This window comes from Agelaius phoeniceus, chromosome 3 (assembly GCF_051311805.1).
Source record: "Agelaius phoeniceus isolate bAgePho1 chromosome 3, bAgePho1.hap1, whole genome shotgun sequence".
NCBI classification, from domain to species: domain Eukaryota; kingdom Metazoa; phylum Chordata; class Aves; order Passeriformes; family Icteridae; genus Agelaius; species Agelaius phoeniceus.
The window spans coordinates 81,220,552-81,508,909 of NC_135267.1; the positions used below are offsets into that span (position 1 = coordinate 81,220,552).

Here is a 288,358-nt window from a genome sequence, read left to right on the forward strand (position 1 = left end):
AGTTCTCACAGCACTATTTTTTCACAATACCTGTTCTATATGGGTTCAAGGAAAGGACCATAGAAGGAGGAGACAAAAGGAAAACTTTTCATAAGGGATGGGTTAAAATAACCATAAGCAGATAGAAAATTGGTTGTGTGGAATGAAAATACACTTTTGCCTCTGTAAGGCATAACATTTTCTGAAATTTTACAGAAATATAATTGAGGGATTTCAAGGCAAATTCAATGGTACATTAGTTGGAACGTGTCTATGCAGATTCTTTTTGATAAATTATTTTAATTTTTACTTCACATTTTTAATTAGAATATTCACTACAAAATGAAAAAACTATGACTATCCAACAAGACATCACTTAGTCTTGCAATGAATAGTCACACAATGATGAGTTATGCCTATGGATTTCATCAAGGTAGCCAAAACCCACATTTTATATCAGTGATAGAAGATCTTTCCAAATTCAGATCATGTAGTTTTTCCCTGGTTCCAATAAAATACAGCTGTTGAAAGTATTTGCACAGATTTTTTTCTAACATACATTGAAAGAAAAAGAAAAAAATCTTAAGATCAGGTAAGTAATGCTTAAAACTTGTTGATGGACAAATGAGAATGACTGTGCCTGCTGCAAGCCATTTGGAATTGCTTACGTGTAAGAACCAGATCTGAATATGCTCTTTTGCCAATGTCCAATCTTGTAGAACAAAACCACATCTGAAATATTTAAACTGAAGAGTGATCATGATGTGAAACATGCTTGACCACTTATATTTCAAAACATGCCAGTTTAATCCTGGATGTCAGCTCTTGCTGTGATATTTTAGCATAAAAACAATTGCACTCTATGCATTCTCTAGTTAAATGTCTAAATCATATTTTTTTTGCCTGTCTTGGGTCATTTGCCGAACTCAGTTAAAAAATTGGTTACGTCACATGATGAATATATTGTAAAATCCATACTTCTGCCATGATTTCTATGGACTTTAGCCTATTCAGTGTCATACATTATTCTTGCTCTCATCAATCCTGAATGCTAATTTTTCTCTAGAGGGTTGTGTTCTATAGCTTGTGACAGATACTGAAAACTACCTGAGAGAAAAAAATGCTTGGTCAGTGCTTATTACTGCAATATACAGTTTGAAATGAACTATTTCTCAAGGAACACTCTTTAGATTGATGCTAATACAAGGACAGGCTACCTTGCTCCTTCAGATATATGCTACTTTCATGTTGAAAGATGATTGAAGAGACTGAAAAATACTTTGTGCAAATTGGGTGGCTGAAGCCTTGTATTATTTAAACTCTCTGCTCTGAGCTGAATTTACACTGAGTAGGTTAGGTGATGGTAAAGGAAATTAAAACTTTTTGGGCAGCTGAATCAGTCTGTGAGAGGTTTCAAGTGAAGTGTGGAAGTCCTGCTTCTGAGGCAATAGTTTCCTAATAAGAGGTGGGGCCACTCTTGGCAACCACTGATGAGTGGCTAAAAGGAGCCTCTCTGTGGCACAAAGAAATATAAGATTTGAGCTCTCTTATTTCTAACCTGTCTTCATAAGTTGCACTGGTTTTTTTGGTTTTTGTGGTTTTTTTTTTTTTTTTTTTTTAATATTAAAAGAATGTTACTGTTGCTCCTGCTACAGTAAAACTTGGCTTTTTGGCATTAAAAGCCTTCCAGTCATCCTTGGTGAGCTCATTAGAGTAGCAGGTTTAAACAAACCCACTTCAAAAGAGCAGCTGGCTGGTGTTCTGTCGCTGGGGGGCTTTTACACTCTGTGTTGCAGCAGTGCTTCACCACTCCAGTTCAGAGGGGAGCCCAGTGAGAGCATCAATTTTCCCCAAATATGGGCTTGCATCATATTCCTGCAATTTGAAAATGGTATATGTTTCGAGACATGAAAACTGTTCCTTAATTTCCTAGGTTTTGGTTCAAAAAGGCAGAATGTATCAGGGTTTTTTCTGCTTACCAAGCTCTGGAATACACTAACAGGGGCAGGTGCACTGAATGATCTGTGACTGACTCATGTGAAGAAATCACTCTGCAGAAAAGGCAGAACAAAACCTCCAGCATTTCATGTATCAGCAGGACTTTATTGTCAAGAGAAACTTAGAGTTGCATTCTAGGAACTAAGCAAGCTATTGCGAATTCAGCAAATTAGGGAATTAGACAGGGGAAGAAACAGAGAAACATAAAGCCTTTCAAATGTATTTCATTTATGACAAAAGAAAATAAATAAGGAACATGAACATGGGTATTCAATACAATGCATGCTTTCTAGCACCTATCATTCTCCCTGGTGTTATACTTACCTTTCCACTCTTTCTCTCGAGTCTTCAGGCAGTTGCCTTCAGCCAGGGGAGGAAATGGTGACAGAAAGCATCATTTTTCCATTTTTTTTTTTTCTGAAAGGAACACGATAGCAGTGCCCAAGCAGCATGATGTTGAAATTGCTGATTTCTTCCTTGTCTTTCTAAAGTCTGCTTGGGGCTTCTTTTGGTACATTTTCTTTCTTACTTTACTTTGTTCTTTTTATTTGGTCTGCAACTCCACATCATGTATGAATGATGTATAAAAAATATCTTACATACATTGTATACCTCTTTTCTCTGTATACCTCTGCTACCTATAAACCAGTTTTACCTGTGTCAAACGTTTATATTTAATTGTTTGCTGCTGAGCTATCCATAGTTCTTAACTGACACTCCCATGCCCTCTTCTCTTATCCTCTTCATGTCTGCACTCCTCTCCCCTGCATCTTGGGTTGCCACAGTCAGCCCTCAATTGCCAGGCCAGGCCTTTTTTCTTTTACACTGCAACATTAAGATGATGGAATAAATATTTCTCTTTACACAAAATAATTACTCGCTATTCTTGTCTGTACAAAAATTGTGGTTATATCCCATGATCAAATCAGGAAATAGTCACCTGCTATTTAAAGTAAACTGCTAAGCCAGCTAAAATGAAGTTGCAGGCAGGCTAAGGCAATTTGAGGCAAAGCAAGCCTGACATGCCTTAATACTGCAGTGTCTGTGCATAGCCTGTGGTATATCACTAGCAATAGCAATAACTGTGTTGGTGTGCCTGCTGGTTACACAGATCAGGCAGTGGCTGGACAGAGCTGCATTGGCTGCATTAAAGTTTTGGTTATCACATAAAATTATAGAAAAAAGCAAGCATCCTGCTTAACTCCATCTGTTCTTGTGCTGTCTCAAATTATGAACAGGTTGATTCTGACCACTTTGAAAAAGTGTAGGTTTCCTTTTAGATGATGCTTTTTGATTTCTTTTGATGACACTGAGCATGCTCAGCTCCAACATAAAAGCTAGCAAAACAACACAGACTTTCATCTTAACATGTTCATATGAAATTATGTGCAGGCAGCATCAAATAGAGCAAAACCTAGGGCAGTGTGCTTTCATTGCATTGCCTTTCCCATCATATCTGATAACAGAACCTGTGAGGTTCCTGTCTTCATTACTATTATTAGTGTTTGCCTTGCACAAAACATCCAGAATTTACAGGGTATATTCTCACCCCCTGAAACTTCCCATTCAAATCTCAGGTATATTGCCTTCCTAGAACTTCCATTCAAAGTGATGACCTTTCCAAGGACTTAACCACAATTAGAATTTAATCCTGGATTAAGAGCATACACAACAGGAGGAGGAAATCACTGAAAATATAAATAATCTTAACCTGGTGTTATGCTTCTGTCAGCTGAATCCTCTTCAATGTTTCCAGGTGCCAGTTGCTATTACAAATGACATCCTGTAGACTCCTATGAAATGTTTAATATTAGCTTTCCTGCAGGTGTGGGAGCAGGTAATAGGAGTGGCTCATAACAATGACCAGTCTAAGAAATTCTGATTCTGCTCCATCAAAGGAGTCCTAGACATGCTGGTTTCTTCTCTTTATGGACTTCCTGTAAGTTTCTGTTGAAAATCAGAAAGAATGCATCCTCCCAGAATCCTGAAAAGGAAAAATGTTTTTCTTCTGATACCTAATTCATGCTCCTGCACATCTCCCACACTAACAGGGATAATGGGCGTTTCCAGAATACTGAGAATGTCATTCACACAAAGAAGATTAGAGCTTGGAAAGCATCTAACCCATTAGGAGGTCCCTTGAAAACAGTACAAATGTTTAGAGAATCAGTTCCAAGCTATATAACAATACACAGTCAATTTAAGGCTATAAAGTTTTATGGACAACAAGACGCTTTTCTTTACTTATGTTGTTGCTTAACATTAAATATTACCCTTTTAATTCTTCTCTTATATTAGGCTTTGATCCATACATTAAAATATCAGTACTCACAAGTCTTTATGCCTGAGCTCCCAAGAAAGAGGAAAGCAGAAATTTCCTTCCCTTGATATGATTTAGTTTACTTCAGCCTAGTACTTTTCTATACATCAAAAATATACAAAAAAGACCCAAACATTGTATTTATACTTACACAATGGTAAAGGTCCCTTGTTCCCTTGTTGAAAAGGATATATGACTCTAAGTCTAACATCCACAATCTGGAAAGTTAGTGGGACCATTATTCTTGGACAAACCACTTCAGTTTTTCTTCAAAATTTTGGGGAAGAAGTCAGGAGTGCAATTTCTAGAGAAGAAAACTGAGGTTTGGATAGCCACTATGTAACTACTGGCTATTTTGTGTGACTGCCAAAGGAATTCTGCATAAATCCCAGGTATCTGGGGCATATGGTAAATCCCACAAGTTTTATCACAAACATTATTTCCTCACACAAACAGTTTTAACAGAAGCATCATTATGCCACAGAATACAAGTATTGTGTGAAGGGACTCCATTCTGGCTGAGAATTTAATTTGGCATTTTATAGCAGACAGATTTCTGCCAATAAACTGTGTATAGACAATATTTTATGACCAAATTGTACACACTCACTCTATTAGAGAGGAAGGAGCTGCACATCCATACAAGCACTGGGATTTTACAGAAGAAACTTTGACTCCATTAAGCTTTTATTTACCAATGACAAGACCCATGCTCATTTGCAACAACACTGGTGAAAGAAAGTGAAAAATGTCACAAGCTCTGTATTTTTTGTAATGCCAGAAAGCTCTGTCAAATTTCAGGGCTTTGGCTTCCCTAAGAATATATTGGAAACACGATAAATACATTATAGGTTACCTTAAAAATGAAACACAATCAGTTGGTGATTCCAAAAGAGTGGACCTCAGGAGCAGAGCAGGAGAGGCAGCACTGCTGCTCCACTGACTTTCTAACACCTGAGCACCAGCCCCAGCTGTGCTTCAGCCTCAGGATCTGCCAGGAACAGCTCATGCCTCTTGAACTCCCTGTGCAAGAGCTCCAGGTTGTACCTTGAAGGTGGAGAAAGCCTGCATGCAGTTGTTGGAATGCCAAGTTCTTTTTTGCTCCAAGGTAGGGCAAATAAAACTCAGGAGATGTTGTTTTTGAAGTCTCACTCTGAAGTTTTTTATCCTTATCTATTACAAACTCATGAGATGTGAGCTCTCTCAAACAAGTTGAGAAAGTGAGCTAAAATGGTGTCTGTTCAAGGCTATTTAAGTTATATAAGCAACTATCCAATAAACAGTTGATATCTATACTATTTATGCTTCTAACCCAATTACAATCACCCCAAACCCACAATGTGGACATCCTTCACCCAATTAGATAAAACCACCCAGATTCATGGAGAAGAAGGAAGAAGAAGGTGCCAAAAAGACATCTAACCCACACCCAAAAATTCTCCCTCTTGGCTCCCATGTACTAAAATCACCATATACTAAAATCCCAAATCTAAGTTTTTTCACCCTGTGAGATCACACAATACCATCCAAACTACACACACACTGTTTCCGTGCTATCACTCAATTTTTGAAGGCTTTTCCAAGGTCTCGGGTCAAATAAGGTGTTTACTTGAGGGTTGGCACCCTTAAATTCAGAAAGCTCAAAGTTTTCAGCAGAGTTTCAACGTGCAGTCACACGTTTGCCAAAGAATGGGGGTGATGGGATGACATGAGCACAGGCAGATGCCTCTGTCTGTTGCCATCTGTCTGTCTTCAGCCATCTCTCCCCTCGTCACCACTACCCAGCCCACCTGGACCTTTGTATAGAAAAAGGCTCATTCCCTTTACAGTCCCTTCTATAAGGATCTAATGGAGCTGAAGTACTCATTTATTTTCCTTCCCATCCAAAATCCAGGACCTGTACAAAATCAGAATGTATTCTTTCAATTCACTGGGTTTATTTGAAGCTGACTGCTTTCCAGCAGCATTTCCTAAAGAAAAAAAACCCCAGGTGTGCTATCACTCTATCAGCCTGCTTCTCCCTGCAAATTTGAAGCAATGTGCCAGTCCCCACACCTGCAACAGAAAAGTAGTTTCAGCTGTAAGGATTATAAGAGATTTCAGGTAAAGCTTTCTCAGCCAATAATAATGCCAAGTGAGAATTACTGACAAACTTTCCTAGCCTCTTCTCTTAAAAGGACATTAAAAAAGGGCAATAGTGGTTATTTGTCTGTCTTCACCACGTGGCTGGGGTCAAAGGTCTTAGAGAGGACAGATAGCATCACCTCAGCAGTCTTCAAGATGCCATGGTAGTACACAGGCCATAGATACCTGCCTTCCTTGTGGGAAACATTGCTGCAAGATGTATGTAGAGACAAAAAAATTATTTTGTTTTGTGTTAAATTTCCAAGTATTTCACATTTCTAATTTGATCTCTAGAACAAAATTGTATAAACACTGCAACTTTATATTCAAAGGTTGACCAAAAAAGTAATGGGTATCAGTAGCTTCCACTGAAAAACCATATGGAACTACAAAGGGCTTTTCCACATGACTGAATGCAGCACTGCTATGAGAGGAATAGGTTCAGCACAACATAAGACCTACAGCAGAGAAAACACTGGAAAGTTTTAAAACATCAGTGGTCTTTGCAGGGACTCTGCTGTGAGATCAGTTTAGGGGAAGGAAGGAAGCAGATGACTTCTTAGAGAAAAAACAGGAACAGACAACTCCAGTAGGGATTTCAGAGTGGCTTGCCTGAAAATTACAGTCTCTTTGATCTTGTAAATGAATGGCAAAGTTCTTCAGCACTTCAAAAGAAGCAGTGTCAGTTTTACAGGACTGTTTCCCTGGTGTATAAATAAATGGGCTGCTTACTTGGGCAAGAGCACATGCTACCAAGCAAGGTCAGAAGAGGTGAGGAGTTACATCCAAACTGCAGCTTGACATGGCCAAGGAGTTGGGCACTTCACCACATTGCCCACTTTTGCTCATAATCCTTTGAGCAGGTCAGCCAAGGCTGTATCTGCTGAGGGAAAACAGAGACCATCACTGTTCACAGACACACAAGAAGTGAGCTTTCAAAACACTCTCAGTTCTCAGGTCACTTTACCAATGCAAACTGGAAAAATAAAGGATAAAATCTGAATGGCATTTTGCACCATTAGGGTGCCAAGGCTTTTCACAAAGGACATTATATTTGCCCAGGCTAACCCAAAAATCCCTGTCAGTCTCAAGGCTTGGCCACAATTCAGACAAGTGATCTGAGCCCTGCTTGCACCTGTGGGAAGTTTTAAGGTTCTTTTCTGATACAAGGTCAGAGATATTTGTTTTCTCATAATGTTTTCAATTACATGATACCTCTTGAGAAGGAGAACTGTAAAGCTCAAGGCTACTGGAAGTTTCCTTTAAAATGCTACAAGAACTGATTCTCTAACATCCTGACTGGAAAGAGGAGTTGGTAGAACTATCCATATTGTGGCAGAACTACTACTGAACGTTCACTTCCCCTTGGAGCAAGAAAAATCAGACTAAAAGACGTTTGTGTAATTCCAAGTGACAAACCCAAAACCAAGAGGCAAACCCCCCAAAAAATAGCAACTTGTCATAGACAGGAGGTTGTGTCTCCATTCTCTATGAGGTTCCTTCTTTCTCTACAGCAAAACACTCAGGGAAGTAATCACAGCATGGCAGACAAGATAGCTCTCTGCAGAAATGCTAGATTTTCTTCCCTGTTAGGGATTTCTGGAAATGAAGACTGATGGCAACAGGAGACTAAGAATGGATGAATGCCAACACTGCAATCAGCTGTTAGTCAAGAACAAAAACCTTCTGACCTGTGTGAACAGCAGAAGGAAATCACCTTTCAGATGCTTCTTGATGCTGTCCCCCACACAGCTCTGGAACCTGCATTGCCACTGCAGGAGCAGCAGGTGGAGAGCTCTGACAGAACATACCTAATTCACAATTATTCTCCTAAATCTTTAAATCTATAACATAATCTGTGTGCTATGTGAGATTGTACAGATCTTGCTAACAGCTCAATTGTTCCCTCTCCTTACCTGCTAGAATCTCAGGGATGAGGAGGTAGGCTTTGTTAAACAGATCCTTAATCCCACCTCTGGCCTGACACTTTCAATGATGGTAAATCTCAGCTGTGCCTTTCCTACCTCCCTGAGGGCTTTCCACGTTTTGGTTTTTGACTCTAAGCACGTTCACACCTATCACCAAAGAGTAGATTTTTGTCACTTTAGATTTGGATGTGCCCCAATTTACCCCCATTACATGCAGCCAACACTGGAAGGAGTATGTCTCCCACGCCATGGGAAAAGGGGTTCTGCAGTAAAGAGGAGCACAAGTCTTTCTTCTCTCAGTACTATTCCTGGCACAGCCTCAGATTATTGGCACCAGTGATATAAAAATGTGTCATCCTAGTATGATACTGTCTTAGGCTATATTCCTTCAAATACCTGAAAATGACTTTTCAGACCCAAAAGGGACATGGCATCAAACAGCTGGGCAAAGACTCTCAGGGAATTTTCCATCATCTGTGCAAGGAAAAGAATGGACAAAAATAAGCAATTTTTTTTTTTCTTCTGGAACAGCAATTGATGCATTGCTATGTGGACTAGCAGAAGCAGCCAGAAAAGCCTACCTGTCAGAGTGCTATTAACTGCTTTGAGAAAGTCCCAGGCCTTCTCTGGAACTGGGCTCTCCATACTGAGTCATATGAGAATATTATTAGCAAGACAGTTGACATTTATAACATCCTTTTGCTGCTTGTTGTGAAGCTAAGATTTGCCTTCAGCTTACACTTTTACTTTGCTACCTCTGTCATGGTGAAGCTGAGCACCCCATCTCAAACCACCTGAAGGAGCCCAAGTCTGCTCCCCTGAAGTCCAGGGCTTTCTCCCTCTCGCTTGCCTTCCTCACACCCCCTTTCACATTAGCCACCATTCACATTGGCTCATCCCTGGCTTTATGCCCTGAGAGAGGAGTTTCCAGTCTCTACTGCTCCCTAGGCATAGGGTAGCTCTGGTTCTTGAGCTGCTGGGATGCCTCTGCAGAAGCACCATTAGGATGGCTCATGTTTGTAGTCATTGTTGGGCTTAGGGGTGAGAGAGACTGCGGGGTGCTGGACAGGGAGATGTGTATCCCTGGCTGGAGGCAGCATGATTTACTGTCTGCCAGGGCAGAGAGCTTGCTGGCTACAAATCCTGTTTTGCCCCTGCACTTTTTTGATGTTTGAAGCTGTATTCTTTAACAGAAAGGCTCAGCTTTCATGAAGTAAAGGCTTTGAAGAATAATTTAATTTCACAAGATCCTTTACATGGTAACAGCTATAAAGCCCCCTCAGCTTTTGCTTTTACCAGTCAGTGCTGGGCCAAGTCACTGATGACAGAACCAACCAAGAACCGCTACAAGTGACTTACAGATGCATGGATATAAAAATTCATAAAAAATTTAAAAAAATTGTTTCAGAAGAGATGACAGCAAACTCGCTGTAAGTAGCTGTACCTACAATGAAAATAGTAATTACTGGCTCCAGGCACTGAATGTCTTCAAAGAGGCCCTGAATTCCAGGGAAACAGAAGGTACATTGCAGATGAGCATCACACTATAGCGATCTATAGTACAGATGGCCTTAGGAAGAGGAAACACAGGCCTAAAGGTGAAAAACCCTCAGATATTGGTAGGAAATACGTACTCACTGGGGAGCATTAAAAATAGATCACTTACCTTAAAAAAGAGATTACTTACCTTACCCTCGGTATTTAACCCGCCACAGAATGAACTCCCATACCAACTGCTTTATGAGAGAGTAGCTCATCATATCAGAGCTCATCACTAGGGCCAGCTTTTGTAGCTAAGCAAATTATCACATTGTTATAAACGTCGTAAACCATGGCTTAAATTAATAAAGAGTAAGTGTGCACAAAGGCCTTCCTGTGCTTGTCATACCACCTTCACAAAGCGATCGTGTGTGAATAGTGCGATCTTATCTTTGGGCTACATCTTGAGATGCAGCACTCGAACTGAGCGATGCTTCAGTGGTGACGGATTGCTGCCATCCTGTGGCAGGCACATGCATTTCAGACTGACACTTGCCTGAAAGAAAACAGTCCTTTAAGGGTGTCGTTTCAGAAAGAACGAAACAGTATTATTCTTAAATGCCACAGAAGGAAAGCCAGTAGTCTGTAACCTACTATAGTCAGATCTTAGAAAGCCATGAGCCATTACAGCGATTCTACCACAAATTACTCTCTGAAGCAGAAAATAAGGACCAGGGTGGGAATGGGCTTATGTCACCTTTTTACTTGGACAGATATTGCAGCATTCAGTAGTGTAACTCCAGAAAGGATGTTAATCCTAGCCTAATTCTAACCCTAACCATTTCAGACTGCTAGTTCCAGAATGGACACAAATAAAAGGATATCCCTGTTTCTGATGGCAACTGTGCCAGTTGGAAAAGCCATAAAACAGCTGGAATAATTCACAGAATTCACAGAATGACTAGGTTGGAAGAGACCTTAAAGATCATCGAGTCCAACCCAAAATAAGGTGAGCCCTCTGCTGAGATTGTATCCAATCACAATACAAATAGCACCGTTCCTAACACTGAGTCTAAGGGGTGTGTTTAGGGAGGTGTGTGGCATAAATGAACCAGTTGATTGTTATTTTCTGAGATTCTGTTTCCTACATCTTGTCCCCAGTTCTAGTCTTTGGGGGAAGAAAATTTTCTATGACATGGCTTTGAGACCCAGGCATCTGGGAATACATGAGAACTTGCACATTGACAATAGTGGGTCCAGTATTGTTTAACTTGTTCATCAGTGACTTGGATCAAGGGGCAGATGCCTTCTCAGCAGGTTCACTGATGACATAAAGCTGGGAGGAGTGGCCAATGCCCCAGAGGGCTGTGCAGGCCTTGGGAAGGACTTCAGCAGGCTGGAGAGATGGGCTGGGAGGAACCTTGTGATATTCCACAAAAGGAAATGCAGGGTTCTTTCACCTGGGGAGAAATAACCCTGGGCAGTAACCCTGGCTGGTGGCTGACCTGCTGGAAAGCAGCTCTGTGGACAAGGACCTGGGAGTCCTGGTGGACAACAAGCCATCCATGAGCCAGCAGTGAGCCCTTGTGGCCAAGGAGGCCAATGGAATCCTGGGGTGCATTAGGAAGGGCAGTGCCAGCAGGTCAAGGGAGCTGATCCTGCCCCTCTGCCCAGCCCTGCTGAGGCACATCTGCACTGCTGAGTCCAGTCCTGGCTCCTCAGGACAAGAGAGACATGGAGCCCCTGGAGTGGCTCCAGTGCAGGGTAACAAAGATGATTGAGGCTCTGGAGCATCTCTCTAATGAGGAAAGGCTGAGGGAGCTGGGCCTGTTCAGCCTGGAGAAGAGGCCCTGAGAGGGGACCTCATCAATGTCTGTGAGCATCTGAAGGGAGGTGCCGGGGGGATGGAGCCAGGCTCTGCTCCGTGGTGCCAAGCAATAGGACAGGAGGCAATGGGCAGAAACTGATGCACAGGAAGTTCCACCTGAACATGAGCAGAGCTTCTTTACTGTGTGGGTGACTCAGCACTGGAACACATTGTTCAGAGAGGTTGAGGAGTCTCCCTGACTGGAGGCACTCCAGAACTGTGTGGACACCATCCCGAGCTCTAGGATGACAGTATCCAAGTTTTATACACCATAAAGGAAAAAAAGGAGGAAAAAAATGCAGCAACAAAATTCAGTAACTAGATCTGGTTCACAGTGTTTCTTTATGAATTATTGTGAGGGCTGAATTGTGATCAGCTAATCCAGCGAGCCACTCAAACAAAACAGCCACGATTCCTGAGGTAGGTCCTGGTCAAAAGACTGTTAGCAAGTGACCAAGACACTTCATTTCACCAGGACAAACCACTTTAACACATTCCTTCTGGTTCCTCAGGTGTAAGAAACTTTGTAAGGAAGGTAACTACCAATTCTCCATCATTAGATGGCCCCTCTAAAACGCTCCAACCACACTGCTACCTGCAAAATTGTAGACACACTGAAAACAAATTGTATTGTCTTTGCATTACAACAGGTAGATTGCCTGTATCACAGAGTGATTCTGTTCAGGGTTAAAATAAACACTGCTGGGCACACAAGAAAAGCAGAACACTAAATTCACACAATGTGACTCAAGATCCATTTTGTTCTGAGATATAATATTTTACTGTATGACAGTCTAAGTGATTTTCAGAGCGTCTTTATATCCAGGGATAACTTGGGGGGTTCATGAGTTTTAAAAATCAGGATTAGTATCTGACTCCAATAGAAATTCCACCATTGCCCAAAAGAAAGAGACACTGCAGAATGACATGAGGAGTCAGTAGATTCTGGTTAGGATCCATCAGAACCAGGAGCACTCTACTGGAAAGCTTTGCCAGTGAGACTGCTGCTGCTGCCAGAGTGGGAGAAGCAGGCTTCCTGCTGCACAGGCTCTGCACCATCTACAGCTTCACAAGCTGAAACCCAAACCATAAATTGTCCCTGTGGAAATAAGGAGGCAGCTGCTGAGAAAGGTGCTCTGCAGATAAACACTTGATTATCAGCTCTGTTGCCAAGCATGCAGGGTGCCATTTCTGGTCTGGCTATGGTTTCCAAGGGCAAGCACACAAAAAGAATCCCAAGGTAATCCACTCTGGAAGCAACAATGATGTCAACAGCTACCATAATATTCCAAGTTAAAGGCAACAATTACCTGGCACAGTCAACACCAGATGCTCTTTATCACCAATTCCCTACACCAGCTGAGAGTCCAGCTACATCATTATCTATCACCAGAAGGGAACTGATGTTGTTTCCATGTTTCTTAACTTCACCAAAACCTTATTGTTTTAGGACTCTTGACTACCTCTGACATCCTGTCCAGACAGACTCCGACTCAAAATTTTAACTCTGTTCATGAAGCGAATAAACTTCAAACAAAATAGCTAAAACAAAGAAAAAGGGTAAGATAAAAACAAACAAATTAAGAAAGTGATACAAATAAATTAAGTACCTAAAAATTCAATGACTTGAGGGCAACTTTGCTTCCAGGACTCTTCGTATCAAAAATGGAGTGGATTTTCACAAATTCCTTGCTAAGGTATCTGTCAGCTGGTTTTGGGTGGCCATTACAAATTTCACATGCTAAAACTAAAAAGAAGAATGAAATCCATCTCCCTGAAAGAATGCAAGATTCAATAATGGATTTTGGAAAAAAAGGATGCATAGTAGAAAATACAAAGTACACAGAACTCAGCAGAAAAGCAGATTAGCATGGTTCTTTTTATTCAAATGTTTTGAGATCTGTTTATGTACATATATAGGTATACATACAATACTTGCCACATTTGGCAGTTGTTTTTTAATGCATACAAGGTAAACAGGTACTTTTCATAATGAAACCTTGTTTAGTCTGATGAGAGGGAAGAAATTCCCAAGCAGATGCTTAGCTCACTAAAGCTGTTTCTGGTCTTTATTTCCAGTTTCATTACTTTTAGTAGTTTGTGACTTTAAGTCATCCAAGATTTGTTACAAGTAACATTAACTCTGACAGAAGTTTTTTTGTTGTTTTCCTTTTTTTTAAATTTTTTACTCTTCTCTTAATTGTTGTTGTTTTATTTTGTTCCATCTTGTCACTTCAAGCCTCATCAGGAGATTGAAGCACCTCTGAATAATCTCACACAGAGACATGGTGGGTTTCACATGTGCACCATTTTTAAAATAAAGCAGGGTCATCCCCTTTGCCCATTTCCAGGCATCAACACTCAACATCAAGAATTTCTACACAAAAAGCATGCCATAATGAATTTATAACACACCAGCTACAGAAATAAATGGCTGCTTTCTTTTTAGAGAAACCACAAATGAATTAAAATAAAGCAACAAAAAAACTTCTTCACATATGCCACACTTATGGAGAGGATCTATTTATTCCTGAGCAGGCTGGCAAGTATACATTGGTGGTCAAGTGGGGGAGAGGGAGGAGAAAAATAATTTTAAGCTGATAAAGGCACAAAAGACAAAAATATTGAGGCCTTGAGAAAAAAAAAACCCAAAAAACATTATGAGAACTATCTTCAAACCATGTTGTTTTACTGATCAAAATAGTATTCGGTGAAGATGATAAAGTTGACCATTAAAGATGATGCAAGGTACTCAGGATAAAATTTCTCTTTAACTAACAAAACTCCTGAAGAATTTAGATGGAAAAAAACTGAAGAAAACACATGTTTATCTCTTTAGAACCTCATATTCCAACGCCTTCAGATATACAAGTATATACATCTGGATGAAGAATCAATAGGAATTCAACCTAAAAAAAAGCGGGTTTTTTGGGTTTTGTTTTTTAAATTAGCACTCCTTACATTTCAATCTCATCTTTTAGGCTGGCAAAATTACTTGTGACAAGTATATAAAGTTTAGAATAGGGGTTATGTTTCTTTTACAGGATTTATAAAATACATTCTCATCTGTTTGAATGCAGGTACATCATCACAGAGGAGACAGTGCATACCATTTACAAGAGATATTTGTAGTAAAATTCAGAGATACATAACAACAAGCATCTCAACATAATACTAACTTGGAAGCCAGGTGCAAGTTTTTCAAACTGTACATGTATTTTTAAAAAGATACTGCCTTTTAAAATGTTTATATATTGAAGCATTTTCATTAAGATAAAACACCTTTTAAAACCAGTAAAATTATAGCAGCAATATGGGAGAATATCTAAGCCACATGAACATTATTAATTAAAATAAAACCAAACATGAAATATTACATTAGTCAGATGTTTGTGTTAATTCCAAGAACAAGTAACACACAATTACTTATGTCAAACCAAGAAATCTGGATTTGTTCATCTATGAACAAATCTGTTGTATACAAAGCAGTGCTGATTGCTGACTTTCACAATCACCTTTCTGGAGTGTCCTGGAGAACTCACTTGAATCTTAAATTCCAAGTCTGTAAGATCATTTTTTCATCTTTGTTTAGGAATTAAGGATGCTTTTAAATATGGATTCCTTAAAATGAAGCTTATTTTATTTACACTATTCAAAGTTTACCTTTCCTTCCAACAACAAAATGTGCAGGAGGATTTACTACATGCTATACAATGAAAAAATAGACTTTAAAAAGTCAGAACAATGCAAGTAAAACTGTACAACCTTTGCTCCCTGCTCCAGTTCATTGCACTATTAAATTAAACTGGATGAGTTGTCATGCCCAGATGACTTACTGTAGGATCAGAAAATCCACACACATGGAGGAGGTAAATGAATACTGCTTTAGGTATAGTGCCAAATGAAAAAATACTATGAGTTATATCCAAGGAAAGCTTCTCATCACAGAAAGGAGCATGGCTAATTCTGAAAGGCAGCCCTCTTCATGTAGGACACAGAACTGCAAAAAAACCACAAACAGACATTGATAAATATCAGTGAAGTTGATCTGCATAAAAATGTAATGTATATACTAAAGTATTTAAATGTTGGATTCTACCCTATTAGTAGCACAGTCAAATCTAGTAATCAACTGAAACTGGCAATTAAGTTTTCAGCCTCTCTCAAAAGGTAATGAAGTGACACAACCCACTATCTTTAACTAGTATTATCCAGAAATGAGTTAACTAAAGGTCATGTCTTAAATAGTGCTTTTTAAAGTGTTATATCAGAAAACAGAAGATTAAATAACAGGTGACGCATGCAGTTATATTTTAAAAATATGCACTGACAATTTGAGATTATAACTCTACTTTCTAATTCTGGTGCGGGTACTAGAATCACACAGTGGCAAGATAAGACATGTCCTTCACGTGTTTCTCATTCCTGTTTCAATGGAAGACACAAACCTCAGAGCAATCCAGCTTTCAAACCAATGCTAGCACAACACAAAAGCAAATAAAGAAGTCAGGTGGAACAATTAAACAAGAACTTCAAAGGCAAGAAAATAAATGTTCTCATTATCTGAAATACTTGCAGAATTTAAAAACAGAACAAGGTGCAAATTCTCGCTTCATTAAAACAAAATAAATTATAAGGTTTTACTTGAAAGATCAGGTATGAAATAGCAAGGAGAAAGACGGGCAATTTTTCTGCTTTCACGACATCTACAGTCAGAAAAAGAAGAAAACAATACTAGACACTTCATGCATTTTACTAACTACTAATGCATAGCATATTATTTTTAGCACTCTATTTTTGTCACAATTACTGTTTGAGGACAATTGGAAAAGAACACAAAGCTTAGCAGTAAATACATCTTATAAAGTTTACTGTAATAACACATCTGATTTCAAAGGAAATAATCCCAGCTGTAAGTACATACTTATATATTTTATATAATAGTTATGTAAGTATTATCCTTGTACACAAAGCTAGATCTTCATATTTTGTAAAAACTGGAAGTTTAAAAGTAGTAATCTTGAAATAACATGTCTAAATGTGATACCAGACAATCTTCCCTGATACTTAATTCTGTGTATACACTGGTTGACATTTCATATGTATCACTGATTTGTTCTGGAAGTACAAATTAAGGAACTCTTGCTTCCAGCAGATTTTGTCAGATATTCTTCACTACCCATGTAGCAATAAAACAAGATAATTCCCCTTCCCACAATGCTGTCCTGAGCTTCTACTTTAAACCTGCTGTGAAGTCCATCCCAGCAGGCCCTCTCCATGTTCTCATGCCCCCAAAGAAGCAGGAGCCCCTGTACAGGCATTCAAGCAGGTGAATACATCAGACCTGAGGAGATGTTGGCTTTTCAAGGCAACAGCCACCAGCTCAATGCAAACAGCAGTTCCAGTGTTCCAGTCCCTCTCCTACCTAGATGCTGTTCCCTACAGTATTTCTGTTACTCCCACAACATCTGCTTCTGTCTTGTACGGTTGAAATTGGCAATTGCTACTTGTGACACTGAAGAGGCAAGCAACTGCACAGAGGCATTTTCTTCAGAAAGCAACCTAAACTTGCATACTGCAAAGATTACAGATGCAACTACACTATATAGAATATACATAAATACTAATAATATAAATATTAATTTTTATAATATATATAAAATACTATTTGCATTATTGCACTTGGCAAATTAATCATTATGCAGAAAGTCATTACACACAAGAAGAAAGACTGATAGCTTTAAAAAGAAAGTAAAAATTCAATGAGCACTGTCCATACAAACACACTTTCATCAAAGGATATGGTACTTACTATTGTTGCAACACCTAAACCCAATGCAGCTACAAGGTATGACACAAATATCTCCATCTGCTTTACAGCTTAACTTGTGCACAGAAAACTTAGCTTATTTAGGTCTTTCAATGGACATAAGCACAGAGTTTTCAAATCACATTATATTAGTTCAACCATCAAAAAAGGTCAATAGAAAGATGAGAACAAACAGCATTTAAATACTGTGACCTTACTAAGCTGCTAGCTTCAGTCCAGAAGTGTGCTTTCTAAGATAAAGAATTTCAGTCTTGGTTTGGTATTTCTTTCCCTGTCAGTAAATTCATTCCCCTACCCTTTTTCAAATCCCAGTTTCTCCTTCATGACTCCTAGTGATAAAATATAATAACAATATTGGCATATTAAAATACATTCAGAAAAATTAAGTACAATTGCAAATGCTGATCAATTTCATGTTACCAGCTATTTTAATTCTAAATCTATAAAATATAATATGAATCATAAGCTAGTGGGAGAAGAACTAGAGTTCACTTGCGAAGCAAATCACTAATTCCCTTTCATTATTGTTAGGTTCAGGATAGAAATGTTCACTAAAAAGTAAAATCAAACAGAACCTCAGAAAAGGAAAAATATCCCCTTGAAAATAATTTAGGCTGCAATAAGAGCAAAAAGAGAACAAGAGAAGATAAGCTGCTACACTGTACTAGACTCTTCACAGGGTATGTACTTAGTCTGGCTTTGGGATACTTACCTTTGAGGAGATATTCCTTACAGAAAAGATCCAGGGGAGAGCTAATGACCCCTGGAAAGAGGGACTTAAACATGACAAGGAAAGTGATGATATTTTAAACATTTTGGGGCACACAAGGGGGCAGTAGAAATTGGGAAAAGAAGATGCTTTAAAGAAAGCAAGCACCAGAAATAATTTCAAAACTAATAATCCTACTGAGAAATGCATATAAAGGTAGTTTTATCCCCTAACATGAAATGGCCTGAGTTGTTCTTTTTAATTTCTTTATTACACTGGATTTGCACACACCACGTTTTGAAGATTTCCACTTCCAGCACTTCAGAAGGATTAGTTGGTTATGAAAAAAAATCCAAGAATGATTCATAGTAACACAGAAAGTCAGTAGCAGACCTGGCTGCAGAACTGTCCTTCAAGTTCCAGTGCTGTCCAAACAACCTTACCCAATCATTATTAAATGAAGATAGTATTAGCACACACAGAGGGGGTCTGTGTCTTCCTACAATCCAAATTTCAGAATTATTGGGCATTTAGTTCAAGTTATTTAAGATTACACAGAGTTTGTGAATTTTACAAAACACACTGGAACTCAGAGAAAATATAAACTTATTTCACTATCCTCAGAACACCAGTCATGTGGTAAGATTTCGTATTACATCAACAATTATGCTCAATTTTATGGTTCCATTCACCTTTCCATGTTCACAGCATTCTTCTATTTGTTCCTTTACACTGTACTAACAATACTTTGGCAATAATCTTTTTCCTGATGTTTTTTTCTTCAGTTTTTGCTTCTGTACAATTTAAGTAACTTTTCAACAGTACCCACTAGTATCTGGGCAAGTCTGTTAATAATTCTGTGGACAGCTATAACACCCACATTAGACTGCTATCCTTATTTCTTACATACCACAGGATAGCAAGACAGTTCTGCTTTAAAAAAATAATCAAGAGCATGTTTGTAAGATTTATTTTTTCTGCTCTGTAAAACAGAATATAAAGTTTAAAAAAAGGTTTTACCTCTGTGCAGTCATATGCTAAACTGGACTTCCCATAAAGCTACACATATCCTAATGTCACAGGTAATTTACTGTCTGCTTTTTTTGTTGCAAGACTGGAAAAAATTGATCCTCAAAGGAACATGTACTTAACAGATTTTAACAGAACCGAGTACCTTTGGTGATATAATTAACACATTTCAAAATTTCATTTCTTGATTAAATCTTAAGAAAAAGTAATAAAATCCATTCAGTGTAAAATGAATATAATTACCACTACACCATATGGATTATACAACTGGGTCCAGGACTTCTTTCAGGAAACAAATTTAAACCCTAGATCTTAAAGATTTTTACCTTGCCAAGACACTTTTAATCTTTACAGTGAAAAGAGCAGAATCCTCAAAAAGTAGGTCACTCTTTTTATTTTGCAATTTAAAAAATAGGTTAGAATTTCAGGTATTAAAGCTCAGCTGAAAGTTGATCTAAGTGGTTGTAAAGAATTCAACCAATCTCCTCTTAACAAGCTTTAAAAATAATGTGCAGACAATAAACTGGCGGCTGGGAGTATTTTGTGCCATTAAAGCCTTGCAGTTTCAGGCCAGAAGTTTTAGTGGCAGAAAAAGAGAAGTAGGTTACAACTTCAGAAACAACTGGAAGACTTTGCCTGTGCCACAGAGTAAATCTACAGTACAAGGTAACACTGTTAGCTGAGTTATAAATATTTAACATCATGTCAACATAGCATATAAAGCTTAGTTAAGGCTATACTGAAATTAAGAGTAAAATTCTCTGCTCACTAGCTCTGCACTCACAACTATCTGCCACTGAACACACAAATCCACACAGGATGAAGAAAGGCTTGGTTCTGTTCACTAAGGAAGTGGTAGCTGGAGGGAAAATGACTTTTCCTTTCACTATGAGTGATGTGATTACTCTTCATGTTCCCACAATTTGTGTTTCACAATTTAAAGGTAATAATGTTTGCACATGACGGACGACCTGTTTGAGCCAAGACACTCAATGCATGGTGTTTCTGCAATTGTTACATCTCACTAGTAGAACATCATGGGTGATTTTCAAGTAAGTGAGCATACAAGAGGCAGGAAGGAACTTCAGTTCAAGCTTCCTAGCTCATCTTCTCATATGTTCAGGTAATCTACTTTTATATGCCTTCTTTGCTTTTAAAAAAGATTTCTCCATTTCTCTAAGCTGCCAGTTTCTCCTCAATATCCCTGTAATCTGAAAGTTCCTCTGGGTAGCAACATCTAAAAATAAGAGCAGACACTGTGAAAAGCACTGTCAAATCCAGTCACTTACTACCAGATGTATTATGAAGAGCAAAAAGTTTTAATTACTGACAACAGTTCATCCTATTGCATCAAAGATTCTGCTTCACAGAACTACAGTTTAGTGCCATCAAGACTAAAAAAAACCTTGACCATGATCCTACATGGTTCACATGCAAACACACCTGTCTAATTTAGGAAGAATTTTTACAAAGAGTAAGTAAACAATGGAAAAGTCAAAGGAATCAATTGAAAGGATCTCTGCATTCTTATTGTATGTGGCAGTTCTTCAAGCCTACACAAAACTTAGAAATGGATCTCTTTCAACAGGAAGTCTGTTGGAGCTTCCAGAATATTGAATGTATTTTTTCAGATTTTCTGAAGTGACAGCACACTATATGTCATCCATAACTCAAATAATGAAAGTACTTTCAAATATCTGTGAGATGAGATTATGAGAGTGACCGTAAATTTGTGTAAGAAATACAAAAACCTTTAAAAATCATATGGGGTGAGTGAAGTCAAAAGACAGTATATTTGAAAAAAAGATGAGACTTGGAACACATGATACCAAAACAAGAGAAAAGCTTTTGCATCTTATGAAAAGCTGAGTATTATACACATTTTGGTGGCAAATAAAATGGCACCCATAATCCTTCTGTACAGGTATCTGTTCAGACCTTGGGAGTTTGATGCATTTGCTGAAGTTTAATCACTTAAGAAAATTGTATCGTATGCCAAGAATTAAGTAAGAACATAAGCATTAGCAAGATCTAGGCAAAAATGAAGTCAGATGAAAAACATTTTAAAATAATTTAACAGCTTAGAAACTACCTGGAACAACTTCTTTAAAGCTAAAGCAAACAGTATTTTTTAATGTCTGACATTCTTTAAACACAGCCAATGTGTAAGACTGGAAAATAAATGACTCATACAAAAACTTATAAAACAATATCTAAAGAAGGTATAATAAGTAAAATAAATACTTTTCATTACTGATCAGAAGGTAACACTTGACATGAATCTGTAAGCACTTTGCATAGTAAATGCTTTACTACCATGGGTAGTTTGAGTTCCAATTACTGAAAAAACTGTACAATGGAAGATTTTAACTATACCCATTTCAATTCATAAGCCAGACTCCTTTGTTCCTGATGTCATTCAGCAGTTTGCCACATTTTACTAACAAAAACAAAATAAACATATTTTATGTATGAACTGTACCTCAGAGTACTTGGACAAAACAGAACATAAATGAGAGCTGTGTTTGGTTGAAAGACAACATAATTCATGAATGCTGTAGGATCACTATTTTCAAATACACATTTTAAGTCAATCAAGTTAATTTAGAATCAAATAAAATCCCTGCTGAGAAGCATACTCACCCTTTAAAATATAGTCTGTTAACAAGCTTGGCACTTTCTCGCTATCCTCTTTCATGGCATGCAGAACTAAAGAATGAAAAAACAAGTCAGATATTTAGTCATAAATGAAACACAACATATAAAACAAATACCTTGCAGCAGTTCCAACTACTCATAGAGATACTACTATGAGATGTAAGAAGTCTTAAGTGAAAGATGAGAAGATACAATGAGACATCACATCCTCTCCACATTTCACTTGTGTAATTCTCACTGAGCTCCACAGTTTCTGAATGCAAGAGTCCCATTCTGTGTGGTTAATATTACAGTAAAATGCCATCAGTCTTAACAAAAACAAGCACCTCTTCCCTATAAAAGATTCTCACCAGAAGGAAGCCATGACATACAAAAAACTAAAGTATGCTAACAACTATTGCTGAGCTGGAAATCTCAGGACAGAAAAGCATGCTCCATTACTTAACATCTTTGATCACTACCTCAATTAATGGAAAATGCTGTGAATGATTCTATGGAAATATTAGTGGTGCTTTACTCCCCTCCCTGAAATGGGGAATGTTATCTGCTGTAGGTTCGAAAAATCTTAACTACATGACTTAATTCAGCATTAACTTAAAATAATGCAAAAATGCCATTTTGTGACATACATGAGTAGATCATGTCCATCTTGCCTATTTCTGAAGAAGGAATGGACAACCATAAACTTGTCTGTGACTACATAAAGAAAAAAAATGACTATTTTTTATAAAGTGCTCAGGACACATCTGAAAGAAGCAAAAATACAAAATTCTACTGAAAAGCAGTATTTAATAAACTCCAAATTCCTCATATGAGACTCTAAACTCAAATTATAACAAGTGTTTTATTTCCATTTTTACACTGAAGGAAGACATTAGTGTTCATAACTCTGGAATAATACAGAGCTTTGAAACAAAAACCAACTGAACAACCCTAAACACCTGCTTGAACAACAGCAGAGGCAGTGAGTCACAAACCTGCAACTGACTCACAGGATCAAGTTCCAACCAGCCCACAGAAATCAATACTGTTAATACTCTTTACAATGCATTTGTGCAAGACATTTTTTTTTATAAACCATCAAACAACACAAAACGTTTTCAAGAGGCTTTAATATGTCCTTAATAGTCAAGTGAAATTTAAATATGGCAAGAGGATAAAATTTCATGGCAAGAATAAACACAAAAAGAGAAATCCTTTGTCACAAAGTAAGTATGAATTAACACCTAAGGCTGTCTACTGTAGAAAAATAAAGGGAACTTTAATTCCTACTTAAACATTTCATTTACTCTGGAATTTATATAATATGAATTTTCTCTTTCCAGAAAACAACAAATGAACCTTTTACCACCCCTCAGCCACCTGTGGAATCACAGAACTGCTGCTGAAAATCACTTTAAAGACATAGTGAGATTCTCCATTGAAACCTGATCAAATGCATTGATGCACTCTACCACCTATTTTTAAACTTCTCCTATAAACATCCAATGAAGGAGATGCTACTGACTTCTAAAGATGCTTTGTTGTATTAAACCACCTTAATAAGTATTTTTTTAAAATAAAACCTTGATTTCTTGCAAATTAGAATTTAAAAAAAAGCCCAATAAAATCAAACAACTAGAGGACATAGAACTTGTAATAATTTTGAGGATCTAGCCTAAAAAAGATGTGAAGAACAGGGAATTCAAAGCATTGTAAAAATTGTGTTTGGTTTGGAAATCCTAATTATCAAAATGTATTGACAACAAAATCCCCCCACCAAAACCATAGAGAGAAGCAGGCTATTCCAAAGGCAATCAAGTGCAATTATTATGGAACTAGTCCTAAGTATCTTGACATCCACTCCATTTTGTCAAAGTCACTACAATAACCTCAGTAAAGCACAGCAAATGTAAACAAACAGGGATGTATCAGGCACTGTATGACCAGATTTCATGATATGCAGCCAACATCAAAATGTGGGAACATTTACTTTCTGATACATGCAGGTTTCTGGCCTTCAGGGCTTCAGACAGCAGCTAAGAAACAAAACTAACATGAAGGCTCAGGAAACAAGCTGGCCAAAATCCATGGTTAAAATCATTCATCCTTACATACATGCCCTAGAGTAAGAGGGAAGAGAGAACTGGATGGATTCATTGGCTTTGAGCAGCCACAACTGGATATACAATGAGGAAAGGATCAGGGGAATTTTATATACTCACTTTTGGTTAATGTTTGAAGGTCTTCAACAGATGGGGGTCCATTTTTCTTCTCATAAGGAATGACGGTTGTCAAGTACTGTCAAATGAAAAACAGAGTTACTTGACAGTCCTTTCATGCAACTTTGTTGTTTGCATTTTATTTTGTAAAAATTGTAGCAATTGAAATTGCTAGCTACAAATAATCATATTTCAGAACAGATTAAGATTCTACCTTTTCATCTCAAGAGCTTTTATCACAGCAATCAAGTTTGTTTGATTTTTTTTTTTCCAAATTACGTGGCTACTAGAAGTCATGCAGCTAACTGTCTTCCCTGCAAAGAAAATGATGCTGTCCCACTGTTAGGTGAAAATGGAAACAGATGGCTTTCACCTTCTGCTGTTACACACTTCCAACCAAAAAGAACAAGGCAAGCCCAATGAAACAAAATACCCCAGAATACAGAATTAGATTTAAATTATCAGTTTTCACAGCTGAGTGTGCTAACAGGTAGTTTCAAACCAACTCCTTTTTAATTTTATTTACTGAAATCTTCAATTCTTGTCCGCTTAAAATAAAAAAAAAAACTACAACAAAATTTCTTAAATCTTTCAAGATTTTCATACCTGCAGTGCAACTAGGATTAATTTTCAAATTCTTGATGTAACCCAGTTGGGTCTTATATTACATGCATTTTAGACAACACCTTACTTTGCAGCCTATATGAATGCATATTCTCCTTAAAGAGGTCAGAATTACAAAAGTATTAAAATAGCTGGAATTTTCCCCAATGGAAAAGCTTCCTGAAAGTTCCCTCAAGTCAATTTTTAAGAATTAAAAAGGAACTTTATTCTGGTTTTACAGCTACAAGGCAGTAGGCAAAGTAACCCTCAATGTCTCGTTCAGCTTGACATCTACCTAGCTCTCCAGGCAATGAGCAGAGAACACGTGATGAGCAAGGTACAAGGAGCTGCACTTGGCAGGGGGAGGCTGAGGGTTGTCACACAACACACAGAGCTATAACACTGCCATGTCTGCAGCAGGATCACACACCTCACACCCAGGCACAACATCTGCCTAAAAGCCAAGCAGACTCAGCTCAGTGGCACTGAACCCACTGTACAGGTGGTGCTGACACCTCCCCACGACCTTCTGCAAACACAGGGAGCTCTTCTCCCTCCCTTTTCTTCTGGCATTTTTTCATGTTCACTCAGCACAGCAGAGAAGAGTAGGCAATGCTCCTCAGGAAACAATCAGTTTTCAATTTCTGTTCCAGGAGATGTAACCAAGCATCACCAGAGACTGTGCTCTTAATAAAATTAACAGAATCTATAGCTAAATATAAAGCTGCTGAATCTGCCAATGGCAGAGATGAAAGTGGATCTACTAACACAGAAATGAGATTTCTGGCTGTCTTTTCCAGCCTTCAGAACTACGTGGCATTCTACCCTTTACCTGCACAATAAAACACTAAGATACTAAGATACACTGTACCAAACATCAGCTAACCCTGTTTCCCTGTACCAAATATCAACTAACCCTGTTTCCCTTCTCCTGTAAACTTCACCTTCCATTCTTCATCTCTAACAGTAGCAATTAAAAACAGAAAAAGGAATTTCTTAGTTTCCAGAAATACTTTCCTTCTACTCATCAACTTTGCAACTGTAACAATCAGTCTCTATAACAGCACTATAAAAACTCATTTCCTGAATTGCTGTGTGAATATAACATATTATGAAAAGAATGAAGGAGTGACTGAAGTGCAGCTTACTGACAAGACCAAGTGTTAAATCTGCTGTGACCTCTAAATTTTTGAAGCAGATTTGATGACATGATAAAGCAGCAATTCCCACTGCAATTTTTCATCACCTATGAAAAGTGTTTGATATGCCTGAAAATCAAAATGAAGATGACTGTCTTGAATTTTCTTCTGGAAATACGATCCCAGAAAGAGCTACCAACATTTCAATGTCTTTTTTTTTGACTACATTACCAGATAGGAACAGGGAGTTCCCAATGGAAGTTTCTCTTTATATGGTGAAAATCTCTTAAGTAATTTTTACTTATGTCTCAAACACATGCACAGAAAATGGGACTAAGATTTTAAAAAGGGAAGTACCCACTATGAGACAAAAAATACTAATCAAACAAAACCCTCCTAAACAAAAAACAAATGCCATAGAAAAATGGATTTCAAGGCATTAATCATAACAGAGCTGGTATCTTTTCTACTTTCTACTCTACATTTAATTTTAAATTCCTATTTTAAAGTCATATTCCATGACTTGCTTTAAGATACAGGAAGGGGAATATAAAACCCCATAAGAGGTTTTCTATATCCATACGGATATAGAAAAAGATAAATCAGGAGAAAAGTGTGATCAACACAAAGAATAATATTAGTAAATTAACTCAAAAAATGACTGGAAGAGTTATTCAATTATTTTAACAAATGATTATGCTACTTATATCTATACAGGAGGCAGTGAAAGTCTTTTAACCAAAAGTATGGTGAGGTGGCATAGCTAAATAAGCTCACTTCATGAAAATATATGATATTTAAAATATCTAAAGATACAGGTAGAAACAGCTGTTATTTATGGTTAAGATAGCCAAGGAAAAAAACCCCAAAAAACAAAACAGCATACAGGTACAGCTTTACTAGTAGTGTGATAACAGAGAGTGATAAAAAGTCTTGTTGAGTGATAAAAAGCTCTGTGCATGTGTTGAAGATCCCCAAAGCTGAGGACAAACAAATAACTGGATCAATGTATTCATAAAATCTCATACATATACTTTGCCTGAGAAAGCAGGCAAGCCTTTGATTTCTAGTGTCATGATTGCAGAATGACTCGAGAGGAATTGTTTTACCTTCTAAACTCCTCTGCAGGATACAACACTCATCTTCCAGACAAAAGCCTAATCAGCCTTGACTTCTAAAGTACCAGTCAATTTATTGCCTCAATGGACTTCTCACCAGGGAAAAAAATAACTCTAATGGACTCCTCTGACAAAACTGCATAAACTAATATAGTGGGTACACATTAAACAACGTGAAATGCCAATATTTTGTAGTGTGCCAAAAGACTAAAGAGCATAAGCATTAGCAGTTCACTAAAATTCAGAATGCAGTTAATAAAATATATACTACAGATCTGAAACAGCAGGTAAGTTATTACTTTGAAATAAGGCATAAGAATCTTGCTTCCAACATCTATATGATGCTTCCAAGGTACACACAACATCCATATAAAGCCCACGGAAGGTGTGTCTGCTCTACATTTTAGTATTTAAATAACCAACTAAAAGACACAAACTTGCCTATAATGCCTGTATTTTATATTGGTAATCTGCAGTGCCCGTATTTTGCTACTTTTAAAATCATGCAGTTTTCAAAGGCAAAAGAGTACAGTCTATACATTTTCCAGGTGCTACTCTCTTTTTAGACGTATCAGCTCTGAACATTTGAAGAGAAAAGAAAACAAAACCTTTTTTCATTATGCAAGTTGCTAATGCTGAAGGCTGAAACACTACATCTAACCTGATACACATTCTTTGACCGGTTATTAGATTTTTAGGCGTGCAATGTATCTAAAGCATGCATTATGCTAAAACAGATTTTAGTCTGGGGTAAGAAATACAGGTTATTAGCTCAGTGCATCTGGGTATCAAGTCTTGAATCTCTTGAGCTGCTAAGGAGAGAAAGAGACTGTAGGCTGATCAGAAACCTGAGGTAGGGAAGCAGAGATTCCAGCATTTTATCCTGTTTTTTCTTGTCTCAGCATTTATCTTCAGCTACTGTCAATTTTCAAGATCTCAGCTCCTCCCAAAAGTGCAGGCAAAGAATGAGAAAAAAGGGAGAAGATAGCCCAGCACCTGTTTCTCTCCACTTGAGTTTCCAAACGTGTGGCGGAAGCCATTCTGTATGACATTTGAGATCCCTTCCATGCTGAAGCGCTAAAAGTAGTGAAAACACAGCAGAAAGACAAAAAAAAAGGGACAGGAAAAGTTCAGAAGACTATTAATCAGCATTTATCAAGACTATGAAAGACAAATGGCAAAGACAAGCTCCAAGATGTATTTCAGCACACTTTTATTTCTTCACTCACCTACTTAATTTTTTTAATTAAAAAGCAAACCTTATAATGGCAGTTAAGCAGTATTTCTACACCAAAATTTCTTTAAACAAATTCTTCGCACTGCAGACCCGATAATCGAGACTTGCCTTTTATGGCTGTTTCATTTAGAAATGTAAAAAAATAGCAGTTTTCAAAGTTCAGCTCACTGTAAAATCCCCTCTAACATTTGTGTTTGAACAGTGTATGTTTAGAGACACTATTGACACTAATTTTTCAGATTTTAAGCATGTATCAGAAACACTGTTCAGAGGTAGTCGTTTTCAGCTCTACCTCTTTAAAACTTTTTATGCTTTCATGCTTCCTTTTTCACAATAGAAGCAACAATTAGTATTTCCTGTTTCCTGTAATATCATAAAATATACACAATTAGATAATAATAAACCCATATTGATTTCAAGCTCCATTGCATGGAATCATGGAATCCAAGTAAAGAAAAAGCAGTATATAATCCAACTACACATTTTTCATTGAAGTTCGTAATCCTTTTTGCTTGCTGGGGAAGTAAAAGAAAATCAAAATCAAAACACTATTGATGTTTAGCATGCGATATAAAATCAGCAAGGGACATGAACATAAAAAGAAGAAACAGCCAAACTGCTGACACAGGGCAGTATGATGAGCACACCTCAGCATGTTTATCTGAAAGTATTTATTTATGTGAGAGGAATAAAATGTGCTGGAATACAGTATTATTTTACCTTCTAAAGCACACAAGGTCAGTAAAGTCATAAATTTTGCCAAAGCCACCTTAACTCTTTTAAGATAACGTAGTTGAAGGAACTGGTATCTTCAAGCCCTGACTATTTTTAACTGCTCCCCTGTTTTCCCTTGTGAAAGAGATAGAAGTTTAAAAGTCTAAGAAACTGATTTACCCAAAGACAGTATCAAGGACAAAAAACTCAAAAAACCTGGTTTTTTTAACTATTCAGTTACAGTATCTACAGGAAAATTCATTTTCTTAAGAGTATGACAATTTAGCTCTACTTCCAATCTTTGTATTTAAATGAGGTTTCATTACAGTTAACCAAATAACCACTAAAACATTATTTATAAATAGAAACTCAGTCTTCGCAAAGCTACAAGCACATACTACTGTATGCGCATTCCCAGCCCAAATGGATAAAAAAAACCAAAAAGGCAAAAAAAGACTGTTGAAGAAAGGAACTTGGAACCTTGCACCTCTTTCTGGGAGAGGGCTCTCAAATCTGTCCTTGATGACAGTGAAATCTATTTTCAAAGGAATCACACATATGCAGCTACAGTCTCACCTGTGAGCTAGTCTGTTCAATCCCTCTTAGAAAGCAATCTGACACATCTGGATCTTGAAGTGACCAAATACCAAAATGTCTTATCCTGGGACCAGGTAAGTTATACCTGAAAACATCATTCAAGTTTCTAATCTTTAAACCAACTAGAACAGTTTGTGAATCACTTGACTCAAGTTCCTAAACAAAGTAATTATTTTTCTTTCCAGGTAGAATATGGTAGAATATCCCTTTTTTGTTTTCCATGACTGGGAAGGAAACAGGAACTATTCACAGTGCTCTTGTAAAGGGATGACAATATTGTATGGTTTTCCAGACATATACTTTCTTAAGTTCCACTAAAACTTAGCTACACACACAAACATCTCTCATTTGACAGATGAGATCAGAACGCTATTTGGGGTATATCACAGGCATCTTATGCTTGTAAGTTTAGAAATAAATTCTGAAGTATTATTATTTCATTATAAATGTTTATTCCTTATATTTGAAAAGCAAACCCCAAAAACCTTCTCATGTTGAACTGAAGCATTCTTTCTGGGATTTAGCCAAGATACAAAAGCACATTTTTTGCATCCCATAAGAATCATTAAGAAATTCAAATATTAATATCCCACTTAAGTAATTTTAAATTATACTAGACAGATAAGAAAGAAAAAATTGCATTGACAAGCTAATAACATGATTTCTTTTGTTCTTTGACTGCTCTCATCCAGCTCTACTTGAAAAACATTTTTCCTTTTGTTGCTATGTTCTGTAAAGAATAAAACAAATTATCTCCTCCCTGTACACGTGCACTACACTTTGGCCTCCTTCCTGTCTCCTGTTGAATGTAGTAACTCTGCCACAGGTTAGGAGATCCAGGGTAAGACATGCACATTTTTCCTACCTAGAAACCAGCATGATCAATAAACATCTGTGCAACTACAGCAAGAACAGTACTGAATTTCCTGCAAGACTAACACATACTAAAATTCACACAGTGAAATCAAACACACAAATGAATTTGCCTACTGACAATAGAACGCAGAGAAGTACATCCAAAGATAGTATTTTTTGCAAGAAAGGTATGCTAGTTCCAGGCTGATTTGCAAACAGGTAAAAAATATTTTCTGCATATGAGAAAAGTAAAATATATGGCCCTGTGAAAAAAAAATTCTCAACACAAAAAGCTTAAGCCCTGTTTGTGAATGAAGGCATGGAAGCAGGAGTACCAGGTATCTTAATATAATCTAGGACTACTACTTCCCTTAGTGGAAAAAAAACCAACAAAAAATGTAAATGTACGAAGACTTATAAAAATTTTCTTACTGTTCCAGGCATATGACCTCTTTCTTGTTTGCCATTCTGAGGACTACCATTTTTCAGCTTCTTTTTCTTCTTTGCTGTTTCTTTGTGTTCTCGCTGTTTGTTTTGTACTTCAATGAGCACAGAAATGAAGCTGTTTTTCACTTCCTTCTCAAACTCCAGCTCATCTCGTAGAGCCAGCTGCTGCACCAGTTCCTCAGAATAATCCTTAATAGCAGTCTCAATTTCTTCCAGCAGTTCATTTAATTCAGCAACAGACAATCTTTTGACTCCTACAAATAGTTCATATAAAAAGTAATATGTCAAGATTTTAAGCATGAGTAAACTTGTGGGAGTTACAAGAAAAACGTACTCTGAAATTTCTCAAAACAAAAAATTCAGTTTTAAAACCACATAGAACAAAACAATATTCCTAAAGGAATAAACACATCCCAGGGGTGACAAGATTAGCAACAATAAAATGGTTAAATTTTCTTCTTACTTCTGAGAAATATGGGATAATCTGCAAATATGTGTTGGTAGTTTATGCTGGAAGCTGAACTAAGTGCTAAACTTCTGACACAACTATTAATTATTAGTTTCCTCTGCACTCACTGTTCAAAGGAAAAGGCCTCCACATTTTCTGAACTACTGGGTGATGCACTACATATAGTGCAATTATGACCAAGAAAATGTTTTAAGGCTTGCTTGAGTTAAAAGAAAGCAGATCTTTGAGGCCTGCTTTCTGTTCCAGTTTAGATCTGACACGCCTAGGAAGCTGGCAAGTCCCAGCAGCTGCTCTGTCAAAGAACATAATCTTATTTGGCACTTGAGAAACAGCTAGTCCTGATTACACTGACAGATACAATCTGTTTAAGGACACTGCATAGATGCTTGCAATTATTTAATTTCATTAAATTAGTCTAGTAAGTATCTTGTCTACAAGAATACTTGTAAGGGAAAGCACCTACAGACAAGTGTTGAAAAATACAAGTAAGGCCACAAACTACAAAAAAGTGTAGCTCTTAGAAGCATCAAAGGTAGTAAGTGAAATGTGAATTTTTTCTCTTCAATTACAGTAGGGAAAATTGATTGGAGAAAGCTCCTTGTCACTTACTTAACTGAAGAGAAGGCAATGAAATCTGTTAAGACAATTCTGTGTCAAGGAGCCAGTGTTTTTCCAGGTAGCTTAGGCCTTAAACTCTGTTCAAACACTGTAACAGTACTGAGAGAGGGCACCTGTGAGTGCCAACACTTAAAAACCAGCTTCACAGCCTAAAAACCAATTGTTCTAAAACCACAGGTGTAGGTTATCCAACTGCACTTCTGACTGATGACAGATCAGTTGTCATTATCAAAGTCTTGAAAGGGCTACATAGGAAATCCTCAGCTAATGCACATGAGTGGAGACAGAGCAATTCAAATGCAGAAGACTACACAGACTGAAACTTAGCAGGCTGAGGAGCTCACTTGTGTAGCCAGAGCTTGATTTTTGGACTGCCTTAATGTATGTCTTTTCCTATTCAAGAAAAAAGTAAATAAAAGTGATTTCCTCCTCTGAATCCTAAATGAATTAAAATCTCTGATCTATCCTATAAAAACCAGAGTTCCTAGGAAAAACCGATAAAAATTTCAGAGATGCAGAGAGATGCAGACCAATTCTAAAGCACCTTCACTTACTAAAAAAAGGTAGAAGGAGTTTTTATTAAAATAGTGACCTGAAAGACATGAAAGCAGATTCTGAGAAACTGCTGAAGCAAAGTTAAATTATCTGCCAAAGTAACTCAAGGCACTATTTGGTCGAGACTGACCTTTAAACTGTAAAGATGCAACAGAAAAGAGGGACTCCTGAGGCAAAGCAAAATTGACATGATATGAAATACTGAGCAAGCTTGATTAGCTCCAAACCTTAAGACATATGGAACTGTCAGAAAACCAGGAAGCCCTGCTGAACACAATACATTTTGCTTTCACATTCCTGAAATGTATGTGTTGAGACAGTTAAGAGACCATTTTCATGGTTGGAATCTCATTTCTATAAATCTGAAATGTAGCAGAAACTCTAAGTCATGCCACAAGAGGTCGGCCAGTTTTCTGAATCTTCTACAAAGTTTGTATTGTTAACCCAGACTATAGGAAAGAGAGCATCAAACTTTTAAAGAAAGACCAAAGCAGAAAGATCATCTATCAAATATTCTTTGTGTCCCTACTATCTTCTAGAATTCATGTTGATAAATGTAAAGATTAAACAAAATTTTCCATCCCAAAACTGATTAGTCACAGGTTTTTTGCATGCAATTCAACCTACTACAATTTAATTATTAATCTAATTTCTCCTTTGCTTTTGTATAGGGAAACACAGATGATTTCATTTGAGTAGAAGATACAAAGGATATTTTTCACTCTTTAAGCTTTCCGAAGAGGAACGGAAAGGGAGGACTGAAAAATATGCATGGTCCTTATGGGGCAAAAAAGAAATGGTTGCCTTATTTTTGTGTTACTGTCTATCAAGATATGTTGCAATGACTGAAACTGTATCAAAGGTATGGTAAGCTTTATTTACTGAATAGCTTTCAAGAGCTTTAGCTGATCTTAAACAGTGTACTGGCATCAAGAAAGTATCTCACTTTATAAAAAATAATGAAGTTTAATAAAAAATGATCAACTTATCACTTTACCCATGAAGGGATCTCATTTCAATGTACCAATCTTCAGAATATTTCTTTTAAATTAAATTCTATAAAGTCTTATTTTTGTTCTTAGTCAGAAAGCTGACAAAGGTAAGTCCTCTATGCACTAAATCTATGCTATTATTTCAGAACATTTTGAAAATATTTTTTGAATGCAGATATTTCATAAGAAGGACTTGCTAAGAATCCAACACATTGCAAACTTACCCTTTAAAATATTTTCATTAAGCATAAGAGCAAAAATGCTAAATAAATACCACTTACTCTCTTCATAGCTGTTGTTTGTACTGGATCTCTTGAGGGTCTGAATTTCCTGGGAAAGTATAGAGAGCCGATCTGATTGGGTGGGTGTTTCATCATCTTCTGGATCAGGCGATTCCTGCATCATTTCCTCTATTTCTTCAATCACCTTTGGAAAATGAAAATCCTTATGAAAACCCTCCTACATGAAGAGTTTGCAATTTGAAGCAAAGCTGGATGAAACAACCACCAACACTAGATGGAAGAGGATCAATAAAATTATACTGACGTTTCCTCCCCATCCTTGCTCTGAGAATAATCACACCTTGTAACAGTAAATTGGTGATGGCATAACTAGAAGTGTTGAAACTGTGGGGTCATTTCTATATGAAGGTACCCATGATTCTGCTTAAGAGAACTAAATTAAAGAGTAAGCTGGAGTATCTTTCCTGAATATTCAGGTGAAGGAAGACACAACAACAAAAATCAATTACCTCCTCCACTCCTTATTTCACCACATTTCTCTATGTAAAACAAACACCCCTCCCTCCTCCAACCAAAAACTAACAAAATGAAAACAAACAAAAACAGCAAAGAAAAAGTCACAAAATCTCTCTGAAAAACCAAAAAGCCCTCTAAACAGCCTGAAAATCTACTGTGCTTGTGAGAAGTTTTTTGAACTTCCCACATGATCCACCATGACCTGAAGCCGATTTGCATTCCTGGGCATAAGACCTGAGCCAGACAAAAAGTATGACAACAGAAATTCTGTGCATAGATAGCTTACTTTACATCACATAAATGATTACATTTCTAAATCAGGCTAAATCATTAACTAGACATCTGAATAAATAACACAGCAACTTCTAGATGTTTAAAGGCTGTAGTCAGTGCTGAGATCTAACCCACAGTAAAAAAGAGCCCAGGCAGTTCAAGCAGTCCTGTCTCCTGTACTATTAATAACCGTGTTCATCACAGTTCACAGCTTAACCATTGCTTAACCATTTAAGCAACAACAAAATAGATTATTTGTTTGCTTACTAAAGCAGGATCTTAATAGACCTTACTCTCATTAACCTGACTCAGAAGAGCAATTTTCAAGATAACTGAAGTAAATCCATGGATTTGAAGACTTTAGATACCAAGTAATTTGAAATTTTGATAGTAGAAACACTGATCTGCCCTCATGTTAGGCCAAAACTTCAAAGAATTCTCTCTAACAGCAAAGCTCTATGAAACTATGAACTGTCACACAGTTATGCTGGAAAACTAAAAACTCCACCATACCACTAAGATTCTGAAAATATTTTTGCTTTTTACACATATATTTAATTTAGCAGCATTCCTGACTAATTAATGGTAAGAAATACACAAAGATTTCAAAGACCCTGGACTATCAACCTCACCTGAAGTACTGAAACACTTTTCATATCTGAATGATGTAATGCTCTCTCCCACATTATTAAAACCCTAAACAAAGAACAACCAAAAAGCTTAGCTACAGTAAGAGCAAGAACAACAACAACAACAAATAATAATAATAGTAATAAACATTCTACACCAACAACACTGTCTTTGCTGAACACTTTACCTGCTCTGCTGTGAAGAGTGGCTCTTCATTGATGCAGGAAACAATGATAGAATGCATATCCAACTGTTCTCTCAGCTCTTCATCATCTGACAAGTCAAGGTTCAAGTTGTCATTTACCTAAAAAGCATGAAAAGGTGCATTTATATAAATATATATACACACCCCTAGTGTGAGGGTATAAAATGCATGCAACATGTACAAAAAACAAATGGGTAACTATCACTGAATTTTAAGAATGAAACTGAATCTTGGCCATAATAATGGAATCAATAGTTCTTTCTGTCAAATAGCCTGCAAAATGAAATCAAAACTGCAACTGGACAAAGTTAAAATAGCTGTCAATCTTTAATGTTGTTAAATAATAATCCACATACAAAGACCATACACACACTGACATGCAGATATCTACATGGGAGGCTGTCAAGGAAGTACTTAAATCTTAACTGAAGATTGACAAATGTCTGTGTAGGGTGGAAAACTTGCCTTTTATGTCTAATGTTACACAAACCTCTTACTTTAAGTGCTTTTATGGTTCCATTTCATCACATAATAAAAGACATGGAAAAAAACTGAGAAGAGTTGATACTGAATAGTGGTATCAGAACACTGGTATCACCCCAGATTATTTAAAAAAAAGCATCATTGAATATCTCAGGGTCTTTTCAGAAAGAAGGAGAAGTAACACTGTTCCCATATATACACCACCAAATGACACTCATCCTAACCAAAGATATACATACACTAAGAGACATAGGTCCCCTCCTTAATAAGTCAGGCATATTTTACTTTCACACAGTGATATATCCTGGTTTATTTACAAAATTTTTTCTGTACTTTGTCTATTGCTAGATTCCTGCCTAGAAAAGCCCCTCAAAGCTGCAATGCCCAACATCTGCCATTTGAGCTCAACTGCTTTAACTCATCTTTGGGCTAATTTACAAGCATCATGATGAGCTGTAAAAAGTCCTTGGTCTCACAATATCAGTTTTCAAATTTTCTTGTAATTCCTCCAACTTTCTCAGTTTCTTCAGAAACCTTACTAGTTCTCAGATTCATTTTGAATCTGCAACTGCCATGCCCAGATAGCTCACCTGCAGGGACAAACACACAACTTGCACTTCTTCAGCACTCAGAATGAGGTCAAATGTCCACTTTTTTCCACAATCTGAATTCCAGTAACTGTGCAGTGACAAGGCTCCACTATGACTCTCTCTTCACCTCCTACACAGATACACTCCAATTTGGCATTTTTAAATGTCTGCTGTCCTCAAGTATTTTTCCATGCACATAGGATATGACAACAATGATGGGACAGTAAGCAAGCATAACAGTTTATCTAGAAGGAGATCTGCTTTCACTCCTGACATCTCCAGAAACATTTTGAGAGACCTTCAAAAACATTTTGATAATACAGACTAATAAACCACCAAAAATGGTATCAGCTGTAACCAGGACTAAAAGGAACACCTGGCTTTCCAGCCAGCCACACTCCATGCCTCCTGTCCTCCTGCTAGCAGGGAATGAGCCATTTAAAAGCAATCTAGTGAAAACAAAACAAAGGAATTGCACAATCCCATTCCTCATACCACTGTGCACAAAACTTCCACCCAGCTACTTTCACTGTCAAAAATGTATAAAGTGTGCATAGACTGTCATGTGAAGGAACCAAGATCAGGTGAATCAGCCTTATTGACCTGATATCTTTCCCTACTAAAACAGGAGGAGAAATACTTTCTGCACAATTTTGGTAGCATATTATTAATTTCACACACATCAGGGAAGTGTTGCTTAACTGTTAGTTTTCATTGTAAGGAAGATCAGCTGGTCCATATGTGCTGTCACATATCCAGCAATACTGCTGAACACAAAGCAGCAGAAGAAAAGTATGTCAAACACTCCCCACAGCCTTTACACATCAGAAGGCATTCCATGTGGAGTGAAAGCTGAAAAAACTTCAGATACATTTAATCCATGAACTGGTTTTCTCTCTACTGGCAGCATACCCAAGATTCTTTCTAATCCAGCAACACCACTTTACACTTTTTTTATGTACTTTCTTCATAACTTCCTGCAAGTAACTTAAAAAAACTATACTAATATTTTCTTATGTTCTATATTTAGTTCCTTATCAAGAAATCCATTAGTCTTCCAGTCTGTTTTTCCCTGACACAAGGTCACAGCATGGCAGGGCTGTATTTTTAGTTAAAATGTAAGAATTTAATTACTCTAAAACCATTTATAAATCTGAACAAGGACTCAATAAAAATTAGAAGAAACACAAGTCAAATTCAAGGGATAACCGTGATATTCAAATCAAGAAAATGAGCTCCAAATTTGCACCTTCCTCTACTCAATCCCAAATTATTTTCTTCAGCAGAACAATCTTTGCTCCTGTCACAGTAAAAAGCATCTGTTGATTATCTAATGATAATCAATTATCTTTGGCAGAAGCCAAAGCATTACCCAATTTTCTGATATTTTAACACATACCTGAACTTCACTATGTTTAAAAGATAAGCCACTAGCTTCCTCAGAAAACCTGTGAGATGGGAATTCCTCCCAGCTTCTCTTCACGAAGTGTTTTAATCCACTTTTAAGATCATCAGAGGACAACCCTTTCTATAAACCTCTCTGAAGCTCTTAATTCCCTGTTCCCGCCCCAGAGAACTATTCTAACTCTTAAATAAGGAAAACAAAACAAGCTCTTGCACTTCAGAGTCTCCTGGGCCACCTTTCTTGTTAAAGATGCCATCTGACTGTGGAATTAGATGAACTTTGGGAAGTCCTCACTGGATTTACTAAATCAGAGTACTCCTGCCTCTCTTCCTCCCTTACCCAGATCAGTGTTCAACATGCATCATACAGAAGAGAGATTTTATGTGAAACACTTTCTCATTTTACATTTTCTTCTATCATGCTCTGGCTCTAATGAAGAGTCATCTCAAACTAACCCTGAATTATTCCAGCCCAGGGTGATACAAACATACATCAATGGTTCTTTGATGAAAAGCTCTCATGTATAATGGCAAGTATTACAAATATTTTCAGCCACTTAATAACAACATTCTTTTATACAAATGCAAACAGTTTTACTTCCCTGTTGAGTACCAAAGATCCAAAAAGGAACTTCTGCTGATCAGAACTTACCCCTTTTTCTGAAAGATTCAGCGTTGGCAAGTGCAAAGCTCTGGTGTGGGAAGATTTCCAGTCAACTGGCATCACATTACCATAATTATCAGTCAAGGCATTCCAAATCCTGAAGAAAAGAATAAAGGAACAAAAATGCAGACCTCAAAACAAGCAGCAACTGAATCAGCAATAACCATATTCCTAATGATCATATACCTCTTTCAGTAACTGTATTTTCCTCCCTAAATATTCATCTGCAAATTGCTGAAAGTATTTTTAGTGTTTTAAAGCTGTGAAAAAATGCTTTTTTGATAAATGTAAGTTACTTCTCATTTTAAGCAACAATGTATGCACAGCAGTGAATCAAACCAATAAATGAAGACACAGCTTCTATACTAATTATGTAACTACACTCAAAATCTTTTCTGGGGGTGGATGAGCCTTTCCGTCAATGAAATTTGAGCTGAGCTATAAATTACATTCCTAATGTTGTTTAGCAGAGGCTGAGTAGCAAATTCTGAGTTCTGAGCCAAACCTTTTCCTTTTTTCCTTTCCATTTATCACAGAATAATGAAAACGTACAGATCAGACTAAAATTTTGGAAGAATCAATTTTTTTTCTAGGAGAGCTCAGCCCACCACTCTTGTCCTCCTGTTTCTAGAGTGTGTATCCTCTCTGGCTGTCCTGGAGGCTTGCAAAGGCAGATCTAGGCTGGTGAAGCCGCAGCTCAGTCTTTAGCCACAGCAGCCCCGTGAGCAGGCTGCTTCCTCCAGTCCCCAGCCGAGCCCTGCCTCCAGGCGCTGCGCTGTGGGTGGATGTTTGGAATGGTTGCCTAGCTAAGGCTCACAGGAGGGTCAGAGGAAAGGCCGAGGCAGACACAGAAGGGCAGACAGAGCCTCATCACTGCCCAGCGTGATTCATGGTTCGCTGAACTTACCTCACTGTTTACACCACTGATCTGGTATTTTGCTAACAGGCTTTATTTTATTCTTATCTTGGAAGAACAGAGAGACAGCTGAGTTACCTTAAAGTAAGACAGCAGTATTTTTAATGAATATAAGCTGACTAAATTCACTATAAAATAAGAAATAGAAGCATTCGTAAAATAATGTTAAAAACTGTACAGCAGCATGGCCCAGAAATGCTCTATTTCTCCGGGGAAAAAACTCCAAACAATACTCGCAGTTGCAATTTTGTTCTTCACCTGCTTTCTGCACCTTCCACGTTGAAATTCAAACAGTGAGACAGCGGACACTTTGCAGGAAGCTAAACAAATACTAACCACGGTCACTGCACTTCAGAACAAGTACTTCTCGCTAGCTCGACGGGGTAAGAGGCTCTGGGATGCTCACACGCTTCCCTGGCAGTCAGGGGGATAAAGCCGGAGGGCTCCCCGTCAAACCCGCGCTGCGGCGGCCGAACGAGCCCCCTTGCCGAGGCCCGGCGCTCCCAGCTGCAGCCCCGGGGCGGGGAAAGGCTCCGCTCCCGCAGCCCACAAGCCCTGCTGGGCTCGGCAAGGCCCAGGGGCAGCGCTCTCGCAGGGCAGGGCGGGCGGGCCGCGCTGTGCCCTCAGGCCGGGCCGGGCCGGGCCTCCCCTCCGCTCCCTCTCCGCGCCCCCGGCCCGCACTCACTCGTCGTCCTGCAGCGCGCTCTGCTCCGTGAGCGGCCGCAGCGGAACGCGGCTCTCGCCGCCGCCAGCCCGGGCCTGCGGGGGCTCGAAGCAGAGGGACAGCTTCGCCCCGAGATCCCCGCCGCCCCAGCCGCCCTTGTCGCAGGCAGGCTCGGGGCCGCTCCCCGCGGAGGGCTGGAATCCCGAGAAGTCCTGCCAATCCCCCGGGTCTCGCTGCGAAGTCGCCGCCGCCGCCATAGCTGGGGACGCGGCGCTGCGCGCTCCCGGTGGTGCGCGCTCCCGGCGGCGCGCGGCGGGCGGGGCCCGGCTGAGGCGGGGATCGCAGAGCCGGGCTGGGCTGGGCTGGGCTGAGGGAGCGATCGCAGAGCCGGGCCGGGCCGGGCCGGGCTGAGGGAGCGATCGCAGAGCCGCACACAGCGGTGTCCGTACTGACTCCCAGCTCCGCACCGAGTAGGGGCGGCTCATCGGGCAGGAGGGGCAGGCGTAGAATGGTTTGAGTTCGAAGGGACCTTTAAAGATCACCCAGTTCCAGTGCATCTGCCGTAGTAGGAGTATTTGCAGTAGTTTTGTTGTAACTCGTTTTTATACTGTCATTGATGCCTCCACTCAGTCACCCACTACACAAGAATCTAAGCTTTTCTTAGAATCTACTTTTTCTTACCAGCACTCCCATGCCCATCCTTTGCTAGCTTTGTATTGTGCCTTTATGTGCAATAGCTTAGGATGGGCTTTTTTTAGATTGTATTTTTTTTTTTTTTGAGAAGCCATGAATTTTTGATATCCTAAAGTACGTACCAGCAGTTTTCTCAGCCTAATTTCCTGATTCAGTTTGAGTTTCTTTTAATTTTCTTTCTGTACTTCGTACTTGATGTTTGGCAACGCTGCAAGTGGAAAATGCATTCCTAGTTAAGCACTGGAGTGCCACTGAGGTCATTGAAACGATTTGCATCCTATCCTACTCAGGATTATGACAGACTGATAAACCCTAGTGAAAATAGGCATTCCAAATATGATCCTTTCAGACATTGTAAGGCAGAGGAGGACAGGACTACTTATGAGTGTTAAAATGTGGATGCATCACTTGTTTTATACATTGATGTTTTCATTGTTTTATACATGATGTTGTCTGTTTCATTCTGATGAAAACCCAAAATGCTTGCAGAGTTTGAAGATGCTCTTGTAGAAGACATAAGTCTGCCATAGTCTTAGTCTTGGGAAGGAGCAATAATGCTGGAACAGGTAATTAGCGAGGGAGAAAAAATTCAGCATATGGAAATAGAAAGGGATGCACATAAATACAGATCTATCCTAGTTAAAGTCAGTTATGGGCTTTGCAATAATTACTGGCCATTTTTGTATTATTGCAGCTTGTTCTCTACAAGAACGCCGACTCAGCAGTCAGTAGCAATCTAAACATTAAACACCATTCTGCATCCAGGGAGTACCATGTGTGAACAAAGTGGACATTTTCAGTCCCCTTACCCTTCACCTTAAAGGGTACATGGAAGTGCAAGGTCAGCCGTAAGGCACGGAACTACTCTTGAAGAATTGTATCTTGGGATTCTTAAGAAAAAAAATGGAAACAAGATATAGGTCTCTAAATCAATGTGTGACATATAAGTACTGATCTACTGCTGCTTTGAATGCAGTGTCAGGGATATTTAATGAAACCATTAGGAGAATAGGTTCAAAGAAAGGAGGCAAGTAGTTAAGCTGAAAACCACTTTGCCTCAGGATCTTACATACCAGAACTTGGACATCAAGTTAATTAACTTACAAATTAGTAGAAGAAAAACACCCATTATAGCCTAAGAGATGAGAAGTTGATCTGCAGCTCAGGAAGCCCTGAAATGCAAATTCTGATCCCATACGCTTTTTCTAGGACCTCACATTAGAATCCTGTATGGTTAATCCTCACATTAGAAGCCTTTCTGTCAGGTAAGACCAGACCACATGAACTCCATGGGAGGGCAAAGGCCTAACTTTGCATTTGATTCATCTTTACTGTACGCTGGAATTACTTGGAATTCCACAAAGCTTCTAATGGGAAAATTCTTCAGTGTAATATGCAGAACCTTCTGTGCATGCAAACTCTTCTTTACCCACAGAACTTTCTGAACTGTTCTGATCTCAGGTCAGCATAACAATAATACGAACTCCTACTCACCATAATATCAAACTACCAATGTCTCAAGGACCAGTGCCCAGAAGTGATAAATACAAACATTTAAGAAGACACACATCCGTAGGTTTAAAATTTTTTATTGTGCTGCCAAGAGCCAAATTACAAGAAACCGCCTTACAGTTAAAAAAGTAAACAAGCAATCTGCTGAACCGCAGTGCACTCCGAGTGCCACATATGCATCTATTTTTCAGAAAATTATATCTGCATTTCTCTTACAAGAGCACAACAGGAACCAAAGTAAAAGAGTGTAATGGATACAGCACATAGGATAAATCATATCTTTAAAATAATAATAATAAAATAATAATAATAAAAACATTTTACACCATGTCCTATATCCTGCTAATATTTTCAGAATATGGCCTTGATTGTAAAACAAAAGCAAGCATTTACAATTTCTGGATAAAGACTGCTTACTCTTATGCAAGGAATGGATGTTTTGTCTTGACAAAATCTCTGTAGTTACTGGAAAGAAACATCTCTGTTTCATTATCAGGTTGAGTACAAAACACTGGGGAGACTACATTTTTTCTTATTGATGGTTGGAAACTGAAGTTATATAAGCAGAAAAAATGTTGACCCTTAATGATACACCTATTTTTTTCTTTGATGCAAACAGCTAGAACACCTTTTTGATATTCTAAAACAAAAAAAAAATTGTTAATCTTCAGATTAATAAATTAGGTCATTATAATAATAAATTAGTTTTTTTTTTCAGTTTTAAAGTTCAGCAATCTCTGACCAAGTATTTACAACAATACTTGAGAGTTCCTTTACAAAAAATACATTTTCTTTTCACATTAAGCATACTGGGTATCTGTGTCTCTTATGACAAGCATTTGTAAAAGAAAAAAGGCAATGCACAAATGGGTAATTAGTATAAAAGTGCCAAGACCTGTTTGGAAAGTTAACATTGTATTATACAGTCAGAGTTATAAATGAGGCAAGCTACAACAAACTTCCAGCTTAATGTGGACAATATTCCAGTAGTTGTTTCAAACAATTGTTTGCAAAAAAAAAAAAAAAAACAAAAAAAACAAAACAAAACAAAACAAACAAACAAAAAAAAAAACAAAACAAAAAACCAAAAAGAAACAAAAGAAAAAAAAAGAAAAAGAAAACCAACCAAAATCCAGGAGCTGATTGTGTTATTTTATGGAGTTGATTAGTGCTGCATGTATATTGTCATCAGTGTCTCTAGCCAATGCATTCATTAAAAAGCCTTTTTAAGGCTAAGCAGGAAAAGAAAAATAAGAAACACCCTGAAATGTAGCAAGTAGCAAGAGCAACGCTTACTGCTATAATCGTGCACGAACTGAACACACGCCAACACAAGAGTGCACACACACACACACACACACACAAACACGTTCAAATCAAATCAAATCAAACTGTAGGTAGAATGAGATGCTCTTTTCTTGTCTTTCCTAAACTCACAAGCAATTAAGCATTGATATGGAATGCCTGTTATCTGTTTCTGCTCTGGGTAAAATCTCTCTCAGATAAAAATACATTCAACAAGAAAAAAATAGAAAAAATATATACTGTATACATAGTATTTTATATATACAGTATATATATGTATAGTGTATATACACATGCACGTATTTATACATATGTATACCTACATGCATTTGTATATACATATATATACACAAACATACAAATACTTTTTGTTGTTTTTAGCATAATTATATTTACATAAATATTCCTATAATGCTAAAGTTTAAAGAAGCATGATCTCCTTTTTTTTTCTGAGCTTCAAAAAAGGTGCTTGAGTAATATACAATTAAAATTAAGCAGCTTCCTAGCATGGAAGTAGTTTCTAAATCTGCATACCAGTAAATAAGAACATCAACAGGAAAAAAAACAACAACCTTAAAACAGTCTCTTTTTTACTCTCTTGTACGCAAGAGCTTTGTCCAACAAAAATATTTTTCCTTCTCCTGTATGAACAACCAGAGATTGATATAAAATAACAAAACAAAACCACAACAGACAAAACAAACAAACAAAAGCCCCTGGAACTGCATGGTGTTCTTGACTTTTCCTTCCATCCTTCTTCCCTTCCTTCCTCCCTTCAATACTGCTGTCAAAAGATCCAGTGCTCATATCAGGAATTACTTAGGCCTCAGTTATTTGCTAACTCTGCTGAAGTCTGGCTAATCTAGCCAATCAGCTTTGAAGAAAACAAAAATAAAAACAAAAATAAAAACAAAAAGCAGCACAAGGTATAGTTTTATACATCCTTAATAAACCCACCCTTTATTTTCTGCTATAATCTTTTCCTTGCTATTTCATTAACTACTGCAGCTTCTCATCATATAGAAAAATATTTGCAGCTACACCACACCTGTGATGTGACAAATTCTGTTCTAGGAGTATATTACTGTAGCAACAGCTGGAAAAAAAATAATCAGACCTTTTCATATTTTTTTTCACCTGGGGTTAGGCTTTTGCTGCAACAGATGCAATTTCAGAGCAACAAGATAAACCACTATTCTGCTGCTCAGCAGTATATTTTCGTCTCCAGCCAAGCATGACCAGCTTTTCTTCTCTGAAACTTCCTTTTACTTCATTGCCTACCCCTAGCCCCTGATTCCCCCTCCCAAAAAACCTCTATAGCTATGTTACAAGCAAATACATCTTAACAAGTTTCAAAACTTTGGTTCTAAGAAAACACTTGGTCAGTTATCTCAAGGAAAAGTGGGAATGCTTTTTCTGGCACATTGCAGGAGTCAGAGCTCATCCCAGAAAGGTCTTAGAGCTGTACATGTAGTCACAAATCCAATACAATCCACTAAGCAACTGCACAATTCTAGTTTTATTTTAATAGCAGACTGTCTCTCCTTCTCTCGCTCTCTCTCTTTCTTAAATCCTTGGCAAGGGTGCAATTCTTCAAACTGTTTGATAGAAATTATCTGCCTGTAGGTTGTTCTGTTTCTGCATGCTGTAAAGTCCACTGTATCTTGAATCTGGGTCTGCAATTCTTAGCATCCTCTGAGAACTGTCCACCTGGACCCTGGTACCTTTCTCGCAGTCCACATATACCAGTTGATTGTTTAGGCAAGAAGGCTGTTAAAACAGAAAGGAAATATTGAGTAAATAATACAGTTCTTCTATTTCACACATAACTTTTAAAGTCTATTTGGTTCAAGTCCATATGTCGGGATCTCTAGCTTGTCAGAGTGACCCTGAGAAGAGTTCGAAAGTCTCTTTTCCCAGCCCGGCGCTTGAAGAAGGATTCTGGGCTCTTCATTTCTCAGTCTCAAGGTTGTTTATTGTATCTTATCTATAAAATTTTTTCTCCTGTCCTGCTGAGGTCCACTCAGCAAGGCAGCCCAAGGCATTCTGCCTGCCCCTTTTTAGTCTTTATCCTAAAAACTACATATACAATGTTTACAATTACTTCCCAATACCTATCACCTATGTTAGACAGTGAGCTTCTACTCTAAACCAATCCAAAAGTGCCAACATCACAGCAGAAGATGGAGGCCAAGAAGAAAGTCAGGACACACCCAGATCCCTCCATCTTGCCCCCCCCGAATCCCCATTCTAAAAACCCCAAAATCTACTTTTTCACCTTGTGATAAATTCATTATTATTCTACTTAATTTGTCATGGCTTGCAGATCTTCATCTAAGGTTGGTAACTTGCTCCACAGGTCATAATCAAAACCACAGGTGTTTTGGGCTCTGTGCCAGGGTCTCTGAGACCACTGGCAGGGGTTGTGGCTGCTCAGGACAGCCAGAGGGATGTCCTGGGTCCTGACATCTATAGGCACAAAACAAAATCAAACTGGCAATGGAAGGGTTTGGACTTTTGTTAAAGTTGGCTTATGTCAGACATAGTAACAGACCAACACTCTCTTCAGAGTCACCATTTTTCATCTTCTGAATGGAATTCTGGTATTCTCATATCCCAGCTGGGCTGGTGTAACTGTCCTCTGTTAATTCAGCACCACACAAAAGCTTAACCTGGTTACCCCAGATGTGCCACAGCTTTTTCCCCAGACTTTTAACAGCCTCTTTATTGCTTAACATTTCCCACAATATTTTGTTCCCGGTTTCGTAAAAACGGGATAGCCTGGAAATAGACACGGCACCTTTGTTGGAGCTTTGTAGCAGGACACTGGGATCCACTGCTTCTTCTGGTTGATAAGCAGGAGCACGATGATCAGTAACAGCGCTATCGTGATTGGGATCGTCACCAAGGCAACAGAGCTGACGGATGCATCTTCGCTGGGGCGTGGCCCACTGCCACTCCGGTATTCTCCCTGGAGATGGTTCATGTCTGCAGGGCAATTGGGAGCATTTGGTAGTAATTAGAAATGGGCCTTGGCCGCAAGGAAGAATGTAATTAAAAAAGTCTCGGTTGTACATCTTGTCACTCATAAGAATTTGGACCTTCTCTCCTGCAATGTCACCTTATTTACATAAATTAGAACAGCATGTATCTTGTCAAGGGACCATTAGTCAGGAAAAGGCCATCAAAAAGAGAGGAGATAGAAGGAAATCCTAAAGCACAGTAATGACCAAGTCTGACAACAACAACCTATTCTATCAGTTGTGTTTGCATGATCTTAACTGATCGCAGCCAAATTCCCACTTGTAAAAAAATCAGACTCTGTGTTTCCAGGCTGAGGAGAGCTTGGAAATCTTAGGATGAAAGTAATTTTTTCTTTTTTACTTTTAAAAACTGGTAGAACAAGTACAATGTGTTCACCCTCTCATCTCTTGAGAGTGTTTTACAATATCTGCAGCACTCAGCCTGTGAAAACACACTGCTGGCAGTCTACTGGGCTGTAGCAAGTTTTGTGTGTAATTGCAAAGAATGGTAACTTTCAATGACATATACAAAATTTCCTCACAGTTTGTAGTGGGTGTTTATAATCCCCAGGCAGGATAGTTGCAAGCTAGCTACTAATGCCTGAGAAATTAAAATGCTGGAGTTATAAAAGCATAAGCTTAGAACTTTGTAAAACAGTTACATTTCTCCAAACAATAGAATGCTATGAGATCATCCTTGGATTAAAAAAAATCCTCAGGTTTAAAAAAATACATAGTTTAGGTTGTCCTTCAATTATAAAAGGTTAACAAAAACTGTGGTACAGTGTTTCCTCTGTGCTGGAATAATACAGTGCAGTTTTAAACAGAAGATGCATTTACATCCTTAGAAAACTTTATTGGCTGTCACTATACCAGAGGTGGTTTTTTGTCTCAGGTCTGACATCATGGCTATGATATATGTTAGGCTGTGGTACCTGTTTTTCCACCTTTGTTTATCTATTCCTGAGAATGTCAAATGGATCAAATGAAGGTCTATCAACTCCAATGGCCTGCTTTCTAGTTTTTGAATCAGAAAAGACATCCAAGAATCACTTCTGATTCATCATTTTGTTGTATTCCTAATTTTATAGAACTCCATCATATTAAGACAGATGTTTCTTCCATGCAGAACATGGAGTGATAATGAGACCAAAATGTACAAATATAATTTAATTGACTGACTCATCTTTACTCAAAGCAAAATGCATGTACTGCACTGAATTATGCATTGAAGAATATCCTCAGATACAACTGCTACCTGAATAGAAAAAGTAGATGCATTAAAACATGGGGAATAAACACAGTCCTAAGTTATCCTGGTTTATATCAGATCTGACCTCTGTGAATGTGGATTATATCATTTTCACTCGGCGTCGGCCAGTTCGGTACTTCTAGTTCAACATCTCGATGATTTGTCTTCTCAATGGGGATGTTAGTGGGTTCAGGTACATACATCTCTGTGAAACAAGAAAAATGTCTTTCACAAGTTGCAGGCTGCTTAACTTCTCAGTGATGCTATAACTGAGGAAATATACTTGCCCATTTGCAGTGCTTTGTCTTTAAATTCTTTGATTTGTTTCATAATTTTCATCATTAGCCTGGGATTTTGTTTGAAAATTTATTCCATATTGTACATGGGATACATGCCTGTTGCCATTATTGTTATCATAATGTGAATGGGACAAAGGACAGGTGTGGACAAACTTTCTTCTGAAAATACCATCCCAGAATACATGTTTAACTACAGGCTTGCTCCTCTGTAATACTCAACAAGATCCCCCTCCAAAAAATGAAGGGAAGGCTACATCTTTCCAGCTGATATGTAAACTGTCCCTACTGGTTTCTTTGCCTTCCTTTTTTTGTAATCCTCAGAGGGGAATTCCAAGAAGGGGTACTGCTGAATCTCCCCAGTTGTCCTGTCAGAGGGAGTTATCAGCTGACTGAATAAGGTGAGCTAACTTCTGCAGAAGTATATCAGGACTCACATTAAAAACCACTTGCAATTCTTATGCCCCTTGTGCCCATAGCTAAGAAAATGTCACATTGCTTTTAAGCCAAGTTAAAGTGAAAACCAAAGCAATGTGATATTTGAAAAGTGACCAATGCTCTCAGAAAAGACAGAAATTTTAATCACTGTGACAATGTAATCTGCAGAGATGTAAGGATATTAATTTTCCCCCTTCGTTAACATATTTCCATAGCTTTGTGAAAGGACAAAACAGGGGCAAGCAAGTTATTTTTCAGTTCACAGTTCTCAGAATAAGTGAAATTCAAACGATGTTTTTGCACAATGTGCCTATCTGTTAAGAATATTAATTGTCCTGAAGTCTAAAAGTCTGTTGCCTTTGTGATGCTGTTCAAACATGGACTGACATTCAAAACCCAGTTACAAAAACCTTATTATCGGCCCTAGGAAACCAGCATGACGATAAACTGGGTTGTCACACCACATTACCTGGACACATGGGACAGCAGCTTCCCTCCACGTTGATGGGTTCAGCACAAGGCAGAGGTGGGCAGCTGACAGTGGAGCAGAGAGTCTGGCCCTGCAGGCAGTAGCAGTGTGTGCAGCTGTCGATGTCCCAGCGCTCCTCGTCTGCGTACGTTTCTCCACTGAAGTGGCACACCACTTTCTTTGCAACTGTATCTTCTGTGGAAGGAAAACAGCGCTGTGAGCCTGCACTAACAGCCAATTACACACAAATCAGATTTCATTCCTAGACACAAAAGTGAAAACAATCGCCACAAAGAAATCCCAGCTGGAATGAAAAGATCCTGTCTTAATCTTCCAGAAAATCTTTGTGAAAAAAGATGTCATTTCTGCTTCTTTATGAAGTACATAATTAGCCTGGGCTGCTTCTCCTCATTTTCTTAATGCAAGAGGCTAGAGGAAAGATGATTGGGACATGAAAAGATGATATCAAAAGTGCTGAAAAAATTAAGAAAAAATCATTCTCTTTGACTGTTTGAGGCTACCAACTACTCATCTTCCTCCTTGTTTCCTAGTCATCCTATTAAGCTAAAATAACCCCAAACCCTAACTACCTAAATTTCTAACTACCAAAGCTCAAGAATGATAAACTCTGTGTAGAATACTTAAAAAAGCAAATTAGGCAGGATGCCAAGAAGGATTGGAGCGATTCTCAGGTGAAATAACTAGAAGTGCTTAGACTGTAATGATAAAACATATTTGAAGGGGATCTGACCCTACAACTGCATCAATGGAAAACCCCCGGAAAAGAGCAATAACAAAACTCAGTACATTTTTAATGGTTAATATTATATAAATTGGAAATTGATGTGATCTTTCTGCCTAGGCATTCAATACACCACTTTTTAATGTTGCATCCTGTGCAATCCAAAAGGTGGTCTGCAGTAAACCTATTTCACTGAGAAGGAAGTAATGAATTGCTTAGCCGAGGATGTTTTTTGGTGCTGGAGCACTTTAAGGATAGTGAAAAAACAACACAGCAGAAAGTCCAAAAGCCAAGCAGTGCTTTATTTTCACTTTAGCTTCCTCCTACCTTTGTTTGTTAGAGGCAAAAATTGTTATGAAACCTGCTGATGACATGAGCTTACACATTAAACATATGAATGAGATAATAGAATGAAATTTCTTAAACTTTCAGATAAATACTGGTTTAACATTCACACAGATTAAGTATGCCAGTTAGACATATTTACCCTGTGTCAATCTTATTATATATTTTGGCCATGGGTAAAGATTTTAATTAGTGACAACATAATAGAGACATAATCTGGAATAACAAGGCATGCAGTCAGCAGATCAGTCCAATAGATTTGAGAGAGTAAATTCAAATACAAAAGAAGACCAGCAAGAAGTACTATTGTGAAAACATTAGTGGAATTATCTGAAAGGCACAAATGGTTCCCGAGGTCCTTGGTATCTCATGGCTTGCATGGCTTTTAGTATGGGTCCCAACCTCTCCAAGTAGATTTTGTAAGTGAATGTGGTGTGGGCATGGGAAAGGACGAGTGGGAGGAAAAGAGGGCAGCCAGCTGCAGGAAGGGCATTAGGTTCTTCCCTAGCTGATGTGCATTTTGGCACATAGAGCCAGCAGAACCCTGAGTCAGGAGGGTGTATCTGGGGACAGGGCGAGGCACACTGCCTCAGCACCCCTCTGCTGCTCATTACCTATGCAGACCTAAACCTTAGCACTTTTGGCCCGTTCACATTAGCTCCCAACATGTTACCTTGCTTCACTTAGGACACCTTCTTCAATTCTGCAGCTGGTTTGTCTGGAAAAGTCCTTTAACTTGCTCAGGCTTTTCCAAATTTGTGAAGAACACATCAACATTTTATTCAGCAAATATTTTTTAGAAGAATGAGCAAAGGTAAAATCACAATTCCGGTGCTGTACCTTTGAACCTCAAGAGGAAATTTTAAAATACTATCCTGTGAGTGTTTCCTGATTTGGTGTCCATCTCTATGAAATTACAAACAAGGATGAAGATGAAGGCTACAACAGATGCTCAAGAACAGTGGAAACAAGACAGGCTTGCAGTAAGAAACCCACATACAAAACTACAGTTCAGTGTCTAGCTCTACCCACTTCTCTCAAATTTCTTCTAGCTCCACCAGCCTCATCTGGTAAATGACTGGACAGTCATTGCTCTGTTTTCTGCAGAAGACTAATCTTGTCTCTAATCAAATAGATATCCCTTTATTCTCTCTAAACTAGAAGTTTATCTTTTCAAATTAATCTTTCTTTGCATGAGAAAGATGAATGTTGAACACACAGGATGAAGATTCAAAGAACAAAGCATCCACAACTAAAATTTTGAAGTTAAGTCTATACAAACTGGATCCAGAAAGAAGCAGAATGAATAATGCAGTGCTAAAATCCTGCATAGTTTTTGAAATTCCAAGAAATGAAGAAGGCCTGTTTCCACAGAGTTTGCCTATGCCCAAGGAAGTGACTGAATCACCATCCCTTGGGGTATTTAAAAGACATATAGACACAGCATTTGAGGACATGATCTAGTGGTGGACTTGGCAATGCAGGGTTAAGAGCTGGACTCATTGATCTTAGAGGTCTCTTCCAACATAAATGATTCTATGATTCTAAATATTTTATCAAGTATTGCATAAAAATATTTAGAAAGAATCTGTACAAAGATGTGCTTCACAATTCTCAAAAATGAAGAGTAAAAGAGTAAGAACCAGAAAGATGGAAAATTAAGTGCATGACCTGTCTTGCATGTAAGGGTATATATAATTCATGGAAGCCATAAAAAAAGTTTCCATGAATTTCTGTTATTTAAACCACAAAACATTCTGACTACATAGGACAACATGGTTTAATAAAATGTAGCATCACTGAAAATCTTTATATCTGAGTATTAATTAAAATCTGCCTACTGCATTTTGCTTTGCTGAGTAGTTGCTACTAAAAAAAACCATGAAGTTTTCATAGCTCACACATTTAAGTATTTGCATATAATATTAAACAACTATACAGGATTCAAAGTAAATTAACTAAAGCTATGTCTACATGCTCTGTGTATATATCTGCAAACCTGACATGCAAGATGTAGGGTTTTAAAGGTTTCATTTTTGTAGCTCATATTGCACAACTCCCCCTGGTGCATCCTCTCCTCACTCACTGAATTCTTCAGTGCAGTATTAAGGCTCGTATTCTGATTTTACTGGTTTGATTGCCCAACTTTCAAACACTCCATATATTTTTTAATGTTAAAATGATTTCTGGATTAAAATTATTTTATGGTTCAAACTCACTGGAGGAAAAGCCTGCAGATAGACAGTTGTCAAAGAAACTTTAAATTCTCCCCATTTTGTATGCAAACCATGAGAAGAAATAGTAATAGGATTAACATTGCAATTTTGCCTCAAAATGTCCTCAGAATCTAAGTAGAGTTCCAAAGGCAACTGAAGCTTGGATCTTTGTAACTTTGCCTGGCATTCTTCCATCAAATTCCTTGTACGTCATATAAAACTGTATCACCTGTTATTAAAGCTATTCTATCTGAAAGGATATAAAGATTTCAAGAGTTGTATGGATGTCTGAACACACTTCACAATCTTTCTACCATCTTTCTGATGAAGGACTGTTTTGTTTATAGATAGGCAAGTTTACTCACATGTTCAATTAAATATTTAAAGCCCATCAATTTCCTTATACTCCTTCTTACTGTTCTTTTCTACTGTATCTCTCCCTACTACTTTTGCACCTGAAGTAACCTTTGAATGCCTTCCAACAATGCTACAAAGATTAAATTCAGTGAGTACAATATATGATTTTTCTCTATCAGCAGCTTCCATTCTACAGTCTTTGTACTTACTGTGAACTCACAAAAGAAGTCATCTGTAAATAAATACTCCTATTCAACGCACAATAGAAAAGTGATCTCCAATTTTGCTACTTTAAAAATGCCTGGAAATTTTCATTGTCTACAGCAACCACCATTTACTTCACCTCCAAATTCAACACCAGTCTTAATCCATTTTCGGTTTTTTAAAAAATATATATTTTCCCTGTTTTTATCTCAAAGGTATTATCATTAATGAAATTCCATTTTTCCTGTATTTTAATTTAGATGCCTTATTAAGAGTTCTCCATTCTGTGAAATTTCAGAATGCTTGAGCTCATCTTCTGCAGTCATAATTAATGTTTTCCTCATATTATTATTATCACATAAATCTTGACATAACATATGTGTTACCTGGCAGATCTTCCTTTAAATAAAATAATTTTTTTGTAATGTCTTTATCCAATAAGGTGTTTTACCAAAATTCCAGGAGGATAGCCTCTGGAGTTTGTAGGCAAATTAGATGTGTATCTCTATGCTCTTCTACCTAAAAACTACAAATCATGATCCTCAAAGCTCCCTATGCAGAATTCACTCTCCAGGTTGACTGGTGGCATAGACTGCATCTCAGGGAAAGCATTTCAGTTTGGAAATAAAACTTCTGTCTCATTCCCAAGAAGCAAACAGCAAGTTCACAACTATTTTCATTTACTCACCAATACAGTAAGGACAACACTGTCCTTTTCTCAAAACAGGTCTCTCACAGGATACTGGTGGGCAAGACTCGGAGTAGCATCTAATGACACCATCCATGCAAATGCAGCTAGTGCAGACATTGGGCTTCCAGGACTCAGCTGTCAGAAAAATATCTCCTTCATCATTTTTGCAGTAACTGGGCATGCTCTCATTGCTTGATGGAGAGGGCTGAAGAGTCTCATCTGTAAATATAAAGAGATTAGGTTATTTAACTTGCAGTGGGTAACTTCTCTCAAAGCTCCCTACCAGAGGGTTCATTCTTGAAGAACACAATGGAATTGTTACACATTGCCTCACTACAGAAAATCTGGAAGGACAGAGCCTCATACCTCTTCAGTTCTTATATGGGATGAAGACCTCAAGATATACTCCAGCATAATGCTTATTTAGACTTTTATTGAACTTACTCAAAAAAGAAAAAAAAAGAAAGTAAAGCAAGAAAAAAAAGAAAAAAAGCTTGGAAAAAGGAGAGCAAGAGAAAAACAATCACCATCAGAAGCAACCCCTCAGAAAGTGACTCTGCTCTAAATTGCATGATGTATAGGAATTCATCTCAAACAAGAGAGAATAAATTTAAAATCTAAAACCTGAATCCCATCTTCTATCATGTCAGCCAAAGTCTTTGAATGATGCAAAGTGAAAAGCTATTATGCTGCTGTCACCTTCACTAGTGGCCTTAGATGAGCTAATTATAAGCTGTTGAGAAACAAATGGAACTTGATCGTGCGTCCGCCTGATGCCAATGGTTTGCTTTAATTCTCATGCCCATCCATGGGGGAGACATATTCCTGCAATGAAGCTGTACCTTAACACACATTACAGGTCAATAAACAGGACTAAGAAAAAGAGAAGAAAGGCTTCATAAGAGCATTGAGATCAGGTTCTCAATCTACCTGCATTAAGCTATGAGACTAAGCCTATTATATAGCCAGTGAGGAAAGATCAGCTCCTCTGAAACAGTATTTTGAAGTAAGCAAATGTTCATTATTAATAATGAAAAAAATATGTCAGGAGAACTGGCTACCTTGTTTACATAGGTAAATATTACAAAATATTTTGTCAGGAAAAAAGCCCCACACCCAAACCCAAACAAATACCTTGTAGCAAAACCTAATGGCAAAACCTAGCTTCTATTTTTTCCTAAAGTAAATTTTAAAGTTTTGATTCGAATAAAGGCATATTTTTTTTAATGAGTTTACATACAATTCACAGGTTTGTACTAAATTTCCACTGCAATAAACTTCCCCATTTGCTATGTAAAATAGGAATTTATGTTCATTTATAATTGAATATCTTTCCTTGGGGGAAAGCAAATCCTGTTATCTTCTCGACACTGTGAGGCAGTCTAGGAGGAGTCTGGCATGCCTGCCAGGCTGGAATGCTTTGATATTACTCAGCTGCCTTCAAATCACTATCAGAATGACACCATGTGAAGGTAAAAGCAAATGGAGACCAATTTTTGAGACCAAACCCCAAACAGGCAAGATAGTAACAAAAAGGTTCATAGAAACCAAGGTGTGTAGAAAGAAAAAGAAACAAGCCTGTATTTACCTAACACTTTGATTGCTTTCAAAGTTTCTCTAATCCTGCATTTCTCCATAAAAGAGTGCATATTTCATAAACCTTCCAAGGATTCTGGTTCTTACACAACCCCTACATTATTAGATTGCTTTCAAGATTTTGCAAGTTCAGGGCCACAGATCCCCTTTACACATAAGATCTCTCTTGCACACAGTCAAGTTTTGCACCTGATTAGAGCACTGCAGGCTGTCACTGCAAACTGCTGGAGAACAAAGGCACCACAATAACCACCTGAGCACACACTGAGGCATTCTCATACTGAAACATTAGACATCCTCAGATCAAGGAAGGGCTCTGATGACAGCTGGATGTCAGCACATACCTGGGCACTGTGGGCAGCAGGAGTCCTGCGTGCGGGTGGGGTTTTGACAAAGGAGGGGTGGGCAGACTTCAGTCTCACACAGGACACGGCCACTGTGGCAGGTGCACTGTGTGCAAGAATCAATGTTCCATGTCTCTCCTTCTACAAAGTATTCCCCACCAGGAGCGTGGCAGATTGATGGACTGGTGAGCTCTGGCTTTTGCACTATTATTTCATCTGGGAAAAACAGAATTGGAAGAGAGGCAAAATCAACTGGGAATCTTATAATTAACAACTGTACACAAGGTGAAGAATTTCTGTTATTATTGAAAATAAATATATACATTATTCTTAATGAAGCTCTTCTGACTTTATGGCACCTGCATCTCATCAAAAATAAGCAGGAAACAATTTGAGAATCAGCCTGAATAAAGACTAGTTAATATAAATCAGAGATAACTTCAAGCATTCTTGGCATTTCAGAAAAAACAAACTAACTTGTGATTTTGGAATTCCAAGAGACAATTGTCATTTTCTGAAAAATTTTAACAATCAGACAGTTTCTTAACTGCTAAATATTAACTTCAGATACAATTCCTGAAAGGATGGATAAGTAAGCTTCTCCTCTGGGATTTAGAAAGTCCAGGTAAAGGTTAAGTTTCCCAACAGAGATGTGTCTATATCATCTGCATCATTAGATGCTACATTAAAAAACAACCAAACAACCCCCCTCAAAACCCCAACCCCCCAGAAAAGAAAAAGCCAAACACAGAATCCACCCCCCAGCCCCCTAAAAATGTACAAGCACTTAACATCAGTGGAAGTGCTTCATCACTGTTACATTTTAAAAAAAAGTACCTGCCAAATTTGAAAAAAAACCCCACCTGGATATAAAGAAATACCACAATCTGTAGCCTTATCCTTCCAGTAATTGTATCTCAACAAATGAACTTTACATTCTTTTCAAACAATTATTTACATCACCTCTGCAGCCCTGGCTAAAAGATTCACCCCAGCAGTTTAGAGAACAAATTTGACCTCTTTCAAATTAAGGAAGGAACTGAAACGGTTTCTCTTTTTCAGCATGAGATCCTCAAGCCTCTGGGGTATAAAAGAAATGGGGGAACTCTTCAGCTCTTGGTGTTTTAAAAGATAAATAAAGAAACCTATCAGGTACCTTGAGTACTTCAGCATTTACCATCAAGAAAAAGTTATGCCACCATCCTCAGCCTGCTTAAAATCCTTTGAAGCCTATCCCACACTAGGGGCAATAAGGGCAGTAATAGTTGCCTGCCAACCATGCTGGTTGTTTTGGACCTGGAGTGAGTCCACCAGCTTTTTCCATGCATTATGCATAGATACCAAGATGCCTCACACACCCTGTTTTTTCAGCTGTGGAAGCCATGAGTTTGAAAGTTACAGGCTTTGAAAGTGAAGCTCCCAGGCTTATAAGTGATGTCCTTCAGCCTGAATTCAACCCATTTAATAATAGACAGCTAAGTTAAGTGCCTCTGTTAAGAACTGAACCTCCTCAGGTTTCCTATGCTATGAATGGAGGAGAAGAAAAAAGTGACTTCTTGCTAATTGTGCTACATCTCTAAACCACTTTCTGAAGGTGCCTCTCACCTACTTCATTATAATGATGCCTAATGTGAACATCATCCTAACCCAAATATCTTGGTTAAGGAGAGAAAAATTAAGTGTACAGCAGCTCCTCTAGTCATTTAGGCAGGCCAAGGCTCACAAAGTGCTTGTGACTTCTCTCCATGTTTCTAGCACTGCTGTTCCTGTCTGGAGAATGGCGTTTGTGCCCTTTGCTCTATGACACTGCCACGTAGAGGAAACCAGGCAATTGTGTTTTCATTTCTGGGGAATGATTGGTAGAACTCAAGGAAGCTGACACTGACTGATCTTAGTCTATTCACAAAGTACCTGTGCTTTTCTTTCAGAGAATTATTTTATCTTTCACCAATTTGCTTATGCCATGCTTTTCCAATTGCTTACATTTATGAGCCACATACATGATTCAGCAGCATTTACCTGAAATAAGATTGCTAGTCTGCTGCCTTGTCACTGTTAGATTTTTATTTCAGCTGGAACAATATGTTATGTGCTATGCAATGGCGTCTTAACTCACCATGGCAAAGGCAATACTAAGATCTTCTGGTAATTTTCTGAGTCATCTCCTTTGCATTTAATTTTCTGCAAAGTCACAGGTCTGTTTTGCTACAGCTAATTACTGTTCCTGATCAAAAAAGCATAACCAGATAGCACTGCTGTATATGTTGCCTACTGCTCCCTCAGCAGCACTGATAATGATGTATCACTGCAACTGAAGTGCCACAAATGTGCAACTACATTACCTCAAGAAACAATTGGTCAAATACACACTTTTGACATAGCATGGTTCTGTGGAACAGTAGCAATTAATGGCTTTTAAACCTTACAGGAAACCTTAAGATTTTTACAAGCATTGTGATGATCCATATAAACCTCTTAATATATAGAAACATGATTATAAGGGACGTTTTAGCACTCAATATATATCTTGCTCTGCTGAAAACTCACTAAATGTGGAATTAAATGTAACCCCAGGTTTTTTTTTCAGTCTACAAAATGATCTCTGAGAGCTGCCACTTCCACGTGGATAGGTTAAGAGTGCAATTCCAAATCCAGTATATCAGGACTGCTAATTACTTCAATATCCTTATGGCAGATACATTTGAGTGACATGCTCTCAGTCTCACAATTCCAAACTGCATTCCAACCTACTTAAAGCCATGATATATATTTAACATCATCAGTGGGGAATCAATATGTTCAAAATAAAATCAGAATTACATTTCTAACAAATATAAGACCTCAGAGGGAAAAAAAACCCCACACTGAGACTAATTTGGCCATAGTAATTAATTTTAAAAATGCTGTGTCTGCCCCTAGCATTGTAAGAGTTTACACCAAGTATGACTTTGCTTACACAGAAGCTAGGTGACCAGTGTCTTGAAAGCAGGATTGATGTCAGACAGAGAAACCTAGCAGACCCTCTCTCTTGAAGGAATGGACACTGCTGGCTAAGTAGCTGCTCTTTTATAAAAGAGATCAACATTGCTGGTGCTCAGAATCAAACACTGATCTCATCCACAAGAAATGTATAGTGTGAGATAATAGATTCTGCTAAATTTATATTCACCTTTCTTCCACAAACTGAACATTAGGCTTGTGAATGAATTTACCTAAACTTTCTCTCCATACACAAAGTAACTAGCTGGGCCGAGCTGGAAGACCAAAATTCCCATTACTCTTATTTGAATGCTCTGAAGTATTCTGCACATGTTCAGTAAATCAACGTGCACGAGTATGCTGACATTAGAATGAAGTCAAGGATGACTCTTGGGGACCTAACAAGAGAATTGCTGGAATTGGAACAAACACTATACATTTTAAATTTTGAATCTTGTTTGTTTATATAAGGCAAGATTGATGTTAACCTGCCCCCATCCATATGAAGTACAGCTTAGTATATCCCCTACAATACCACACAAATCATTGTGAAAAGGCTGAAAGAGAGACCCTTTGGAATCTTCCATCTTTCTGGGGACTGACTGGTTTTTCCAGTTACCACAAGGAGTGAACTGGATTGGAGATCACCATTTGTCTAAGCAATCTAAAGAGATTGGTTATTTTAGGTCACTGGGAGGATGCACTGTTCTCTGTCACTTTCAGAAAGAGAATCTGTTTATTTTGCCCCTAGGATTTCCTGTTCTTTACAAAGTATTAGAAAAAGTTCATAATTGCTTATATCCTGCCAATACTGTCTTATTGCTCTCTATTTATAGAAGCTTCATGAGCCTCATTGTTCTTACTCCTGAGTTCCAATAAAGTCATAGACAACATCACTGTATTACAAATTAATCTACTTAGCACATAAAAAACTATAGGAACAATTCTGAAAACAGAGGGCATTAATCTTACATTCTACCCATACTTTTTTCATAGATGTTTCTCATCTTACTAAAATGATATTGGAATGCAACATAAACTGTACTTGGCCTTTCCACTGAAAGTATTGAAATAATCTACTGCTGATGGCATAGGAGCCTTCCTCAGAACACAGTATCATAATGTTCAATTACTTAAGACATCTGTTTGTGTACATCTTTGAGGGGTTGTAAAACACACATTTTAATAAAACTCCACTTCAAAATCAAAAATGAAAATGTAATGGCATATTACAATACTTGCTATTATAGGTAACAAACTAGAAACTTTCACTTACTTTTACTAGTTTAAAGATTCCAATGTGTCAAAGATTAACAAGTTAGAACCCACAACTTGCATAGGCTTTGAATATGGAAGTTCCTATTTTCCACAGCTGAGAACTTAATGACAGCAACTCATCATGTTACATTAGGGCCTAGAAACCTTCATCTCTGCCTACTACCGAAGCATGCATGAGATTATTTAATGTATTAAGAAACAGAACACAAGCGAAATGAAACTTGATTACAAAGCATGAGGAAGAAACCATGTGTTACCTGGACACGAGGGACAACACTGCCCTGGATGTATGGTGGGGTTGGCACAGCTGGGGACGGGGCAGGTGATCAGGGCGCACATTTCCCGCCCGTTGTGGCAGTAACATTCCCTGCAGCCGTCGTGCCAGCTCTCCTCGTTCTCATGCCGCCGCCCATCCATGGACAGGCAGGAGCCCGTTTTAACAGGAGGCATAAGGGAAGCTGTTGCCTCTGCAAAAACCAAAGAAAAATGAGGTGTCCTGATAAGCATCTGTTGCTTAGGAAGAAACGCCAACTTTGTGACTGGATTGCATTTATTTTTAAAGCACATATTAGACCAAGTAAATAATAGTTCCATCATTTACACTTAAATTAACACACAGGAAACAATCAAAAGGTACACTGAAAGGGGCAATAGGATGTAGTAGAATTTCCTGTAGTATTTCCTTGGAAAATATAATCACTTTCTTCTGATGAACCTATACTTTTTTAATCAACCAGAAATGTAGTAATGTCTAAATAATGTAAGAAAAAGGAGAAACGCAATGGAGGGAAATAGCAGATAGCATGAAGCATATTTAAAATGAAATATTTAAATACCATAGCACATTAGATTATCTATGATATATCTGAGAGCAAGTAGAATATAAAAACATTTAAATGATCTATGGATAATCTTGCAAATGATAAAAAATTGCAATCAGGTGCTAACAGGGTAATGGTAGATACTGGAAATATTCTATTAAGTACTTCCTGTGAGAAATTATTTGTTTATATTACTACAATAAATGAGATATTTGGAAGAGAATGATGAGAATTTCATCCCTCATTTCTTTTTCCTTTTACTGAGATGAGAATACAGTAGCTTAGACTGTGGTATTACTTGCATTCTGTCAGAACACACAAGCAGTTGGTCCAGGGAGGATAAAGTTTCATTTGTATCTTAAGGGGTATTTAAGTGCTGCAGGATTCAGCCTCAATATATTCTCTGTTAATCAGCAGAGTGAATTTAGAGCCAAACACTCCCTCATCCACATCACTATTATGATGAAGGATGCAGGAGCAGTTTGTCAGTGAACTGACTTGTTTTCAGTGGTATGCCAACCATGTTCTGCTGACATACTTATAACATTATTTGTACTAAGCTCTTAATTCATTTTCTTTTAAAAAAGGATAATGTATGAGAAGTAGTAATGATTGCATGTAATTTTAGGAAGTGTTCAGCTTTTTTGCTTGTTGGTTTTTTGGTTGGTTGGGGTGATTTTTGGTGGGTTTTTTTTGTTTGTTTTTTGCACACCAGTATGTAGGTCAGCACTTCTTCAGCTGTGGCAGATCTATCAAAGATGATTTCACAAGCAGATGGTACAAAGTTAGTTTGAGGCACATTATCAGAATAGAAAGCCAATGCACAGAAGTTACATTAGTACACCATTTTGTGAACTAAACAAAAATGCTGCATAAGGATAAAGTACTTCTTAGAACAGACTTCATCCTGGTGCATGAACAGAAATACTATGAAAAAAAACCTAAATTCAGTTACTATACTTTCATAATTTAGTATCAAAGTATTTAAATTACTATTTGAATCAATATCGCTGGAATACTGCTCCATATTAAAATGATTATTGACACTCAGAAGTCCTACATAGTAAGACTTTGCTTATTTAGCAAGGGAAAAGGGTATCTGAAGCAATCAGATTTTTTCCTAAAATATTCTAAAGTACACTCCATAATTTGGAGAAACATACATAAGTAGGAACTCAAAATGAAGTTCACAAACTGAGATTGTAATTAAAAACTGGAAAGTGAAAACAATCAGTACAAAAGCTAATATTTGAAAAAATCCAATGTGTAAATGCAAAATGGGAGTAATTAGCTAACTAGAGGTATCTTTGAAATAATCTGAGATACAGTAGTTCAAAAGGAAAGAAAGTGTGCAATGTGACACCACTGCAGAAGAGGCAAGTTCATTATAAGACACAAGTACAGGAGCACTGTACATTTAAATACAGCACTACTACTTCTACTAGTCTGAAGATTTTACTATGGCTAAAGCACAGTATCAAAGTTTTGAACAGTGATGAGACACTGCAGTAACTGGGTTTGTTTGACTTAGAAACCCATTTCCCACCCAAAAAATGTTTACAAGTCTCCATCTGTAACCCCTTAAATATTGCAAGAATTCTAAAGGGAACGGTGCTTAGTTGCTCCATATGTCTGCTAAGCTCAGAACAACAAGTAACCAGTTCAATGTGTATAAAATGAGACACTAATTTTAGAAAATTCATTTAAAAATGTCATATGTTTCTAACCACAGGATAACACTATTTTAGAAATGTTTGGTTTTTTTTCTCTTTCTGTTTTGTTGTGGTTTTTTGTGTCTTTTGAAAGTGGAGATTCTTAATAAATTAAATCTTAGACAAACATCTGTCAAGGATTATCCAGATACACCCTATTTTATGCATGGGTAAAGAAGTGGACTCTCAGTTTGTCAGATACTACTCCAGCCTGTACTTCTATGGTTCTATTAATCCTAGCACAAGCTATTTCTGTCAGAAGCAATTTAGAAAGGGGAGCTAATTCACAGGCAGGGGATTTACCCGACCCTTCCTCTTACTTAAGGATTCTGGGTCAAAATTTTAACAAGTACTCACATTTTCCCCAGAACATAGTGGTGATTGTTCTAATCATTCTTTGAGAAAACTGCAAATGAAGTGATGTTGAAGTGATATGCTCATGGCTTGGTATCTTTATGTTCATGACAACAGTAAATACTACTTAGAGATGGATCAAGTTAATTTCACTAAATAATTGTGCACATTTTAAAATCCATACTTGTTAAGGAGAACACCTAAAAGTGTGCATACACATAATTAGTGACCAAAGTTTATAGTCTGGGAGGCAATTACGGTTCATCTAAGGGAACACTTTGTGTGTATTTAGTTACAGCATTATGACAATCAGGAAAAGTGTTCTGATTGTGAGACAAATGACAAATTGAGTAATAAGAATTATCTCAATGGGACACCATTCAGCAGTTACCCTTTCTTATTTAATTTTTAAAACTTTAATTTATAGTAAAAGTAATATATTTTAGCTTATGTCAATGAAATCTCTGCTTCTCATATCTGCAAAATATGTTTATAACACTATAACTTTTATTTTGCTAGAAGTCTGAAAGTTTTTTAAACTGTCTGCATTGTATAATATTATATAGAAAAAAGAGAGTGTTGGATATTTTTGATTCAAATGATTGCATGTTTGCCTTCAACAACAGGAGAGTGACTTCAAGAACTCATATATTTTCTACAAGTGCTATGTTCCCATAGCTTGTTCTTTTAATTTTATAATTTTTTTAAAATGCAAAAGAAATAGCGAGAAGTTGAGAATAGGGTCATTAAACAAAGCAATGGGAAAGTAATAAAACTTACTTGACTACAGCTAGAAATCAAACCACACAAGTAAGAGTCAAAGAAAATAAGCATGAAAAAGCAGTTAGGATTAGAGAGAAACTGAGCAAAACCAAAAAGTTATTAAATGCAACACATAGAGATGAGCAATGAAGGAAGTCTGATACCCAGACTAATACAGAACCTAACCTGAAAATATTGTAAGGAAGAGACATGCTGAAAGCAGCACAAGTATATGGCAGACAACAAATGAACATCTGATCTCAAGGTCCATCTTGAACTTGGTGGTTATAGGTTGGGGATGTGGCATGTGTGAATTTTTAGCTTAAGAATACCAAGTCCTTTCTCCTGGGCAGCTGTTTTCTCTACTCATTGTTCATTAAGACTGCCTGAAAATCATCCAAGAAACAGCACTCCGATTTTATGTGATATACTGGATATTTATCAAATCCAACACTTGTTTGTAAAGAAAAGGCAATGGTGAAGAAGGCAAGATGAACATCACTACTGAAAAAAATGCCCTCAATTAGCTTATTATTAGTAGTTGCTTATTAAGATTCTGATCCAATTTTTATTAATGATAACAAGCTTTTTGTGACTTTGTAGTGGGAGATAAAAGCAGAGCTGAAGCTTTCTGTTGAAGCCCAGATGAATAGATACAAACAAACACCAGCAAAACAATACATGTCTTTGAGCAATGTTGAACTGGTTCCCCCTCAGTTACCATATTTCAGTTTGTAAATATCCTGTGCAGTATTGCTTTTCTTTCACCCTGGTTTCCACCTGCTTTGAAAACAAGTTGTAGTTAGAGGTGGTAATGCAGGGGCACGTACCTCTGCACTTGCAGATAACACAGCCATGACTGTTCTGCTGGAAGCCCAATGGACAGATTTTACCACAAGGCAGGTTGGGGCACTTTTTACACCGACAGATTTCACAGCCATGCTTGTTCTTCCTAGATGAGCAAAATAATTTGTAAAAGGTCAGCAAGTCACTTTAAATATCTACATCTTTAAAGCAAGAGCATCCCCCCTAGAAATGACTGATGAGCAAAGAAAATTATTGGTACTTGTCACCCTTAGATTCAGTGGTTTTATGGGCTGTACAAGCTTTATGGGCTCCATCCCTGGCATATCCTCCCTCCATTCAGTGGATCCTATGCTCAATGTTTCCTTGTCTTTTTTCACAAAGGCAGATAATACTATTCAAACTTTTGGCACAGATGTACGAAACAAAGAACAGACATGGGAAGTTATAGAACATGATCTAGCAGGATAGAGGAGAAATAAATGATGTAAATCTCTAGAAAGCCTGGCTTTAAGCTGTAGAAAACTTTATTTGATTTTTAGTTAAAAGGCTGAGAATAACGAATTGCAATACAGTAGAGTGGAGAATGAAAGACTTGATGTATTCCTATCCCATCAAAAGGAATGCTTCTTTCCATTACTGTGTAGAGCTTTTAAACAGTGAGCTTTATCTAGCAGATTTTTTCAGACAATTATGAAAAGGTTTTGGTTTCTCTAAAGATGCACCAACTCAATATTTCCAATTACTAACTTTTAACAGTCTTAAAAAAAGGTCATAAATATGATGATTAATCCCTAACTGCTCACTCTCTAATATACTTTTCTTTTAATATTTCCTTCTTTTGTGTCCTATTTGCGACTAAATGTTTACATTAAAATAGAGATTTGTCCTCCATTACACTCCATGTTTTTAATGAGCACAACACACCTGGAAGCCAAATACATGGTACTTTAAAAAAGAATTTGGCACAGTAGCAGTAAACTGAACAAATATGCTATACAACCACAAATCTAAATAATTTTCACACCAAGGTAAAACTCAAAGTGAAATGATCCTAAAATAGTCCTTGACACAACTTTAGCTCTTTATATTACAACTAGTTCCATATGAAGATATCTTTATATGTTATTAATTTCATTCAGTGTAATTTTTCATGTATTTTGTAGAGAATGACAAGATTCGAGTGCTCATTTCCAATTTCTAAAAAATCATCTGAAAACTTTATTAAACATTCATTATTTAAAAATATCAGCCATTGTGCATAATAAAATTATATTCTGCATGTAAGCACATAATTTAAATTGAATACTATTCTCCAAATGGTGTAAAAAGGTTTAAAGTTCATATATTTTTCAGGTGCACAAAAATGTATGGGAAAAATCATCCCAAAGACAGGGTTCCTGAAAACACTGGCATCAGCTTGAAATCAACTAGTTTTTAAAACAATCTTACAACTACCATACTATGCCCATTAAAATGTGCTGTCATTTTTAAAGTGCTTCTGCTATATAGTTCACATAGATTTTCTGATAAAACTGTTTAGCACACACTTGAGCAAAAAAAAAAAAAAGGAAAAAGAGTGTGGTTCAGCTCATCTAAGTAAAAAAAATCACATACATGAATTGTAATTATTCTCTGTAGGTCAATGTATTAAACTCATGATACATAAAGAATAAAACTACTGCTCTTTACAGGATTCCTTTTCTGTAACTTCCCTCTGGTTCTACTTTCTCTCACTTGCAAAACTGACAGTAAGTCTCAGCCAGTCCTGAAGTCAACATGCCTGATGATAATTTTATTAACTCCTTAATTTAAAATCCCTTCTTTTCCTCTCTCATTTACTAGTCAGTGTACTAAGAGGACACACCACAGTAAAAATGGCTATTAAAAAGCCTGCAACATTTATGAACAAGGGCCAAAGAGAATTCTAAAATGAAGCAGAAATTTAAGGAGTATTACTATCAAAAACTAGGAGTTGCAAAAAATAGAAAAATTTGAATGTTATCTGAAGATCTCCTGTCATGAGGCAGAAATTAAACTATTGTGAAAAGCAGGCAGTAACGTGGAATGAACCCATACAAAATATAATTTTCTGGTAAAATATATAGAGATACCACCAGAACTAATTACTAAGAAACTTCTGCAACAAAAGACCCACTTAGTTTTCATCACCTGTTTCACAACCATAAATATTTACTTTTATGGAAAAAGAAGTCTACCACAAATACAGATTTTGAATGCATTTACAAAAACATAGATAAGATAAAATACTATTCTTCACAAATCCTGTAATTAACAATAATGTCTTACTAAAACTAGTCTGCTGTCATATCAAGGTTAAAAGAAACTTGAAATATTAGATAATAATTTGAATAAAATAAATGGGCTATAAATTGGAAGTTCCTCAAAGCATGCCAAAAGAATTTCAAAAAGCTACATGTGAGAGATATTACTTGTAAGTAGCTTTCTCATCTTGTTTGTCAAATTCTTCAACAAAATTTAAGCACTGCTTTCCTTTTATAATCTGCTGGTTTTTGAGCTTCTCTTTCTAAATGTGTTGATCCAAATCCATTTTGAAGAATACTGCACTCCCACATCCGTAATGATGTTTCTATTTTCCTACTTCCCCCCGCTGTGCCACAGGCAAACCCAAGTGGATATGCCTGGACTTTTGTGTCTTTCCCGTAGACGGGGGTTGCATGAAGCGTGCTTTCAGGATGAGAATACGTACAAGTATCCAAAGGGACAGTACTTGTCACATACAATGGGTTTGCACTTCTTGGGCCGTGGCCGGCACTGACAGATCTCACAGTTGTGGGCGTCAGTCTGGAAGCCGAAGGAACAATCCAAGGAACAGCCCGAAATGAGGCCGGTGCACAGCTCCTCCCCTGCAAGGACACACACAGCTTATCACAACATGAACACGGCTTACACCAAACACATCCTCAGCACACTGAACCTTCTGCTCCCTTTCACTTTGTCACTTTCTTAATACTGCTAGGCCTTACCTTTGGACTGTCCTGTTTTTAAAAGATTTGACAGAATTCTCCAGTAACAACCCAAACTGTATGAGCAGACACTACAGGATTCTTCAGTTCCTGTCAGCAGCTTGGGGAGTACCACCTGGTACCACAAACTAACGTGGTTTTATGAACAGATACTCAGCCAATTGGAGTCCAACATCCATCACTCCATTGGCTTTTAATAACACATCTAAAATAACATATAATAGCCACACATTATATGGGTTTAGTAGGCCTTTGTTCAATATAGATAATCTTTACTTATCTTCTACTTATTTTAAATAAATAGTGAAAGGGTGGGATATATTAAAAACTTTTATTTTTTTATGCTGTTTGCTGTCAACTTGATTAAGATCTGCTTTTTAAAAATAAAACTGCAATACCCTAAGATATGATTGAAGCTTAGAGATGCTAGACTAAAAGATCTGTTTCTTGAAATCCAGCACCAAGTTTTCCGCCTCTTGTGGTGGCATAAGGAAGATGTTGAACTGCCGGCATCTCAATTTTTCTGGTACAGAGATAAATAAAGGTCATTATATCCCCTCATTGCAATTTACTATTTTGAGATTGATCAATTTCTTTTTGCTTTTCTTGAAAGAAGAAATGCCAGAAAGACCACTCTTAATGTATTGTGAGATACAATGTTCTTTTATTAGTTGCAGAGGTGAGAGGAAACAGAGAATTATGGGTTTTTTTACACTAAGGATGCAGAACACAAGGGAAAGAAATGACCATTATTACAATAGCCAAAGTGAGATCAAAATAGAAAAAGAGGGTCATACAATTAAGATTCTTCAATAGAAGAATATGATGGGTGATATCCAAAGGCCTGACTTCAAGAGTGATATTTAAAGGATGGCTGATTTCTAGCTGGAACACTCACACCACAACGAAGCCTTGGCTGGACAGAGGTCAGCTGAAGATTATTCTTCCAGATGTGCTCCTCATTTGAGACCTGAAGACCACTTTCCCTCAGGGGGATGAACATTTAGGGACATGGCTTTTTCAAAGAGGAGATCAATTATTAATACTGAGTTATTCTCTTAAAAGGCAATTTTCTGAAGGAAAACTACAGAAGGAATCTTGCTTTACTTAAATGCTTCTCCTTTTGTTTTTGTAATGTTCCATTTAAGATTCCAAAATATTGACTTAACCAGATGTGGCTAAGCCAAGTGTTTCCTTATCTATTCTACCAAGTTAATGCTTACTTGGTAAAGAAGGCATTTGTTCCTTGCTGTGTCAGAATGAGACCAAAACCTCAGGGAAAACCAGCAAATCCACTGCCTATTTCTGAGGTGGAATTTGGGTATGCAAGTGCAATACAACATAAGAGTCTCCTTATTCCAAACAACAGAGCTCAGTTTAAATAGGATGAATATAATCAGGGTCATGGCTCTCACCTCTCCCTTTTTATGCAAATTTGGTGTCTGAAGCAAAAAGGGTGTGCAAGTTTGGGGTTGCTTTTGCCATTCAGAATACAGAAAAAAAATGCCAGATCCTTTCATAACCTCTAGAGATTGTGTCTGGAAGCAGAGAATCAATACCACAAGATTTAAGCTTTTACTCTTGGTCAAATCTAACCTTTGCACAGCAACTGTAGCCCTTGTTTTAGGTTCTTGCTTTAGAGAGAAACACATACATAAAGATCTTCATGAAGTTTTACACATTTCTGGAGGATTAAGTCAGGCCGATCTACAAAGAATACTAACCTTTTTAATATGTAGCCACTAATGCTGATTTTAAAACATTATAATGCAGAGGAAACTGTGATATTTTTCTCTGGTAAAGAGTGAGTTATGTGTAATACACAGACTTTTTTTGAGGCAAGTTAAAATAATGAGAATTTTTCTTTAATTTATGAGCTTTTATACTACGATGTTTGTACAGGATTATTCCCTAGCAACACACTGTGATAATAAAATTAACTAAACTTTTCATTATGCAACACTTTATAGGGTAGTCATAATTTTTAAAGCTAGGCTTGAACTTTATAAAGAATGTACAGAGAAGGATAGGATGTGTGGAAGGATACCTCCAAAAATAATCAAATGAAGTTATGACCTTTGATATAATGTAAGTTATGATCATCTCCCGCAGATGCTCAGCACTGATCTGAGCAGAAAATAACCTGGAAATGCACAGGCTGAACTGAGCAGAACTATTCCTTTTCTGAAGCATACTTTGTCAGGGAAATGAAATACTTACATGGCTGTGTATAAACAGTAGAATCATGAAGACAGGTGAAGAAAAAAGAAGGTACATATGCAAAGGCATGGGAGAAATAAATAGGTATCTTAAAAAAGTAAAATGAAGAACTGGAAACAATTAAAAAAATCTTAAAAAAACAGAAAAAAGAAAAACTTTTTTTTTTTTTCTTGGCATATTTCTCTATCTTATTTGTCTCCAGATTATCTGTTAAGGAGAGCTATCAAAATACAACGCCCAGGTTTGACCACGAAGTTATAGAAGATGGCAAAATAATGATGACTCAGAGTCCCACAGCCAGTGGGACTCAGTCTTCTATTCTGCTCTGATTTGGCTAGTGAAACTGCTTTTCAGAGACAAAAAAGAAGTTTGTTACATGTAAAGTTAATATACTTTATTAGAAGGCTCAGGGTGTCTAAGGGCAATGCTACAAAGCAGGAGGACATCCCCAGTGTCTCATCCCAAGTAGCTTATGATGTTAAATATACTTAAAACTCAAACAGTCAGCTGACATACTAACTAGGAGATCCAGTCTCGAAGCAATATCCTCCTTGCTTAATCCTTTGCATAGTGAGCTATCCTCAAAAGAATTTTCACTTTGTAAGTGGCCAAGAAAGAAAAGCACTTCAGAGCCTTGAGGTGGGTACTAGTAATCACCATTGCCTCCCAGGAACAGACAAACAGCATATGAGAAATCATCAAAAGTCTGACTATGTCAAGCATAAAGGGAAAGTTTGGTGAAGTCAATGCAGACAACTGTTAATGTATAAACTTTCTAGTGTTATGTCAATGTCATATATGAGGTGATCAAAATATCCTCCACAGACCTCTGCTCACAGTCTTTCTAATAAGATGCTGAAAATTAAATTCTGCTAAGATGCTCTTTACTGAAATTAACATGTTATTGCACTTAAATTTCTGATAGCATGACAGTACAAACTGTGGAAATAGATTTTAAATAGTTTTTGAAAAAAAATCTCTATGAAGAAATGCAGTGTCATGAAACTAAGGATGTGAATTCTGGTCTGCTTTCTGAATTTACATCTAATTTTCTAAATGTCTCCTATTAAAACATTATTAAAAACATGACAACAGCAGGCAGTCTCTAAATGAAGTACCATCTGGTACAGAGTTTATGTCCACTGCACAGGCCTGATGAAAAGCACAGTCCAGCATTTTAAGCCAGGTATTTTTATCAGAAAATTAAGTGAATCACCAATCTCACAAAGCAAACATAGCTATCAGAGAAAGAAAGAAGAGAGAAAGATTGCAAACCTAAATACTCATATGTGGATCAAATTCAGTGCATACAATTGTCATCCTAACAATTTTTCTATAGCCTTAGCTATTGCTTTAAATTTATCACTACTAAATGAATGACTAATTCATTATGAAAAGATAAGTAAAACCTAGAAATTTTGCTAAGTTTTTGCGTTTCAAGTGACACATACTAAAGAACAAGGAGAACTAGTTCACTAGTTCATGAAAGTCAACTGCAATGAACTGAGGAAATCTATTATGATAAGATGTTAGGAGAATATTTGTTTGAGGAAGTTTTCCACCTCTGCTTTGATAAATTTAATGAGGAAATAGAATCCTAAATCATGAATGTATTTGCAGAGAAGAGTTCCAGCCCTACCTGGTCTAATAATTGCTTCAAAAGTGTACCAGGGCAACCAGACAGGCTGCAATGAGGATATAGCAAACATTTTAAAAGCTAATGCAGAAGAAAACTACCATTCAGAGTTTGACAGAACTGCATTACGCACTTGCACGTCAATGCAACTCTTAACAGAATGGGATTAAGCTTCTGATCACAAAGTATAAGCTATTTTTTGGGTTTTGTGACTGATTAGTTATAGTGACATCACATAGGGAACTAAACTGATGGTTAGATAGGAAGTAGAAGACTAAAACAGAAACAAAATTATGAACAGGAAATTAATTAAAGGGAAAACATCTCTCATTTTGTTGCTTAGGGAAATATCTGGATTGAGGGTAGAGTTCTACACGGTTAGGAGAAACACATTCATTAATTTTTCTTATAAAACATGACCCAGATAACAATTTGCATGACAAGCGCAGACTTCAGATGCAGGATATTGGATGATTCCAGAATGATACTGATGAGCTATGACTTTAAGAAAAGATGAATGTGTTCCTCAGTGTCTCAAGGTCATAGAACTGTATTTTTACAACAAATACTTAGCTTTTTAATGTGACATTAGCTGAAATATCACATAAAATGCTGAGAGAATCAAGTACACTAGAAGGCTAGGACACTAAACATGGAAAGGTTGTTTGTCCTGAACCAATGCTGTTGTTAAATAGAACTTCTGCTTAGAACTAATACTTGAGGACTAACAAGCACTGAGTACTTACAGCAGTGAATCCCACCCACACAACAAGACCATGCAGTTTTCTCTGCCACATGCAACCACAACTACAAAAGCAGCAGCAAAGCCTTTTTTTAGGCTTTGCCTAAAAAAGTTACCAACAGGTCCAGTTGGTAGTTCACAGTCTAGTCACAGTCTTCACTAGTCCTCACCATGCTGGCAAAAGCTATTGCTTACAGACATTGAGTCCTCTAAAGACTGCAGTACTAGCAAATACTTTGTTCTGTAGTTTTATACAATTAAACACATTATATGCTGACTTGCATATGGGAATTTCAAATTATTGGATTTATTCAGATCAATTTAATGTGATGCTGTTGCACAAATACAAGCAGAAAGAACAGCTGAAGATGAATTAGTCTTCCAAAAAACCCCATTTGTGACTTGTTAACAAACAAACAGATATTAGTGAGGTATTTAAGCCTAGTCACCATTGTCCATAAGCTCCTTCTAAATATCTTGATTTGTTTCCCCACTTTCTCTACACATTTACAAACCCTTTCATACATGCAGACTATAATAAAACAGATACTGAGAGTTTCAGAAGAGCATTACACAGTTTAAGAGGAATCTCTTTGGGATATGGTGGATAGGATAACACTGTAGAAAAAAAGTCTTGAGAACTGATGATTACCAAGATATGGTGAGCATTCTACACACAAACTATCTGGTGTTTTAAAACTCTTTCCAGAAAGTATCTTATTCTCAATATTAACATCAACTCTAGTTTTAAAAGGTCGTCTGATATCTGTAAAACTGAGTAAAACTGGCTGCTGAAGGAACGAAAACCATGTTCAAAAATCAGCATCTAAGAGCAGCTGACACACTGATATGACCCACTACAGTCGAGGTCCCACCTTGCAAACAGGACAACAAAAACATTCTGTCCCATGATATGTTAGCAATGCCTACATTTGGTAGAATTGACTTAGCAGTGGAATATTTCAGATACAACACAACCTCTCTTACTCAGGTATGGCATCTCAGGGGCAATGCAGCTCAACAGGAATCACAGGCCTTTGTCCTAAACTCAAACCACTGTATGCATGATTTATTCCTGATTTCAGAGTGCTCACATCCCTACCTCACATGAACCTATGAGTATTTGGAGTGTTATAAAATATTGCCCAAAAAACCTCTAAAAAGTAAACAAAATTCAATTCCATGAATTGCATGTTAGCTCTAAAAAGAGTCTTCTGCTCGAATTTCTAATAGATTGATTGTAATTCCAGCTCTTCTAAAAAAAAAAACAAAAACAACCAGAAACATTCTTTTTTTCTAGCATATATATGGTATTTAAAAAGCTCTAGGCTCTTAAACTGGGATATTTATGTTTTTCCAAAATATTATTTTACATATGGACACACTGACATTTGTATCATAAGGACTGAAAATCATCTTACTCAACAAAGTTTTGAAAAGGCATTCTATGTTGAAATACTTTTAGTTTTCAGTCCAGTAATTCACAGATAAAAAAAACAACTGCCAGGGAATATGAATAGATACATGACAAGAATTTTGTCAGTATTTCAACTTGGCTTAGGCTGGTGTCCATTTTTACAAATTTGTAGCATGGCTACACAAAGCTAGCTACATACCTTCACCAGTATTATTTTCTTGATGCTGAGGACAGATCATACCAGGAGAACTGTTTCACAGTACCTTTACAATTAAGCACTCCTCAGCCGTCCTCTCGGTGTGGATTGCTACTGCTGCTTAATCTTCGGGGGTGGGGATCTGGGGAGGCAAATTTATGAAGGAGAAAACTAGGTTACTTAACAGTAACTGGAATTCTCTGAATATATTGCCTCCACAGATCCACACTAACCCTCCCTCCTTTTGTTAGACTTAAATCATGATTCACAAAAGCTGGAAAAAAAAAATGAAGGGACTGGGCACTGTGATGCTAGAAAACCCTGTTTAAATAAATCCTCTTGTGAGTCCATTTAGGGAAATTAATTGGATATGTGCTCTAAACAAATCTAGGATTCACATTCAACACATGAATTCATGAAAATGAAATTGTAGCAGTACTATCTCAAAGGTGGAATTGCTGTATAATGATCAAGCCTCAAGCATGCTGATTTTCTTTTTTTTCCACAAGGCAAGCCAGGTGAAATTCTTATCTGCTTCTGTTGCACAAGATATATTGTAAGCACTAACTCCAGTATATTGTAATCTTCAGAGATCCTGCCAAAGACTCAGTCTAGTGACAATACAGATAATATTTATTTGGCATGAGTTGCTCATCATGATTCCATCCTCTTCAGGGAGCACTTCCACTATCTTGCACGTGTGCTTAGAGTTACTGCTTTTGTTCTACAAGACCATGTACTATTTTTTCCTGGCCTGAGCCTTAAATTTTTAGGAAACATGCTCCATCCTAATTTTCTATGGTTGTATTTCCTTAACTGAAGTCTTGCCTCTAATAGCTATTCCCTTTTATATCACTGCAGAAGGATAACAAGACATCCTTTTTCTCTCTTACAGAATTACTCAAAAATCTAATATGCGCTCTCCTTAGCACTAAGAAAGATTACCTGGATTTTTATTTTACAACTTTTATTTTCCATGTAATTTGTTGTAAAATGGAAGTAACACTGGAAGACAACTGCTACTAAAACAGAAAAGTGTTACCTAATTCATATTTTACTCTACTATTTCCTGGAATTTTGCATTGCCTGAAGTACATTTTGTCTGATTAGTATGCAGTTACTGTCTGACCACAGTTTGACATAGAAATGAACATAGAATAAGTTTATTTAAATGGGAAAAATTAACACTGAGAGAATTTAAGTGTTGAGAACACACATCTCTCAGTATGCACTACATACAGAAATACAGGAATGAAATATTCAAATTTTGGCTATAAGATTGGAAGGTTAGAACTCTAACTATTGAAAAATTAATACACAAAAATGAGGAATTGAGATGTGTTTTCTCACTGCAGTCCTGCAAAGTTTTCTTAGGCATTTTCCCATCATCAGTCCCTATGCTTTTTCAGACAGCCTGTAGATGAACCTACCTAAGTTTTCTGAAACCTACCAATCCTGCTTTTGAATGCCTATGCAACTAAATAAAGACCCACATTGCCAAGCCCAAAGTCCATGCTGGAATTTCACTCTGCTTCATCAGCTATAAAGGGAGATGGTGTGACTTGCCAGAATATTGAGGACCATGGTTCGGGTGTGTGCTAGTATAGACTGAAGGATAACGTCTCCTTTTAACTCCATGGTAGAAAACGTGTTGTTCTCATTAAAGGAAAAGGTACCAAGGCTTCCAAAGTTATTTCTGTGTGTATCCATATGATGTGTTTTGGGGAGAAGGTGGTTTCATGTTGAGGAGACTGTGCAAACGCATAATATACCAAGATTTCTTATTTTTGAATAGTGATTGCATGACTTGCTTTGACAGACAAAAGAGACCATGACACAAAGTGGAAAGTGATGCATTATAATGTGCAGGGAAAATGACCCATCTTCACCTTCTCCAGCTGCATCGCTCCATAAGGAGGCTGAAATTAATGAAGCTGGATGACAGTTGCATCTTGGAACCACAAAGATAAGCCTTCTAAATGATGCAAACAATTTTTTAAATTAACAGCACCACTAATTCAATTTTAGTAAGATTTGAAATGTTAAAAAAATATTAAACTCATACATGCTCACAGTTATATCCTGAAGATATTCTACATGTTCAATTCATTTGGGGTAAAATACTAGTCTCAGTCACAGGAGAGATTTCAAAGGGGTTTTTTCCATGAAACTAATCCAGGGAACAGACAAGGCCTGCAGTGCAGACAGTTGCTGAAGAATGACTTTGTGTGCAGCAGCAACTACCAGTCAGCTTTAAATCCTACGTTCCTTCAATCAGCAGGCATTATTAATCCTGCCATTAGTCTTCATTGGGACAAGAGGAGTCCTGCCTCACAAACAGGAGACCACTGGTATTCCACAAGGACTCCTCCAAATGGATTTGTCTTCCTAAGGACTTCATTCCACTCCACTTCTCCCAACGAAAGTAAAGGCCCAGACACTCCAAACACAAGAGCAATTGCTGCACACTACAATGTTTTCCTTATTTGCTTTTTTCTGTTTGTGTTTTGCTCTTGTATCATCTCATACCATCCTTTCTTTTCTTTTTTTTTGGTAATGCCTTTCCTGTTTGGCCTACTTGTTTTAGTTTTATTCTTGGTATTCTGCAGCAGTTCTTCCTAGATTCTGAATTTTACTTTTTGCCTTTTGTTGTCATGTAGTGCTGCTTTAGCTTCTGGATGCTTCTGGTCAGTATGATCATTCTTTCTCTCTCATCATTTGTGGCTCCATGTGTACTTACTGAACTTTCTTCCCATATAAGTCTACACTCTGCTCAGTGATATTTTTTTCCTCCCTTCTCTTATAACTATGATCTGGCTCTGCTACTTTTAAAAAAATATTTTATTTTACTTTACAGCATGTATTTTTTCACTGCATGTTGCTACACCATGTTTTTGCATTCACTGCAGAAATGAAAAGAAGGATAAAAGACAAAGTAAACTACTTCAATTAAAATAATGTGATAGAAATGTTTTGATTTGCTTCTCTCTTCCTTCTCATTTTGTAGTTGGCTTGAACGAGGTGGGATAGACTTAAAACTAAATTACAATGAGGTACCAAACAAATCTCATTATACTGTACTTACATAATCATTCCAAATAAACCTGTTTACTTATTTCTGGTAACGTGAATGTAAATGCAGGCAATAAAGAAGAACAAATTACACCTTCACTATGTTCTTCCACTTTATAATTTTGCTTTTATTTTGGCTGAAATAACTGAAGTATAACAAACATCCAGCAGAGCTATCTAAAGATAAATTAACCAAAAATGAAACTTTATTGGAAATAGATTAATAGAATTAGGATATGATGACTTCAAATGCTAGTGTGGGCATGGGGGACTCCTTAATGAGGCAGTTAAATTTGACTCTGTTGAGCAGATTAGACCAGCAAAAAGCAAGTGGATGAAGAATAAAATAGTGATGTTCTTGAAACTCCACATGAGTTGACATGAGCTAAAGAAAAGATGTGTTCTGATGTCCTTAAGAGAACCAAGATGCAACTGAACAGGTTTGGACATTAAAGGATCTCAAAACACAGAGAGCAAACACAGTACATTTTTCAGCATATCTGACCTAAGACTCCTCTCCTTCTCATTTCTCACACCCTCTTTTGTCCAGAGGAGAGCCTTGCAAGCAACAGACATTACTTGACAGAAAAATTCAATTTCTGTCAATTTGATTGATAACCACCAAATGATGAAGATTTCCAAGCTGTTATTTTTCTTCACTTCCTTAGAAAATAAAGGTTTCCTCTTTCTAAATAACTGAGATTTTTAAGCAATCTACTAGTCACATTATTTAACTGAAAAAAAGAGATGATAAATGATGCTATTAACTTTGCTTCAGAAAATTTGCTACAGTAAAATGAAGAAAATTTCAAGCAAATCTGGCAATAGAAAAATTCCCCTGAATAGGTTCTTATGCACTATTTAATCAGAAATACTCTAATCAAGAACATCCTGAGACGTGGTTTGTGTCCATATGCAGTCTGGTAACCAGGGCAAAAGAAATCATCCTTTGGAGTGGTGGTGCGTCTCCAGTGCGCCATACTGGAGGGAAGGACTGCATGCAGAGGCACAGATGATGAAACTTGTCATGAACGTCCATCTTCTTGTTTGGGTCAAACTCCCCAATTAATTTAATAATAACAGAAGGAGAAGGAAAATCAAATTACAACATTAAAAGCAGACCTGAATGTTTCTAATGTTTTCCTTAGGAAGAACGAAGTAAGGCAAGTACGCGATAGCTTGGATGTAAGCTAAGGAAAGTCATCCTTCCATGAATACCTTTACAAAGGTACTATTTCTTATTTGCCATGATATTGTTATGGCTTGCCATATATTTACTTTTGTTAGGATGTCCTCTCCAACACCAATCCATTCCTAAAACTGTTTAGTTTGTACTGCTTAAGGATTTTATTTTGACCATTTCTACTTGGGACCCCTACAATAGTCATATTGGCTTACAAAGTGGCTGAGAATGAGAGGACTGAAATGAAAAGAAGAGAAACGGAGTAATACTTTGGTTGTGGAAGCCTTAGAGGTTGCAAGAAAGCTGAAAAACTACAATAACATTACAAAGAGCTCCTAGTTTGGGTTGGCAGCCACAGAGATGCATCCTGCAGCTGAGACTAGGACTCCACAGGGGTACTTTGTTGGCCAATTCCAAATGCCAATCTGATACTGATTTATATTTCACCTGTAAACACTGAAGTCTCAAGGAAACACATAGAGAAAAAACATTTTTCTTGATACGCACTAAGTTCTCACAAGACACAGTGTTTCTCCTTTGGAAAGAAATCAATGTTAAAGCCTGCAAAAATGCTAACTAAAATATTATATATGTATATAAATAAATATAGGAATATGTTATAGAAATAAACATAAATATGGATACACTTGCATATATATGAACACCCACTCCCAAGAATATAATTTTCAAACATTTCTCCTCAAAATCTAAATTTTGACAAAAAAAGCTAAGTTGAAAATAGGCTGTTTAACAATAGGATTTTTTGAATTGCAGAAACCTAGGTGCTCTTAAAATTCTGTAAAGAGAGGAAAATGAAATGTGGAATTCTCATAAGACTTCTCAAAATCTATATGAATATTAGGTCCCAAATTATTATCTTTTCTAGACAGCTGTTAATTTTTTACCTCAAAAGTCAAGCACTGTACATTTTCCTCAAAACACATTTTAAGCAAGAAAGCAATGTCAGAAATCAGGAACCGATTCTTAAAAGATGAACAACTATAAAGTACACATGTACCAACACAACATATAACCAACATTAAGAATGGAGCAAAACCAGCATACTACCATTTTCACATACAATTTGGTATAAAAGGTAGAAGCCACCATATTTCTGCATACTCACTAGTTTTGCACTGACAAATGCGACAACCATTTTGGTCCAGTTTGAAGCTATAGATACAGTCTTTTTCAGTCAAAGTGCAGTTCACCAAAGCCTCACAGGTGGGCGGACCTATTGTGATATATGTTGGCTCTGGAGGTAAGAAAAAAAGAACACATAAATATGAGTTTCTTCAATATTTTAATTAGGTTCATAAAAATCCATACACAACATAACAGTAAAATGAGTAATTTTAATTACTTTTGTTTCTGATGAATATTCTGGGTAATTTAGAAAAAATTCGATAAATGGACTTTGTTTCAAATGTACAGTCAACAAAAACAGCATGAAGCTGCAGAAAAATTTTGAAGTATCTAAACAGAAAAGGATTACCACTTTTTGTTTATTGTTCATTATGAAATCAGCTTTCCTGCTCATGCAGTTTCAAACTAAACGCAAAATACTTATTTTGCCCACATTTCTTCAGAAGTGTTTAATCAAAATTTCATGCAGACTTTTTTGCTTTAGAAACTGAGCAGAGTTTCTCTGAAGCTGAATTGATTGATACTACCAAGCTGCACATCAAACATGTAACTCAGAAGTCAAATCGTTCTCCATGTGAATAACATCCCCTCTGCTGAAATTTACAGCAGAAGAGACTCTGAATACCAAAAGGGAATGTAAGATGCACTGCATGTGAAAGACCTCTGGAGAGCATTTATCATAGTTATTTATCAAAAACATCACTTCTTACAGTATACTTTGCAGTCCCAGATTATGCTTTCTGAGGTTGAGGAGATTATTGTCGACTGTAAATTATTTATCAACAGTATAACACTTACTTTTTGACACCATTTAAATATGCTGGAGTATGAAATTTGTTTTGATACATGGGTAGACAGAAATAATAACATGCTCTAGTATACAAAATTGTTAGAATAAACCAAAATCCAGACACTTATGAAGATAAGAAACCTCAAAATGACCATCATAAAACAGGATTCAGGAGGAAAGCAATATCTATCTTTTCTTGAACAACTTTTTGCTCTCTGAGACTAATTTTGTCTTTCTTGTGCTTTTCATAGAACTCAGGCACTGAAGAATCAATGAGTTCACAGTTATGAGCATTATTAACATTATACAAAATATTCAGGAAACAAAGATTGCTTGATTTAAAGAACTATGAGCTTCCATTCCAGTGCTTCAACTGTTTAAGTGTACACTTCTTCTCTATCTCAAAAAATGAAGATTTATACAAAATTGAATTTAAAAAGCCTTCCATATCTAAAGTGATAAATTGTGAAAATGTGGAGAAATTATATGAAGTGGAGGTGGCCACGTATTGCCAGCTTTCATCCTCAAGATGTTGCCACTTTTACCTATAGGCAGCTGGTCTTTACTTTCAGAGTAAGGGCAAAATATTATTCAATGTAGATTAACTTGTTAGAAGTATACACTGTTAAACAAAACACTGATTTCTGTGCCTATTGGCTACATTCCAGCACACAGCTTTTGCACCCATGTCTTCCAGTCAACTGAAAATTATCCTATTACAAGAATGAACTTTTCTGCTTTCATTGTCTTTCAGAATTTTCAGCTTTCATAGCTTCTCTCCTGCCTTGCTCTTCCCAACACAACAGTTTATGCAGGCAATGAACGTTTTTAATCCTTTTAAAATTAGGTCAGCTAACTAGAGTTTGGAATGAAAAAACTGCATTAAAGACCCTACAATTAAGTTAGATAACTTCAAACTTATCTCAGAGGTCATGGTTCAGATTATGCCCTTGCTGAGTAATGCTCAAATTCTCTTGCTTGTATAATTTCTATTAGAAAAGTAGCAATACATTTTAAAATATATAGAAAGTGTCAACAGCTTTGTTCATGCACAAACTGAAGTTGCATAATGGCAACATGTCTCTCTAGATCCCTCAGTTATCTTCTTATTTATTTTTTCTTTTTCCTTTTTTTTTTTTGGTAGGGATTTAATATAAATAACAAGCTTGGAGATCAAAGGATTGGTTTCCATCAATTCTTCATTTCACAGCTCTGAGTTTGCACGTGTAGTGTAGAAGAATAGTCATAATGAGCAAACTATTTCAAAATCCATGGATTTTCAAGCGACAGTTCTTTTAGTCAAAATGAAGTCTATGTAATTCTTCTCAAATCAGTTTAATAAAGTATCTGACTAAATCACATTCATGTCTAATACTTAACATTTGCAACTTCACCAAACCATTAGTTTAGGAATCGTGAACATATTGCTATATACCAATATACACCAATAACATGATAAATTTCATTAATTAATCCTGGCTGTTTAGGCCTCTGAGTATATAAACTAGTTCTGCAACCAAACTGATTTTTAGCATTGCTCCATTCTCTAACCGAAATATCCTAAACGTGCACAAGGCCAGAATGCAAGAGCTACCCTGAAGCTACAGTCAGGTCACTGGTCAGCCCCCACAAACCTTACACTTCAAATGACAGAGGCCACAGGAATCTTGTACTCACAGGTAGCTAAAACCAGTACAAATCATAAGAATCATTACTGCTGCCCAGAGCAAAGTTCACTGACACAAGCCAGAGAACTGAAGGAGACTGCAGCTTTACCATCTGACTGCAGATGTGAGGTAAAACATGTTGACAAAAGAAGCAAAAAAACCCTTACTGAAAGTTGAGATGCAGGTTAGTTAGTATTCATTGATCCACTTGGGTGTAAACTAAAGCTAGAAAGAAAGAGGACTGTTTCACTCCCTATCATTAAAGTCTACCCCTCAAAATAACTTCCCTGTAATTGCAGGTGTAACTTAACATCTAAGGAAACCATCCATAATTTTATCTATCTATCTATCTATCTATCTATCTATCTATCTATCTATCTATCTATCTATCTATCTATCTATCTTCTAATCTGCTATAAGTTTTGGTGACTTTCCAAAACGCAACATCTGTATTTTGATGCTCCTTTGCCTTGGACACATGGACACAATTTTTGTGCCTTTGATACATGAAATAATAAGGTATTTCTTATAAAAGATGAAATTAAACGGTTGTTATATTAATTTGAAAAGTTTTTGTTCGTCCTCTATTCATTGTATTTTATTATTCTGTTACCTTCCACTTTTGGGCCAGCTTTCAGCATCCTCAGTGTTTCCAGTCAAGCTTACAAATCTGTTTCTTTTTCCCTCCTCTCCCTAAAGGTAAGCCCTGAGATACAGTAATTTTATATGCATGCCTGCTTCTCAATGAGCTGCAAACAGAGGACAAAAGAAATAATTTCATTCCCTACCCCCACATGTGCAAAAATGCAGCCAGGAAAAAAAAAAAAAAATCAGGCCTTTTCACTTCACTAGGCAAGACTCAACAAATAAAGCCAGATCTGCTCTACCAGACTTCTGGCTATTTGAATAGGCAAGCAGTAGCTAAGCTTGAAAAAGCATGTACCACCACACGATCTGAACTGGGCTTTCACTGCTGCTCTGGGTAGAAAGGGCTGAAGAAAGATCCAGTGCACAAATGCACAGACAATGGGTGGGAAAAACGGGTGCTGTTTCTGCCTGTGTGCTTTACCAACAATGCAACTATACCATAGAAAGAAAGAGAGAAGGAAAAAAAGAGAAGGGGATTGAAGAGAGTCTGGATGAAAACAATGGATTATTTAATGGAGCACAGATTTTGCTGATGCCAAGCGCTTATATTTAAAGGCAGATTCCTACTAGAACACTACACTCCCATATATCCTCTCTGATACCTTCTCTGCTGAATTTTGGTGCAGATTATCATTTTGCTTGCTGTGAGGTTGCTAAAAATATGAGAATTTAGTCTTTCCAATGCCATTTACTTAAAAACAACTTTTAAAATCTACAGCAGATATTTCAGCTGTTGGTGGATCTTCAGTCTGACTAGTCCACTGAAAAATACTACAATATGTGATCAAACCCTGAATCTCATCATTCCAGCCTGAAATCAAACTGCTTTTATGATGAAAGAACAGTGGCATTCAAGTAATGTCTGGAGTTCTCTTTCTCCTTAAGCACCTATATTAACCATACCAACACAAAAACTAATTGTCAAAAAAAAAGAAGGTGGTATCAAGATAGAATAGTATTTTCACTAATTTTTTCCATCTAGAATACTGTAAAATGAGCAAAAACAATCCCTACATCCTTCTTTCTTTGATTTCTGAGACCTCCCACTTCTCCTGAGTGCTGTGACACAGCTTGTAGTACAAAGAACAGGTATTTTCTTCTGTTAACAACATACCATTGACTGCTAAAGCCTTAGAAAACAAATAAAAATAAAGGAAAAAAAACAGGAACAATTTAAAATTTATTGCAATCTTGTTAACTTCTACTGTTAAAAAAAGATTTAATTATAATTATATAAATTACACAAAAGACAACTAACTAACTAAATAGCATCCTTCTTAAGTGTGGAACCAGAATGAAAAATTATACCCACCTTAGCATCATATTCTTAGTTCAAAATCTGAACTGTAGCCATAGAGTTTGTATCAGAAAGCAAAGAGAGATTACACTTAACTACCCTTCTGCAAAGCCAAATATATTATGAGAGAACCAAGAGTTCAGTTTTGGTTTGTGTGAAGGACAAGAGGGACCTGCACGGCAGAAGCAGAGCCTGCAGGTACAAGGCAGTGCTGGTTTCCCTCCATTTAGCACCTGGAAGCCTACAGCTGGAGTAGTGGGCACCTCTGGGCTCTCAGTAGAGGAGAAACACAGACACACCTGAGCAAGTGTGTGACAGGGCCACTGAGCTGGCCAGGGCTGGAGAGGTGGTACATGAGGACAGGCTGAGAGACAAAGCAGGGCTGGCTCAGCCTGGGGAAGGAGGGTCAGGGGGCATCCTACTGCTCTCTACCACTCCTTAACCCCAGGGTACAAAGATGACAAGGCCTGGCTAATCTTGGACGTGGCTCCAAGCTAGGATGAGAGGCAACAAACACAAACAGGAAATGGGAAATGACAACTTGATAAAAGCTGTTTTGATCTTTCTTTTAAACCACATGGGTCATCAAACTATGACATGGTCACGGAGACTTGTGTGATCTCCATCCTTCAAAATATTCAAAATTTAACTGGGACAAGGCCTCGACATCCTTCTGTCACAGGACCTGCTTTAAGAAGGAGATAGGACTAGAAAAAATCTCTGGTGGTCCTTTCCAACTAGCATGACTCCATGAATTTCACTTTCATATAAACTCAGGACACTACCAGTTAAAGCAGCAATATCCTTGATGAATCCTAATCAAGGAACTGAAACCAGAAGACAAATATTTCAATTTCTGATGATTTCTGTATGCTTTTGCCAAGTACTGATTACCTACTTTTTGCAAAATAAGTACATGTTTGCCTAACACTATCTCTCTGAATCTACTTCATGACTTAAAAACTAGCTTTTTTATTCAGGAAGCAAAATTTCTTCCAGGTGTTTGTAAGAGCAATTCTCTGTTAAGAATTATTTAGTAACAGCCACAACCAGCTTTAATCAGTCTCATTTTTTTATTCTCCTTTAAGTTAATACATTATGCAGGCTTTACCTCTCGGCAAGGTATTGTTATTATTAATATTACGTGAAAAACAATCTCTTTGCTTTGTTTCATTTGGAATGCAATATGTTAACTGCAAAAAGGTTTTGTTTCATACTTTCAGTAATATCATGTGAGGGAAATAGCTACTCCATGGTTTTACAAAGTTGGTTGTAAGTAGGGAAGTAACTATTGTATTCTAAGCTTCTTCCTCTGCACAACATTTCTTCTAAGTGCAACAGAAGAGGATTCTAGGATGTCCAACATCTCTTTTGTTTTCATAAAATGAAAACCTCTTCTGGGGAAAAAAAAATAAAAATCATGTTTTAAATAAGGAGAAAGATCTCCAGCATGAATAATGAAGAACATGCCCATGTTTGGGGAAAGTGAAATAGCTCCCTCTTCTGTAGTAATTCATAACACAGACTACACCTTTAAAAGAAGTAAGATGTTTTGTTCCTATGAAACCAGTATCAAATGACTCAAAGAAATTAAAAATCAGTGCATTCAAGCATTTACCATTAAAAAAAAAGAAAAAAAAACCCAAATAAACTGTAGTCTAACTTTTTACCTAATGTTTTAAGTGATAACTGGCTCAAAACTGGGCCTGAAGGGTGTGCTGCTCAACAGCCTTTCATTTGAGTCTGCTTACTTGTTTAAATTTTGTCTACTGTCCAAAAAAGTTAACTGCAGCCTACTAAGCAGCAGCATGTGTGTTTACTTAAGCTTCCTGTAAAAACATTCATATCATTCCAAGAGTGACTAAATGTTTTCCATCCTCATAGTTCGCATTCCAGCCCTCCCCGCCCCTCCAATTCATTACATGAAAAATATCAGTCCTGAGTCCTGGGCTAAAGAATTTCCTTCCTGGGTTTGAAATACCTAATGCCTCACAGGAAATTTTTTCCCAGAATTAAGCTGTGTCGGCTATCAGGGTTCAACAATTCAGCATCACATAACAATTTATAAATGTATGCAAGGACTTAGGTGATACAATTTTCTAATGTCACAAGTAACTCTGAAAATACATTCATTGATACCTCCAAACACATAGTTCAGTTTGGCAGCCTTTTGTCTCAAATGTTATTCATGCTGCCAACCTGAAACTACTAAATATGTATTTTTTTCTTTGAAAGTAACTATTATAATCAAAGACTATTTATTGCTGCAGAGTAAAGAAGCTGGGGGTATACATACATGTCTTTTTTTGCAGTGATGCAATCAAAATACATACTTTCTACTCTCAAAATGTGAAGTTAAAAACCTTTTGTCTGTAATAATCAATTCTAGAAGTTTTTGGTTTAACAGGCACATCAAATGAATTTTAATGTTGATAAGAACTTTTTTTGACAATTTTCAGTGGAATGACACTAAGAAACAACCACCTTGTTGAAGCAGAATCAATTAAGTCTATCAAGAATTGTTAAAATACATTAAGAAGGCCATTCCCTTATTTTTACTAGGTGAAGATAAACACTAAATTAGTGTACATCTGAGGCAAATCTATGAAAACCATTGGTGCTGAAAAAAATGAGGAGGATCCACGAGGTTCTTCGTAAGTGAGACATCCTCTGACACATATTCATTAGGATTCTCTGGTTATTTATGCTTTCAGCAGTCTTCCACTGAATTCAACAATGAATCACTGAAAACCATGAAAATGTTATTCCATACTTGTAAAGTCTTCCTGAATTTCACTGGCTTGCCCTGGCCAGTTTGGTTACATCATACAGTGGTTCCACAGGCTCAGCTTCCTTCTCTAGAACCACTGTACTAAATCATGATCTGGCAAAGAGAAGCCCAATTCTCTGCAGCGTGGCTTTTGCATCCCTTAATTGACTTTGATGAAAAGGCTGGTTGGGAGCTCCAGCACTGCTGTTGAACAATAACTTACATTTCATGCTCTAAGGAGGACTCTGGGCCCACACCCCGTGTCGGTGAACACTGCTCACTACCACTGACTTCATCCTGAATGAATCAAATTTCTTTTCACTGGACTCTGCTGCCTGTTTTTACTTAATGAAGTGCTAGACACGCTAAAGGAACTGAACTGAATTACATCTCAGCTAGAGTTTGGATTCCTTTATTGATGAAAATGTTAATTTCTTTTTGTGAAGATAAAGTGTCAGCCATAATGACAGCAAAGTACTGTGGGTCTTATTCATGAAAATCCTCTGAGGGGATTTTGTTTAACACTTAATTTCTCATTCACAGCTTATGCTGGCACCCAGCCACTTGTACCTGAGGGCTCTCTTGCAGAAGGACATGCTGTGAGATAACCAATTACTGAGTATCAGCTTTCTCTATGAATAGCCCAAGCCTCTGAGAGATCCAAGGGAATAGAAGCAACCACAGACCTCCCTAAAGGACATTTTTGGCATCAATGCCAGTGCTGAATGCTTGTATTTATTATCTTGTTAAAAAAAAATAAAATCATTCTATCCTAACCAATATTTTCTTCCTGTGAACACAGCTATTATTCCAATTTGCAGATGGATGTCTGCAGATGGCCCAAAGGTAACAGTATTTTCTATCACTGTAGCTTCTTTAGTGTTATTCCCATGCTATTATATATTCATACGGTATATTCTCTCTTTTTTTGTAAAATTTGTTAAAAATGTAATTGCTATTTAAACCATAGTAATGTTACTTAGAAAGCAAAGTTGTTAGCCCAGCAAGAAGCAAGCAGTAAGCAGCAGTACTAACTGCCAATTTAGCTGACTGCCAATGGATCTGGTTAGCTGCAATGGAACAGGAGCCCTGACCAGTCCCCATGAAGAGCTGGTCTGAGCCAAAAGAAGTGTGAGCATATATAAAAATTTTGCAGTCCCTTATGGCACTTGAAAAGCCCCTTTCTCCCCTCTACCTAGCTGTCTGTTTTAATCTGAAGAAATGTGATCCCTTCCTTGTGCTGCAAAAATAAGCCATTGGCTCTAAAACCATGGGGAAAGCACAGAAGGCCAGTATGATTGCCTAAGCCTTGGCTCTTAATGAAGAGACATCTAAAGAGAAAAGAAACCAAACAGATAAATAGACAATAGATTAAATAAACAAAGTCAAATCCCAGAGGGCCAATATCATTACAGGAGCTAAAGAAGCTATATAGAAACATCCATCAGAAGCTGAAAACTGTTTGTGCTGGATCCACAGAAGGGAATGGGCCTTCTTTTCCCAGCTGTCACCAGAGAAAGGAGGTGCATGCCCTGAAAAGCTGTGTTAACTGAGGAGCTTAAGTTTGGGGACAGGCCAAGGATAAAGGAAGGTCTTCCCCTCCACACTATCATGTCTCAATATGCCTTTGTCTCCAATTTCATGCCTTTTCTATGGAAAGGCTTTGTGCCTCTCTCCCTATGGAAACAGCCACCTCAAAGTAGCCAGTCCCCTGCCTCATACATTGGGATTTTATTATTAAGCCCATGGGCTTTAGTGTGTCAGGTAACTGGAAAGAAGTGATTCAAGTGGATATATTGTATCAAGATGTCTTGCCAAAAGGGTTTTGATGACTTTGATGTTTAGTTAAAAAGACTTCAAACACCCTCCCCCACCAGGACCCCAGCTATGTATCGGGCTCTGTATTGGTAAGCTACAGCCATCACTTGCATGAACACTGAAAACTATATGTGAAATACCATTACTGCTTTCAGTTATGCAAGCAATTTCCTGAGCAAATCTCTTTTCACTAAGGCTGAAAACACAACTGCCATGCCCTGAACACATCAAAAAGACAATCTTAGTCACAACATGCCACAGAGGGAATTTTGTTTTCCTCAACAACTTTCTGCCTTCCTCTAAATCCCATCTTTCTCTTCTGTAATCTAATTCCATTCTTTTTTTGTCTTATCTTTTTCTTTGCAACAACCTTTTAGTCACTTGAGGACTGCTATGCTCACATTCTGACTTCATAGTTTTATTTTAAGCTGAACCAATCCAATTTATTCAGTCTGTCCTCTACAAATTTTGGACTGTGCTCATAGCTCTCCAACGCTTTCCAGCTTCCACCCTTATCAGAGAAGCAATGTATGGAAAAGAACCAAGTACGTACTATGTCATCCAGGGGCATACCCACCCACTGGAAAGAGAGCAAAAAAGATTACTTCAGGTCTTGTGAATTCTCCTCTTGATCTTAATTTCAGTATGGTATTTGCCTTCTCAAGGCCCTGATAATCCATGTTCAACATGTTCTTTCCCCTGAATCACAAAACCTCTCCTGGAAAGCTGCTATTTAACAATCACTCTAGTTCAGGACTCATGAAGAATCTCCTCCAAGCATGTCACATTCCACTAAGGGGAAACTGTGGGAAGTTCTTTTAAAACAGATGATCTAGGACAGAATTAAGCCAAATGAGGCAGATATTATATCTGAGAACCATTTATTGGTAATAAAAAGGAGGTGGTCAACAGGCAGCCAGCCAGCAAGAGGGAGAGCAAGAGAGTGAAAGCAAGCAAAAAGAGCGAGGGCAAAAAGTGAGGGCAAAAAAGAGGCCAGCAGCTTATGACACAGTTATTTCTATAGCCCCCAGCTCCTCCCAAGGTCTGCTTGCTGGCAGGAGACCACTGGCCCAGCTCAGTGTTTGACTCAGGGCATTGGTGGAGACCTTTTGCCACCCAATCGGAGAACCTCTCTGGAGGACACAGTGTCCTTGGTGGTCTCCTACAGACTGCCTATTCCATGTGAGACATGAAAAGGCTGTCAGGCAGAGTCTCCCTAGAGACAGGGCTTTCCTCCATCTTCTCCTAGCTGCCTCCTGCAAGTGGCAAATGTGCAGCCCTTCCCCCATATACCTCTGGTCAAACAATGTTGAGACAAAAATCAAAATTAATCTGGTTCCTCACAGCATAGCATGCTGTATTTTCTCTTGTTGAATTTGGTGAGCATCTTTCTGTCAGTTCTCTGCTTTAAAGCACATGAATTCATACTCTGCCTTCTAAGACACTGACTGCTCTTTTTAGCTTTGTCGTCTATAGGTAAAATAAATTTAGCTTTGATCTGAGCTAGTAAAAACATCAAACAGAGCTGGTAAAGATACTAGTGGATACCAGCTGCAGTGCAACTCAAGAGAGGCTGCCCACAGATTTGAAAATTAAATCCATATACAAACCATGGAATTGGGACACCACATCCATAAATACCCCTCTCCTTCATGCACCTAACTCCCCCATGCTCCTGTCTCTTCCTCCTGATCAATCTCCCCAGGGAGCTCCAGTGTAAAGCATTTCAAGCACCTCACTCAGCCTCCCTTTCCAGCAGCAGCAGCAGCAAGACTGAAGTGAGGGGAGTGGCTGTTACCATCTTCCCCAGGTCCAGCAAACCCAAGGCAAGCATTCAGAAAATTATACATTGCAAACCAATGTGGGCATCCAATCAACACAGGGACGTGTATTGCATAGCACATATAGGTTATACACCATGGATACACATACAGCACCATGTTAGGGAGAATTAAAAAGGAGAACAGATACAAATCAGTTCTGTAAAGTAACTGAAATATCACAATTGCTCCATCTTGGTCTCTAATTTAGACAAGTGTCAACAGCTGATTTTATGTAACTTTAGTCTCTACAATCCTCACAGCCTGGTTTTCTCACTGTGGTAGCAAGAACATCAGGATTTTCTTCATAAGGGAATGGGAATGTTCTAGTTTGTTCTGACTTTACTGTATTCAAAGGCTGAATACATCTGTGTGCTGACATATTGTGCTCATATTTCAAGAATCTTTGTACATGGAATTTTTAGTATGTTATATGCGATCTCTGGCAGCAAAATTTTTTTAAGTTAATCCAAGAAAAAATTTATCCTTATGAAACTGCTGGAATGTAAACTTATCTAGAGGAACAAATATGTCCTTCATTGCAACTGATTATAAACCAGCCAAGAAATAACTGAATTGGCAGAAGTGTAGGTACAGCAACATTTAGATCAAAGTCAGAGAGGAAGAGTCAGGAGTGACTGATACTAATTACCTTTTACTCTGGATGAGCCACAGCCAGGCCAGATCCACAAGCAGTTTTGATTAGAATTTTCTCATCAAATCCTAAATTTGTCTCACAAATACCTGTATCCCTCAACACTCAACCCAAAATATACGATAGAAATATCTTTGACTAAATGCTCTGGTTTGCATATTAAAGAGCTTATATCTGACATGCTTAAAGTAAGCTCACACAATTGAAGCTGGCTGCTGGAAGCGGGTTCTCTTTCAAATGTAAATAGAAATCCAATGAGAAATAAATGCATGCTTAAAAATAGTGATAAGCATATAAAGTGTCTTCCTTATTATTCTTTACCTAGTACTTATTTCTAAATAGAAATATGGGCCTGAACTGGTCTATCAGCCACTAAACTAAGATAGTAGGGGGTTTTCAGCAGGTCCTATTCTTCTTTCTGCTTTAGATCTGATGGATAGTTAAGATTCTAACATGCAAGTAATTATTTCCTACATTCTGCATTAGTCTCCACAAAAAAAGTGGAAAAATTAGTGCAGAAAGTAAGAGCTACAGCTGAATCAAGAAATGTAGTATACAAGTAAGAGTTAAAAAGCAAAGTATATTCATGATGCAATTACATAAACTTTTGAAAAGAAGTACATTTAAACTAATCTGCAAAAATGATGTTATTTCTCTAGGGTATACACTCTTGTTGAGAGTACTGATAGGCTGAGATGTGAATGAGAACTGGAAGTCATTCATTCAAAAGAGGAGTGCAAAATGAGGTATTTTTATCTTTACAATCACTAGTAAACTACTATTTCAAAATCAGCTGCAAAGTTTACATTATTTTTGCCCATTTATTGAACATATCACTAAAGCACACTGCTTTTTCTGCTTTACTTACTTATATAGAAAATATGACACACTTATATAATATCACCAATGCCAAACTTTGCCCACACTAGATAAGAATTCTGCTTCTCTTTCCCTAACAGTTGGAAATTAGATAAGCAGAAAGATGGAGAAACCAAACTGGATAGCACAGACAGTTTACACTTCCGCTCATACAGTGCACTGCAAAATTCAGGTTAAGCTGTGGATATGCAAGTGCAATGAAGTGGTATGCAGAAAACATTCAAATGGCTGACAATCCATTTTAATTCCTATTTAGGAAAAAATGAGCCTGGAATTTACTTCATTGCTTGTAGCTCCATTAAAATGTACTGCACATCTTTTTCATTAGAATCATTACAATCAAGGGACTGATTTCTCAGCCAGCTTCCCAGCCAGGACCCTGTTCCCACCACCCCTGCAGGTCATGGACAGCACGGTGAGCATCAGCAGCAGAACTTCATCAACAGAAACAATGCTCAGGAAAAAGAGTGAGAAGCTGATTTAAAATGCGAAGGAGCATTGATCCATGCAGCTCCTGTTTAAGAGAATAGAGATGTCAGGTGTCTGGATGATGGCAGAAACAAAATAGCATTTTAGATGGAACTGGGTTGTCATTAAAATGATAAAACTAAAATTCGGGAAAAATCAGTTGAGCGAAGGAAGTAAAAGTTTTTAACTGTCTTCCCAGGGCATGCATCCTTCTCCAGTTCAGCCTTAGAACAAGGAGAAAACCAGAGAACAGAAATCTAAAGAAGGTCCTTGCCTACTGGGTTAGCAAGTGACAGCTGTATTGTAATGAAAGCAGACAGTACTTGTTTCCTACCCCACGCATTAAACTCCAAGTAGAAACACTACTAATCTCAGATTTAAGGCTTAAGACACATGAAGCTGTCTGACCTTGGAGGTGGGCCAGAAATCTACAGCTTACACACAACTCCCTGCTGCCATCAGCTCAAACACCTTTTTTAGAAAAGGTAATTTTAAGATACACATTCTTAATGTTAAATGCAGACAGTCAACATCTAACATTGTTATTTTTTCCTAATGTTCTTGGGTTTTGTTAATGTGTGCTTTCAAAGAAAAATGTTAACAGATTCAGAAAGATGCACAGGGCTCATACTCCAAATCAGGTAACACCTTGCTCTCATGTGTCTAAATACATTTATTCAGGCTGCTCATCACAAGGCATAACGGCCTTGGATGTGTTTGATGCCCCAAAACATGACTCCAAGAGATTTGCTGGTACCCTTGATGGTTCATTTCTCCTAATTTTTTAATTTGTCATCATTGCAAAATAAGTCTCAAATGCTGAATAACTTCTCACCAAATCATTCAGAGGAGATTCTTCCAAACTTAATTTTTTAAATCTTGGGTTCTAGCATCTGAACTCACTACTGTGTTTTAACAGTCCAGTATTTTTTTGATCCTTGAAATAATCCCATATCTCAATTCCTGGAATTAAATAATTTGCAATAATAGGTCATAATAATTTTTTTTGGTTATATTTGTTCACTGTGGGAGAGGGAAGGGAAAAAATAAGACAGGATTCAAGTGTTTTCAGATGTTCTCTGACCACTGGTACCTAAGTATGCTGAAACTTTGATCTAGCACAAACTAGAAGCACTTCTACTAACTGTAGGTTTCACAACTTAGGTAATTTCATTATCTTTCAGAAAAAACCCCAAAAAACACCAAGGCAAGTGTGATGCTTTTAGGCTTAAAACTTAGAAAGTTCCTCAAAATACCATTCAGTATCACTGCCTTCCAGACGATACCCTCAAAACTAGATGACTACAATTAAGCATACATCATACAAAGGCTAACATGACAAACAAATAGGAAGTCAGATTATTTTTTAATAAGACATAATTTAGATGACACAAGGACCTCATTTAAATATTGATTCCACAATTCTATTGTGTCAGTTTTCATCCATTTGTACCATAAGTATGATTGTACTCCATATGTCACTCACCCAAGCACCAAAACAACTTTTATGGACTTAAACAGTTGTAGCTACATCATCTTCTAAAAGTACAAACATTATTGCACAGAATTTTGCAGCCTAGTCCAGAGGACCTAAATTGTGTCCTGAGAGCACTGCAGAGGCATTACTGTGGTGTGTTAATGAAGCACCAGCTCATTTATGTTGCAACCTTTAGCAATGAAAGATGGAAGCCTACACTTGACCCTGTGTTTGCTTCCCACGGTTCTCCATAATTAGTTTATATATATATATAAATATATATATGCATTTAATTGAATTATCTCTCATCCATTTTCTCCAGTCTAGAAGAGGAAAATAGGAAAATAAACACAATTGCCTATCCTTCCCTCATTAGAGGAAAAGAATCCTCTCAGTGTATTAACAAGTTGACAATAATTCCATCAGCCTCTCTTTCTCTCTGTATGCCTTCCCAAGCTGGCTCAGAACCTGGCTAATGAGGGGTGACAGCACAGGCTCTGTGATACCCATGCTGAGGTGATCACTGGGGATTAACAGCAGTTAACCTGTGTAGTATATGGTAGAGATAATTCATGCCATATATGTGTATAAAATATTGTAGAATCTAAGGTATGTCTGTGATCACCCTGGCTGGGAGCAGAGTCTCATTTTTATTCAATTAGTTCCCGGACAACGTTGAGATAATATCAAGTTGTTAACGTATGAAAGAAACCTTCCTGTGCATGATTGTTAGTTTCCGTGAAATGTCTGAATCACTCACAGGGACCTCCGTACTCAAGAACCGGCAGTCACTCTGCTACATACGAATACAGACTCCACCGAGGTGCTCAGACATCTGTCTGGACCCCTGGACCTACCTTTGTCTATTCCTGCACATGTATGGCCCCAGTTCTACATGTGAAGAGACACAAAGGAACGTTTGGTCATCCCTGCCTCAGGCAGAACAAACTGTATATAAGCTGGCTGCTTGAAGCAGTCAGGGTGAGCCACTGGGGATACGCTGGCACTTTGTCAGTCGGATCTCGGTTCACCCAGCGCCTGCACCCGGGGCTGACGCTGTCTTGGCTGTGGTGGTCTTTCGAAATTCTATTTTTTTTGTTATCAATCGAATAAATCTTTGTTAAATTTTTTTTATAAATTTGGCTACTGATTTGATCATTTATAACACCTGCTTCCTCACAGTGACATTAATTCAGTGCAAATAGTGCAATTCTGTACAATTCACTGCAGCTTTTACACATTGTATCAAACACCTTCTTCATACCTAGTGATGTGAATTCTGGAGTTAAAGAGCACCTGTAAGAAATCTTTATGCTCCTCAGATTTATCCTAAAAACTAAGTATCCCAGTGAGCTAACTTGGATGGATACTGCAAACTAAGAAGGGCCCCAAGACACATGTAGATATACAAAATTCTTTTTTTTTAAATCAGAGATGGAATGAGAAAAACTTGTAAGTGCCAACTCCCTGAGCACCCAAAAGCATCTGTGTACTGTGAAGATAGCTCTAGGTCTAGAAGAACCAGTTCTAAATTTATCTGGTGTTTTTCCTGATGAACAGTTACTCCATAAAATGCAGCTCTAAATGCACATTTACATATGCAATTCAAAATATTTTTTTAATGTCTCAGTTTGCAAGTCTTCACATTTCCATCATCAGGCTGGGCAAGCACTTTACCTTATAGTTAGGTTAAATCTCAGTCAGTTGTACCATATACATGCATTTCCACAAACAAATGAAAAAATAATTGTAAAGTTGAAGAGTTAATCTATCTCCCAGGTAATATCCCTTTTTTGTAAGTTTCACTGAAATAATTATGTCCAATATCCAACTATGTTGTACAAAGCGATTTTTAGTTGCAACTAAATGACAGTGATGAAGAAGAAAACATGAATAATCCAATTAACAATAACACCTATAGTAACAAACATTTTGACCTTTTAACTTCTCCCATATTTATCAATAAGGCTTAAGCAAAGCTAAGAGAAAAATTAGTAAATAATGCTGATCTTAACCACCTCTTTACGCCAAAAGAGTGCCAGGGATTGCCAGCATATAGGCGTAGTTAAACCACGCTGATGTTTTCTGCCCTCTGTAATTATTCAGTAACCAACCAATGCCACACCAGCTTCTTCAATCCTCCAAAATTTTAAAGTGAACCAACAATTGCCAGGAAAGCAGCAACCATGACAGACCAAATCCAATAGCACTCCTACCTTCACAGACAGGGCAGCACTCCCCAGGGACCTTGACAGGGTTGAGGCAGCTCTGCCCGCAGGCGGTGGCCACGCAGTGCGGATCCCCATTGATGCACTGGCAGAACGTGCAGTCGTCCTCCCGCCAGCGGTCCCCGTGAGCTTGGATCTGCCCATTGGCATAGCAGCCAGCAGGGTTATTGACCGGATAAAGTGGGTCTGAAATGAGAGCAATTGCAAGAGAATGTGTGTTATAATTAATGCTTTAATTTTTTTGGTTTCGTTCTTCAGGACAAAATGGTTCTTGGATCTGTTGGCTCTTTTTTTGTACCAACATTTCTAAATGACCCACTGGAATGACTCCTGTCAGCACTGCAACACTCTTTTGCACTATGAACAAAGGTGAGGCCTCTGGCACATTTATTGCTGGAACAGGAAGAGTGCTTTAAGCTGCACCTGTGTGGGTACTCAGCACATCCCTCTGGATGTCCAGAGTTGCCGAGAACCCTCTCGGGGGGCTCGGAGATCCTGGCATGTTGCCTGGAACACCTGGTGGCTTGACTTTGATCCTCCCAGCGAATTGTGTATGAGGACATGAGAGCCACACGGGTTTGAATGGTGCAAGAATGATGTATTTACAGGGTGGAAATATAGATTTTGGGGTTTTTTGGTATGGGGGTTATGGAGACAAGATGGAGGAATCAGGGCGTGTCTCATCCTTCTTCTTTCTTCTTCTTGTCCTCCATTTTTTACTCTGATGTTGCCGCGTGGGGATTGGTTTAGAGTAGAAGTGCACTGTCTAACACAGGTGATAGGTATTGGGAATTAAAAGAAGCAAATATGATATATGTAGTTTGTAGTATATAAAGATGACACCACCTCAGGGGCAGTCAGAGTGCTTGTCGCTGCCTTGCTGCGCAGACCTCGGCTGGGCAGAAAGAAAATTTTGTAGATCAGAAAAAATAAACAACCTGAAGACCAAAAAGTGAAGAGTCCAGACTCATTCTTCGGAGCGCAGGCTGCCTCAGCACCATCCCACGCATCTCGGGGCAGAGACAGACAGCAGACCCGAGACACCTCATCCTAATTTTGGAGATATACTACCTTTTTGAACAGGGTCAGTTTCCAATTGCATTTCAGTTGAAGTTTTTGTGCCCCTTGAAAGCCACAAGTCTCACTTACCTGCTAGCAGTCAAATTAAGATCTGGGTATTTAAATAACAGAATTTTAGGAAGCATACTTTGTGTAAGATTTCTCCTCAAGTTCCATGCAAGTCTGTATATGCTACCCCTTTACTTGAAATAAAAGCAGCTTTTAGTCTTCAGAAATAATAGTACTCCAGAGGTGTGATAAGTTGCACTGATATTAATAGTTAAAAAGATATATACACCATGTGAATGTATACAGATTATCATGGTGGCTAAGAAAAGGGTAACTGTCAGGCTCAGAAATGAAGTGTCTGAGAACGTACAGTAAGTAGGTCAGGTTTGCAAAGCAAGCAACACTACAAATTACATAGTAAAGCAAATTTAATATATTAAAAGCAATAAATATACCTGAAAACATCTTTTTTAGCAGACACCAAATAAGCACAAGTGATTTATTATAAGTTAATTTCCCAGGAGTGTTAAGATGGAAGGACTTGGGAGAAATAAGATGTCCTATCTGAAGGAAAAAAAGGCTTGAAAGAAACTTGGATTGTTTCTTTGGAGTTTCATTAGTCCTCTTTGGCAGGAAGGCAATGCATTTTTAATGCAGATAAAACCTGTGGCAGTGCCAGTAGCTGTTGTCTTATTCAAAGCCACTTTATGACACTCTAAACACTTGGGAGTGTAAAGGCACACAACGTTATCCCCATCCTGAGCTGTACTGATATTCAGAATTTTAGTAAAATTCTGATTAAGTCCAAAACCAGATAGTTGTGAAAATAAGGCATTTAAAAATTAAAATGCTACCTAAATTCTTAACTTTGCACCTTTGATGTTTTAGGATGATCTTGTATCTGTAAAAAACTGATTTGACCTAGCCAAAAATCAAATCATACACAAAGAAATGAAGTGAATTTTATCATTCAACCTATGTACAGGATTCTGATTGACAGTGGAATACAGAAAAAGCACAGAAAAGGCATACAGGACTTGTGCTACTTGTCATAGTTTTCTATGCAACTCAAAGCACAAAGTTCCTGGTACCCTTAAAAGGTCAGTAGCATTTAAAGCTATAAATTACATCTCCTAAAGCTGATATAGCCTACAGAACTTTGGGAAAGAACTCCTCCTGGAGTTAAGCCAAGAAGGGCTTCTGCCTGTACTACACCACTCACACCAAATTTAGTACTTGCCATTTTAGAATTCTTGGGGGAAAAAAACAATGTTTTTTTTTTTTATATTTCTAGAATCAAGTAAATATTTGTAGGAAGCAACTAATCACCTTGACAACAAGCCATGAAATACTCAACAGAAGAAGAGCAGGTAGAAAAAAATGCCACCTCTTCAACAACTAGAAAAGCATGAACAGGTGGGCTGATATGTTCTGCCCATTTAAAAATACATGACCATGTCAATCTAAGGGTCAACTTTACCCAAGTTATTTAAAAAGGGATCAGAGCCATCTTTTTTTTTTTTTTTTTTTTTGAGTGTTTAAAGGAACCAGGACAATGTATGTTTATGGAGCCAGCTGTCTAGGCTCACTTAAAAGAATGCCACTAAATCAAGAGAGATTTCTAGTAAAAGACACCATGTGTCTTACTATCCAATTGTTCAGAATTCAGAAGTCAGTCTTCCTTCATTTAGTGCCATAACCCCTATCAGAAGAATACACAACAGAAAGAAGTAAGACATATAGCACCAGGTGGTTTGATGAAAGACCCTGTAACTTGGTATTAAGCCACAGTCTTTACTAGAAAAATAAAAGACTACTCAATAATTACATAACATTATCCATTTTATTCTTACTAAGGACCTGTCTTAAAGAAGAAATTTAGACTGCAGACTAATAGACAGCAACTCATCAACCTGAAATGAAATGTTATCAGGTTTTCTTGCTAGTCTGACTGAAACATTGCAAAAACAGAGAAATCAAATTTTATTGTGGTATGATGATTTGACAGAACAGTTTATTGATAAATAATAAGGAAGCTGAATATTTAAATCATCAAAGAGGATAAGGAACATATCTAGATCTACAAGATCTAGATCTACACATTTCTAATGTGGAAAATCAGCACCTATATCTGAATAAGACAGGACAGATAGAGCAGATATATAGATATTTTTATACATTAAAATATCTATATATATTGTCACAATGATTTCATAATGCCGAATTTTGGAATATTCATATATGAGAAAAAATAGTAATTATAGGCAATGAACCCAAGAGATTTTATATATTCTATGAAGCCAGCAGCTCATACAGCAGAGTTTCTTCAGGAGTGGATCTGCACTTACTTGGGGGGTGGGATTCACCCCACCAGACACGACTTCTCTGGATTTTTCAATCTGTCATTAAATTACAGTATAGCACAGATTTTTTTTTTTTTTTCCTTAGAGCATGAAGGCTATTGTAAGTGTAGGTGCAACTGCACCAGGAAAGACCAAAAATCTAGGATCCTGCCTTCAAGTATAATCAGCAATGAATGTCTAGGCCAGGTCTTAAACTCAGGGCAAACACAGATTGTTACCTCTCTGGAACACTTAAATCTACAACATTCGCATTTCAGTTTCTCTACATGTGAACACCATGTGTCAACCTGATACAAACTGACACTAAAATATGTAAAATATACACCAAAACATAAAAGAAGTACAAATACTCTTTAAAAATTACTTCCGAACTTTCCCACCTGATATTTTATTATCCAGATTTTGGGTTTAAATCTCTGAAGCTTTCAGTAGCTTGCAACAAAACAAGCCATTTTTCACCAGATCCTGTGCTGAGTCCAGCTCTTACAGCTACCTCTATGAGATGTATTTTTATGAGATATTTTACTTTCTAATTCTCTGCTTGGAATAAAACACAACTATATCGGATATTCTGGCTTATTTGCTCCTGCAAAGAACTACAGGAGTAATGATGTTAAGGAGGCAGAAAAGTGTTTGAAATTCTCAGTAATTACTAAATCCTCTCCTCTGAGGAGATTTCAGATTTCCAGGTGATTTCACTTATTGAGAAGATATTCCTAATTCCACATTTAAACTAAGGGACTAAAAGTGTTTCACAGGCCTTTTCCCTCCCTGGTGGCCATAACCTTATCCTCACTGAGGCAAGATCCAAGTGCCCAGCACCACCCCTATCTTCTGCTGCTGGAATTCTGGTTGTATTCTGGCAGAAGACTACTCCAATAGCATAAGCAAGAGGGTCAATGTGATAGGCTCCCACAGAGCTTTATTTAGGAGGACTGCAGGCCTAGCAAAGCTCTCAGCAGAGCAAAGGAGGATGAGAAAAACATTGACATTGGATTGCTGCCCCATTGCTTCGCTGTAATTGTAGAGGAAAGAAATTGTGTTCATCACTCTAGCTGAACAGAATAAGAAGGAGGTTGCAAAGCAATCAAAATTTGTCTCAGGGTCACAACTGCATCTCTGGAGATACCTGTCTATATGTCTGTACTGAAATTAAAACCAGCTTTTTATGCCATTTGTCAAGAAGGCCCCCCAAAAAGCACTGCACTCTTGACCATGTCTAAGAAGTAGTGTCCAGGTCAGAGAAGCACTGCAAAGAATGTGACAGCACATTCAGGCACAAATGTAGAAATAAACTGAGTTATGGAGGAATCAGCAAACTCCAGAAGAACAAAAGCTCAGTGAGCTCATTGCTCATTTCCATTGATCAGGCAAATAGAAAAAAAGCAATGGAATTAAAAGCAGAGAGGATTAACAAGAGACTGTACCTTCACAGACTGGGCAGCACTCTCCTTCTGGCACATAGTACCTGTCACAGTGTAGCTCACCACACTGGGCAGAGAAACAAATGGAGACTCCCCCTTGGCACCGACAAAATCGACAAGCATCCATCCGAAACATGTCTCCATCATAGTACTCCATGCTGTTAAATATGCAAGTTGGCTTCACCTCTGAAAGAAGAAAAAGAAAAAAAAGTGTTTTACAGATTTCATTAAACAGGAAATAGTTAAGCTTATGTTGCTACTGACAAAAACAGATATAAAAAAGAGACAGTTGATTTTTCTTTCATTTTGTAAACTCAAATACAATTTCATTTTTAGGACATGGTGTAATTTATTTTCTGTTCAACAATAGAAGAAAATAAAATGCTGCTCAAAATACCCTTCAGAGCAACTGTCTACAATTATAAGTCTCAATTTAGAAAAATTAAAATCCTGGAAAAAGGCTGCAACGGTGGTATTTTTTTGTAGGTGCTAAATATTTTTCATTCTCAATGAACCTGAAGCTACTTCAAGTTTCAGCACATGAAACAAGATGTTTTTCTGTTTTAAGAAGTCAGTTTCTGATGTTTCTTAAGTGCAATCTTCCTCTCTGTAGCACTTGGTACTCAGGTGGATAAATTGTACTAAAGCTGTCCAATTGATAGGTTAAAAAAACCAATCAACCAACCAACCAAAACCCAAACATTTTGTGATTGCATGATCTGTTAAGCAGAACTGAACACTTCTTTTTTCAAGCAACCTGGAGCTGTAATAGCCAGCTCACAACCATACTCCTCACAAAAAAAATAAACTCAATTGTAATAATAGTTACATGATCACTTTAGTGTTTCAAAAACATAAGACAGGTAGTTCTTGTATGCCTCCATCTACAGCAGAGCCTTGACATAGAATTAAAGCCAAACTTTGTGGGAAACTAAGAGCTTCTCAAAATTTTGAAGTATTTGGGGAAGAACATTGCTCATTTACTTTGTTAACATTCAAAAAAAGGAAAAAAAGATGCTAATTAAACCAATGAAACAGTCTGCAGATTTAATCAGCTTTTTCTCATCATTATTATTATTATTTTATACCAAAGACATTTGGTTCCAGATTATGAAGAAGATCTACACAGCATGTCTATATCACAAGGCCTTCACAGAGGTTTTGACCTTGCTGTTACCCCACATTTATGAACCCTCCTCCATCACCTATTTTACAGATACTGTTAAACAGGAAATAGTTTATGTTGCTACTAACAAAAACAGATATAAAAGAGTTAATTTTTCTTTCATTTTGCCCATTTCATTTCATTGTCAAAGCTCACTCAGTTCAACCAGCCAACTGATCCCCCCACTTCCACAACACTGTGCAGCTCCATGGCTTAGGGCTGAATCATTGTGACTCAAGACACTGTAGGAAAAACACTCCAAATTTATGTTCAGCTATAGTACTCCACATTAGTCATCAGGAAATCATGACTTCACACTATCATCATTATATTACTCAATTACTTAAGCCCCCTCCCTCCTCACCACTTCAGAATAAAATTTTGGCCTCCTATGACCTCCTAGCCCAAAATTTGTGAAAGCAGCTACCCAAAGGACAGCAGTATCTAGTCCATCAGTCTGTTCCTTTCAGAAGTTGTAAATCTAGCAGTCTGAAAAAACAAAGGTTCTACAAACAGGAAGCTATTTACTTCAGCAACATTATCAAATGCTGTAATAAACCCACCATCTTTCATTGCATTTGAAGCAAACGGCAAAGAAAAGAAGGGACAATTGTCCATGTTTCTGATTTGTGTAGAACAGATGGTAAAGACTATTTACTTATATATGCAATTCCTAGCCACCGAGAGTTGAAAATTGTGCCCACTTTATAGTCAGGTGATTTTTCTTTTGCTTAGTGATCAGTCTCACACGGGAGATGAAATATATTTAAATGAAAAATCAGCATTTTCAGATTCCTTTCAATCCACCACAATTCCCTTAACTTCTGGGAGCTAAAAGCTGAGTTTCTTTTGACAATGACACAGTTTTTCTTTAAAACTCTAAAGCATTTCAAGCACTTCTTTCAACATATATTGTGCTCCAGCCTTGAGTTATTTGAAATGATCGTAAAGCATTAGAGTTGAAACTTGGAAGTACCCAAAGCAATGTTTGATTTTCACATGTCTGTTCTGTCTTCAAGGCATAATGTAGAAAGCAGCATAAAAAATAAAAGCAAGAGGAGGAAATACCACTGTGTCCGGGAAAACAGCTATGACCTCATTAGAAAGCAATTCACATAAACAAACACTTGAGAAATATTTCAAGTTTATGCAGCTCAAGCTGTTAGTTTAAAAACCTTCTCAAAAAGGAAAAGTGCCAACACAACTCAAAAGGCCTTTAATCCATTTGCTTCTGGCTTCACTGTTTTGACTGCAGCTTTCCAGATTTTTACTGATTCCCCCATACCTGAAGAGTAGGTATGAATTCCTGCCTCATCAGAAGTAGAAACAATCTCCCATTAATTATTGTTATTTTTAAATGTTCAAACAAGACTATGCAAGTAACTGCAAATCCTGTAGGGAAACAGCATGTTTTTTCCTACAATGAAAACCACTGTAGAATTTCACTATGTGTGTATTTTTAACATCCACCCTTACAGTAAGTGTATATATCCAGACTAAACTATAGACCTAAGCCTATGCATTCAGCTACAAGACAAGGATTACTTTTGTTAGAACCAGCTGTAAGACTCCAGTCTTGAGACTGAGTCAAGGCAAAACAAGCACTAAAATGAAGAACTTTAGCTTTAGATACTCCAGGTGGAAGCCTAAGTGAGCAACACACAGTGAAATTCTAGTAATGCATTTCTTCCACCACAATATGCTGAAAGATCTTTCAGTTGCCCTTTTTTTCTTGTCTTTTTTTTTTTTAAAGTGCCAATTTTATTGCCTTATTGATGTTAGTGTGACAGTCACCAAGGGATAAAAGAACATAAAGCTAACATTAAATAAATGCATCTTTTCCTAAGTTCATGAATTCATTGTTCTGCCAAAAAAGAGAAAACTGCAGGTAGGACTCTTCAAGCTTAAGTGTGTCACAAAGGAATTCAAACTGCCAAAACCTCATAGCACAAAGCAGTTAAACATATCTGAGACTCCAAATCCTGTTTGTGATGCAGACTACCACAACAAAGCAATGGGCATGAGACACAGGCCATGGCTTTGTGAGCATGAATTCAATGTCTGCTAGCTCTCAGATAACGCAGTAATACAAGATCAATCCAGCCCAAGCACTGACACACAGCTGCCCATCTGTGAAAGAAGCCAGGACAGAGGGGATGGTCTCCAGAAAGATGCAGGGTTTTTGCTGCCAGTAGAAGAACAAATGACATCTCTGCCTCTATATAAAGTAAAGCATGACTACAATTGACTTGATTTGGCATTAAAGTTCCTGCCACAGAGTTAAAAGAAAAAACAGTTCCGACACAAATTTAGCTCTACGTGGCCACAGCCTTTTTGTCCTGGGGGGGAGAGCCCACAAAGGTGGCACTAAACCCCCCAGCCTCACACTACACAAACAGTGATCATTTCTCAAGCCTTAATCACCAATCTGAACTGCAAAGGGACACAATCTGTTTTGTCAAATTAGTTTTCAAAGGTATTTTACCTCCTACATGTAAATCTAATGAAATGCATATTAGTTCTATGGGCTGAACTACTCCAAAGTAAAAATTCTGTTCTTGAGATTTCTGTAGTTTCCTAATACTTATGGTTTTCTTTAATTCAAGTCCTGGAACAGCTCAGAAACACATGCAAGTCTGGCAAGCCATCCCTTGCAAGGCAGCAGTTCTGCACATGGTCACACCAAGCACATGAGATGCCTCAGGGCATCAGCCTCTGTCGGCAAGTTGGGGCATTTTCTTCTGTAGTATCAGAAATTCCAGCTCTACCAAACCAGAAGCAAGACTCAAAACAATTTTCTGTTGTTCAAAGGATTAAAAGGTTAATGATTCCAGGACTTCAAATGTTCCTTCAGTATAAAGAAGTATTTGTACCAGAGCCTTGGAAGGAACTTGTGTAAGTGCTGTGAACTTTCTATTAAATGAAAGGGAAGGAAACAGATAAATTTGAATCCTATGTCTGTATAAACAAAAAACAGAAAAGACTTCTATTTTTCCAAAGCTGAGCTGATAGAGTTTAAAAAAGAGAAGGTTACATGTCATTGGGATTGGCCCATAACGATGTTATAAGGCAACTGTATGCTGTTGCTTCCTTGCAAGCATATAAAAACAAGCTAGGTAGAAAAAACTATTTAGATTCTTACCCTTCATGTTGCACTGCTTAGTTTCCCTAAGCAGCATGTTCCTTATTACTGCAGTACATTATATTGCAGCATATTCCCTATTAACACAATTACAGAACTGTTCTGAAAGCCTTTTGGTAGTGCATATTCTAAAAAGGTGATCCAGAAACAGAGAAACAAGAATTAAAATAAAACTGAAACTATTATTTGTAAATGAAGGCATTTATTTATACAATTACTTAAAAATATTTTCATGGCTTAAAGGAATGAAATACTATTTTGTGGCAACTGCAGACTGTAAAAGAAATTAAAAGATACTTGGGATGCTGAGAAACCCCAAATTCAGCTCTACCTGATACATCCCTGTCTTAATATTTTCTTTAAAAACACCAGTAATAGAGGAAATGCAACCTACCTATTAAACAATTCCACAGTGTGATTGACTATAACACAGCAAAAATCATGGAAGGGGTAATTCAGGTTAGACAGAAGCAACAAAGAAATGGAAAGGAAGCATCCCCTAAGCTTCATTACATTTCTCATCTTCAAGGTCTCATGTCCTACATTTTTTTTCTATCCTCCAGTATACAAATTTCTTGCTAAGAGGAGTCATCCTCAGGACACCTCAGAGTGCCCTTGCCTACATCCTCTCTTACAAATAAATTGTATGCCTTTCTTTAAATTTTCATTTTTCTCCATCAGGTCATGTGTTTACTGTTTGATTGGTTCTGTGATTTTCTACAAGGCTATCCCCCTTCTTTCTCTTAGCTCCTAGAAATTAAGCAGTGCTGCTTTTTAACATCCTGCAGTCCTACTACTGGAAAATACCAGGACAACAAAGGAGGAGCTGGGGCCACAGAGGGTGGTGGCTATGCTCGAAAACAGTGACAGATTTTCTTGATGAAATTGTGAAACAATCCTTGGAAGCAAGACATGTTCTTCATAACAGAGGAATGTGTTTAAATCCCAGTGGTCTCTGTCAGTCCATCACAGGAAAAAATACATGTTGTCATCAGGTTAGCCATAGGCATGTCAATAGGGCACAGACATCTGAAACAGTACCAATATTGGGTACTGGCACAGCCAATCATGCATTGCCGGGACACTTATGAGAAGCCTCTAGTGCATGAGAGAAATTAAAAATTGCAGGGGGAGAAAAAAGAAAAATCTCCAAACCTGTAACACAGGGCTGTGGTCTGGCATTCTAACAGGTCTAGTCATGTCTTCCATGCTTTGAGAAAAATACTGAATTCTAACCTTATCTCCAAAGTATTGGCAACTTCATCCAAGTTTAAAAATCCAGCAGTATTTGAGCCAGAACATTACTGAAGATATTAGTCTACCAAGACAATTCACTCTGGCAAAAAACCATTACTATTTCACCAAAGTAAACACTAGAAGTATATACTTAATTTTTTTTAAACTTTTAAACAAGGCAGAACTGCACCATTTGGCATCTAATCTTTTTTGTATATGCCATATCATTTCACAGTCTATACAGCATCTTATGTTTCATTAACCAACAATAAATAAATGGATTTTGTCCTTTTTATTTAAAAAAATAAATTTGTTTTTAAAATTCAGTCTCTACTTCCCATTAGAAAACCCTCCTGCTCCTAGTGAACCACTCAAGAGTTTTGAGTCTGATTTCACATCCAGCTGTTGTCCTGACAATCCCTACCCTGTCTCTTTTATCTATTTATCTACAGACTATTTTTTACCAGGAATTTTGGGTTGCCTGGCCTTCAGTTTTCTGTGTTTTCCTTTTCCCTCTTGTTTTAAATGTAACTGGTAATGACCTGCACTGTTTCACACACTTTCCCAATTTGACTAGGGCAAGTATAATACAGGTTCAGAGTATCTAAAACATTTGACTTGGTTTGGCAGACTCACCAACTTTTTCATTATACTAGACCAAATTCTCATCCAGCTGTGATTAGCCATGATTTTCAAATACCTTTCAGATGTTCTGACTGAAGTAAAAACAATAAACCTCAAAACCAAACCTCAGCCCACAACAACTAAATCTCTCTACCTTTTTGGTATCAGATTGTCCTCCTTTAATGTTAACCTTATTACGTACCAAACAATTTGTTATCTTTTTCATCTCTCAAGATGCATTTTGCATTTAATTTTTTAAGCAGCTGCCTATTTGAAGTCCACCACAAAAATCTGTGGTTTTGGATGGCCAAAGAGAAATATGCAGTACTGTTCAATTAGTATTAGCACTGTTTAGTTCTCTGCTCCAAAATAGACTATTACCTTGGTCAAATCCTTATTTCTTTAGAGCACACACAAAGTAAGTTTAATGAAAGTGCAATAAAGACTGCCAAAATTAATGCAATAAATAATGGGAACTCCATGGTGTCTGTGAGGTACTTGGACTTCATTCCTCCTTCTAAGGTGAATATTTTCCTTGCTGACCCTATATTCCCCATCAAATCCTTTCAGTACTCATTGATGCTCCCTTTAGAAACAGGCCATTGTTATTTCTTTTTAGAAATAGTGGAATGACCTTTATCCTTTTCTGCACCATGAGATTAATAATGGATCTGCAATTGCTGTGAAGAGCAAGTGTACCAACAGGTGACAAGAAGTGTAATTAAAGAGGATTTTTAATCTCTCCTCTAATGCAGTACCACTGTATAGAGATGCAAATGTGAAAATAGCCAGAAGGCACAGAGTAAAAAGAAATGCCTCCTTTATCTTCTCAAATGAGGAAAAATAAAATCACAGAAACAGTTATAAAATACTGATTATGAGTCACATCAAGCAATCTTACTTATGTAGGAGATCACTTCTGTACCACAATTGAATTATCAGTACAGCCTAAACCAGCAGAATAGAAAGGATCAACGTTTTAAGTCCTGGGGAAGGTGTGATTTGATCTTCCCAGGATCAATGCCAGTTATTTTCGTGCATCCATCAGGTAGTCCCACTTTCAATGGATAGGGCAATGAAAGCCCACACCTCAGCTCCCAGGGAAAATGGATTGGGACTCCACAGCCATCCTTGGCAGAGCTGGACTCTAAAATCACAGCTCACACGTGGCCATGGCAGAAAGCAGCGTGGTGCCCTTGACCTTGAACCATGCTGACACATTGATGAGGACCACTCACACACGTAATGCACCATATTTCACAAACCAATCAACAATATTTTTTGAAGTAGCAGTTGTTTTCAAGGAAACTTACTGAGAAGTGAAAGCTCTGACTGACAGAAAGCAACAGCTGCAGGATGCCTGGTAATTGCTCTCTCAAATTTCTAAGGCACAGTTCACAGTCAGTATGTGCTTTAAGTGCAACTTACATTCAAGAGATCTATGCATCAATACCTAATTAGAGAACAGGCAAGTTTGGATACTCACTCTTGTTTCCAAGTACTTGAACTCTTGCTGCACATGCAGCTTTTAATCTCTTTAGACTCACTTGTTGATGCTTGTAATTGAATGCAGAATCAATTTTCTTTCCTTACAAGCTCCCCATGAGTAAAAGCAGAACACCAGGATTAGCAAACAGAAGTCCTGGTAAATAATATATTTTGTATGGATCAGAAGAAACTAGCTTCTGTAAAATACAGGATTTTTTGGAAGACTACATATCTTGGGAATCTCTCACTCAATTCTCCCCAAATAAGTATCACATACTATCTAGTATTCTCTAGATGAAAAGCAGTTTTCAGGTAAGTGCAAGTGGGGAAACTTCACGGTGTAGTCTGCCTTTAAACAAAGCAATAACTGACTCTCACTTTCCCTGAAACAGGGCAGTAGAACCACAGAACAGACAAAACCTCTTTGTTCAGTTTCATACAGTAAGATGAAATTATTTGCTATAGAGTTCCCATGTTGCCTTATTTCCTTTATATCGACTTCACACTTCTCTGAAATGAGTACATTTGACTATGGATGTAGTCTTCTCTTCCCTGAAAACTTTACTACTGAACAGCACTGTGCAAATCTCTGATTCCCATATGCAATAAGCAGTGATGTATTCAGTTGGCATTCAGTTATACCTCTAGTGATACTATTTTATGGCAGCCAGAGATTTAAATTTAGAAATTCATACTTCTGTCTCCTTCAGGCTAGAATTGTGTTACATGCACGAACTAGGGCTTGCACTGATGGTCATCAAGAATATATGATTAGGAGAAACAGCCAGCCAGCCATCTAGGCACAGATGACTGACAAAATCATATCACTACTGCATTTTAAATCACTGCCAATAGTTCCATAGAGTTGCAAGGTTTAAGTTAAAAATTAAACAGTAAAGACCTTTTTCCTGACAAGGAAAAAGAAGCATAAAGAAATAACATGTTTCAGCCATCATTGTTGTCTGAGCTGTCATTTTGACATCCAAGGACCACGCAGGGTATGCTCAGAGATGGCTCAAATACTCACCCTAGATAAATCATGACAAAGGAACTTGATCGTGTCAAAAGAGAACTTTGGATTCCTTCCTACCACCATTTAACAATACAGAATGATTTTCCTTACAAAGATGCTTCCCTTCAAAATGAAGGAATCAATGCATGCCTTAAAATTGACCTTTTCAATTGACTGACCTTTGGAACAAGAATCACATTCTAATGATGGTAAGCATTAACTGTAATAGTGAAAACTTTTAAATATAGGAGGGCTTTAAAAAGCACAACTTTATGTCGCTAGTTGAGTAACAGTTTTATGAGAAATACTCTGATATCGGCACACATTCATGATGTTTAAAATACCACACAGAACTATTGTAATCTATCTGCAATGTAGTTTTTTTCTTCTCACCAATAAGAAAGTTGTTCTCAGGACTTTATAATTTTTTTGGTATTAAAAAATCCCCAAAAAAGTTTGACCTATGCAAAAATTGGACAGTTACAGACAATAGCTACTTAACAAAAAGCTCCAATTAAATGAAAGGATCATTTTCTAAGCAGGAATAAATGTTATTTTGGTGATTTACAATGTCTATATAATTATAGAATAAACTGTGAGAAGCAGCAGATTGCATATGATGTAAAACATACGGACACACCCAATACAAATCTGAAGCAGGAAAATAAAGACCAGTGTATTGACTTAATGCTGTATTTATGATCAAATAACACCACCATTACAATCTGCAAAAGAAGTAATTACTGCAGAAGCTTATTTTGCCACAGATTAATATGCTTTTCTTAGAAAGACCAACCAAAAGCTAGTTTGAGACAGTGTGTATCAGGAACAAAGATAACCACACAAAATCTACATATATATAGTAGAGCTTCTACATCAGTTTTATATTAAATCCAGGAAAAACACATGCAAAAGAATAACTGATCTGTCCCCAAACTGTTGACAAACAACAAAGAGAACATACTGTAGAGTCTCTCCATGACATGTATTTTGCATCCATTATTAACTATCCCCTCAACATTGGCTGCTGTTATTCTACAGCTATAGTAGATCTCCTTCCCACACAGTAAAGTCAGCCTACCCATACTGTGAACATGCAATTCTGCATCTATCACAAAATTGCAATTTTTAAATAAATATTGCAATTATTAGCACAAAATTGCAAGAAATATTGCAGAAGTCCGGCCTGTTTTAACACTCTAACCATAATTAGGGTTACCTAAATATAAAAATTGGACTTTTTTGCAGTCTACATACAGTAATTTGTAATGGATACCCTTATTTTAAGGTAATGATGATCAGTATTCTTCCTGGCTGCTCCCTCCCCCCCTCGGGCCAAAGGAATAACTTAACTATTTTAATTCTTTAATTCAATAGATATTACAATAGCAGGAAAACTATACTAATGTGAGTATGCACAATTCTTTTTTATTCCATCCTCTTGCTTGTTTTCAGAGGTTTTCAAACACAGAAGTAACTAACAAAACTTGTTGGTAATGCTGATCATACAACTTCCCCACTTTCCATCTATAAACTCATTAAATTGCATTTGATTAAAACACATGCTTTAAAAAGGCATCTATTCCTAATTGGAAAGGATGAAGATAAGGAATTCAGCATCCTCCCAGGAGTTGGTGCCAACAGCTAGCCACCCTCACTACTGAGAACAGCTTGTCCCAGATCTTACAGATTTGAATCTTCTTGCTTTGAAGGCATTTTTTTAATGAAGCAAAGAAATTGATCTAAGCCTATCACTGTAAGATATTTTCTCCATCTGTTACTGATATCAATTGTATCTCCTCTGCACTTGTTAGTATTTCAAAATACTGCAAAAAAGCAGAACTGAATATTGAATTCAACTGTCAGTTTCATTGAGAACCTTCCCCCCTCCTCTTCATCCTAAACTGACAAAAGTAATGGTAGGGATTTATTGAACACATACAAACACATGTAGCAGCTTGTCATTGCAATTAACATGAATCTAGAAGTTCTTGTCAGAATTAGTTTCCTAGGAATTTAGAGGTTGCAGAGGGCTTATTTGTAGTAGTTGTCCCTGAAAAAAATGCTAAAATGCATTTGAAAAAACCCCGAATTATAAAGCAATACAGACTATTTTCTATGACTATTCTGTCTTCTCTACCAATGATACACCAGAAACTACAAATGTCACACAGTCATGAGTAGTTTCACAATTGCTCACAGATTGTTATGAAAAATATCAATCATCTTCAGGTTTATAACTATTTCTTCTTTCCAAAATGGAGCATCATTAATAACTGCACCTGGAGGATTGCTTGGAGTGCTTTAAAATCACGTCATACAGCATTAGTTTATAAAATTTGATTGTAGCACCAAGTAACATAACGACAAATGTGATTTTCTAAAAAAAGTATTTAACTTTTCTGACCAGTTTTCTCAGGATTATTATCTTTTTTGAAAGAGGAACTTATTAAAGATAATTTTGATACTGGCCTGGAATATATTAAAAATTACTTTTAAGGATATATATAAGAAAAACATAAAAACCTTAATTTTTCTCCAATTTGCCCTTTCTGCTTCCCTCTGTAGCACCACCTTCCCTTCAGAATCTTCTATTTCTTCTTCCAATTTGCTCTGTATCATAGGCTACTAAAGTATAGAAAGCCTGAGAGATAAAAAGGAATCTTGATCCAAAAGCAGCTTGGATCTTTGGAGTGAGCTACAGTGCACAATAAGGCAGTGATGCCCAGGGCAACAGTGCTAAAGACAGTCCAAATTCACTGTTACCAATGGAAAATTAATCTAACTTCTACTTGGAAATAGGACATGAAGATGCCACAAAAAAAGTGGGAAACTTAAACAGCTCCATCTCACACCTGCTGCACTACATAGACTGCAACAGTTCAGTCAGCAGCATCCACAAATAAAATGCAGGCTGAAGAGAAGCAATTAGCACGGTGGTTTGTACCTTTGTGACAGCCTATCAGCAACTGGCTCTATTTCTTGCTCAAACTACTAAAGTAAATCCTGAATTAAACATTGCATTCAGGTGTCTCACACAGGTAAATCAGATTCAGAAATGATACTTTAGCAGAATGAAACAAAGAAAGATGAGTATTCCTTTAGTATACATAAACAAAAAGTAGATAAGTTGCATTTATATAATCTTACCCAAGTAGCGAAAGAATTACTCTAAAAGCTAAGGAATCTGTGACTCTTCATGGCAGAAATTCTTTTATTCATATGGGAAAACTTAATTTTTATATATAATATCTCACTATATGTACTACTATTTTTCAATCAGCATTTGTGTATTTAAAATATTGCTATGTGTAAATAACACAGACCTCCTGGAGAAATCTCTCTCTCACTCCTCATTTGCAGTGACAATTGTAAAATAAAAGCTGTTTCAAACATTTGATATACATACCATTAAACAAGATCAAATATTGGTGGATAAATATTAATTAATAAATACTGCAACAGCTTGTAATTTTTAAGGGTCAGAAATTATTATGCAATCCTTCAAGAGTATTTTCCCCCTTATCAATAGTCAAATATAATTTCTTCACAATTCACCATATACACAGCATATATATACAGCTCTGTATATAGAACAGTCCTTAGATAAGAGTCACTTGCATGAAAGATTTAAGGTTTTTAAGTATTTTCTTAGCATTTAGATTGGGAAGCAAAGAATGATAAATATATTCCTACACTGTCTTATAATTTCTAAAACTTGTACAAGTGTGTTAAAAATTACATTGCATTTGATTCTTAAAGCAAAGCCCATAGTCTAAACAGCATGCCTTCACTTAGAGAGCTGCCACAAGCAGCTGCGATGTTAACAAAAATTTCACTTTTCTAGAATGCCTCTAGTGTTTGCTACTGGCAAAAGACTATATGAAAGACATGCAGTGAGGGAGTTTTGCTAGAACTATAGTTCCCTAAGTCACAGAGAAAAGTGCTTCAGAAACTAAAGCAGTATGACAACTTCAAAATTACAGTTTCCTACATCAGTATCTTCACCTAAACTTCCACTTCCTTCTTACTGAATGAAATTCAAGAAAATGAATTCTCTTAGACCTGGACAACATAAGAAGAAATAAACAAATGCCCAGCATCCCCCAGAGATATAAAACCCCCTCCTGTAGAGGTGCTTGGGAAAGTTTCACATACCGTTGACACACTCAAAGACATCACAGCACTTGCCAGGCGTCCCGTCTCCACGCGAGACGATCTGGGGCACGGAGCCCGCCTCGCACATGGGGAAACCACAGAGACCAGTGAGACACTCGCATCTGAAACCAAAGAACAGCAAGGAAACACCTGTAAATAAACCACGTACAAGGTGAAGGAATAAGCAAGAGAAAAACAAAGTCAGAGCTTTGGCATGTTCATGTCTTAGAATCATCTTTTATTAACTCAACAACCAAGATGTTTTATCAACCTGAAGGGTTCTTTTTAACCATCCAAACTCTGTTGGCTGTCAAGCAAACAAAAAGGTGGCAGTGTGCAACACCAATGGTGCTCTTCTGTTCTGTGTAAAAATTTGAAAACTGTAATAACTGTGTTCTCCAGACTTGCAAAATAAGGCTTCTCCTCCAATTCTGTCTTGAATAATCAAAATTGATGAAACACTAATAACAGAAATTGCACCCTTCTTCAGAAGGGTGTTCTCTCATTAGGAAACCATATTTTTCCAGTGTAATCTTGGGAAAAATTAAAGAGAAAGGAAGACTGGAATCATTAAATCTAAGCTGAATGAAAATAATTGGAAGTTCTCTTTTGGTGTTGATGGTGGTGCAGCTTGCAGAAGGTGAAACCAATTACATGTGACGCCAAATAATGTGGGAAGCTGGGTATATTAAACACTGTGGTTAGTTTTGGATCATTCTAAAAGGACTGCTTTCTCCATGTAAGTAGTATTTATTTGCTTGTTTAAGAAAAGAGCCTAATGAACTGGGAGATATAAAATGTAGAGAAACAATAGTCATGTTTGCTTCCAGATTCTTTGCTTTATGATTAACATAACAGTTTAAAAGTCAAACACTTAAAACTTTTGATAAGTTTACATTTAACAGAGTTCTTGCCCTCAACAATGAGCACATTTTAAGGATAAGCAGCAATGATTCCCGCTTATATAATTCTGCTTAAGATTCCTGCTTAAGAAATAGAAGATCCTGTAATTATGAGTTAAAGAAATAAAAACTCTACTTGTTAATAAACATTTCAAATATTTTAAGTATCCCAAGATAACCTCCACATTAAACAACAAGAAGCGGCATCGGCCCTTACTGCATTTCTTATTCTTTATGCTCAAAAAGCAAGAAGTTTGGTTCTTCTGTGCATGTCTTCTTAACTGCCCAACAGCCATTTAATCTCAGATCAGCATCCAATGAATGAGGAAGAACCACCTCTCAACAGAGAGGTTTTTAATATCTCTCCCTTTAACCTCATCAGTGTTGGATAAAATTGTTATGTTCTCCAGTGTAAGGTACTACTCAAAATAAAATTTGCAAGAAATACAAGTTAAGTCAAGGAATCTCACAGAACCTTTATTAAACTATTTGAAAAGGATTTTTAAAATACTGCATTACAGAAGCATGTTACTGTAAAGAGATAAAGTCAGTTTCACAAATAATGCTAAATACATCAAGACAACTTTATGTGCACATATATGCTACAGTATAGCAACAGATTTAAAGCAGGCATTTGAAGGTTTGGTGTTCTTTTTCTTTTTGTTGGTTTGCTTTGCTTGGGTTTTTTTTTTTTTTGTTTGGTTGGTTTTTTGTTTGTTTTTTAATAATACTATGCTTCCCATGAGAGTAAAGGACAATGGAGTAAACAAAAAAGTAAGAATACAAAAATCAAAGTTTTATTTATCACATCTTTTCTTGTGACATTTTCTTCTCAACTTATTTGTAAATACAAAGACAGAGTGAACCTAATTATTTTCTTTACCATGTGTTGTTTGCCATCAGAGATGTAGAAGGAAAAAAAGGCATTCTGGCTTCTACTCATGTGATCAAAAAATCCAAAGGATTTGTGACAGCAGTTTCCCTTTAAGATGACTGTAAATAATTTTACAGAATTACTAATATCTCTCACTTTTGCTGTCCCAATAGTACAGGAAGATGGTGGTGGGGGGGGAGAAAAAATATGACCTCTAGTAATCAATGAAAAAGAAAAATTAGCACTGTCAGGTTCATGGAATTTGTACCTTAACCCAATGTCCTGATTTTGCATGGGTCGTGGGTACCTCCCATGCAAAACCAGGACATTCCACATAGCAGACTGTTTTGAAAGATGTTTTTGCTTTCTGAGAAGAATTAAACCCAGAAATAGCTACCTACATGTTACTAATGAAAAAGAAAAAAATGTTACTAATGAAAAAGAAAAAATGTTACTAATGAAAAAGAAAAAATGTTACTAATGAAAAAGAAAAAAAAAAATCTTTTAAAACATATATGACAGAAAAAAGTGCAGACACAATCTGTAAGTGGTATTAAAAGCCCAAACAAAAATTGAAGTTTCATTTAAATAGCCCTGTATTAAACATCCTGATGATTCTCATTTTCCTCTGGGAAAATAGGTAAATCAAACTTCCTGAAAATTTAGAGAAAATAGAACACATTCAGATAATAGTTGTCGATCTTGATTTTCCAAGTTTCATGAGCTGAAATTACCACTCTTAGTTCTACTGCCTTCACAACAAGCTTTCTCAGAAGTATCATCTTTGTTTTTGTCTCATATTCCTTCTAACTCATAGAACTGCAATATTAAATTATTAGATTAATAACTTGTACTTTCCCGCTCATTTTTCCCAGTCAACTCAAGCTCTCATTTTTTCGCAGTCAACTCAAGCTCAAAAAAAACCCAAACAAGAACCAAAATACAAAACTAAACCACAACTAACTATGAATCACCACTTTAAATAACTTAAGATAGGACAATCTTCCATAAAAAGGGATGAAAGAGATATTTAAAAGATTGGTGAGAGCCAACATTTTTTTCTCCAGAAAAGACTCCCTCTGATTTAGAGTAATGAAAGTTTCATATATGCACAGTGCAAGCAAACAAAACCTCAACACTCCAAAATTTTATAAATTGGCCTCCCATTTGGTTAAAACACAATCCATGCATAAGAGAATGTCAAAGTAGAAAATTATCTCAGATGGACTTTAAATAGGCTTCATTCTTTTCAGCCAGCACTGCTAGGAAAACCTTTGACCATTGTCCAGGCTATTAGCATGGAAAACATTGTTTTGGAGACAGAAGTCTGTCAGAAAGAAACCCAAGGAACTCTGGTAGCTGAGCATGGCTGTCACGCTGCCAAAACAACATCTGGAAATCTGGAATAAGTGATCCCATTCTCAGCAAGAGAGAAAGATGAGCTTTATAGAACTAGATTTTTCTGAAGTGCCTTTTGGAGTGGAGGGATGGATGGAGCAGCCCAGGTCTGTGCTCTGCCACAGGCTGCTATCCACCTGTGTATATCTTACACTTGGTAATGGAACATTATGTTTGAGGAAGTTCAGCAGGTCAGTTTGAGTTAAGCCTGTTGACAGTGGCCATGGTCCCTGTCAGGCCAATTTCTCTAAAATTCAGCCGTTCAGACTGCTCAGTAAGGCACCAGGCTGGTCCTGAGCTGCTGCCCCCATAACTGCAGCTTGCCCAAGGAAAGCAGTCCCAGCAGAAGGTGCTACAAGGAAACCTGCCCCAAGAGAAGCCTGCCCTGTGGGGCACCTTCTCCCCACACATGGCCTGTAGTGACACCGCTGCAACTTCAGATGGCATTGTGCCATCCAAGAGTTCTGGCATTAAAGGGAAGGCAGTACTTGAGGTACCAGGAAGCTGGCACCCAGTGCCTGCCCCTGACACACCTTATTAGCAAAGGCTGCAAGGAAACAAGCCCCTTGGCATGTTATTACCATAACAGCACTCAAGTCAAACCAAGAACATGTCCTTTTAACAAGGAAGAACAGTCCTGTACCAGGGTACAACATTACTTTACAAGAGGGCCCAGAAAGACATCAGAAGAATCAAACAGCAATGTAAGAGCCTTTATGGCACTTGAGAGGGTGGTGGCATGGTCTGGAAGGAACCAGGAATCCTGAGGAAGAGGTTTGGTGCACTAAAATTTTGCAAATATAAAATCAACATGACTGATAAATGGAATTATCTGTAGTTCTTCAGGCTAAAAAAACAAACAAAAAACCAAAAAACCCCAACCCAACACCAAAAAATCATCACCCCAAGAAAAACCCACCCAACAATAGTAATTGTATAAATTTTAAAAACTGAGCAAGGCAAACTTCAGTATATAAAGAAGCAGAAATGAGATGATGTACCGTCAACCAATGCTTTACAGATTGAGGAAGGTGAGTCCTTCAGTAATATAAATGGCCTCATTTTTAAAATCAGTTTTTAAAGTTCTTCAGAAGATAAGTAAGCTTAGTTTAGTTTATGTTTGAGGTGTGTTGGTGGTGGGGTTGTTTTGGTTTGATTTTTGTTGTTTGGGTTTTTTTTAAATATAATCGCTTAGCTCTTTTCTTTATGTCCCCAAAAGTGCAAAAAGGAAAAGGTAGAAGATAAAAAAAAATTCAAATTGAATACTTGTAAATGACAACTTTTACTTCAAATCCAATTATCTTGGTTCATTTACTTCTGTTATTCAACAGATTTAAAGAGAGAAGGGCTTGCTTAGCCTCAGAAAAGCTGTTTTGATGGTAGGATCAAAAGAGTTCTCCAGGCACAAGACATAATGGCTATGAAAATAAGAACAGGCACCCTGGAAAAAAAGATTTAGTACCAGTGAATGGGAGGGTTGAAGCAGGGGTGTATTGACAAGAGAGATATTTATTTTGAGGATCAAAACAAAATTAAAGTCTAAAGCATTGAGACTAGAGAAAAGCATTCCTGAAACATACATTACATTCCTGTGGAGATTTTATCACAGACCTTTTTTTTCTCCCCCTTGCAGCAATCTAGTACAATTTGCATTAGCATTATTAACACTTATATTAGTAGATAAAACTTGCACAGATGTGGTAATGATATAAGCACTTAAGGATACAGTGAAATCAGCAATTTTCAGAAGAGCATTTTCAAAGCTTGACAGTGGCAAAGGAAAGTTTAATTCCAAGACTCCGGCTACCATCAAGCACATGATATAAGTGATGATGATACAGCAAAATTAAATATTGACACAGCAATCTCATGAAATGATGGAAGAATTATTTCCATGTTATTCACACCTGAATCCACAAGGTGAGTTAAGCAGAGAGGACAAAGCCACTGCCTGCACTGCAGGAAAAGCCAAAGCCATTGGGACACCATCATACATGAATTTCAACTAGAATTTTCCCAAGTCAGACAGACAGGAGAGTTTTTGCTCAAAAATTCAGTATCACTATTTCATGAATATTTGGTTTTAAAGATAGTATTCAGAAAATCAGTATAGAAAATATTTTTTCTTTTCATGGAAATCAAAGATCAATAATAAACCTCTAAAGAGAGATGACAAAAATTGTGGAAGCTGCATATAACACTTACTATGAGACTGTTTGCTAATGCTCAGAAGTTTTAGATCACTGCTATATAAAAAGACTCATATGGAAGTTCTTCCTATTTTAATTTTTCAGGGGGTTTACTTGTTGGGAAATCAAAGTTAGTGTCCTCCCAAGCAAGAATTCCTTTTTAAAATCCAGATATTGTTAGAGACACCCAACATAACAGTGAATTTTTCCATGAGTATAGTAAATTCTATACACAGAGAGCTTTTAAATATTAAAAAAGTCAACTATCTAGTTTTTAATTAAAGATACCATGAAAGGGAACAATTTTTGTGCATCTTTTGCATATTATTAGCATTAGGAGATAGCAAACAGATGCTAAGCAAGGGAAGTTGTCATAAAAATCGGCATTCACATCAAGTTGATTCCAAAGCTGATTAGGATCTAAAGAGTTCATCTGACTAAAAAACTTCCTTTCATCCTTTGACCAATATAAATCAACTCCTCTGTTTCCCTGAGGGCCGAGACAGAAGAAGAGGATAGACACAAAAGAGTGATGCCAGAGACGCAGCAGGCATACAACCAGTGACCAAACACACTGACTTTTCAAGTGTCCTGATTTTTTTCAAGTACACAAATATATGTATTGAATTCATCAGTAGAGGAAATAAAATACAACATAAACTAGTTCAACCCTGTATTTTTCTCACATTTTGCCATAGCAGCAGGTGTTTTTTTCTGTTGATGGAATCTATGGTTTTTACCACTGTGTACCTCAGCTACTCTTTTTTTAGGTTTATCAGCTTCACCCTTCAAATCTAAAAATAAGGTACTATTTAAGATTTCAGTTTTCTGATACTATGAAAAGCTATTTCTTTTCTTATTCAACTACTGTTTAATGAGGAATTATAAATATCTCATCCTCTTACAAATAAAACACAATTCCTGAGGACTTCTGGGCAAAAATTACTTACAGATGATAGTTTTATAAGTAATTCATAAACTTCCATGTTCCTGTAACCCCAAATTTTCTTACTCCTGAATGACATATTTCTCTACAACTAAGCCATCAGAGATGGCTTTGCCATAAGCAAAGAAAAAAACACCTGAAAACCAACAAAAAAGCCAAAATTCATTACTGTTTAATTTCATTGACTATTTAATTTCATGACCATTTTCTCCTCTTTGCAAGAAAACCTGAAACCCTAATAATTATTTCATGTTTAGTTTTTCAATGCCATTCATGCTATAAATACCTTTCTCAAATCCCTGAAGGCAATTCTGTACAAGTTTAGAGAAGGTAAAAAAAAATGGTTTGTGTTGGAAAGGAACCTTTAAAAGTTGTCTAGTCCAGTCCCACCCTGGCACTGATCAGGGACATCTTCAACTACATCACGTTGCTCAGAGTCCCCATTTGACCTGATCTTGAATAAAATGAAGACCAAAATTTGCTCTAAAATCTTAGTGGTTTTGAGACCAAACAACGCTACTCAATTAATGAGACCCTTTCAGTGTAGTAGAAACCATACATGCAAGAACTGTAACGCTTTTGTAGAAACCAGACTGAAATTCACCAATGACATTTCAAAGAACAGCAGTGAGAAACCACTTTTCATTTTAAAATGGTCCACAACCTTCAGTTCCACTTCTTAATTATTCAATAATTTGAGAAGGAAGAAAGAAGCAGAATTTGTGGCTACTGAATTCTGGCATGACATTTCCTGCTATTTTCTAGAGGAAATGCCACTTCACATTCTTCATACAACCTCTGTAATGTTGATATTATCATCTGCTCCAAGTACCATTGGAAACTGCTGGGGAATTCTCATATCTACTTTGCTTTTCAAATGCAAACATCCAAATTACAATTCTATTGCATTATTATGTACGTGGGTCTCCCTAGACATCTGTGCACTTGCGAGACTGAGGGCAACAGTCAGACATTATTGATCTCTGTGATACAAACAGAAATTTGCCCGTTCAAGTAAGAAATTATTCTCAACTAAATCACTTATTCAATTTCCAAACAAGCTAATGGCTGATTAAGTAGAATAAATGACAGAAAATACAGTGGGAAGTCTCAGGAGAAAGAGGAAAAACAATACTCAGTGTGATCAAGGTACACACTAATTGTACCAACAAGTGAAAACAAAAATTGAAACAGAGAGACATATCTACCAGCTTATTAAAAGCTGAAAGAGTTCGAACACCAGCTTGCTTATAAAGAATGGAAACAAACCAAATTCTATAGACACTACCACCTCATTCTAATTTCAAGCATAAAACACCACCTAAAAGTAGATACAATTAGGAGTCACTTTAATTTATCTGGCTTAAAATTTCTTTCCAAGTTTCACAGTGCAGGAGTAAATATACCATTAACTCAGCACATAGTCAGATTAGAGTACTACAGATATTTTTCCATAAAAAAGAAACTGCTTGCATAGCTATCACTGATACTTCCTCCCTCAGTGTAATTGTTTGTTTGTTTGTTTTTGTTTGTTTGCTTTGCTCTTGGGAAATGTGCTTCTTCCTTTAGGTGGCATTGTCTTTCAGGTTTTCCAATTCAGTATTTCCTAGAACCTGGTGGAAGAGCGCAGATGTGTATTTTTAACAGATAATACAGGCACAAACCGCTGATCTTATAAAAGACACAAGCAGGGACCTCTGTAATCACAATGTCTTACAGCTTCTTCTGCAAAAGATTTACAGGCTATTTCTTCTGCAAACGTTCTCATGTTTCCTCTCCTTGTCTGAGGTCTCTGACACTCAGGAGTCAGCCATCGGGCTCCAGAAATGCCTCGTGTTTCAAGAGCTTCTGTTCAAGTTTTATACTGAGATAGCTTTAAAGAAACAACCAACCAACATATCATCTTTTCCTCATTTCTGTACTTCAGGAAAATATGGTTGCTGGCCAAAACAACCCACATGGTGAGGCTCAACGCCAAGGCAGCAATAACTACCATCACACTGAGAACACATGGGAATTCCTGAGGCAGCTGTAGTAGGGAAGAAGGGGAATGCTTGAACTCTTGAGTTCAGCAATTCATTACCTCTCCTGGAAGACATCAGGAGAAGACAGACATGAAACATGGGTCACCTAGAAAGGTTACACACCATCACAGTTATCCTTGCATTTTGTGGATATTCAGTACAGTACAGTCTGTAAGCAGGACTGAATATCTCAGCAGAGCTGAATGAAGCAAAATGGTTTTCCTGTGAAAAATTCACCATTTCCTAACTTCTGAGGATTTTAAAGACTAGAATGAAAATGCCTAAACACCACTTTCCAGATATTATGAAACTTCCAAAAGATTGCAGTGTTCTATTCATCAACCATTAAACAAAAGCCTACTGCCTGAATGGAACACGGGATGGGTTCAGCTGTCATCAATGTAGAGCTTTCTTTCAATATAAACCTACCTCTTTGATAAGGAGCAGACTCTCCAATTAAACACCAAGTGTTGCACTGCCACGGTACTGACGCACTTGAGATGGCAAAGTGGTCTGCTGGAGCTAAAGTGTGGGAGAAACAACCTGAGCAAGTGGGCCAGGATTAGAAACCAGAATTTCTGAGAAGCTCATGACAGAACTGAAGGCATAAAAAAGCTTCTGCAGAGTCCTTAAAACAGACTTTTGATCCAGCTACCCAGGTTGCTCAGTAGCCAATCCCTGAATAGAAGTCTCAGGAAGATACAGGTCTTGGATCCATGATTGGTCTTACCAGTTCCAGCTGAACCTTCCTCTAGCAAAAACTTGAATCCACAACCATTTTCTCTTGGATACCAATTTTTGAGGATAGGATGGGTGGAGGAGAAGGATTAAAAATTCTAGATCAAATACATACAAGGGAGACTTCTGTATCAGCAGAAGTTGTTTAAGAGAGGTTACTGGTACAGGGGAGGGGAAAATGACAAAAAAGTTACACTTGCTGGAAAATCATGACTGTCCTCTGAAGAAAGTTGAAGGGATCCAAGTGGTGAATGCTGTATGGAACACTAAAACATTTTCATGAAATGAAGGTCTTCCAAAGACAGGAAGACCTCAGAAAATCTAGACAAAAGTGAGACACACAAGGACCGACATAGAGAAGATCTGAAACAACCAAAAAGCTAAGAAGAATGAACAGAACAGGTGCACAATACCCTTCATACTAAATGGGATAGCTGCAAAGTTAAGCAGGGACTCAGAGGCCACCTCTACAGATGCTGCCAGAATAAAAACATTATCCAACTACCTGTGTATGGGTGCTCTCAAATACAATGCAAATATATTTGATAATAGCTTAAAAGGGAACTTACAACAGTAAACTTCCCAGTTACAATTCTGGTGACTGCCACAGAATGAGATGAAAAGAAATATCATATGTGATATGTGAAATATCTTTGCTGATTTATGTGTTGCTGGCACTAGGTTGCCTAGACACTGGTGTAACATGAAATACACAACACTGCTAATGCTGTGACAGGTTGTGGACACAATATATGATACAATAACAACATGTCCAAGTGCCATAAAAGCAGATAAAGTAAAGTCAAAGCAATTTCTTATGGAACAAAGTCATCTAGAAGGATTAAAGGTCATGGAATCATAGAACAGCTGCCATGTGTAGGGAGAACTTCCACTAGACCAGGCTGCTCAAAGCCCCATCCAAGATGGCCTTGAACACTTCCAGGGAAGGGACATCTACTTGTTCTCTGGGAAACTAGTTCCAGTGTTTTACCACCCTGATGGTGAAAAATTTCTTCCTAATATCCAACTTGAATCTACCCTCTTTCAGTTTAAAACCATTATCCCTTGCCCTATCACTACACTAATACTACATAAATTTAAATGCTCTCTAAAGAGATGTGATTTTTGCATAATCATCTGCCACAGGACCCTTGTTTCAATTCGCTTACATGAAAAGACAGCATGTCTTTTAATGTGTCTATAGGTTTTCTGAAAAGTACAGGTGAAACTGCTAATGGTGAATTTCTCAAGTGATATCTCTATTGTGTTCAAGACAACATAAGTTTTTATTAGAAACAAAAGATTAAAAGTAATAAAATAGGTAATTTCTTCCTTTGAAACCAAAACCAATTCAGCAATGGTAAACACAAATTTTAAAGCTAGATTGCTAATCTAGATTGCTACTTAGCCTTAACGCCTTTAGAACTGATAAATAATGCACATTCACGTTAAAAATATTTTAGTACAGGACAGATAAAAAAGAGCATTCTCTTAAGAAGATTCTTGAAGTGAAGTACATTTTTGTAGATTTACTCTCCTTCCTACAATGCTATAAATTGAAAGGCAATTAAACATGATAGAAAATTCTATTCTAGCTCTGTTTCAAGTTATATTCCATTTCTATCCAGACATAGCTTAAATAAAACTTATCTAAAAAACTATTTCCTACTAAATCAAGGTATTACTAATTTTCATGAACTGTATAAAAATGAAAATATTTAAAAATTTGGGGTGGGGGAAAGAACTGGGCTGTTTTCTAAGTAAATCTTTAATGCATATATTAATTGTCCCTCTGACCCTCCAATGGGGCTGAGTAGATGATGAAAATGTAAAATAAAATTTGATCATCCAGAGACTTAGCACTTGGGTTTGCTGACCAAGCACACTTTACTTCTTTACCATACTTCAGGCCAAATGGTGGCACTGCCATTCACAGCAGCCCCAGATTGAGACATTTTAGCCACATAGAAGGGAAAAATGACAGGGCAAAGACTATTAAACAAGGAAAAAGGAATTCTATGACTAATTCATTTAAGAATTTTTTCAGAGGTTTTCTTCTAAACAATACAAATATAATCCTACTCCTTCATGCTACTAGAGCCAACTGAGAGGTCTGCATTTGTAATGCCATTCAGCTATCTGTAACTAAGTGATAGTGAAATGGTCCAATTCAAGGTGTCTTCATTTGCTCATCCATCAAGCCCAAGCCTTTTGGGCTCCAATCTTGCAAGACTGCATCTGTGAAAAGCTTTTAATCACTTTTTTGGCATATAAAATTTACCTGCTCCTGCTATGCTTAGCTTACAATTGCTTTATCTACTCCTCATCCCACCACATCATTCTTGAAACTGTTTTTTTTTTTTTAAAGCTAGGATTCAGGCAGAAAATAAAGTACTGGAAATTTTGATAGATAAACATATATCAATTATTCCTGAACTTTTTCAAATTTACAACATATTAAGGATTATGGCATGAACTTTTTTAAGAAGCATGTGAAGCAAACTTACTACTGGGATTTAGTGAACATACTAATCCTGGATGCTTCTCTCCTCTCAGAAGAATTCTACTACATCCTACATTATCAGCAAGATATTCAACCCAGCATGCATATGCTGCAAGAGTTCCTCTCAGGAGCTAAAGGACAATGATGATGACTCACTGAGACTGGGTCCCTCCCGAAATCTGAGGAAGGTGTGGGAAATGTCCTTCAATGGTAAGTAGTTTGGGGAAGGGGATACATTTCCATTTTATAAAGTAAACCCTGTGAGACAATATTAATTAAAAAATCCTAGTTGTTTTTCATTTGTTTGCTTTTTTTAATGCTAGAATCCAATTAAAAAAAAAAAGGACTAGCGACGATGGAAGACAGAAATTGAAAAGGAAGGCACTCTGATGGTCAAGTTTTTAAGGCAAGCTTAGTATCTTCAGAAGACCAAATCAGATTGCAGCAACATTGGTTGCTTCTAGCTATAATTACATCCTTTAATCCTTAATTCAATCCTCTATCAGTTTTCCCACTATTTTTCTCAGAACTGATAACAAGACAACCAGATTTAATTACTTAGGTTTTGTTCTTTTTCATATTGGCACAGTGCTAACATCTCACTGTTCTCAACGGAGTTTTCTTGGTTATCTGGTTTTATTAAAAGACTGACCAAGAATAGCTGAGGGCAGGGGGAGGAGTGAGTGTGTGTGTGTGAAATATCTCTGAGAACAGAGCACTGAATGAATCTTGAAATTACCAAATCTGTAACATGTCCAAGTGATATATAAGATGATAGCACAGAAGCATGGGTATAAAATAGTAGCAAGAAGCAGAGACCTAATAAAGACTAAACTTCCAAATTATTCTGACAACAGTCACAAAGAAAAAAAAAGATAATCCAAAAATATTAGGCGCAAAGCTATCCAAACAGGCCATATAGTAAAAATCTTATGAAACATGCACAAAACTATGTGAGCAATAAAAATATAAGCAGTTTATAATCATTGTCCTGTTCCATTTTTCACAGATAAAAATATAAAACAGATTTTGATAAAGATTTTTACACTTAAAAATAAATTCCTAAAGGAATCTGTAAATTTGAAAAAACTTCATTTACAACAGGAAAAACTGGGAACATTCGAAGAGAAGAGATTCTGTAAAGCTGATATTGACACATTCAACTTTCTAATAGAAGACCACAAACCTACATTAAAAAAACTACAGTAATGTTTTCTGTAAGAGCTCTAATACATTTTTGTTCAACAACCTCCTTGGAAAAGCAAGCATCTTTACCAAGACCAGAGACAGACTGTTCTAAGTTTTCCTAACATAATAGCTGCTTTCCTGTTTTCCAAACATTTAGCTTTCCTAACATAATTGCTGGAAATTTCAGATAAGTGTCTCATAACAGCCTGATGAAAGCTGAAGCAACTGGTATTTTGATGTTGATGCCAAATCAGTATGTTTTGTTCTGTTTGAACCACTGCATTAGAAATCACCGTGACACTAAATGTAACCTCTGAGTGCAAGAACAAGAATTTATGTTTACAAGATGTTTACTATCCCCACTTTTCCCCGGGCATTGCTCAAGGAGTTTTCATTGTTATGAGTACGCATTCAAGAGTTTGCTCACAAAAGAAATGCCTATTTATCATCAGATTTAAGGATCTCCATTTTCCCAGCATATTATGTACAAGGAACACGCCAAGAACAAGAGGTGCAGCAGAAGTCAATCTATTCCTACTGTATGTAATTATCAACTACTTGTTAACCAGCTCAGTGACATGTCATCCGTCCCTAACCAGGGTACTCTCCTCTAATTGCTTTCTGGTTCTGTTTGTATGACACTTTTATTTCAGTGGTAGTAAATGAAACAGACAATCATAATTTCTTCAAAGAGTTCATAGTCTTAAAAACACAATTTCATGAAGTCTGTCTAAAGTCCATGACCTTATAGAACAATGTCTCTGCTTATAATAAATTATTCTCTGCTTTTAATAAATGTACACCAAAAAAAAATACAGTGCCACTTCTTTTGAAATGAATTCTAACAATGAAAAAGAGATGTGATATGCAATTAGGAGATTCTAAACTGAATCTCAGAAAAGGCAATGTTGATATTTCATCATTCATAATATTTTATTAGGAAATTTTGAAATTAGGGAAAACCATCCCGTTTTCCTACCACAGACTCATTCATCCATAAATTGGCACTTTTTTCCCATAATTTTAGCATGCAAGTCTCATAGAGACCCTTCAAATATAAAGAGTGTCTCCTCAAATCTGAGGAAACACTGAACTTGAAGTCAACTGGCCCAATTTTCATGTTCCATGTAACTGCACTTTGTTATTATTTCTTTTCTATTACCCCCATGTCTGTGTTCCTTTATTCCTCCCTTCATATAAAATCTTTACTTACAGCACATAAATGATGACTATGCCACTGTCTTCTTTAAGAAGCACAGTAGTCTATGAAAATCAAAATAACTAAATATATTTCTAGCAGGCACACAACATGTAAAGCTGCTATCAGATTCAGTTCTTCTTCTTTCTTTCTCACCTATTCCATAAAAAAATTTATTATTGCTTTGGCTGATTTAAGGCAATCCAAATAGCAACCCACTTAATAACAATATACATCAACATAGACTGAGCCATGAAATTAAAAAATAATGGAGGAGTACAAGACATCTACAGTTGTTTCTACCTGCCCGCAGACATACTAGGTTATGCTAATTGTGGAGGTATTTTGCAGTTTTATACATCAAGGAGGGCAGAGGTATTAACACAAAACCCCCTTCAGATCCTAAGGCTCTAGGAGCTAAGTACTCCTCTATCCTAGCTCTGACCTCTTGTTAAACTCTGATCCCAGGAATGTGCAACGACTGATTTCAAAGAGGTTTCAGGAATCCACAATTATCTAGTAATTCACATGCTGTAAGCCTGCTTGTACAGTTGGGACCTTTGTTTTGTGCACAGGAGAAGGGAACAGTGCTTTCATCACTGACAAGGACACTTCAGTCACCGGTTGGCGCTCAGCAAACCGACTTTATTTTTAAACATTCTCAACAAATTAAAAAGATTCTTTCAAGAACGTGCTTGCTCTAGGTATTCTATTTAAGATCAGTTCACACACGTGTCCTAGAAATAGAAGATATTTCAAACTGGTGATTTTTCTGAAGTAAATAAAGATTTATTTTCTTGGTAATCTGTATTTCCTGATAGAAGGAACATTGAAATTATCACTGACAAAGAATGAAGTGGGTATTTTTCATTTTCTTCACCCAAGCACTTGCAAACCACAAGTTATATTAGACTGCATAAAAATAGAACATAATTTTACTTTTGTGAAACAAAAATAATTCAGGTTATATATCACTTTTTAATCCAACAAGCTGAAACAAATCTAGAAGTAAAACTGTACCATTACTCTTTCTAATGTATCAATGTTATTAAATGTTAATCTAAACTCTAAATTTATGAAATATTAATCTGTGACTGCTTCTTTCACTTTATAATCTATCTTTCTGAATACAGTCCTTAGCAGCATTTTATTCTAGTTGTCTTGAACATGCTGAATTATATTTGCAACAATGGCAGTATGATGACTGTATAAAATCTGCAGACTCCTGCACAGTCCCAACTAGCCAGGTCAGCTCTGAACTAATACATCATTGCAGTTCCTAGGAATTTTACAGAAAATATGACACAGAATAAAGGGAGTATACTGAGAAGATGCCACAGTAAATGTGCACCCAAAGGGTACCCAAAAGAGAACAACCTTGATTATGCCATCCTTGACTTTCTGAATTCTTTGCAACTTTTTTACTATTTATGCAAGGGGCTGAGAATATGACAACATTCTATGGCTGCAATGACCTTCCACTAAGTAAGCCAACCAGCGACATCTACAAGGAAAATTTTCTTTTTGGTGTAAAATCTTTTCATTCATGTTAATTTTTGCTTGAATATGTACTTATTTGGCATATGCATGAATTTGCTTGAATATGTATTTATTTGGCATATGCATGAATCAGGTTTTGGGAAATTTGTTGTAAAAACACCAACTCAAATAGCATTGCATAATTGTGGAACAAAACCAACTTTAAAACTGTCTTATTTTTTTTAATCACAGTAAGTTATACCTGCTTGAACAACAACAGAAGTTAAAATGTAAGTAAGTACTTGAAATGTCTGTTCCCCTACAATTCCAGAGAGTTCCATCTTTCACTTTTTAAAGCAGTCATGCAAAAAATTAGACTTTTTCTTCTCCTTTAACTAGATGAGTTTTTCTAGCATGTCTTTTGTCATCTCCATCACTTAACTCCTTACCATCAAACACCTTCAAAAGTTAACTTTTGCAAAATTAATTGAATTAATTGAAAGCCAATCTAGAGACATGAACTCCTCAAATAATGTCAGCAGAAACCAATTTCATGCATCTGTCCTGTGAAGACCTTTTCTCTGCTTTGAAAATACAAGATTCTGCATTTCCACCAGACTGATATAACCTACTTCATGTAGGTTATATTCATATTCAGTATCAGCATTTATTTTCACAGAAGTACACATTATTATCCTGTATTTACAGTGCTTGAATTGTCGAGAACAAGTTAGAAATGACTGAGCCATTGAGACACCAACCTTGTGGGCAGGGTGCAGCAGCCATCGGCCGTCAGCCTGACTTGGGTTTCATAGCTATCCAGGGGACAAACAACTTGCTGAACAGGAGGGCACTCGACTGTGCTGCAATCCACACTGAACACTACGGAGGAAGGGAAGAAGAACATTTCTTTTACTCAGGCTTTGGAAGCTTTCTGCAAATTACTTCCTCATAAGCAACCACTTATGCATCAGCTTTTAAGTCACAAAAATTATCCAATGAATGTGTGCTTGCTAGGTAGCATGACAAAAAGCCTCCCTTTCTCTTTAAGATTCTACTTTTTAAAATTATTAGGAAGCAACTGAACTGATAATGGTTAATAAAAAAAATTACAGAAGTTAGACAGGCAACCTTACACAATCATTAAAAATGTGAATATTATTTTAATAGAAGTACCCTTGTTATGGAAGAATATATATTCCCTACAGTTTTTAAAACAGTAAACAATTCATTGTTCAATATTTAACTAATTAAAGTCTGTTTAAACAGCAAAATACTTGGGTTATAGGAAAAAAAAGGAGATACACTATAGATATATCTGTGCATATTTAATGTACATTTTTAAAGACTATTTTATTAGGTTGTCTTGTTTGTATATTTATATATGGCAAAAATGAAATTCAAGTTAACAAATCTTTCTGCATTAGTAAGATGAAGAATTCTACTTAACAAGAAAGACCGACTGACAGTTTTTAGAAAGCAACAAATGTCTAGAAATCCAAAAGAAAAAAAACCCAAACCAGGCTAAATATATATTTAATGTTCTAAGTTATACTCAGGAAATCTAAAACACATTTTGCTCTTATTTGGTCCTAAGTCTTCCATGTAACAAACATTACCAGCTCAGGTAATGTGTATCTTCTATGCCTTTTCATAATTATACTTAGAAAGTGCAGAATAAAACACAGTTCCCTCTCCAAGAAATGAGCTACTTTCTGACTGACCACGAAGGATGAACAGAATATTATCAGACTGCAAATTATGCAGCACAATATCCCTGATTACTGATTAAACTTCACTGCAATATTGACACTATCACAGCAGCTTACAGAACTACTAAAGCAGCTTGACAATGCTACCCACATTTTTTGCAAGAGCTCATAACCTTCAAAGGACTATTTTTCCTCTTTTGATCCTACATTTTCCAAGCTTGATCCTCAGTGGTACACAGCAATAACTGACTCTGTCATCATGAGACATCAGTCTCAGAATCACATCTGCACTTCCTATCTCCACTGCAGTGGTTACAGTGTGATAGTACATGGCTCATTAACACTGAAAAGCAGCCCAGACTGTCTTTTTTAATCAAGTACAAACTTCAAAAACATTACAACCAAACCCCAAGTTAAGACTACTCAAAGTTTTTCTCTTTATCATTACATTATTAGATTAATCATAAAGCAGCCACAGTAGGACAGCACCTCTTAGCGGCTCCCAAGCCAGTCCATGTAGATCTGGCTTCCCAGGATTATGCCCAGGTGGCTTTTCACTATCTCCATGGATGGAGAATCCACTATCTCTCTGGGAAAACTGTGTCGGTGCCCAGCCACCCTCATTGTGAAAAAGTGCTTCCTGATGTTCAGAGGGAACCTCCTGTGCTTCTATTTGTATCTCTTGCATCCCTGGTCCTATGACTGGCACCACTGAAAAGAACCTGGCTCTGCTTTTACACCCCCTTCAGGTGTATTGACGAGATCTTCCCTGAGCCTTCTCTTCTCCAGGTGGAACAGTCCCATCTCTCTCACAGCTGCCTCACGGGAAAGAGATGAAGACTGATAAGAAATGAAAAATATTTGAAAAAGGAAAAAAAGTTCCTACTTTCTTTCAGATTTGAACAGGTTTCTCAAACTGGAAAAAGTATTGACAGAAACTTATAGATAAGCTGAAAATATTCTGAAGTTACAGAACAACCTGTAATTGGATTTTTCATTTCTTTAAAAGGTATCTCCTGATTAGCTGCACTACTGTCCTGAAAAATAAGACTGCAAACATTTGCCACTGACCGTTTAATTTTCTTTTCACATCTTACTGTGACTCCAATAATTAATGTATACATTTCATGAACAGTGTATTGTTATATATAATAACAGCTGTTATTATATATCTTATTCTAAACTCTTTTTTTGTCTCTCATAGAAACTTTAAGCTTTAAATACAATTTGACAAATCTGTCTTCTAGAACTCATGAGTTCCAGTTTCCTATCAGTGAAGATTCATCCAATCAACCTTTGCTCACAAGCCTTCAAGAATTCTCATATACACTGAATTTGTATATAGAAGCATCTGAGAGCACTTTTCTACAAGAAGGTAGCAGAAACCCTGCCATGGTTGCAGACCTTGACATATCTGCAGTCATGCTACCTCCTTTGTAGACAACAAAACCAAAGGTTTTGAAACTGCTAATGAAACCAGGTGAATAAAACTTTCTAGTAGAATAAGTTATCAAAGTATACTAAGTGTGTTATGTTCCACCTGACATATTTCAACTAATAAAATGGCTGGCTCTTCAACTAATACAATGTACAGTTTAGGGCAAGATCTAAATAAATACCTATGTATCTAATGGTGAAGGACCAAGTCAGTATTTGCATTTCTGATGAAACAGTGGCTCAGCACAGGCTAAAGCTTCAAAAGTTGCAAATTTCTGAGGGTTCAGTACAAGGATACACAGTCTGCTTTTACATGGCAGTCACATTGTCTGCCATGGGAGAAGTAGAAAGGAAGTATCTCCCCATGACAAGGCTTTATCCTTTTTACATTCCATGAAACTCAGTACATATTACATACAACCACAGCATTCCTGGATCTTCAATGCAGCTATATCACTGCCTGAACCACTTTCTTAAATGCCTTATACCAGGTATTTCCCAATATGGATCTCCACATTTGCTGATTTTTTTCCCCTTCCCTCAACTTCACTGCCAACTTAAAAGCCATTTCTCCAGCTTCATTAGAAAGGTATCTGTAATTCTTCCTCACTCTTTTTGTCTAATCCTTTCCCACTCCTATCTCAAGTTCTGTCAACATAAGCTTTCAACAAATCCTTCAATAAAACAATGTAAGTACTATCCTGTAAGTAACAGAGGACAAAAGAAAAACATTATAGAATTCTATTTCTCTAAGCTCTGTATAAACACTTGACTTTGCCAACCCTTGTCCTTAGTGCAAGGCTGTATAAGCTCCAGATCTGATTTTCAATGCTGAAGCTGGATCATGGTGGAGCACAAGCTCCTTCCCTGTGCATCATTACACGGGACCTACTAAATCATGCTGCTGGTCTTGGACTTTCCATCAAACCTGACTGCACAGAATTCCCCAAAGAAATAAGGCAAACAATAAAATTTTCTTTACAATTGTGTTGAAACCAGTATTTGGTAGAGGAAAAAAAAGAGTAATTTTCAGGCCATGCTGGAGATGAGTGAATGAAAGCTCTGCCAAAAAGACTTCTGAAAAAATGACAGATGAGTAGTCTCTTCAACACAGGTTATGTCTATCAAGACAGACATTTCCCAATGCTTTCCCAAAGATGTCAGAAACTAAAAGATGACACTCCATTGCACCATATGCAACAACAAAAGTTATCAAAAAAGGTAACACAAACATCTGTTGGACAACTGCCAAAGTAAACTATTTACCTTGTTTTATTCAGAAGTGACAGCTAGAGTTCCTATCAACACTTCAGCAAAATACGTTTTAATTTAGATTTTAACTTAATCATATTTATAAAAACAAACATGATTTTAAAAATGTCCTCGTTCATAGTTCATATTCATAGCAAATACACTCCCACAAATCTTGTTTTGGGTTATTTTTATTTTTGCTGTAAACACATTATGCAGTTCCATTTGAGATTGCTCATTCAAACTCTCTCTAAGAAAAAAAAATTGAAAATACATTTTGAGATATGTAATCCTCAGCTTAAAACTAAATTCAATACACATTGACTAAATTCCCTACTTGTGAATGGACAGTTACACACATCTTGTAGGAATAAAAGAGGTGTCTTATGGAACTAAACCACGGTTATCTCATCTCTGAGCTTTGCAACCACAGTAAAACAATGAGCATGACACACTTGTTCTCAGAAGGTGCTACAACTGTGGTGATATACTTGGTGAAGGAACAGGTAAGAACATTTAAAGCAAATTAATCTGGAGGTTAATAGACATGTGTGACTAAGCTACAAAGTTTCTTCGGTATTCACTTTAACTAAAAAACACCTTCAATTATATTCCTAAAGTAAAAGGGGCAGAAGAGGAAGTGGACCTCAAAATGAATTATTTTATATTTATTCTAATATTTAGTGTTGAGGAAACACTTTATTTTCCTTTCAGTAACTCTATTGCCAATCACAGCACTTGCACATATGCAGTTCTCAGCAGAAGGTTCCCAACTCAAATGCCAGAGTTAACTACAGAGCAGTGATATTTTTTTAAAGAACAGAAATAAACACAATTTATGCTTTAATTGCACAAGACCTTTATCTTGGCATACAGCAGCATTGCTGTCATAGGAAGTAGTCCTCCCAGCTTAATTTCCACTAGAAAGCCCTTGCTGGTGCAAAACCCCTATTGAGGCTAGTTATACAGACATGGAGGTGCAGGAAGAGTGTTCTGGAAGCATTGCTCACAGAACTAAAGTTTTTAGGTCTGTGGCAAATAATGGAAACATATTTTTCTCTGTTAATGTCACGTTAACTCCATAGATTTGCTGACACATTCAGTAAAACTGATGACAGCAGCCCCACAAGAGTCTCTGCATGAACACCAACCTCCCAGGCCTTATTCTGTTCATTACCCATATTTTTCTAGCAACATGGCATTTCAGTAACAATTCATATAGTTCAGTTCCTCTCTAACTCTTCTTGCCTACAATTCTTCAGGATACCAAGTCAAACTCCAAAGATGCAGGGTTTATTACCAGGTCTCTCAATTTCTAAGCCCCCTTTGCAAAACTCTAAGTTCCCCTTAAATCCCAGTAAGTTTCTTTCCTTCCCCAATCTCTTCAAAGCCTCTGCTCTTCCACCCTCCTAACACACACCTTCATTTTTCCAGTCCCATGTACCTTCACATCTTACAACTCCCTACAGCAAAAAAAAAACCAACAAACTTCTTCAGAAAACAATACAGACAGAGTTACATAAATTCACTAACGTGATAGAAAATCATATTCAATTTGAAGATTCTGTAAAACTAGTGAGTTGAAAACAGCTTTCAAGAAGTAATTTCCATGGGAAAGTCTGGATGGACTTATTTGCCAACTACAAGATGGGAATTCAAATAGTATTTGGGAGGACATGATCAGAAATAAAATTTATTTTGAAAATGATAAATAATCCAAAGTCAGCAAGACAAAATTCATTACAGGCAGAATTGAAGTAGGAAGAAGAAAGCATAATTCCTTATAGGAGGAATTAAAATGTACAAATGTAACGGTTCAGTAGTGGTCATACTACAGAAAGATCCTGGCATCACAGCAGTGCACCAACTAGAAATACCTCTTGTAAAACAGTTACAATCTTATTTAAAGTTTTTCATGAGAAATGGAAGGCAATTATTCTAAAGTTTTTAGTGTTGATGAAGAGTCTCCCAAAATCTTAGTCTGCTTTTGGATACCACATGTTAAAGTGCCGATTAACTGAAAAAAACTTCTAGAAAGGAAACATAACCAGGGAGTAGTAAAGCAAGACCATGTCACAAGAAATTACAGCTACTTCTAGATGAAAGAAGCCCATGGTTGACAAAATGTTCCAGGGCAAAAAATTATAGCAAAAATTTGTTCACCAACTACTCAGGACAGGGTACAAAAAAGTTTGTTTAAATTTCCACACAGATTTGCACTGAATATTAGGGAAATTAGGGAAAAAACATAAAGAGAAACACTAGATAATAGAAAGACTGTACAATCTTCTTTTTTGGAAGATTTAAGAAAATGTTAAACAAGCATAGGAAAGGCACTGTTTAAGCACACTTGAAATATAGCACTGTTTGCATATAATGTTTTGGATTATACTGTTTTATATGCTTGCTTTCACTCCTCTGTTTTGACTATTTATTTTACCAAAGCCCAGATCAAAGAGTGAATTACATCTTCCACTTCACTTGGAATAATAAATCACTAGAAAGGGTGATTTGTGTTCTCATGAAATGGAAGATGAATAAATACTGAAAATGTTGTACCTTTTTTTAGTATGCCCACATAATCCTTTCGCTCTGCAGTTTTTAAGGGCCAGCACTTAATCTAGAGAGATCTTGAAACAGAAATCCTACTTCCCTGTTCATACACAATGTATTCTTACTATGAAAAACCTATGTATAATCTAATCAATATATAAAGCATGTCACTTGCACTAGTGGCATTCACAGAAATGCAGTGTTCTCAATAAGTTACTTTTCTCTTGCTATTCAGTTTAAATTAATGTCTAAAGAAAGAAAAAAGCGAAATTTACCATAATATTTTTATCCTGTGGGTTTTTTTTAATGGGTATTGCCTACATATAATAATTAACTTTCAAGAATAATCAGAAGAATTTAGAAGCTCTATAGGCTTTACTGGATGCAATTGTATAGATTATTTTGCTTGTCAGACAGAAAAAATTAAAAAATGGGAAAAGAAATTGTATCTACTTTTACCTGGCTTGCATTCATAGAGATCACAGCACTCTCCTGGCTTTCCTGATGCCTTAGAAACCAATATATTCAAATAGCCAGGCTGGCAAACCTTCCTCAAGCAGCCTGCAGGATTACACACACAACGGCTTGGGAGTGGGCAGCATTCACCAGGAGGTGCATAGCCTTCAATCAAGATGGAATCTTCTGGACATCGAGGAGAAAACTGGACCTCACAGCGAGCCTTGGAGCAATCAGGTTTCTCTTCTGAAAGGGAGAGAAAAATCATCATGCCATACGTGTCAATAATACATTGAAGTTGTGAAGATAAACTCAGATAAAAGCTCCCTCTCTTCTCCCTGCCCCCAAAACAATAAAAAAGAAAAGGAAACAGTTGCTGCTGAACTGATTAGCAACAATTACCAAATATCCTTTAAAAACTATAGTTATTTGCAAGATGCTAGTGTCTTACAAAATATTTCACAAAATTTCTAATTTGTGAGATGCGAGTGATGGCTGAACCCACACAGTCTCAAGTAGAGCTGTGAACTTACATTTGGCCAGGATGTTATGAAACAACTTGTCATATTATGTCAGCCCTGATGTTCACACCTATTCCTTCAGTTTCCTAAGACCTTCCATTATAAACTGATTTAAATGCTTGATTTATTAACCTGAATTGAGCTCTCACATATTCAAAAAAACAAGTTAAAAGTTCAATAGCTAACAAATTTGAATACTTTGGCAGAAGAGGATTTTTCCTGTACACACTCCCAATGTTCACATTAGAAGTGGTGTTCCACATACTTCAGCAGCTTGAATACTAAGAGATAAGAGGTTTGACTATGGTGATGATGAGGTTTGTTGATGGTCCTTATGCATCCCTTCTAACTCAGGATATTCTATGATTCCTTCACGTACAAGTACTTCATGTTTTTTCTTAAAACCATCAAAGATTACTAACCTAAATGTGTTACTAGATAGCATTATAGCTCTTTTCTTACAGTTAAAAATCCTACTATTTTCATCTATCTTTAAAACAGCCTTGACTAGATATGTTGCCCAGAACTTTAAATAATATTTTTAAAACCAATGGGTTTTTTTCAAACCTACCCTTATGTTTAGGTTCTTATCTGCTTTATTAAACACATTGTTCAGACAGAACATTACTGGTTACAGAGGCTCACTGCAGAGAGCTGTATAAATAATACATAATGTACTAGTCTCAGTATTATATTGATAGTCTGTAGTTTATGCATGTAATAAAAGGCGTGACACTCAAGCTTTTAAAATTATTTTCGTTTTCCACTGCATGCTTACTCAACATGCACAGAGAAGTGATAGAACTGTTGCAGAAGCAGCCCTTAAAGCACATACTCATGATAGGCACTTGATAGACCACTTGTTCTCATGATGACCCTTAAATTCCCACTTTATGTGCCCTAGCATTATGCATCCAGTGACCGTCCAATTTCCATGACTAATAGATAATCCCATCCTCATGCAATCTCTCTCATGAAAACATTTTGGATTATAAGTACTTTAAAAAGTTGACCTGCTCTTTTTCACTTGACTGCATTTACACACATACACGTATCTATATAAGTCCTTAAGGACTGTTCATATAATTCAATATAAATAAAATTTGAGCAATGCAATTGGTCAAATACATTAAAAACTATTTTTGATCAATTTGGCTAACTCTCCAAAAGGCAAGGTTTGTCAGAAATGCACATCTAACTGTTTGAATCCAAACTATTCAGGACTCTAGATGTATCATTTTTGAAAACCAATGCAAAGCCTGCTGCTGGAGTTGGTAAGATCACCCAGCAATGATATGAAAACAAGGACATGTCACTATCAATATGTAAGAAGCATCACAGGCAATAGAAGAGAGAAATTTAAAATAGAGAACCATGACAAGTACTTTTGTATGAAATATTCACTCAGTGTTTTGCAGTTATTTTTGATAGTCTGTTCCATGTTAGAGTGTTGTGCTTAATGGAGTTAAAAGTTACAGACTGTGACAGGACTCATATAAAGCCAGCACCATTTTCAGAGAAAATGATTTAAACATAACCACCACCTCACAAAAGACGTGTTTATGTTTTAATACCAGGTAATATAACACCAGTAGGTATTTATAAACCAAAGGTTTTCTTCTTAATCCAGCATCACTATTACTTTTTTACTTCAGAGTCCCAAAAAATGAACAGAAAAAACCCTACTATAATAACTTCCTATTAATACTCATGTAAATATTGTGTTTCCAAATTACATCTCAAACCATGTACATGTTGAAACATTCCTCTCCCAATACACAAATGCAACTGAGCAACAGGAAAGGCAAACATATTCAACCAAGCTGTATCAAGCAACAGACAATTATCTTTCAGCTTCCCAAACTCTAGCCCCCCAGCATATCAAAATCAGGTTAAGAAAATTTGTACAGACTATGTCACGATTTGTGTCTTGATTAGATACTGTTTTTCTTTATTGAAAGCAGCTACTGACTAAAACAATGTGTGGTCAGCAGTATATTAAATGTTTCCTTGAACATCATCTTTATCTAAAACATGAAAAAGCAGCAGCTCCAGGTGCAGCATTCCTACTTGTTAGTTAAATCATTAATCAGCTAGCATCATGCTAGTGTAACTGCTCTCCAAGTCCAGAATTCACTGCAATGGAAGAAGATGGGAGTTCTGTTTTACTGCATTTCAGTAAAAGCTGATGTTGGCTCCTCATTTTGACACCAAGTTTGGATAAAAGACATTATTTCTAAGTAACCATTCAGAAAAGTTTCAAGGTTTTTCCTCTTGCTATCTCAGCAAATGACAAAATCTTCTCTGTCCACCAAGATCCATTACACTAAACTAGTTCTACCTTTTCCTTACTTCGTCGAGGAAGGCATCGAAATTTAATCTGTTCTCAAAATAAATTATAAACATTAATACAGCCATAAATGTCATTACTTTAGCAGAATTCCTGATTTAATTCCAATATATACAGCTATTTAAGATTTCATCAAACAAGAACTGTTTAATAGCTCTTTTTTCCTTTATTAACCAACATTTCTACCCGTTATAAAAGGAACATTAAAAAAAACTCATGTAAGAACAAAATAATTAAAAATACACCAACAGCCTCAAAAGACAGGTAGCAGGGTAATGCCAAGCTGTATTCCACAAGAAAACCCTGTGAAATCACTCAGCAGTGCTACTTCTGCTACTTTGCCCCTTTTACATACCAGACAGAGTGTTTCAAAGCAGCAGACCAAAGGAGATTCACAAGAGCCTACTGCCTCTCTGTCAAACAGACACATACACCACAAAGCACCAACTTGTCCCCTGGATGTTTTAAGCTACTGCCTATTACACAAATCAGGTTCATCCTGACCAACATCTTCACAGTTAAACAATGCATCAGGACTTAAATTCCATTTTGATAATAAATAGAATATAAACAAATAATATTATGTGTGTCCAGAAACAGGAGAACTTCATTTTTCAAAGCACCGCAGTGAACCAAAAAAATTAGGCTTTTGAGGAAAGGGAGAACTATACATGGGATTATATATATGACTTACTATGAAACAAATTAGTACAGCAAATATATACATATTCCTGAATAATAAGGCATTTAAACAGATTACATAAGATATATGTGTCACATTGTTCACACACAAAGTGCAAATTCCTTCGCCAGAGGAATTTCATACAACTCTCCATACAGCCTGTGGAGACAGTAAAATTGCTATAACATAGAACTCAATCTCATTTCAATACATCCTTTAAAAAGATATCCCGACCATTAATAAAGAGAACAATCACTTTTCAGGGATGCATTCTGATAAAAGTTTGAACTGATAACCCACAACTCACTAAGAAAAACATAGTTGGCTGCAAGTGCTGCCTTTATGTTCAAAAAAGCAGTATTTCAAATAGCAACACAAAGAACAGAAAATATTGGTTGATTTTCTGATGAGGTTTCTCTGTGGGACACATTCTCTTTATAGCCTTTCATCAAACACGACCAAAGCTGGAAGTGTTCTGGTATCCCTGACATCCCAGCAGCCTGAGCCAAGAAAGAATCTCTACAGAAATAAAGGAAGAGTCTGGATCAATCAAGCTTTTGCAAACTATCTATTCTGAGACAGACAATTTTCTTAAGAAATTCAGAAATGTAGCTAGAAAGACAACATTCTTAATAAACTGAACACAATCTAGACAGGAAAACTAACATTTTGATGAATTCCAGATAAGACTTCTAGTCTTGGAAACAAACCTAGTAACTACTCTAAAAGGCAGCTCTAAAGATCATTTCAAATAAAGTTCTTCAGTTCACCAGTGACAGGGTTATTTCTAGATATAAATTACTACTGGCAGATGTTTTTCATTTCAAGACAAACTTTACTTTCTGTAGATCTGAAGGTTCAGGCTTACTTTTACTTTGTTAATAGCCTGCAAGAAGAACTTGCTGTTATTGAGCACATGAGAGAGTACACCCTAAAATTATTAAGTATAACCTGAGTTACAATGTATAACTGAAAAATAACAGTTAAATAAGATACAATGCACAGTGTGCTTTATTATTAAAACAGGGATCATTCACTTAAAAAGTTAGGATGTCTCAAAAAAATTTCTCACTTTCATCTCAGAAGTGCACAGGGAAGTTGAGCATCTCAGAAGCTGAGGCATAACATTCAAACTGAGTTTTCATTGCAACCACAGCATACTTGTTATAAAGTGCATGAGGAGGAGGAGAACAACCTTCAAAGAATATAATAATAACAAGAAACCAAGATATGGATATGGGTTTTTTTCTTTCCATTAACTCTAGAAAGTGTCTATCATAAAGCCACAGCCATAAACCCAGAACTTTGTCACAAAGCTTTTCCATATCAAAGACTACAATGTATTTTTAAAATTATACTTCCCATGACTGTAAAAAGTTATTAGGGGAAAGTGGAGGTAAAATAGCAAGTTACTGAAGCACTCATGTTGCAACCAATGCTTTCTTTGAGAGAAGGCAGCTTCTTTGCCTTCCCGAAAGGTTTATGCAATACTCAAACTGGGTACTAGTTAGATATGTTTCCTTAAGACAGTCACTGAATATAGGAAGTGTAGATCTCAGGCATTTTCCATTTCTTTTGTTGAAGTAGACCAGTTGTAACAAGAACCAACCAAGCCAAACCACCCCGCAACCCTCCTCATCTTTGTTAATACCAAAGCAGCATGGAAATAAAAATAGTTCCTTAAAAAAAATTAAACACTTTGCTTTCACCTCTGTATCAAATTCTTTTCCTTCATTATGTCTGCATGCTCTGCTTTGACACGCAGAGAAAGTACATGCCAAGTTTATTTAATGAGAAAAGCAGAGCAGTTAAAACATTGGTTAGAACAGTGAAAGGATGTTAGGGTATAATCTGGTGTGGGAGAAACAGAGAAGAAAATCCCTGATAGGGATGGGAGGGTCTTCTCATTCTTCAGGTGAAACAGAACAGATCCATGCTTCTCAGGAAACCATTTCAGGGAGGATTTTTTATCATTTTGTCAGAACTCCATGTGATGCTGTTACTCAGTCACCATAGAAACAAGGGCAGAATGTTTTATTGAAGGAGATGGCTCAAGAGAAATTGGTACTTCTCAGGTCCAAATGTTTCCATTGAGATATTTAAATGGTTCTACAGTTGATTCTTTAAAGTCAAATTTTTAATACATATGCATATGGATATACACAGAGATGGAGGGAATAATTTTTTTTCTGTTAGGTCCATACAAAGAACACAGAATAAGAAGCACTTTGAAATAGCAAGCTTCATATCTCATTTTTCTGAGCAGTTCAGAAGAGGATATGGTTTATAAAGATGAACATTTCGCATGACTAAACAAAGCAATGCACTACAGTTGGCACACGTACTTTGAAGGCATGTGTTCAGCCTTGCATTTTTGTTTCACTGTAAACTATTTTTGTGAAATCCAGGCTAAAACACAGTCACTTTTATTGTACAGTCTTACAGTCATCATTGAGATGACTATTCCAAACAATAGACATACTGTACTGTTATACAGTGGCAGGAAGGAAATATTAAAAGGATTAGGGATAAACAAGAAAAATGATTACCCAGCTGAAGCAGTCAGACAGACAGGGATCGATATTGGAATGCAAAATCACCCAAAGGATTTTCAAGAATCAAAAGGGCAGTTATAGTAGATTAAAAAATGAGATTAACTTACACATACATTATGCACAGTACTGTACACGGATGAACTGCTACAAATAAAAAAGCAAACAAGAGCCTGACCTTTTACCTAAAATTGAACTTTATTTAAAATCTGTTCTATTTTCTAAATGAGTCTTGCTACACTTCCCAGCATTCTGGTGCTCCACATTTTATGTACTACACAGTGGGCCAACCTGTCTCACCCACATTGTAGCCTAATCTTCTCATAATATAAAAACCTGGAACTAACCTGGGTTAAAAAAGTCACACACAAAAAGACAGTCACAGATACCAGTTTTAAGAAACATCCATTCATTGATACACATCTTTGTAACACAGTATTCACTACAGATTTGCCAAAGATTTTCCATTTGAGGACCAAATAACCAGAAAAATGGTTATATCACTCGAGACAGCCACAGTCAAGGAAGACAATAATCCCCTTTGGGTAGACAAAGAAATAGCAAAGCTATTTCAATTTTGTAATACCATTTCCTGAACTAGTTTCTTTTCCTGTACTGGAAATATTAAAAAGAATGGTGGTAATTCAAAACAAACAGATCCCAAAAAAATACCATACCAGAATCGCAAACAATCCTGACCCCAAACTGATGTCTTCCAAAGAAAGAGGATCTGTCAAACACCTGCATCTAAATGGAAGTGCCAGTTCTATAAAACCAATAGTGTTGGTGGCAGTAGTTGCATTCGGGTTCGACCTCCCAGATCACATCATTGCTCTGTTATGCTTAGAAAAAATCATGTCTTGAAAACTCCAAAGTAATTTTATTTTCCCTCCATTTCACTCAAAACCTGCTTTCAACAAATACGTATTAGCTTGACACCAACAAGTCAATCCAAATTAATAATGGATAATGTTACCTGACAGAACTGTACATGAAGGACTGAGCCCAGCCCACTGCACAGAACACAGGAAGCTGTGCCATGCCTGGGACAGGATCCATTTCTATGGCTAATTGCACTGCTTTCAATAGAAATAGAGGACCTTTAAACTTCAGCAGTGAAAATCCTTCAGAAATTAGTTGGAGAAATGAGCAGATAGCTGTAGTCAGAGTTACAGTTGTGTTGCCTCTATTGAAAAATAACATTTAAAAATGTATTCAATATTGTCACGTCTGGAATAACATCGTACATTGTAATTTCTTTATTTAAGAAAGCCTATTATTCTGGATGAATGGTACTACTCCTACTAGTGTTCAATCTTTATATTGGCAAATCAACTGGATTTTTCAAAGAAAGAGTACGTAAACAGTAATGAGTTGGTCTCACCTCGGGAGTTAGGACTTTGAAGAATGCCAAATAATTCTGGGAATAAACCAAAAATGGAAATACTAGATTTATAATCAGTATAAACTGCATAAAATTTGATGACTTACAAAAATGTACGCCAGTAGTAGATATAAGTAAAGCAGAAAGTATTACTTATTGCAAGAGTATATTTAGCTGCAAAACCAAAGGTAATGTTGAATGAGCACCAAAGTAATGATAAAGCACAACTATCTGGAACAATTCTGCTTAACACAGGTTAAGAAAACAATATGAGCCTAGCTTATATCTGGAAAAATAATCACAAGTATTCACTGAAGGAGAAGCACTGTAAGGCACAGTTTGATGTGACAAAGAGAAAGGGATTTGAATTTGAGGACACACTGTATACCTTCCAATGTACAAACCTCTGGAGGCAGCTCAGGATGTAAGGAGCACCAAACAACTTATTCTACCACACAATCACACCCAGACTGAGTAAGAAGCAAGTAGTAATTTGATACTTTAAAGTCTAAAAACATAAGCAGAACAAGGACTTAGAAAGCACTTGCATTTGCAATAAATGCAAATTATAATGAAAATACATACACAAGTTTACAAATAATAAGAATTCACATATGTATGAAGCTAGCAACTGAGACTGAACAGCAGGAAGGGCAATCAGTTTTCTAGAGCTCATTAACAAAAGTAACAGACTTGTAAACATTAACTTAGAAATGAGGGGTTTGATATTCAAAGAAATGCAATTTTTGTTGTTAGCAAAATTGAATCAACTCCTGTCTGCACTTAATGCTTTGCTTTGTTAATACAAATAAATTTAAGGTATGTGATTTCTTTTAGTTCTCGCTGATAATTGTTAATGCTAAAAAGCCCCACCAAAACCCACAACCCTAAGCCCATGCACAGTAAAAGAATGATCTAAATGCTTTAAGACACTTCTGGCAAGTAAACTCCAGTATGCAAACTAGTTTTCCCAGTTTTATGTTCAAAGAACCTCTGTCTCTTACCAGCTTAACCTCTGTACGTTTATTAGAGGCTTAACCATGTGTTTCTAAAACTCTTTCACAAGAACAGTCAAGATGCATGATGTTAGGGAAATCAACTCTGTTCAACATTTTGGTCCTCTCTTTACTAACCTAAGATACCAAAGTAGTCAGAAACTACAAAGAGAAGCACAGTTTCCTTCTTTTAGGCAAACAGAAAGTGAACACTTTCAATGGAGAAGGCCAACACTTCAGTGTTTCAAGACATTTTCACACTCCAACTGCTATGGTCCATCTCTCTTGACTTCTCTGGGTCAGCTTCTTCCCAAGCCCTTCAAAATAATCTCTCTAATTTAAAATTTAAACACATTTTGATTGTACAAGATTTTCCATAAAACAAGAGCTCTTCTAAAAATTCTTGCTTTTCCCCTTTATTTCTTTTACCTTAACATTTCTGTTAAGTTTGTCTCCCCAGAATGAGTTTTAATGTCAACTAACTGTTCCTTTGTTATTCATCATGTAAGGTAAGTACCAAACCTGCATCATTATTGAATAACATATCCATGCATTGCTTAGGACAACAGAAAACAACTCTATCTATGATAAGAAATATGACAGCAAAGCAAAAAGGGGCCATTATAATTTTAGGGGAAATCTATACTGACAGAGAGAATTCTGATGTAGAAATTCTTGATGCCTTGCAGTGAAGAGATTCTACAAACTTTTTACAACATTTCCAAAGAGAAGAGAAATTGTCAGCCTGAAGGAATTTAAACAGCTCAGTTCTCCAAAAAAGGTAAATATTGGTTCTTACCAGATCTATTTTTTTCTGAGAAATGGCACTTAAGAAAACTCTAGTAAGGAGCATTTCACTGAACACAGAAATGGTGGATATTCCACATAAAATATTATCTTTTCTCTAAAGGCAAAGTCTTCTAAAAACTGCCATATTTGACACTTAAAATGCAAAATGCAGAAATAAGCAGCTTATCAAAAGACTCCAATGTAATAGAAGCTAAAGCACTCTGTTCTTGGGTTTTTTACACTGAAGGTAACTTCTCATATACCATGTAAAATATGGAATAAATAATTATACTAGAAACTGTGCTTTCTTGACTCCAGAGAATATTTGCACTAGGCAAAATAAAATTAAATAAAGCATCTAACAATCACGCAAGCAATTCTGCTAAATTCCAAGCTCCTGCTTGCAATACATGTTTTCAGTGCTAGTTTGAACGTGCTCTTGCATTTTTACAACTGTCATTCACACAAATAAAAAAGTAAAACCAAAATATCTATTGGGAAAAAAAGAAACAAGACAAAAGAAGCACAAGAAATTTTAATTCTATTCTAAGGTCCAGACAGCTTAAGCTTGAGAAGACAGTTACCCAACTGCTTGACCAAAGGTTTTTGAGAACTGATTGGAAAAATAAACAGACACCTGGAAATTTGAGAATCATCTTACTCGTCCTGCTTTCAAACTAGGTAGTGTCCTAACCAGAAATACCTACACATCTCAGGGGTGGAGGGGGTGGCACATGTACAATTCACATGCACATGGATTCATTACCAGCCCTCACACACAGTAAGACCACAAGGAATCACAGTGTGAGAAGTTTGTTCTGCTCTGCCGTACTGCTGCACAAAATGTAAGAAGCCAGATTACTTTTAAGAAAAACTGAGAGTCATGCAATATCTACAGTCTTTATTCCTCAGATTATCATTGCACAGGACTATGCAGGTACATAAATAAAATATTTGATAATACCAATTAAATACAGCTTCAAGTCCACCATTAAAAGCCACTAGGTACCACCACCCTCTTGCAGCATCCCTTATTCTACCTTAAAGCAGCAATATCCCACAGAGGGAATTAAATGTCAAAACTACAAAAAAGCAGAAAGTCAGCATTTACACAGTACTGAGCTTCTGTTAACACTAGTACAAGTATTTTGCTGACTTCAGTAGCCATTAAACTTGGACCCCTCTGTTTCAAACTGGATGAAAGCCAACACCTTGTACTACAAACAAACGACAGCAAGTCTGGAAAAAGACCAACAATCCTATGCCAAATATATAAAAATAATCTCTCCATTTCAGAATGCTGTTGGCTGCAATGTTCTTTAATTAGATTCAGTTTCTGATCTCATTTGAAGCATACAGTTGTGTACTCACCACCTGGAAAGTTTGCTTCCAAGAGCAGCTTAAAGGGATCTCGAGGTTTGCAAGCATGATAATCTGCTTTATCCCAAGTGTATTGTTTAATTTTTTTTTTATTATAGCTACCAAAAAGTATCACAAATCATCCTGGCTCAGACATTTTTTCTGATTCTTCACCCTCCACTTTTCTTACTCTTTCTTCTTCATTGACCTTTCCTCTTAAGTTATCCACTTATTGTTTATGTCCTCTTTAAAGCAAACCTCAAATGCTATTTATTTCACATCTTTTCCAGCCTGTCTCTCCTACTGTACATCTCCATCAGTACAATACACAGCAACACACTTGTTTTGTGTAAAAATCCACCTTAATACAAAATATTACCTTCTCTTAAACACTAAGGAAAAGCATATTTGTGGCATTTTGCACAGCAACTTCCATGACACAACTGAAAAAGAACAAACTAGGAAATTCAGATGTAGGAGCTTTAGATTAGTATAATCTCTTGGGGCAGTTTGGCTAAACCTTGAATGCAGATTAAAATTACAAGCACTAAAATGCAGGTTATGTACCATTGTGGAATGTTATGCAATGTGAAAAAAGCTACTGCCAGGAAATACAGATACAGTTGCACTTCCCAAGTGAAGCAAATCTGTATTATTTCCAGCAAGATTCCCATGATAGCACCCCTTGCACAATTTTGGGATTCAGTCACCTCCAAAGACATTCCATTTTTAGACCAAACTCAGTGCAGTGCACAGCACAGGAGACATCACTGCACATTAATCCTATATATAAGGTTTGCAGCACACATTACAGAGTATGTGGTTCTGTGACCAGAAACAAGGCATTAATAAATTGGTCAAGTATGAAGATGGCACATTATCCACAAAAGTTATTAGCATCTTTAAAACAGTCAAGAGACACCAATGTTGAATTTGGTGAGGACAGACTCCTTGTCAAGCCTGGAAATACTCTAGGAGTGGGAAGACGGCAAATGGAATTTTAAACAATATCTAGTGAGTGCCCCATGGAAGAGACTGGGTCTGTACACTCTCATGCTACAATGACAGTGGATTCTACATCACAAACACACCCTGTGTAAGCAATGTGAGCAGCAAGACCAGAATTTTAGTTGAGAACTATTGTGAACAAAATGAAAGTTTGGTGTGTTTGAAACAGACTAATGAAACTAGAAGATAGAGTTGGGGTTCTAGCAAACACTAAGAATTTTTTTTCCTCAAAAGTTGCAATGATCCTTACAACCATGATACTGCACTGATCCTATAAACTCACAGAATACATTCAAAAAATCCCAAAGCTGACAATTTATTCCTTCCTATAGGCCAAGCATTGCAGAAGTGAGCAAAGCCTGAAGAGTACTAACCAGGAAAGCCTGCTGACATTCAACAAGATAACAGAAGAAAGCAAAAGCCACCAAAAAGCCTTATCAAATACCACAACCACTGATGCTTACACATCTCAAAGCAGAGATGTCACTGTTTTCCCCTACTTGGCTGGAAGAAGAAAGCAGAGAGAATAAAATCTAGTATTACAAGATGAAGTATCTCACATGTCATTTAAGATATCCCCACACTACACTTCAGTGAACAGCACAAGTCCTCACAAGTCAAGCAGCAGCAACAGAAGTAAATGAGAAAAAAATGAAAAATCAGGACTTTAGTTAAAACACTTGTAGGTGCTAATGGCTATCAAAAGCAATATTAATTAGGTGAGTTTTAAAGGAGACTTTTCATTAGCACAACTCAAAATTAACTTTTTTTCAACAAAAAGAATAAGGTGCAAAACATGACACTAAGTATTACTGCTGCCAAACAAACAATTCTGCTCTAATCTTTCCTCCAATCTATGCAATGAATGCACTTTCTCAACACAGAGTAAGTATTTGCTTTCATGGAAACCTGGATCAAGACTTACTAACATTTATCCGATGTCTCTGTGATATAACCAAGCAGGAAATGCAAGATTAAGTAATACTGATACATCAATAATAGCGATACAGGATGCAAAAATTCAATTCTGTCACCTACATGCCTTGTGAAACATGCCTTCAGAATCTCACCAGCATAAAAAGAATAATTGAAATACAATATAAGAAAGTTAGAAATTTTATTGCAAATTTCTTATTACATGCACACCCTTCCCATGCACTATGATCTATGAATGTTTAAAAGGAAACAAAGTTAAGCTGAATAAATCTCTTACACTTAACCTCACACTACTAATGTCCTATAAAGCAGGATTTTAATTATCACCTTTAATAAACTGGTCTTCTCCAATTTCACAACATTTTCTTGAATTATGCTGTAGATTTTAAGATATTTAAAAAAATATTTAAGGACCAACTATTTCAGAAAAAAATTTAAGAAATAAAAATTAAGCTGAGTAAATATCAAGTTCAGCTACAACTTCTATTATGTCACAAAAAGAAGCAACAGTTGGATCACATAAGAGTGGACAGTACAAACTTAAATAATCTATAAATGCACCATTTAAGAAACGTAGAAAGACTGTCTTATGAAATAAATTATTTATGCGGCAAGATTTGAGAAAAAATATTCAGTTAGCATAAATTGCCTTAGCTGCCTGACTTAGAAAGGACTTATATGTACTTGTGTGGATTCATTCTGTCTCTTGTTCTGTGCATTACAATGTGGTAACTAAGAGCACAGATTTAAAAACAAACAAGCCCCAGACAACAAAACCCCACAAAGCCATTCCCTACAACCCAACAAAACAAACAAACAAACAAAAAACCAAAACAAAACAAAAAACCCAAAGCAATAGAGACACTTATATAACAACGAAGTATCTAATCCAAGAGAAACATAACATATACAGAAAGGATACTCAGAAAATCCAGAAGATTTAGGACCAAATTTCAGGACCACATTTAACTGGATTGTTTCTACTTGTGGTTTCAGTAAATTCAGAAAAGCTATTTTGATTGTTTCACTCCCCAATTTACCATCATTTTTAGCAACACAGTTTCTTCACAAGCACAAGGGAACTTGTTCTGCATGTGATATCCTGCTTTGTGTAACACAGAATTCTTTTTTCATTCAAGATTCTTAAGTGCTACAAAAAAACCTACTACACTCAAACCAAACAAAATCCCAACTTTTTAGTATGTACCTGAAAATGCTTTACCGTGGCCAAAAATTCTGAGTATTGAAGAAAAAAATGGACAAGTTTTTCTTCCATAGAAAAATCGCATTGAAGTAATCATCCTAGACTAGATGCAGTTGAAAAGCTCATACAGATGCATATTCACTATTCAATCACTGGCAAGTAGTTGTGAATTGATGTTTTGCAAAGAAACTTCAGTTCACTCAGTTCTCAGTAGGCAAAATTCAGTCTAAACCAAAGCATGATGCATTCATTCCTCTTATTTAAATTAACCACTACGGCCCAAGCTATAGACCCATATGCAGTTATGGTTTGCTAGAATCAGGCTATTCTGAACAAAACAAGAATGGAAGAAAACACATTTTAGTTTATCACTCCCAAACATATTTTTTAAGAACGGAGTTGTTTCTAAGAAAAGGTAGAAGAAGAGCCAACCACTGTCCCAGCAGGGTGAGTTCTATGGAATAAATTTGCAACCTATCTCAAATGCATCCTAGGAATAAAGATATAGGAGATATAGACAGCAGCTAAACCAATCAGGTTATGTAATATATTAATGCCTCATAGGTATCACCTTGTGATATATTTACATCTCACAGAAATTATCATTCCAACTGACATCATACACAGAAAAACAAACCCTTTCAGGTAATCAGTAGTCCAGAACTGCTCTCAAGAATGGTGCCACTAAGTCGAATTTCTGAGTATTTTCCCCATGACAAGTACTTTCAGAACTTTCAAGGCAAGTCTGAGACCTCCTACCACTTTTGGTGAGGATCTGTCATTTTCAAGTTTGCCAACTGCAGAGTAATTCTAGTCCAGCTGGACATCATAAAGTCAGCTGGTCCCCGCCACTACTCTGAGCAAAGCCTGTGCTAGTCAACTGCTCAGATCCAGGCGAGTTCAGACAACCCTGAGGATGGCAATTCCACTTCCTCTTGGGGTGGATCACAGTACGAGAAATTCCCACCACGTATTCAGCATCTTTTTGTTGCAGCTGACACCTGATGCTTCTCATCCTTCCACTGTGCACCTTGGTGAAGCACCTACATCTTCTCTGCGGCCAAATACGAGGAAGCTGAAGACAGCATCAAAGTCCCTTCTTCCTCTTTCCCAGACACAACAAAATATCTCCTGGCTGTAGACGGTGTTCCCCTGCTCCTGCCGAGGCACGGCTGTGGCAGGAGGGATGCCGAGGCTGTGCAGCGCGGGGGAAGGTGCGCGGGCTGGAAGCGCGGCTCCCGCAGCCCGGGCTGCAGTTGGCGGCCGCCGCCGCCAGGGCACACTGCGGGCTCGCCATGCACACCGCCAGGGCACACTGCGGGCTCGCCATTCACCCTGGACAGCCAGGGCACACTGCAGGCTCGCCATGCACACCGCCAGGGCACACTGCGGGCTCGCCATGCACACCGCCAGGGCACACTGCGGGCTCGCCATCCATCCTGCACCTCCAGGGCACACTGCGGGCTCGCCCTGCACACCGCCAGGGCACACTGCGGGCTCGCCATCCATCCCGCACCTCCAGGGCACACTGCGGGCTCGCCATGCATCCCACACCTCCAGGGCACACTGCGGGCTCGCCATCCATCCCGCACCGCCAGGGCACACTGCGGGCTCGCCATCCATCCCGCACCGCCAGGGCACACTGCGGGCTCGCCACCCATCCCGCACCGCCAGGGCACACTGCGGGCTCGCCACCCATCCCGCACCGCCAGGGCACACTGCGGGCTCGCCATGCACCCTGCACCCGCACAGCCAGCCCCTGGCGCCACACACGGCCGCTCCTGCCCGCCACAGGCACGCTTCTGTCCCGATCAGCTTCTCACGAGGACAAAACAACCTCTACAACTAGTAACATATTGCCCCAGTGGGGCATTGTAGTATAGTAAAATAGTATACTATTTAGCATAGTAAAGCGCTTTAGGCTAGGTTTTCCATGCCATCATTGGCAACAGTCAAACAGAAACTTCAAAATCTTTAATTATTTTACTTTGGAGTTAGAAGTTTATGGGCAACAAATGTGATAAAAGAAAGTTCAAAGACCTGTATTTTTAACCTTGCATTCAGTTTTTATCCCCCATCTATCTCAGTTATGTCTCCTGAAGCTGTTCAAGCATTCAGAAGTAGCACAGGCTTATGCACTGCAAAAAATAGAAATTAATATTGTCCACAAATTGCTACTGCAGTGGGGAGTTAAGACACTCCCCATCTCTGAAACTGTGACCTGAATTCAACTTTACCTGTAGTAGACAAATCCTGAATAAAGAAGAGGAAATTTTCATAGTACTTCACTACATTTCCTGCTCAATTTGTAGAGAAGTATTTATTATTTTTATTAGGAACTTCAGCTTGTTTGGGCTACGAAGGAAACAATCCTGCCTAGTATTTTGTCATCCACCCTTCACAGTTTTGGTATGCAATATAATCTCCACAGAGTCAGATCAGATACTCTTTTCTGCCCTTGATCTAAATATTAACTCTGAACTTAGCTTAACTCATTAGTTGAGAGAGCCATATAGACACTAGTGTACCAATAAGCTTCCTCCTAGAATTAACATATGTTCTTCAATAATTTACTGACTTGATTTGGCATAAGGGGATAGTGCCAGAAGCATTACAGTGAGATATGACAACCTTCCCTCTCATCTCAGCATTGCTATTTCTAGTACTTGAGGATGGTGTGCAGGGTGTGTGCTGGACTGAGTAACAGCTGAGGAGAAACAATAGTACTCTTCCCCTCAACTCCAAGACTAATTTTTCCCTAACTATTAAATAGAAATGTAAGCTATCCTAGAAGCTCATTTGTTTCCAAGCAAAAAGCCCAACACTCTGGAGGGTGGCACAGTCTGGGAGTTACCATGTCCTGCATCTTCACTCACTGCAGCCCCTCTTCAGACACCCACTCCTGTCCACACGGGTCTGAAAAGACCACAGCCATGTTTGCACAGGTCAAGGAGGAGGCCAGTCCCAACACACCAAACTTCCATACAGCGGGCTACATTCTTCCATCTACACACTCCCACCTTCACTAACAACCACAGTTCAGCTATCACAAACTTTTGATTGCATTTGAGGTTTACCACACATGTTGTGGTAAATCAAAATGACCATACAGAATAACTAGACAGATACAGATTATTTACACCTACACTCTGTTTAACAACACAAATGACTAGCCTGCAGTTACATTTTCTCTTCTTCTAAGAACTAAAAATTAAGAGTGCGAGATTTTCAAAAATAAATAATTTTCATTTCCACTACAAAGCCTTCACCTTCAAAAAAGACTTGGTTGTGACAAACACTGGAATAAAACAAATACACTTGCATTTGTGCCCATAGCCACAGGTCTGTGTTTGCCCTATAATACCAGTCATTCAGATGCTCCAATTGTGGATGCAGCTATTATTACAAAACATAGCACTGTAGTAATCATCTGAAAATAAAGTTGTACAGTGGCCAACAGTAAGTGGGTGACATTTGTTATGCTAACAAGGCTCAGATGCTATAGCTACATTATTTCTGTGCTTCAATAACACTATCGTGTTACAGTTAGGTAAAAATAATGATCTATTTTACAGCGGTGCAAGATGCAAATTATTTTGGTACATTTTTAATACCTCTGCATTTTTCAGAGATTTCAAGTACTGATTTTCTTTATATATAATATATTTAAACATTATTAGAATATTTAATACAACATAGCTAGTGTATTAATTAATATATTTGGTTTTTTATACACAGATTAAACAAGACTAAATGGTGAATGCACCACTGAGGAACAAGAATGCTGGAACATTTTTTTCTCTCCTCTAAACTTAAAATCTTCTTTTTATCTTAAACAGAAAATAAATACTGCTTAGACTTTAAAAGAAAACACACTGAGGACATAGTGACAGGACACTTGAATCTTGTATATTAAACCCAAACAATATGCATATTAAACAACACCCATATATCATCTTTCAATATGTATGTGTGGAGTAGACAAATTTCAACTGTAGCAGGCTCACCGCAGTCTCAACTTCACTACAGCGATTCAACTTCATGAGCAGTAGTATCAAACAAGTGATTCCTGTAATACTTTAGATTCCAGAATAAGAAGTCAAAGTGAAATAGAGAAGGCAAAATGTCAAACCTAATGTAAATATGGTGAAGTCTCCAACTAAATAAGCAAACCCTTAAAGCAGGTATAGAGGAATCTATACAACATGCACTAGCAGATCTTGAAAGCATGTGAGCATCTAGATTACTACTTCATATTAACTCAAAACATTCAGCAGACAATCAGCCAAACTTTTCAAGACTTCATTTTGATAACTTCAGTTCATTTCTGAAGGTTTATGTCACGGTTCAATCCCAGTAGGCAGTTCAAGTACCACACAGCTGCTGGCTCACTGCCCACCCACTGCTGGGAAGGGGAGAGAATTGGAAGGGCACAAGTGCAAAAAACTCATGGGTTGAGATAAAGACAGCTTAATAAGGAAAAAGGAGTAGTATAAAAACAAAACTCCTCAAAGAAAAACAAAACCAAACCACCACAAATGATGCAAAAATCCCACCACTACTCATCAACAGCCAACCTATTGAACTCCAGCCAGTCCCAGAGAAGAGGCAGTGCTGGCAAACCTCTCCCCTTCTCCCCATGGTGTGGAATATTTTTTTGCGAAGTTGGGGTCAGCTGTCCCAGCTGTGTCCCCGCCCATCTCCTGTGCACCCCCAGACAACTGGCTGCTGGGGCAGCATGAGAAACAGAAAAGGCCCCAGCTCCAAATTGCTGTTTGGCAATTCCTAAAACACCAGTATGTTATCAAAACTATTCCATCACAAATCCAAAACATAGTCCCATACAAACTCCTATGGAGAAAAGCAATTCTTTCCCATTCTAAACTAGCACAAGGTAACATCAGAAGTCAACTTGCAAGAGAGTATCCTATCTTGCACACAAGAATGCACACAGCTTTACCCACCCTTAAGTACAGCTCTTTAAAGATTAACCCTTTCTGATTATTCTGACATATTCAAAGAGAATTAGAATTTAGTTAAATACCATATTTTCTTTCAGCAGAATGCTTTCCCTAACAACTCAGTTTCCAGACTAACTCTATCCACATTAGTTTATGCATTTCCAAGCCCCACTACTGTTGCCTAGTAAATAAGTAAATGCAGAAACATTTTACTCCATGACAGCAACTGGAAGACTATTAAAAACATATAAAATACAAGATGCATTTACAGATCCTTTTGAATGTAACTCCACACGCACCACATGTATTCAAGGATTTGTGAGACAACACTTCTTTTAGGAAGTTGCATTTTTTTATAGAACAGAATACCAATATGCATCATTTGGAGTTGTATTAATTCACGAATAAGAATATTTTTTAGATTCACCACAGATTTACAATGTTTGCAAATATTTTCTAATGATAATACTTTTTAAGGCAGGGGAAGTAATGAATTTCTATCTGGACCAACATTATAGTGACTCAAGACCTAACTAACTTGGTAAGTAAATTGTAAATACAACAAATCTCTCAATTATCCCAAGCTTGAATTGCAGAGAGTGGAAGTACAAAACCACAAACTTTTGCATATCTTCCTTCTCCACCTCCTCTCCAACATCAGCCCTTACCACTCCCCCAACTGTTATAGTTCTACCTTTTTAAATTCCACCCTGTCTGGGGTGGAATGAATGATGAGGGCATCATTCCTTCAGCTCATGTTTAATTGCCTAGCTCTCTCCATTTTCCATACTCCTCCCTCCCCTTCTTCAGATCCCATCCCTATTCCATTTAATTCAAACAAACAATCTCCTTCCAATGCACTGTCCAAGTTTGAGGGGAGAAGAAAGAGCCCAAAAGTCTGTCCTTGCTTTCAATCCTTACACCTGACAACACAGAGTTAAAAGACTGCATGAAATCTTTCCTTGCCTTCTCATGTATAAAAGCCCACTGATGGAAAAGCTTTTTCTTAAATCTCTACTGAACTTTTGCAAACATTTTTTGAATGGTTTATACCCTGGCCAACTATAAACAATGTCTATTTTGACAGATAATGTCATATCAGATACTAAAGAGACAGCTGGTAAAAGAAAGCACATAATGAATACAGATTCCCTACTGGTTATCTCCAAGTACAAAAATCATCAATGTCAAAGTTAAATCTGAGGTACAGAGTTCCCCAGAGTTTATTTTTTCTTAATCATGAACATTAAAATGTACTTAATACAAAACCCTTAAAGAAAAAAAAACCAAAACCACCTAAACTGATTATTTGTTCTGGGATTGCACTTTGTTGTTTTTACTTTGGTTTTAAATTGTCCAGAAGCAGATGTAGTAGAAAGCACTTAAATTTACATTTTTAAAGTTCAGCAACAAAAATACCTGAATTGCTAAATTATCTCAACACTAGTTTAATTTGCTCCCTCTCTCACATAGGAAAAGCCACCAAGAATGCAGGAGAAGAGTACAGCAATGATCAGGGCAGGTGTGACAGCCTTTTTGCCCCTCAGCATACCATGCACAAAAAGAAACAAAACAGTACAAGGAAGCACACTTCATCCACCCTCTTAAGACTTTTAAGTGGTACATTTACCTATGTTTAAAGGTATACATGCTGAAGCACAAAAACCAGAACTCATCCTTAGCTTCAAAGAAGGTTTGATATAGAACAGACAGACAGAACCCAATAATTGTTGAAATATCTTTTGGAGACAATAATGTAACTGAGAGGCTAGTGATGCTAAATTTGCACCTGAAACATGCAGGTGCATGTTTCACAAACAAGGTCCTGATCTAGTCACTAATATACAGAGAACTAAACACCCAGTGTACCTGCATGTTTGTCACACACAGCACAGCTGTACCGAAAATAACCACAACAGTGCCCTAATGGCCTAAGCCACCACAATTCAGGCCACTTCAGTTGCTGCTGGTTCTGTTGACTTCATTGGTATTATGCTAGCAAAGTTATCCATTGTGCTTACACATATGGACCAAGCTTTATGAGGAAAGTGTGTTAAAATGCTACACTTTTAATAAGTACTTTATAATTGCCACAGTGGTTCAGCAACAAACTTCAAGAAAAACCGGCAAGCCCACAACCATACATTTACTCTCAGAGCATCGGCAATATAATAGTGAAAGTCAACTCAGTTTTCATACAAAGACATTTTCATAAAACAGCACAAAATGATGCGAAATTAAATCCTGATGAACTTTTTATTGACAGAAAAAAAGCCATAACTATTACAAACACAACTAGGTTGTTAAGGTTACGTACTGCACCTGAGGTATTCCATTAGCCATGGAATAAACACTGTGCTCTTAAAAAGTAGAAGTTAATTGTAAGAACATTACATCACAAGCTAGGCCCTAGAGATCATATGGCAAAGAAGTAAACACATGCAGTCACACCCTAACAAGTAAAACATTGTAAGTTTACACTCCTAGCTGGCAACAAACACCAAGAATTGTGTCATTTGCTTTCTGCTGGGACTCCTCTTTACCTTTTTTTTTTAAAGTAGTTTCTTGTTGGTTCCAGTCCAAATCTGAGTAAAAGACTCATTATTGTAAATATAAGAAAAAATGTAGTAAGAAGAGAATACATAGAGAAGAACTGCTCATAAATGAGATCCTTAGAAGCATAAAATTAAAAAGGAAGCTTTTGACATAATTGCATCAGATTTCAAGAAAGTTAATTTGTAGCTCTGAAAAGCAAAGAGACTATTTAAGACTAAATGCACCCTCCCCATTACATTATGGGTTTAGTTACTGTACCAGGCATGATATAATGGAAGCAACTACGCACATGTTTGAATGCAGAAGCAAAATCCCTAATCCAATGAAGTATAAAGCACAGCAATTTCTTTGAAAAAGTAAAAATGCCACAGATAAGAATGATAACTAAGAAGCGCTGTTCCTTAATATGAGATGGTAAAAACTAAGTTTTTATTAGAGAAGAAAAATGTATGGAAATACCTTCTGGAATAATAAACAAGCAAACAGCAGAAAGAGTACACAGCCCTAAAATAATTGGCTGGATGTTACACCATGTGTACGCTATTTCTTTGTTGCATCCAGCAACAGAGGCGATAAACATCCCATGGACACCATGCTAGAGTTTCTATGGATATGGGAACAATCAAATCAACCTACTTGAACAAAGTTTTCAAGCTCATACCAGAAGTCACCATCTTAATACCAAGTCAAATTGAAATTTTTGTAACAAAAATTCCAAACTAGATAGTCTTTATTTTTTTCCACTGTTTAAGAATAGCAAATCAAAACAGTAAAAAAAAAAAAATGCTACACTTGAAGCTTACTCACATTATTTTTTTTTAAGTTTAGAGTTTCATTTGTCCTACAATTATTTTTCCTGTGCTGTAAAGGAAAAACATTTTACTCTTTAAACATTTTTGCCAATAATTTTCTTATTAATGATAAAAATCAAAGCTTCAAAATTATTCATATGCATAGCCAGTAACATCTCTTCATACATAAACAGCAAAAGAAAATATATGTACAAATGTAAATGCAATATACAAACAGTCACCTGGAAAAATTTTTACTAATTCAAATTGCAAACAAATGTTACATACAAACAATGTTTAATATTCTACTCTATATTACAAGGATGGAAGAAAGCAAAGAAATTATTAAACCTTGTACAGAGACAAATGTTAATCAATAAATCTGTCACTCTGTTTATACAAACAGAGGTTCAGAGAACTGGAAATGCTAATGGCTTATAACATAAATGTATTCAATCCTGGACATATAATCCCTTCAGCATCACCATATAGCAGCTTCATTACATATAAAGAAGCCTGCCTTAATATTATTGTACATTAAATGAAGCTAAATATCATTGATTACAATAACAACAGCGAAAAAGCAATTACTGTATTACTAATTTAAGAGAGTTAAGCTTTGGGGTATATCTGTAAAACAGACACCACCTCTATTCCATGACCATTACCAGTGTATTTTTCTCACCAGCACGCTGGTTTACCCCAGGTATTTCTGATCATGCTGAAGTATGCATAACATTGGAAGTACATACAGTTGTTCTTTGAAATGATATAGAAGCAATGGGCTACTTTAGAAAGGTTATGTAACAGTGCTGCATCACATTATGAAATTTTAGTCAGATGGGTCTGTAAGTTTAGTTTATGTTTATATATATGAACGCACACACACGTGTGCGTATAAACAAAAAATAACCCAGAACATCATGACATTATGGAAAACCCACTCATTAAAATCATCATTGAATTTGCTACATTATTCATATATCTTCTGCTACTGATAAAAGCTAGGAAATGTACTAGTGGATTTTTGTCCTATTATTGTTAACAGTAAATCAGAAGCATAAAGATCACTGGGAAAAAGAAAGAGCTACCAGACCTGTACCTTCAGAAAAAACATGCTACTGTCTCTTTGAAAAATGTTTCTCGAGTATTCAAATCTCTTCAGTCATATCCTAATTTCTCTGCATCATCACAGATGCAGATGAGAAAGAAACACGTATCAAGATCAATTAAAAGGCCTCTACTGTAACCAAAAGAAAAGGTGTTTGCTATTGCACTGGACCTACAGAGAACACCAAGAACGCCTCCCTCGGGCAGCATCACTGAAGTGGCTAAAGATAAATGAACAAGGAACACTGGTTTTGTCTGGAGACAGAAGGATTACTCAGGGGTACCACAAATTTTGGAAGAGTTAATTATGTTTGATAGATCACGAAGAACGGCACAAATGCAAAACACAGAGAAGACTAAGAATAATCCTGTTCTTCAACCAGGCAAAGCTGCAAAGAGAGAATCACTGCCATTGACCGCAGGCATTCCTTGTGCAAACTGTCCTGGCTTGGCCTCCTGATGGGACCAACAGCACCACAGAAGCCACAGGAAGCTAAGAAATAAAGGATGCAGCTAATGGAGAAAAAGCCAATGTTTTGATCAGCCTGGCACAGAGTGTGGTGCTCAGAAGCATGCTGGAAGCCATGAATGGAGAACACATCAAAACAAACCTGCATGCAGGTCACAGCCTCCTTCACCCGACAAGCAACCCTCATCGCATTTCGCACACCTGCTCCAAGAATATGCTTTCTGCATTAAATGCTACTGCCAGAACCAAACAAGCAGTGAACTCATCCAGTTTGTCCATAAAAGCACACAAAAGTATGAGAAGAAGCATTCAAATTAACTTCTACGGCGATTTCTAATGATGATAGTGATACGAAATACGCAGAGCTGACTAGAATAGCAGACAGTTTAACTGGGCAGCTGAAGAGCCTGACATAACTCTGCCTCAAGGTCAAATCAATATCAAAAAAGGTCTTGTACTACCAAGAACGTTTACCATCAGATGTGCGAAAGCCTAGTTTGGGAGAAGTTTAAAGGAGTGGACGAGGTGATAAAGTTGAGAAGGAGTATCGTACTGTGTAAATGGCTTTTATCCAGTGACGCAGTAAATGCGAAAATTCTCCCTTGGTGCAAGGCAGAGTAAACAGAAGAGGATTAACGCCACGGCTCAGATCTCTACCTGAAGGCAGTGCCAGGGAAGGCGTCCGACCGCCCACACCGCTGCTGCAGGCAGCTGGCACCATGGCTTTGCACGGAGCAGAGGGAAAGCTGGCACAGCTGCTTGCTCACTTCTATCCCAAAACAATCCCGAGCTGGACTCGCTCAGCATCCTGCTCCTCAGTGGCGTCTCAGCAAGCCAAAGCAGCTTTGGCCACCTGCCCACTATCAGTTTCTCTGCAGCAGAAATCACTCCTGCTGCTCGCTAAGAAGTCAAACACTGCAGATAAACACAAGCACACACCTACCATTTCTCTCTCTGATCAGTTTTTTATGGTGGGGTTGAAAAAAATGCATCAAAGGCAATTTTCGTACCACCTTCAGCCTTCATTCTAATAGTGAAAAATGTTTTCAAGATACATTTCTGACAAATGTGTAGTATGTAGCTTCATACTGCAAAGATCTTTCCACAGAGAGCAAAGGGACATAATTGTGTAATGGAATTCTAAAAATCTTCACATCAGACACTTAACACAGAGACGATTCCTTTCACAGACACCAAATATCTACATTCACTGTGTGGATGTGGTATTTGTCTATTCACCATGTCAGCTTTAATACATAAGAGTATCCCACCCCTCCCCAAGTCTTACATCTATCTAAAATATAATTCAATTAGCCACAATCAGTAGTAATATCAAGCAAAAAGACTGATAAAAATGATGATGTAATAGTAATTTGTGTACTGATAATGCTTAGTCTCTAATTAGTATTAAGTGACTTTTTTGATCAAGACATATAAAAAACAAGCCCAAAAATGCAAGTCACCACTTAGCCACTCTTACTATAACACCACCACCACTCATCAATTAACACATAAAACAGTACTACAGGTGTCTGCAGAATCATTAAAAGAACAAGACACAAGCATCATCAAATAGTATCTGTTATGATTTACTACCCTAAATGCTATCAGTAATTGATTTTTTTCTAACCTCCTGTACTTTCTAACATTATTATAACAGCAGCAATACACTATTTAACACTGGACTAGACAACAGTTCAAACAGTACATGTTAACTGAAATTATTTTTCTGGAAGGATTTTTCCTAACAAAATAAAGGAAAAATAAAAAGTTAAGGATAACAAGAAGTAATGTACAATCAAGATAGCATTGAAGAAACATCAGCCATAAAAAGTTTCAAGAAACTGAAGAGGAAAGTTCTTCAAAGTTTTCATATCAACTACAACTTCAAATGAGAAAAGCTCCAAATGAACATGAGCAAAGTTAATCACATTTGCTAAACAATACATTAGTTTTTAATCTGAATTTAACATTTCTTACTGAATAAGAATTCACTGAGTCTACTTTAATTGACCACAACCTTGTATATAGCATGGAATTCTATAACAGAGTAGTCAATTCAAATGTTGAGTGCCTAAATTTGAGTACTATTTAATTAGGCAAATGAACAGAGGTTCTAAATGATCTTGTCTTAAAAAAAAGATTAAATAATCTTTGTATAAAGTACAAAAATACTTATGCGGATGTCATGAAAGCCTTCTCCACCTCAAAGTGTATTTACTTCAGAAGTCTCCTCTTATTCTACTTTGCTTGCTTACACATTTTTTGTAGATGTGAGATGCTTATTTTAAGTAATGGAAAATGCTAAGGAATGGCAATTGTCCTTTTACCACTGCCTTCTTTAGACTCTCATTTAGGTAGCTTTGCAGTCACCACAAATTATCATCTAGTGCTGGTCCACAAACTTAAGCATCCATTTACTAAATGCTTTAACAGATTATTGTCAGTAAATCTTGAATATATGAACCTTTCAGATGCTCATTTAGTACTAACAGCTCCTATATAGCTTTTGAACTACACTGGTTTATTTTAAAGACAGCATTATGCAAATCCTAAATGGAGCTAGTAGCTAACAGAGTAATGCTCAGCATGAAGGTGACTTAATCCCACCACTTAAGGAAAGCAAAACCTTGATAGTTTGAAAAAGCTTGTCTAACTTGTTGAATCAAGCACCATTTCAAAGCACCACTTCCAACCAACATGAAAAACTTCATGATCAGTGATCAAGTATCTTGTTGAACTACTTCAGACAAAAGATAAGAAATCGGTCTTTAAGAAGAAGCAGAACTGAATATATGTTTTCAACCTATGATTTTATTTTAGCTAGGCACCTCCAAAAACATACAGGTTAAAGGAGCCCCACTGTAAAAAAAAACCAAACTAAAAAAATAGGAAGTTTTGTTGGTTCTTCCCACACCCATTTCTAACTAGCAGTCCTGCACATCTCCACCAATTCCTACTAACAAAGCAGGACTCCAGATTTCCTCAGTGACAAATCGATGAAGAAGAAGAAGAAACAGAGGAAGCACCAGAATATGTTCAACCCATGACCTGTAACGCTTGGTGGTCTTTTAGCTTTGTGACCAAGATTTCTGATGGCAGGAACCCCAGACACTGAGAGGCCCATGGGAATGGATGCTTCTTTCTCACTGCAGTTAACAGACTAACCAGGAGCTGCCACATCACTGGAAGGCTATTAAGAGTTTTTCTCCAGATAAAAACTTTTGTCAAAAGACCTCCTCCACTGTGCCTGTAAGCTGGAGGGAAATTCCAATGCTGCATGCCAAATAGATAGAGTTTGAGAGGAATTCACAAGCTGCCTGGCAAGAAGAGAATAGGGGCAAGTAGGAGGAGAGGCACTACTGTCCAGGCCTCCATCCCAATGGCCTCTACTCACCCACAGAATGGCTGAGGCTGCTCCTCCCGCAAGGAGACCATCTGGGCACCAGCAGCAGTGGGAAAAGTCCCACTGTGCAACCAGGAAAGTGGGGAGAGCACCTACAAACAAAATGGAACAGAATGTGAAACTGAATTTAAGGAAGATGAGATAGGTAAAGTTCATTGGATTCTAAATTCTATGGAAATATATTTGAAACTTGAAAGGAAATCAAATCACATATCTCAAGCTTAGCAACTGTTGTCTAGTGTGTTTTGAATAAAATGGAAGATTTTATCCCAAAGAAATTCCTGGAAACATCCTGCCTATAAACAACTATATGAGAAATTCAGTTTACATACAAACTAACTTCAGGAACAAGAGACATAAGCTAACTAGAAGAAACTATGAGAAATCTGCATCCAGTAAATTAAATCAGTATTCCATGTACTAACATTTCCACACACAAGTCAATCTACAGAAAAACAATGATGTCTTTGTAATTACTTACTGTCATCTAAGGCAAAACCAAAATAAAAGCACACATGCTCTATCTGAAAAAAGCTGGGACTTAAGGGAAATGCAAGTAGTATTTGTTTATATGAATATTTCCCCTCCCCAATTTCAAAATTCTTATTACATCAGAAGAAAATTATAGAGGATTACACTGTACCACAAAGTGACACCCATTACAGCATAGTATCCCAGTCTGGGCCTTGAGATCTATCAATATCAATAAAAAACTGATGAAATTGCCCATATAAGCTCTATGACAAGGAACTTATGAGTTTGTTTATAGCCTTTTGTTTAAACACAAAAAATTATGAACTCAACTACTAATCTTTTTTGTCTGTGCTACAATGTAAGCCTTCAATGGATCTATTACCTATAGCTACTGTTAATTAAACAAGTGTACAAAGAGAATATTTTCTTCCATGTAAAAGACAGCTGGTTAGCAACATCTTAATTAAATTGCAAATCCTGTATTGAAAAAATATTAGATAAAAAAAATCTTAATCGCCTTTGACAATCAATCTCACCCTAAATGTTTAAAATAATTAATCATGTTGAAGACAGATGAGTTATTTGTTTAAAGGCTACAGTCATAAAACCAATGAGGTCTCACATTTATAGAGCTATTTAGAACTAACACAAAGGCATTTTTTGCATGAATAGCTTCCTGCAATTCCAGAATCCCTGGAATGCAAATTCAGTTATGAAACCAATTAATCTTTTAAATTACTTAATTATCTCTCGTATCCAACAAACAGGCAATTGTAAAACACAAGAGAGACAAGAGGCTGAATGAAGGCATTTATAACAGTACAAGGTCTCACCTATTCCAGAAAAACAACTGCCCTCTGGAAGCGGCAATTTCCCCTGCCAGGCAGGAGCCCTGGTACATCTGCAAGCAGCTGGGCTCACAGCACTCTGGCTGGAGTGTTTCTCAAGTGCCTGGGTATACTCCATTTGAGATCTGCTCATATTGTCACCTGGAAAGGTGAATATGAAACAGATTGTCAAGAGCAACAAGCACCTTGGATTCAGCCTTCACTTCAAAAGGCTCATGTCAACCTTTCCAGAGCCAAAAGTTCATCTGTCTCTCCTACCCTAAAGCAGCCTGAGCAATAGTCTGAGTAATTTTACTTTATATATATATTACTTCTGAGCAAAAGTTAGATTTTCTTCACTGCAATTTATCAAGTTTATTTTGATTTAACACTGACCCCTGTGAAGAAATATTTTTTCCCAATTTACTTGATTTTTGCTAATTTCCTCTTATTTTGCCTACTTGCTGCATTAATCCTACACTTTCATCTGCAGAGGTTTGCCCCAGTATAACACTGGGAACAGTGATAAATATGTGGTTCATGTTCTCAAGAGACCAATGCAGTACCTTATAGACTTGCCTATTACAGACTCAACCTTTTCTTCAGGTCTCGATAGTCCACTGCAATTACTTTCTTTTACAAATGGAAACTGTTCACTTCTTGGAAATGTCAAGATAAAAGATTTTTAATATAATTTGGTTTTTTTAAAGCAGCATTGGCCTATTGCATTAAAAAAAAAATCAACACAAGCAGCATTGGCCTATTGCATTAAAAAAAATTCAACACACTGCCCTTCAAATCTTGATTTCAAACACATTTCAGACCCACACATCTGGTTTTCTTTGAAACCAAACCACAAGTGCCACAGATATTGCTCAAATTTTTAAAATAAAAAGCATATTATGTTGAAAGACTATACAGAGGAGGAGGGAAAAAAACCCCTCACAATCAACAAAATAAGATAGCATTAAAAGTCTCTGGTTTAGATTACATTTCATCATTAGAAATAGTAACTAACACTTTTTTATCATTTCCCATTGAAATTGTATTTCGGTTGCCTCTAAGTGGCAAACTTAGCCCTTTAACCCAGAACTCACTGTATTTCAGCACTAGTATTTTCTATTAAGGAGAAAAAACATCACATTTCAGCAATGTCAACTTTGATTTCTTCAAGGAAATGTGAGAAGAGAAGCAATACTGGCATTTCTTGCCAGTGCTAAAAGCAAATTAATCCTTTTTTATTTGAATTTCTCAAGCTTATGCAATCTGCTAACACCTCTACCTGAGAGGTTTTAAACTGGTTGCCAATTCCAGTCAAATAAGGATGGAGTTTGAAATACAGGAAAATACCCTCTTAAAAGTTAAGGATAAGGAAGAATAAAGTATCTGATTATTGCTATTATCTAGTAACCCGAGAGACAGAAAAGTAGAAAAGGTGGTTTCTTTTCTTTGTTGTTGGGTTTGGGTTGGTTTTTTGCAGGGATGGGGTGAGTGGGGGGTTTGTAGGATTTTTTTTGTTTGTTGTCAGTTTTGGTTTTTGTTTCGTTCAATACTCTTTTGCCTTTTAGAATAGTTGGCAGTCACCACGTGTTTAGTTGTTAATTACATATCATGCATCTTTCTTTGCCTAGTGCAGGTGCCATGGAAGATGCAAAAAGAGGCAGAAAAACGTAAAACACAACACGAGCTTTTCTAACAATGACAAGGAGGTTGTGTCACCTACACATGCTCAACTCGAGGCATCCAGTTGAAGTATCTGACCTATGAACCTAATTTCCCCATCCTGACATAACACTATGGACAAGTCTGGACATCTGCAAAGGCATTTCAGACCTTTGGTGACCTGGATCATCTTCCCCACTTTCCCTGTTAACCACAATGGAACATATCCACACTTCTGATGCACTAAAAAATGTGCAGAATGTATTACAATTGCACCTACCAGAAACTATCCTAATCCAAACAGCCCAGTAAAATCTTCAACTCTTTCAAAGAACAGATGTACCACTATGTATGTATGTATGTGTAGGTTTTCTGGGCTTTTCTTCAAATAGAGACATGGTAAAATAGATTATGATGCAAGAACAAAGTACTCTAGAAAGGAACAGTTTAATCAGTTGCTCATATTTTTAGTATTATGAGTAATCTGTGCACTAAACTTATGTTTGTATGCTAATAACCATACCAAGGCTAAAAGAGATGCTGCAGTGCTGCTAGACAGCATAAGTCTGCTATGAAAGAGACTGTTTTAAGTAATCTAGAAGTAGGGAGAAAATATATAATTGTATTTTTTATTTATGAACTTTGTTTGCGCCATGTACAGAAGTGTATGGGAGAAGGCAAGAGCTGCAGTGTAGAAGAGAAATTGCAGGAGGGGTCAGAAAGGGCTGATCAGAAGAGACAACTGGAAGAGGGCTGAGAGGAGATGTTCAGCCATCAGAGGAGAGAAACTCCATGCTGGAAGGCTCACCATTAGTCATCTGGCAATTTAAACTGCTGCAACTACAGTTAAAGGGACAGCTTTAAACTCTTTATGGCTCTTCTGCAGGGCTACTTTTTGAAGGCCTTTTACTTGAGGCATAGAAGCAAGTTCAAGTGCCCTCACTAAGTGAAGTTTTGTCAACCTCCAAATACTGTAATACAGCCTAGTGGCAGATGATAATTTCAGAACATCCTTTAAGGTTACACGGCAAGCAGCAAATGAAAAAAGTGAGTGAGTACAACTTGATTTTTACACCTTCCTCAATGAAGCTTTAATGAAGAAAGTTCAGAAACAAGGTGTCTAAGGCACTTCTCACACAATAAAACATTATTTTTGTCCCACTGAAGTTCCCTTACTGGAACAAGTCAGCATGATATGAAAAGCATTTTGAAAAAAAGAATACTGTAGTCTTACAATACTTTCTTAACTTTAAATTAGCTCCATGAATTAAATGATTAAGAACTTAATGGAGAAGTACAGTCTAAAAAACTACAGTATCTTTCATCTTTTTGATTTTAAAGCAGCTATCACTATAATAACAGAAAATTAAGGTTTAGTCTACTGTGCAAGACAGAATTTTGACCCTGTAAAAATGCGAAACTCCGTAGCACTTTCGGTGAACCAGAAAAACACCAAAAGATTGATGAGGCAAAGTAGGACAACTCATGAAAAACAGCAGGGAGAGAGGTACAAAACCCCAAAACCAGAACAACAAGAAAGCTCTTGCTGGTACTCCCTATTTACTTGCAACCAATTTTCTTGGAAAAATTAATTTTAGATATCAACATTTGTTGGACTTTTTCCATTCCCAAAGGACACATGCAGATAAAATGTTGATCTATATTTTCAAACATTTTGCTTTAACGGCTGGATTTCTCATGACTTCATGGTTACTTCTACAGTTCTGAAACATGAAAAGAATATCTCAATTGAACTATGAAATTAAAATCTGGATGTTATGTATGAGGTGAGACACATTACTAAGAGTCAATTTTCTTCCAAATCTGAATGGTAATAGTATGAAAATCAAGTCACACTCTAAAGAATAATAATTAAATGTTTCTCACCCAAGGTTTTAGGGCAAGAGATTGTAATAACCTTTCAAAAAATACATGAAAGCTATTTGGGAAATGGTAATTTTCTTGCAATATTTTGGCATTCTAATACAACTTTTAAAGCAATAATTTATTGCAGAATGCAGCTTTAATATTTATACATAATAGAAGACTTGCAGTTTGACGATACTAAGATGGGAGCATGCTAAGAATACAGAATAATATATTAAAATATTTATCTCATGATTATAACAATTTCTGAATTGGATGTTATTTCTACTGCTCTACAATTGTTTCCCAGAAGAAAAATCCTTAAGGCTTTATTTTAAAAGTTGGACTGACAACAATGATTAGTCTCCTTGTTCAAAGGAAAGAACAGTATGATACAGCCAGTGCCTTCCTGTCTTACATGCCTACCCTAGAAAATTTTCCCTGCAGTAAACACTGCATTTTTTTCACCCAAACAATAAATATATCACTCATCCTGTTCCTTGAAGACCTATGTTGAAGTTCACAGTTGTGGGGATGACAGCATAAAAGCCCTTGCAAACAGCCTTTTATTTTTAATAAATTCTTTTATTTTTTTCTTCTATAGAACAAAGTCAGTTGTATTATTTTATTTAAATCAGGAAGACAGAAATACACAAGGTCCAAATCTACTCAAGCAGGGCCATCCTGAGCAAGCTGCCCAAGATCACATCTAGATGGCTTCTGTGTATTGCTAAGGATAAAGGCTTTGGTTTAACCTTTGCCAGCACTTGGTCACTCTCAAAATGAAAAAGTGTTTCCTGATGTTCAGAGGGAATCTCCTGTGCTTCAGTGTGTGACCATTGCCCCTGGTGCTGTCACTGGGCATCACTGGAAAGAGCCTGGCTCTGTCTACTCTATGCCATCCCTTCAGGTAATAATTGTGGAGACCACTCCTGAGCCTTCTCTTCTACAAACAGAACAGTCCCAGCCTAGAGGACTGTTCTGTTTGTAGAAGAGAAGGCTCAGGAAAGACTGGAGCCTTTCATCATGAGAGACATGCTCTAGTCACTAACTGTCTTTGTCCTCTTGGATGGACACTGTGCTACGGCCACAGCTCTCTTGGGAAGCCCAGAGCTGGACACAATACTCCAGGTATAGCCTCATCAGGCTTGAGTAATGGGAAAGGATCTCCTTCCCTTTGCCTGGTGGCAACACTCTAATGCAGCCCCAAGGTACCATCAGTCTTTGCTGCAAGGGCTCAGATCTGACCCATGCTCACCCAAACAGCCAGAGCCTTTTCTGCCAAGCTGCTTTCCAGCTGGGCAGCCCTGAGCATATGCTGGTGCTGTCTGGGGTTTTTGCTCTTCAGATGCAGGACCTGGCATTCCACCTTGTTGATCCTGCCAGCCCATTTCTCCAGGCTGTTAGGGTCCTTATGGGTGGCAGCATGACCCTCTGGTGTCATGTCACTAGCCAATCCACTCAGTTCTGTATCATCAACAAATCTGCCCCATCATCCAAATCATTAATGAAGATGTTCAACAGGACTGGTTCCAGTACTCACTCCTGGGTACATCACTAGCTGCCAGACTCCAGCTAGGCTTTGAACTAATGACCACCATTCTGTGGACCTGGCCATTTAACCAGGTTTTACCTCACTGTCTGCTCAGCCAGCCCATATTTCATCAGCTTCTCTATGAGGATCTTATTGGAAGCAGTGCCAAAAGCCTTATTGCAGCCAAAGCAGGCAACTGTCCACTGTTCTCCTCTCATCTACCAAGCCAATCATATCATTATGGAAGGTTATTGAGTTGGTCAAGCATGACTTCATCACAGTGAATCCATGCTGACTAGTCCAGATGACTTTGTCTTCAGTAGTGTAGACCATTAGTCCCTTGCTTTACACTCCATTCTAATAAATTTTGTAATCATTCATACATATGGATCCCCAAACTATTTCAATACCAAGTGGAAGAATTGGTATTATATAAATTGACTTTTGTAACACTCATATACCACCCTACCAAAACAAACAAGCAGCTATTGTCTCCAAGTAAGCCTATGAATCTTTCTAGAAAGTTACCCAGAGCTTGACTTTAAAACTGCGAGTAACAGGAAAAATACTAATTTAAAGCTTAACCAGCCTTAACATTAATGAATTTTTTTCTTAAGTTTTAGCTTGCAGGTTCTAGATCTTTTGCACCTTCATCTTTAAAATCCATGTACATGCCCCATTCAATGGGATCTTTTGTCTCGCTACAGAATTGTAATAAAAATAGCCATAATACTTCTCTTTATACACTGAACCCACTGAAGAAGTTAGAATGAACTTTTCCAATTCAAAAAAATGTTACAAACACATCTAGGAACCTTTTCGTAAGAGCACAAGTTAGTTACCATTAGTAAGGTTCTTGAACTGATTAAAAAACAAGAGCTATGCACTAAGAGCAAGTCAAAACAAAAATAAGCAGACTGCACATCTAACACCAATACCTAAGGAAAGGTTTAGTTTGCTGCCATGCAAAAGCAATCTATAATTCAAATGACCTGTATTTAAAATGACCTGCTTAATATTCAATAATGAATATTAAATTAGAATAATTATTCAGATCTATTACTTCTGTCTCACTGTAACCATAGCCTAAGCAAAAGAGAAAAAGGAAAGATAATTAAATAGAAAGGCTGAAGGACAAACGGTCACTCTCACAAAAAGTGCAGCTGCCACCCTCAGATTGCTAGACTGTCCCACAGTGTCATTATCTCTAAATCCTTATTAAGGTCTTGCTAAGATACCAAATACAAATCATGTCACTTCTACATTTCCAATGTTAGCCGTCATGCTAACCAGATTTCCACTAATTATTTGCAGTTTCACATTGTTGGCATCCTGCACTTACTTTCTATATAAGTTGAACAGAAAAAGATGCTTGTTTTTAATCTGTATAACCCTTAATGCAATTTGAGATGCTCATCCAGGCTTGCATTATGGCAATGCCCTTTTAAAAATCAAAAAAGCACACCACCTCAAAACACACCATCAAACGCAGGCTGTCTTTCTTGCTAGCCACATTGATCAAGCTATTTAACTGCTATATTTGATCACAACAACTCAAAACAACAAATAAATATTGGTTTTTAATACATACTGTAGGTAAAATAAAGTGAAAGAACTATTCATGAGCATATGACTACAGCACAAGACTATGGTGATGGTATAATATTAAAATTGTTATCTTCTGTAATTCAAGATTCCTGTCCAGTCACATCAGGCAAATTTCAATAAAATTAAGCTTTCAAGGCAAACCAGCTTGTAAGTATGCACTTTGAAACAGTAGGATAGATGACAGGGCAGAAGAACAGAATGGTTGACTACGCTTCAAAAGTAGTCAACCATTCTGTTCTCCTGCCCTGTCAAAAAAAGAACTGAAGTCCTCAACAGAGGAGAGACTGGTAGGGAATTCATCTCATATTTAATAATCACAGGGAAGGTTCAAGCTTTGGCTGAAGATACTAATTCTTTGTGGAAGCAAAAGGTTCTTCAGAAATAGAACACTTGGGAACAGGCTATTACTACAAAGCCTTGGTGAGAAATTGCAATGGAAAAAGATGCGGTTTATTTTAGATAACTGATTTTTAGATTTATGTCATTTCCTTGGTCTTACTATTTGTAGAACCCTGCCTTTCTCCTGCCTCTGGAGCTGTACCAGCATTGGAAACTGCAGCTGGCAACAGTCTCAAGCCAGGCTTCCTATGGTTCACCACAAAGCAACCACCCTGTAGTGAACCATAAGCTGCAGTGCTGTGGGGCCGCTGCAGCAACCCAAGGCAGACTGCAGTCTCTGGGGAATTCTGCCAGGTTCCTATACAATCAGAAAAGAGAGACAACAGATCAACCTGTCAAGTGCTCATTAGTTCAGCTATGTTCTTCCTATATGGAAGTCAGGGATCCCAGAATGTGCAGGGGTATCCCCAGCAGTGCTCTGCTCACTCTGAGCTCACTGCACTTGTAGTACTCAGTGCTGAGTGAGCTATTCATCAATTAAAAAAACACTCAGCATTTGGTACAGAACATGAAGAAGATTGCATGTTTGCTGCGTCCAGTGTGTTGAACTCTTTCAGGTGAGATCTTATGAAAAAGAGAAAGTTCCCCTTTTGCTGGAGGCAGCTAACTATACCCAGCCAGGGGAAGCTGCCACAGTCTCAGGATGAGACAGCGGACAGGCAGAGACACAGCAAGCCCAGGAGATCCCTGAGAAGGCACACAACAGGAGAACAAACCAGCCACAGATGTGGAAAAGACAGCAGGATCTTCTCAAGGTCTCGGCAGGGATTTGAGAAGGCTTACCACAAATCAGAAAGCCTGTGAAAACTGCCTGGTTGGAAAGCAAAACTCTGCAAGACAGAATAGATCTGATTCTAAACCATTGATGTTAATATTTCATCATGCAGACATGAGTTCTTGTGGTATAAAGTTTGACTTCATATTTTGTACTCTTACATAATCTATTGTTAAAGTTAAAACTTAGCATTTTGTGAGACTTACTATAAGCATGGTACAGGACAGTTCTACCTCAAAGCATCCAAACCAAAAAACCTATTACAGCAAGTAGAAAAAGGATCTTTGCTTCTCTTTCCAAAATGTTAAAATTATTAAGAGCTTAAGTTTTGATGTTACAAACATGCAATTTTTTATCCAGCACCCTTGCTTTTATTACATAATCTGAACACAACTAGCCTGAATGCCCATTTTCAACTTAGAGTAAGGAAGGCCTGAATTTCAATTTAAAGGTTTTCTGGGAAAGAATGAGTTCTATGGTTTATGGTGTGTACTGCATCTGAGTATTTTCACTGGTTATTGCATCTGAGTAATCCTGCTATTAGTCTCTTCAATTAAGTTTCACTGGCTAAAATTATAATTGTCATTCTAAGCCGGAGGTCAGATTGGATGGTATCTTCCAGCTTAAGGTACAAGAATCTGGTGTTGGAAAATGCAGTAACCTGTAAGTATGCTGAATTCTACCAACTAAAACTATGTAGGAGATGAGGCATAATTAATGACCCTACTGGAACTACTACTCCAAATATAAGACCTCCCCTTCTTTTAGAGTAGTATCCAAGAAATAGGTGTCTGGGTTTCATTAATTTCTACTGTTTCAGAGTTAAACCTGTTATAGGCAGCACTATGTTCTCTACATTTGTACTGCAGCACAAGGTGAAGCCTGACATGATTAGCAACTTAACAGGAGAATCCTTAAAATGAGTACTAAGCATTTTCTCCATTGTGTCTTGGCTTGTCCTCTCCAAAATGTTCCGCTTGGTGCTGAAAATATTTCTCCTTCCATTCATAAACATTCTTCCAAAAATTTAGAAACTAAGAATTGGAGTATGATTTTAAGATGATTAACTATCAATTAAAATCTTAAGACCTCTTCTTAAGCAACCCCAGAAGTAGGAATTTATAATTATTGAGCAATGCAACTGCATGAATAATTTTACTATGTCCTTAACATTTAGTTTAAGTGCCAAATTTCCTTAAATGATGCAGTTTCCAGAACACTATTTTCCTGTAAGCTACTGCTAGATCTATGTTACAGTCCAAGTCAGAAAGTTTTAAATGGCATAAACTGTTCTTTCACATCCTAAAAATATGTCTGATACACACATTGAAACATACTTGCTTTAAAAACAGGGAGCTCTGAAACTGCAAAAAAAATACATTTACTTCTATGTGCAGAGATTGCCACAAGAAACTGATTATAAAAAGTAGGAGATACATGAACTAACAATTATGATTTATCAGAGCTAAAATGCCTATTTCTGAATTCTCAATATGAATAGATGCCATGTATATATATATTTGGAAAAACTAGTGAAGGAAGATGAAAACCTTGACTCTCAGGAGGGCTTCAGGAAAGATCTTTTATTCCAGGTCAAATGATCTAATTACAGTATGCCCTTCCAACTGTGTCCCAACGGACATTACATTGTTCACTAAATAATCAGTTTTTAGTCTCCCCTTCCCCTCCCTTAACAATTTCTTTCTCTTTTGCCTCCCTCCAAAATATAAGCAGCAGGGTCAGAAACTCCTGGTTTCTCTGGACATATATTATATACCTTACTTCTTGCACAACTCATAATCATGTGCAAGCATTAATATGTATCCTGCCACTTCCAGAACTGATTGCAATACAAAAATCTACTCTTTTAATGGCACAGTATCCCAATGTACTGGTACTGCAGCATCCAACTTTCTAGCATTTAGCATTGCCCTTCCTTATACTTATGCTGCTGTCCAATACCTCTATTTCAGCTTCTAGTGCACTTGAAGTCCTGCTTCATTATATTAATAAGTCTGTGTTAAGCAAGTGTTAATTACTCAGTATTCCTGAAGAGCTAAGTGAATAACTGTCAACATTAAAAAAACAAACTCACTTTTTGCCACCCTTCTTTCCTATCTTGCTTAACAGTATATAACTCATGAACTACCTATACAGCTCCTATCACCTACTTAATAAATCAAGTATGAAGAATTGTTGAAGTAAATTATAGCCAATGAAAACAATGAGGAGACTACAAATTACCAAGTCAATGCAAAAATCAAATGGAAGAAGAGCTACAAAGCACAGAGTTCTTCCCTCAAGTGTACACACAAGGTAGTAAATCTCCATGAGAGAAGCCTCAAAAAATGCTTTAATCTGAATCTTTTGCTGAGCAACTGATTGTAGGAAGTATTGCTCTGCCCTGCAGTGTTTATTAGTCACACACCCAGGCACAACACGGCTCTCTTGCTTGCCTTCATCATGTATAGCACATCGTCTGCTCAAAACAGTTAAAACTTTCTGAATGCTTGAATTTACTAGGAAAGCATGAAAAGATAGTTAAACTTTTAGACAATAGTTGTCATTTTCTTTCATAGATTTTCACATATGCTGGAATAAGACCAGTTCCTTGTCAATGCCAAAACCAATACAATTAGGACTGGTACTAAGCAAGTAACTCCCAAACACTCATGATCTGGCCTTTTGTTTGTATTACTGATAAAATTTATCAAATTATGCTTTTCTAAAGCTCTTAAGTGTACTTCAACCATGAATATTTTTCTCCATACAATGTCATCAAGGAAGAAAATGTATCATAATATCTTGGGAACAAAAACCAACTACAATAATGCTTTTCACTGAAATTTTAATACTGAGTTTTAGAAAAGCCTCTTCCGCTCTTGTGTACCTGAAAGATAGCTAACTCCCCTGTTGCAAATATTTATTAAAATTTGCTGTCCCTGTAAAAAAGGCTAAAGTTTTTCTCAGCCTCTAGTGTAGACAAATTCACACATTCAGTATACAATAACCAACAGTCTAAGCAAACCCAACCTTTCCCAGGCACTTCCTGAGTAATTTGTATAAGCTCAAAATAAAGTGTATGTGGACTTGGGCTACTCAGAGACAATTGCTCAGACACACTAGGATGACAACAAGAAAACCAAAGCTGTATTTGAAACTGGTAGTGGAGGTAAAAACCACAGGGACTTCTGAAGGCTACAGTGACAGCAAAAAAGAAGATTAAGGAAAGAAGAGCAGCAACCCAATGAATAACACAGTAGACTACCAGCCTCAAAGCATGGTGGCTACAGCCTTGATGGCAGCAGGTGACCCCTTACTGGCAGTGCTGCTCTAACTGCTGGCTCCAGGTGCCTGACTGGAGCTACAAAGAAAGCAGCAAACAGTTCTTCAGAGAGATGCCCAGTGGGAGAGTGGGCCCAACAGAGTCACAACAAATTGCAGCAAGTGCCACTCCAGTTCAACACATGGAAAACATGCTTCACAGAAGTGTGGTCAAACACCAAATCTGTCTGCCTGGAAAGCAGCCTGCAAACAGAACACTTTCAAAATGTTACTTCAGCTACATTTACTTCTTAGCACTAAATAATCTTCTGTGTTATGTGTGAGATTTTTCTTGAACAAACATCATTTCAGCCCAGTGTAGTGGGTTACAGTGGGCATTTCTTGTTTCTTAGGAAGTTGGCTGCATGCGTCATCACTTAAGACTTCAGGATTGGGTTTTGTTGTGGGTTTGTTTTTTTTTTCATTTTTAAATCACTTTGCAGTACTTCTCATTCCATATCAGTCACCAACTATTTTCTACTGCTTTCTGCAAAACTTCAAATTTTTCCTAACTAACCAGTTGTCTTTTCTCCCTTACTCTAAGTAGGATATATATCTGAAACAATTTCTGGCCTCAGAGTATTTTTTTTTACTTTGAGGTCTATGCATAATTTATAACAATCACCATTAGCTATAATCATCTAAAAGCTATCAATTATTAGCCAGATTGCTAATGGTTCCCTGTGCATGCAATGGAGTACCAGTAACTATGGCACTTCCATATCACATCACGCACTATTTTATTGTTAATGTCTTTTGATCATCTCCATATGGGAAATTTCACACATAAATAGAAGTTATTCACTGTATCCATATAATTCCTTTGAGGAGGAAAATCAGGTGTTGCCAGAGTAGGGAAATGCCACTTTTCCAAATCGTAAGGGGAAAGGTAGAATGGGAAATAAAAGCTGCACAGAAACCTACAAGAATATTACCACTACAATTTTCTGAAAAACTCAGAGGAGTAGGAAGAGGGAAGAAAGCAATTAAGCAGACTTTTCATGTTTTCTAAGAAAAATGAGAAAATAAAAAAAGGACTTGTCTTGCATTGAATCTGTTTGCTTCTTCTTGCAGCTGACTATAAAGCCCTTTGCTCCCAATCAGAAGCAGTAAGATGGCATGGGTACCAACTAGATATATCAAAGCAGAAATCAATGCTGTTTACAGCTAGAGCTACTAATGGGCATTCTCCCAGTAGCATCAGTGCAAGAGACAAACTGCTCGGGAAAGGGTCACTGTGTAACTTTCAGCAAACTAAGGGCTAAAGACATACGTGCCAGCCTTTAACACACTCCTCATTTGACATGTGTGGCCAAAGTGGTTCTTTCTCCTTCAAGACATCTGAAAGTGGATACAAGTTAAATACATATGACTTTTAATAGCTCCAAGAAGATGCCAGTAAGTTCGCAGTACTAATTCACTATTTTCTTTTCAGCTCCAATAACCTCACTAGCATTGCATTAAAATCAACTGTGGGATAACTCCACTTATCTTCAGAGCCCAGTAAGCCTGGCCCTTTAGCCTCAACTCTAATAACTTGGTTATTAGAGACACTTAAATACATGAGCACACTAATTTCTTAAAGATACATAGCAGTTTCTCAGATTAAGAAATTGAAGCAGAAAGAATAGCTCTATTTCAAAGGGCTCAGGAAGAACCCTGCCACACTTACAGAAAACTTCATGTATTCTGTCTTTCTATACTTGCTGAGCTACCAGACTACATACATATAGAGCTGAAGTTAAGAAAGTCAGATCAAGCATTAATATGGTTTTAAGGCACTAATATGCTTTCAAGGCATGAAGGGTGGAAATCTATGACAGCACAACAGTAATGTTGCCAAAAATAACTCTTGCAAAGTTGATGACAATAAAACCAAGGGAAGTATTAAATTATGAATCATCAACTGATTTTTAAGTAAAACTCTTTGAAGGCAATGCTTCTATGTAGTTGAAGGTCAAGTAAAAGTTTGACATTTGCAAAGTTTACAAGATTAGTTTATATTTACATATTTAACAAAAAGCCTAGTACCAAACCAAGTATATCTCATTCTCCAAGTATTCCCATTCTTGTTAAAGTACTGTTGAAAGATGCAAGGAACAGCAATTTTAATTCATAACAATGCTTTATTCTATCCTGTAGAAAGGAACCATTTATCCTTGCATACTCAAGACCCTAAGGCAAACTCATATGATACTCATTTGTAATCCATCTGTCCTCCTGCTTTGCCCATAGCTTGTTTTTGATCACCATGTAGATTCCAGCAAATAATGTAAAAAAATTACTTGGCTAAGCAGATTTCTTTGTCAGCATAACTACCCTACCAACTCTTCTCAAGGCCTTCTGGACACTTATGTTCTGAAAACACAAATTTAACCCAACTCATTGCCCACTCAGAAGGATGGCAACCATCACTCAATGAATGAGCATTCCACAACTTGTTTTTGTGATTACACCTGCAAAAACACTGCAAAATTTACCTGTAAAGCACTGTAACTTTCCCTGTTTAATGTGACCAATTTTTTACCATGTGCTATCAATGCCTTATGAAACTTATCAGGTAGCCAAGGGCAATCAAGACAATTCTTGAAAGCTCTCCAGTAATTTTTAGTGCCGGCTCTGGCACAGTAATCATGCTCATGCACTTTACACTGAAAATCAACACCAAAAAAACTGCAATGTTGATGCTGTACATAAAACTAGTAATTTTCATCACATAGCATCAAGAAGTTCAGAATAATTTTCAACACAATCCTTTTCAATGCATTGGGAAGTCACCTGCTTTTCAAGGCTACCCTAATGGCAAGACATACCAATTTTGAGTGGCACCACTCATTTTGCTCAAGTACAGATGGAAGGTAGCTGTCAAAGACAGATAGCTGTCATTTTTTCAGGCTTTTCTTCCTCTGGTTACAAATACATGTGCTATTTTATTGGGATTTACTGATACCTATATATAAACACCAAGTAGTCCATCCTCAAGCCTGTTTTACCATCACCCAGAAATATTAAAGATTTTAAGAGTACTGGAATGAAACACATCATTCCAAACACATGTCAGAGGCAATTCAATTAATGAACATATGTTTGCCTACAACATCAAAATGCTGTACGGATAAACAGCAGATATAGCTTTAAAATGCCTATATTCCTTTTGCATGGAAACCATGCTCTTCACCTGCACCAAAAACTAATAGACTTCCTAGCATTGTATTTGAGCACTTTTAATCCAGAAATACATGGAAATAACTGGTACTCTAAAGCCTTTCATATTGAGACTGCCCTTTGCACCCTCAAAGCTTGAAACAACTATTCTTAGCTACTCTGACATTCTGAGTGTTTAAGATATGCCACTAGGTAATATAGAACATTTTCTGGGAAGCCTCAGGAATGGGCCTTTTTCATCCAGAATCAAACTTCTTTTTCCAGAACAATTGCCATAAACTGGGAGGACTTTTATGGGAGGGGGATAATTGTTACTTACCAGTTATCCTCTTTATTGCAGTCTTCCTCTTCCTCCAGCCTACAACAGAGTCCTTATACTAAGAGTTACGGCTCCCACCTACCAGGAAGCAAAAGAATTGTCAATCAAGGTCATCAGGGAAGTACCAACCTGTGCACTTGTATCTCAGCCACACCTCCATATCATGGATACCTAAACTGCATGTGAAAATCCAGAAAAATCTCCTCACCAACCCATAATGAAGAAGAAAAATGGAAAGTAACTGCTTGATGCAATAGGAAGCTAGAGAGAGGCATTGGCTTGTTGGTATCTTTCTCCCCTGCCACATATTTCTTACATAGGAAACTGCTGACAAAATCAGAGAGAAAAGAAAGACTGCTGTAATGCACACTTGAGACACACATCCAAACCTGTGCTATCTAAACACTAGGGGAACTGTTGAAGCTTAGTGGAGTGTAGCAAGTTACACAGGAATAGAACTTACTGCTATTACAGACACTTACTGGTTTTGCTATGGTAAGAACAGGAGCTATTAGCCAACAAAACTTCAGCTGTCTGCAGTATTTAGCTGCATTGGCTCCTGCCCTTTGAAGACAAAGGATATGAAAGGACTTATGCTTCCCTACTAATGCAATCTCCAGAGAATGATCACACAGAGATTATCTCCTATATATCCCCTATGCATCACTCCTATATTAAACTATTCTGTCTGTACATGTGTACCAGTACGTTCTTTGATTGCATTGTATACACAGAGCTTTTTAAAAAGGGCCTGGACAAGCATGTTATACTTACCTATTCCTTTTGTTGGAATTTAGGAAAGTATCTGCAAAAATTGATCTAATCTTTGTTCTGAGGGGGGAAAATTATCAATTCTCAGAAGTCTTTGAAGAGGAGGAATATAAAATGTATTGACTAGTGCAAAACACTGTTTTTAGGAACTGTGTGAGCTAATTTAAGACAATTTACCTGTCTAAAATGAGGACACATGACAAAGTTGTCATAAAATTTCATGCTTCTAACATGCTTTTTACAACTATTACAACTGTTTTATCAAAAAAGGTGGCTTTTATTTTAAAGTAAAAGTGACAGGCATCTCAGTTGCCAGAGTTACTGGCATTATCACATTTGAAACTTAATCTTTGTGGAATTTAGAGGTATAAAAAGCTTCACTACAGACAAGTGGTTGATGTGATGATACATAAGATGATGAGAGAAAACAAGAATGAGATCATCTTTCTATTTGAGGTTCACCTTCCTCTGATGTTAACTTTCTTTACAAGAAAGTTTCTCTACATAAAGTTTTTGAAATTCCATCTTTTAGGAGCTGAGAATCAAAAACAACCCACTGATTCCACAAATGATATAAAGTTTTCAAGGACTGTCACATTTTACTATCTTTTACAGAAAACACTCTCTAACTCAAAAGCCTCAAAGAGCTTTTTATTTTTTAACTCTGTCCATCATATTACATGTAGTTGCAAGCATCCAGGAACTACAGCTACCTAGGAAGGAGGAGTGAAATGAGAAACAATAGTAAATGAGAAAAATTGTCATTATCTGATAAAATAAATTAAACCACAGAAAACACCCTGTGTAGGAAATAAAGACAACACATCAATGAAGTCACAACTGTTAGAATTATTGACCTGAGATACCTGTCAAGCTCACTTCACTCAAGGTAAGCATGGCTCAAACAACACCCTAACACCAAGGTGTTGAAGGAAAGAGTTGGAGGAATCTCTTCTTTACAGACTGTCAAGGAGTATATTCCTGGAGGGATACTCACAGGGCTAGCTCAAAATGTTAGCTGGAAAAGCAGGCCCACAGCAACTTCATGTGGTTCAACAAGAGCAAGTGCAAGGTGCTGCACCTGGGTTGGGGCACCCCTGGTATCAGCACAGGCTGGGGATGAACAGATGGAGAGCAGCCCTGCCCAGAACTGGGGGTGCTGGTGGGTGAGAGGCTGCACATGACCCAGCCATGGGCACTCCCAGCCCAGAGAGCCAAACGTGTCCTGGGCTGCATCCAGAGCAGCGTGGGCAGCAGGGAGGGAGGGGATTCTGTCCCTCTGCTCTGCTCTGCTGAGAGCCCGCCTGGAACCCTGCATCCAGCTCTGGGGTGCCAGCACAGGAAGGACTTGGACCTATTGGATTGAGTCCAGAGGAGGGACACAAAGGGATGGAACACCTCTACTATAAGGAAAGGCTGTGAGAATTTGGTTTGTTCAGTCTGGAAAAGAGAAGGCTTTAGGGTGACCTAAGTGCAGCCTACCTGAAGGGTGTCTACAAGAAACATGGAGAGGGACAAATTAGAAGGGAATCTAGTGAAAGGACAAGAGGGAATTGCTTTAAATTCAGAGTAGGTTTAGATTAGATACAAGAAACTCTGCAGTGAGAGTGGTGAGGCATTTGAACAGGTTGCCCAGGGAAGTAGTGGATGTACCATCCCTGGAAGTGTTCAGTGCCAGGTTGGATGGTGGAAGGTGTTTCTGCTCAGAGCAGGGGGTTGGAATTAGATGATCTTTAAGGCCCTTTCCAACCCAAACCATTTGGTGAATCTCTGATTCTATGAAAAGGTCACAGTTTCATTTCTCCAGAAAAAGAGAGATGTATGTTTACATTTGGGCCTCTGTATTTTTCAGACAGTGCTTAAAAAACACTCAATCAGAACTATGGTAAAACATTTACCAGCAAAATACAAGAAGAAAAACCATGGCAAAGGAAAGTTAGGAGTTATATTAAATGGGGAACAAAACAAGCATTAAGCTGGTGTAAGATCAGGAGGAACATAGAAATGTACCCAATCTTCCTGCCATTCCAACACACACATACACACAACTTCGATGAAAATGAAGAACCTTTGCTTATGGAATTAGCTAGGATAACTGAAGAGGAGCTAAAGATTCCCAGTTTGAAGTCAGAAGCTGAGTACCTCCAAAATTTTAAAGCTTAATAAAACATGTCTCTTTAAGCATGAAGACCAGCTGGTTAAAAAAAAAAAAAAAAAAAAAAAAAGAAAAACAACATACTCCAAGATTTTACTGAAGATTTAACCCACACTATCCAATCAAAAATCTTGACACTATGCAATCAAAAATCTTGTATGCACTCTACAAATAAGTGCTCAAAACACCTTCAAAACCTAACCAATGCTTCTAGCATTGCTTTAAGTGCTACTCCCACTCACACACTGCCCATCAATATAAAAATTAATTACAATAACAGAAGGAACATTTCTTCACACAGATCCACTGACCTAGAAAAACAAGCTTGTAAGTGGGCAATAAATAGTGCAGTTCTTTACCCTGACAGACTGTACCTTGCCACTATTCAGTATCTATCTCATCAAATGCTCTCTGAACACATTTGTAAACCACCAGGCTGCCAAAAGCCCTCCAACAGGTATTTAACACTACAACGACTTTCTAGGATGGCAGTATCACTTCTGTTAGATGTCATGTTTCTGTCAAAATCAAAAGCACAGAGTCCTTAAATTCCAAATCTACAGCTGACCTTTCTGCCCCAGAGAATTAATACTCTTCCCTTTGCTCAGTTTTTTCTTCTGTACTTTTCCCTGCCAGTGATTCATCATCCAGTGAGACAATTTTGCTTACAAGTGACACTCTTCCACTTGCAGTGACAGGTATTCTTCTCAACTGCTCTCAAGCAGCTCAAGCATCTTGCAGCCTTCTCAAGACTGTCTTATCCTCACCTAGCTACAGAGCTAGGCTTTTATTTAGTTACTGCCTTCTTCACCTTCTCCCTTTTCCTCTTCTCAAAACTGCCCATAACTTACACACACTCAGTTATCTTCTTCAGTTACATTATTAACACTTTTTTTCCTAGACCTTCCTGTGCACCACACCAGCTACCACCACACTTCAGAGTGTGTATCAAGATCTTTGATACTCACACAGACCTTAAGCTGTCATCTTTATAATCTATTTAGTTTCTCCCTTCTGTTTTTATATCTGAATCATCCAATTTTTGGCCACACCACTGTCTGTCTTTAGTCAAATTTCCCATCAACAGGCATCCTTGCATTTCTTACTCGATCCCATTTGAGCTTTCAGTCCCTTTACAGGTTAACAAAATCCACATACACAGTGACACTTGCCTGGTATCACTTCACATCTTGAAGATGGGCATTTCAGGCCAAAAGCAGTTCATAAGTGAACTCTTGTGAAGCAGCATCTGTCTCTCAATATTCAAATAGAGGGCCTTAAGTTTTCTGTCCCTTGAACTTATCTGTCTCATAGCTAAAATTAACTCGGAGTGATGGAAGCCCCTTAGAGCCTTAAGCTCCAAAATGCTACCTTGAGACAGCATGGCATTTACTTCAGTCCTTACTGGGGTTAACAGATGTTTCTATGAATGTTTAATAAAAAGATTGTCACAGAAAGCCTGTTTGCTTCTCAAGGTTCACTATTAACTACATCAGTAATTCTAACATGGACAAGTTTTACCAGGAATGACAGCACCAGAAAAGCAAAATGCTATTTAGTGTTTTCAACAGCTGTGCAGCAGAGGGGGAAACTAGTACTTCAGAAAGTATTTTTGCTTTTGTTAATGCAAGCAAAATTTGTAAGATAAGCAAGCAGAGATTTGCTTAAAATATAGTCTGCCAAGCCATTAAGAACCATGTTTGAAAACAATGAAGGGAAACAAGGATTCCAGCCTATACTGATGGAAAGTCTGCTATATGCAGCTCCCCCCAAAAAAGGAAAGAAAAAAGGAAAGAAAAAAAATAAAAGTGCACAAAAGTTCTAGGTCTCACTGGGATAAAATCAATAGTGGTCTAAGCATAACTTCCACAAAATTTTTCAGTCAATGGCAAACATCTAACAGCTGAAGCTACTCCAAACTATGCATCTGAAGGTGTCTGGAGTTGACAGAATAAACGAATTAAAAAGTGTATTTGGAACTTTGGTGGGGTAGGGGTAAGGAGGGTAGGGAGGATCAATTCAGAGCTAACAAAACCCAAAGCATCTGAAAATGCCTGTGTAAATTTTTCCAGAAAATTGCCACAATGAAAGTTTCTCTAAAATAAGTTACAAAAATCTGTTCTGTTACTGAAGGGCTCTCTTGGGCTTACAAAACCAAAGTTTAATGTAGAGCAGCAGTAGTGCATAAAGCGTACACAATAGAATAGAAATTAAGGATGGGTAATAATGGTCAAATTTTAAATTTCCACTTCCAGTGATATCAAGGACACAAATTATGCTATATAAACCATGTCAATATTACCTTATCTTATAATGATAGCACTTATCAGCTAATTGGTTACAAGAAATGACAGGGTGCTCACTCTGTCCCAACTGCAAATTCCAACTAAGTCTATAAATTTGAGTTTGCATTTGCAGTTAACTAAGCACGTGGACAAGAGCAGTTACAATTTAACCAGATAACATTCACCTACCTATTATCAGATCATGTATCCCCCCCATATCTTAGAGAGACAAAATAAATCTGACTACAGAAGGATTCAAAATGGTTTTTGAGTGTAACAAATACTCAACATAGTTAGCAAATCACCAGCAGGACTTAAGTGCAGATCTAAGGCATTGTCATACATGCTTCCATGGATACTCTTCCTGTGAAAGGAACAGGAGAATATAGCCTAGGGAAGAAAGCAAGTCAAGACAGGTAGCAGGCTAGAGAAAGTAACTTGTATTGTCTGAAAGAAATGGACAACTCTAGATCCAAGATAAGAGATGTATTAAAGACAGAATTATTAACTTATCATTCAACTTGAAAAGCAAACATACATTTTCATCTAAACAGTAGCCCTATTTCAGGACTGCTAAAATTAAAAGATCATAGACAATGTTTTTCCAGCTTATTAGTACACTTACCAGCATTTGCTGTATAGACAATTTCATTGATGAGTCAGTTGTACTTCCTCTCTAAAGTGCTTTGAGGGGAGCTCAAGTGCATCCTCTTCCTCAATCTTTGAAGTGTTTACCTGTACCACCAGCTTTGAAAGTAAAAGGCAACAGGCAGGCAATGCAGAGGCAGGAATGAGGCTGAGTACAATAGTATATTACTTAAAAAATATTTTGGTGTTGCTTTTCAAATCTTACAGGGACAGACAGTCCTATTTTTTAACTGAGATTTTAGATACTATTTAAATGACACCTCTTAAAATTAACATTTGAGAATTCAGTCAGCAATATATCAGTTGACAAGAATATAAGAACAGATAATCTGAAATCATACACATTATATACATAAATACATAAAGCAAACAAGATTCTTTTCAGCAAATAAAATCATTGGTGTGTTATAACAAAAACAATTAGAAAACTCCCAAAATTAAATAAAACAGCATCAATAGTGGGAACTAAGAACTAATGGGAGCACATTGTAATAGGAATGTTATGAATGTTGAATTACAAAAAATTATTACATCTGTATAAACGTATCAGAGAAAAAAGAATTCCAACAGTGATGGACATACTAAAGGTGAAGACTACAGCTGGTAAAGGTTTGTTCACAAAGTGGGGAAGAAAGGAAGAGGGGAACTACCAAAGAGAGAAAAATTGGGATTTGCTTAATATTCACATCAAATATTTTATATTCCAAAAGTGACTAGTGCTTCTTATATAACTTGGAACTTGGGGAAAATTAAGAAGTTGACTTTTTTTTTTCCCTTCAAGTCTAACTGGCATACAGGCAGGCTGCACAATACTAGAGAATCTAAACATGACTATGCAAGAGCAAAAGACTGAAAATTAAGGCAGTTTAGATTCTATCTCTTCTTTATAGGGAAGATATTAAAGGAAAAAGACAGTGGTTGTTACTTCTCCTACCTTGTCCAAATATTGGCCTTTTCTTCGTTTTGGGATGTTTTAGGATTTTTTTTATTGTTTTGGGGGTTTTTTTAGTTACATATAATTTTAGAAATATTTATTACTAAAACAAACTTTAGATTTTTTTTCTCTTGACCATGAAAGTATAGAAATAAAAGTATTATAAACAGTGATAAAAACTTATCCTGTACTTCTACGTACAATTAGCCAGGAGCAATTTTAGCATAATATTGAAGTGGGAACATTTCATGTTTCTGGGGAATACAGCACAGAACAAAGCAGATGTCTTGACTAGAAGAGAAAGGATTTTATTATCAGAAACAATGAACTTCTCCCTAAAATGTTAATCCTAGAGGTAAATTAAGTAAAATGCAGGAATATAAAGCTCCCTCAACTAGCTGAGAAAAAGTCAACACAAATGTTAGCATCTAAAAAGGAAAGTGACTACAGTTAGAAAACTGTAAGAGCAAAATGAGCAAGAAAAGTAGAAGGGAGTCAGTTACTATCATGTTTGTTTATTTAACAAGAGGAAGTTTCCAGGTCAAGCTACCTACAATGTAACATGGATTGCAACAACTCCTATTTGCTACATCAGAAGCTTCAGTAGTGAAAACTGCAGTGCACCAATACTGTATTTTAGTGAATGTTTGCTTATGTTTCAGCACCTGTTTTCCAAGCAAAAAGGATGGAAATATGGCAAGACAACTTTAGTTTCCTCTGCAGAGATGCTTCAAATGGATCAGAAACTGAAAATTTCTCATTATTGTCTAAAAAGCAAGTCAGGAAAGTTTTTACCATCTATCCTGCTTCCCCAGTTTTAAAATTCTTTTTCCACTACTATTCTCTTTAAGCTTTACCCTCTGTTTAACTGCTATTTCAAGTTCTATAGATTAAGAATAAAAAACTGAAATGCATTTGAATTCCTATGTGGTCAAGACATGTGGTGGGGGCAGGTGAGTTGACTCAGAAAAAGATCATCACTCCTTCCACTGCTGCACCACGTTCACTGTGGAACAGTAAGAATTGTAAATATCTAGATATCCTCTTACACCACAGACAGTGGAAGTCTCAATCACATCGTTATTTTTGGACATTAAAAACAACAATCTATTGATGAACTTCTAAACAAGAGAGAGAAAGCTGTATGACCTGACTGTACCTGAGAGATACTTAATGTATTCCACAGATCAAACATCTGCACGCTTAACATTCCTTTTGCTAAGTCTTAACAGAACAGTTATAAGGCAATAACCACTAATTGCACTTGAAAGATGATAATTCTACCATAATCTTCTGGAAAAGAGGTCAGCACCTTCATACACACAAGAAGAATGCCTCAAAACATTTGGAAGGCATGGCTCCTGCTCAGCACATTTGTTCTTGCATAGTTCTTTGGGTCAGCACCAGCCCCACTACTGCAGAGCAAGATGAGCAAGAGCATCCTTCAAGTAGCTTCTGCAGATGCTCGGTGACAGCAACTGCAGTCTGTAATTTGTGTCCCATCCTGTCCAAACAGGACCACACAAGGAAGTGCCACAGAACTGCTCTTGAGCACTCTGTGATGCCCTTGGATCCAGCAGAACTTTGTCAGACTCCAAAAGTTACACTGAGAAACACAAGAGCTATGCTCCAAGTTATGGTAATTTGGCATGTGCAGCATTAGTAATAAAGGGCTAAATACACAGCACTAACTCTTACAATTGCCTCTTCAAAAACTACCTGAAAGTGATGCTGGGTTTAATGGGGTAGTTTTATTCCAAAGAAAATTCCCTTTTAAGGGACTTACCTTTTCCAGTGCCAATGAATCCACAGGCTCAACACTGATGGAAGCCAGGGACTGCAGAGCTGATAGACTTAATCCACCTGCTAAAAAGGATCATGCTGGAGCTGGTAAGAACCAATGGCTGCACAGTCCAAATCTAATTCACTTAACACAGTGTGGCATCTCTAGAGAACCTTACTGCCTAGCTTCTTGGCCAGGCAGAGTCACAGAAGCCCTCTGAAACCAACAGCTGAAGGTCACTGAGGCCCCTAAGGGGCACAAGACACACCAGAGCAATGCATCACTCCCCAGACACACTCTCGTAAATCAGCAGAAAAACAATATCCCACATCAAGCTACACTGGAGAATTAAAACATTTGCAATCCCAGCTAGCAATTATATCTACCATAAAACAAAAAATGAACTGCAAGGATGAAATTAAATTTCTTCATGCAGAAGTCAGCAGAAAATTCATTCAAACCACAGCTACAATCTGGACATTCAAACAAGCATTGTCAGTTTTTTCTGCATCTTGTTTCAGGAAGTCTAAAAGGATCATCATTATCATTTCAGGAATTTCTAAATAAAGTTCACTGCACTCACACAGCCTCAGTATGACCCTATACAGGAGGACAAACAGTGTTTTAAAGCCAAGCCTCTTTTTGAGAGTGTCACCCAATCTCATAGGCAGATATCACACAGTGTTTCACATATTTCAAAACAAGGTCTAACATAACCCAAGGCTGATGAATTACACAAGATATTTTCCCTCACGGTTGATTTCCAGTTCTTCTGTCTCTAAAAAAAAAATCCCATCAAGATCCCATGCAAGACCTCTACCACAAAGGGAAACATCTGTTCAGTATCTTCAGACAATTATGTCTATTGTCTCATCAACAGGACAGATATACACCATTACCTCTAATAGTGCTGTTCTTAATGCATCTTCCACAGCTGCCTTTGGAATAGTATTTTCAGTGTCTCCACACGCCCGCTATGTTTCCTTTCAGTCACCCCCTTCACCAACACTGAACTCTTCAGCATCTGGGGTCTGCCAAAGCTGCTTAAGGAGTTGATTTTCTTTCTACCTCACTGCAATAGCTTCACCACCACTTCCAAACAGTCCACAAAATTGGGATGTTACATCCAGACATCACCGCTCCTTTGCTCAGTACAAACTTGCTGTCATCATCAGTTCAGCATGCTATGTTTCCACAGTCTCAAATGACAGTAGCAAGATCCACCAGGCATTACACAAATCTTGTGTGTGGGAGCTACCAAGTTGCAATGATCAGCCATTTTCAACATGTCACAGGAAAACACAGAGTCAACAAATTTCCTTTCTGAAAGGAAGATTGCTTTCTATGCACAAGTTTTAAAGTTCTACTTAAAACTAGGAAAAACAAAACAATGTAATTTATAACAACCAACCTCAAACTTTGAAGAAACACCATCTTTCCTACTGTATGATGTAGGAAAACAATAACTTGAGCATAACTTGGAACTGGAGGCATATTATGCATAAATACCCCTGGCTGTTACACCACAAATAAAGCCCGTTGAATGATCTCCATGGTATTGGTTTGTAGGTAGAAATCATACAGAGCTGATGACATTAGCAGGATACAAAAGAAACTATACACCTAATTCTCAAACACCAAGATGCTTCAGGCATTTCTATCAGCATAGTGTGCTTTTTAAAATATATTTAAATTAAAAACAGATGACTTTTTGGTATTTGAGGTTGTTATTTCAATTTACCTTTCTATGATAAAGAGACTGAGAGCCAAAGTAGCACCTTTCTGAACACTTCTTTTTTTTGGCTGAATTTCTTTCCCTCACAGTACATCCTTCAACACTTTCATACACGTTTCAAAAAGAAACAAACACTAGTAATTTTAAAAGGAGCTGTAAAGAAAAATGAGCTTCAGAAATGTGTGCAAATAAAGAGCTTTTCAAAAAAGGCCATGCTGCCTGCAATCTGACAGCCCAAAATCTCCTTAAACAAAAAAGACCCACCCAAACCCACCTTGTCCAGATTGGAACAAGAGTTACATCTAACACTACCAAGACCACAAGTTCACAAACATACCTACCACATTCCCAAAGTGGTACTGCAGAGCTGGACAGTGGCTGCAGCAGCACTTGCATTTCTTATTCAGCTGTTCAGAGCAGATCCACAGAGAATGAAGGAAGGAATGAAGTATTCATGAGGTGTGGGCATGCCCAGGAAGATCACCAGAAGCAAGGAATGATTTGACGCAGGGTAGCGGGAGAAGAGATAGTCAGAAGCAGGATGCACTAAAAAGGTGAAGAAGACTGTGCACAACTGACTGGAGCACTGAAAGAAAACTAAGGTGGGAAAAGGCCATTTGCATGCAAACTTCTATTTGAACTCTCTGAGAAATAAGAGACTTGTACAATTCCTCCAAGACACTACATTCAAAAGGTGATTCTCTTTCATGTGATTATTCCAGAAGAGCAAAACAAAGTTATAAACTAGCCAATATTTACCCAAAAAATGGAGTAAGCTGTTATCCCTTCATATTTCTTTATAGGTGGTCAGAAACATCTGAATAAAACTTCCCTCACGTAACACAGGATCAGCTGTATACAAAATGCTGAGTAGATATTACACTGTGTTAATTCTAATTAACAGATTGATTACAGATTAAATGTTGATTCTAATACCTTTTGAAATCCCTAATCAAATTGCTTTGAAATCTGACACTTCAGTTTTAATACTCCAAATTGAAATATCTACGTCATGTTCCTAAAATCCAGCACCAAAAGAAACAGACCCATACTGCTTTTAGATTCATCAATCAGTACTTATCAGATTCATTACTAAGCATGCACTCATGGATATCTTCAGTAAAAGAGATGGCTTACTTATGAGTAGATCATGAGGACATGGATGTCTCCTGCCTTAGTAGCACTGCATCCCCTAATGCAAGAAGAGGGCTGTATCCCAGTTAGTACATGTAAACGTACATAATTGCAGAATTTATCCTGTCCCCCACACCCACAACTACATAGCCCTCTACTAATAAATAGAGGAAGGCAATGGCCCTATTCTTGGACTGGTTTCAGCCCCAATCCCAGCTGCTCTATAAGTCAAAACAGCTATAAAACAAAGCTAAAATTATCTCCCACAATGAAAGGGTGACAAGCACATTGCAATCAAAGACTAGCACTAAAAGAGGAACCTACTTGAAAAGAATCATTAGCTGGTATTCTTCAAGATACATTTGTTTCCCAGCTGATAACTACTCAGCTACAAGAGTCTCAACAACAGAAATGAGTCACTCCAAAACAGTGAGCTTCCAACACTCAAAAATCACACCTTCTACCACAGGTTAAGCCATTCAGCATCTCCATGTTCCTGCCACTGTATTCTTTACAAAGTACTCCTCTTAAATGCCACTGTCATCTCCTTCTATCTCATCTATTAACAACAGAATAAAAAAAAAAACAGAAAGAGTTGTGTTGACATCAAGTGCAACTGCTTTTTGAGTAGCAGGCTTTTCAGAAAGGGTAGGCAGTCTCAACAAGTAAGGGTAAGAGTGTGTTGCAAGCCCTCCATGTTTCCCACAACAGCAGCCAATAGAAGGTCAATTAGGACAGCATGTAAACATCCCTACGGATGTCTATTCTCATTATACGATAGCTGAAAAATATTTTCAATATATTCAGATGAAGGCACAGAAAGAAATCCACATAATAGATGCAGGGGTTCTGCCACCTAGTGGCATCTAGAGCCTCAAATTACTGTATCTACCATATTATTATTACTTTTTTTTTTTTACTGGAAGCATTTGACAGCAGAGGACATAATAGAGAGCACATAGTTTCACTAGCACTGAAATTACTAAGCCTGGTTCCATGCGGCTTCATTTCACAACTGCATTCTGTAGCACACAAGATGATGAGAGTTTCAATTGAAGCTTTTCTAGTTGTTCAAATAGTAATAGTATACTTCTCTTCATCAGTCTTCCAGCTGCCAGATTCTCTGCTGCCTCATACTGAATTGGATTTCCTGCTGTATAGTCTCACAGTCACCTGCCCATATTCAGTACTTGCAGAATAGTAATATCTTTGAAGTCCTTACCCATTCGTTGAAATTGTTCAAATCTAATAAATCTCAAAAGAAATCATGAGCAGGAAACAGGGAAAAGCAGAAACTGAGAGACAAAAGCAGCAGAATGATAAAAATCTCATTTCTTCACAATACCATCTGAATCACAATTTGTCAATAAAGAATCTTTGTTGGCCCCAATAGCTTCAGGGATTCCTCTCCCCAGGTCACAGCATGGACACACAGCATGTCATGTCAAGGCAACAGGGAGAAGGGACACAAAGGAGCATAGAGACATGAACTCCTTAAGGCAAGAGGCAGCAGAAATCCCCCTTTTCACCAGGCCATAAACTCAAAAGCCCCCTTTTCCACTTGGGATTCAAAGCCAGACACATTTTAATGCCTAAACTAGGTCAGTCTTTGTTTACACAAAACATGGATGAGAAAGGAAGTATCAATTCATTCAACTTAGTCAGGATGGGTCAAAACCACCGGACTACAAGGCACAGAGTAGCTTGCCAGTTTTTTTTATTTATTTTAAGAAGAGAAACCTTATCAAAGGCACATTCAGAGAACACACTTCACACAGATGTAGCCAGGTAACAAATTCTTTTAATTTAAGACAGTTATGCTTCTTCTATGTGAAAACTGACAAAGAAGTTTAAACTGATGCCATATTCTTATTAGGCTATACCTTACAGTTACTTTAGGTTTCAGCTATTATTTGACAACTTTTCTAACCCTGGAAAACCATGAGGTCTTCTGGTCTGTATCAACAACACATACCTTAGTAAAGAACAGATAGCTTGAGGTATTTTAGCTTCAGTCCAGAAAAACAAACTAACAAACCCCAAAGAACAACAAAGACCCTCACTAAGCAAAAGAAAACAAACCACCATGCTACAAAACAAAAAGGACAAAAACCCCAAACCCTAAAACATAAGCAAAATCACAAACATGATACAGTTGTCTTATCCTTTTGACAAGTTTCCTTTGCCTTCTCTAGTTTTTCCTTCAACTCCATAGCAATTCTTGTACTCCCTAGTAAGCGCCTTAACTGTATGTAGCCTATGAAAATTTTGCCCTTAAAAGGTGGGGAAGAAAAGACAGAAGAAAAAAAAAAAAGGGAAGTTCTTCCACAAGGGGTTCACAGGTGAGCTAATCCTGAAGACCTAGCAATGATTCACAGATTTCCACTGGGGTTTTATTAGAAAATAGGATATCAGTAAGTTTTATTTCTTATTCTCCATATTCCACAGATTTGAGTTTCAGTTATGTAAACTATCATGCAAGTAAGAACTACCACAGTGATGGAAAGAGGTGCATGAGTGACTTAATGTGAAACCATGTTTGATCACATAGTGATGAGTTTTTTGGACTGCATTTGTAAAGACAGACTAGACTTCTGCTAGAAAGGAAAGCACTCTTTCCCTTCTCAATGAGCTAAGCAATAGTCCCCACAATTGAGAAGAAAGATTATTGAAATGAGAACACTGGCAATCAATGCTTCACAAATGCAGGACTCAGTAAACTCAATTTTTTTTCAGACACAAACACTTCTGTCTGCAGCCTCCTGAACCAAACTAGTGGTGGCTTACAGAAAGTGTGGAGCTTTCTTACAATGAGCACTCATGCTCTGGTCTGCAGGTAGGACAGCTACTCACAGTAATGGAATGTTAGAGTGTCATTAAAAAGAAGTTAAGGATGTTTTATTTTGAAGTTACAGCTTTAACTCAGTTTTCAAGTTTCACTTAATCTCACTTCACATCAATACTGAACCAATCTGTTGAAACTCTTCTGCAGCAGAAGAACCTGCAGAACACAGTAGTAAAGCACAGTTCCCTATACAGGACAATCCACATAAAGGATTGTTAACTAGGTTAGCCAGAGTCTTTGTAATAGAATGAAGCATGTCTGAGCATTGTCCTGCTCAGACAATGGCAAAGGAGAGAGTAAACCATTTTTAGGCAGTACCAATGGATAACATTCCTTTATATGATGCTAGCTCCTACAGACCTCGTTTAAGAATCTCAGTAACACCCCACAGAGTTTTGGAAAAGACTAAGCAAACACATGCCTAGAAAACAAAAATCTTGCTAAAGTTAGAATAACTTTATGCAGTAATAAAAAGTTCTAAAACAGTAGACTTTACATGTTGAAAATGACAACCTTTTCCTCTCCTCATTTTCCACCATGCCTCAGACTCATTCATTAGGTGTAATGTATATCATGTTTTGTAAGAGATTCAGACCTACCAGTGAACCAGTCAGATCACATGTTTCTTTGCAATGGCCCTGCTACCCAGGTACAGCCCTTGAGCCAGGATTCAAGTCCCATCCACCCTTGGTTACCTGTATGCTCTCCCAAATATCCACTGTCCTGGAATACTCAGTTTCTTGCTTAACACACTTAAGGTCCCACAACAAACAGCATTAGCATGCTGATCCGTTAGGCAATTTAACACTTCAATCCTAGGAGGAGATGTCAGGGAAAAAAAGATGGGTATTTCTTTTTCTTTTCATTTTCCCCTCCTCCCCACCTCCAAACACACACACTGCACTTTGATCTTGCTTGGCTCGCTTGGAGTTTCCAGTTTCTAGTAAAGCTGGGATGAGGAGTCCTGCCTTAATCTGTTCTTACTCATGACTTGGCAGCTGCCAGCATCTTGTTCAGGGAGAGACCCAGTTCAAGGAGACTGACAGCATTTAACTCCCAACAGCTCTTCAGCTCTAGCAGATGAGTTCCAGGCTCAAGGTGTTTGTTTTTCTACCCAGTATCCCAACATTGAAGGACATCCAAAACCCCAGCAGAAGGTAACCAGTTACTGCAAGCTGGCAGCTGAGAGCAGTGGCATGCACCATGGTAAGGACCAGATGCTCAACATGAGGTCACAGACTGAAGTATACACCTTAACTCTTCAACTGAGAGAGCAGTATGAAGTGCAAGACTACTGAAAAGCAACAGCGTCAAGATGGCTATTTTAGTTTTCTGTTGCATGTGATCTACCCAGGTAAACAATACCCACACTGCCCACAAAATACAGTGGCACAGTAATTAGAACATTTTGTTTAACACACTTTGCATCTTGTTTTCTATCCATCATTGTAGTATGGTGTATCAGTCACAAGTTTGTTAAACCATTCTGGATGTTTGAAGTGGTTTTCTTCAGAAGCATCCAGATTAGCTTTTTAAAAATATATACTGTTCCTCAAGTTGTAAAACCTTGATACTAGTATTCTATCCTGACTTCTAAACATGAACAAGAGTTTAGCAACTTGTGTTCAAAACTCCTATAAAGCAATAAATACAAACTATAGAAAGATCCAAAGCAGAAAGATGAAACATATTGCTTTTGGCATTACACTGTTCCCTATTTATGTCTACAAGAAGCCTGACATGACAACTGCAAAGAAAGACCTCAGACATACTCATATAAGTGTGCCAAAAGGATTGGAAGCCTCAGCTCACATGATGAGAATGTCAAGCATTTCCTCTGCTGCTGTGTATGACTGCACCTCCTAACCAGGGGTCAAAAGCAGATTTGAGTCTTCAGTTTGGGGCTTGGGGTCTTTTTATATTTGTTTTAAATCAAAAGAGTATTTTCTTTGTCCTTCTAAAGTTATATGCTAGTGCCAAAAATGTTCAACATTTAACATTATTAGTGCAGTCATTTATAAAAGCTGCAATTTTGGCATGTATATCTGACAAGTCATTTAAATTCTAGCACCTTAAATTATGTAGATTGGTTTGTCACTATGACAACAATTTTTACATGTATAAAACATACAAAGGTACCATTTTTTCTGTTCCTTACTGAAGCCAAGAGTTATTGAAATATTTACCTCTTCTGGACAGAAAGGCAGAACTTACATAACATCTGATTCTAGACAAACTATGTAAGTTACTTGTTGAATGAAGAAGGAAGTTTCCATTAACTTGAACAGCTATAATTTAAAAATACTTTGAATATAGAACACTTGAGGGAATCTAAAACAACAGGGAAGAGAATATGCAGGAATTCAGGAATGGGTAGAGCTCTTTTTTATCATCATTAAGGCTAAGAAAGTCTTTGAATGGCTTTCTCAAAAGAAAATCCAAACAATCTCAAGGTCAGGCTTTACATTTAAAACCACAGTTTCCCTAAAAGCCAACTGGTTCAAAGGATCTTGCTTCGATTCAAGTCTCCATACAAACATACATACATCTTGGACACAAACACTTTGCTGGTGATGCTTCATTCTATTAAAAAGAAAAATCAGTCTGATGATATGGAAGTGACATAATGGTTGTTTTATTTAGAAAACACCACCACAACACCTTCAAGGCCTAAATTTGGAGACAAAGTGCTAAAATAGTTTGTCCCATACCATACAACTGTTCAGAATCACAAAATATTGGTATATCATTCATTTAAAGAGACAACTGTGAAGTTACTGGAAGTGATCCAACAGAAAAAAAAAGGTTGATTTCACAATAAACTGTTTCTTATTATTTATAGAGACATAGCCACTGTACTAAAATTGTCATATTGACCAGTATGTCATTGATACCACTATCACTGCATGCATTCATTCAACACTCGGTTATCTCTGTCAGCATCAATGCCACATATATCCAAACAAGACTTGCCCTGTCAAAACAAGACCTGTGACCCAGCCACAGGAGTATAGCTTCCTGCTACTACACAACATTAGCCCAATGTTTACAAACCATTCAATTTGAGATCTTTGCTCAGGTCTCTTCTGTCACGTGTAGCTAACTTTTGATCCTTAAAATCAACACTGCATCTGGAAGCATTCTGCTGAAAGTCACCTGCTCTATTTTCACTCTCTTCCTCAACTTGAGCAGAAGTAAGGTCAAGCATTCATTTAAACCTGTAGCTTGCCACTACAGTTAATGTGGACATACTTCAAGAACAGCCTAGCTGCCAACATAGAAAAGAGCTTTTGGGAGGCACAGAGTTTATCCAGCACAAGATCCAACCAGCTGCAAGATACCTGCCCTGTTTTTTCCTAGTCTCATAGAAGATCCAGGTATGATCAGTTATCTTGTATTCAGTTTCAGGTGAATGCAGGTAAGCATCTGAAGCAGAAAAAAGCAAGAAGAATGCTCCTTTGTCTCTAGGAACAAGCCTGCTTTGACCATTACATCTGACTGCTGGCTTTGTAGGAGGCATTTGTCACTCAGTCCTATCCCAGGGCCAGTACAGTACAAGGTTACACTTCTGTCCTCAGCAATCTCAAAACCTGCCAAGTTTGAAGGAAACTGAAGCGTCACAAATGGATGATCCAGTACGCTCTCCATATGCACTACATGCCTGAGAACACATATGTAGAAAAGCAGGCATGGCATCTGTACAGCAGCTCACATGAGCAAGTGCAGCACAGCAAGGCAGTAAGCTCAGTTATTACACTGCAAAAACACCACACAGTTACATAAAGTGGCAAGGAAAAAGAGAAAATATTTGAATTGTAACAAAAGAATTGTAAACAATTTTTGCAATAGTAACACTTCAGGGTTTTTTTACCAGCTGCTCAGTTTTGTGTTCTATATTCAATCTTCTCTCCTAACAGTTCCTGCAATGCAGCTTTTTCCCTGGTAATACAAACTGCATTATTCATAATCTAATTAAGCCTAAAATTAGGTATCCAGCCACATCATACAGAAATATGAAAGTCAGGTTTCCCTTTTGATATCTTTCTGAAACTTGTACAAGATTTTCCTCTGGTTAGCTTGAAATCTAATGGCATAGATTTTGTCTGTGTGTTATCTTGCCTTAAATACAGGACATGCTAAAATAGTCAATATATTGGCTAAAAAGATCACACTTCCTTGATCAGGGAACAGTTCTCTGAGAAACTAGAGTCAGGAAAAAGTGACAAGTCCTGCAAATGTGAGGCTGCACTGTCATGCTGTGAAAGCAACTGCACTGCCAGATGTGTCACTGTCACAGAACCCTCTTATTGAGTAAATGATCAAGATCTCTTCCTTTTTTGTTCTGGAAAATTGCTTTGTATATTGAAGTTTGTATTAGTATTTGTATTAGTATTATTTCCATATCAAATGTGTTTTTTTCCCTTCTATCTCTATGCATTCAGTAAAAAAGCCCAAAAGCTACACTGCTGGTTTTCTCTGTGTTCATGTGAAATTTTGCCTTCAAATGCACCTACTTGGCTCTCACAAGCATGTTCAAGGATAAAATCTGGATCTCTGCCACAACTGCATTCCTTACTGCAAGTACATGCCAACCTTCAAAGTTCAGTTATTTGAGCAAAAACATACGTTAATTGTTGTGCAAGGGGAGTGAAAAATATATCAGATTAAGAACATCTGAAAGTATTTCACTCCACTCTTTGCTTGATAATACAGCATAAAGCTGGATCTATTCTCTTCTATTTTTTCCTTAAAGCCATTAAGACCACACAGGTGAAGTTTTACATAAAATCAAACTTAACAACAACCAAACAAGCAATCAGAATAAAATTACCTTCTCATATTTGTTATTCCAGGACTGGTCTAACAGGTATTGCAACATTTGTCAGGATAAAGTTATTCAGTTACATGTAAAAAATAATGGAATGCAAGGAGTGTGTTGCAATAAGCCAGCTTAATAGATACCAGCAACTTAAAAGGCATTTGCCTTTCACCTATGAAGGACAGCAGTGAATAGCTTGGAAAGGTGCAAGCCAGGTAACCAAGAAACAATTCTTAAAACAACAGTTTCAATAATTTAGTATTGGCAGCACATTTTACATGGGACAGAGACAGAAGTGAAAGAAGTTCATTTACCTAAAGCATTAATCACATCTTTCATTAGGAAAGGCACAAATTTTATCCTTCACATTTGGTCTGAAAAAAGCTTGAGTTTATTGTTGACATGGGAACTGCTTATGGTTTGGATACAGTAGAAGTGATGAAATTGTCTGGTTTCTCCTCTTACAGCTCAAGTGTACACTGAAGCTATGAGGCAAAACTACTATCATTGCTATGACTGATAGCACCTACATTCTCTCTGGAAAACATGTTTTTGTGTCACATCACAACCTGGCATTATCAAAGCAAACTCTTTGAAAGAACCTGCAGATTGAAGTTTTTTATTAATCAGTTGAAGAAAACCCAGCCTAATGCTCAGCCCACCTAGTGAAAGACTTGGATGCACTGACCCCCAGCTTTCTCTTTACTTCCCAGAGGGAAGAGGAGATAGAAGTTCCCTGCTAGAATAGCTATTAAGAAGTGAGCCTGATGATGCCTCTGAAGCAGCAGCTCATAAGAACACAGATCCAGGCCCACTCTAGTAGAGGAGGAGCAGGCTCAAGAACATCCTTAGGTTCCTGTTCTTTAAAGCTCTATAGGGCTATCTATCTGAACTGGTGTCAATCAGGCAGACAGGGAGAGAAAGCAGAAGACCCCAGAACTGGAATACAGCCATTGAACCTAGATTTTCAGCTAACTGAACAGGCACTACATTACAAGTTTTCCATGCTACTTCCTCTCACTGCCCTACAAATTTATCTTGATGAAAAAAAATTACTTCCTCTCTTAATTCCTCATCCCCCATCCCCAGCATCTCACACCAAGTCTGAAGAACTGACTCTTTTGTGCTGGCTGCAGATAATTCTTTGCAAATTGTCACTGCAAGAATGCATAGATGCAGTTTGTTAAGTCTCCTGTCCATTAACTGTGACTCATCAGACAGAAGGCATCTTGCTACTTTCCACCCTGGCCATATTTTTCACAGTCCACTCCAGCAGTCCAAGTTCAACCAAGCTGTCATCATTAGCAGGCTCCTGAATAGAAACAAGCTTTCCAAGCTCAAGAACACAGGATTTCCTGAACCATATCAGAACAGGCACTCATCAGGACAATAACCAAAAGCATTTTAAACAATAACAAAAATGAAACCAAACCCAAACACCCCGACACAGGAATCTATTATTATTACCAGGTATGCAATAGCTAATAGCTTTTCCAGACAGTTTCTTTCTAGGCCCAAATGTGTGCATTTCCTCATAGTAGGATGGTTCATGACCTCTATACAAACCTTCTCTACGCAAAATCACTGATGGTCCATGTGGAGAAACAGGCACTTCAAGCCTGGTAATGGAGTTGGGAGGCCTCTAAGCATAAATGTGCTTTATGCTATATAATCTATGAAAGTAAGAACTCTTTAAACATTTCTAGCATTTCTACATGAAAATTAGACAGAATTCGGCTACCAAGTTCTGTGACCAAACCAATCCTTTCAAATATATCTAATCCTACTGTTTTCCAGGAAAACAAGGGTAAGAGATGGAGACGACTGCCTTGAGTACTTGCATTACTTGCAATTGCACTTTAGCCTTGCCATACTTTCTTCCCAATAGACATTGGGAAGAACAATTGAGTAGAGATTAATTTCTTTTCATTAGAGGCTTTCCCAGTACAGGGTATAGCAACTCTCAGGGAGACAAAATAAAGAACATGGCTTCAGGGCCTGTCAATGACATCTGAACAACGTGACATTAGAGCCCTGGTGACCTGATTTTGGGAAGGAGGAATAAAAGTTGTTTTAAGTGAACTGGGATACAAACAGAATTAAATAGAAAAAGAAAGGGATAGAGAGAGGTAAAGCTGGAATGAAATATGAGGAGCTCAGGGAGGCAGCCAGAACCCAAGCCAATAGGAAAAGAAAGATCCTACATGAAGCTAACATAAGAAAACTTTGGGTTAGCAGAGTTAGAAAGCTAGAATTGACATCAAGCCCGGAGGGGAAGACCACACACAAGCTGAAAAGCTTAAGTATAAGACAAACTAGATAAAGAAGGAAGATGACTGAAAAGGCTCTTGAAAGGGAAGGGACGGGCAGAAAAAGGCACAAGAAAATGAAGTACATGCGAAAGCCTCAATCCCTTAGCACATTCCCATATGGAAACGGGATTCCAGATTTAAGCTCACTGTTTGTTACTTGTCAGGTTGTATCTATGCAACAGATTCCTTATCTGCAGGCTTTCAGCAAGCTGGGCAGTTTTCTTCAGAAACTCTTATTATGGTATATCCATCATTCAGGTATTCAACTTGTCTTTTTAATCACACTGTGTATTTAATTATCCATGTAAAGTGTGGTGAGGAGATAGAAGTTAGACTACCCTCCCTTGGTCCCACTTTCCATGGCAACAGATTCTATTAGAGTATTTAAAGGTTTAAATTACTAGTTTCAAATCTTCCTGCTATTATCTTTAACAGACAAGCCAAAAGAGTGAAGTATACATCAGTACTTTGGATTTCAGGAAAATCTTAATTTGACATATTTAACAGATCTTATGGATCATCCCTTTTTACATGACACTACACTTTAAGATTTAGCATGCCTCATATAAACTGAAAGATTTCTCTATTTTAACATGGTCATAGACCTCTCTGGTTTGTGTGCTACCTAAGCCATGTTTCAGGTGGACTTTCCAAGTGGCTGAATTCTATTTTCAGACTATTAAAATCTGAAAACCTGAAATAGTCAAGCAGCAAATACTGGCTCAGACACACCAAAGTGTCTATTCCATTTTACCTAAGAGACTTGGCTTGCTTAGCAAACAGGGACGTGGCAAGCACCAGTGGAAAAAAGTTATTCTTCTTTTCCGTTAGCTTAGGTACAGGATGAAGCATTACTTTGGTTTTAATTACCAAAACAAGAACTAATGCATTTAAAGAAACAACCTCCATTAGCAGTTAGCATTCAATTACCAATCCTACTCAGAGAAAGAGGGAATAAACATTTACAGGGCAAAATCCAATAGGCAAATTTCACAGACAATATCTGTAAAATGCAGAAATCAAAATTACATCATGACTTCTGCCTGTCTATTAGGAAATACAAAGGAATTTACCTTCCAACATCCCTCAGTGGTACAGTTTGATAGTCTGAGGATGCAAATGCAAATTCACATTCTTAGGAGTAAAAGCTGGACTGTTTTAACACTCAAGCTGTAACTGCCAGACTTCTGTTATTTAAAGGTACCGCTGTTGCTTCAACACTTGCATCAGCCATCCTTTCCAATTGTGAAAAATTAAAAAGTCAACAGGCCCTAAACACTTCTACTGGTGCCCCACAGTCTGAGGCTTTGGAAGAACACCTTCCACACTCCACAAAGAAATAAAACAGAGGGGAAAAAGAAGAAAATTACACCTCTGAAAAAAATAGCTGCACCACAGCTCTTATGCCAGTCAATTTACATGTAGAATATTGTTACCTCATGTATAATTATGAAATGCTGTTTTTTTTTAAATGAAAATTTAGCTGAAAAAAAGATTGCTGAAAGCAAGTGACTCAGAATCAACCTGCTTCAGCTGTGCCATTCCACAAGGAATTGGAAAAAAATTGGAAAAAATTGGAAAAATTCCTCCATTTCTTCCAAGGCTGCAAAGAACAAAAAGACAACCCACAACAGATTTTCACAGCGAGTACATGATGAGCTGCCATGCCAGTAGAGTCCTGCTGAAATACTACAGACTTAGTTACACATTCATAAGTGAAAAGAGAAGGGTAAGACTGAAGAATCCATAAATGCTATTGCCCACTATCACACCAACAGACCAAAGGTTCTGCCTCTGCTCTTCCTAGAGTTACATAAGGAAAAGAACCCCACAAAAATCCCAGACTAAGCACTTGTATGCCTTTAGTAAGCAACACCACAACCAACAACCCTGAGTATATTTCTTCAGTTTCTCACAACATCTCTTTATCTAAAGTCTGTATCACAAAACCAATTTTCTTAACACAAAAGAAGTACAACAGATCACATCACATCACACTTCCTTAAGTATAAGAGCCCCCTAACTTAAAATATGGTCAGTAGCCTTATAAATACACTAACTTTTTCCAAAGTAGTCTAATTAAGCAGGTCCACACCACTAATGAAATTCTGCATGTTCTTGAACACTTTGGAGAATAAACAGTAATTACAGCAACATAAAAAGTGGTTCAAGATCACTCCTCTAATTGCTGTTCAGAACAATCCAGAAATCCACCATGTAAATTTAATTCCAGCTGGATATATTTGAGCCAACTCATTTCCAGTTTGACCATAAACAACAAAAAGAAAAAAAAGCAAAACAAATATGGATGTATGCATAAGCATAAACATATGGGGCCTAATACAAATCAAATCAGAGAAACATAGGAACTGTAAAATACGACCAGTAAGGTAATGTAATGTAACATTATGTAAACTTAAAGAAAATAGCAATTCACACATTCATATAATAAAAGATATAAGTATAATCAGTAACTACTCCTTTACAATGCCTTTACTCTTACAATCCATGTTTGTGTTTAATGTATTTATTGATGACTCAGTCACATCAACACATCTAAAGGATATTCCACATGGCTTTGCAGCTGAAGATAAGCAAATGTAGCTACCACAAACTACAAACAGAACTGTTTAGCCTCAAAATCTGCAAACATCATAGCACACAAAGCATGTTTTTTCCCATCTTAAACTTAAGCATTTAGAATAATAAGCTTATGAAGTACTATCTTCCTCTAAAACACAGACCTGTTTTTTGACATGTAGAACACCAGAGGGATCTGAAACTAGACAAGTCATCCTTAAGCATACATTACACTCTAGTTTTTCACCCACTGCACAGAAAAAATTACTACCTCTGAAATACTGAAAACGGGGGGCTTACCTTCAATCCTTTTCAAGGCCGACAGACAAGTATCCCGGCTTGGAAACTCAAATGGATTATTACAGGTCCGAATGGTGTCACATTCGCACTTCCCATTGATAATGTTACAACCTGTTATAAGGTTTTCGTTGCACGGTTCAAATCCAAGAAGCTGATCATCATCCCAGTTTTCATCTAAAAGAAACAAACAAACTCACTCACTATTGGATTTCAACTGCAGTAGGTAATTTTCAGCTGCTTTGGAGCTGGGTGGGATTCACTTCAAGTTCAACACAGTGCTAAACAGAAGATAACAGATTAAAAAAATAACAGACTAATCCAAACAGTGGGATTTGCCAAATACCCCAAATACCATATCTCACAGCTGTTCTACTGCCCATGTTGCTAAAGCAACTGGCATTGTTTACTTCCATCTGTATGAAAAACTGTCATCTCAGGAAAACGCATAGCTGTAGTACAAATGAGTGCTATTCTAACAGAAATAACTTTTGCAGATAGCTAAAGTTATATTTATAATGGAAGTGAGAGCATTGTACAGAATCTGCAGCTGTTACAGACGCCAAAATTGAGTCAGAAAGCGAGCATTTTAAAAGATGATTAAAAAATGCATCACACAGAATTTAGTCCACGGAGATAACTTTTTATTACAGAAAAGCTGCAAGATGCCAGACCTCGGATTCCATTATATGACCAAAAATGAGTTTTCCAGCAGTCCTCAATTATCATACATATTCCTGGAGAATTGATCAAGCACATTGCACTCTTTGCTGTCAAGGGTCTATGGATAGAGGGACCAGGATGAGTCTCTCTGCTTAAATAATTCTGTTCCTTTTGAATCAGTCCTGTCAAATGTGTGTAACTGGTGTTCCAGTTGTAACTGCCCATCTTCCTTTCAGGAGGCCACATGCAACAAGATTTTTTTTTTCCTCCAGAAAGAAATACAAATCCAGTCAATCCAGAATTCCAAAAGATTACCAGTCCTACAATATCTCAGTTTTCTTAGGTCAAATACACATACAGCAACATCCCAAGAAGTCAGAAGATTAATCAAGATAGAAAAATAGACATCCTGGATTTGAAGAGACCTTCAAAACCATCCAGTTCCAACCACCCTGCATGGATAGGAACACCTTCCACTAGACCTCAGTGCTCAAAGCTCCATTCAGTCTGGCCTTGAACACTTCCAGGACATCCACAACGCCTCTGGGCAACCTGTTCCAGTGCCTCACCACCCTCACAGTACAGAATTTCTTCCTAAAATCAAATCTAAGCCTATTCTCTTTCAGTTTTAAACCATTCCCCCTTGTCCTATCACATACTTGTTTAAGCAAGACTGAAGAAACTAAACTAGACATTAGGTATTCTTTGCTACAGAATGCCAGATGTTTTATAGACAGACAAGCCTGGAAAATTAAGTGCTACAAAATAGTTGCACAGAGTCCACTGATTTCTACTAATGACGAAAGGAAAAAATAGATATTTTTAATCTTTATATCCTTACATTCAACAGCAGCACTCACATTGTGCATTCTAAATAGTTTACTCCAATTTTATTTACTATCAACATGCAAGTTTCCAATATAGATCCTGCCAAAAAGCACTTCAAAAAAGTTGAAATATCTTCCAGTTATGCATGGTGGGTTTCCTCTTGTTGTTGGGGTTATCAGAGGCTGTTCTCCAGTATGAGGCCACAGCCAATACAAAACCGTCATTCAGTAGTCTGATGCTCAACAGAAGCCTAAAAACTAACAGCAAATAACAGTATATGCACACAAATGCTGAGGTTGCCAAGTAAATTCTTTCCACTCACAGAAATATGCAGAATATCCGCTAACCTGAAGTTTTTCCTGTTTTGGGGGAAAAAAAAAAAGTATTTAGAAAGAGCTGTTTACTAGTTCAGTACGGTACGTGATCTACAGGAAGTGCCACAGCAGGTTCTCACCGATATATTTCTCCCTGTACAACAAAATCCTTGCCTTCTATTATGAGCTGGCAGAGTACCCTGCTGACAAAAAACACTGATAAACAACAAAGTCCATTTTAGATGTGAAGATGGGAATTTCCATGGGAACCTCATGGCTCTTCTCCATAAAAATAGCAAGGGAAGAGTAGTCAGTAACCCCAGGAAGTAATTTTTTTCTTAGGTTAACCTATCATCCAATACAGCAGCTGTATCAATGAAAGTCAAAGGAAGCACAGAAGTTCCTGAAGAGAAACTATTAAAATTCTTTCAAAGGAAGATGCCTCTCCTGTAATGCTTGGGACACTCTCATTGTGATGAGGCCATGCATACAGAAGGCCAAAAAAAAAAAAAAAAAAACAAACAACAAAAAACCCTGAGAATTTGGAGAACAATAATACATCCTGTTTTTGAGAAGCCGGAATACAGCCAGGACAATTTGTATTTTAGAAGTCACAGCATTAATCCATGTAAGGACAAGAACAAAAGCTACACCTATGGTCCAAGACTTGCTGTTTGAAACTCTGTAACAGCAAGGACCACTGCTTCATCCACACCAGCCCAACAGCCTTAAAGGTTTGTGTTGCTCCCTGTTTGTGACAAGAGCATTCCTTCTGTACTCCTGGGTGCAGGAGAGGAGCCCAGAGGCAGCGTGTGGGCTCTCAGCCCCACGCTCCCAGGCCAGTGCACTGCAGACTGGAAGGACACAAAGGTGGCAATGCTCTGCTGCTCTTCTAGAAAACCACTTTAGAGCATTTCTGCTGCTTTGCCTTGTGGTATTTCAGCACAGATCTTCTCCAGGCAGACAGATCAGCAGGATCCTGTCACATGAGAGCTGCCCACCCCATGTAAGGTGGGACCCAGCTGGCACAGAGAGCAGACTCGTCCCCTGCCAGTGGCAAAACGCCTCAATGCACGTGCACTGCACAGTGTGGTACTACTCACATGGATTTCCAGCACAGGTCAGTAGCTGGTACCACATCTGCCAGCCCTCACAAGTTTTCAGAAAAGGAGGTACACAGGATGCACATGGCCCAGTAGTAGGTGCACCTGAAGTCTTCACTGCCACACACCTCAAAAATTAGCTCTGTAGATATTAAAGTCTTAATGAGAAGAGAAATCCCTCAGTAATACTTGTTCAGGCTATACTTCTAACATGTTGAATCTTCAAACAAGGTATTTATTTTTCATTACTGGGTGATAATAGAAAAAAGTAACATTCAGACAGGAAGAATGCAAATTCAGTCTTAGCCTGTACATCTTCTACCAGCCTGCTTTTCACACAACTTTATTTAGAAACAAGATTTCCATCAATGAAGTAGCAAACATGTAGCAAGAGCTTATTTTAGTTCAGTAAATCAGCGCCAAGTCTATCATAATTTTTCATGCAGACTAAAGACTGACTCCTTTTCCTAGCTGATTTAGTCCTTTTATGAACAGAATTTCAAAGTCCTGTTAGATGAATAATTGTTTACCACTTAGAATAAACTCTTAGAAGTCACATAAATATAGGCAGAACAAAATTCTTTGGAATGGAAGGTACAACCACATGAAAGTATTCACATGAGCTAAAGGGATGAACCTAGCCTATCACTTCAATTCCAGCCTTTGGATACTTGATGCAAAGACATCTAGGGCTCCCCTTGATGCAGATAAACAGTGGTCCAGTACAGCATGCTCACACCTTTAGAGGTCAGCAATATTTTAACTGATAAGGGAATGATATCTTGTGCAAAACATAGAACCTAGCCTCTATTATTCAAAAAGATCATCATGTCCTGGGGACTACTCTAAAAATACAACTAGTACCTGCCAGTGATTTGGGACCTGGGACAGTTCACAAACTATTCCAGGCTGTATACCTTTTCCTGCATGCTCTGCTTGACCTCTATGGCTTCCTTTCCAGAAGACTGGTTTTTAATGCCTACCTCTCAAATCTGGATGATGTGAACAGAAACTGAAATGTACTAATTTGTGAAAGCATTATTTCTCTGCAAGCAGGGCCAAAAACCCCAAACATAAGAATCTATGCCTCAAACCTTGCTACACACATCCTACCCCCAGCTACTTCTAGGACACCTAAAACCACAAAAATCAAGTGTGTATTTAACACTCCAGAGTTTTCAGAAGCAATGCAGCTGAAAAAAAAAGCCCAAGTAAACTACTAGTTTTCATCCAAACTGATCTTTCTTTAGCAGAGGTTTTCACCACCTCATTGTGCTGGCATGATCAGGTAAGGGCAAAAAATCAAAGGGCTGCACTTTTTAGCCATCCTGAGCTGTCACTGGAGTCTTGTTATACAGTCACTCAAGTACATTTTGCACACAAGCCTCAAAGAGTTCAAATGCTCCCAGCAGGCTCATAACTACAGCTTCAAAGTCATTTCTCTTTCAAATAATTTCTATCTACATGCAATTCCCCACTCCTTCCAACTCATTCAGGCAAGTTCCAGATAATAAAGTTTCAGATAATAAAGTAGCTCTGCATTTACTCAGATCAAAGTTAAGTCTTGGACATAGTACCTTTTTAATTCTTCCAACTGTGCTTTCATACCAAAAGGAAGCCACAGGAAGGGAGACTTCACATTAATCCCAATTTTTTTCCTTTTCTCTTCTATCATTCATATAATCACTTGCTTTCTGCAAAGCAAATGTTTCAGCTTGCTAAAAATGCACATACTGCTCTGGGTTGCTGAATTCCCAAGTCCTGTCATAGCACGCACCTAAAGTAGGGAAGAGGATTAAGGCATTAAGAAATTGAACAAGAGATCCTTAAACAGGTCTAGTCTGGGAAACAGTCTGAGAAATATGTCTCTGGTAAGCAGCATTCCATCACTTCTTCCATACTATATCCTACATACCAGCACTCACAACACAGCACCATGCAAGGCATAGGTCACAACTGAAGCAATCATCTTGTTTGCCTGAAGAGCTGCTTGTGTTTTTAGAAAAGCATGATGCTGAGAAACTAACTTTAAGCCTTACTTTCAAGGCACACACTACCTCATTATGGTTACATTTGTTATTTATAACTACCCATTGGCAAAGGATCAGCTCAAAACAGGTGCAAACTAAAAGAACAAGGAAAGACCTTTTCAGAGCCTGCTTCTCCATTGCTCAAAGTTTTGCTTTCCATTCCTTCAAATTCTCAATTCCTTCTGCCTGCCACAGAAACTTCTCTTTTGTGCCTCAACCCCTCTCTTTCTTTCTGGACATTTAATGAATATCAGCTATTGTTTGGAGAATGCTATAGTGTTCACCTTCACAGTTTAGATAATGCATCATCTCGAAACAGCAAAAAGCACACTGAAATGACCACTGAAGTACTACTGTTGAAAACAAATGCACAAGCATTTGGCCCATAATAATCATATGTTTACCACCATACCCTTTGAGCCGTAATTTAACTAGAGTGGATTGAGTCAAGTCCCATAATTTACATTTAACTGCAGCATGGTACTCTGCTACTTCTGCCTTTTTTAAGCATCCCAGGTAGCTCTTAGGATACTGAAAACAGCAAAGACACCATAAAATACATTGATGACCTGAAGTGAAACTGTCCAAGTCACATCTTACAGACTCTAGCATCCTTTTAAATCTGCATTTGAAGACAAGAGAGAAGCAATCCTTCTTAAGACTGGTACTGCCCTCTGGGAACTGGGAGGCAGAGGGGCAAATCTTTCAGAAACTCCTCCATGAAACTAGACCCAAGGTCTGAGCACCACCACTCCAGCACACTGGTATACACAACAGCATTTTCAAATCAGTGGTATTCATTAAGATGGTATGAGACTCTGAAAAGATTCTAACTTGCTAAAATAAAAAAAGGAAATGCTTCTTGCCAGTAGACTCTCGCTTCTCTTTGAACAGGAAAAAAGAATGATGGAAAGGAAATTCATGTTTTGGAGGAGCTGAACAATAGAAATGACTAATTACCACTAAAGAATGCTTGAAACCCAGCCCCAGACCTTGAAAAGCAGCAGAAGGAAAGACTAGCCTTGAAGTGAGTTTGAGCTCGTACACTGGCTTCAATCCTTTCCCCTCTTGCAACTTATTCCTCCACTGAAGTGACGAATCAAGGACTAGAGCCGGCAGAATCTTTTATGGCAAGACACACAGCTGGGAGTTTTGTGAGAAAGCATTTTTTCACACATCTTGGAATAGTTCATTTTCCAAGATCAAATCTTCATGTGGAATGTACAGCAATACAAAAGGGTTTTGCAGTTTCCTGAGAAAATTTCTAGTCAAAGCTAGAAAGCAGAACTGTACCATAACATTTAGATAGCTCAGGAACACATGCATGTAATGCTTGTCTCCAACCTGACTCCCTGCTTTACCTCAGCATGTATCTCAGGTGATCAAATCCCCAATGTAGTGAGAAAGATTTCCATGCAGCAGCTCTTCTTGTGTCTGAAGACAGTTATTTCATTCTAAGGAATGCAGAAAGTATTTCAACAGACCCACTTTCCAGTGAATTATCAGAAACTCTACGGAAGTCTTGAGGAAGGCAAGGAGATAAGTGGAAATGTTAAGTGAAGCATGTGACATGGACAACTACTGCAAGTTTTGAAGTTTTCCCTACACTGTCTGGGATATTTTGCTTCTCCAGGTACCCCACCTCCACTTTTTTTTTTGGGGGGAGAGGAGGGGGGGAAGGTGAGGAAGGGGGAATGGAAGGAAGGAGGAATGGGGAGGAATGTGTTTTGCCTTTTGTTTTTTTATGACTTTCACTCAGAGTTCCCCATAACAAAAATAAAATATACTTTGAAAAGACTTCTTCCCTAAATATGGTCTGAAATAATAAATGAGTTTTACATTTACACACCTGAAAATAAGACTTACAAGCAAATCATCTTAAACTGATGACCAGAAACACGTCTTGTTCGTAAAAAGCTAACTGAAAATACTGCACTGTGTCCCAGGATTTAATTGGTCAGAAAAAGCCTCTGCCAGTACTCCCCTGATTAGAACAAGCATGGACAGCGGTGTTTCAGCTGTCATAGCAGATTTTTCCTCTAGCTCTAGAAAACTTATTGCAAAAATAATTGCTAAAGCCTCAGAAAAGGGCCAAAGCTTCATAACCATTTCCAAAGCAGTCTAAAATTCCTTTTTTTTTTTTTTTCCCAAGCTGCACTCTGCACCCACATGCTTCAGAGACCTGCATGTACAGCAGCACACATCAGCTTGACTGCAAACAAACAGCTGGCTGGCAGCTTGCTGAAGCTGCTAGGCAGAGGCAAAGCTGACAGGAGTAGGAAAAGTTTTGTCAAAGACAAATTGTGGAACAGGGCTGTGAGTAAAGCAACCTATACCAAGAACAGTTCACACTATTGTAAGAAATCTGATATCCTAAATATTTTGCCACTTTCACCCCCAGTCATTAATGCAGCACCACTGAACACTATCATTACAATATATTCCAGAGGAATTGCACCCCATCTCTTAGTCACAGAAGACTACAGGGAAAACTCAGTCCTGGATTTAGAATTATGCTCAGGGCTTCTTTTCATTTCCTAAAACCTAACTTAGAGATAGACATCAAGTTTGGCATTTCTATTGTGAAAGCAGCACAGGTTACATCAGTGCATGTAACACCATTATCAGCATGACTCCAGCTTTTTATCAACCACCTATCAGTAAGGGGAAGAAATACCTCCACACACACATCCAGCCTTTCTGAAAAAAACTTGAGGAGAATTCAACACAGCCTGTAGCATAACATTTATTTCATTTATATATATCCTTGAAATTTAATTCATTTCAAGGATAAATGACCCAACAGAATGGGCTGTCTTGGATTCAGAAACATTACACTTGCTAGATTTTTCACCAATTAAAAAAAAAAAAAAAACCAAAAAAAAAAATCAAACCCAAGCCCATTCAAACAAACAAACACCAACCAAAAACTGAAGCCTAACAGTGGCTATATAAGGCTTAAAGTTTAGGAAATGAGTAAGAACATAGGAATTGGTGCATGCCTATGAGCCAGTCACTGTTTTTCCTCCTGTCCACAATCCTTCTATCCCGAGTTTGTTTTCTTATTCAGTCTTAATAAGGACTTGCACGATCATGACCCACAAGGGTCATGATTTGCAGATTCTCAAGTTAAGTACCCAGTATACCCAGTGAAAGCTGCTGGGGACTGAATATTGCCTCTGGCAAAGGTGTGAACTGCTTCCATTCTTCTCAAAACATTAGGAAGGGCTTATTTCCCCAAAACAAGGCCAAACTAGTTTGGTTAGGCAAGTGCTCCCCCAGGGACTATTTTTAGTATTAGACTATTTTCTGTACACTTATGTGGAATTTAATCTATGCTAAGTTATTTTCCCATCTTAGTTTATGTTGGTAAGTTTCTCCACACACATAAGCTTTCTGTATCAGTCATTTTCCAAATTCCAGTATAGTCAGACACAACCAATGTCACTCAAAGTCTCAGGCAAAACCCTGAGTTTGTGATTTCCAAGTTTACATTCCTGTGGATTAAATGCATTCTCAAATGAAAAGCAGTTTATAAGTCACAAGAGATACTTAATAGGTCAGCTCTACAAAGTATTTAATCCATTAAAACAGAAACATTTGGTTTTCTCTGCAAGGTCCTATAAAATTATTGAGATGAAGAATCCTTAAGGGGGGCACAAAGTAAGGAGGGGAAGAGGACAGCATTTTTGAACCATATTAATGGGTTAATTATTGCATAATATGCCTGTCAGTGAAATGACATTTTGGTTGACTAAGTACCAGGCAAGAAGTTAAATTATGCAAGAATCTTTGAATTAGCTAGAGGGTGCTTATACCAGCAAAGATGCCTAGGGGCAAGTTCAAAGGTAGTTTTAGTTTAAAAAATAAAAAAAGGAAAAAATATCTTTATAAACAACATGGTTTTAGGGAACCTGGTAAAATAATCAGTTTCTGTGTAGAAAAATTCATATTAGCCAAGGATGCTTATACGAAGTTTTAAAAACCAAAAATAAATAAAAAGAGAATATTCCTCTTACTAAAGTTAAAAAACTTAGTAATCCAGCCTACCCACAGCAAGACTTCTAGTTTTAAACTTACTGTGCTGATCCACAACAGCAAAGTCCTACTAATTCCTGCATCATATCTGTTAGATGTTTGCATTTAATTTTTACTGAAATACTGGAACCAAGTCATTTCTAAAATTGAAACACGATGCCCAGAAACACAGAGGAAACCATTTCCAAGTCAAATAAGCACCTGATCCAATTCAAATTCCATGCCACACTGAGAGTTACATATTCTTACTGATGTTGAGATTTCAGCATTGATGGAATACAGAGCAGAAATAGCTTATAAATTATCCAGTCTGTGTGTAAGAAGTCAGCATCCTCCTAGTCAGTGTTTTTGGGGGTGGCAAGGAGGAGGAGTAGGGGAAAGGGATTGTTAAATTCGATCAAGACTAGCATATGAGAACCTGAATATTCATTAAAGAACTACTTCTCATTCCAGTTTCACAACTTAAATAATTTTTCTGATAATTTTCTTTTTTGACAACATGAATATTTTTCTGTTTGTCTCCCTGATAGTCTGGATTGCTGACAGCCTTTGAACAAAGTACTTTGGCTGTTTTCACAACAACAGCCATTGATGAAGTCCCCAACTAGATCATCAGTTCTAACACTTGATGTTACTGAAAGAACTTCTCTGCACACACATGGACTTCAGAACCACTTGGACATTTCCCCAGCCATTCACTACATAACAAAGAAAAAACCCAACCAAACAAAAAGTTAAGATATTTGGGCAGCACTGTTCCAGTGCAAGCAGATGTAAACAACTGGGTTACACACAAGCAACTTCCAGATTACTTGAAGTTCAGTAACTTGTACAGAAAGCAAAATACTGCCTGATCTTTAGGGGTCTGGGCTGCATCACAAGCAAGAAGCCAAGCATGTAGTATAGCAGTCTGTCTGGGGACAGAGCACCAAGGGGAGGGCTTTGTGTCCACTGACCCATTATAGAGTACAGCACTGAAAACAACTGAAAACAAGGCTCTCCAAAGGTACTAGCTACCAAAGTTACTAATGATAACAAATACTATCAAGTCTGCAGGCAAGCAGTTCTTACTTCAGTAAAGCAAGGAGAACTGCATTAGTACACGTGTAAACCAATGCCCAAACAAAACAAAAAAAAAACCAAGCTCAGCTTTCCTCTTCCAAATTTTGAAAATAAAAAAGCTAGGTTTACAAGGTTTAAACTCTTCTCATCAGTTCCAGTTTCACTAACCTTCACTTGATTACCATACACTGTGTCCTTATATATTTCTCAGGGATGAAAACTAGGCAGACTTATGGGTGGGGAGAAGACAATGGACACATCCAAGGTCTCCCAACTTGCCCCAGCAAGGAGTCAGACAGACTGTAATGCTCCAAACTCCCCAAAATATGCAGTTCAGTAAATGAGACTAGGACTAGCCACAGTAAGGAAAGCTTCTGCCATCATCCTAGGAGATTAACACACATACTTCCCAATACTTGCCTAAAATTTGCTACAGCAAACAAGGGAACTTCAGCTCAGAAATTATATGCTAGGCAGTAAGCAGTAAGCAGTAAGCAAAAAGAATACAGCAATTAACTGTACTACCCCTCACCAAAAAAAAAAAAAGACCAAATTAACAACTGAAATAAAAAACACACCCAAACCCCATTAAAACCAAACCAACAAGCCAAAACCAAACAATGTAACAGATATTATTGGTAAGCTAGTGGCACAGTGATACCTTTTTTCAATGTCTACCTAGGGGCTATTTCATAAGGAAGTATAATCTAAAGAGAAACTAAGAACATCTTCAGACTAGCAGTTTTGTTAAGTATGCATTTCAAATGTATCAAAAAAACCCTTATGTTTCTGTTACACAGTCAAAAATAATTTCCAATCATTTTCAGGGTTATCTTATTTGCTACTGTCAAGACTTTGATGAGTTCAGCAAAGCAATCTAGGCCTCTTCATCTAACAGCACCAGAAACTGGAGAAGCAGGGAAACAGACAAAAGAGAGTAATCTCAAGAAATGCCTTCACACAGTAACCTAACTTCTTTGGCAGAGCTTTTTCAGGCTTTTTCTGATCCCCTGGAAAGCCAGAGCCCACCCAGCTGCAGAAGCCAAAGCTAAGGTGTTTTGGGAGAGACAAAATTTTAGTCTCGCCCAAAGTCTCTCTTTGGGAGAACTTCAGTCTAATTCAGTTTCAGGCCCATGACTACCTTTAAAGGCAGAGAGTAAGGACAGTTCCTGCTTTACATTTAAAATTTCTCAAGCTTAAGAGTCTTTGGAAGGCGGTGTAGGCTCTCAAAACCTCATAGAACCAGTCCAGAAAATCCCTGTAAAGGATGCTGTAAAGTCAACAGAGGCTGGATGTGTGCAAAGTCTCTCAAGAATGCCATATAGGAGGTGCAGCTACCAGCACTAGGACCTCAGAATTATTACTTACTAAGAATACAACTGCATTCATGAAAGGCATTTACCCACTTCAGGATAACAACACAAATGGAGTGTTAGAACTGCTTAGAGATGTGAATTGTTAAGGGGGTGAGATGAACAAGAACTTCCTTCAGCTTTTGGAATGATAAAGGGAAAAAGTCGTCAGGATCAGCAACAGATTTCATTTATAAACAGTGCTTTAACAAAGAATAGTCTGTTTGTAATTTCAGAAAGAGAAGCTACCAGCAACAGATGCCACAGAGACTTCTCTGTCAGGTGTTACAGAACTCATTTATGTCAAGTGTCTTAAATGCTAGAAACAAGTTAGCAGACAAGTATTTCTACCTGTTGCTATTCCAGCTCTCAGTATTCTGCAGCCTAGCATATGCTGATAGTCTGAAACAAGACAGGGCTGAAGCTTCAAAAATGATACAAAAAAACATGCTTATAACTGTAGCCAGTAGGGGTCATTTCAGTGTAAAAAATTGCAATGAAAGAAAAGACTAGGGACAGGAAGGAGAGTAAAAACATGAATTTCTATTCACACAGTTCTGTAAAACACTTCCATTTCCTCCTCCCTGGACTGGGGAAGGAAAGGGTTTCCACTCCCAATGTGCACGACAACAAAAAAAGTGCATCCTTTATTCTGTTAACAGATAAAGGCATGGTTTAATACTACTCACATCAGGCATCACCAGCCTAGCCTGTTGCATGTGTGCCTATAAACTCAACAACTGTTTAGGTCATCACAATCAAAAAAACAGAGCTATTCAATCTCATATTAGCAATCAGAGGCAATACAATCAGTACCCTTTCATCCTTGCTGCCACCTCATGTGCAAAACATGCAACATGAAGAACAACATACTACCTCTGTTCCTCAGAATGAGGTAGTTTCCTGACAATTCACTAACAGGCATTCCAGGATTATTTATTAGGCTGACAGTTCAGCTTGGTTCCTTTTCATTTATGAGAATGAAAATTAAATAGATAAGTAAGAGTAAGAAAATTAAATAGAAAAGTTATCTCCCTTAGTTATAGTTAATAGATTGTTATCTCCCTCCCCTAGGACTATTCCTATAGGGACAGCTGGAAGTAGTTTCTAACCACAACACTAATTGAAACACAATCTTGCCAACAAATGCTTCATACTATTTTCAACAGTAGATGGGACGTGTTAGGAGCTGAACTACAGCAACGTACAGATTGCATCACTTCAAAGGAATGAAATACTCCTAAACTGCCAGAGATGTGCATACTGTGATACAGTAAGGAAATTGGAGCATTAAGGCTTATAATGACTGTAGGCTCTCAGTTCCTTTAACCATTGAGAAGGGGGGGAAGCTATTTTAGCCCAGCTTTTACTCAAAAACACACGACAAGAGAAACTCCTGCAAAACCAGGTAAGTTTCCCAAGTACCTTTGCTTGTACTTTTCTATTTACAAAAACTTTTCCAATACATATTAAAAATAAGACACTACAGCAATGTACATATTCAGCAACATAGTCTCAACCAAGGTCTTCAAAATAGTTCAGGGCCATTTAAAAATGTTTTAACAATCGAGCTTTTAATCTAGAGCTCATCCTACTCAAGCATCAGCTCCTGCGGCTGACAGCATTGGTTGTAGCGCAGGCGGGACGCACTGCTTTGCTGTGCTGTGGTTTGCAATTTGTTATGGAGGCAAATGGAGTTTTAAACTAATAATGAACGCCAGCACAAAGGTCAGCTGCCCACTAAAAATGACCGGGTTTAGCCTTCTTAAAACAGTGCATCATTTTAAATGCAAGTTTTTTGGACAGATGCTGCCTCACCAGCTCTCTGGACTTTCTACTGCCCTCTACCCGCCGAGAGGAGACCGCCTCGTCTCCTTTTCCAGAATTGTCGAAGCTCCCGCTCCGAATCACATATACATTTATACATATCCCAAACTACTGCTTATTTGTAATCTCTTTACAGCGCCATGTTTTCCCTCAACTTGGGGAAAAAGGGAATTGGAGGCACAAGAGAAAGCGAGACTAAAAATTTGTCTCTGGGTTTTCATTAATTTATAACACATAAAAAAATAAATCTTAGGAATTCTGATAGATAAAAAACTGAAGGGGGGTGAATTCCATTTGCTTTTCATACCAATTCATCACCTCACAAGACGGTAGGAAGCTGAAAAGACTTTGAGAGGAATTCTACCGTGAGTATTTACCCCTCCCCTGATGCTCCAGCAGGAAAAAAGACACCCCTTATCATTATATGCCGAGCAGGACAGGCAGAGAGATATTAAGTGACAGGAACAGGAAACAAAACTTTATAACAGATGATCAGTCTTCCTTGTTTCTTTATACAGGAGGGAATCCGGAATAGGCATCATGTGTGCACGACTGACCTCCGCCGATCTTAATGTGCCAAACTCTTCCCGAGTCCTTTATCATGGAATTTTAGCTGGGCATCAGCAGCTGATACAAGCTATCAGCAACCCAGTGACACTATGCTATGGAGAATCAGTAGAACCCTAAAGTTTAGGGTAAGAAAATTAAGGGCAAAACTTCGAAGTAGGAGTCTCTGGGGTTTTTTTTAAGCAGAGAAGGCTAGAATACACGCTCGCAGATGGGACAGGCGGGCGGGCTGGAAGGGAAGGAAGGCGCACCGGCGCCCAAGACGTCTTAGGTGCGCCCTCCTTCCTTTCCCGCCGCCCATCGGGTGCCCCCACCCCGGGGGACGGATGGAGGGATGGAGGGTGTCCCGCCGCCTCTCACCTTCGCAGACGCCCACTTCGTACTCGGTGATGGAGTCTCCGTTGAGCGGCGGTCGGATGACACAGCGCAAGCCCCGGTCGCAAGCTCCGTGCAGCCCATAGACACCCCCGCAGCTCTCGTTCCGCTGCCGAGCGCACATGAAACAGCAACCGCAGATCCCCAGCACGATGCTACCGGGGCAGCTCTTCGGTTCTTCGCATTTGGATTCGTCGCAGGGTAAGCAGACGAGAGCACGCGTCCCCGACTCGCCCAGCAGCAGGGCCAGCAGGAACAGCCACCCCGCGGCCGCCAGGTGCCAGCCGCCGTCTCCGCCCGGGCGTCTCCTCCCCGCCGAGACCGCTGCCAGGTACATCCCAGCCGCCGCAGCCCGGCCTGGGCCGGGGGGAGCCTCTCGGAAGCCCCCTCGCCGGGCGGCGGACCCGAGCGTGCCGCGGCTCCTTCCCGCCGCCCCCGCCTCCGGCCCCCCGAGGAAAGTTTCCTCTCGGCGGCGGCGGCTCAAGCCAAACTTCTCCTCCGGGTGGCGGCTCCGCCCGCCGCTGCCCCCTCCGGGAAGCGGCGTCCCTCAGCCCGGTCGTCCCTCGCCCGCCGGCTCCCGGTTCCGCGGCGCCGTGCGTGCGAGCGGCTGAGCGCGCGGCGGCGGCGGCTGGCTGTGTCCCCCTCGCGTCCCGAGCCCCGACTCGCCTCCTGCCTCACTCTCGCCCCGCTCCAAGTGCGCCCTCTGCCCTGCCCCCATTGGGCGATCATCGCCGCCGCACCGCCCCAAGTGCCCGTCCGCGCCTCTCTCATTGGGCACCGCCGGGGCTGGCCCGCCCCCTTCCCTCCCGCCCCCCCCCAGCCCCAGATCCTGGGGCTGGAAGAGGCGCAGCGGAGGCGAGGAGCAGCCTGGGCCCCACAGCGGCCGCCGCCTCCGCCTCCCCCTGCACCTCCCCTCCCCCTCCCGGGGCTCTGGGCGCGGAGCGGAGCGGGGCGGCGGCGCCAGACCGCGGGGACGGGCTGGCGGCGGCCCGGGGGACACCGGGGGCGGGGAGGGAGAGGGCCCCGCAAAGGGCGCAGCCCCAGCAGGGCGATGCTGCGGGGAGCCGCAAATGGGGCCTCGCCGTCCACGGCCGTGGCGGCGAGAGCCTCCTCCTCTTCCTCTGCCTGCTCCCTCGAGGGGCGCGGGGATCCGGGACGGGGAGCGGCTCCGCGCTCTCTCAGCCCCAGCGCCACGGGAGGGGAGAGCCGGTCGCTCCCCGCCCCGCCCCGTTCCGTTCCGTTCCCGCAGCCGGGCTCCGGGCGCGCCCAGGTGCCCCGCGGGTGCGGGGGAGCCGTGGCGGACCCGCTCCGCGGGGGCGGGAGGGGCTGTCCCAGCTCCAGCGGCGGCGCAGCACTATCCCGGGCCGCCCCTCTGCCCGCTCATAAACAAGCGGCGGTGCCGCCGCCCGCCCGCCGACTTCGGCACCGAAAGCCGACCCCGGGCCGCCTGGTGCTCTTCGCCGGCACACGGGCAAAGGCGCCCGCGGCTACCGGCCGCTCTTCCCCACCGAACGGCTGCCGTCACCGCCCAGAGCCGGCCGGGCAGCCTCGGCCCTGCCGCCGCCCGGTCCGCTGGGGCTGCGCGGGCCAAGGACGGCCCGGAGCGGCGGCGGGAGGTGCGGCGGCGCTGTGGCGGAGGCGCTGGCCCTGTGAGGCCGGCAGGCGGCAGCGCTCGGCGCGGCTCTCGCTCCGGCGGAGGGTGCCTGCCCCGAACCGGAGCGAGGGGGCGGCGGGAGGGAAACCAGGAGGAACGGTGTTTACCGGAGGTCAAAATGCTGCCTTGCCTGCGGGTGGCAGCGACAGCAGGAAATAGGAGGCAGTTGGCCGCCCGGGGCAGCTCCTCGGTACAGTTTCAGAGAGGGACCTGCCGCTACCGTGTCCTGCCCAGCCCAAGGTGCGATGGCAGCTTTGGGAGCGATGGATCCCGCGGTCAGGAATGCTCGGGACTGGGATCATTTAGTGTATGAAACCGTTGGCTCCGCAAGTGGATTTTGTCAGTTGCAGGGTGCCGAGCCTGGGAAGGCTTGGACTGCGTGTAACGGTGCCAGCAGTTTGGGAAGGAGGGTCTGGAACCTTAATAGAGATTATTACAGAAAGGCCAAAGACACGGTTCCTACAGTTTCTCTAGTCTCACACACGTTCACTTTGGCACAACCAGTTCTCATGTCAGCCGAGGAGTTGCTATGGAAGAGCAAAGCTCCAACTGGCAATGCAGAGTTGCCACCAGGAACAGACAACAATATAGTGTAAAGCTTTGTTAGCACTCACCTTTTAGGTGAGTTTTAAAAGCACTGTAATTCACTGTTGTTGACTCCAGCCTAAATACCTACTATAGCAAGGATTCCCTATTGCTAGAACAGGCCCATCGGTAATGGAATCAGTGCAACCATGTAACATGGTGTTGAATAATAAATCATTTCCATGTTTGTCTAAAAGAAAGTGTTTTCCAGATTTGTCTAGTTTAAAAAATAATAATGGTTTTATTGTACAGAATATCAGGTTGTATTGTGATCCATTCAGAACTTAAACTAAATTGTAGGAGATATTTTTCAAGAGCTACAATGTTTTTATTAGTCTCAATAGTTTGCAAGACATTGGTCTATTTCGTAGTGAAACCCCAAACAAATAAAACACTTGATACAGCATACATTAAAAGGATTAGGGCCATTCAGCTGACATATCTCAACAACGAATGGATAAACAGCGATTTACTGGGCAAGAGTATCTGAAGAAATACTGTGATATATTTTTGAAGAGATTTAGAAAGCAAATTACAAGCTGGTCTTGCTAAATGCAGTGTGTTTTGGTATAAACAAAGCCAGTGTGTACGTTTGAGGCCAACCAAAAACATGGTATGTTTCTGCATTCTGGAAAGCAGTACGTCAGGAAAGCACCCTGAAGGTCATATTAAACAAGGCCTCAAACTCTGAATGTTAGGACAATGAATGATACTCCCTGATGAAGCGACAAACCAAGTAAGAAATTTTGTGCCGTTTCCTCAAAATTGCAAATTCTTCCTCCCCTCGTCCTCAGCCCTCTCGTGTCAGTTTGCCAAAGCACCTGCAGGGGTCAGAGTGCTTTTGATTCACCAGAAAATTCCACCAAAAAGCTGCTGTGATTTGGATGAGAGTAGTTTGTAAAAACCTACTGTTTCCTACAGCCTGGAAACGGTGCCTTTTGGTCATGTATTTACTGACGAGGTGCATGAAGGGGTTTTGCCTTCCATATATAGCATTGCTGAGATTGCTTTTTGAATGAGGCGTACAGTTCCTGCGACTGTATTTTTAAAACACTGTTCACAAACCTGAGATTGTGCAGAAAGGAATCACAACAGTGATTTTAGTGCTAGGGAGGATGCTGCACCATACAATACGTGGTCAGAGGCTTGAATTTAATGGGCTTAGTTTATCAAAAGATGAAAAGTGAACTGATTACAATGTATTAATCCCCTCATGTGAAAAAATGAACTGGTCTATGAAAAATACGTAGGTATTTTTCCAGGACTTATGTTCATAGCCAGCATGGAAATCCCAGACATGTTGGATTGCATGCTCAGGCAGTTCAATATTTCCCAGACATGCCAGACCTACCCGTCATGTGCTGTACTGATGTACAGTATATTCAACACACAAAGAATTCACTGGACCTACTGTGCCTGTTTGCTTGTGTGGGAATGAACAAAGAAGCTCTAGAAGCAGTACAAAAACAGATGAAGAGGAAAGCTATGGACAGCTTAGATAAGAATGTTGTAGGGCCCTGAGAAAAAGAGAGCAAACTTTTGAGCTGACTGCCAAGTGAGAGAGGCTTCAGCTGTGAACAGGATTAATACCCTGATTCATGTGCTGTTTATCCTGTGATAGCTGCATGTAAGAGAGGAAAATACAGAGATATGTATGGAACAAGGACAAAAATTCAGGCTTCTTGTCTCCTTAGGTCTTGCCCTTTAGATCCAAGTCACAAATTATTCATGCTTATGCTTTTGTTTCCCTCTTCAGGCCCCAGGAACCAAAATACTTCATTGCACAATGGCACAGATTCAACAGGAAAGGTAGAGAATTCTCTTGCCCCAAACCTGAGAAGAGTCCACAGGGACAATAAGGTACTCCTTGGAAATCAGCAAATCTGATACCTGATGGCTTTACAGGGAAAGTGAATATCCCTGCTTTCCCCAGCAAGAAGCAGTGGATCCATCTGGAAGATGGGAAATTCAGTTATCCCTGCTCCTACCTGCTCCTTGATTTATTAAGGGTTCTACTGATCCAAATAGCTTAGGAGTAAGTGGATTCAGCTACTGAAGTGAAACCCAGCTCCTTATTTCTCCTAGAAACAGGTTAGTAAATACCACTGAATACAACTGTGGGAGGAAGAAAAGCATTCTGATATACAGGCTGTAGCAGCTGAAATTTCCTGGGCTTGTTCTCCTGTAATGTTAGTGTTGTATTGAAGCCACATGGATGAAGTTGCAGCAGTAATTGAGTGGAGCTGTACAGCTTTCTTAGTCATCATGGAATGCAGGGCTTTTGTGAATGCACATAGTGATATGAGAAAACTACCATCCCCTTCATAGATTCCTCAGTTCTGTACTCACTGCTCTTCCTTCTGGTAAATCTCCCCACGTGAAAAATACACGTTCAGTGTAAATTTCCTGTGAGTCTGAAATTCACAGTAGTGATAACTGAAATTATTTCATTTTATTACATGGTTGAAGACATTTATACTACCAAAAATAAAAACATCTCCCTCCCTTGCCCCCACAACAGTAAATAAAATATCAAAATGTCCTCATTTCAGTTCAAAAGGCTGTTTCCACTGTGCTGATACATGCTGGTAACTCCCTATATATTTCTGAATTTGGGAACATCAGTGTTTTTAATACCAAAGTTGTATTTCTTTCCTACACAAATGTTTTATTTCTGTTCTGTACCTCATTGTGTCTTTGTTACACATTAAATTTCTTTCTCTTTTCATTCTTTAGTTCGTTAAGATCATTTATGTCTCCTTTGTAGCAGTCTCTTGACATAAACTCTTTCGTAAACAGGTTATTCACATGAGCAATCTCTACTACCAGAAAAGAAAAAGATCAAGATGAAACCTGCCACTAATACAAGCAGTGCTGAATCAGTCTAAACCTCATGAGAATAATTTCTCTTATCTTCACAGAAATATCATGGGCTTATTACATTAGTAGCTGCAAGGTGTTTCAAAAGCTCTAAATGGAAAATGGTGGGAAATTGAGAAAGTGAATAGAAGAGTTCATTTTAATACAAACAATATGTGTATGAATTGTTTTGAACCATTTCATATCCCATCAGGAAGTCTCTGGGATGTTTTTTAGCCCTGCAAGTTTTTCCTCTCAGTTGAATCCTTAGCTTGGGACAGCTCAGTAGTTCAAAATTTAAGTCTGGAATACCTAACAAGCCGGTATGCAGCTTTTTCTTAATACATCTTTGATTCCTCATGTGGAACAGAGAAGTAAAAGTATCTGTTTTTTTTTAATGGCCTCAGAGCAACTGCATAAGCAATTTTAAAATACAATTGCATGACTAATTTACTTGTGAAAATTTTTCTCAAATTTAGAAGCTATAAATTAATACAAATTGTAAATAAATAAGCTATAAATGAATGGGATTGGCCATTTACATGTGTAGTTCTTCACATTGCACTTAAGTCACTGAAACTGTGAATTCAACCCAAGGATTTTTTCAGACCTTAACAAACTAGAATATATAACTTTAAAATTGCAAAGTTAAGGAAGTAGGGAGTCAATATCTATTTAAGGATATGTACCAGAAGCATATTGGAAGAAATAACTACTATATCTAGAAATGCAGTGTTGTATTTAAATTGATCACACTCAAGGTCACGTTAGATTTAGCTTCTTTAGCATGAAGAAAATATTCTTAACAAATAAGCATACTTAGCAAGGAAAGACAATTTGCTGTCAGTTTACAGAAGAAAAGTAGAAGTATTTTAAACTGGTATGTCGTTCTAGGGATTATTTGCATTTTTATTACAGAAAATCTGGCCACCAGAAAAGTAGGTGGATTAGATCAGCATCCACAATCCTCTTCATAGTGCTGCATACTGATAAGATTTAAAATGTTAGAATATAAATCTGAAAATACTGTGTTTATTTCACTGCAATCTGCCGTGTTTCAATAACTGCAGTATAAAATAGAGGAAATCAAACAGGATCAGGGATACACTGGATATGAACTAGGGTTTGTCATAGCTAATCCCCTAGCTTAGTAGGTCCATAAAAAGTTCACAGCATTCTAGTCAAGGTACTTCCTATTCTGAACACAGTTTTGAGCTCTTGAAGGAAAAGCAGGAGGGCTGAAGCTGGTGGGTACAGACAAAGCTGATGGGTAGCTGTTGCCTTGGTAAGTGAGGGCCCAGCTGTAATACTTTCTACTTCAGTTCAAACTCATCAAAACTTGTCTGAGCTTGAAACTCTTCAAATGGCTGATTGAAATAGGGGCAAAATGGCTTGTCCTCTGGTTTTCAGCTCAATCAAATGCTGAAAAGGGAAAGAAACAGAACACCTGAAACCCAGCGCTACCTCAAACTCCAGGAAATATAGGATGAATGCAAGAAGGTCTATGGGATCACCCCATAAGAATGAAATGGGGAAAAGAGAGATCTGGTGACAGTGGTGACTGCAGGGGGGAGGACCTGGTGGGTGTGGAGCACACCAGTGTGTTGGTGTCCTGCCAACACAACTCTCCTTCTCATGGATATGAGCCGGCTCATGTGGAGCCTTTCAGGGGTCTCTGGACTTACAATGCGAGCAGTCCATAACCCAGACAAGCCATCAGCAGCTGGTTGAGAGGCAATTATAGCTGATCCTGCTTTATGGCAAGAGGGCTGTATAACTCCTGTGAGTTTCCTGACAATGTTTCTATAACTTTTGCACCATTGTGTATTCTGGCTGGAACTCACAAATGCCAGAGGTTGTTACAACAATCTCAACGTGCCCTATTACCTACTTATCAAATTAACCTATTTTTCATGCTGCATAGAAACTTTTATTCCAAGAAATCACACCAAATTTCCAGTATTTTTCCTAGCTCTTTCTAGACTTTAATTCTGATAAATATGACTGGCCATAAAAGCCACCTATCCCTACTGGCTCGATTCCCTTCATGTTTATAATCACCTTCTCAGTTTCTGTGGATGTTGACGTGGATTTGGGTTAGCAAAAATGTTTAGGACAACGTGAAAAGCTCTTCTGATTATAGCAACTTCATGTATGCCAAATTAAGAAGTTTGTCTTCTGGTATCTACAAAGCATGTTGAGGGAATCAGATTTTGCTAGTTCATCCATTAATCCTAGGAAGATAATGTTGCTTATGATAGTAAAACAGAGATATTTTCCCTGAGTAAATGTATATTTCTATAAATTGTTTGAGCGTCTTTATTTCTCTTGATGGATAGTTAGCAGACGGTCTATCTTCTCCAAGCTTTTTAATATCTTGGATGGAATCACGTACAGCTTAGATACCATTTGCAAAGTCCATATGTCTAAAGTTACTGGGGTATACTTACAGTGAGAGAACAAGGTAGTATAGGTCAGCATTCATAACAATTGTTTAGTCTGTGTTAGTTTTTGTAACATCTTAGGGCAAACCCCCACAGATAAGTGTCTTTTTCCAAGGATATTTAGGCCTTACTTATTCATAACTGGGATTTTTTCTGTTAATATTTTCTTATTCATGTCATGATAGGAATTGGCCTTCCATGGCTGATTTCAGTATATTAGCAATATCTATTTGCTAATCCCTGGAGTTTTTTTCCTATACATAATTAGAAATATGGTGATTCATATTGTGAACTGCTAAGTACCCTGAGAGATGTTGCAAATCTGGATTTTGTTGTGGGCTTCAGCAAATGTTAATACACCCATCTGACATTAGGAGATACATACTCAACATCATGCAAGTTCATACACCTTTTCTTTCAGTCTGCAGGAAGACATGTTTAGTAGATTTCCTGGTCAGGCTTGGCTGCAAGAAGCAAATGAAAGTAGCTGTATACCCAGTGCTTTGAACAGCATGTATCTGTTCAAGTGTGACCCTGGAGTCTTAACTTCAGACACTTGGATGGGAGTTAAGGAAACAAGCAGGAAGGTAAGATGACTTCCTGGTAACAGAGGCAGCAATGCAGTCAGAAAGAGAACACAGCATCTCCTGCTTCTCAAAACATTTCTGCCTCACAAATTACCATCTCACATGAAAAATGATGGTGAGAAGAAACAAGCCCTGAGGAGAAGAGAAGTCTCAGCAATAAGGAAGATGGGAAGGAGGATGATTTGATTAGTTCAGACCCATAGAGAACAGCAGACAAGAAAAGTTTTCTCAGAATAGGGGGATAGATGGGTTAGATGTAGTTATGGGGAATAGCATCCTGTCATTGGTAGGAATTTGCAATATATTAGCAGTTTCCTAGATATTTCAAATTCTATCACTTCTAACCATAAAAAAATAAAAGCAGAAGACATTATCAGTATAATTCTCCCAGTCCTTCCCTCTTAATATATATGGGATTAATGTCAACAGCCTATTATGCCATCCCTTTTAAATCAGAAAGGTTCTTCTCTCAATGTTCAGGTCATCATTACTTTTGAGCTGAAGCAGACCCCCTTTCTAATGCCTTAAATCCCAATTATTTAACATAATCCCAAAAATGCCTTATTTTTGGGATTATGTTAAACCAACCATTCCCACCTCCTTTCCTAGTTAGTTGGTCTAGCCCCCAGAGCTGATTATAGCCTTTTATAACCTGCCCTCACATTAACTAGGTTCTAGAGCATGTAGGTAGATTTTAGCGTGCATTAATTCATGATAGTGAGTTTAGTTATGAAGACTTTGTAAGGTTTAATATAATTAATATATTCTCTTGAGTGCCTGTCTGTTTTTTTTTCTCTCTCTTCACTTTTTTATTATTAAAAAAATATTTTTTTTCCTTCAGAAAGGAAGATACAAAGAGTTTAGGTTAGAAGTTTGGAAAAAAAAGGTAATCAACTCTCACAAGCTCATCATTGAATTCTACCAGAAACACTGCTACAGGGCTCCTGTTACCTTATGGCAGTGAAGCTGTTCGAGTTTTCATACTTAGTAGTAAGGAGAAAGGTTTGCTGTAATGCTGTGTCTGCTTAACTCTTAACAGCCATGCAGAGTAGGAGTAAAAAGGTATTCTTTACTGCCCTGTTGATTTGGTTCTATGGGTGGTTTTTCATTACTAGATTTGCAAGCAGCAAGCAGATCACACTTGTGACTATTGTACAGGCTGTATACAGCTTTTTCACCCTCTGTCTCAGCTACAGTCCACCTTGGGGAAGTGTAGCACTGTCACTGTACTGATGTGCATTTTGAAAATGTTTTCTCAGCCTTCAGCTGGATCTTGTGCTCAGACTGAGACTAGAGTGGTGTTCCAGTCCTGTTGACATACTAGTCTTTGCAGTAGATTTTATGAGGATAAAACCATTGATACTGTCTCAAGAACTTGAGCAGGCAGTCAGGAAGAGGACAGCAATCTGCAGTTCCCTTGACAAAGAGACTCAGAACACCAGGCAGTGGGATGTAAAATGTCCATGTCCTCTCTACACAATTCTGTGTTTATATCTAGCATCAAGGCAGGGCAAGAGCATCTTGAATCACCTTTCTTTCCTTGGTCATCCAATACTACTTTCAGAAGATCAAGGGATCAAGGTGCCAACGCATTATTTTTTAAATAAATTTTTCTTATCTCTGAAATTACACAGAGACTTTGGTGGGGATTTTGTTTCTTTGCTTAGTTTTCTTTTGGTTTTTTTTGTTTGTTTGTTTGTTTTCATTTATACAAGAAAGCGTGGTCCTTGATTCAGCTTAAGTGATGCAATTAGGTTTAGATCATGCTTTATAGAGAACCTTTTGGAATTAACACAAACTATACAAATGGGCTCTTCTAATTCTTAAAACTTTGTGGATATTCATTCTCAATATAACAATTCTGAGACACAACTTTAAAAATATGAAAAAGATAAAGTATTTTAAATTCTTTAGTTGAAGCTTAAAAAACCTGTAATTATGCAGTATGCAGTATTTCAAGTCCACCTGGGTATTTATATTACTAATTATTCCATAATACCTTTGATATTTTACATTTTTTGTAAGAAAAGGATTTTTTAAAAAAAATGACAAAATAGGCAAAGAAAAGTGAAAATTATCACAAGGAATACTCCTTGGACATTCATTATTCTCTATGTATCAATTAACTTTTCCAGATCACCCTGAATGATTCAGACAGACATCTTAGTTTATATTCAATTCTTTGTCTTTTTGCTACTAAAATGCAATTTTTAGTAAGTGAGATTTAAAGCCTAAGAGAGACAAAAAGAGTTTAGTTTGACTATAACTGATGAACGCATTTTTAGTAGAAAAATCTTAATTTATCTCACTCCTAAAACCCATTGAGACTAACATTCTAACAAGAACTGTATGCACATAACTAAAGAACAGACACCTAGTGAAGCTGGTAAAAATACTCTAATTAACTTTATAAAGTTCTGCCTAATAATTACTTATGTCAAATACATGTAACTTTATTAAACTATGATCCTGATTTCACCTTTTTTTTGTTAGGCAGAGAAGGAATGTGCAAATCTGGAATGCTTACTTTCATTCTAAATCTAACTACTCTTAGAATTTTTGTACATATGTATTAATAATTTAGCTGGACTGTAACCATGACAATATTGATAGCATGTGTAGAATAAACAGGAAACAAGACTACTTACCCAGGAAACGTCAACACATAGAATATTATCAAGACATTTGAAATTCTCAGATGTGAACAAGCCATTAGTTATTTATAATGTTTCTTATATTATAAGGTATTACAGGTTAATTTTTTAAAGTTGTTTTTCCCTGTTATACATTTGTCTATCAATAGTCTCAACCATTTCACAGTCATGACATGTAAAAGGTTAAACTTGACAGTTGTCCTTTAGATTATATTGCTTTAAATGCCAAAGTGTGTCTTTCTATTTAAACCTTCTGCTGGGGAAAATATTAATTGAGGAATAGTGTTCACTATTCAATATGGAAATATTAGATTACATTGCAGCCATATTATCTGAAATTACTGTTTGGAGTTCAAATCAGAGCAATCAGGTGCTCTGTCTTTTGCAAAACTTCCCATTCATTCCAAAATACTATTTTATTTCTGCCTGTTATCTCAGTTACTTTCCTGTTTTATTGCTCACAGCTTTCATTCATTGGAATCAATACCAAGGTGCACTAGGGCTATAAAATGAGTGTTTTCAGCAATTTGGGGACAGTGCAGACAACACCTGTCACCTATTGTGACATGTATTTCAGATGAGTGAGATGAAAGCTCAAGTTCTACCATGTGCTGGCAATTTCTGTCAGGTGGGACAGGTTATTGATGACCTTTACTGCTGGATAATACCTAAAGGAAATCAGAAACTGTCAATATGTTTGGTGAAGAGGGGCAGAGAAATGGTTCTTTGGTAGTCCTAAGACTCCATTTAGCTGTATTTTTCAGCTTATTTCACTGCTACAATGTGTGCAGAACACTTCCTCTTTCTTAATTACTATTGTTAGAACAGCAATAAAATCACCAGTATCTTTAAAAATAACATGTTAAGTGGCAAATGTTAATGTTAGTCAAAGGGCTGTTTCTATGTCTACATATATTTGTAGGTCTTCCTTCAGGATATATGAGGGTTAAAACTGTACTATTAAAATATTCCAAATATAAAAACTGAAAAAGCAGCAATTACAAATAAATATAATCTCAACCTAATATAAGAAAAAGATAATTTCTATAGGCCACTAACTAATGCTGAACTTCTAGAATGGTGATTTTCTGTCAGAATTGCATGTTAGTGTGCTCTGTGTTGCTTTAAATGCAATTAGAGCCAGGGCTGGTGAAGGAAGAGAGTGGTGGTGGTGGAAGAGGAGGGCTGGACATTTGCATCATTTGAGCAAGATGTGACAGAGAAGTTGGTACCTGGCAATTTTTTCCTGTTTGGGTAGTACAGCTACCTTCACACTTTGGGGCACCACTGGTCCCTAATCTCATCTGTCAGGTACTGGGACCTTTGGAGACAACACCTCCAAATCCCTCTTTAGCTGGAATCCTGCTAAGGAATGCCTAAGGCCTAAGGAAAGCCTTAATAAATACAAACAAAATTTCACTGAGGTACAGGTACATATGCATGGGTAAAGCAATGAAATTTGGACATATAGGGGAACTACCTGTAGGCTGCCTTTATATCTGCAAGACACTTCTCACCTTTGAATATTCAGACTTGGTCTTCTTTAGCATCCTGGCTTCAATTGCCTTCTCTCTCTTCTTCCCTTCCCTTCCCTTCCCTTCCCTTCCCTTCCCTTCCCTTCCCTTCCCTTCCCTTCCCTTCCCTTCCCTTCCCTTCCCTTCCCTTCCCTTCCCTTCCCTTCCCTTCCCTTCCCTTCCCTTCCCTTCCCTTCCCTTCCCTTCCCTTCCCTTCCCTTCCCTTCCCTTCCCCTCTCTCTTTTCCTCTTTTTCTTTCTCTGATTATTTTTTGTCATAAATGTGAACTGTTATGAAGAGATTTGTGATAGGCAAGTTTAAAAGCACACATTTTCTACAGATTTCACAGAATTGCAGCTATCTCTATTCACACAGTCCTGTGAAATTGAAACAGAATTGATAAAAAACTCAGAAAAAAATTTCTGTATTTTGGGTATTTAACAGAGCTAATTTCTTATTTGAATTAACTCTGTTATGTTATGTATAATTTACCCCAAAGATCTTTGGAATTATTTAAAGTAGTGTCTAAAAGCGTAGCCTTAGTAAATAAATTGAGGCACTAGGCAAAGGTTGTGGTAGTAAATGAGAGAAGAACTGTAGCTCACAAGAGAGGCTGAAGAAAAGTTCCTATATACAGCATCCTCCGGCACCAAATACATACCACAAAAAATAGGTAGAGAGCAAATGTTGGCATTTGGCAGAAGTGGTGTTTAATAGCTAAATTATAATTCTACATTAATTTATCCATATCACATCAGTCAACAAGAGCATATTCTGTCTGGGAAAAAATGGCATTTTATGACATGCATTAAAATTCAGTATTAATTAAAATAATTTGTTCAAATACCACTTTTTGTATGAAGAACATTTTGTAACAGATAATATAATTAAATTATCCAGATTCTTGGAAATAGAAGCATATGTGCTCAACAGATGACGTTTTTTAGCTCAAGTCTCTTCTTTTTATACAAAAGCAAACAACAGCAAAATGTAGTAGTAACATCTTTTCCAGTACAGAAGGTATGGCAACAATGATAATTCTGTGTCTCAGTGACCATTCACCTCCATCAGCAAAAATTAGCTGGAAATCTAAGGGATAATGTGACAATTTTTATATCCCAGCTAGGTAGATGAGAAAGCTGAACATCTTTACATGTATCCAAGTTGCTCTCCATGATCACATGGATTCTTGACAAGCCAACCGTTATGAAATTCAGTCAGAAAACAGAAAATGAATTATTCAACACAATCTGAAAGAGTTTGTCTTTGAAGGGTGACACTCCTTTCTGCTGCATTACACAAAGAACCTTGCTTGGGGGGCAAAGACTCTGAAATGGTTTTTTGGTGTTTTTTTCTGTTTATTTTTGGGCTTTGGTTTGTGGCAATTTTTTATTCAGTTGTCAAACCAATTACACAGACAATAAAGCCATTTGAGTAATTTATTTTTCGTTGTCAACATGAAAATCTGTAAAACTGAATGGAACCTAATTCATCCACATTGGAGAAATCCGATTTTTGATTGTCCAATGCTGAAATGTTTTGGTAGCTTTTAGTGATTAGTTTGCCATTTAGGACGCTAAAGTATCTTGGTTTTTAGGTACACACTGATAAAAGTCAGGGAGATGGAAACTTAGATTTCTAATTTATTAGAAATTAGTATTTATAATAAATACTAATGGTATTAGTGTCAAGGCTTTTCCTCATATCAGTCCAGGAAGAGGGGAAGTGTTAAGGAGATCTTTTCTCTTCCTGAGAGGACTAAAATCTGTATTATCCTCCTTCTTGAACAGCATGGCTCTGGGCAGATCCTCATTCTCTTTAGGTGGGGATGCTTCCACTTTGTATGAAAGCACAACATTGAGCCCAGATGTTTCATGTCTTTTCCAGCCACCAACCACTTTATTATCTCTACATGTCTCTTTTTCTAATAGGCCTCTCATGATGGACAGTATCAGTTACAGCATGGAGAAAGCCTCAGTCACAGCATATTAGGAAACAGTGAGGAGGTAGTGCCACACTTGAGTAACACTAGTTCAAAACTTCTCAAGAAGCTGGAGAGAAGCATGCATCTTGCTTTCTCATCTGGATGATGTAGCCCTTCTTTTCTTTGACTTTTCTGTCACATACTTAAACAATATTATGTTGAAACAATCCATTACATAGATATGTCAATTACTACTTTTTGATATTTTAAAAATCATGCTGCTAATATTGCTTGGCAAATTAAAACCAAACTAGTGACCATTTTCTGTATGCTTTGGTGACATCCTCCCAAAATGTTATTAACCTATAATGTCAGTTCCTTTGCAGCAAAGCCACTATAAGAAGTCTAAATACACTCCGAGTGATAGCAAACAAGACTTTAACAAAATATTACAGAAACGTAAAAACAGAAGAGGGAACTCTACAAATAAAAAACTGTACTGCATTACATTCCTACTATCCAGGGAAAACCATTTCCATTGGAATTATTGCCACCCAGAATAAATCAGGAATTCATAACACTTCATTTCTCTTTCTGCCTTCTTAAGAAAAAAATGATCATTCAGATAATCTTGCTTCATATAATTGTTTCAAGTTACTCATAGACATGACAATTTATTCAATGAAGTCTGATTTCTTGCTGTTTTGGTAATAATTTGATCCAGTTTCTATACTCTATTCTCTTGTGCCAGTCAGGCCTTCTTTACAGCAGTCTTCTCTTTTCCTCACATATATTGGAAAAATCAAGCTGTAACACAGTTTCTTAAGCTCTGAGTGTCATGCTGTCCTCTTTAGCTCTTTGAAGGACATGGTGATCTTACAGAAAGAACTTTACCCAGAATTAAAGAAGAGCAAACTAGGAGTCTGCTTATAAATATTTGAAATTAAAATACTGCTGCCATATTTTTTTCACACCTTCCCACCTGAAGCCTTTTCTCCCAACTAATTTGGTCTCAAATAGAATCAGCAACCAGTTGAGGACTTTCCTCTAAGAATAGACACTTCAAATGGTCACACTTTAGGCAAAACCATCTAATTTTCTTTTTTTAATATATATATATATATATATATATATATAATTTTATATATGCCATTTAGCAACAAGAGAACAAGAGAGGGAGAAATTGATAATACAATTTTTTGGGAGAAGTAGATAAAAAATGCCATCAGAAGACATGGGAGTTTTATGTGTGATTGCTGCTCCTAGACCCTGATGAATCCTGTGAGAGGCCCTTGGACTGGGCCCACTGATCATTCTGTGAGAACACAATCTCTCTTTCTCCCTACAAGAACAATACAGCAAAAAAATCTGCTAAGACCTTGCCATGGAATTTCCATGCCCCCTGAAGGATTTTCCAATACAGGATTAATGTGGACAGTTAATGGCTTCTTAGCTGAGCTTTAACTTAGGTTCAAAAAAATAGGAATACTCTCTTGGGTGGAATAACAGGCTACTGGAGGATATGAAATATTTCCTCAATGGAGGCATTTACCAAAGCCTCTGTAGGACTTCCATGAATCTGTGAAAGCCAAGCCTTCTGAATATTCTCATGTTAATTTATATAGATGTTTTTAAAAAGGAGTCATGGAATCCCATACCTCATATACATTAATTTTCCATCCAGCAGAATAACTTTGGCCATCTTGCACTTCAATGAAAACCTCCTCTGTAAGTTGAGTGTTACTGAATAATGGAAAGTTTCATTTCCAAAATATAATAAAATTGCAGGAATAGTGAAGGAAGTGAACATTACTTGCACTTATGGTACACTCATTTATGACTTTATGAATATGAATTTGTGGTTTTCTTTTATGCTGTTGTTTTGTATAAATGAAATCTACCACAGCATTTAAAACTGGATTAAAATGTTTCTTTTGTTTCTGCTTTTGAGCCTTTTACAAAATAATTATGTTTTAATGTTAGTATTATAAATGTTTATGCATGGGCCTAGTCCAATTACCTCTTAACTTGGTGGAAAGATCCCTTTGATGTTGATGGGAGCAGGATGAGGCAAATACATTAGTATACAAAATTTTTAATGATCCATAAATCAACAAAGATATTCCTGTCATCTGATTTTCCAATGTAGTTATATTACCTAAATCAAGTAATTCCATAAACAGTGGAATTACTGAAGCTTTATTTTTATATGATTTCTTTTCTGAGGGTGAATTTCCATGTGGATTCTCCTATGCCTAACCATGATTGCGCTCACACTGCAGCCTTTGCTGCCAGGACAGCAATGTCTGTATCCCCTCGACCTTTGCGGCCAGTTATTTTCATGAGACTTGTAGGAAATGTATACAGAAGAGTCTTTCAGCTCCCTGTTGAATTTGGGCAGAAGTAGCTAACAGATTTTCCAGGAGCTGGCAGATAGGCAACATGAAAGCTTACAAATGCTATAGCTGCAAGCCATATTCCTGGGGAAACTGGACTAAAAGTAAAGGAATGCACACACTGGACTTTGTATCATCAGACTTTGATAATATGCTAAAGGAATGGTTAATAAGAAACCACAAATGTAGACTTAAAAGGAACAAGAGGTAATCTAAGTTTTAATAAGCAACACAGGAAGCCTGGTTATCCCCGTAAGCACAGCTCAGCATTACACAACCTCATGACTTCCCAGGGGAGGCATCTTGTTCCACTGAGACCCCAATGCCTCCCGGAGCTTCCCAGCATACAGTTGGTATTTGAAATATTTATGGTACTGCTACATGCCTTTGGGAGCAGTTGACTCCACCAAGAATGAAGACTTTCTTTATAACCCAGAACAGGATGGGAACAGACCTTGGCTTGGTTCCCTCTGCCCTTTGGTAAGCAAAATAGGGAATGATTTTACTTAATTTCTGGGGAATGCACTCTTAAGAATGAGGAAAGAGTCCTTAAATCAGCTAAAAGAGGGAAATGAAGAATTCATAGTGTCATATAAAAAACTTTATAGTCTTTTTTTCATTCTTCATTCTTTCCATCCTTCTAGTCTCCACTTTCAAAAAGACTGCTGCAGAAGTAATAGGATGTGTACTGACCACCAGAATTGACCTTGCTTTAGTTATTCTTGGAGGAAGTTGATCCTTACATTCTTCAAATGAATTGATTAATAATCAATAATTGAGAATATATTATAATGTTCCATAAATGCCTTCATTCGAACACATTTCCTCATTATGGAGTTGATACTGTTATGCTGCCTCCCTGGGGCCCAGATATGGGATATTACCAGGAGGCTCCCTGAACTAATTCAGCCCTCTGATTATTATCCTCTGCTGGTTGTCCACATTGACAGTGATGAGGTTGATAAGAAAAGTACGAGGATAATTAAAATGGGCTTCAAGGCTTTGGGTCGATTGGTTGATGGGACAGGAGTGCAGGTGGCGTTCTGCTCACTTCCTTAAGTAGCAAGGATGGATGATCAAAGGAACAGGAAAACCCATGTTATCAATAAATGTCTAAAGGGCTGGTGCCCATCAGCACAATTTTGGGAGCAGAATAGACCTCTGTAATCCAGGAGGAAGCAGCTAGTGATCTTCTGAGCCACTTGGATGTTCACAAGTCTATGGGACCAGATGGGATCCATTGCAGGGTGATGAGGGAGCTAGCAGATGAGCTCACCAAGCCACTCTCCATCATTTATCATTGTTCCTGGCTCAGTGTGGAGGCCCCAGATGACTGGAAGCTGCCCAGTGTGATGCCCATCCATAAGAAGGGCTGAAAGGAGGATCTGGGAAACTACAGGCCTGTCAGCCTGGCCTTGTTGCCTGGCAAGGTTATAGAACAGATCATCTTGAGTGCCACCACGTGGCACCTACAGGATGGCTGGAGGATCTGATCAGCACTAGCTTAGGAGGGGCAGGTCGTGCTTGACCATCCTGATCTCCTTTTATGACCAGGTGACCCACCTGGTGGATGCGGGAAAGGCTGTGGATGTTGTCTACCTGGATAACTGGCAGCCCATGGCTTGGACAGGTGCACTCTTTGCTGGGTTAAGTACTGGCTGATGGCTGGGCCCAGAGAGTGGTGGGGATTGGTGCTGCATCCACCTGGTGTCTGGTCACTAGTGGTGTACCCCAAGGACTGGGGCCAGTGCTGTTTAATATCGTTATTGATGATCCAGATGAGGGCATTGAGTTCACCATTAGCAAGTTTGCAGATGACACCAAGTTGGGTGCAAGTGTTGATCTGCTGGAGGGTGGGAGGGCTCTGCAGAGAGACCTGGACAGACTGGATAAATGGGCTGAATCCAGAAATGTGAGGTTTAATAATACTAAGTGCCAGGTCTTGCAGTTTTTCCCCAACAACCCCCTGCAACACAATTGGTTAGGGACAGAGTGGCTGGACAGCAGCCAGGCAGAAAGGGACCTGAGGGTACTGATTGACAGCTGGCTGAACATGAGCCAGCAGTGTGCTCAGGTGGCCCGGAAGGCCAATGGCATCTTGTCCACTGCCAGCAATATCTTAGCCAGCAGGACCAGGGAAGCAGTTCTTCCCCTGCACTCAGCACTGGTTCGACCATAACTGGAGTCCTGCGTCCAGTTCTGACCCCTCAGTTTAGGGAGGATGTTGACAGGCTGAAGTATGTCCAGAGAAGGGCAATGAAGCTGGGCAATGGTCTGGAACACAAGTTCTGTAAGGAGCGGCTGAGGGAGCTGGGGGTGTTCAATCAGTAGGCTCAGGGGAGATCTCATCACTCTCTACAACTCCTGAAAAGAGGGTGTAGCCAGGTGGGGGTTGGTCTCTTCTCCCAGGCAACCAGCGACAGGACAAGAGGTTGCCTCAGTCTTAACCTGTGCCAGAGGAAGTTTAGGTTTGGTATTAGGGAGAAGTCCTTCACAGAAGGAGTGACTGGGCATTGAAATGGCCTGTCTAGGTGGGTGGAACAGAAGATTCACATTTACTCTTTGTTCCAAGCAGATTTTTTATTTTAACTTCAATTCCGAAGGAAAATAATGAATGGAAAGTAAAGAAGTGTCTCTGCAAATGTTCAGTTATCGCCTCTTCTCACAAATCACTATTTACTAGAACTCTACCATTGCCATCAAGATTACTTTTAGAGAGAGAAAAACAGTCCTGAAATAAGACAAGTGAACATGCCAATCTAAGGAACATCCAGACAGAATTGTCTAAATTATAAACCTTTGAGGATATAATTTCTATATCCTCAGTAGAGTTTTTTAAAGATATACTGATAAAGGTCTCAAAACTTCTCATTTGCTCTTCCTGACTAAACATTTCAAGTGGGTGTCATTAATTTTGTGCACAGAACATGTTGTGTAACCTTCATTTGGCTAATTTATATGCCTAATTTACACCATATTCCTTTCTGCCATTTAGAGTTTGAGATAGATGGTGAATGAAGCAAAAGAGACAGAGAGAAGAAAGAAATTTTCTCTTCTACTTAGTTTTACCAAAGTGAGATCTGCAAAAGCTTTACTTTGCCAGGAACTTTTGTGTACTGCAGAACAAGGCTGTTACAGTGCATATGTTCAAGTAGGTCAAATCAAAGTTCTTTAATTCATTACATTTTATCATTTTCCTACTTTAGTGTAGGAAATTTTAAGAAAATTTTAATTTGAAATCAAGTGCATCTCTTTAAAATCTATTCAGTTAACAGACCATAATTTACCTGTGACATTAAAAGGTTAATCCATTGTTGTTCTTTAAAAGATGTGAGAACTCATGGTGCTCTAGGGGAATGATTTGTATCCTACTGGGTGCTCAAGAGGGTCATTTTTCAAAACTCTACGTGTGTTAGTATTTTTCTTGCAAATGTTTTTCAGGTCATAAAATGTAACATGGAGAATGTTATATCCTGAATAGGTGATTTATTGTTCATTTAGTAGTGTATCATCTTATGAAATTGTTGCCATATTTTTGTGACTGTGTATCCATCCTGTTGCAGACTTCCTCCGAAAATATTTTTTGTGGGGGTTTTCCACAAGATGAATGTTCAAAAAGTTTGAAATCAATACCTCATGCTTTTCCCTGTAGGTGGTATCCAAAAATCTCTTCCAAATATAGCTATGTGTTTTGTAGCACCTGTTTCACAAGTTCTTGGTGCCTGCTCCCCTTATGGGTGAGTATTAGCATTTACTCCAGTAGATAAAACATCTGGTCCAGTTTTTGTTGGTAGTCCCACACAACATCAACAGCTGTATTACTAGAAGAAAAAAACATCAGATGAGGACAACATACTGGCCCACAAGTCCTTCTTCTCTTAGTCTTTTGGCTATTTCTATTAGACTTTGGAATTTGCTACTCTGGGTAAAGTGGGGAGGATGCAAAAGCTATACTTCCCTGTGTGATTCTGGTAAAAACAACAGGATACAGAGAAAGGATTTGCACAGTACACCTTTCAAAGATGCCTTATGCAATCCTCAGCAATTTTTTTTTCTTTTTTTGTACCATATCATGAAGCTGACTTGGAAAAGGGCAAGGGCAGCCAGTGAGCCTGTACAGTCTACCTCTGCCACTGTGGAGGACAGAGCAGCTCAGGTCTGCACTGGGGAGTGCTTTATTTGCTGTGGCCTTGTGAGGCTGTGAAATATCTATCCTTAGCCACTGACAGTATTCTGAGCAGCAGCATTTGAGGCTTAGCAAGCAAGCATTTTAATGGAGCACTGCAACACTTACAGGGGCCAGGCCTGCACACATGAATGTTTGTGTTGTCAATTGTGACAGCATACGAGATCAGAAGAGTTTATGTGTAAATTCTTAGTTAGAAGTCTTGTCTTCTACTTACAAAACACCCACAAGTGCAATGGTGGGTACAAATTAGGCTTCCTGGTTTTTTTATTGCAGTATTTCACAATAAGTGTATATTACATCCCTGGGAAAACTCTGATTTATGAGACGTTTGAGGTTTAAGTTTTAAGATTATTTTAGCTTACCAAAACAGAATATAAATTTTTAGCATATTTGAGAAACAGGAACAGGAATTTAAACTTTGCTGGTACATACTTGATCATCATTGAAAAGACTGACAGTCTTTACTATTTAAAGGAAAATTGCTCTAATAATTACCAGTGACCCTGCATTTGTCTCCTATTGTTTAAATTAAAAATAAATATAAGGATTGTGGAATTTTCATTAAATATTTTAAAGTACTTTACAGAAGAGGTAAAGATAATAATAATAGAGAAAGAGGAAGAGCAAGAAGCAAAGGAAAAGAGGAATATAACCCCCCAATATTTTTCTCAGTGTTGCCAGGTAGGTAACCGAAGTAGTTCATGCTCCCACTATGGGACATGAAGGGGCAAAAAGGCAGTCCTGTGTTGATCTTGCTTTACAGTCCAGTGCAAGGCTAAAAACTGGACAATCTTAGCTTCTCCTTTGGAGGAGGGACGCAACACATTCTATCTCTTTCTTCTCCTTTCATCTGAGGATGAAAACCTGGGAAAAGTGCTCTGTATTCACTTTTTAAAGGCATAGTCTAGTCCTTAACATCTGGTCTAAAAGGAAAATACTTTGCTGAACTTAATATCAGCTTCTCAGGTAAAGTTACTTTACTACCATTTTTACACCTTAAAATAAAAAAGTAAATAAATTCTTAATGTTCAATGTACAGCCATTATTTACTATTAAGATTCCTGTATGCTTGAACTGGTGGTAATTTTTTTTCCAGTATTATGAATCTTCATTTGGCACAAATTGACTGTGTTCAATATATCCTAATTTGTTCTAGGTTATCATTGCCTTTGCAGTGGAACTTTAGCACTGATTCTGGAAAAAAATGAGGAGTGCAAAGGCAACTGTTTGCAAGGCAGAGCTAGACAGAAGTTTTATAAGAGTAAGAAGTTCAGTATTTCATCCTCTGAGTAGATTTTATTTTTAAGGTGGTTTCCCAGAAGCCACACAGAAAAGGGAAACAAAGCTAAAATTGGGACAAGGTCAGCTGGATATAGAAGTGACTGTAACAAACCTCAAATAGTTTTGTTATTTTTGTTTCAGCTAAAGTTCACAGAATTTTTATTAGGAATCTAACCTAGATATTTACACAGGAATCGGAAAGAACAACTTTCTAATGGCTGCCCAGCAGGGAGGTTGTATTCATAACTGGTGTTAACTTCATACTCAGTGCTGAAAGATATCAGTTTAAATATTCAAATATTGGGAAGCCTCCCTTTACTAAGGGTATAACATATTAGAAAGTAAGAGATTGGAGAAATATTTTGAGCCAATTTTTAATTACTCCTTTCTTGGAAATATGTGTATATATATTACTCCTTTCTTGGAAATATGTATATATATATATATATATATATATATATATATATATATGTACATCTACACACATGTGTATATATCTATATATCTATATATATAATATACTCATGTAAACACTTGTATTTTATCAGAATAAGATATGATTCTTTTTCATTTTAAGGGCTTCACGATCAATGTAAGAATGTCAGTTCTTATTTAGACAAGATACAAATGCAGATAGTGCACATTTTCCAAGCAGAAATTCATTATTTCAAATCAATTGTTAGGGCTAGTTTATCTCAATTAAAGAAATACACACTTTTTTACTTTAGACACTTCTCTTCTAAAAGGAACTTACTGTATCACAGGTGGAGCAAATACTTACATGCCTGTGGTGTCTTCATGCAGGACTTCACCCTGCTGTCCCCCACCCCCCCCTGCAAAACTGCTCAGAAACATTAGGTATCAGATAACATAAGTCACAGAGGTACTCAGAATTTCCTCTGTTGCTAAGAATAGACATTACTGTTACAGGTTTCTCTGAGAATATATCTGCAAATTAGAGTTAATTTTCTGTCCAAACTAAAATAGCTTAAATTTATTTGTTCTCCTAGACTTTAAAATGAGAAATGCTGAATATCCCAAGCTGGTGTTTACTTGGAAGTTTTAGATCTGGGAAGATTTAATTTAGATGATTTCTACATTTTGTTAGTGATGTGCATATACAAAGAATATTCTGTCATTTTGACTTTCATTTTTGTGATGATTTTATAGATTATTTTTCACTGTTGAAGCATACAGATATTGTCTTTTTTTATGTGCATTTAGGTAAATACTAAGCCAATCTATAAAATACATAAACAGCACCCTGGGAACATAGGTATACTCTGTATGCTTGTTGTGAAGGCTGCTGTCCATTCTTCTGAAAGGTGACACTTGACAATTCATGCGACATGGAAAATACAGAGGTTTTAAATAGGGATACAGCTAAAATGCAAAACTCAGCCAAGGACAACAATATCCCTTGCAAACTGTTTTTAACAGTCCCAAACTGCCAAATCCTTTAACAACAGAATTAAATCTAACTGACAGCTGAAGAAAAGTACACCTGATACTTAAGAGATAAACATGTATAATTTTCAGTGTCAAAAAAAAGGGAGGCTAGATCTAACCTTCAGCCTGGATTCAGAATGTCATGATACAAGGGAAATGCAGTTTCTTTTCACTCTATCTTGGTCATTATCATACAGGCTAAGTCAGGAGCTGTCTCTAAGTCTTTCTTAAAAATGGGATCAAGAAGGCAATTTAATAGCATCTAACTGCAAATATACCACAATAATGGCATCTAACTGCAAACATACCACAGCAGTCTTCATACTTTGTGACTAATCCTCATGACCCAGTAAAGACAGGCCACGTAGAGAGCATCTCAGTGGGACTACTCTCATTATGAAAAACACAAATGTGTTAAATTTGTTCACAAATTATGGTTCTTATTGTGTAATTAATGAAAGTTCATGATTCTCATTGCATAAAATTGCAGTAATGCACAAAGATGGGGACTAAGAGATGAGCCATTTTACAGTGGGTAACTTTTTTCCATTTTATAGTGGGTAAACTTAGGTGCAAGAAGATGGAGAGTCCTGTCCAGGCTGGGCAGGGAAATCTTGGCCAAGCCCTGAACTCCAAAGTTTCATCTGGGTACATTTACCTGACAGCTGTAATTTTGGTTTCAATAAAAAAGCTATTTATTTACTAATTCGATGTAATGACATTTGACTGAAGGAGTAATTTCAAGTAATTCAAGTAATTTGAAAAGAGAACGTTTTTTTCTGCTGTCCACCTTAAAAGAGCACCAGTAAATTAAACAATTAGAACTGGTTACAAAGGTAAGCTAAAATCTAAACATAATAAGACACTGTTTTCAGCATTTCAAAAGAACCAAATACAACACATCAGCAGCTTCAAAATCCTTTTGAATAAGTGCACTCAGAAACAACTAACTAGCAAACAAAGCTTTTATGAAGACAGTGTGGTCAGTGAACTTTTGGCTTGTCAATTCTATAAAATGTAGGCCTCTAGAAATATTCCTCACATTTGAGTAAATAGAAAAGAGCCAAATTTAGCAACAGATGCTCTGGATGGTGCATGATGATTTGTTGCTTTTTACAAAGTTTGACAGGCAAGAATTTCTGTAAAAAGAAAAGCATACTCCTTATGTATTGTTCAAAGGATGTAATTTTTCTTACATTTTGAAGGATTGAGAATAATAAAGTGATCAGAATCTCAGAGATCAGTGGGATGATTTTATCAGAATATTTATATTTAGGTGAACTTCTATTCTTTTCAAGTAATACATAGACTGATTAAACAACATCCCATACCATGGGATAGCTTTTCTATTTCCCAGCATTTATCAGAATTTCTAGGCAATAAAGCTACTTTTATTGATGGATAGAACGTCTTAGTCTAATAGAGTGGTCAAGTAGTACAGAATCACAGAATATTCTGAGTTGGATGGGACACACAAGGATCATTGAAGTCCAGCTGCTGGCCCTGCACACGAAAGCCCCAAGAACTGCATCATGAGCAGTACATAAAAATGAATGTCCTTTAAAAATAAAAAGCCTTAGGTTTGGATTTTGGGGTTTTTTAAGCTATTGATTTAATGTAAATATGCACATGAAGATTTATAGGAGGAAAAAGTGCTTCAACCTCAGGAATAACAAAAGTGATAAGAAATCAGTAGGTAACTGTATCTCATTGTCTTTGGTGAATGTCAAAGCAGAATCAGCATAGCTTCAGCAAACATAGTGTTGGGCTGTTTCCCTTCCCATGTCTTTCAGAAGGGCTATTTTACACCTCCAATAGGAATCTTCATGCTTAATGTAGGATTGTGAAAATGCCAAATGAGAATGTCAATTATTAAAAAGGATAAGGGCATCAAGGTGGATTGATTCTACTAATATGATAAAAAAAATGGTCTGCAAACAAAATCAATTAAAAATGGCACTAAAAAAGTTGATTTTCTGAGTTTTGATTCAGGAAAGTGATTAGGCACATGCTTAAAACTTACTTTCCTGAACTGGAGGCCTTTAAGAATTAATATGGGCCTCTGACAATGGATACAGGATATTCTGAAATATGCTGAGTTGCCAAATAGAACAGGGCAGAAGTTACAAGCTGATGTCTAACAGTGTCTCTTGTACCACCAGAACCACTAAAAGAATCACAACAGCCAACACAAAGCCACAGATGCAGCTGTGCCTGGCTTCAGCACATGACAAGAACAATCCTGCCTTTTTGGTGTTGCTCTTTATTAGTTCTCATTCTGCTCTGAATTCATAACAAAGTTGCTTGTACCTTCTGAATATATAAATTGTTTTAATAAATTTTGTTGTAAGTTTGAATTGTTTCAGCACTTTTTATCTTCTAATTGCGTACTTTGGAGTTACATAATCTATTTGTTTCATTTCTGAGCATCTTTTTTTTAGATATTGCATGCATTCTTAAAATAGGAAAGATTGTGTACGCCTGTGTCATTAGAACATTGTGCAGCATATTGTTTCATTAAGAATAGATATGTTACAAACTTTTAATGGCAATTACTACAATAGAAGCCTTTGTTTACTTTTCTTAAGTTTTTTCCATGCTTGGTTTCCTGTTATTAAATTTAGATAAATTTTATGATGTTGTGATTGTCACAAAACCTCCATAGGGTTAAGACATATTGATATGAAAGATAAAAAAATATATTATGTTGATATAAAATCAAAGTGCAAACTCTGGGCAGCATAACTTAGATCCCAATATCTAAAAATAGAAATGTAGCAGTAAATAAGAGGGGAAAAGAAGAGGGAAATGAATTAAGACTAGACAGCAAATCAAAGCTGATAAAACATGTTTAAAAGGAAAATGCTGTTCCTCACTGGCATCTATGGATATAACTAAAGTCAGCTCAGTGTCATTTTGATAGACATAAACATTTAATTCAAAAGGCAAATGTATTTTTTTTCTTGAGATTTATCCAAAACAAATAAGAGTGTCTTCCCCAAATTATCCACAATGAGAATGTATTCAATGCATTTTTAAATTCAATTATAATTTGCTCAAGTATAATTATTAGACATTTAAACTATGAACTGGTATTCTTAATTGAGTAATCATGGTAAGTCACACCTTATTCATGTTACTTGACAGGATGAGCATGCAAGCAGGTATTACTAAAACAATGAATGATCTAAAGTCTACTACGAGCTCAAGCCTGCAGTTTTTAAGTTCATCAAACACGAATGTCCCAAATTTAATTGCTAAATATTCCCAGAAAATATGTGCTGGGGCTGTATTTATGTATTTATTTACAACATGGGTGATTGAATAATTGTTGAGTTTTTGCAACAATATCCTGATAGACATTTTTTTTTTGTATTGTTCATTTGTTTTTCTCTCTTGTTTTTTGCCTGATCACTGTACTAGGCACAAGCTCAAAGCTATTTATGGGTAAAAACACCAATGATGAAACAAGAGCCAGAATACAGAAGATATTAACAACTTCCTAAATATTTTATGATACTTTGAAAAAACAGAAAGCAAATTCAATTGTTCAGACTAAGGTACTGTATTTTGCTAAATCTGCAAATACTATAAGAATAGACAAAGTAGTCAAAAGTGAAAATTTGCTACAGCCTTTGAATCCCCAATCATCAGACTTATGTAATTATTGTACTATAAGTATGCCCTTCTGTGGAATGTAAGGACTGAAATTAATGAAAATGTGGAAGAAAAATGTGGAATAAAATTGATGGAAAATAAAACTTCCATGAAAAGCTGTTATTTATGGAATATGTCTTTTTTCATTAGTCTTTTATACAGCATATTTGTTCTCCTTTACTGTAGAGCTGTTGAAGAGAGAAGAGAAATATACAAAGGCTAGGTAGTCCTAATCATCATTTAGAGCATCTAAATTTGACACCAGCTTTGCCTTTGATATTGCTGTTTTGAAGTTGATCTAATACTGTCGCCCTGGAAAAGAGCAGTCCTGTCTTTTCCCTCTCCATCCCACCCAGAACTGATAATTTCTGCCCACTCCCTCGCAGCAGCTACAGTGACTTGCTCAGTCTCGGCGAGATCAGGTCAATACACTAATGTTGCTTAAAACTCATGATCTTCTTCCAGAGTTAACTTTAAATTGATTTACATTGGTAATAGAAAAGAAGCAGCAGAAATGTGGTGAAAGCTAGACCATTCATCTTGGTATCAGGCTGGTTTTAGGTCAGCTTAAACTTATCATGAAACTGATCTTCAACAAGATGTCTAAAAATATGAATATATAATGAATATATTCATATTCATATATTAATATGAATATGAACTGGCTTTGGTTTCCTCACTTCAATAAAAAATGCTGATATGAAATTTCTCAGCCAACTCTGTCTGAGGCTTTTATTCACTTTTCTTGCTTGTTTAATGACAGGGGGACATAAAGAACATTTTGGACTATAGTTTCTGCTACATCTGTTGAAAACAGGTTCCAGAATCATATTTACGTTCTCTTACTTCCTCAGCTATAGTCCCTGTTTTCAATCACTCACTTTACCATGGTGCTGCTCTTTATATCAGTGACAGATATTACTGGCAAGACTTATACTGATACATATATATTCCTATTAATATCAGAACTCATAGTTCAATGCTTAATAACAAAAGATGCTCTCAACAAAAGCTCTTACAACCTTCCCATATTCAGGCTCAGAGGTAATTCTCCATCCTTACCCAGAATGTCTTTCCTAGACAATAAGTAGCCCCACTTTCTTCAACATCACACATGCCTCTGATATCACTCAGGCTTCTCTATAACTGTGCTGTAGTGCTGTGCTTAAACCCTCAAATGTTTCCATTATAGCATATCTGAATATGCCACTTATTTTTACCCTGTGAGACACCTGCTACATCTCAAAACTATTCTTGTTTTTAACATTTACTAATATTTACTTCTTCTTTTTTCTTCTCTAAGGTTGACAAAAGGAAGGAGATTCATTGACAATTATGCTGCAAAGGCTGGTTTTCTCTTTCTTGTCTTTGACAGATTCATCTGTTCCTGTGCATCAGCATGTGACCTCCCTGTTCTTCAACCGTACAGAGCAGTGTCCTGCTCTTCCCACTCAGGCTTCCTCCCGTATCATTTCTCCCACTCATCTCTTTAGATCAGGTTTAAAATCTTGCCTCTGCTTCCTGTCACATTAAGATTCTAGCATCTATCATCCACCTGTTAACATTTTGGATACGCCTTTTCGAGTTTGCTTTTCACATAGTGAGAAGGCCATGGGTTGTCCCTGTAACCTGTGCAAAGTTAGCATGTTATCTGTCTGTAGACATTTCCTTTATAGTCTCCTGGGCGACATTTTCTGCAAATCTCTTGAAAGCAGCCAGATTCTGTCAAAGGCTGTCAATCCATCATATTGATTGAACTGGCTTTACTGTTTCTTGAACTTCCCTGCTTTAACCCCTGCACTACAAGGGACTTGCTGTATGTACCCTTAAATTTAAAGACTTTGCAGAATGGGTTATTTTTTCCTGCTTTTTCCTACGGTGCAGTACTTACTACAGAGAAATCTCAGCTATGACAGAGGCGGCTGCTACGGCAAAAAAAATCAGTTATTATAATAGATTAACAATTATTAATTTGAGCATATAAAAATAACATACCATAACCAAACTCTATCTTCTTTTACTGCTCTAGTATTACATTTGCGACCAGACAAATATTAACGTTTTATGAAATAAAAAATTGCTTTATCTATTCAAAAATTTCTTCTCTCTTTCAATTAAAATATTATAATAACACAAAAACATTGGTAGAGTTTCTGTACTCAAAAATTGCAAATGATCAGGAATGCACTTTGGGATAAATGTCACTGGATGGCACACAAAGAAGTGGCTTTCTTTTACTTCTCTTGGTACAGCTTTTATTTTAGTCAAAGAAAAGGGACTTCAATGGCTATGGAAATTGCTGCTGGTATTATATGGTAGGAATTCTAATAACATTTTATATTTATACAAAGAAGAGATCAAATTTTCTAATTATCTAAAACCAAAAAAAGTAACTAATTGCAGATTTTAAGTGTATGTATGAATAAAGAAAGTTATTCATATATATATATATGAATAACTATACTGATTTCTAGACTAGATTCTTGTTTTCTTATTATACCTCACCCTAAATATGTTCCTTAAAATGTGTATCCCTCTGTGTGCATACAGGCTGATGTTTTGCACAGAAGCCCTGTTGTTCAACACCCACCTCCTAGAATAATCCAGAAGCAGCAATCTAACAGGATGTTCCCTCATCAGTGATGCCATCAGAAAGAGCTGCTGTGTGACCTCAACATTTGAAAAAAAGTCTCTATGTATCAAGTAAATGATTAAATAATTTGTGTTTTGCCTACTACAGTTCAAGTGCTTGCCTAGTTCAGGTAAGAAATTATGACAGCTCTTCACCGAAAGCAAACAAGGTCTCGGTAAGACAAAGCCATTCCTTATTTTCATTAGCCTCATTTTAGCAGATCAAAAAGATCCTGAGTATAGAGAGGAGATGAGCTGGATCCATTACCACATGTGTATTATTCATAGGGTTAGACCTGATTATGCCTTCTGGCATCAAAATCTAGTAGTAATCCATGAGGACAGCCCTCATTCAGAGTAATCTGACTTTTTAAGGGCCTTCTGCTTTTCAGTGTCCTTTCAGTTGCTGTGGATGAAGACATACTGCTCCAGGGAAAGGAGTCTGAGCTCCCTCAGGCCTCCAGTCCCTTTGTGCTGGGGAGGTCAGGGATGGCCTATGACAGCTTGGTGATGAAGTGCTCAACACTTAGGACTTTATATATTGAAGGGAAGCATGAAGGAATGATTTAACAGATGTATTTGTGCCTGCAGAAATTTATGGGCATGTGGATATTCTGTGCCAGGATTTTTGAGCTGCTGGCAAATATCCTTGCCAAAAGTCATGGAGCTCAGATTTACACAGAGTATATTTGTCATTAGGGTTGGTATTCATCAAATGTAACCTTGGTATCTTGTATTACTAAATGTCTCAATGCGAGTTGTTTTAATTTTTTCCAGAGATAACCCTGGAATTATCTTTAGAGCACTCAACATTCAATCCCCCTCTCCGATTTTGCCTTTGCTTAACTTGCAGCTCTCTGTGCTGAGTGTGATGGGTGACATTTCCAAAGAAAGGCATCATGACTGAAAGTTGCCTCACTGTCAGTGTCCACATTATTACAGATTGGAGGCGATGGATTTTTTTTTTTTTTACCTTCTGAAATATCATAAAAGCTTTGGCTTCATAGAAGATCTCACACAGCTACAATATGATGACTGCAACTTGAGGGGGTGGCCTCTACAAGCCACTGGCATATGGGTTTTATGTATTAGGGTCTGTAAAGGAGATACCACTTGCAAGGATTTACAGTGTGCCAGGACTGCGTGCCAGATGGTAAAAGCCATATGAGATGCAGAGTTCTTAAAATAAGGTTTTTTTTAGTTTGTTTTTGTTTATCATAGAGAATATGCTTCTGGGTTCATAAAGTTTCAGCATGTTCTGCCTACTGCGTCATGGAGAAAAATATTAACTCCATCCTGAATCCAGGCCACCAGGAGAATAAAAATAGTATTTAAAAAAGGAGGTAGGCAGGCCATTTCCTGGGACTGAAAAAATAGTTAGTTTAAAATACATTCTTGCTATTTTAATACTAAAATGAATAGATTGTTACTGCTGTTATTCTCTGAAACAATTTATTCAGAAGATTAAGCAGAGTTGTTTAAACACTCTGCTTATCCTGTTCACCAGGAAATGCAAAGTTTTTCTTGTTACGAAGAATTACTCACATTTGAGTTTGAGCACATGTTCACTCAGTACCATGGAGGGGCTTCCCCCACCACACAAACAGTTGGTATCATATGGCAAGCCCCTGTAATTTACAGTCACAGGCCAGGGAAGCACATATAAGTCATGGGACATTGGACGTAGCACATGTAACTCAGGGGACATAGCAGCAAGTCCAAGAACACCCCACGCAGGAGTAAGGGCACGGTGTGCATGGGCGGTAGGGGGGTCACAAACCCCCAACATTTAGTACAACAGATGTACTGCGACAAAGAGCAGCATCAAGGTATTTTACTGGACTCCCCATCTTCTTCGAAGCCAACTACTGCGCCTGTGAAAAATCCATCTAAACCCACCATTTCTTCTCAAGAAAGAAGACACGCGACCGTCAGGAGAACCGTGGAGACGCCGGGCTGCGGGGACCCTGAGGGCAGGGAGGCCTCGGCGGGCGCTGCCCTCAGGCTGCAGCAGGCGCTGGCCAGGCCCGACTGCGACATGGGAGCTCGTCCTCCCCCGGCTCCGGGCTCGGGCTCGGCTTGGGGCCCGGGCCGGTGCCGCCAGGTGGCGGAGCGGGCCCGGCGGGCAGCGCTGGGCGGGGCAGCGCTGCCGCTGTCGCCGCCGCCGCCGCGTGTTCCTGTTATTGTCCCTAAATAGCTGACCTTGGGAGAGACGCGGCTCCGCTCCGAGCGAGCTCCGCGCCGCCGCCCGCGCCGCCTTATCAGCCGTTTGTTTAGCTGGGTTGGGGAGCCGAGCCCCGCCTGCCCGGCCCGCCAGCAACTTCGGGGTTTTTCCGCCAGCCGCGCTGGATTTTCACTAGGCTCCTCGTAGCAAAGTGTCTCGAAGCACGGGGTAATGCCCTGGTATTAAAATTGGTGACCCCCGGGGTGCGTTAAGGGAGCGCGGTGCCGCTAACGCGATCAGAGCTGGCCCCGAGCTACGCCCAGAATGCCGCAAGTTTATGTGAAAATGAAGTAATCGTAGGTTCAGTGTAAATTCCTGTGTTAAACCCCCCACCTCATGCTTTGATTCTGAGTCACTTCAGCTAGACTACAGCTACCATTGACATACAGGCTATGGATGCGATCCAGGAAAACAAGATATTTTGGGACCGGTGAAGGGCATCTCAAGTTTGTATTGCTTACTGGTAAAATTATTAATTTTTGTTGAAACCTCCAAGTCCTGGCTGAACCATGCTGTGATAAATCAGGGTAAAACATGGTTTGCTTGACTATTGATAGTAAGCTGCATGCTGCTTTGTGTGAGTGAGAGCTCACTGCTGCTTGTGGAGGCGTCCCAGTCTAATCCCTTCCGTAGACAAAATTGACAGCACAGCCACATGGTGTACATAGCAGATGAAACTGCATGAATGCTTTATATTTATGTTATTAAATTCAAAGTGTAAATTGCTGGTGGGAATTCTGTTGTAACCACCAAAAATAACCATCTCCATGTTCCAGTTCCCCATGTTTCCTGATACATCTTGGTTTTCTTTTCCTTTTTGTCTGCTGCAAAATATAGAGGCTTTTAGTCAGTCTCTCAGCCATTTCAGGGATTTCTTTTTCTTTTTCTTTTTTTTGGCTAATTGAGATAGCACAGCCTTGTTTTCAGGCACCTGGGCCTAAGAGACTTCAGTGGACATGGACATTTATGCTGAGAATGCACTGAACACCCTCTTTTTACTCTTAGTTATTTGGAATCAGTTTGCTAACTTAAATGTGCTATTGTACATACTGAAGTGATCGCTTTTTTCCTTTTTATCTTTGTCTCTGTAGTAGTTCAAAACATATACAACAGAGGCCAAAGTGTTGAGAAGCACCCAATCAGAACTAAACTTGTAGCTGCTGATCCAAAGTGTTAAGCCAATTTTTGATACATCTCATATATGGAAATGATTCATCACACAGAAGCCCTTTACAACCAAACAAGGAGATGCAGCCTATATTTCCAGAAGGGAACAGATCCATAAACAGAGACAAGTTTATAGAGAATAATTCTTACCAAACAGATCAAGTTGGGCTTTTTTTTATTTTTTGGTAGAAAAATACTTCAGAGCTGTTTCTCAGAAGTTTGTGCAGCTGTTAGTTTAGTTGGGTAGAAGGAGGCTTTGGCTTTCAGTATAAAGTAAATATTTTCAGGGATCAAAGAGGTGGAAATATGGGGGTGAGGTGAGTGTGCATGTTGAGAGGTAGCTACTCAGCTCTGAGTGGGTCATTACACAAACAGGTATTATGTCTGTGTTTTTGTCTACCACACATCTAACACCCTGCCAACAAACAAAAATGTTTATCGATTTATGTTTTGGATAATTTGAATAAAACAAATTCAAATTTGTTTTATTCCAGAAAGGAGCCCCGAGAAGTTCTTGTTTTTATGGTCTCTTTTCTCCCTCATGACTCCAAGAGGTATGGTGTTTGGCCATATGTCTTGCCACACCTTTCTCTACTGACAGAAATGCTTTGAGTTTCATTTGAAGGTATTTGGGTTAACCACTAGCTAGAGGTCAAGAAATTCTCCATTCATGTGGAGATGAGCCCTCAGTCTGAGTGTTCTCCTTAATCTAGCTACTGCACCTTGAGGTTTGTCTTAAAAGCAGGTAGAAGGAGCTATTGGGTGTTTTATCTGTCTTCAGTTTTGAGAAGATAATTATGGGATCTAGGCACAAATATTCATAAAACAGACACCTCTAAAGCAACAGCTAGAAGGAAGGGCCTAAGCCTGAAGGCATCTCCCAAGGCAAGGAATGGAGGCCCCATGGAGGCCTCTCACAGCTCTTTCCCAATAGTTTGACCAAAGAGACACCACTGCACCAAAATGTAGCTGTCTTTAGGTATAGGCAGCCAGACCCCAGAGATGGAGCAGGAGACAGATTGCAGAACCCATGAGAGCATTCAGGGCCCTTTTAGCTATCATGAACACAAGAATCAAAATAACTACTCTGAGATTTTTACACGGTTCCTCAACATTTTCCTTATACACAGCAAAGAGGAGGATATGTAACTTGTCCTTGTCACAGGAGAGGAAGAAAGCACAACACTCTCATCAGGCCTGTAAAGGATGAACAGAACTCTTTCAGCCTGAACTCTGATGGTTCAGTAACAATCAAGGTTCAAAGGACCCCCTCAGCTTCCTGCCTGAACTAAGTATTTCCTCTGGCTCCCCATGCTTTTTGTCCTTACTTTCACAAGTCCTTGAGAGTTCCCTGCACAGCCACCTTCTCTCCCCACAGAGTTTGCATTCGTCAGTCTCTGGTAGAGAAGTCATCGACTTCTGCTGCTCTGTGCTGCTCTGTACTGCTATGTGCTGCTCTGTGCTGCTCTGTGCTTATGGAGATCCTCCCTTGAAATTATTTGGAGAGCCATTCATACTCCACTCCTTCAGATCATCTGCCTTAAAATTCCTCCTAGGGAGAATGTATTTAGAAAATCAGCCAATTACACTAATGGTGGCTAGCCGGAAGGGAATGTAGGAAGAGAGTGGGGGGTTTTAGGTATTGTAATATTTAAATGATAATTATCTATAACATGTTTCTAAAATGGTTTAAAGTTTAGATGCATGTTTTTCACCAATCACTCAGTTACATAATTTTTATTAGTTTTTTTAGATATAATCTCCAGTTGATTTGGTCTTAACATAATTTTTCTTCACTCACTAAAAGAGGTGATTAAGAACATCTTAATTATGACTCTGATTTGGAAAAACAGACAGATTAATTATGTCCTAAAGAACTATGTAAAACTGGAACCAAAATTACTAGTGCTACTTGTAGTGTAATTTTGGCCTATATTAATTTGTTACCTTTTTCTTAATTGTATAAGATTACCTCTTTCTCTGCTGGGGATTTGAGCAGTGAGAGTACTTGACCCATTAGTCAAAAGGGACAGTCTTTTAGCACTTTTATGGAAATTTTATTTTTCTTGTTTCCCTTAATTTAAACATCATCTCTGATTTGTCATGAGCAAGGTAAAAGGTCATTGAGAAGGATGACAATAGCTAGTAGGTTCTATCCAGTGTTAACATGCCTAACCTGCTAGCAGCATAATAATTCTTGTAACAAATATGCCAGAGTTCTTATGTCCAGAACTGGAAGAGTTCAAGTACTCCTAAAGCATGAAGGAGAGGGCACTGAAAGACTGCCAGGGGTTAGTATGCAGAATTACTTTGAATAAATAGGCTTTTGAAAGAGCAGCCTCTGAAAATATGCTGCTTCCTGAGAATGCAGTTTGTAACTTTAATAACTGCTGTGGATTAATCCTTCACTTTGTCACAGGACACATAAATGAGATTGAAATTATCTAGATTTCACAGAGATTAATTAATAATCAGTCATATAGGTAGCTAAAGCTGGTGCTCGTCCCAGGACATAGCTTTGTGTTGACTGGCCAGAATATCAAAAACTCATGGAGTTTATTGATTGTTTCTGGATTATCTGAAGAAATTGTTTGATAACAGTCCACAACTGTTTTGAAACAATTTCAGACACATTCACTAAAGCATGTTAGAACTGCTGCTTATCTCCAGGATCAAATGGATAAACAAGGCTTTTGTACATACATTTGAAAAAGCTCTGGGGAAAATTAAGCAGAATTTTATTTGCAAATACAAACTCTATCAAAGTTCAGCACACCGGCAACTTTAATCAAAGGCTTTCTAGACTTTATAATTTGTTGCAGATAACATGTATTTTGCACAGGAACTGGATAAATATGGTGGAGGAAATAGAATCTATAATGTATGCCTCCCAGACATCCTGCATCCATCAGTAGGATGTACATAAAATTACAAAGGATGAAACAATTAGGATGAAGGTGTTGTCAAGAAGGTATATTACTGGGAGAATGGCATGGCTGTTTTTGGAAAAAGGGGCATAATGAAGAAATATATTGACCAGCTGTTACGAGACAAAAAGGTTTAGGAAGAGAAAAGTGTGCTGAAATTAAAGCTGATGTCCATGCAGTTACTGGGGAGGAAAATGATTATGCTTTTTATTGGCCTGAAGGGGTTTCAAATGAAAATGTTACAGTACAATGTGAGTCTTTTAATACAGATGAAGGGCTGAGAATGAACAAATGCCAGTTCCTTTCCTAACAAGCTACCTTTAGCCATAGGGCATATACAGAATAAAATTTAGCTTTCAACGTGTCGTGGGAACCATGTTGGGTATATGTTACATGTGGCTCTGTTATTAGTGAATTCATTTCAATCAACAGTAATTAATAAATATATATACTATATATGTATGATTTATAAGACTTTGAGTTATGTGTTAAAAAAAAATCCTCTATTTCAGTCACATTGAATTTAGAGCTGTGCTTAAATCCTTTCTTGATCTGGGACCTTAGGCAGATACTTTCCTTTTCTGGGTATCTTGACATCTTGAAACTCACATTTTGCAAGGCAGAGTCAATATGATGTGCTGCAGAAAAGTATTTTCTCATGAAGACTTTGTTATTGTTCCCATTTTCTTTCATCTCAAATAAAAATAACTCATGCTGAAAATGCAGTCTGTGTATACTGGCAATTAAAAACAAATCAGGAAATCTCTCTGCTATATTAAATCACACATGCCTAGTTATGATTTAACATACTGGGGAATGAAACCAAATTCCACCCTGAAGTATCAAACACTACTTTTGTAAACACTAGGTTTCTCATTCAGAATAACTTTTTTCCCCATGCTTATACTATTAATGTATGCATCCCAAAATTCCTGCGGAGAATGAAATTATTGGGTTGCCTACCAGTAAATACATGTGGTTCCTGTTTAAAGCAATGTTCCAGGTAAGTGAAAATAAGAAATCTTGGAGAGCAGCCAGGTTTGCTTTTTCAAATGCAAGCAAGCAAGCTACCTTGCAATTGGCTATGCTTCTTCAGTGAAAAGGCAGCAAGAGGAGACATTAAAAATAGAGAGGAAGCAAGAGAGAGAAGGAGCATGTGGGAACCTAACACAGCATAGTAGGTACAAGTTCTACCTTTGTTTTCACTGAAGCAGCCCTACTGAAATAACTACTGCAAGAAATAAATCTTGGTTTATCAAGATATTCAGTAAACAAAAAATAACTGATGTCACAGTACCTCAAAGTAGAGGAGATGTGCCAAAGATTCTGATGTAGGACATTCAGCCAAGCTTCTTGGTTAGTCTCATCAAAACAAATTCTCTTGTTTTTCACAGACCTGTTTCAACTGCTGTCTCTCTCTCTCTAAGCAGTGAGACAGTATACTGAGTTGATGTAAAATATTTTCTATGAATAATCACAGAGTCACGAGGCTGAGATCCAAAGCACATGTAGGCAGTTAGTGAAATCTTTTATAGAGAATTAATATTGAAAAGTGTGATGATTATTATTATTAATATTGACTTCTGAGGGAATGTTGAAACAGGCCTAAATGCAGATAGTTCATATGGCTGCAATACAATATGGCAGTAGAAAAGCATCGTGGCAATTTGATGCTGCACACAGAGAAACTGTACCAGAGGGGAAAGAGAGCTGCAGGAAAGGGCCAGTGTAAACACTACCTGGAATTCTCTTTTTAGGTTGCTGGTCAGGGTGCATTGCCAGGTGACACCCAAAGAGCAGAAAATACCAGGGAAATGTGCAAGGGAAATTTCCAGCAGGGAAATGTGCAAGGTAAGACTACAGTCTTGAGAACATTTTTTTTTTCTGAGAATGACTGAAGAGAAATGTATTTTAAGTATAAGAAATGCAAGGTTAACAATTAGAGAACTTTTGGAAATTCTTGGTATCAGGAACACTTGGTGTGCTTGTTGACCTTGCATACATTTTTCTCAGCCTCTCTCATTTAGACTAGCTGCTAGATATGATCTGATTGCAGTGAACTATCTCAGGACACTTGTCACCTCTGACACTTGCAATTAGCCTCATCAAAATGTTAGAGCTCTAGGCTGTTGAGGACATGGCTGCAGGCAGAGGGGAGTCACAGCAGGCACTGTCAGAGCCTGTCTCAGTCAAGAAGGCTGGCCAGGCAGCTTGTAAGCTGGTGCACCAGAGAAGACCTTTGTTCTTTGGGTGTCTCGTTCGAGACAGACAGGGCCAGCTTGCTGCTTAGCAGAGTAGTAAGTAGCCAGCAGTAGCAGAGCCAACAGCTATGCCTATGCCAAAGGGCACGAGGACTGTTTGTAAGGGGAGAGCTTGCTGCACAAACAGCAAATTCCTGTCTCCTTCCCCTCCTCCTCTTCCTCCTCCTCCTCTGTTCTGTGGCTGAAAAAGGGGCGAGAGTTTGCCATAAGACAAGCATTACTAAATTCCTGTTTTACAGACACCTCAAAAAAGGTCCATTGCTCCATCTCACTTTTACCCTCGGACCCCAGGGTCTCTCCAAATTCTTCCAGCCCCACCATCTGCCCCAGTGCCCATTAGCTGCCTTTTAAGCCCTTTCACTCCACTGGTGTGCCGAGCCACCTTAGTCTTTTCCCACAACCAGCTTCCATACAGTACATTCCCTGAGACAAGTCAGTTCTCCCTGTATAGTAAGTTGCTTTGAGTGATTTAGTCTCACCACCCAAAAGAGAGATGATTAGGTTGATTTTTTACTGCCTCAAAGGGACATCCTATCTTGGGATAAATAAATTGATAGAGTAACTTTCACAGGATGAGTGTGAGTCCCAGATTAGGTCTGCATCAGCCAGCAGAACTTTGTGTGTGCAATTCTGTAGGCCAAAGCAATTGGGAGTCCCTCGTGTAGATGCCTCATGCATTTTGGGAGTTTGTACTCACCTAGATTCTTCTGATAGATTCTTCTCAGCTAGATTCTTCTGATACAGTCTGGAGTGTAAATACATAGTAGCATTTGAAATGTCACAGGTCTGGTATAGGCCTGCATCTTCTGATTTAGATCTTTCTGGAAGAAAACTTTCTTGTGCATTCTGAGGCAGCTCCACACTGTAACCCAAACCACAGAAAGTGGGGAAGATTTGAATTAAAACGCTGCTGTAGATGCACTCTCGAATGATTTCCATATATTCTTAAGAGCCAGTTTTAGGAGATTTGGTTTTCAAAAGTCTTTGCAAAGAACAAACTAATTGTATATATCATTGTGTTAATTCTTTCTAAGAACTTTAATGGGATAGACATGTTTACTATTACAGAAGCTGAATTGTTTAGTTCTTATCATTCTATAGTAATCTGTGGTGCTTTTCAACTCTCTATTTAATTATGTTCTCATCTGTTTTGCTTTGCATTGAAATAAGTCCACAAACATACTTATAATATTGACTGTGTAAAGCATCTCTTCTCAATCTATCAAGTGAAGGGAAGTTGTTTTATGAGAGGAATTTTGAAAGATCTTTGCCAGATTTTCTGCCTTTTAAATGTTTGTACCAGTTGGAACAGTGAACACGTCACTGAATAGATGGTGAGTAAAATCTTCCCATTCAATGAGACTAGGAGATCAGATACTAGATCAGACATCATGTCTGGGAGATTATCTTAGAGGCCTTTCTTGGTCTAAGTGTAATTGTCATGGCTCAGTGGGACAACAGGGAGCATAAATAGAGGAAAACAGAGGATTTCCTGTGAATATGTAAGAGGTAGTGGTGGGCATTGATAGGAGTCAATAGAAGAATGAGCCAGGGTCTGCTGCTGAGAAATGTAATGTTTGCATGTCTCTTGTACGGGCTGAAACTAAGGAGGGAGAAGGGTCCTAGGAACTCTACTGTGAGAAAAGAATGACTAAAACTCTGAAGAAAGGACTTCTCTTGAATCTTAGGTTCACACATTCTGATCAGGTTTGCAGCTTGTTATTTTTCACCCTTTCTTTGACTCCTAGCGATCATGTTCAGGTAAACAATGCTGCTTCTCAGAAAGTTGAGGGTTCCCAGGATATCCCTTTTCAGCAGCCAGAAGCTGGCAGTGCAGGGGTCTTCTGTGTGTGCACAAATACTGCAGGTCTGTGAACTCTTGCTGGGCAGTGACTGGCCTGTCTGCCCTACTGCAGTGGGGTACCCTGACTGAAGAATGGCTCAAAGGCATCTGGAGAAATGGTAATTCCAATATAAAGGAGGTTATAATTGTGACCATGAGAATAATAGCAGGAAAAAAATCTTGTCCTTTCCATGTAACAATGCCATGCAATACAACAAAGAAACACTGGCACTGAGTTAAATCTCAACTACTGAGCTCTAAGTAGATGTGCTGGAAAAGATAGCATACATTAGGCTGGAGAAAGAAACATAGTTAATTCAACAGCACCATCTTTCACATGCATTTGACATGGGGAGAGCTAATGAATTTTGATTTTTTTAGGTCTGATATAGCCAAATTTTCAAAGAAATCAGGATCATTCATATTTTCTCTCTGTCAGCAGAAATGTTCATCTGATGGGATATGATCTCTATTTGTCATCTGCAATGCGTGATGGAATCCTTTTGAGTCATGTTTTAAAAAATATTAATGAAAGCAAGAAGACAACTGGAAGAATTGCAAAGAGAAAGTGCCAAAACAAATGAAGTAACTTTCTTTAGAAAAATTCTGCAGCAAGGCTTCAAGTGCAATTTAGGACATCACATAGAGGAAATAAGATACAGGACAGAAGATAAGCTTTCTTCTGGAGCTTGAAATTAAACTGTGAATCAGCAAGGTACAGAAATATAATGCAAATATTTCAGACAAGAGATGCTGCAACTAAGTCCCTGTGAATATTATATAGCTAATTACTTTTGTGTTTTCTGTATCAACCTAATTTTAGGTCTTTTTAATAGATTCACAAATAATCTTCTGGTAACAGTATTAGTGGTTTAAAGATTCTTCTGTTATTAAAGCTGGGAATCAATTGATGTTTACCAAACAAGTTTTGGTTACAAAAAGGCATATCTTATTTTTTATGAAATTCTGTCTTAGTTAGGATTTAAGATGATTTTTTTTTCTCAGACAAAAATGTCAGACAAGAAAAGGGAAAATATACATGCTTTTTTTTTTTGTTTGCTTCTCAAGTAAAAGCATTTGATTTTTATGAAAGGTACTTGTGTGTGAGGATGCAGAATATCTCAGGTCAGAGAAGAGGCTGGAACTAAGATAAAATTGGGGTTGATTGAAGGGCACTGATAAAATGTAACCACTTCCATGACACAGAGTTCAAATGACTTTATGTTACTGGTTGTTTGAAACAAGAAATATAAACAAACTAAGAAAGGGATGGAGAATGCAAACACAATAAGCTTTGCAAAAAAAAAAAAAAAAAAGGAAAAAGCAAGCTCTCACTGAATTAGTTTATTAATTTCTCAGCCTGTGAAAAATATATCAGGCTTCATTCCAAAATACCCTATTGTCATTCTGAGAAAAACAGCTCCAAACAACCTTGGAATGTCTAAAACAGTTTGAAATGAATCAGCATTCACATTTTGGAGCAGTTCACAAAAATGGTGACAAGCACTATATTCTTCTAACAAGTTTCAGATTTGATGGATTTGGGTTTTTACACAGAGTTTTGGAGTTTTAGATTGAAGCCTAGTTTCTCTTTTTGCAGCTATCCAAATTGGCTGTTGCCATTGTCCCTGCAGCTGTCACATTTTACAGGAAGAAGGGTACAAAATGCAAAACTGAATTGAGGAAAAATCAGACAAGGTGACTTCTGTAGGCTGCAGAGGAGGCATCCATGACCTGATAGCCTAAGATCAGTCTGTTGTAATAATTTGTGCATTATCAATGCTGAATAAAAAATACTCAAAATAAGATCCATGCTGTTGTGAAAGTTTAAATAGAGCTTGCAATAACTTGCTTTTTAGCCTGCATCCAGCTGAGGCCCTGATGGTGTGGGGTGCAGCAACTCAGGGTGCGTGTGCAATGTTCTGGGATGCTTTTTCACCAGGTGCAGGTGGTGCATCGTGGATTGTAGGGTGCAGCATGGTTCCTTATGAAGTGACAGCATCCACATCTCCCTCTGGAGGTGTCTGCAAGTATCTGGACTCCCAGGAGAGGAGAGCTTGTGATCCACACTCCACTGTGTGTGTGTGTGTGCATGAATGTGTTCTTAGTTGTGTGTACGGGCCAATAGTCCTTCTTGGGATTACTTGTAGAAGGCAATTTAGAAACTTGTGGGTATTTGTGAGCATTTCATGGCATATAATATTATGGTTTGTTTGTTTTGTTATTGATATTGGTCATGATTACCAGTTAATGATGTCATTAAGAAAACTGATTCTGGTTTGGTTAAGCTATGTGCAATGAGCAGTTTTCCCTGGGACAGAAGAGAGGAGAAATCTCTTCTATTTCAGGAACAGGAGAGAATGCAGGTTGCCAAAGAAGAGTGGATAAGCAGCTCTACATTAGCAATACAAATGGGGTAGCAGAGGTGGATTCATGGACTATACAGGAGAAAAAAATCAAACTAATATAGATTATATTTATGGTAGGAAAATTAAGTTGAAGAGTGAGACCTGGAGAAGTTTTGGACAAGTCCTGCAGAAGCACTTTCTCACACATGATGATGGGACTCTGGGTAGCAGAAGTAAAGGTGAAAACAGAAACTATGCTGGACCAGGGGAACAGTCAGTATTAGCTGCATTTGGAGGCATTGGGAAGGTACATCATGAAGAGACTGACAGTTGTTCATGGAACAGCTGAAGTTTCCAGCTGAGGTAATGAAGAGGTAGAAAGAGCAAAGTCTGGGACTTAGGGAAAGGACAGAGGAGAAATGGTAAGTTATAAAAAGGAGCATAGACAGAAAGGCTCAGTTCAGAAGTGGAGGTGAATCAGCTGCTGTTTTTCATGGCTTTGGAGAGAACAAATACTTCAGGTGTAGACCTGAGCAGTAAGAGCTAGGTTGCTCTGAAAAGGAGCATGACTGCTCCATATCCTGTGACTATATCTGTATCACTGCTGCAGCACTTGTCTTGTGCATGCAAATGTCTGGCAACAAGACTAGAAGCTGAACCTCGAAATACAAAACCTTGGTAATTTTCAGGAAAAATAGGAAATGTATGGCATCACTAAGATCCTACCCCTACCACTTTTTACAGCCATACAATTTATAGGATTCTGTGTTTATGTGCTGTTATTGTTTATTATGCTTACATAGTAGTGACTTTCTTTTCAAAATTACTCGCTTTTAATAATCTCCACAGATTTTTGGTTACATTGAAATGTTGCATTCTTGAATATTTCTTTACTAATGGCAGGTAAAATCTTTTTCAAGTTGTTGGTTTGCAATCAGGGACTAATGGATGACATTTCTGACCAAAAATTAATTGGAAAATACAAGTCTTTCAGAATAAAAATAATTTGAAACTATTTTAAGTGTGCTGATTTGGAAGTATGGGATGACTTACTGAGACTCTCAGTGCTATTTCTTATTATGATACTATAAGTACAATTAATAATTCTCAATAATTTTCAAACCTTTCAATAACAATCAAAGCCCCTTTCCTTGCATTTTAGCTTTGGTAAGGTTTAGCACTATGAAAACATAAGTATTAATATTGAAATTATTTTTATATTTTTTGCATATATAGCTTTAAGTCCCAAGAAAATTTATGTAGAAAACTTTAGAAGGAAAATATAATATTGTGATATTTTTACATAAGGTTTATTGTGAAAGTTATGATTAGATGAAATAACAACTGTTATTAAATGAGAGGCTCTTGCTTTCACATGTACTTAAAAATCTATTGTCAAACTGACAGTAACAAAAGTATTGTTGGAAGAAGTTGGTTCAGCATGACTTCTGGCACCTTTTGTTCCTTGTCTGATACTTTCTTGGGTTGAATACTTTTTTTCCTTTATCGGTTTATGAAAAGTTTGTAAACTTTCATAGCTCTTCCTTTCCTATCATAAATCAAAAGGCTTAGGGAGGAGTTGCTCCCTTGAGTTACTTCTAAGTTCTGAAAGTTTTGGCACAGCCCACTTTTAATGTTCAGTAACTTTCTAAAGAATACAAGCTTTCCAGGAGACCTGCAACAGCTTCATCCCGTAACTTTGGGATTGCATTCACTGTTCCAAAGAGGAGTGGCCTTTCAATTTGGCACAGAGACAGTGTGGTCTGATCAGTGTTGTCAAGTCTTTGCTGCTCACAAGTTATTGGATTGAGAAGTCAGCCAAGAAAAGTTGCTATGGTAAAGGATTGTTTTGATTTTAAAAAATAGGGAGGAGGGCAGCACAGACCTACCACCAAGAATGATTCTGTTGTGATGTTGTGTTATGAATCAAAATAATGTAAATGCTGTGTTAGTAAAATGACAGTTCTGAAGGCAGTGGTGATGTAGGGCTGAAAACAGATTAAGGTGAAAAGAAAAGAAAGAAATTGCCTTGGGAGTTAATAAAGACAAGATGGAAGATTTCATTTTTTAGATCAGACCTATAATTAATTTTCAATTTTTAGTGACTAAGCTGTGTTGTATGAATGGTAGTAGTTTAAAAGGGAGACCAAACTTTAGGGAAAAACCTAATGAAACTGTGACTAATTATTACATAGGTTTTGAGCCCCCCAGAGTATTTTCTATGGCAATTTCAAGGCTTTATCCTGTGCATTATTAAATTATTTTTCAGGTAAACCAGATTGGCTTCATCCTAACATTGCAAATTTCTAACATTGTTAATGAAGCCATTGTCTTTGGTGGCTGGTCCCCACCCCTCCACTCAAATTCACATAAAAATGGTCAGATATGCAAACCATCCTGTCATCCCCTTTAATTCAGTGATACTTGTGAACTTTACTGGATTGGGGAGTGCTCCTTATTTTGAAAAGATTTTCTTACAGGGTGGGGAACCAAGTTTGACAGAGTGAGTGCTTGGAGATCTGTGCAAACCAGCATTTATCCAATTTGCTGTCAGCAGCTTATAGTCATGCACATCCTTATCAGATGCTGTGCTTCCAGACAAGAAAATACATTGCTGCTTTGCTATTTATTTTCTTTTTTTTCCTTTTTTTTTTTACTAAACTGTGCCAGCCCTCAACTGAGAGAGTGGGGAAGAGGGAGGAAGAGGTTTTTACTTTGGCTGCCGCAGCGCAGGTAGTCCAGTGGGAATCACTGCTCGGGTGACACAACAAGGGATGGATCTTGTGAGATATTATGTCACATAATAGAGTGTGGGAATGAGAAAGGAAGCACCCAAGCCAGTGGAGGCTGGGCACTGGGGTATACAGGACTTATGAAGACAGGCCCAGCTCTAGAATGGGCCAGAACTTGGGATGGATCTTCTACCTTTCAGCTGCTGGAGGCTGGGTAATTGGAACAAGAGCTTAGGCAGTGAACACAAGAGAAGTGCTTTAACTGCCAAGAGTGTAGTGTTTATTGTGATTGCTGCTGTAGGGGACCTTTGACCAGTACGTACACAGCTGAACAAGACATAAATAAATTACCTGTAATACCCTGCTCTTACACAATGCTCTCCACCCATAGATTTCAAAATTCTTTCCAGAGAAGCCTGAAATTATTATTCATACTTTTCTGAGGGGGAAGCTGTGGTAGAAGACAAGGGAATGACTTCATGGTTACCCAGCAAAGCAGTGATACAGCTGAGACAAGGGCACAGTTCTTCCAACTGCCAGTGTGCAACTATGCACATGAGAAACCTGCCTTTCCAGATGTGCTGGTGTCCTGCTCTCTATAAAGGATTTTCCTGGTACTAGGAATGTGTTTCTTAATATTTCAAGGTAAATAGTAAAAGATCCTGCTAATCTAATAGCTAGCATAGGCAGATTTCATGGTTGAGCATAGAATTAAACTAATGATCTTAGTTCTTAAGAACTTGACCAAAAAGCAGAATCCATTTTGCCTTTTTATTCTGTGTATCCATGTGACTCTCTAACAACATCTGGAGGAGACCACTGATAGCCTGTGATGTGTCCTTTTACCTCTACAGAAAATTTACTGGGTTTTTTTTTGCCTAAATTATTTGATGGGTGATACAGGATTGCTGTCTTCAGTAAATTATTAATGGTGATGTTGCAGGCTCAAAAGCTCAAACCCATCCTCTTTCAATGGAACAGCAAAATTTGTGGCTAACAAGTAGGTTTCAGCCTTTATTTTTCCAGTGGGCTAAAACTACATCCACAAAGGCCACTCCTTCTGAATGTGAAATGATTCAAAATGCCTTTGGCTGTTTCTCCAGGCCATAGAGAATAGTATAACTATAGGGCCATGCACCAAGGCAACCAGAGATGAAAAAGCTATGAAAAATTTGCAGTGAAACACTCCTGGAGTCATTCTTCTAGCAGAAATTATGTGCAACAAAAGGACAATTGATGTTAATAATTCATTCAGCTTTAGAAAGGACTTACTATGTTTTCCTTGATTGAAATGATAGCTAAATGATGTCTGTCCAAGATTTTGTGTGCCCAGTGGGGAAGATGTAACCTTGATCTGCCTAGAACCTCTAGTAAATCCATGACTGCCTTAACACATCATTAACAGAACAGTTTAATACATACAGTATTAAAATGATCAGATCCTTTGAAAGTTGGCCAAACAACGCAGAAACTCATGTCCAGAACTGACTTCTACCTCTTTATAGTTGCCCTCCTTGTTCTCTCCAAAAACCATGTGGGGAGGGAAAGTCCTGAATTCTTACCTTTTTGCCTGAAATCAGGAGAAAATTTCCAAGCTACTCTGCATGTCTTAATTTTAAGCTGATATAGTCTGTTCCTTTTTCCTCTAGCCTAGGTTTTTCAGCATGTTTATGCACTTTGTCCCATGTGCAGTCCAAGCTGTGGAGAAAAATCTTCTTACACCCTTGGGCTGTGCCTTAACTGCTCTGTTTGGAGCTTTTCATGGGCTTAGCACTGATCAGTTGTTGAAGACAGTACAGGGCTAAAAACTGGGGGAGGCCTGAATGAAATATTCCCCAAGAGCCCTCAGGAACATGAGCAGGCAGGGCGTAGTCCACATTCCTGGGGCAAGGAAAAGGCACAGGTGCTGTCAGTGAGGAGTTTGGGGAGCAGCCCCGCCATTCGGTGTGCCAGCAGGGTGGAAGGATTATGGCTGTTTCAAGAGTGCTGATGGCCAGTGCTGGGCCAGGGCTGGTGCTTCTGGAGTCTTTTCCTCTTCAGCATCCCTGGCTCCTCCAGTGTCTTATGCAGCGTCTGTCACCAGCTGTGCCTACATGCACGAAACCAGGCAAGGATGGGGCTGAATGCAGCTGGTGGCAGCAGCTTGAATGGGAATAAATTATACCTGTCTGAGAAGCCTATGAGTTGCTGTCAGATCACTGGTTCTGTTTTCCTTGTCTGTCTTCATTTTGCAAAATGGTAGGTGATGACCTGAACTGAAAGGCTATTAAGAATCGAGTTCTTTAATGCTTTTTGGCCACACATTGAGAGAGAGAAAGAAAACTATTTACTGAGGAATTTTGTCTGAAACCTGGAAAACTGCTTGCCAAAACACAGATGAAATCAGCACTCTATGCCACAGCCTTTAGGAAACACTGCATTTAAATTTATTTTAGAAGCAGCTGGTTATTGCTGGATTGTGAAAAGGCAGAGGGTGGCAGTGGAGGGGTCACCCTTCCACAGAGCCGTTTACCAAGCTCTGATCTAAAGACAATCTTTAAAAATAAATGAAAAGGGGATGCAGTCTGTATGAATTCAGAGATGACCTAGCACACAGTTTAAAGATGCTTAAAAGAGGAGAATTCATTTTGTGTGTGTGGGATGCTGGAGAGCTGCCCTGTGTTTGGATATGCAAAATTAAGATCTATTTTGTAAAGGAGCTGAGCACCTGGAACTTTCTTTTGGCATTAGCCTACCAGTCAGATAAAACAGAAAAATGCTAATCTAATCAATCTATTAAATAATTATTTTTCAATGAAACAGAAGCTAAAAAAATCCTAGTAACAAAGCTCTCCAATCAATACCTTTGCATAAGTGTGAGTACAGAATGCTAAATTGAGGCTACACCGATATTTGTTTATATACAGAATATACACACACATATGCTTTCTCCCACCCATATCTATACTAGAAAAGACAGGATAACTGATGAATGAGCCAAGAAAAACAGGGGTTTTTTGATGATACCTTTTTAGAACTGACTTCTCTGCAGAATTCAAAAAATGTGTTTGAAATTAGAGGACTGTTTATAGAGGATATAAAAAAGTAGATGGAAGAAGAAATCACTTAGAGAAATGCTAATCTCCTCCTCCACAAACTGCCCTTTGCTATGACCCTGACCTTTACTTCTGTCAGTTGAAAAGATCCTGAAATATTTGTTGTGATATTTTGGGAATAGACAGGTACAGATAGAGCTATATGCTGGTTACTCTGACTCATTCCTTCCCTACAGATGAAGGTGTAAGGAAAAATCTATCTAAACATGCATACAGACACATTATTTGTCATGCACTAAGGCATGCGTGTTTAAATTAAAACAGTCCCTCAAAGTTATTATTTTTTATTAGTGCAACACTGAGGTCTGAAACATGAAATACATAAGTAGTGATTTCAGTAATCCTCATACTTGCCTATTTTCTTACTGCCTAATTACTTAACTTCTATACTGCCTGTGCTCACATGGACACCCCCTTTGCTGAGCGCGTTTGTTCTGTCACAGCGCGCAGTCGTCCGTGCTGTAGATATCCCGTTTGTCTACACCGAATGTGCTTTCACACACGAGAGAGACTGTGAGACGTGCAACTGTGAAAACAGCCCCTACTTTTATTAATGCTGTTACCATGCCTGCCACTGCCAAGTGCTGTGCTGCAATTACAGCGAACTACTTAATATAGTGGCCAGTTGGAGAGGAGGAGACTCTTTCTCTCTTAGTGACATAGTCAAATGCAGCAGCTGTTTTAGGGATAAAAACATGCACACAGCTGGCTTCTGCGCAGTTGCTTTTGTTCACTAAAACATTCACTGTAACTACACATAAGCAAAGCATGAATTTCACATTTTTGGCATTATAGTTCAAGATCTTTTGTTGCTTTTTTGGAGAGTGAGTTTCTGTCATGCACTCCAAGTTTTTATTGTATGAACATCAAACAATGTATGTGTTGATTGTGTTCCTTAAACTCAGGTTCTGAAAGACTTTGCAATCTATCCCTCTTTCCTTTGTGATAATCTCAGGATGTAACCAAAACTCTTTTGAATAAGAAGGTAACTTGGAAAGGATATATTGACCTAGTCCAATGCGTACTGGCTGCTACCCCTTTGCAAATAAGGCTCCTTTCAGTTGTGTTGCTGTTTGTACACCTGAAACTGCTGCTTATCTGGGCAAAAGTAAGCTACTCTGTTTAAACAAATGACGGAAAACACAAAATCAATTGGATATCCTGTACAGAACACTGGGGGATTTTTTCAGTGTTATCAAGTTTATGCCATATCAGTAATTTGAAATTACTGTTGAGCCAATAGCACTTATTTTAGCAAGAATGAACCCTGTGATATTTTTTGATGTGATTATTTGGTTTACTGTACAGCCACATTATACTTTGTCTAATGGTTTATTTCCTTGAGTTCAGGGTTAAGTTGCAGTATTTCATACCTACTTTGCATGACCAGAAATGACACTTCACATATGTGACACATGTGACAAAGCAACCAAAAGCCAAACTCATACTTGCAATTTTTTAAACCCTTAAGAAGTGATTGTAGCCTCCTCCTAATTTATTGTGTTTCTGCAGTTAAAAATCTTACTTATTATAACTAAAAGATGGGTTTCATAAGCTAATTTAAAGCTGAAATGTGACTTGTCTTCTGTGTATCACACAGAAGAATGTACTATCTCTTAAAAGTTAATTTATCTTGTTTTTTGGAATTGCTTTGCAGCTATGTTGCAGAGATAACATAACAGTGTCAAACACGCCTTCTCTTTTCAAAAGCAAGCAAGCAAACAGCTGTGGGTGATTCTCCGAACTGTCATTCATCATGCAATGTTCAGAAAGTCACAAGTGGGGATGCAAATATCTCACTCCCATCCAGGGCTGCCCTACATATGTAGGACAATTGACTTCCTTACAGTAGCAATTGGAAAGCTGGAGCTTCTGCAGTTGTGTGCTTATTTACAATCAGTGTAAACTCAGAATCTCAGAACTAGCCAATAGCTCACAAATACAGAAAAATGTGGATTTATGATGCATATTATCAGGTTTTGTCTTTTATACACAGAAAACTCCTCCCTTTTCCTCCATCTCTATATTATCCTCAAGCCAAGCTGATTAGAAACAGCCTGTACTAATATCTTAGAACACACACTCTCTCTCAAGTGATAAGATCTTGGTCAGAAAGATTGACATTGATTAATTAGTGCTCTTGAGGTCACATACTTAAAGGAAAATTGTTGATATTTTGAACACTTTTTTAGTAGATTCTGATGTTTTATAAATGAAACTGACAATTTAAAAATCTGAGGTTCAGCAAGATAAAATATAGCAGAATGAAAAATCCATATGCTGTGATTTCACCATGAGTGAAAACATACTTTTACTCTGGAGAGTACAGAGACTTCTCACAGTTCAAATAATAGAAAAAAAGAGTGCTTTACTGGCATTTTTAGGTCATGTTTCAATACATACTGAAATATTCTCTTTTATTCCAGAGTTGTTCCAGATTGAATTATTTTCATATTTTTTCCAGCAAATTCTTTAATGGAGGTTTGGACTCTCATTAGAGTGATGATTTATTTTCTCCTTTCTGTTGTGTATAGCTGCTGGAGCTGTGTGGCTATATTGGGAGCTAACTGGGTGGCAGATGTGGAGAGGTATAATTAATACAAACCAAATGCACATCCACTGTAAGAATTATATTTGCACTTAATCTAATATGTATTCATAGCACGAGTATGGGAATGACTTCTTACTCTTTCACCTTCAGAGTTTAAAGTAATAAAGTTCACTATGCAGGAAAAAAAGACAACAGTGAATATAGAACTCAGTAACATAAATGAAGGAGAATCTGCTTTCTTTTTTGCATGTGAAATGTCAGGATTTTTTTCCAAAAAGAAAGAAGGTGGCTGGTATTACAAGTGCTGCTATGTGCGGCTGTAGCAGCTTCCCGAGTGAGTCACCAGCTGTGTTTGGATGCAGACTTTCAATTTCACTGCACAGACACCACTGACTTAAAGGAAAGGATTTCCTACGTTAGCTGGCAGAAACCATAGGTTTTTATGGTCTAAGGATCATCTACTTGAGAAAAAGAACTAACACTGAGTTGCAGCTTCAGGAATTGCTTCACAGCCACGTTTGACAGAGCCTGTCATGAGGTGCTATGGCTGCTTGGTTCAAGGGACAAAAGGACGCAGTGGTTTCACCCCTCACTCTGCAAAAGATGCAGCCTCTGGCTCCCCATTTGCTCCTCAATAATAAATGCTGCAAAGTGCATGGCATCACCACAGGGAGCTGAAATACTCACAGAATGCAGGATTCCCTGTCTCAGGTCCAGTATGAAGTGCTAGTTGGATCTGAAATGCAGAGTAAAAGGATCTTCCCCCTGTCCTTATAATTATGTATCTGGATGTCATTTGGCATGTCATTAGATGCCTATCTGCATTTTCCAATACCTTTTAGTTTAAAGAAGTCTGTATTTCAACATCTTTTTTTGCCTGTGAAGAGAATCTAGAATCTAGAATCTAGAATCTAATGGTTAGAAGTCTAACCATTACAGAACGAATTTAGCTCTTCTGTACGGATTCTGAAATAGAGGAGAATTTGGTTACAGTTTCTTTTCACACATAGTGTAAAAGATTATCTTGGTTTAGTTAAAAATAATATCAAGCCTATTTTGAAAAAGAATCCTCGGTGGGTTTTGGCAACCTTTTTTTTTTGCCATTTATATTGATTTTTCTGCAAGTGATTTTCAGTATGAAAAATCAAAATGGAACAAATGATTGACAAATGAAGATGTCTTCTTTTAATATGAAGATGTCACATGGCAAAAAATCCCAAGCCACTTTCTGAACAATTTTATTGAGCTTGGAGCTATTCTGTTCATCTCAGTGGAGTTTTAGTAATTTCATGTTAATTTTGTTCATTTTTTTTCCCTTTAAGAAAGGGTAGGATTGAGGATCTGCACGATTTGTTGTGATTGATATCTCATTTTGGCTGTCAGTCAGCAGTGGGCTTTGCTCCTGGTGGAGGTCAGCTGGGAGAAGGCAGAATGCCCACAGATACCCTTATCCTGGGCAGAGCTCAAACATCATTTCCAAGCCTGGGGGCTCTCGGGTGTCTCCTGAGATAGCTGTAATGAAATCTGGTCCCACATATTCTGTAGATGGACTCAAAATGAACCACAGCAGCCAGTTACACTTTTTTTGTTTGCTGGTCCTAGCTATATTCCTTGCTGATAGCCAGTGTCAGTACATGTTCTCCTGCAAGGTACTATGCAAACAGAAAATTACACAGTTAAATAGCCAAAAGTCAGGGTGTGAAAGCAGAGTGATACCTTCACTCAAATACCATTACCCCAGAGTTTTAGCCGTTTCTTCATGCTTCTTAATCATACTTGGCTCAGATGGATTAGAGGCACATTTCCCTTTGCATGGAAGTCTCATTGAGCTTTCTGTGACACAGGCTGATTAATCTCATTCAATTTATGCCTGCTTCCTTTGGGGACACATATCAGTGTCTGGGAGGGGAGAGTCCATCTGTGCCTATAGGGATCAATCACATGGGTGCAATTAGTCTGTGACAGTTCATAGCCTCAGATCAGTTCTGTGTGAGAGTGTTTCTCACAGCTGCCTCTGACTTGCTTGTGTGAATTCAGAGTCACACAAGTTATTAAAAATTTCCTTGCAAAGTACAAGTTTTAGCTGCTGGACAGAAATAAGTGTTCATATGTCCATTTCTGGTATATTTCTCCTAAGAGATTTTTGTGGTGACAAGAACACTTTTTCTCAGCTGCAAATGCAATCCACTTTTTAAGTCAAGGCTTTTATAATCCTGGGTTAGGAAGAAATTAATCAGAAATTTTTTCTGAGTAGAATTATTTTCAATTCTTACAATTACCATTTTACATATTGTAACTATGTTGGTTTTTCTTTTCTTTTGAGAGGCTGAAAAAATAGCAAAAGCCCACTCTTCACTTCTTAATAGTGTTTGAATGGATAGATTCTTCAGACTTAAACTGTGCTATTATTGTCATGTATCACAGACTGTTTTTATTCAAAATAAAATATTACTAGATTTTGCCATATTATCACAGCTTTAGAAGGTGATTTGATGAATTTAAAGAGACCATTTTAGGCTAGTAGAATGGATTAATATGTGGTCTGACTGGTCTGTAGACCACAGTTCGGTCATTTTGATGTCCATGTATAAACAACTAAGATGACTGGGTGAGCAAGTCCACCCTTAACCTTAAAATACAGGCTGTTTTCAATCTCCACACCAAAAAGATCTATAGTATCAAAGCACACTGACTTACTTGCTGCATGTTCTGCTCTATGTTGTCAACATCCTGTGTACTAAGGAAATGACAATGTGTGCTGCTCCTGTACATACTCTGTGAGGTGCCCATTTACACCAGGTGCTGCAATCTTGCATCTTTGCTGCCTTGCACTGCAATAGAGGCATTCCATGTAAGCTTGTTTCCTGAAAAAATTAAGCCATATGTCATACACTGATAAGACTTATCCACATGGTTATAAGTGAAAGTGCTGCTCTGCTTCCTTGTCACAGAATTTAATTAACTTACACATCTGTGTCCCCAGAACCAGTTTGGCCACTTGGTTAGTTACCAGTTCAAAACCCAGGCAGAGGCTTGCAACCCAGAGCAGGCTTGCCATAAGCCAGTATCTCTAGCATGCAGAGAGTCCAAGCTGTTTGAAGAAAAATGCTCTTTTTTTTTTCAACAAAAAGATATGAGGTGAAAACTCAAAGTTATACACACCATGAGCAACTTTATTGTAAAGTTCTCAAATGAGCATCCTATGGTCTGCATGTGCCTACAGAGGTGTATGTAATGGAAAATTTATTAGCAATTCAGGCAAAATAGCTGCAAACAAAATTAACTCTCAATGTGAAATGCTAGGAAAATAAAAAACCACAACACATTTAAAAAACTGAAGGTACCTCCTGTTTCTCCTTCCAAACAGTGAAATAAAATTATTAAGAGAAACACAGAAGGGGCTTTTGTTGTTAGTGTTACTTTTTCTTTATTGTAATTATTACCTTTTTTTTATTAATAGACTTCAGAAAACTGATTAAAAAAGAAAAGCTACTAAAAAAGAAAACACAGCTGTAGCCTCGAGTTAGGTGAGAGCTGCAGGAAGGCAGGCAGGTGTGTGGATGTTGGTGATGATGAGAAATAAGAGGGAAAAGGGCTGGTCTTGCTCCTTTAGAACCCCACTTAAGAGCTGTATGTCTGTGTGAGGGCATCTCCTCTGCATCTGCTCACTCCAAGAGTGTGGAAATCATGGGGCCGAACAGTAGAGGGAGAACCTTGATCTCTTTCTCAACAGAAGTAACTTTTCTGTGGCCTTTTTGTTTAATGAATCAGTTATTTGAACTACTCATCAGTGGTCTGAAGTATCACTGCAATGGCAAAAATTGCTTTGATTGACTTTGCTTTTGGTTCTCTCTTGAACTACTCTCCTTTTTTTGTCTCTAGAACACTTATTGGTTTCATCATGCAAAGGGATGGAGGCTGCTACAAAAAGCTGAGAAGCATCAGTGAAAATAAATGGTGGGAAGTAAACTTTTTAGTGTATTTTGGCCCTGACCAGCACTTCTGAGAGGTGAAGTCTTCCTCTCTTCCAGGCTGAAGTGACTTCATGTATTTCCTATGACTTCCACTGGTGTAAAACTGGTTACTTCTGGCTGCTTATATCTCTGCACAGCTGGTGAAAGACATATCAGGTTCTGAGTATTTTACATGTCTGCAATGAGAGGTCTTCATTCATCCATATAATAGCTACATGCTTTGTCCATATGAAGGTAGTTTAGGATTTTTGGCATTTGACACTCTTGCCATTGAGCTACACAGTTCTTGAAATTTATTACTCCCACAATTCCATAGAGCAGCAATTAGTGAAAAAGGAAAAGAAAAATAGATACTTCTTTTTAAGTATAAAGAGGAAAAAATATACCTGAAAAAGTTTAATATCTTAACTTCTTCTCAGAAGTTTACCAGGGGCGATCTGGCCTTAAGGTTTAAAGTCCAAAATACTGGGAAAAAAAATATAATTTTGACAAAATACTCTGCCTTTCCTATTTTCTCCCAGCTATGTATTTTAAACTTTTATTTTACTGAAATCTCAATTATGATATTCATTCTACCTAACAATAGATTTAGCAAGTAGGTCAGTCATTTTTCCACATCCTATTGCTACTGCCATATTCTAGGCAATTGTGTAGATATTTTAATATGTTCAACAGGACATAAATTATCTTGGAGGACATTCATAGTTGTTTTGGGGTATGTACTGGAGCCAAAGCAGCATTGCTATGGAAAATCATTGAAACAGTGATGCCTCAAACTTGTAAGTCTCCATAGCAACTTAAAAAAATAATGACAGCTGTACCAAGAAATTTGCTAATAGAAGGCCTTAACACATTTGTCTAGACTCAGTCATACTTCATACTCATTATAACCTGTAGAAGGATTGTAAGAAAATGAAATGTAGAGGAAAAAATAGGGAATATCTTCTTTTCCTGGAATTTCACCCTGGCTTCATTTAAGTTACCTGACATTGTCTATGGCAAATTTAACCCTAACAGTAAAATTTAAAAATATTTAAGGACATAGATTAATTTGATTTTAACTCATTTTATTTTAAAATATAGAGCATTTCATTTATTATGTGCCATATACACAGTGGAAATTTCTCAATAATTAGCATAAAGCTAGATGTTCTGAAAACAAATAGGAAGATTCCCATGTTGATAGTGTTCAAATTATTGGCTGTAAAAATATTGAGAAAATTGAATGACAAATGCAGCAGTGTGAGAGAGATTCCATTTTAAAATGGCCTCACTCAAGTTCAAATTACAGACCATGGATAGAAAACAAGAAGGATTCTGTAGGATCAAGGCACAAGAGAATTTGCTGGCTTTGGTCTGCTAGAAATGCACAAACACACTAGAGAATAAGAAAATTGGCTGTGCAACCATTAAGCTATAATATGTAGCAAGAACAAATATTTTTATGGGTTGGTATATGTTCCAAAGATATGATATATGTTGCTGATTTTAAGGCAGACTTTGAATTTTTAAAATTTTATATATAACAGTTTCCTATATAAACAAAAATTGTTTCTAATGGGGCAGAACTCTATTCAAGACCTTATGAAGTGAAGAGTTAATCACAGAACTGAAAAAATAGATGAAACTGATTTTATCTTGATTACATTTTTATTGTGAGTTCTGCCAAGAATTCATAGTCTCAGGGGGTTGAAAAGGACAATTTCATAAAGCTGAAAGTAATATGGAGACAATCAACTGGAGAAAATGTAAACAGAAACATGAAAAAGATAATTGTCCATTGTTGAATAACATTTTACTAGATGCCCAAATTGCACATTTCAGAATGATATTGTTGCAGTGACTTGAGGAAAGAACAGTATGGGTCAAAGTAAAATGAAAAGCATCTCTAAATCATAGTGAAACATGGAAAAAAAAGCTGTAACAATCATTGTAACAAGTCTCTTGTATTTTAGGAAGTAGATAGTGAAGCCAAATGTTAAAGACAAATATCTCTGGTTAGAATGGAAAGGCAGAGAAAGGAGTTCCAGTTGTACTGGGAATCCCGGTAATATTATTGCTCCATGACTGTGTGATGATAGCAGAACTGACAAGAATCCATGAAAAGCAGAATCTCAATCACTTGGAGTCTGCATTTGGGGACAGCCAGATGGTAGAGTCATACAACATGGTCATGCAGTCCTTTTAATTCTAACCAGTTACACAGAAGATTGTTTTAGTTAGACATTTTGAAATCTGCATGTCTAATTAACTTTCATCTGATAGATTTAAAAGAATTAGAAAAAGACCCTCATAGGCATTTTATTTTGGTGATTACAGGGTTGAAACATGGGAATTTTCAAGTTGGGAAAAATTTAAAGTGTACCAATATTTAAAAATGATAACAGGCCTAACTCAGGAAATTAAGGGCCTATCAAGATGAGATTGCTTAAACACAATTAATGTCCATCAACATTAGTTTCACAAAAATAATTTTTGTCATACTAATTTGATCCCATCTTTTGACAAGATTACAAGTTCTTTTCAATCAGGATAGTATTGTTGATGCAATAAAGTTTTTAAAGGACATGCTCTCACTTATGCCAGAAGACATTTTGTTAAGAAAATAAAGGAATAGAAAATCAACCTAACACCTATGAATTTTATTAAAAATATAAGTGTATTTAAATATAACTGCAAATAAGGAGCTATCATGGTGAGGATTTGGTCCTCATGAAGTTCATTTCCCTCACACCTTATCTTTCTTAATGAGACAAGAAAACATGACATTTTCTTCATGAAGTTTTCTTATACCACTAAAACTAGTGGAGAATTAAATGATAAATAAGGCTGCTGAATGACAGAGCAATCTGACTTTCTTTAAAAAATGGAAAAAGTTATTTTTTTGGAAGCCTGTGCAGTGAGGAAAAGTGTGAACCATGCTTGTAGGATGGAAAAGACTCCATGCTGGGAAATAGGGACTGAAAGGGATTTGATTTTATAATGGATAATCAGATACACGTGGAGCTCCTGCGGCGCGCCACGGCCAAAGTGCTAAAATGATCATTGGACTATAATGAGGAGAATATGAATAAAAGCAGAGAGCTTGCATTATTCAGGTGAAGATTTACTGTGAGGGAAAAGGGAAAGTGCTACACAGACCTTGGCAAGGGGAGTCTGGGGCTTTGTGTCTCTGCTGGAGGAGGAAGGGAGGCACTGCACAGCTGCTCCCAAGTGCCACAGCTGGGTGGAGCAGCCTGCCCCCGTGCTGCATCACTGCTCATCCTGCCCTGTGGAAAAGCATTTTGGTCTCCTTTCTAATTTCCTTTTTTTAATCATTATTATTTCTTTGGTTTTCTTTAGAAAGAAGGGTTTGATAGTAACTCTGGTTGAGCTTAAAGGACTGGAAAAGATGCTGAAAATGAGGGACTACAGTTCAAAGTCTTGACTTACTAAAGAATAGAAAAATGGTACCAAGGCATCTATAATTTCTCTGGAAAAGACTAGCAAGTCGATTGCCTGGAATTAGAAAAATTTAGCCTTGAAGTAGTTTACTCAGAGAAGGGAACTGACCACTGAAAAAACTTCCTGTGGCCTGCAGTGGGTTTTGTCTGAAGAGAAAATTTGAAACCACGATCAGTTTCTATTCTGGCTTAGCTGCACTATTGGTCTTGATACAGATATTTATTTAGGGGAGTCCTGTAGATGTGTGATATAAGAAGTCACATTAAATAATCAACAGAACCCTCCTGATATTTCCATATTTCAGTAAAAAAATGAAATGATCATGTTATTCTGTTGATATGATCTGCAATAAGGTCTTAGTGATGTTTTTTTAAAAAATGTGCTTTGCAAATAATTTATGAGCTTTATAGCAGACATATAAGATATGAAATCTTGAAGTTCTCCACTAAGTAATAAAGAACTGATTTTTCTGATTGGCATAAAGAACAGAAATACACCCAGATCATGAAATCTGGTCTTTTGTCTCCACATAACCATGTGCAGAGACCCCCATTTCTGTCCATGTAGGAAGAGAAAAGCACTGCAGCTCTAGAGGTTAATTCTGCAAGTCAGGAGGTTCTGTCCTGCCATGGGAATAGAGCCCACAGCCCCAGCCTGGCCATGGGCCACCCTTGTGCCCTTGCATGGGGTCATGCAGGACATGAGCTAGGGCTGGGCTTGGGGACAAGGGGAGGAGGTGACACAGGGGCTGGAGTAAGGGCATAGATAGAGACTGCTGCCACTACTGCGATGTTAGAAAATCTTCTCTATAGTTTCAGATTTCTTTATTTGTATAGTTTGCAAAGTTTTGATTATTTTATTTTGGCCAGTTCTACTTTACATATTACCTCAAGCCATTTTGTTTCTTTCTTGTTGCACCTGCTGGCACCAGTTTCACCTCATTATACCCACTGGCATAATGTCACTGGCCTTTGAGTATTGGAGCCGCCCTGCCCTTCCTGCCTGAAGTGATTCAGAGCCTGGCCTTCACATGTGGCCTTCACCAAGAAGTTAACAAAAAAAGGAAGAAAGCCTTTTAAAACACACCAACACACCCTGCTTCTTGTATGGTCTGTCATTTGGTCTGTGTCACAGGCATGCTGTCTGCACTATCAGTGACATGAAAAAACTGTGCCTTCTTGTATGTTCTTTGCTGGCAGAAATTTCCAACATGATCCGTGCAGTTTGTGAACAGCACCTCTGCTAAAAGGAAGAAAGGCTGAAGCGACCAGGGAACAGGATGGAGTGAATTTCAGTGGGCTGGGGTGTGGGTGCCTTGTTCCTTGAGAGAAAGCACTGCTGCAGGTTGCCTCTAGAAAGACCAATATCCCAAAACACAAAAATTCTGCTGATGTAAATGGAGAAGGGCAGGTCTCCTGTCTTCTTCAGCCAACTGATAGCATTCATGGTAACCTGAACACCCAATTCGCTTCAGAAGATCCCTCAGAAAATATATCCCAGGTTAATATGGTTTTAATTCCCAGGTTTTAATCCCCCCCCCAGTTTTTTTTTTTTTCTTTTTTGAGATTAGTACCCACTGGCCCTCTGAAATATTTGTACAGTTCTCCTGGGTTACCCTCTGACTCAGACGCATTTCTATAAAGGTGCAGCCTCAGCATTACTTAACTTCTACGTGTGTTTGAGTGTATGTACTATCTACATCTGGAATGAGGGGCCCTATTAAAAATAAAATAATTATAAAAATAAAGTCAAATGGCCTCACATGGAAAGCATTTGGAAAGGAAAATACCAGAGTAAAAATGGAAAAATAAGTACGTGTCAGGCCAGCTGCAGGTTAGGAGCAGCTCTCTGGGAAGCCAGTGGGATTTGCTGGTGCCCTGCATGGGAAGGCAGAGAGCAAGCAAGCACAGCTGCCCTGCAGCACTCTGTGACCAGGACTTCAGTTGTGACTGCAGGAAGACTTTAACCTTGCTGGCCTCAGGAGTATTTCTCAGAAGCTAAGGACGTCAACTTTAGCGAAACTCTGCCCATAGATAGTAATGACCAAAAGGGAAATCCCTGGGGCAGGCTGCAGGAAGCTTTTGGAGGTACTTGTGCCAGCAGATATTTGGGGCATGGGCATAAGAAAGGGAAGTTCACCTAAGAGTCAAATTCATATAGTAAACCCTTCTCAATTGATTCCTGCATAGAGGATAAAGAGACTCTCTGCTGCAAACAAAGGCATCATACACGGAGTTATTTGTCAGCCTCTAAATTAAGAAAGGATTTTAATACCTTGCTTTGAGAGATTTACTTAAGTGATTAAAGCTAGGCACCTCAGAAGATCAGCCACCTGATAAACTCCCTGCTTCAGGTTAAAATAAATTACATTTAAAAAGCATGTTTCTTGAAAAAAACCACAAGAGATATTATAGCAACAAAAAATTGTCTTAAAAATTATTAAATTGTTTGGTCTTTCAATAATTGAAAAGGCTTCATTACCATGCAAACAAAAACCAGGTTGGCTATTCACCTTTTGGAAGATGGCATTTGCATTGCTATGATAGGAGAGAAGAACCTTAGGAAACTAATGAAGGAGCATAAAAATGCAAATTACTGCAGCTAATTGGCTGTGCCTTCTTACACCTTCTGAATTATTAATTTATGACCGAGTAAATCTGCCCCTTTTAAATAATATAATAAAGAACAACATTGCATTCTATGCTGTTGAGTGGATAGTGTTTGTTCCCTTAATTTTATGGTGAGTTGCTCTTGTTTGCACTAGCAAGATGCTTGCAGTGCTCTGTATAACTCTGCAGGTCCAGCACTCTTTTCATGAAGACTGACACCATTTTATTTCCTTTTACTAATTCCTGACTGGGAAAGAACAAGACAAAAGATGATGTCATTATTACAATAATGCTAATTACGTCTTTATTGCCATTGGCAGTAAAGTTTAATCATAAAGCAGGCTCAGAATTCTGCAGAGACCTATTTACATGCCAATATGTGAGTAATTCCATCCAGTTCAGTGTAGTAACTTAGAGATGGTTGCTGCCCAGGGGGTTGAAGAAATCAAAATAAAATATTTGATAACTGGGGTTGATATATGCGCATTTTCTCCTGAATATTATTTCTTCTCCCATGAAAAATTTGGAAGACTCTGAGGAACTGCTTATTTTACCTGGGGTTTCCAGCCCTGTGATACAGCCCTTTGGCATACATGAGCACAATTTTGCAAGTGCCAGATATTCTACCTGGCAGATCTGTACACTCACAGTGTACACATATTCACAGGAAGGCCTTCACATTCCCTGTGCACACTCACTGGCACTGTGCAGGGCATGAGCAGTGTGTCTATTACTTTCTGAATTTGCCTTATATTGCTTGAATGCTCCACAGTTATCTGGACAACCTTGGAGTCATGAGTTTAAGTAATTCTGCGCAAAAAGGGCTTAGAGATTAAGCTCAGTTTGTATGATTTCCTTTTTCTCTGATGGCTTTGTGAATTTCCCTGTAGCATACTTAAATTAACAATTTTTCATTTAAAGAAGATATGCTGCAGCACTTGGCACTTTCATGCAGGGGGTGCCTGCAAGAGCAAGGTTGGAAAAATTTGGCCTGTGGGATGATCATTGCCTTAGAGGACACAGGCAGCCACCATATGCAGCAGGTGGGAATGCCTCTCCTTTTCTCCTTCTGAGAGGCAGAATGGTTTTTATTACAAAAATCAGCCCATTGAGATGAAGTTTCTCATTCTCCATTTTAGTCTCCAAATGATTTCTTCTTTAAAATGCAGCCAAAACAGGTTAAAAGTTTTGTTGCATTTGATTATACGTTGCTTAGTGTGTGCTACTCCGAACCAAAAAGAAATCCACGTCCCAAGGAACTCTTTAGTTTCCACCAGACACTGCTGTGGCTGGGGTGCCTAAACCAGCTACAACAATGAGGCAGCTCATGGAAAAAGCTTTTCCTGAGTTTAAGTGATCTGGCTAGCTCAAGTTATGAAGACAGTTATGAAGACAACACAAGGGAATAGCAGTGAGTCCAGGGAAATTCTAGTGTTGAAGGTAGGGAAACAAAAGCCAAAGAATATTAAGTCTGATTTATTTTGTTTATCTTTTAGGACTTTTATAATTTGACTGTGCACAAGCTTTGCCTAGGTCTTCTTTTACAGCATCCAAATATCTCACTGGTATCAGTGCAATTCCCAGGTGGGAAAGGAACATTATCTTCAGTTTATAGAAGTGAAATTGAGAGATGCAGTTGGGTAAAATAGCTCCCCAAGGCTGCCTATGAAAACTTGGGCTGGAATTTGGACTGTCATCCCACTTGCTGCAAAAACTACTGAGCCATCTTTTTTGCAGTCTGAATTTTCAGAGTATTTTCTAAACAAAAGAAAAGAATATAACCTTTCTTTAGGATGCCAAAGAGATACTATCTTTTTAGGCAACAGAAAATTGGTGGCTATAGCATGCCAGTTTTTGTTGAGCAAATTTCCATATATCAATCACTGAGAAACTCTCTGTAGTGGATCTGCGGAGTATTATAGTCCAGGATCAAAACCAAACCTACTGCCATTTGAAAGGGTCATATTATGCATTAGGTTTATAATATGTGTTACCTAAAGTATTAATGAAGTATGTAATAGCTGTTAAACTAAAGCCAACAGAAGCAGTGAAGAAGTAACCCTGATATATTACCCAGAAGAGCAAGGAGGAAAACACTCCAGGGAGAAGTATTTCAATAAGAGCCTATAGGTGGTAATTAAAGGCACTTAGACACAAAAGAATTTCATCCAGATAGATGTATAAGGAATGTTGCATTTACCAAAAACTTGCTGATAGTGTCTCCTTCAGTCATCTCTGAACACCTGGAATCTTCTCTCTTAACTAGGAAGGAGAGTAGCAGATGTTTTAATGCTCTAAGAGCTGTTGAAGAAACAAAAAATACCTGAAAGAGATAATAAGTGTCCATAGATTCACAGAGAGAAGGAGCAGGCCTAGAGGGACTAGTCATTTTCATTTGTCAACAGGCCAAAAACTAAAGGGATTTGCCTGCAGCAAATTAGATTAAATATCAAGGAAAAATATGAATTAGTCATGAAGGGAATATTTTAGAATTAACATCATTGAGACTAAGGCTAAACTTCCTACAGCACAGCTGGAGATGGTTTAAGGTCAGTTTAAGTCTCCCATCACAAAAAGGAGAGCTTCCTAGGAACAGTGCAGCTTACCAGGAACGGGCTCCTCTCACGTTCTAGCCATGGCCTGTCTTTGGATCCTAGGTGGGGCTTTCCTTCCTTCTGGAAAGTGACTGTCTGGTCGAGTAGCCCGCTCTCCTCCTCCATATTTTAGCCCAGTAGCTGTACACTTCTTAAACGGCTTTCTCATCAGGAGGAGATGATGAGAGGAGGAAAAGCAGACCTCTGGAGATGTGCTGTTCTCCCTGCCTCGCTGGGGAGGAGGTGGAGATGTTCATTCACAAAGACATGGCTTTTTCTGCAAGACAGGTGAGTAGTCACAACCTGAGCTTCTTTAAGACCAGGGTTTTGAAGACAAAGCCAAAGCAATACTTACTACCCCACGAGGAGAGAAACCCAGCGCAGTGACGGAGAAGTGCTACACTGACCATTCCTTTGGGAAGAGCCACACCGCTTCTTCCCAAGATCTGTGCTTCACCCCGGGGGTGACTATTGTTTCTCTCTGCAGTGTCACCTGCTCAGCTCCTCACTGGCAGCAGAACACCCCCCATGCCCTTCATTCTGAGCAGAGGGAGGTTGTTTTCACCCCGCGCAGGGTGTCCCGGCGGGCAGCAGGCGATGGGCGCCCAGCCCGCCCGTCCCCCCGGGGCTGCGGAGCGCGCTGCGCTCCCTGATCCCGGAGTGCCCTCTAGCGCTGACTGCCCGGAGCGGCTCCCGCCCGCCGGGAACGGCACCCAACATGGCACCCACCCCTTGGCACGGCCCCGGCCCGCTGCAGCGGCCGTGGAAGTGGGACAGCACCTGCGGCTGCAATCTGCCTTGCAAAGCGCTTCATCAGGTACCCGCCCCTTTACGAGGGGAGCCTGGACTGGCCATAAGTACTCCTACTTTTGCCACAGGAAATTCCTATTTTACCCTAATTTTCCATAAAGCAGTTCAATATGGAAGACACAAATTGATGGGCAAGCCACATTTGCAATATTCGTGATGAATAAACCCAAACCATTTTAATGTATGGATACGGTTTTATTTAAACTCACTATTCACTAAATGTGGACAGGAAAGCTTGCTCTTTGTAAGGGTAGTGCTGTGCTGCTCAGCAATTTGTGTACCTGGGACTGTTTGACCTAAGAGAAAATGATTGGCTGTGTGTGATGCAAACAGATTAAAAACAAAGAAGGAAAATATTTTTAGCTCTTGTCTACTCTCACCTCTTTTGTCTTGTATTTTAACCTCCCAACTGGTGGGAATTTTATTTTTGAAATTACAAATGTGAGGCAGCTTTATAATACTGGTTATATCCAGGTGACTTCTGATGCCAAAACTTACATTTTCAATATCTAGGTCTCCTAAATTCTTATTAGAATTAAGATGAAATTATCTACTTTGCATTAAGTCTGCTGCTGGAAAAGTATTGACAAACCAGCAAGTCCATTAGGGACTGCAGGGCAAAAAACCCATGTGACATGCCACCTGTGAAACATGCCACATCTGCTCTTAGCAAGTCACTCACTGTGGGTTTGGGTTTTCTTTTTGAAGGAGGTTCTACTTCCTGTTCAGACCATTGTGGAGATGGACTTGGGCTGTAGGTGAAGGTCCTGTTGTGGTTTGACATGCAAGAAGATGAGTTTATTAATAAGATCAAGAAGCTCAAGAAAGTGACATGCCTGTCGAACCCAGATGGGGTCTTCAGAGAAGAGCCTGGGTGACATCTTTTGAGAGGAGATTTATATCTCTTCTCAAAAGTTTTGCCAGCACTGAATGCACTGCTCTTTTAATGATTGAGGAAATTATTGACAACATGTCTTCAAGTACTTCTTTGGTAGGAATTTCCATTTTGTGTTATCTTCAGAGTTAGTCAATCCACATAATTCCACTTGTCACATTACTCAGTGTTTTGAGGGAGGTCTGCTTCTGCAGTGGCCATCATTTGCTACTTCAGGTAGTAACTAAGAAACCAAGAAATGGTTATTTAGCAGGGCTACATCAGAGGGAATAAATCACTTATGATTTGGTGAAGACATAATATTTACCTTCCCTGAGAACTTGCTCCCATCTGTGTATTCAGTACCAAAGTCTACCTGAAACAATTTTATGGTTTTGTAAGGAAACACTTTCTGTCATTTGAACAACTATTAAAAAACCAAATAAACTGCTTTTGCTATAGTTTTCAAACGTGACATCTCACCACATATTTAATCTCTTTAGCAGCAGAAGATAATTGTCTCAAGAAGATAAGAGCCTCTTGGGGAAGAAGGCCATCAAACTGGTAATAATAATGATGAACATGAACGTGCTATTGCTGAATTAAAATGAATACTCTTTTTCCTATGTTTGAAATAGCTCACATTAGATTGCTATCTAATCTGTTACTTGGAATAACAGAGGGAAACTACAGCTTTAGTACCTATGCATGACAGCACTTATCTTTGATGGCGGAGCTATAATTAACCAAGTGATTTATTAAGGGAAGGGACTTTAGAAGAATGACTTGGATTAAGTCGTGAAATAGTGAAGCAGCTTCTCAAGATATTTTTCTTTGGCTTGCTCTAGAATTTCTTGAACAACTAAAAGTTTTTTTAAGTGTCAAGAAGTCTAGTGGCTTGTGAAACTTGTAGAAAAATGACAGCTAGGTTGAAGTGACTCAGAAATCAGTTCAGAGATTCCTATTGAACCGAATATTTAATCTACTTAAACATTTTTATTTGACTTTGGTTATTTTAAAAACAAATCCCAAAATAGTGCTCCACTTTGACCTTTTTATTTTCATATGCCTTATGATTTTTTGGCACAGCTACTGACAATAAAGCTGAAGAAGAAAGCCAGGGAGGGCTCCAGACTAACTTGGTGTGGAAGAAGGATGCCTTTTACAATTGCTTTGCTAATGCTTCTCTTGCAACAGTCTTTTTTATGGGAGATTCTGGAAAAATAGCAAAATGACAAAACCAGAATCTTTGTTCAAGTATTTCCCTTTATTGAATGATATCTTCATTAACTGAAGTCAAGTGCTTCTGTGGAAAGTATGTCAATCTGTACGGGCATGTAGGAAAGAAAGGCTGAGGTCACTAAATAATTTCTGTGGGCTTTGGGTATGTTGTGTTGATGGAAGTGCTGCAAAAATGTTGATAATTAATAATATTTCCCGAGGAAGAGATTTAAATTGCTCTGTTATCTTTAGCACACAGTGTCCCCAGATTTCTGCTCATAAAGTTTTTGCTTATGAGCTGGCCCTAAAGCATGTACAGACCAGGCAAGCTTTCTCTAAAATTTCTTAAATGCTGCTAGTTTTGTGGATGTTATTTGCTTGTTTTGGACATCTGGAGTGCCATGTAAAATTTGTTTTCTTTCTCCAAAATGATGTGGTTCAGAACTTTAAAAATAAGTGGTATGTAAAGTTTTACTTCCAAATATAAAGATTTAAAAATGCTGAGCAGTTTCATTCGGTTTCAGAGAGCTCAGTACTTTAGAAAAATCAAATTATTTTCAACCTAAATTTAGACACTTGCATTAAAGAGCTCTGATGAGTGTTCCAAAGAAATAAGTTAATAGAAATTAATTATCACACTAACATTTAGCTTTAAAGAAAAGTATTTTGAGAAATAAGAAATCTGGTAAAAAAAAATTCCTACAAATAAAGGTACTTTAAAATATGAAAATTATTAGAAACCAGTGTGAAGACTACCTGGCATCATTTCTTGACAGAAATAAGTACAACAAAAAGCAAGATAGTAAGAGTGAACCCCAGATGCAGTGGCAAGGCTCAAGTGGTTTTTCCTAAGCAATCAGGAGTTCTTCAAAAATTATAGTTTTGCTCAACAGAATAAAATAGAGGATGAAAAGATGAGAATTCAAAAATGTGGAAACCTAGGAAACACAAATAACCAGAGATAAAGAAGACCAAATAAAGCTTAAGTCTTCAATAAAGCGAAATCAGAAAACCTGCATGAAAACCTGTAAGTCTGCTGAGCTGTAGCTGAGGAGAATGAGCACTGCAGTATGGTGAAAGATTTGTCTCAATCTTCCCCATGTGAGTTAATAGCAGATATATTTTTTTTATAAGGAACAAAAGTAAAGGATAAGATCAGGGTGCTGACACATGGAGATACTGAAATAATATTCAGATATTTTTAATCCATATTGTGTTTCATATGATAAATCATAACTTCTGTATTAAAAAAAAAATAACACCTTGAATAAGTTAACAGAAATCTAGTAAAGAACAGGATGGCATTTAAGTTGGATTTTCCTTTCAGAAAATTCTTCATCCCTCATTAGAGGTATGACAGAATAATAGGTTTTCATGGAAGAAGTGCTGAAGTGCTGCACCATCCTGACTGAAAAACAAGAAAACCTCACTAAAGCGGGATTAAATGGTCAAATCTTAGAAAGGGCAAAGGTTAATACTAATGTGCCTCTGGCTCCCTCTCTGCATACATGTGTTTACATGTATATTTTTCTTGAAAAGTAGGTGAACACTGGGATGAAAAATATGCAGTAGGAAAAATGATCAAGGTTAGCTTGAATGAGAGATGACTGAGGGACTTGGAGGAGCAAAAGCAAGCTAAAGCACAGTAAAGTGAGAGCTGAAAAATATCTTTGAGTAATGCAAGGTAAAGAACATGGAAAGAATAATTGGAAAAAAAAATAGCTTCAGCTACTCTGGAGAAAGGAAGAACAAAGTGTTATTGCTATTTTAAGTGGAGGTCAAAGTAAAAACAAATATGTTAGAAATCTTAAAAGGAAAAAAATCAAACAAAACCAAAACCCCAAACCCTAGGATAAACCAATTCAACAAATTAAAACCAACTCCCAGTCACAGTTATGAGTGATATTTTACTTCTAGAGAAGTAAGTGGAAGAAAATATCCTGCTGACAATGTTAGTGTTAGGAATACATTGTTTTCATTTATAGTTATACTTTATTCACAAGGATATTAAAGTTGAAGACCAAGTTCATCATGCACCTGCATGAGAACTGTGGTTGTTATGAATTTCACCCAGTGGACCACTGGTCTGGTCCAGCATTATTATTCTTCAGGGAAAGCAAGCACTTGCTAAAACTCAATAGAAAAACAGAAAGGGATCCTATGCAAACATGTCACGATTAGAAATGCGTAGGGAAGGTTTATGATAAAAATATTGAAATGAGTGGAAAAATGTATTAATCTGTCAGTTATTTTTCATGAGGCAATGACATCTTCATTCACTATTTATCTATTTTTGGACTTAAGTGCATGGGTTTAATTGCATTTACCATATCTCTATTGTTTTATAAAACTGCTGTGTTTATAAATAATTGTGTAATTTAATATTTGTAAAGTGTGAGTTTTACAGAAGCACAGTGCCCTGGTAGCTGTCACTAATATTACCTTATAAAGCAGATAATACAAAGTGCTTTAATTTATTTTTAATGTAATACCCACAAAGCTGTAGGTGTGGAGCTGAGTGCAAAGTCAGTGAGTCATTTCAGTTCCCCAGTGATTTGTATCATCTCTCTGTTCAATACTGATCCCTTGCCAGGCTGTTGGCTTTACTTCATGATATGTGGCACAGCAGACAGCACATAACAGAGCTCTCAGTGAATCAGCTTCTACCAGGGGAAAATGTGGGCACAGTTTTGGCCTTGATCTAGCCAATATCACAGCCTTGGCAAGTAAATGTAGGCACTACCTGGCTTTCCTCTAAGGCAGCCTTCTGAACAAAAAAAAGGACCATAGCTACAAGGGAGTTTGAGAGAGCAAAAATGTCTGTTGCATTTCAGCTTAGGCAAGAGAGAGCTCACATCTTCCTCTCTGTCTTGGCATTGCAAGAATAAGAGTTACAAGTTAAAAAAGAGAAAATGTAAGCATATGTTGCCACTCTCAGACTTTGGGAAAGCTGGCAGCAGTGCCCTCTAGAGAACCAATTCCCTTTGGTCCCTTTCATCCCTGCAGGACAGCAGCATTGGGTGCCAGTCAGCAGGAAAATGATGCTGCTCTGCTTCTTCACCAGGTGAGAGCAGTGCTCTGGGGGAGGGGGTGAAGATCAGCAGAAGAGGAGCTTGTTTATTCTAACATGCACTTCAGGCTGCAAGTTCACCAGCATAGTGACATCTGCTGGTTTGCATTCCTGTAACGTTTGTAAGAAGTCCCAGTGTGCATTTTTTGGGCTGATTTCAATTAGTTGGAAGCTCACTGTGTGGGAAACCCAACCTCTCATGAAGTTGAACAACGCCACTTGCAGAAGTCATGTTTTGCAAGAGGTGTTTTGCTTCTAAAATTTTCAGTTTCTGCTTAATGTAATATCTAGCACAGTACAAGGGATTTTATTCTTTTTAGGGCTTAGAGGATAGTCTGTGGGGTATAATGTACTCTTACCTACCAAAACAAACCACCTCACTGGTTCTGAGAAGCCTGTAATAGCACCATTTGTTCAAATACTGAAATAAAAGCAAAGCAGTTAATCCAAGAAGTTCTGACATACAAAAAGCAGTAGCAATAAAAGCTAATTGTCTGTTAGCTCCAGGTATATTTTTATTGAGTGTTTCAATCCTAGCCTAGAAGCATAAATTAAGAAAAGGCTCTGAGATTTTCACAGATCAAGCAGTAACCGAAGCAGGCTGCAGTCTCATTTCTCTCTTTACTTTCCTTCCCAGCCCATCCCTCCCTCAGCTGTCTGCTTCCATTTCAAGGAGCTTTTAATGCCTTCATGTAGCTACTTCTAAAGCCTTTCTGAGTGGCTGACAACCCACAGTAATAAGGTGATTTCCTGATATTCTCACTTATATCTAGTGAAGCACAGAGTTAAGGAGGAGGTCACTGTAGCTCATATGAAGAAGGAAGGGGCAGCTCATTTTCACATGGGCTTGTTTCTTTTCAGTGACAGAAAGCATATTTTTCTCAAGGTCAGTAGCATAATCAAGTCTTTCATTAATTACTTAATGTGCTTTGTGTGTGGCACACTTTAGACATTTCCTTGGTAGGCAGAGAACCTGCAAATCTTCTGATATGCTTTTGTGTCTGATTTTGTTCAACACAGCCTTTCTGTCTGGGCATCAAGAAATTAGATTTTTTTAAGATGAGGTGCCCCAAGTAATCTTCAATCTTCTGTGACTCTGTCCAATCTGGGTTTCTGTCAATGGAGCCTCCTCAGGTGTTCCAGTAATTTGTTTATTCACCCAACAACAGCAAGAGCCCCAGACTTCAGTGACTTTAAGCTCCAGCCCCTATCTTGAAATATCAGGGATTTGGTTTTTCAAGTATATTTATACTAATAATGAATAGTAAATCAATTATTTACTATTGCCCTCTAGCAATGGATCATGACCAGTAAGACTGCTCACAAATGAAAAAAGAAAGTTATTTTCCTTTTTCAGCCAGCCTGTAGTAGACCAAAGATGGGAAATGAGTTTTCC

At 37.9% G+C, this 288,358-nt stretch overlaps 2 protein-coding genes across 3 annotated transcripts; both read right to left on the bottom strand.

Annotated features, from left to right (window-relative positions):
* Positions 1–13,544: 13,544 nt before the first annotated feature.
* Positions 13,545–40,372, bottom strand: FEZ2 (fasciculation and elongation protein zeta 2). The gene is made up of 9 exons (XM_054630373.2): positions 40,075–40,372; positions 38,462–38,570; positions 35,315–35,431; positions 33,748–33,892; positions 30,818–31,086; positions 27,979–28,059; positions 24,126–24,201; positions 21,907–21,972; positions 13,545–15,695 (listed from the first exon to the last, which is right to left on the bottom strand). The coding sequence occupies exons 1-9, from the start codon at positions 40,308–40,310 to the stop codon at positions 15,679–15,681; spliced, it is 1,116 nt and encodes a 371-aa protein (XP_054486348.1). The 5' UTR covers positions 40,311–40,372; the 3' UTR covers positions 13,545–15,678.
* A 1,947-nt stretch (positions 40,373–42,319) lies between these two features.
* On the bottom strand, positions 42,320–218,097 carry CRIM1 (cysteine rich transmembrane BMP regulator 1). 2 transcript variants are annotated; one of them, XM_077175737.1, is made up of 19 exons: positions 184,774–184,900; positions 178,938–179,015; positions 164,292–164,447; positions 162,976–163,076; positions 135,915–136,157; positions 129,264–129,384; positions 113,064–113,185; positions 100,242–100,424; positions 95,372–95,569; positions 78,847–78,975; positions 66,978–67,134; positions 64,273–64,394; positions 60,051–60,260; positions 55,537–55,752; positions 53,594–53,815; positions 49,042–49,236; positions 47,924–48,043; positions 46,364–46,551; positions 42,320–45,333 (listed from the first exon to the last, which is right to left on the bottom strand). In XM_077175737.1, exons 3-19 carry the CDS (start codon positions 164,357–164,359, stop codon positions 45,157–45,159), a joined length of 2,772 nt encoding a protein of 923 aa, XP_077031852.1. In that variant the 5' UTR covers positions 164,360–164,447; positions 178,938–179,015; positions 184,774–184,900; the 3' UTR covers positions 42,320–45,156. The 2 variants fall into 2 exon arrangements, with proteins under 2 accessions (XP_077031852.1, XP_054485681.2); XM_054629706.2 differs by lacking the exons at positions 162,976–163,076; positions 164,292–164,447; positions 178,938–179,015; positions 184,774–184,900 and adding exons at positions 203,239–203,412; positions 217,380–218,097.
* Between the last annotated feature and the right edge of the window lie 70,261 nt (positions 218,098–288,358).

Excerpts from the sequence above, each read along its gene's own strand:
- CRIM1 (XM_054629706.2), bottom strand. The coding sequence starts at position 217,731 with ATGTACCTGGCAGCGGTCTCGGCGGGGAGGAGACGCCCGGGCGGAGAC. Across the intron at positions 100,425-113,063 it reads TGTCTTTGAGTGTGTCAACG|AGGTGAAGCCAACTTGCATA; the intron begins GTATGTGAAACT and ends TTCTTCTTTCAG. Across the intron at positions 45,334-46,363 it reads GCTACAAAGCTCCAACAAAG|CCTTCTTGCCTAAACAATCA; the intron begins GTGCCGTGTCTA and ends CTGTTTTAACAG.
- FEZ2 (XM_054630373.2), bottom strand. The coding sequence starts at position 40,310 with ATGGCGGCGGCGGCGACTTCGCAGCGAGACCCGGGGGATTGGCAGGAC. Across the intron at positions 35,432-38,461 it reads TGAATCTTTCAGAAAAAGGG|GTAAATGACAACTTGAACCT; the intron begins GTAAGTTCTGAT and ends CATGCTTTTTAG. Across the intron at positions 31,087-33,747 it reads AAACAACAGCTATGAAGAGA|GAGTCAAAAGATTGTCTGTT; the intron begins GTAAGTGGTATT and ends AACTATTTGTAG.